The following is a 280543-nucleotide window of genomic DNA, read 5'->3' as shown; positions in this document are numbered from 1 at the left end:
GCTGACCAATTTAATTTCCACACACTCCACTCCAAGCCACACCATCCAGCCCGGAGCAGCCTATACCTTGCAACGTTCCTGGGCGTACTGCAGGGCTTCGGCCAGTATCTGCTTTTCCAGTCGGCGATACTGCAACAGCATCAAATCAATCTCAAGCTCAGTCCTCTGGGGCAGGCCTCCACCCTCCACCTGCTCGTTGCATTCCACTTGCAGTGCCTGCAGCTTTTCCGCCGCACCACCATCGGGCAGACTTGCCTCGAGTGCGCCCTGTGTGGCCTCAAACACGCCCAGCAATAGTTTGAGCCGCTGATACAGATACTGCCAGGTGCGTGTCTCGTGATCCGTCTCGAGGGCGCAATCAATGTGCAGCAAATCTACAGTTCGCTCCGGATCGCTGTGCCAGTGTTCCAATTGGGCGGCACTCATATTAAATACCCGCACAAAGGCCAACAGCTCTCCGGATATGTAATCGGGTGCCGGCAGGACGCGCAGCTCCGCTTTCCGCTCAATATTGAGGCGAGCCAGCAGACTGGCTCGCTGCTCAGCCAGCGGATCCGTTGGGCTCAGGCCCAGCTTGATGTTGACATAATCTTTGCGATTGTCGGGATCCAAGAATCTGCGTATCGGAAAAAATGATACGATAAATTATACGAAACAATCTATGGTCCACGAGCAAAATAATAGTATAACTACTTGTATTTCTAAGTATTATGCCTCAGGCAACAATTTCAGATTCAAATTCAAAACTGCCCTAAAATGCTTTCGAAATGAAGAGCAAAAGAATAAATCGAGTTTTAAAAACCTACTGCATTTCTATGAATTCCGTTCAATGTTATTTTAAAGAGTGTACTGAAATGCACAACTTTTTTCACAGAAAGTGCAGCACTTCTTGTAAAAAAAAAAATTGAAAAACTAACCAAAAAAGGAAAGCTTTTCAGCTTCTGTACATATTTTTCGACTGGCTGTACGTTTTATCGAATATAATATGTAATTTATAATTTTCGAATGACTATCAGATTTAAAAAGGTAACTTTAATTTAAGGACGATGCGAGTTCAAATTTCTTGGACCTACCCATTATGCACAAGCATATCGGCGTTGCAGCGATCCCCGTAGTAGATGAAGAACTGCTCGCCCGCCTTGTACGCCTCCTGGGCGGCACATTCCATTTGCTGAGCCGCACTGCCATAGAAGGAGGTAATCTTGCCGGGCTTGTGATTGGCCATATCCCAGAACGGTATGAGCGCAGAGATTGGCGAGTCCTTCAAATCGTCGGCGTTCGCCTCGGGGGGAAAATATTCGCGCGGCACCAAATTTTGACGCGTCATGACCGTCGACACGGCCCAACTGAAAAAAAAAAAAAACAATTAACAAACAAGTAAAAAAGCTAAAGTCGGGTGTCCCGACTTTGAAATACTCTGTACATATGTTTACAATAATTATAGAAAATAAAAAAAATTAAGAAAAAAAAAAAATAAAATTTGATCGATTTTACCTCTCTCGGTATTCGAACTCACGTAAAGGGTGTATAATTGCACATTTACATAGCAATTGCGTCTGTGTGAGTGTATGTATGCCTATGCGTATCTATTCGTGTCTGTGTAAGCATTTTCGCAGTCAACCAAACAGCAACATCAACAACAGCCGCGGGCAGCGCTTGAGCAGCGCTGCAGCAGCGCTGCATCAGCAAATATATTTATGGCTATAACTTCTTGTTAAATCGGTCTATCATAATGAAATTTGGCATACGGACACATAATAACTAACTGGGGGTATTTCCAAAATTTTAGTTCGAAATTCCAAGAATTACGGGAGTTACGATTTGCGGGGTAGAGGGGGGAGGGAGGGGAATTCCAAAATATACATTTTCTGCGTATTCACATAAGGCATCTGGGACTAAAATTTGGTGTTCCTAGGTCTTATAGTCTCCGAGATATAGGCGATTATACGAATGGAAAATCGGGAAAACCCCCATAGGGGGGAAGTGGGGGGGAAAATCAAAAAAATAAAACAAACTCGTATAGAATACACACATAACGCATCTTCGTGCAAAATTTGGTGTCTCTATCTCTTATAGTCTCTGAGATCCAGGTGTTCATACGGACGGACAGACGGACAGACGGACAGACGGACAGACGGACAGACGGACAGACAGACAGACAGGGCTAGATCGACTCGTCTCGTCATGCTGATCAAGAATATATATACTTTGTGGGGTCTGCCACGCCTCCTTCTGCCTGTTACATTTTTCAGCTCCCGCAAACCTAATATACTCTTGTACATTTCATGTACAGAGTATAAAAATAAACGGAAATTACAAAAAAGGGAAGGCAAAAAGAATTAGGCGGCGTGCAAAACAAACCAAACAACGAAGTGCAACAAAGCACACGAAAGTGTGTTGCCTCAAAGGTTTCGCCTTCAATTATACAAAAGTGCTAACAATTTTGTTGGGCTGCGATTTTTTTTGTTTTTGATGGGGAGAAACCAAAAACCAAAAACCAGAAACCACTAACCACTGACCACTACAGCCAAAAAATTAAGAGCTGGCCGTTTGTGATTTAAATTTATATTCATTTTCATTTTGTTGTTCACCTCAAAGGAAAGTTTTTCATTTAATTGTGCATAAATTTTGCAATTTAATTATGAAAGCAGCAACTTGTTTGAAGTGGTTGCGAGCCAGCCCGACAAATGGGCTGATGGCTAGAAAGGGAAAGGACCGATTCCATCATCATCCTGACTTTGTTAGAAACAAACTACGTCGGCAATAACAACAAACGTGCTTTTTGTGCTCTAGTTTTCCCCTTTTTTTTTTGCTATCTTATGCAAAACTCGCACAAACTATACATTAATGAGACAATGGGCTACTGCTTTATACTATAGTATTTGCTTTACTGAAAAAAACACTTTGAGAATCTGCCAATGCCATAGAAACTGTTCAAAAAAAAGTTAAGTGCAATCAAAACTATGTACAAAGGTAGAGCGGGTGGAGGTTTGAAAAGATGATGTAGTTACAATTTTTTTTTTTACCATCAACAACGACTGTTTAAAATAATCGGTCAATCGTAGAGGTAACTTGGATCTCAAGCGATCCAAAAGGCTGACAATATCTGGACTTGAGACTAAATTTCCTTTGCAATACTAACTTGCTCTTTTTTTTGGAATCAAGTTTTGTTATTGTAGGTCTTATACGAGCCGATATCTTTGCGTTCATACAGACGGACAGAAGAATCAACATCATGAATTAACTTTTGTAGGGCTTTTCTTTTAAAACGAATTGAAAACTGTCTTGAGTTCAACTTAACGAACTAAGCTATATTTTAGAATGTTGCCAACGACACAAAATTAATATCAGGAATATTGTGAATGCTTTCGACTCGAAAATTATATCAGAAATGTTGTTATTTGCAGTCACTGGCTCTTGTCTCTATTTAAATAGAGATTCATTACAATTTAGGAAGCTGCTAAAGGGAGCAATACTTTTTCAGATTAAATTAAATAACAAATATGCTTAGATATGTTTATGTTAATAAATTCCAATGTTTTATAGCAAAGCTTGTTGTAGCACAAATGCTAAGCGAATAATAGAGCCTGCTAAGCTTTCCAATTTCTACCTCGCAAGCTTCAATTGAAGCCATTCTTTATGAGGTATTTTTTAGGAATAGAATACTTAAACGATTGTAATGATGCGAATAAAACTTTTTATTAATTTCGTGTATTGAAGCCTTAGGCCTATTGTAATGTCCATTTAAGCAACTTTTACCCTTTTTTAAAATACAGTTATCTTGTATGTCACTCATAAGCTGACAATATATACATATGTATATATATAATTTGTATATAATATTTATATACATATATTCTTAAGCAGAGAGACGAGTCGCTTTAGACATAACCGTCTGTATGAACATGTATGAAAACAATCTGGGATAGATGGCCAAAAAAAAACTTTAAGTTATGGGCGTGTTAAATGCTTCTAGAAAAAAACCTATTATATTTCTAATAAGACCACTTTGGCGTCGAACCATGCTGCCGGCACTTTGTGTTCACCTAATTAATTTTCAATTAAGCGCAAACTAGTTGCCATACGGTTATAATAAAATTGCTGGCAGCCAGACAGCAGACCAGACCAGACCAGGCCAGGCCAACGAGGCAGTTAGCCAACCAGGCCGCCAGTCTGCCAGTCCGCTACCCATCCCTGTAGACAGAAACCACAATATTGAAGGCTTCTAGGTTTTTTGCTTCCCTTCACATCGTAATCAGACTAATGCAAATAATCATATGCATTTAGCCTTTGTGTTCATTGCTCGGCCCGAGAGTCTGCGGTAAGTTCATCAGCAAGTCCATAAATGAAATGTGAAATATGGGATGTGGGATGTGGGATGTGAGCTCTGAAATCTGAAATGTGAAATGTGTGATGGGAGAGGCAGAGTGGGGAATGCGGTCTCATAGCCATTGGAGTGCTTACATAAGGAGAGCAACCAATTCAATGCACTTTGCTGCATAAAGTCGCTGGGCGTTTATAATTAAAAGCTGCCGTTTCCTTTCATTCCCAACAACTTATGCAGGAGACAAAGTTTTTGGTCTGCATTGTTCTTCTTTCGCCTTCCTTTCAACGCACATTAATCTTGCAGACATATATACGAGTATATATATTTACAAGTATATGTATTATATTATTTGAACTAAGCATTCACATTGTCGGTTTTTGGCCATAGGCGAGGAATAACGAGCAAATGCAGTAAATTAGCTGTGGAAACCTGTACACACTTTCAAATTTGTTTCTGCGTAAATAATTAGCCCTGGCCCGAGCCAGAGCCCGAGCCCTTGCCTTGCCTTGCAAACCAACAGCAGCACAAAACAATAATTTCGCTAATGACAAAACTAAATTGTTGACCAAAAACTTTTTGGCCAACAACACGACAATACAAAACAGCACAAAAGAAACAATTTTACGACAAACTCTTGGCCAAAAACTCATTACGTTAAGAACGCTTGGCCAAGGTAGTGGAGTGGATGACAATGCAATGCGAAAGCAGGGGGAAGGTGCAGAGGGATTACAGAAAAGATCTGACAACTGCAGGCGTCCAGGAAGGCGGAAAAGACAAGTAAGCAAGGCAACAAATCAACAAGAAGCTCTCCTCCCAAAAAAGTTAGGCGACGGTTTTAGATTTAAATAAGTACATGAGAGCTTATCAAATAGTTTCAGATCCATATGGCCTTTAAAGTGTGGAAAAAGTTGTGATTGAAATCAGAGAATTAAACAGAATTGCATTTTTTTATATTTTAGCATTATATTATTTTATTATTATAATAATCCAATTTATGCAGATTTAGGCCATAACATTATATTTTACATACCAAAGAGAATCGCATTTCGTTTCCGGCTAACGTGTCGGCAAAAGATTCCAATTTGGCACTAAGAGATTAAACAATATCGGAAAATATATACTTGGCAGACTGGAGTGGCAATCTACCCATGTGTATATATTTTTTCGAATGCACACTTATACTAGGATTTTTTTTTTGCTTTTCAAAAACGGCAATAAAGTGCTTTCACATTCGCTGAGATCATTTCTTAAATTATCCTTTTCGTCCGTCAGAACTATATGCTTATACACTTTTAGTTGTCCAAGTCGGTCCGAGACTACGTGTATAGTACATCCAGTTACACCGAAAATTTCTCGAACGGGAACGAAAAAGATCAAATAAAAAACAACCACGAAACGCCAAAAGGGATATGAATTTCATTTCACATTAAAATCGATTCGAAGAATAATTAAGACACTGTTTTTAAAGCCTTTTAAAACAGGTCAATGGCAGAGCCACTAAATGCTGAGATTTTCAGGTAGTAAAACGTTTACTCGAATATGTTTTTCAAAAAACATAGAATTTCTTTTCTTTTTTCTATCCACTGTTCAATCTGGTAATTGATTCTCTTTTCTTTATCCTCTTGCTGTTTCTCTACAGCTGCTCAAGACTGGCGTATCGCTTGTCGTAGACGATGGCAAGGATTCACAGTTTGGGGAAACAGGTCCACAGATTCGTCGCCATGGCAGCGGCTTTATTGGCGCACGCAAGCGCAAGCGACGCCCACCGCTGCCGCTGGGCACTATGGGCGCCAACGAGGAGGAGGACCAGCAGAGCAGCAACTACTGGCGCGGCTACGTCGAAGATGAGGGGAACAGCAACGGCGAGGGCAGTGGCATGGCGTTACGGAAAAGGAAGCAGCCACCGGTACGCGAGCCGATGGCTGCGCTGGAAAAGGAGCGCGATAAGCAGCGCCAGCGACAGGAACAAGCAGCAGCGGCAGCAGCAGCCACCGATGCCACAGCCCAGCAGAGCAATTACAACAAAGCATACCGCCGACCCTACGGACAAATGAAAAAGGACCAAGAGCCAGTGGCAGTGGCAGTGCCGGTGCCATCGCCTTCGCCCTCACCGGAAACTACAAAAACGGGCGTTGATTTAAAGAATATTTTGAAGAACTCGGGCGGGCTAAGTCTGAGCGAAATTTTGCAGCAGAAGAATCTCTCGCTAGATGATCTGCTTAAGGGGAAACAGAATGCGCTGCTGGCTCTGCAGACAACGGCCGGAGCGCCAGCCACTATTAGCGAGGCAAAGCAGCCATCAGCAACAACATCCACAGCCACATCCCAGGTTAAGCACACAGTGCGTCGCATTCCAGCTGCCTATTTGAGCAGCAGTAGCGAGGAGGAGAGCGCCATTGCGATAAAGGAGGAGAACAGCAGCAAGACACGCCTCAAGTTTCCCACCTTGCAGCGCTTGAAACTGTTTGGCAGCTCCTCGCGAGACGCCAACACCACCAGACGGGTGCTGAATCCCAGTCTGGCCACATCGGGCAGCACAACCACCACAATGATGACCACAACAGTATCGACCACAACCAGACTACCACTCTACAAAAAGCGCCAGCAGCTGCGATCAACGCTCAAGCCGCCGGCGTTATTTAAAACTACAACAACTACAACCACGGAGATTCCACAACAACCAGAAGCAGAGGAGGAGGAGGAGGAGGAGGAGGAAGTCCCTACAACGACAACGGTGTCAACAGCAACGACCACTTTGGACAACAATTTGGAATACAATACCGAATTGTTTGTGCCGACGCGCACCAGCTCGAGCTCGAGTCCAAATCAACGTTTTCGGCTGCGCAATAAGAATTACAACAAAAACAGTAACAACCATGGGAGCAACAACAAGCACATCAAAGGGAACGTTATAAGAAACATCGATAAAAATGCTGTAGAGAGCAACGAACATACAAATGATTCGGAAATTGTCTTCAGCACAGAGACAATGACGATAAATACAACAGATGGCGCCATTTCCAGTTCCATTCAAACCCAGTCTCGCAACAACACCAGCGAGGAGCAAAGCTACAGTGACGATGAGCTGGAGAATTTCTTCGATGAGGTTGAGAGCAACACACATCACACACGAGTGACGCCACCAGAGGTTAAGCCGTTGACGCCTATTGTGCCCATTGTGGACGATGTGGATGATCGAACCGATTTGCTTGAACTCATCGAGGATCGTCGTTCCGGCAATCGCCTGTTTAAGGTCCTCGAGCAACGTAACATGACGCTCGAAGAATTGATTGAGCATCGCAAACGTGGCTCAAGTCAACTGCATCTATCGACTATTATGGATGCGGATGAGCATTCGCGCTTCTTTCCCGGCCAGAAGGTTGTGCTGCAGGATAACATGGATATTGTGACGGCATTTGAAAACTTTCCGCACTTTAATCTGATGGATCTGAAAAGTGTGAAGCCAGACGAGATCAAGACGGATTCGCAGGGTTCCAGTTATTTCACATCGATCATCAATATCGAACCCAACGAGACCGATAACAACGATAGAGGTACAGCATTGCGGCTACGGCGTCAGCGACTGCGTCGACAGCGGCGGCTGCAGCAGCAACAGCGGCAGCAGCAGTGAGAGTTGCGCGCGTATTTGACGCGTGCTGAGCAGCTGTTGCCATTGGTCGTTATCTGTTATCGCTATCGATAGTTATTCTATAGCAATTTTTGAAGAAGCAGCAGCAGCAGCTCAGCACGCCAAATGCACACGTAAGTAATAACTGGGAATGGATGGATAGCTTGCAAGCGAGTGCTACGATAACAAATTATGTCCTTTCGATTAACAATTCTTAGACTTGAGTTCTTGATCTGCTATCGATTTTAGAAAACGCCTATCTATGCCGGTATCAATTGGCAAAATAAGAGCAAGCAATATCCTGCCAAGCCTGGTACAGAAAACGCCGCAGCTCGCTGCAACGCCGCACAGAAATACACGCACCCTAATTAAAATTCTCACATATCCTTTCGTTAAACACAAAACTTTCCTCATCCTTATCGTAACATTTAATTGTTTGTAATATATTCATGTGTGGAGTCGAGTATTCAATACAAACTAAAGATGACAAATTTTATGCGTTTCCGATTCAACTGAATTTCCAATTGGGGCAAGAAAGTTAAGATCGATGAAGCCCTATAGATGAGGACAGCCGACATTTTTTCCAACAGCATCTTTTTAAGTGGCTTTATTTTTATGCAAGTCTTTTTTTTTTACAGAATTATTATAGAAACTATTTTCTAAAAATGTTATTGTTTTACAAAATAATTGAAATAAAATAAGAATAGCCAAGTTTTAAAAGCTTAAACAAAAACGGTAATTGTAAATAAATGGAGTTAAGGAGGCATTATTGTAATTATTGATTTCTTATGCTTAAAAGCACCAAAAATGATCTGTATTATTATAGTGAAATAAATATTATGGATATTACAAGACGAATTGGAATCTTAACAAAATTGATTCGCGTATGACAATAATCTGGCAAACTTTATTGTTGATCTTAATGATTAATCATCATCTTCGTCGTCTTCTCCATGAACTTATTGATGTCTGTTCATTAACTAGGAATTGCATCATTAACAACAAAGTAATAAGAATGAAATCCAGTATCAATCTGATCGTATTAATATGATTACAATTACTTTAGAAACCCTCAAATTTATCTAAACTACAAAGTTTATATTATTGTTTGCGTAGGATCTGCTGACAGGGACCTTAGAATGCATCATCATCTTTTCCATTAACTTATCGGTACTAGTGCAATCTTTATTTATTTAACAGCAAATTTCAGCAGAAGATATACTTTATAGGCATGCCTGCCCCCGCCCCCCCCCCCCCCCCACTCCTTCTCGTCCATCCACACTACTAATTAGCTAAATTATCAAATCTGTTTATTATGTTTTGTTTAGGACCCGCCTACGCCCAATCATCATCTTCAGCGTCGTCCTCTTCTAGCCAACAACAGCAACAACGTTCAGAAAAGTCGCTCGGTTTCTTTCCATCATGGAAGACACTAGCACTCGCCTCACTGGCCACCGCCACAGCGACACGGAGTGCCAACGCCGATGACAAACGCAATGCCTATTTTGTGCCAGCACCGCACCTATTGCTCGACGGCATCGCCAGTTCACAGGAGCAGGAGGTGGAGCAGAGCGACGAGGCAAACAGCAGCATAGATGTGGGAAACCAAATGTATGGCAACAACAATGGGAGTGAGATTGGCGGCGGTAATCCCACCAGCACCAAGCAATCGAAAGTCCAAAACGAGAATGTTATCGATACCATTGAGAACGAGGTGGCACGAGCTCATGATCTCCTCGATCTGGAGCTATCGGGCCATGGCTTCAAGCGTAGTCCGGCTGCAACGGCCGCCTCCACGCTGTCGAAACAGCATCTGAGTAGCCTGTACGCCAGCATGCCAGCGGGCATACGATCTGCAATAGTCGCGAGTGCCGCCATCGTGTTGACCTCGCTGGCCACCTTCATGGTCATATTTGTGGTGTGCCGCCTGAAGCAGCACCGTCGACGAAAAACGAACTACACCAAGACCTACAATGCCATGAAGAGCAAGTTGCCACAATTAGTGCAGACGGCAAACGCCTCGCGTCGCTCGTCGCTCCACCAACACATGGAGGAGCTGGTGGTGGGCGGTGGCAGCAGCACAGAAGTGGGCGTGGCCAGCATTGCAACCGTCTCCTGTAGCACGCCGATGCATCAGTTGCAGCGCCAGAGCTCGATGCTGTTTACGCGACAGCTTAAATGTGAGGCCGGCTCGGCGACCAACACAACAAAGTCGGTGACGATGGCGACGGGAAAAGGCGCTGGCAGGAGCATGGATGGATGTGGTGGTGGTGGCGGTGTTGGTTGCGGTGCTAATAGTATTAATGGTGTTAGCGGTGGTGGCTGTGGCTTTTTCAGCAGCAACAGTGGCTCTACAACATCCCTAGCCCTCTCCTTGCGCAGCACACACAACAAGCTCAACACTATGGACCCCAATTCGCCCGAGGTACAGGATTATCTTTTTGATACGCTACGCAAATCGTTTGATAATTAATTATCGCTGTCATCGTAATCGATTAGAAGCGACTTGAGATGCAGAGCGTTGTTATTAGGCCAAGTTTTATATATACATATACCTAAATGCATAATTTTAATGACAATTAATTTTAATGAAATTAAAATTATATTAAAAGAAAGAAAACAAACAGCGGAAAAAAGGAAAAAATTAGTTTAAACTTTTTTTTACCGGTAGTTATCAGCAATGTTTCGGTATCAAAACTAATCCACCTGACTCACTGATTGCTTCATCTTCTTATTGGAAAGATTACTAAAAATAAAGATGCAAAGGAATGTGATTTCTTCTGAAACTTGGCTTCGAAAATTATTATAATTAAGACTAAGATCTAAACGGTTTCATGGTGAAATCATCAGTTGAACAGCACTTTGAGGACTTGGACTTCTCTCAAGAGAAGATTACTTTAGCTTCAAACAATTAGAAAATTAAAATCAACATTTGATTTTTTCAAAAAAAAATGATCAATATCAATGTAATTTTTTAATGGGTGAGAAACGTATCCGTTTTTTGGTGTAAAAATACAGATTATTTCTATTTTCATTATTATTTTGAGCTGAGGTCATATTTTTAATAATCTATGAATCATGTGGGTCAGCTTTGTAACATAAATCGAAAGCATCCGTAAATGTTTTCGAGAAGTAAATCAACAACCAAACAAAACATCGCTGATAAAACATTGAATAGGAATACACAAAAAAAAAAGCGAACAAGCTATAAAAGTTCACAACACATCCAAACGATATTTATGTAAAGTCTAAAGAATATTTCTTAATAAGCTACGAGTATGAACTATACCGGAAAAATTATGAACAACTGGATAACAACGAGCTGCCCAACACTGTACTCAAAGATGTGAATACTACTAAGCACTTCTACCCCATAACTATGGATAGATCAGATCTAACGTGAATGAACGTTATCGACGATATAGTAGGGGCAGTTGCCCATTTTTGTGAGAAGTTGAATTTCGAATTAAATTCGTTTCAAAGCATAGGCGACACTTTTGCACTGTAATGCACCTAAAGGATGTCTTAATTTTAGAGAACCACTGAAAGCATACGAAAAGGATATATTGCCAAATTAAAATGAAAAATTGTAAAGATGTAAGATGAAGTGTCCAAGCGGATCTAGTAGTATACAAAGGCCCAAATGGTGAACAAATATGCGAAATATTGGACTTAAAAACACGTTTCAGAGGACAATAACTATAAAGAGATCAATTTTAAAGAGAAACCAAAACAGTACTAGGATTTTAGTGCAAAAAGCAATTACTATTATTTCTTTGGCGGCAAACAAAAAAATGGAAAAGGGCGACGCATATAGCCGGGTGTGGGCGTACCGGTAGAAAAATCTGCACAAGAGCGGTTAAAAAAAGCACAAACTTAAAAAAAAAAAAAAAACAACTTAAACTACATATTTATTTATTTATGTACACTTAAGGCGCTGGCAGATTTTTTTTTTTAATTTTGGTAGGGCCATACTTACACTTATATACGAGTACATATATAAGTATCTAGATGACAACTATGTATATGTATGTGGCAGTGAAAGCATAACAAAATATTTATGTATAATACATATATATAAGCACAGACACTCAAATATACACATGTACGCATGTATTATGTAAATAAGTTTGACTTGTTTTGACTTGAAAATAAAATGTAGAAAAATTGTGGCAAAGATTTCAATAATTTGAGCATTAACTGGATAAGATTTATAAAAGAGAAAAATATTCGCTTTTTTATTTTTTTTATTTATTTATCATAATATTAACAAATATGGGAGGTCGGCATAGGTTCAAATATACTCGTACGATACGTTTTAATTTAAAATTGAAAGATAAGACAAAAAGGAGGTCTACAAGGAATAGAGAACTAAGATGACCTAAGAGGGTAGACGAATTTCAAATTATTCCAAATTAATCCACGGAGACCAAAATCTAGGACGTGCTTCGCGACCAACAAATCGAAAATTTGGCTTCTGAAACAACTAAATTACAACCTTTTCAACTTAAATATATTTTATGCAGTTTTTGTTTACCCTTAGCGTTGAATACACAAATTCGTTTAATGTAAAGATTACATTGTAAGCAATTAAATACGACACTAGTTGTTCTATTATTACTATACTACTATTACTATATCTATTGGAGCGAGCATAACTATTTTTTTTTTTGGCTGCTACATACGTGTACGTTTGGTTGCAGAGTATACAAATTGGGTATACAAACTTAGCTGCGCATTCTATTTTATGGAACAATGCCTATTGGGCAATTCGTTGTTGCAGCAGACATTTAAACATTATTGTTTGCTAAGCACTATTTATTTTGGTACTAACCATAAATAGCTAACAAGTTGCGAGAGTTTGTCTGTACTGAAGCCAAATGTGAAAACGACTTCATTTGAAGTTTGAAAACCAGCATTCCATCCGGAAAAGATTGGAATTACGAAAATGAGCACATACCCTAGCTGATTAGTATCTGCTGTGGCTCCCCCAAGTCAAATCTTACATACGTTTTGTTTACAATACTCACCGATACAGCTCGTAGCAGAGGCCATGCTGGGTGAAGAGCACACCCATTGATGCCATTACGCTCGAATCGTTCCGGATATGGGCGCACTTATACATTGAAGCGTATTGGCGAGCAATCACCCGGCACTGACGCAACGCAGCCGTGCAGGCTGATGTGCCGCGAAGTCGCTGCATTTGCTCGACGCTGAAGTATAAAACCGTATTGTAGCGTGCTGGGAGCACTTCAATATACGGGTGCCAACTGCTCTGGGTGCCCCGAACCTTTTCAATGACCAACGCATAGGCCAAATTAAAGTTCGTCAAGAGCGGAAAGTTGGAGAACAATTTGCGATCCGATTCGGGTAAATGTTCCTCGCTAAAAATCAGCTTTCGGGGCACAGTAAGCACCTGCTCGTTGGCCGCTATGTCTCGCTTGGCACGCAGACCCAACTGATAGCCGGGAAACACGGCTATTTCCACACAATCCGTTTGTATTCCACCCGCCTTTGCCCAATCACTGAAGGCCGCAACCTTGGCTAAGCGCATCTTTTCATTGGCATTGCTGGCGTCCATGCAGATGTGACGTTGCAACGGCTCCTCAATGGCCATAATGCGTTGCAATAATTGCTGCATATCCACATATTGCTTCCATTCCTCGTTGGCATTGCTGGGCACTGCATGGGCGAGCTCCAGAAGACGCAAAACCAGAGCGTTCAGTTCGTTACGTTGCTTGGTGTTGAAGGTCGGAAAGCGGGTTCCGTTTATGTTATTGTTGACGCTACTATTTTGTTGCTGATGATGATTGTTGTGGTTGCCGGTCGCATGCTTACCCTTAGCTGTTGTTGTTGTTGTCTCAGTAGCACTCGCTGATGGTAACGTTGCAGCCTGCTGTTTATTTTTGTGCTGCTGTTTATTGTTCCTTTTGTTTTTGCCCATTGCGCCGTGTTCAATAGCCTAATATGCCCGCCCCACACGTCTCTATTTGCCAATAAATGCACGAGTGCCGATTATTGAAAATGCCCGGTTAACAGACGCGTAGCGCAACAAAACAACTACCAAATAAGGCGTAATACAACACGTGCGTCCGTATGGCCGAACAGCTGTTGCACGATGGATGACAAAAGCTGCCATCCCATGAAACGACACTGTATTCATAACAACGAATTTCGCGACATTTGAAATATAACATACAAATTCTGCAATCATTTTTTTTTTAATATAAGCCCGTTAGGCATTTGCAATTAAGCTCAAGCTTATGGAAAATTTATAAAGTCATAAGGCAAGCTTCATTGCGCAATTTTTAAATAATTATACATATATGTATGTATACACATGTGAGCCAGTTAATAAATTTTAGAAGCTTTTTCTAATATTATTAATTCTCTAGAATCTTGTTGTTACTTGCCCTGTTAAAAAGCCATTTCTGAACTATTCCACAAACGCCTATTCTAAAATTACTAGCAGTATTCCCACAATTTACAGTTCAATTGGTAACACTGATTCATTAATTTGGTAAGAACATATGAGCGGTGCTTGCTTAAGTTGCTTGCTATGAAACTTTTACCCTGCGTCATAGGACTTGCTTCAGCACTTGTTGCTGCAGATGTTTTTGTTTTTATTTTTCTAAGTAAAGTGTTGAGTTGTGATTCCGATTAACTGCGTTTAACACGAAGGCAGTATTCCGTAATTGATATTAGCTCATCGGCGTGCACTTTCGTTATAAGTTTATATTTTGTCATTTTTGTTGCACTTCCGTGAAATAGCTGTGTGTAAAATTATTTTGGTGACTCCCCAATTTACACATGACAATGTCTACACGAAACGGCATTCAACATATGGATACAATTGATGTGGAAGACTTACCGTACATAGAACGTGATTTAAACTTTGCACAGAAGGTGAGTTCGATTTTCTTATCTTACAATAAAAATTTTCGGAACAACAACAACAATACTACAAACAGGTATCGTTGGCGTTTCTGCTTTATGGCGACCAGCATTCCAATGCAGAATATGTTTTACAAAAGCTACTGACACTAGCCCGTGCTAATAGCATCAGTGGTCCACAGCATCACCAAAATAGCGACTTATTGCGTCAATATGCTCACACTAACCAGAAGAATTGGCGTGCCCATCTCATTGAAGCGCTTACGATCATTAATGCACGCCGAGTACTGCGCAAACTGGGATTCCAATGGCAAGAGCTGCGCCTCCATTACTTGCCCCATATACATGAGGTGACGCTGCACGTTCATCCGCTGCTGAAAGCGCTCTACATCGTCTGCGAACAGCTGACTTTGGCTCAAAGTAGCCGCCTGGTGTTGAGCATAAGCGACATGCAGACAAGAATAAATGCACAGCAACAGGGTCCAGAGAGCGCAAGTGCTAACGATCGATTGCTCATCTACGACTTTGCTTACTTAGAAATCTTTCTGCTTCATTGGCTGACACGACGTATCATCAAGCTAGGAGACATCAATGCCGAGGGAAGCGACATGCAAATACTCATTGAGTATTTTAAATTTAACAACTTGGAATCTCTGTCCAGTTTGCTCATCCAGACCATCAATAGTAATGCCACTTCCGCCGCCAATGAAGTTCCAACCCAGACTTTACCGTCACAAGTCCCAGCAAAATGTGAAGAGGATGCAGCAACGCCAACATCGCCAACACCCACAGTAATGGATACAGCAAGCAGGCATTTATCAGTACGCCGTCGGGAAAAAGGTTTTAACATCAGCCGGAAGAATGCCGGCATCGTGCTCATCATCAATCAGCAATCTTTTCACACCAATGTCGCCGAAGGCTTGCAGGTGAGATGAGCAGTTATGCAAGTATTTTATTTTATTACGTCACTAAATTTTTAGTTAGAAGTAAATATCATTTTATTTGTAGTTTTAGCCTCGAATTCCAAGCAAAGAGAAACCCTAAGAAATAATAAAAATTGGGTCTTTCGATAGCTTTAGTGGTAGGGTGGCTCGATGCGGTCAATCCTCGGTGCGAAATTTCTGCCCAAAATTTCAATTCCAACTAGTGAACCCCTTACCTTTTGAGGCATAAATGTGTATAGTGTGGCTAATATTACCGATATTGTTATTACATCCTTCTAGAATCTGCTACCTACAAAAAATTTGGAACCACGCCTGGGCACCGATAAGGACAAGGAGCGCTTAAAAAAGGTATTCTCTGCCTTGGGCTATATGGTGGAGGCGCACGATAATCTCAATCATCTGCAGATGCTCCAACACATTCGTGATGCGTGTGCGCGTTCTTGTCATCGCGACTCGCTCATAGTTTGCATTTTATCGCATGGGTTTGAAGGCGCCGTCTATGGACACGACAGCATAGCCCTAAAGATAAGCGAGATCGAGAATGTGCTCTGCTCAAACGAAAATTTAAGCGAGAAACCGAAAGTGCTGATCATACAGGCATGCCAACAGAATGATATGGACAATAAAACGGTTCGTCCACTAAAGTGTTTTTTTTAACGATAAACCAATTATTTAAATCTCCTTTTATCCACACCAGCTCACTATAAATGCCACAATAAAGTGTCCGAAGAATCGAAAGAATCTTCTGAAGGCCATGTCTACGGTTCAAGGGTTTGTTGCTTTGCGTCACACCTCAGAAGGAAGTTGGTTCATCCAGTCGCTGTGCGATGCCATCGAGCAGTACGCTGAGAGGTGAGAGCCTATATTCCATTTGTATTTCTCTCTCCCTCTTTTTTAAACACCTCTCAACCTCCCTTTCTTTTATGCAGCGAGCATATGCTGGACATACTGACTCATGTCATTTGCCATGTGAGCAAGAAACGCGGCAACAAAAATCAAGTGATGATGCCCCAAATAGAGTCTACGTTATCACAATATTTCTACTTGCCCAACGTTAACTGAAACTGATTTGAGAGTTTAACTGGAGAAGTGATCGGTTTTGGAGTGTAAAAAATTCCATTTTAGTTTAATAAAAATATTTATTAATTCAACATTCGACATTGTTGATATGCGCTAAACAGAATAGTTGTATAATCAAATGGTGTGTTCTATATTTTCACTATAATCTCATATCCTAAAATTAAGGTTTGAGAGAGCTGACAGTTTTATAAAGATGAGTATTGGGTAAATCTATTTCATAAAATTCCGGAACGAACTATTATACGTAAATTTCCATTCGAAAAGTATACTAAAGACATATATCTCAATCCTAAAATATAAATGTACCCTCTTTAGTAACAATATACATATGTAATTCTAATAGTATCAGTACCTACTTACAAATGTAGGTCCCCAAGTGTAAAAAAGATATTTTAGGTTTGTGTAATTCTATGAAACAGGCGACCCAATAAATTATTTACAGATACTTCTAATCAACATGACCAAATAAATCTCTCCAGACATACATACATATTAGTATGTCTGTCTGGATAAACGCCTGTATTTCAACCAGCATTGAATGAACTTGGTATGAAGACTCTCCTACGCGCTGGGAATTATGCATGATTACTTTTTCCTCCAAATTTTTTGCTACCGTATTTTGTAACTTTCGCGCAATTCCAAAGCTTGCAGAGTCGGAGAATTCCGAGTTCGACCTTCCTCTTTATATCATTTCGACGTGGACGAATTCAGAAATTGGAACTGTCCTGAATTAGACAAAAGAGCTGTTAATCAAACGAATTAAGTTTTCTATACAGAACTTATATTTTTACTTGGGTATTTTTTATTTTGTATTAAAATAAACAACTTATGAATATTGTAAGCAAAAATAATGTAGCCAGTTCATCAAATAGTATGCATTATATATATACAGGATTTAGGCTTCAACTGATTCCTCCTTCTGTTTAATTTTGCTGCCTTGCAAGCGTTGTTGCAACGCCGCCAACTCTTTGCCGCTTTGCTGGCCAAGAAGCTTGGCCAAAAGCTGGCGTTCCTTGGGCGCTACTTTGTCCTTCTCGGAGGCCAAAACCTGCTCTGCAAAGTCTTGAATGCTGCGCTTAAACTGCCTTGCAATTTGCTCGTTTCCGGCCAAAGCTGCCTGAATTTGTCGAGACTGCTTGACGAGCACGCTAAGTATTTGAACGCGCCGGAAAGCGCGGGTCCGCTCCAGTTGGAGGTGTTCTGCCAAAGTAGCAGCAAGCTTTGCCCTGCCTGGCCATTGGGTTTGTAGCAACGCTTCGTAGCTACCGAGTGAGTGGGCGCTGTTACGTTTGGCCAACCAGTCGCGTAAATAATCGTCGAGCAGCGACCAGATGTTCTTGTCATCGCTTCCGCCCTCGTATTGTGCCACCAGATAGGCGACGCACTTATTGCGCCACAGCGTCGTGTCAGCTGAGGGCTTGACCGGCTGTGCTCCAGAATTGGTTAGCTGCTGCTCTTCGGAAGGCGCCATAAAATGTTCAATGCAATCTATAAGGGCCTGTTTGTTTGCTTTTTTCTTTGGCTGCTGAACAATGTTCTGTGTGAGCAGTTTTCGCAACAGTTTGGTGCTCGCCTCGTGCAACGGCTTTAACTTTTTGTCTGCATTTGTCAGCTTGTGGACCTGATAGACACTACAGAGGGCATCGAGAATCACATCCATTTGCGGCTTCTTAACTACAAACAGCTCAACAAGGTCAAGGACGCGTATGCGAAAGTGTAACAGTGCGGTGCTGCTAATGCGCTCAGATTTCGTTGGAAGCTGCTTCTTCGATTTCCCTGAATTTGGTTTGAAGGCTACAAAAGCACGCTCCAGTGCAGCATTCAAACGGTCGCCCTGCTCATCGTCCACATCGTTCCAATCCACGGAGCTGGCATCATCACCATCATCTACCAGCGCCGCACGCACATTTTCCCGTATTTGTGCGAGACGTGTATCTTCGTCATCCATTTCCTCATCATCGTTATCGTCTTCCTCTTCTTCGCTATCTGAACCCGACTCACTGTTGCTGCTGTGTCCATCATCATCGTCGTCCTGCCCATCTTCCAGCTCACTGTCTGCTTCATCTTCCCCTTCCCCTCTCAGAGGATTCTTGCTCATATCCAATATCTGCAACATCTGCCCCAAGTTATCTTTCTCCAAATACGGCACCATTGTCGTAAAAAGAGCATTCACAAAGTCACGCCAGAAGTGGCCAGTTTGCAGTAACAGCTGCAGCAACGAATCCGTTAGAACCTCCTTCCACGACGGATCCTCCTGCAAAGGTGAAAAACGACAAATTAATTTAAGCGCTCAGGATAAGATTGGTGTCTTACTTACCGGATTTGCGTTGGGCTTGCCAGAGAGTTCGTCGTGAGCTCGTTGCTTGCAAATGACGAAATCGGACAATAGGGCAACAGGAATATTGTTACGTGTACAGAGCGCCAAACCCAAAAACAGAATTAATGCATCGTAGGCCAAGTCCAGTGTATCGTCCTCTTTAGTGGTTGCCAGCAGGGTCTGCTGGACATGCGACCAGGCGCTTTGCGCCTCCTCACTGCGTGGCTCGCGCAACATTTGCTCAGTCCCCTCAACCTTTAGCTGGTTGTCCAGCGTTTTTACATGAGTGCGCAATACTTTGCACAATGACTTCATGTCATTGCACTTGTGGAGTATGCATGAAAAGAACACCTCCTCGCAACGAGCTGCCGTTTGCTTGCTGAACGCAGCGGCTGCCTTCGGTTCGCAAGGCTGCTGCTTTTCATCCAGATGAAAGAGGCCCGCAAACATTAAGAACTTAAGCTGTTCTTTGCGCCATTTGTTGTCCTCCTTAGATTCGAACTTGATGTGCTGCATTATAAACTGCATTTGATTGAGACAATACTCTCGCATGGGCTTGGTTGTCGATTCCTCGTCGGGACAAATAAGTTTTTCTTTGTACAAATTATATATGTGCTTCAGGCTCGGCACCTCCAGATGATTTAGCAACTGTTGTGTGAAGCGCGGCGTGTGCATTATTGTGTCCAACTGCAGCTTTACCTGCAGGAGTCGGTTTAATAAGCCCAGCTTGATGGCATCTTTTTTGAGCACTTTCTCAAAGCTCAGAAGCAGAGACGCCTCGAAGATGCGACATGTGGAGCGCAACTGCAACTGAGAAGGTTTCGCTGATTTGTTTTTCTGTTTGGCCACCAGGAGCTCGGCCATCAAAAACTCTACAAAGGGTATGCTAAACAACGCCAGTAGTTGTTCATCCTTCTCAGTACTCTCCTGATAGTTGAGCAGCACATAGCTGATAACTTTAATGACGCAAATTTTGGCAGTATTGTGTTTCAGTGGCGTTGCATCTACAAATTGCTGCCAAGCGGCCAGCAACTTGCTATCGGCCACCAGAAATTTGGCTAAACGCTCCTCTGCGCCTTCAGTTTGACTTATGGAAGTACTATTCAAATACAAGGCAAAGAGTTCTGCATATTGCGGCTCTGACCGATTGCCACAAAGCATGGTTTGCAGCTGAGAACGCGCCAGCACCTTTGGATAGTTGTTATGCACGGCGAGCAGCAAATTGCATGCATGCAACTGCTTTGCGCTAGAAGCCTTCGACAGCGTTGACTCTAATAATGGCCAGACATGCCCTTTAAAGGTTTTTGCATTTACCTAAAATACACAACCAGCGATTAATCAAAAGTATAATGTATATATGTATGTGTTTTGCATTGTACCTTTTTAAACGAATCTGCTATGAAACTTGCCGACATGCTGCTCAAATACTCACGACTCTTAAGCTGACCTATGAGGATCTGGTAGATTTCTGCAAGTAGCTCTGGCGTAGCATTTTCAAAATGCTGCGTCTGCATAATGCTATAGACCGTTATCAACTGACCCACAGCAGCCAAAGATTCCTCCTTTTTCTTCAGTTGTGCAGCCACTGGCAAATCCCGCTTCATATTCTTTAGCAGCTCGAGCAGATCAATATCGGGCACTGTGCGCAGAATAGCATTTATGCAGCTCGCATTGATTGCCACGACCTGTTTATCATCGGCGCCGGTGCCGCGCACCAAACGTTTTAGCGTATATGCGCAGGTTGCATTGCGCTGCAAAAAATAAGAACAATAAAAAAAATCTGATTTTGTGGCTGCTCGCACTCACCTTGTCTACGTCCATTTCGGATTTCAGCAAACTGATCAACTCGTTGATATGTTTCTGGCTATGCTGTTTGTTGTGAAGCTTCTTGAAGATGCCAAAAACGTTTTTGTTCAAGTTGGCTGTCAACGATTTAGATTCGACTCCAGGCTCAGCTTTAATATTATTGTCGCCTTCAGCGGTTTTTAAGTGCTTTTTATTTAATTTTTGTTTCTTGACAGGCACCGCAACATCACCATTGGCAACAATTTTGGCTGTTTCCTTCTTGCTTTTGCTGAGTACCACCCCAGACTCGTCTGCAGATTCAGCATTATTACTGCCTTTATCGGTTTCTGGCTGTTTTTTATTCAATTTTTGTTTCTTGGCAGGCACGGGCACATCGCCATTGACCGCATTATTTGAATGGATCTTTTCCTTCTTGTTTTTGCTGGGTTCCACCACAGGCTCGGTGGCGGGCTCAGATTTAGAATTATTGCCGTCTTCTTCGGTTTTTGACTGCTTTTTATTAAATTTCTGTTTCTTGGCAGGCACGGGCGTATCACCATTTACCGCATGTTTAACTCCTGTAGCGACCGTCGTATTTATTTTCTGCTTCTTGCCACCTTTGGCTATATTTTGTGGCATCTCGCGTTTTTGTGCCTTCTTGTCCAGCTTTATGGTCATGTTGAATAAAATCTTTGTTTTAAATTCACTTTTTCCCAGCGCAAAACGCACGCGGTAAGGAAAAGAAAAACAAATCAAAAACACGCCGGTCTGCCGCAACGTGACAACGTTCGGTATAGAGCTGAGCAATATCTACTTATCGATTATTTAGCCAGAAGTGTATCGATGTAGCAAGTCACAGCTCTAACAGCTATATGATACCTGTAAAAACAGATTTATGTATGTAGATGCAATAAGTAAACTAAATCATCTTGAATAAGTATATGTAAATACTATATTATACTATATGCATACATACAGGGTGCGCCATCTTTTATGTCGGTGTGTAGATATTGAATGGCTTTGTCATTAGTGAACCGATTGACTTGAGTAGACCAGTGTTGAAAACCATAGTTCAAGAAATTGTACAGAACCAAATTAAATAAAAATATCTCATACTGGAAAATCGGCTGTTTATTTTCAAAGATATTCAGTGTTTACATACCGACATAAAAGATGGCGCATCCTGTATACTCCACACAACGTATTATCCGGATTAGCTGTGGTATTCCTGCAACTAATTTTGATTAAAAAATAAAATCCGTTGAATTTAAAAAGTGAACAAATAAAAACAGGGGTAATAGCTTATACTGTTTGTTATATAGAATCAAACTAACAGTTTTCGGAGGGAAATAAAACGATAAAAAATGCGTATGAATTTTTACGTATAACTTGTTTTATTTGTTAGATTATAAAAAATTTGAAATAGTCTCTCTTTTTTTTTTAATTTCTTGTCAAGCTTTTCTCGGGTAAGAAGCACTGAAAAATAATTGTATAACTAAAAAACCCTGCAAAATATGTACATATATTGCTGGAATAAAGTACGAATTTTTATAGACATTAATTCTCTCCCATTGACCCACCAATCTTGTCAAGAAAAAACCAAAAGTTTATGATGTTAGCTGGTTTCTATTTTCAAAAATGTTTTTTAAAAGTTATGTGAAAAATTCTAAATTGCTAGTGGCTGCTGCTCTTCTCACCATTGCCGCACTTTTTCTTTCTATAAGAGTTTAGAGCGACTCAATACTGGTCTTCTTGTGCTTATTCATGCCAAAGTAATTCCACCAGGATGTTTGAGCTCCACCCTGGGACTGTGTCGTCGACTGCTCATGCCCGCTGCTAGTGGACTGAAGGCTGACCTGGGCTGATGTGCAGTTGGAGTTCAAGCTGGTGGCGGTGTCAGTGGCTTCACTAATTCCGCCCATGCTGGTGGTGGTCGCATTCTCCACCATAATCAAGGATGGCGCTGCGCTGCTCATCACTGGAGTCTCCACCTTAATGAGCGTTATCCCAGTCGTGTTAAGTGACTGTCGCGACTGAGCCATCGTTATAGTCTCCATACTAGCGGTGGGACGTGGCGTCATAATGAGACTGCTCTCAACTCTGGTGGCCCGTCGGTTTGAGTGGCCGAACAATTTGCTGAAGTAAGGCAGGCACATGGTGAGAATTTTGAATTTTATTTGATTCTATGGAAATGGGTGCATGTGTGTGCCCGGAGCATTAATGACTAAGTGTCTGAGCATCTGTGACAATAATAGCAAAGTCCACTAAACACATCCACATAATATATATGGACGCGATCCGTAAACAAAGAAAACTCGCGGATTCTTTATATTAAAATGTTCGTTTAAATACTTACATACGTATTTATGTGAATATTTTACAGCTCCGACGCTTTCTTGAGTGCAGTTTTATAAAATGGAAAAATTCAACCTGTAGGAAACAAAAGTTGGCCTTTTCCATGATATGTAACGATTAATCTAGGTTCTAGTTTCTAACAAGTTGTCCTTGTCATACTTTAAAATCTAGGAATCGGAAATTTGAACGGATTTGGGAAATTCGGAGGAAAAATGGCTTTAAGGTTTGTATGCCATAATCATAATTTTTACATCGTATGAGAGCTATATACGTATATTATATATATGTATACGAGTAATGTGAGGCATTTATAATTTGTAAAAAACGTGACCTGCATATGGATAAGACTGTTTAATTTTCAGTAATTGTTATGCAAATATGCACCTATAACATTAGGTCTTCTTGGTGCTATTCCACCTGATACATATGTTGATTTAACCCTTGACTCTTCGGGAACAGGTCATTAAAACAAAGCCACTAGAGCACCCTGCGGTTTTACTAATTGCTCAAAACGTTTTAGGTCTGAAAGCATTTAATGGGAATTGGCTCTATCTCAGCTTGACTCAGACTTAAGTCTGATTTGCTGTTTGTTTTTATTTTTATATTTAATCTTTCCCCTGTTTATATAAATGAAGCTGCTCCCGAAGTATGTGTTTATAATAATGAGTTTCGACTGTACTTCTTCAGTTTGTTTACCAATAGGAAGCCCATACTTTTCGTGCTCTGCTTGGGGTAGGAGCGCTTGTCTATTTATAGACGATGTCTTGTCTTCCGATGTCGCTGCCGAAAGATCCAATTGCAGCCAGGCTGTCAGATGTTAGTACGCAACGGCAAGACCAAGCAATCGGTAGTTCGGTAGTCTAGAGTTCCAGAAGTTATGGCTTCCTTCGGTATGCGTGGCATGAGTCAACAGCTGGGTATTAAGATTTGCTGCTGTCGCGTCTGTACGTGCATCAACTTTGGCTTTGTGCTGTCCCGTGGCGGATTGCTGAAACTTTTGCAGCTGGGATTGGCCACATTATGTGAGGGTCTGCTAATCCGTTGTGGTGTGCCGTACGCAGATTCGATTGGCCAGGCACTGACCAGCTTTCTGACGACGACAGCCTATTGTTTTACCACAACAGCCATTTTGCTTGTTTGTTACTGCTTCTCGGAGAAATCGTACGGTCTGATACGCCAATCATTATTTGTGGGTATATGCCATTGGGATTTTTTCTTTTAACACCCATTTGACGTTTTTGCAAATTTCCAGGAAACGCTATTTAATGCCATTGCCTGCTGCATGTATTTCAGCTCGGCTAGCTATATGGGATTTGCCTGTGTTGTTTGGTTGCATCCGCAGTTTCTGGTCCGTCCCGGCTTTCTCGCCTATCCGGCCATGACGGCCACATATGTGAGTAGAGTAGAGCAGTCTACAAAATTCTTTTGTCCGCAATAATTTCTTCATTTTCAGTACATGGGCTATGCGGCGGGTCTGCTTCATGCCTTCGATGCATTTCTGGCCTTTAAACATTATAAGGGCTTTCGCTAGTCAAGAAAGATTTATTTTATTTTATTTTTCTCCTCCTACACTAAGGTTGTTCATCGTATAATTTTAATTATTGCTGTAAAAAAAAGAGATTCCATTTTTGTTTTGGTTCCAGGCCTCACTAAAAAATACACACTATTCTGATTTTCATAAAAAGAGACACTCTTAAGCAAATTAGTTTAATGAATAGCATTTGACTGATTTCATACATATTAATAATTTTATATATGTACGTATGTATTTATAGGTCTCTTTTAGTGAACATTACATAATAAAAATTAATTCATTAGTTCATTGCACTCTTAATAATTAAGTATTTATGTTTTAGCACCAATTATCGCCAGACTCGATTGTAGTTCCATTTTTAAGCCATTTTGTTAGCTGCCTTGAATTTTCTGTAATGTTTAAGAAAGACAAATATAGTAGAAATCGAGCGATTATCTAATATGGATGGATTGTGTCAAAATAGTTATCCCAAAAAGGGACTTTAAACATAAATTATAAGCAACTTTTAGCATTCAAATTAAATAAATCTAAAAAAGTTTGAATCCTTTATATAATTTGTAACTTACTTGAGAGCCTGACTGGTCTCGAAGTCAGCCTTTAGCAACCCTATGCGCACCCAACGCGGCCTTTCGTGTATAACCTTGTGGATGATGAACTTGAGGCCCAGAAGCAAATGTTCGAATATAATGAAGGACAGATCCGGTATGCTTGGCAGCCAGTGGGCGAAGAATTGTCTGCACGAAGATCAGGATAAATAAATCAAATAAAGTATATATATATATAGATATAAAATATTTATTTCACTCACTTGACATTCGGCTGCAAGAAGAGCAGACCACAGTTGCTCAGCAAGGACATGACCGATAGGAGTTCAAAGGCCAGTTGCCAAGCGCCAATGTTCTTGGTCCGACGCGCAAAAGGGCGCTTGAAGATGTTGGAAATCTAAAATGAAAGAAGGAAGAGTTTGAGAAAGCACACTCCTATTAATCAGTGACTTCCCACCTTAAACATATCAATGTGGGCTGCAAATACATTGTTAATGAGCGCACCCAAAGCAGCAAAAGGAGCCACTGCCGCAAATAGCACAACATAGCCAAACTGTATGCACATTTGTAGATAATCCTCATAAGTGGACTGATATTGATCGAGGCCTGATTCGTAAAAGCATTGCTCGTAGCGCGCCAAATTTGTGATGGTGTTGATCTTTTCCTGCTCCACCTCCTTGAGACGATACTTCGCATACTTCTGACGTAGCACAGCCATTAATGGTATGCCGATCTCTTGCGCAATGCACAGCAACTGGAAGATGAGCAGTTGCATCATCAATTGATATTTCAATTGCTTAAGATCCTGGAGGACGAAGGCAATATAAAATTGTGAGAAGAAATTGTTCACAATCTCGAAAATCATCAGCTTATTCACACGATGTCTATCGTATTGAGAGCGCGTGCGATGATTCTCTTGATTGGTGAGGAATGTTGCAAGCTTCTCATAGGCCCACGAGAAAATGGAAATGAGCACTGATTGTACTATGACCGGCACATAAAGCAGCCAGGATTCGGGTCCAAAGTCGGCCAGCACCTCAGCTTCGATTTGGAACTGATAGAGCGCAAACCAGGCGGCGGCCACAACACAAACCAAAACCACTGGATACGAAATACAATACATTTGCAGGTAAGTGTAGCGCATGGGATAATGGAGAGTCATTTTGCCAGTAATGGGATCCGGCTTTAGTTTTCCTTTGTACGCCGAGCGTGGCTTATCCAAACTGCTCATTTCTATAGTGCCCCAGCGATACGAATATCCGGCGCACTTACGCTTCCAAAGCTCAAGAAAAATCTGTAAAATACAGCTTTAAATAAAACTCTAGAATAATCATTTTATTACCCACTGTGGTCCAGATGACATAAAAGCTGCATACAAGCGAGAGATTGAAGTCAAAGAAATATTGCAGAGTGCCAAAAATGGCTGGAAATACCAGCGCCTGAGTGTAGAACTCTAGAAAGCCAAAATACATGCCAATGCTAGAGCCAAAATAGTTTCGTATCTCCTCAATGGGCAGTCTAACACGCTTGAGATTCACATTAAATTTCTCTAAATATAGCTGAAAGAGTTTGGAACTTAATATTAGGTTTTTTAAAATCTCAGTGACGCCCACTCACTATATCATGCAGGGGAAACATATCCTCTATGTAGCCTTTCTGTATGTATGATCTAATTGGTGGTTTTACCACATCCTTGATGAGCACAGGCGTCTCACAGTAGCGTAAAATTTGATCCTTAGACATGCCGGGCTGTAAAAAATCGGATACACAACCATGATTGAACTTTTGCATGCTGCCGGTGGTGGTCATTTTTTCCAATTCGGCCTCATCGGCCAGACGCAGCAGCGTGTCTAAACTGGCAGAAAGATACAAATATTTTTCGCTCTGACTGTGAATGAAAGAAATAGAAGAAAGTAAAATAGTATTTCCTAAAATTGGATCTGAAATGGATTCAACCTGACTATCTCCAAGGTGGTCTGAATGCCAAACTCTTGTATAATTTTCTCAACATCCTGACAATGTCGCAGCTTAGCTTTCTCCGTAAATATAATGACTATGTAGGTCTGCGAACGAGAAGGTAGAAGACTTTAAGGTTTGCTGTCTACGTGGCCTTGACTGTACATCACCGACCTTGTCAAACTGTGCGTCATCATCGTCCGCGTCGACAGTGCCACCGTGTAGTGAACGCTGCTTCTGCAGAGCTTCAAGCTTGAGACTGCGTTGGCGACGAAAAAGTTGGTTTTGTATGATGTTGCTGGTACGTGGATCTTAGATAATTGATAATGAAATTAGTGTTTGTGCGATCGGGGGCTGCAGCTATAGAGGTGATCTACTTACTCTTGGCATCTTCAGACATTATACGTATACTGGCGTCTAATAAGATAAGTGCGTATTGCAGCCACAGGAAAATCAAATAAGACAATGGCAAAAATTGTATTGTCGTGGAATAATAGCTATGATGAGTAAATGGCTGTGAGTGTGTGTGCGTGAGTGTTATGAATTTTCAGCTTTGCACCGATGCCAAAAATTTAATAACGCAAGAGCATTTCAAAAACGTAACAACCACACCAGCAGTCGCAGCGATCGCGGCTATTTTCGCATTGCGTTTGCGCTTGTGCTGGTTCTTGCCGGTTTGTTTTGTTGGCCGTGACGTCACAGCGACAACTACACTCATTTATTCACAGCTGACCAACAGAGTGGCAACGTCGCACAGCTGCGAACAGCTTACCGTACTGTCAAAGAAGGTGGGCAATGGTTCCCATTTCATGGAACGAACTTATCGTTATTTTAGTTCCATTGCATACATAAGCGCTTTCTCTAGTTTAGTCACCAGTTAAATCAATTATAGGTTTTTAATTTTGCTTTAACCAGAAAAGCTTTTATTTATATTTAAAAATACATTCTGTATAGCAACATAATGATATTACAATAAAGAATTTTAAGGAGGCCCATGTACGTGCCTATATTTTAATGTTTTCATTTAAAAAGAAGTTTCCTATTATTAATTTTATTTTTATTATACACAATTTATTTTTTACTATTAATTCAACCTGTCGATCAATTTTGTTCACAAAATAAAAGAGCTAAAGCGAAAGACCTAGTTTAGTTGAATACCCGGGCTTAGATTGCATATCTTTGGAGTGCCACCGTATTAAAGCATTCTTTCTTCTTCCGAAATACTCATCATTGAGATATTTATCAACTTAAAAATGTTGTTGAATGATAAATCACTTACTTGAAGAACTTAACGAAATAAACCCAAAAATTTAGTTCAGTATATAATTTTTTAGTGAAACTAGTTCGGACCCGACTGACCCAACTCAGTGGGCAACACTGACACGGACAACTTCGCATGTGTTGCCGCTGATATTTTAGAGAGCCCAAAAATCAAACTGTGATGCAATTGTTGTTTTCGGCCTAGAAAGTGAAAGTTTTTTGGTTTGCTTTGCCATTGACAATCTGACAATTGTTTTTCTAAACAATTGCATGTATTTTTGTGTCGTCTCCGTTAGCACTCGCCCGCCTTACAAGTGGATGTTACAGACGGCAAGTTCTTGTGCTAAGCGGAGGTGCTGTTTACACAAATCAAAAACGGTATAAGCTGCAACTAACGGTCGTTGATCCGAGCACGCACAATAAAATTAATTTGCATTTGATGGTAAAGTAGAGGAAGAGCTGCATTTCGAAAACGATCACGCTTTTCATTTATGAAAGCTGCCACCGCCAATGTGCAAGCAACCACAGTATTTCCCGCGTAACTATTGGGCGAGTGCTGGTGCCTAACCTCAAAGCTTAGCGCGGAGTTGGCTACAAAAACGCTCGCACAAATCACAAAGCACAAGCGATACACTAGGATATAGAGCTAGACGTAAGTTATGCAACGTTTGCTGCCTGCATCCTGGTCAAGTGGCAGCATAATGCCGTTCCGCGTATCCACCACAACAAAGGTAAGCTATCGATGTTTTTCTATCAATTTATATTAATAAATTGGTCATGCAGGTTGTACTCTTCTCGCTGACTGCTGGCGTCGCACTGATGAGCGTACTGTCGCGATTTCTTCGTCGCCGGAAGCCTCCTCGTCCACCACGTCGACCACGGAAGTACACAGGCCGACGTACACGGAATAGTATGCGAAGTCCCAACGATCTCATCTCGATTGCGGGCTCCAAGGCATCGGCACGCTCTGGCAGTCCCGTAGGCTCCACACTGGCCTACTCGGATCGCCTGTCAATGGCATCGGGTTCCATTGGTGCTGGAACGCTTGTGTCCAATGCACAGGGCCATACGGGAGCGGGAGATGTGGTCACACAGTTGACTGCACAACAGTTGGGTGTGATGGGTATGGAGGCGCTAGATACTGTCATTAATTTTTGGGAAGATGCGCTGGCTGCGCACTATTCTCCGGGCGGTGTGCCCGCCGCACTTACCACAGCCGAGGACTCGGAATTCTGTCGTGAAATACAAAATTTACTCGAAATGTCCTATACCCTGCAGGAGCAGAGTGAGCTACTGTTTTTGGATCAACGCTCAGTGCTGTTTCGCGAGGAACATTCCATTGATGAGGCTGAAGAGGATGGCCTTGCGGCCAACGATGATGGCAGCAATGCTGACGAGGATCGACATTCACGCAAATCAGGCAGTGTGCTTAGCCGCGCTGGCTCTGATCCCAATTTCGATTCCGCTGAAAGTTTCGCCTCGGCGCTGGATCAGGTCGCTGATCTGCGCGAATTTGAAGGGTTTATTGAGGCGTCATATGAGGAGTACCCGTTGTTTCAAACAGCTTTGAAACACCACGACGAGTGCACCGTACCCTGCCGCACCATACGCTCTGAGCTAATGCATTGCGGCAGCGATACCGAATACTTGGCAAAGCTCCACTGTGTGCGTCTGGCCTTTCAGTATCTATTTAAGGTGGGTTCAGCTGCTTTCTTTGTTTTTGCTGGTCATTCAACGTTTTTTAATTTATAGGACCCGGCTGTGGGTCAATGGATTTGCGATGCCGGCCGACAAATATTGACAGATTTGTTATGTCTTGGCGACAAAGACACAAAAGAGTTTCTCGTTGGGTATGAGGATATGATAAACTATCTGCACGATCCCAGCAATTGGCCGTTAATCCAGGTGGAGTTGGAGGCACGCAATGTGAAAGCTATGACATTTTACGATATATGCCTAGATTTTATAATACTTGACTCGTTCCGGGATTTGGATGCGCCCCCAGCGAGCGTTACAGCTGTGGTGCAAAATCGTTGGCTATCCAATGGTTTTAAAGAGACGGTAAGTTAACTTTTGATAAATCAAGTTAGTCATTACTTACGCCACTTTTTTTTTTATTTTCAGGCACTCACCACCGCTGTTTGGTCCGTGCTGAAGGCCAAAAAGCGTATGCTTAAGTTTCCCAATGGCTTCATGGCCCACTTCTATGTCATATCTGAGCAGATATCACCTTTGATGGCTTGGGGCTTTTTCGGGCCCAATGAGAATCTGCGCGACATTTGTCATTATTTTCGAGAGCAGTTGCTCTCATTTCTAGCCGACATATTCAGCTTTCAGAAGAGCCGCTTCACAACTATCGAGGAGTTCTCGCAGGATGTGCTGCAGCACATGAAAACTCGTGTTAACAACATTGGCATTAAGTTTAGTCAGTAGTCGGTGGATGGTTATCATATATGAGTTATAGTACAACGTTTATTATATTTGGCGTATTGTAACGCAATCAACTTTTGCGACAATTCCAAATTAAAGTCTTTAAGCATATTTTAAGTTGACCACTACATACCGCTGGGTTGTATGTATGTTTTTATAGCTTCTAGGTTTATCATTTGTTTTTTTTTTTATTATTTTTATTTGTGCAGGCACTTGTCCAAAATGCCAAAGCCTAAGCACAGAATAGTTCCAACATGAAATTGTGCCCTTAAAACAAACGAATACAGTGACTATCTAGAAATCTAAGTGTTTTTCAAATAAGTTGTTGTTTTTGAATTGAACAGACATTATTTTTAAAGTTGGCATCAAAATGGAATGTTAAATATATGAATGTGTTCTCAACTAATACTCCACTAACCCGGGCTGGCTGCCAGCAACAAAAAGTTGATTAATTTTAAGTAAGCATTGTTTTAAGCCCAATTCATCAGTTTATGCACACAGTCATCCATTTTCACGGTAAGTCCATTGAGAAAGCATAGATTTTAAGTGAAAAAGAACCATTTGTAAAATAAAACTATTTACTTAACTCAACTCCAAATGTTTTTACATGCAAATTCCCTAACCACGAGCTCCCCTCCCTCACAACAAAACACGAAATTGGAGTCGAGACAGCTGGCTTGCATTTCTTCTGCCAATCTGATTCACATGTTTTGATTTTATAGCATATTGCGATCAACCAAAGCCCAGTCGTAAGCTGTCGTTTGAAGTGTTTTGAGCGAAAATATAAAAATGTGCAAGGGACTTGGCTTTAGCACCGGTTTTATGGCGCTCTGTGCTTTTGTAAATTTCCCCAACATCCCCCAACATTTAAGGTCTAATTGGATATTTTTCAACATTTTTTAGATTGCCTGCTTCGGTGCACTGAATATGCTCTCTAAAATTGAACATATTATAGTGAATCCGCTTTTTAACCTTCCGGCCTTTGAACCAGTTGACGATGGTGATGACGAGGCGGTCGGCACCTGCAAGAGCTACATTGTGGATAATATCGAAGGCCCCTATCCTCGCTTTCTCGAACTCACCTACATGAGGTGGACTGTTGGCTTTACCTTGTTCTATTCTTTTGCCGTCATGCTTCTTGTAAGAGCCAAATATGTGAGCAACATGGAAATTAAATTGATAATAGCCAGCCTGGTGAGTCGAAAAAGAATCTTCCCACATATTTATCCTAGCTGTAAAATGGCTGCAAAGGTAAATCCTAAGGAGAAACCTTATTTTTGAATTCGATGAGTCATTGATTTCGACTGAATTACGTAACATTATATTCATGGCATTAATAGGGAGATACAAGTATGTACTTGTATGTAAAGTTTGTTGAATTATATTATGAAGAATAAATGGCATTTTAAGGATATTTACTCGTAAAAGTTGAGTACAACAAATCTAAAGCCATATACTGTTACAGTTTAAAAGCATGTAATATTTTTTTTAATTCGACCTCAAAATTGGAATTAACCAAAGATTTTAATTTTATAAACTTCCAATAATATATTTTAATATAGAATTGTTATTGTAACGCGCATAGATATATTTGAAATTTTGTAAAAATTTACGAAATTGTGGCATGCATGTAAAGAATATAAATTTTGATTTCTAAAATTAAGAAAAATTAAATATATTTTCCATTCCAAATCTAGCATACATTTTCTTATGAGAGCAGACGTTGTCTCTTGAAATATTGCCACTAAAATTAATATTGTTGAACTGAAAGCAAGGTTTCCTTTTAATTGAATGCTGATCCCAAATATATTTCTTTCTTTTTAAGATGATGTTTGTGGGCGCCGCACTAGCTCTTGCGCTGTTTGCCTCCACAACGGTGCTCTCGGAACGACCCCTCTTTGCAGAGGTTCGATGTAACGAGTATACTTTCTATTTCATATTCTTCATAGCGCTGAATACATCTATGTGCGCTTTATACTTCCTAACCCTAGCTTGCTACAGCTACTTCAATATAACCGATCGGGAGCTGTAATCAAAGTCAAGACATAGACACATTTGTAGAAAAACATTCAGACACGTTTATTCGAATACAAAGAGCGAGATGTTATATATATATATATATATATATATATAAAGATAATTCCACATAGACAAACAAATTTTATACGTTACACATTTACAAAAAAAAAGTTTTTAGCAAAAATATAATTGATTTCAGAATTAAGCTCTATGCCTTACAACGAACATTCACATTAAATAATAAATTGATTTTGTATTCTTTGAAATATTGACGCTCCAAAAAAATAAATTCATTGTGCGAAATGCTGGCAACTCTGTTTGTTCCTTCGAATGGATCTGCGGCTTAAATGCCACGGTAGGATCGATGTGCCAAGAAGGCACTTATGAAGTATAGAATACAATTAACCAATCCAAGAATACCCGCTGCCATGTAGCCATCGTGCTTTCGATTCCTTAACTCGATCAGCAGGCATGTCGAGGAGGCTAGTAATAGAATGGCCGCAATGCTATGATAGATCAGTTCCTTAAAAAGATAACAAAAAAGAGGGAGTTAGAAACTATTCTATTTTTACTAAAAAAATTTTATAAAATGCCATTCCGTGGCAAATACTTACATATATGGTTTTGGCAATAATGCCGCCCGTGCTCAGCGATGTCAGGCAGGAGAGTAATAAACAAAATGTCCCTATCATGAAAGTGGTGGCCATCAGGTAGTGGAACAAGTCCTGTTGGCCCCTGAACGTATGGTAGTAGTCTCTAAAATTGTAGGCCATCAGTCCAACAATGGCGGCACCCACGAGCTGTCGATTGACAACAATTTTAAACATTTCAATAATTATATGTAAATGCCGATGTTACTTACCAGCTCGAAGAGCTTCAAAATGCCGGGGAAGGACTTTAGATAGCCTGTATTCAGCACTATATAGGAGGTGTTGGTAGTGCTGGTTGTGGTGCGTGTTATGGTCACGGAGTGAGACATTCTGCTTATTCTTTTGATTGGCCGGTTTCTGGTAGTACTGGTAGTGCCGAATTCAGGCAGTGGTCTAGGCTAGGCTAGTAAGGTGGGTGGTGGGTCTGGAAAGATAAATATATATAAACATATGTTCCGTCAATACATAGAGCTTTCTCTAAAAAGGGAAGAAAGCGGGGCAGTTGTTTTCTGTTATTAATTTTATTTTAATGAACTATTGTTTATTTGAAAAAAATCGTAATCCTCCTTGTGTTTTTATTTCTATTAATATAATATATATTTCGAACTGATGGCTCTTTTCCAATTATATAAATAAAACAACAATTTCAGATAAACGTTAAATAAACTCCGACTCCAATTTGCTTGTGAGGAACGCAAAGATCACCTAATATCAAGCAAAGCTTTGTCTTAATATTTACATACATTTGTGGTATACTCTTTTCACCTTTACCTAGAATATGGTATACGATGGGAGGAAGAATATAAAAACTATGTCTTGAAATGAAAAAAAAGTATAATAATATAACAAGATACTTCCATTGTGGAAGATGGTAAGTGAACAATACAAATAGTTTATTGGTATTACATTTGTGATCGATTTCTCATGTTAAAGCGGCTATGAACTTTGACACGAACCTTGGGAATTGGGGTTTTTACTTTTATCAGCCGTTTGCTTTTATAATAAAATAGTATTTTATGGAAATTGTTTGTTTTATTCCGCTATTAATACTTTTGTTATGTTTAGCGTTTATAAATGCCTCTATGTTTTAAGGATCGGGTGCTTCCGTGAGTCAGTTTTTATATGTAAAACACATTGTATATTAATCTAAATATAGTAGAGTATTAAACACAAGATCTACTATTAAGTTTGGCTATTGATGTGATGCGTCTGGTTTTTAGGGATGCCTCAAGGACTCCACATGCGGTGCTGACCTAAGCACGGTACCTAAAATTTTATTTTACCCATAAATTCAAATATAGACTTAACGATGGAATATCTTAATTGGGGAAGATTTGTTTATTTGAGGGCACGGCCTCGATTTTGTTGTTTTTCTTTTTTTTTTAATTTTTAAAGGCAATGAAATTTAAATTCATTTCTTTTACATACGCTTCGAACTGGCCACGCCCGCCAAGTGTATCTTCTTTTTGGCCACATTTTTCTAAATTTAAATTAAATTGAATCTGTTTGTATGTCTATGTATGTACATATGTAAATATGTAGTAAGTATGTCTGTATATGTGTGCGTATATTTTTAATGCCTTCTGCCTGTTTTCAAAACTGATTTCAAATGCTAAAACAAATGGCGCGCCGGCCTCGTCACGGAGAGCGCCAAATGTTATTGAAAAATTGGAAAATATGTATATACATAAGTATATACAAATACTCGCATATGTACATATGTATATACATATACTATATACTATAAGTATTTACTGCCATGTGTGTGCGGCGACGAGCTGACAAAAGCAAAATAAATTCTCTAGAATTGTGACGTCACGGCCATGAGCTTTGCAATGGCTGAGAAAATTGATTAAAAATAAAACACAAAGGCGAAAAATTGTTAAACAAAAATGCAACAACAACGGCTCGCTTTCTTTTCAATCAGTGCGGCAAACTGCCACAATATCGATACATATATGTATATAGTACATAGTCGACACAGTTGTTCGATAATGCTGATCGTAAAATTGTTATACTCTTGCAGTACTGTCATTTTTTTCCCGCCAGATCTGTTTTTTTTTTTAATGCCAGTGCGGAAAAAATTCGAAAACAGCGGGCTGCGGCTCAAAATCATGAATATAAGTAGCGATAAGCGACTTTCGATAATAAAATCTATTAAAATCACCTCGAGGCTTGAGCATCATCTATTTCTTTTATAAGCTTTAAGAAATGTCTAAAGTGTTTAAACAAAGTGTCAGTAAGCAACCGCTTTTATTATCCAGACGCAGAGAGTTTACATGAACTCATAAAGCAAGTACAGAATTAAACATTTTTAACTTTAACTTGAATTTTATGTGAATTATCTATTATTATTTTTACAAGAATCCCATATTATTTTTATAAATTATGAAATAAGAACTTAGATTAAACATGAAAATATTAAAACATATATTTCCTTAAATTTAACCAAGAAAATATGTATTGTTTTTATAAACCGATTTTTTTAAAGCTTATTTTGCCTTGGATTTAGCTTATTTTAGCTTTGTTTTTTTGGACAATCTAGCTTGTTTTGCTGAACAAATTATGGCAGCACTGTACTACTGGATTTATTGGGAACGGATTTTCGAAATAAATTTCAACAATTTGTTTGCTGTGCTTAACTCTGCGATAAAATGATCGTTTTTTTAATTTCGCTGTCTTCGACATTTTTTGAAAGCTCTTATTAAAAATCCCTTTATAACAAATATGTTAATTTCTTATTGAGATAAAACTAACACATTCATTGAGCGATTTTAGCAAACCCTGTTAGAAGTAACAAATAATTGTGGCAACTTATATTTTCAATTAATACGGGAATTAAATATAAAATCCTGAAGGCATGGACATGGTACGATTAATTCGTCTTCTCTAGTCGGGCCCGCTTAGACTTTATACTTTGAAGGCGCATGACATATATATTTATTTTTATTAACATTAATAACTTTATAAAATAAAAACAGATTATCTTACAAGGAATGTGTTTATGTACAATATATGTATATTTGTATTGCTTGAAATGATTTGACTTATCGTCTTCTAAGTGAGAAAAAGGGAATTGTGAATATCTTCAAAAACAACAAACCACTTTTTAGATTACTGACGTAGTATAGTAGTATGTTTTGTTTACGTTATGTTAATGTTAGGGCTAGAGTAGTTTATGAATCTCCTAGGCATCTCTTAGGCCTTCATTTGGGTCTTCGAGACACCTGCGTCTAAACAACAAGTCCATATAGTATATGTATGCATGGGTAAGTATGTATTTCCTTGCTAATATGTATGTATGATATGGGTGCGGTTTTATGGAATACCGGCATGTCTGAACGTATAAACATACTATACATATGTATGTATATGTTGTATACATATATGTATGTATACGAGTATAATATTTTCTAGGCATGGTAATCAAATGCTATTAGTCAGTCAGTCAGTCAGCCAGTCGAATATTTCCTCTGCCAACTGTTGCCCACGAATGACGACTTCGGATGATGACGATGACGCCATCATCGGCATGACGTGATGGACTTACAGCAAATAAATCAAAACAAAAAACAAAACAACAAGCAAATGGCCCAGAGAGTACGATGCGCGATTATTAATAGAGACGAGACGACCTGATTATGGCTGGAAGACAGAAGAGAGGGGAAAAGGAAGCCACCACCGCCCATATTGCCTTCCATAACAAAACAAACAACAAAAAACCAAAGCTCTGACCTGTTTGTTGGGACTCTGGCGGATGGAACAGAATTATCAGCTTATGTTCGAACAAACAATATAACAACAACTATTCGATATGCTCTGTGAAGCATGCTGACGAATTAAGAATGAGCCGCGACTACGGTTTTAAGCCTAAAATTAGACCGACTCGCTGATTCTTTCATTTAGAGACGCAATTTGTTTAAAGCTTTATGTGTGGATAGGAATGCTGATTACGTTTTATTTTATTTGTTGTTGTTGTTCTTTTCTTTATTTTGTTTCGGTTAAGCATAATTTAAACATAATACCGACAACAGCAACAAACATCTCCATTTAACGAGTTCCGAAGTTGTTGTTGCTGTTTCGTTTTTTTATTGTTATTATTTTCTACTTTGGGCAAAATGATATCATGGCACGTCTCGTCTAATGTTATGCATAGCTTACACCAACAACAATGTTGTTGTTTTCCGTTTTCTGTTTTGTTGCTCTTTCGGCAATGCAATGTTAATGAGAATTTTACATTAAATTAAGCAATAATGTAATTTGTACTAATGTACATATGTATGTATGTATTGTATGTATATGTGTGTGTATTCAGCGAGTTGTAAAAATTTAATTTCCGCCCTCACCAATTTTCTGATCAAAACAGAGCGGTAAAGAAGAAAAAACAAATGCATACATACATATGTACATACATACATACATAAATAAACACAACTTAGCGACCAGAACTGTGACGAAGTGCTCTGACTGATAAGAGAAAAGCATTCTTTTGCTGATAAACTGTTATCGGTATCGTTTTGCCCTCTAACGGTTGGTTCTCTTGCAAATTTTGTGCAATGAGCGTAACCTTGCACATTAACTTGTTGCATGTTTAGAGCCCACAGTGTGTGCAAATAATTCAACACAATATTGTGATCGCTCGTCAAAGTCAACTGGCGCTGCCTTCTCTTCGCACTACACGCGTTCTCGCGCTCCATGGGCATGAGATCATCGAAAGTTCACAAACACACACACGCGCGCCTATGCATGTATGCATGTTCGAGTTGAAGGTATGTTTGTATGTGTTTGGGACCAATGAGTGCACAACAAAATCGCAGACAGTGCAGAAAAGAGTGCAATATGCAGGTAATGGTACTGGATATGAACTTTACGGGATATTTTGCTAAAAAGCCGACTCACACTGCTTTATTATGCTTTGGGTTTCCTCCTTTCAGAATGTGAAATGATGTACATTTAATGAGAAAAGGTTCCCATTATTTTACCTTTTTTTTAAATATATATTAAATTAAATCTATGCATGTATATTCCGGAAGAATTATTTTAAGCATGCAAAATTACACGTTAAATAATGGTTAAATAATTAATTTTTTAGAATATGAGATAAATGTGCCGTTGCTCTTTAAAAGGGAAAGGAATTTCCTTTTAATTTCATTTCAATAAAAAGAGCTTTAAAATCAATTTCAATATGAAATTATAAGCGACAAGGCAGTCTTTATATATATTTTTGGAACGAAGAATTGGATGTACACAATTAATTAGGAAATACAAAATCTTGATTTGACATTTACATTCATTTAAGTAAATATATAATTTAGGAACTTCTTATATACTTTTGTAATTTTTGGAAGAATTAATCATTTTTGCCTTTTGGGTTTAACTCTGATAGTTCAACCTACATATGCTACATATATAAATTTGAAAACATAAATGAAGGAAGGAATTGAATGAATGAACCGATAAGCTTTCTAAGACTTCAGACCCGGTTTAGGCATGCCACAATTATTGTTTTGTTGTTCCAAATTATTTGTTATAAGAAGCTAATCATGCAGTGGGTAGAGAAAGGAAACCTAGATTTTGAAAACATTTCCATAACATTGAAGTAATGGACTAACAAAAGTAGAAATTATCAAAAAAGGTATATAATAGAAGAGCTGTTGTAGTGATCACCCAAAAAATGCTAAAATCTCATTAATTTGGAGCTTTAACTATATATTTTTAATTGGTGTCAGAGTCCCACCCACGCATGGCATCATTCAAAAACCTTGAATACTTACGTTTAATAACAAAACAAAAAAAAAAACAAAAAAAAAACAACAAATGGCACTACCGATTGGCTTTCTAAGGATTTTAGTAACTGTTCTATTGGAAAGACATTCCTCAATAAAGAAATAACAGTCCAACACAAACTTCTTCAATTGGGCATTGTTTTATTTTGTTTTTTATTGCATAAATGCATAAATAAGTTCAAGTTGGGATATAAACGCTTTATCGCTAATTCACAAAAACAGTAATATCTTCGTATACATTTCTGTAAATTATAAGAAGCATTACTTCTGCACCCAATTGGCAGTGTTTTGTGTTTCTAAAATTTGAGCAAAAGCAACAGTTGTGCCAAAATTAGTTGATTTTTCACACACGCACATTAGGTCCTCAAATATTTATGTATACAATTTTGTAGTATATGGGCGAATATGAGTATACAAGTATGTATGTACATAAGTTGGGTCTTGGTATATATGTATGTTTTATATTGCTGCTATATGTATGCCTTACTTTTTGGATTGTCGAAAATAAAACACGAAATAATCGCTGCCGCTTTTCTGAAATTTTTTGTTGTTGTCTAATTTGCTTGCTTGATGAGTTTTCGAATTGTTGCGACTTGGCGCGCGTACGTTTGAAACGAAACTGAAATCGAAAAGTGTTTTCAATTTCGTTTACGCTTTTTGTTAGCAGCGTCGCACAGTGGTAGAAAGGCTCCACTGCTAGAAATCAATTTACACAAACATTTTTGGTAAACACATTTTTAATAAATAATAATTTGTCAGATATTTAATTGTGCGTCCTCAATGTTGTTCTGCTAATTAAGATTACTTTTTTAAATAACCTTTTCATGTTCATCACCGATTGTTTTTTTTTAAATGTTTAGTAAGGAAGCTGATCTGATCATATTAATTCTTATTTTTACGATTAACTTAAAATCATCGCCCTCCCCTCAGCTTTTTAGAAAATGCCCCTTCCGGAGCTATTGTAATTACCAATAGTTGATTATAAATAAAAAATATATGCATACAAATAAATCGTATTAATTATAGAACTGTTTTTTTTTTACGAATTTAAATTGTTTCTGTGTTCTTCTTTTAAAATAATAATGCTAATATTTAATTTTTTAACACATAAATTCAGTCGCAATGTTTGCTATCGTAATTTAAAGCATTTTTTAATTGATTATTGCGCAGATTTTAATTTATTTAAACCCACTAGAACTAATTTATTCTCCACCCACTGTGCGTTGGTATCGACAACGCCCAGCTAGAGCAGTCCAGCTGTCGTCGGCGTCGCTGACGTCATAATGTTGAGCGGACTGCTACTGGCACGCACTCCCATTGACTGACTATTGGCTATTACATCTGGCTATTATTGTTTCGGCCTTAGCAAACACACACATACACACCCAGTCGGAGTCAGGCACAGTCTCAGGCGCGGTAGCTGTAACTGTAACCCTCTATTAGTTTTTACGAGCATTTTTACTGCACTTTTCTTGCTCTCCCCTGCGTCCATTAACTATGTAGTATCTATTGGTCGTGTGTGACTCACTTGAAAAGTTAACTGCAACTGCTGAGAGAGAGAGAGCGAGAGTGTGTGTGTGTGGTAGAGAGGGAGCGCGAGCGGCTATGCATTGCATTTGAGAGCTGAGAGCAGTGCCATGAGTTGTTGTGCCCGCAAGGCAACGATGCGTATGAGTAATACTTGTGGGAAATGGTGCTGACGAGGCCGCAAGATAGACGGTGTGAGTGGCTTTCTCACACTGATATACTACACATGCATATATTTACATACATACATATGTATGTACATGTGTTCATCAAAAGCAGTCAGTGTGTCAGTAATCAATGCTAAGGGTTAATATAAGCAAATCGTCTGTTTTTGATGTATTAAAGGGTATATGTACAAATTAGAAAGGCGTGGCAATCTTTATGTTATAGGACCCTTGCAAAAATATCCGTATGCCGTATAAACACCGAAATCATTTACAAACAACAAACTCGTTGTATATAGCCTCAATACTGTACTACTTATATACATATTGCTGAGATAGAACTGAATCGGTGGAAAAATCACACATGGTTGAATAACTTTGACGCTCATTGAGATATCATAACAACATTTTAGTTTCGCTCTTTGTGCCAACAACTTGTTTGTTTATTAAAATACCATAAAAGAATTCTGTTTTAATGCCCTACCTTAATCTGAAGTTTAGTCCGTAGAGCCGTTGCTCTACATCATATAGCTACCATAGGTACAAAAATATCTATTAGTACCAAAAATGTGTTTTCTTTGTGAAGATTTCGCAGACAAATTTGGTATTTAAAAGTTATTTTTAATGTCCCATATTATCTGAATCTGAATTTAGTAATATATAGTAGTATTTAGCTGCCGTTTAGCAAAGTTAATTTTAGTTAAAAGCCTGAACCGGAGAGAGCGAGAAAGGGCGGGTAAAGGGTTTACAAAAGTCGGACTCGAACGACTCTAGCACCCGAAACGTTCTTATCAGACAACGTGTTATTATTTTTCAAACTATTAATGCAAATATTTTTCTCGCCACTTACTTACTCATACATATGCACTAACGTAGAATGTTTTACAAAATGCAAGTGTGTGTGTGTTTGTGCGGGCGCTTTGCCTTCGTGCATATTTTAGCATACAGGTCTGAACAGCCTTAAATGAATTAAACAAATAAACTGTGAGTAATGAACATGTAGTATATTTGCGGCTTTGCTAGCATTTTATGTGTTAATATGCGGCACAATTAACAAATTTGATTGCCTCAGCGTTCCAAAAATAGCCATGTGGGTAAGGAGAGGCGCGTGCGTTGCCTACTTAAGGGCGTACCGGCGGCTCTTAACAAAAGACGGCCGCCTACATGCTCAAGGTGGTTGTCCCCATTATGTCCAATGAGACAAATAGCAGAACAATAATAATGTATTGATGGACTGGACAAAGAATAATAAATTTGGGAAAAATGAGGTAAATTCTTTTCTTAACAATAGATGCCTATGTACATCCAAGCTTTAAAAGTAAAATTAATATCCATTTGGTAACCAAGAAGTTGCAAATACATATAAGAATAATTTGAGAATGAAATTAATAAAATACAAAATATTATATTGTTAAGAATTAACAACAGTTGCGCCTGATTTTAGAAAACAAGTTTATTACTCAATATGACTTGAATCTGTTTAAGCAAAATTGCATTTTTAAAATCCCAACAATTTTTGAGTTCTTAGTAACAATATCCTATAGATAAGTTAAAAGGACGTAAGCAATGGGTATTATTAATTGATATGAATGATAAAGCTATTTAAATACAAATTAAATAGTTCTTAAAATTACTTCACTTTTTCTTCCATACATTTAACTCCAGTTTAAAAGCAGAATGGTGTACGTAATTATTTTATTAGTAGGAATGTGCAGGATTGTTCTGTTAAAACAAAACATAATAAATTAAACGGTATTCCAACAAGATGAAATTTACACTTACATAAACCAATAAAAGTGTCTTCAAAATTTTGTCTTGAGGGTCAAATTTTATTCGATTCTTTTTTGAACCCATGATGAGAAAAAATAACTTTAAGTTTAGTTTCTGTTTCAATATATATTTTATGCAATCTGATATAGATGGTATAACATTTTTCAGTTAATAAATGATTTTCAATCTTCAGTCAAACTGAAGGGCAATGAATTTTGGAATTGGCACCCAAAAACATCTTAATTTTATATTGTTTCTTAAAATAAATATTAATATCTTTCCACTTTTTGTAATAATTCCAACAGGAATGTTTTTGGAGGCTTATGTTACAAGCCACAAATTAAAAATTCGGATTCTTGGGACAAAAAAAAAATGTGTTGTATGGATTCTTATAAAAATGGTTCAAAAATAAATTATTTTATGTGATGCGTGGTGAATTGAAGGTACTCTAATGGTAAGCTCCATGATAAGTGCCGCTTCGTTTTTTTATGTCAAGTTTCAGAATGAGATTGGATAGTTTAGGAAACCCAGTTTCTTTAAGCCTCACTATAAAAACTAAGCCTTTTGATTCATCCTCTCTGAGATGCGCACATTTTAAGCACAACACTATTTAGCTTTTCCTGTGCTTATCACTGCTTTGAAATAATCGCTATCCAATTGTTTGATATCCTGTGCGAATTGTGTGACCAGCTGGGTGAGATCCTCCGTATTAATCTCCGTATTGTTGCCCGCAGTGGATAGCTGTTCGATGGCCACTTCAATCTTGGCCAGCAGTGCTTTATCGGCTTCATTTTGCTTATCGGCATGTTCGTCCTCGAACTCATTATACACCATTTCTGCGTGCTGGACCACATGCTCGGGAAAGTTGGCCAAGCGCGCAACTTGTATGCCGAAACTCTTCTCCATTACGCCCGGACGTACTTGATATAAAAGCGTGAAATTTTTGTCATCTGCGACAGCAGCCATGTGACTGTTTTTGACCGTTGACAGGGACTCGGCCAGCTCTGTTATCTCATGGAAATGTGTGGCGAAGAGCGTGAAGCATTTGGTTTCCTTAGCCAGATGCTCGGCAATTGACCAAGCGATGCCACAACCCTCATATGTGGAGGTGCCGCGTCCCAACTCATCAATGATGACCAAAGATTGATCCGTGGCCGTCCTTATGATGCCCGAAGTTTCAATCATCTCCACCATGAACGTACTCAGACCCTTAATAATGTTATCACTGGCGCCCACACGACCCAAAATTGAGTCGACCATGCTGATGGTAGCCTCGGTGCAGGGCACAAAAGCGCCAACATGAGCCATCAGCACAGCAGTGCCCACCGAACGTATGTAAGTGCTCTTGCCACCCATATTGGGGCCGGTTATAATATACATGTTGCATTTGTCCTTCTCGAAGTCGACACTGTTGGCTATAAAGTCCACATGTTCCTGCAGTTCAAGGCATGGATGGCGCACATCTTTCAACAGCAGCTTTCCACTGCCGGGGGGCAATAGCGTAGGACGTACATAGGGAGTGGGTGCCGAACGTGCTGCGACCGCAAAGCTGCATAAACAATCCAGCTGGGCGAGCTCGTTGTTGAGGGAGGTTAGTGGGGCCGAATAGCCCACAGCCACTTGAATAATTTCCGCGACAATGGACTGCTGTTGCTCCTCATACTGCTGGCGATATTTGACAAAATCATCAGCATAGCCCTGCAGTTTATCGGATGTGAAACGAACGCCGCCTTTAATGACATCCACAATACGGTAGTTTTTATTTTTACGCAGCACAGAATCATCCTTGAGGGTGATGCGAAAATGATATCCCAATTTGGCAACGTTTTCCAACTTAACTTGCTGTTTGCTATCGAAGTTGAGCTCCTTTTGGCACTTGGACTGCAGGCGTTCCATTTTTTCATACAAATCAGACATGTTGGCCTTAAGCTCCTTGAGCTGGTCATCGAAAGAGGCTTTGACCAAATATTCGCCCGTCTCAATGGCATCAAAGTCGACTACTTGCTCCACCATTTGCTTAAGACCGCTCAAATCCTCGAGGTTGCTTTTAAAGGGATCACATATAACGCTTTGTACGGTTGAGTTCTCCAGGCTGAGCAAAACCTTAAGTATTTGGGGTGTGCGCAGCATAACCTGATATATGCGAAATAGATCCTGCAGAGTGGCCTTGCGACGCATTAGTCGCTTTGTAAGCATCAGGATGTCTGGAATGCGCTTCATGTAGTCCAAATGCAGAGTATCTAGAGTGTCGGGCGATTCCAACAGACAGCCGACTATATTGTGGCGATCATTCAGTATTTCTTGACTGCGCAAAGGCTGCTTGACCCATTGTGACATCAAGCGATGTCCTTGGGCCGTGCAACAATGATCGAGAACGCCCAGAATGCTCTGCCAGCGATACGAGGGGGATGTTGGATGAATGCCCGGCTTCGGTATTATGTTCAATGCAGCAACAGCCGCTGAGTCCAAGTGCACGAATCGCTTCAAATCCAGCAGCTTTAACTCATAGTGACCCAGATTGCCGGCATCGTTAACCAAATCCAAGTACTTAATGGCCACGCGTAGTGCTTCCGATGCGAGTAGCATTTGCAGCTCCTTCATGCCACTGGCATCCTCCTGCTGACCTTTGGCAAAGCGCACCAACTTATTTAAGTCCTGCACCAGATCCTTGCGCTCAGCAGCACTGCCTTTCTTGGGCACAGTGACCATAACGCCATTGCGTTCTAAAAGAGTCTTCACGGCCAAATATTCACCATCGGCTGAGGGCAGCAGACACTCCTTGGGGCCCAGCAACACCACTGTGGCCTCCAGTTCGGTGAAGAAGTCATCGTCTATGAATTCAAGCATCTGAAAAGTGCAATCGTTTTGCTCCACAGCAGTCACGCCCACTGAACGCTGCGCTCCGTTTCCCAGCTTCACCTGCAGCGACATTATACTGTTGCCGACCAACACTTCCCTGTTGGCAAACAGAATGTCCTCGAACTGCAGCAAATTTCCTGGCGATCCTCGATATTCCAGCTCCCAATCATTGTGACGCACATAGACCTCCACACGTAAATTACGCACCAACAACAGCTCGCGGACAGCCAACTCAAAGTTGGACTTGGATAGTGCTACAAACTGTAACGATTGCTGCTTATCATCGGGCAGCAGATCGTGCACAAAGGCAGTGGATTTATAGACGATCTTCGCCACCAGCTCGCAATCATCGCTGCCATGCACTGTGTAACAGTCTGTGCGATCAAAAAAACGTACCGTGGTACTGGGTTTCTATAAAATGAAACAATTAATTCAAATTTTTCCAAAACTGTTTGATTAATGTAAATAAAAAAGGCTCACCTCGCCCAACTTTGTATAAAATTTGATGAAATTGCGACGAGCGTTCGTGTCTGTAAATACGAAATGTATGTAAAACTGCTGCTACATTTCTTCGCCAAGGACTTACCCAAATGAAGGACAGGCTCTTGTCTGCTTACTGTCTGTGAAACTTCCATTTCTCTTCTTTGTTTGTTAACTTTATCCGTGCTTACAAATTGTAAATTTTCGCGCTATATTAATGTGAAGCGATAGCCGATGAAGCGATGGCCGATGAAACTATGTCGATACTCATTCGATAACATTACGCTGCATTTAAATCCAGTGCTACCAATACGAGGATAGATACAAGTACCCTGCCAACTTGGCTATTCGGCGCAAATTACGCTCCATTTAAATTTTTTTCGACACCCACACTTTTTTCAATTTTTGGTTTACAAGTTCCCAATAAATAACTCTTCAGTCGAGATTGTACTAAAACTAAAATACATTTTTTAATCAAGTTGAGTGCAGCCTATTGATTTTTTTAGGTGTGGTTTTCTATTTAAATTTTATTTTCTCATGTTATTAACTTTTAACTTTTAAATGTTTACAATTGGAATATAATAACGTTTTAAAACTACTATTACTGTCGATGCGACGTAGTGAACCAATATGATTGTATTTTTCATATATTGTTGGAGTATTAAAAGCCAATGAGATCACATTTGTATCAATAAGATATATATTTTTTAAAGCCAATTGCTTTTTAGAACGTTTTACTAATTTTGTTGATTTGGGAACCATTTTTACCAGAATCGGTTCCGAATCAACTTTAAGTTTCTATATCATGAGGGAAAGGAACAAATTTGTTGGCATACAAGCTGCAACATACTCGTATGTAGTATAAGGGATCGTAACGAATCATGCATTTCCTTTCATTTTGGAAGGATATAAAAACGATAAAAAAGGTTAAATTAAAAAAAAAAAAAAACAGGTATTCTCTTTAGGACATCAAATTAAGTAAATTAAGAATGATAAACGATATTAGGAAATTTCAGAACAAATATGTTGATTGCATTGCGGGTTACATTTTGGATCAGTTAGATCTCGATTCAAATTGAAACACACAAAAGGATTGATATAATTGCAGAAAAGAAAACGCAGAAACGTATTGTATGTGTTTGATATAATATGTATGTAGGTTTAATTTTAAATTTTTCATGAATTTATGTTCGACATGTTTGCATGTAAGGGCATATGAGTTTCCATATATGTATGTATGTAGATGATTACATGAATGTTTGAGTGGATGTATGTATGAGTGGCTAAATGCATTTGCTTATATATTATTCAAATCCCTATTCAGTACAATTTTGTTTCACAAAATGATTTTCGTTTGCTATGCTTTAAGAATAAATGGAAACTAGTGCGTTGTATTTATGTATATACTATAAGTGTGTGTGTGGGTGCTGTGTGGACCCTTTAGTGTTCCATTATAAATAACGCTAACTTGTTAACATACATATTGTGTGATTATTTTTCATTACTTATCGAGCATTAGTTCAACTATTTATCATCGACAAGCGCTAGATTAATAAGGAATTTAGAATTTCAATATGGCAAATAAGTGCTTAAAGAAAAAAAAAAAAATACAAAAACATTAGAGAATGCTTCGCACAACAGCCACAGAGCAAAGCCTATTTAGTTTTTGGGTATTGCGCCATTTGAGTGTTTTGTGTTTGTTTCCACGAACAGTGATGGTATCTTGTTGTTGCCGTCTTGCTCTGTTTGTGTTTTTCATGATGGTGGTGGTGCTGGTGGATGTTGCGGCTCTTTTCGTAGCTTGCTTTTTTTGGTAGGCGAATATATTTTTATTCTTGGTGCACGCTGTAACAAGCACTTTTTAATCAAGTCCATCGTCGACAAAATCGGCCGATCCCTTCTTGGTGGCACTTGGCTCGGTAGTCTCGCTGGCCTTGGCCTCCGTATCGGGAGGATTAGCATCGCCAAATGGAGAGCCAGCTGTGGCACCGCCGCCGGGGTAACGACCGGGGAAGATGGCATTCAATAAATTAAATACCTTCGGATTCGACATATATTTAGAGATGTTGGACGGATCGCTGAGTATATCCTGCATAGCGGCCGCCGTCTCAGGGTCCTTCATTTTCGACATTAAATCGGCCATATTAAAGCCGGCAGGCATGCCGCCGCCAGCACCCGGGAACCCAGGGAACCCGCCAGCACCAGGGAAGCCATCAGCACCAGGGAATCCACCAGCCCCAGGAAAACCACCGGCACCTGGAAAACCGCCTGCGCCAGCACTACCAGTTGCATTAGCACTCTGCTTTTCCTGCTCTTTGCGCGCTTTTCTCTGGGCACGCTGCCGCTCCTTGATCTTACGTTCTGCCTGTGTGCGCTCCTGCTTGATGCGGTGCTGTTCGATTTTCTTGGCATTCGGTGTCACTTCACGCAGCCACTCGTCGGCTTCTTCGTCGAAATCAAGCTTGCATGCTTGACGTAAATCCTTGGCAGCCTCCTCAAACTTGCCAAGCAATCGATGAGCACGGCCACGGAACTTGTAGGCTGCAGCCGAATCGCAATTCAGTTCTAAGGCTTTGTTGCAGTCACGTATGCATGCATTTGGCTTCTTCAGCTTGAGGAAGGCCTGACCACGCTTAGCATGGAATAGAGCATTTCCCGGATTAAGCTCAATGGCTTGGGTATAGAAAGTGATGGCTTCCTCGAATTTCTGCTCACTATAGGCACTGGCGGCTTGGGCACGCAATTCTCCAGCCTGATCAATTTCCTCTTCAGTGGGTGTTTTATTAGAATCGCCCATGGGCTGGGCAGGATCATTATCGGCCTCAATAACGCCTGCAATAAACCACATATATGTACATATAATACAAATGGCAATTAATAAAAGACACGTAATCTTTGCTATAATCTTGGTGTTGACGCACCTTCCATGTCCAACTCAACATCGGATTCTGGCCCAGAAACGGTCTCGTCCTCAGAGTCTTCGGACTCTGGGGGGGACACAGTCGGCTCAGCCGCTTTTGGTTTTGCACCGGCATCGCCTCCAAAGGGGCATTTTCTGGAAAATAAAACGGAGCAAACATGCACATACGTATATTATTTACCGGCGACCATAAACAGTGCATATGTAAGCAAATAGAAACAAATTCTTTTTGCAAATGCCGGAACATGTGACGCCAGATTGCGAAAACTTACCCCTCCTCCGGCATCTTGAATTCGCCTTCCGGTACTTTGCCACCAAACCTTTCGATGAATTCCTTCACGAAGCTGAGCTGCGGCATGTTGAGGATGGTTGGATTTTTATCCACATATTCAATAAAACTTTTGATTGAGGTAATCAAATTTTCATTCGACGTCATGATGTTGCAAAATCTTCTAGAGGCTTCCTTTTGTCTGGAGAATGGACGACAACGACAATAGGGTTGTCAGCGTAATTTAATGGTTTTGTTAACGAGTTTAAGTGTATAAATAAATTTGTTTATCAAAGTGTGAGAATTGTAATTTATTTAAATTTTGACATATTTTTGTAAATACGATTCATAAAATTCGTGCAATTGCTATTGACTGGTGTTAGGTTTGATTTTATACAAAAAGAATGTCAAGCAGCTCTACACAGTTTGGTATCGATTATACCGGTAAATTGAGAATAGAGTGACCGTGTACAATATTCTGTTTTGGTGTCATTAAGTCCGTGCAATGCAGTCATACTGAAGCAAACACAATACACAAAGAAGAAGAATAGACGAAGTGAAAAAAGTGTAAATGTAAATAAAACTGAAATTAAATTCAATTAAAAAGTGCATTCACGCATTGCACAGCCGTTCCCAACGACGCTTCTGACATTTTCTGTGATAGGAAATCAAAGCATTGACTTCATTTTAGTCACACACAATCAATAGGGGAGCAGTCATAAAAAAAATGGCCACCAGCGAGATCTCGAGCTCCAATGAGCGCCACTACTACGCCAAGTTGGAGGCCATTAAAGATATACGCGACAAAACACTCGCGCTGGAGAAACTTAAGGTACGCATTATCAAGGAGGTGAAGCTGAGTGATGATGAAGAGAAATGCCTGGAGGAGTATCGCAAGGAAATGGAGCATTTGTTGGAGGAGAAAATGTCCCACGTTGAGGAGTTGCGCCAAATACACGCAGACATCAACGACATGGAGAATATCATTAAGCAGACAAAAGAGAATCAGACACGCTCTTTCGATATGGCCAATCGCGTTTACGAGGAATATCTAGCGCTTAAATATCAAATCGACCACATGCGGCGCGACTATCTCGGACTGAGTCCGTTGCGTGATTTGCACGAAGAAGAAGGCAGTCCTATATCGAAGGATCGTTTTCAGACCAATTTTCTCAAAGTTGCTGCGCAGTCAGCAGCTGCTGCTGCCGCCGCTGCCGCTGCTGCGGCAGCCACCCAACCCACTTCGCTGGCACGTCCCCATGCTCGCCACCCATTGATGCCGGAAGCCACAGTGACCGCACTGCAGACCAATTCGGGCGCTCCTGGTGCGGGCGGAGGTTCAGCAGGTCCCACGGGCGGCACCGGCGGTCCAGGGCATGCATTTATGCCACCAGCACCGCCAGGTGCGGGCAGCGCTGGCGCTGCTGCTGCTGCCGCCGCTGCGGCTGCTGCTCGTTTGGGTAAGAACGATTTTTCAGCACCACCACCACCGCCGCCGCCAACAAACCGTTTACAACAGACCCCATCGATTGGCATCGGCCATCATCCATCGTTTCGCTCGGACTTCAATGTGAACTTGCGCCAGCAGCCACCGCCGATGAAGTCATGTTTGTCGTGCCATCAGCAGATCCATCGAAATGCCCCGATCTGTCCGCTCTGTAAGGCCAAATCACGCTCCCGCAATCCCAAGAAACCCAAGAAGAAGAATAACTAAGGGTGCCACAATATCTACCGATAATATTCGACCACACTCAAGCATTTTTTCATTACATAGTTCCAGTGCTCGGAACACTTAACATTTAAGGGTTCTTTCTTCATTAATATATATTTTTTTTTAATATCACCTTTGTGTACTATTAATCCAACGAAAGCGCCTCATTTTTGCCGTGACGTATTATGTATTAATGTAGTATTTATTATAACAATTAGCTTAAGTTGCTAACCATGTTTCCTTTCACTGATGCTCAAATGTTAATGTAAGTTCATTGTATTCGATCGTCATATATACTAGAGTATATAGGCGTACTTATGCCCATGTGTGTATTACATTTCTTTTTAATATACAACTATAATATAGATACGTGTTAGCACTAAGAATGCATGTAGACGATATTTAGTGAATAAAACGAGGTGTACATTTTAAAATGTTCACAGTTTAATGACTCCCTCAATACTGGATAATAACGCATAATCAACATTAAACTTATATTCCGCTAGTAGGGGACGGAAACAAATTTGTAATTGCTGATAATCCAGATGAGAATATAAACTCCACAAATCATTGACGAATATTTTACGAAATATTTTCCATGTTGATAGTCTTATGTTATTATTGGCTAATTGGTTTTTAATTTAATTTTGCTTTATTTTCTGGAAAACCAACATCATAAATATTCGAAGCTAATTCTAAAATGAAGTTCACATTTTCATATTTGCAAATTATGTTAAGAATACGTAAAATGTATTGTAAATAGTATATGTACGTATTTTAAAATATTAGAAATAAATACCAAAGATTATTTTAGTATATATATACCAGAGTAAGCGCACAACGATGGAGTTGACTGCGCTTGCACAAGCTAGAGTTGCCACGTTGTTGAATCGCTGTTACTTTCGTCTTTTCTCTTTTTGAATTTAAGGTCACACTGCATTCGACTTACATCCAGAATCCGCTACGCATTCTTTTGAACGAAAACACAGTCGTTGTTGTTGAATGACTCGAATTAGTAATTCGATGGGTCCGTTAGAAATCGTCACCAAATTGCTGTGTAATTAATAAAAAAAATTGAAGCGTGAAAAACCAATAAACTAATTCCTGTGAACATTTCTACATATGTGGCCGTTCTATTGAATTTTTTCGTGTTTTTTTTGGTGCGCCTGCGTGCATAGAATTGGTGAAAAGAGAAAGTTTACAACACCTACGGAGTGTGCGCGGTGACGATTTTAACAAGAAAGAGAAATTAGGTCTCACGGGTAAGTGTCACAGTAGAGAGGCCTATAAAATTGTGCAATTAATAAAGTGGATTGCGTTTTATTCTTCCAAAGCTATATACTCCATATGGGCATCAAACAGACTGCGGCGCCTAGCCAGATGAACGGCAATGGTACGGTTGGGGAATCATTGATCAAGAAAAATGGGCACACGAATCAAAAGCGAAAACCTGGCAAAGAGTACAATGCACTGCCAAGTCAAAAATCAGTGGTTGTGGCGTACATTTTGTGGCTATTTGGAGGCATCTTCGGCCTGCATCACATATATTTGCATCGCGATCGTCATGCCTTTCTGTGGTGGTGCACAATTGGCGGTTATATGGGTATCGGGTGGCTGAGTGAAATCTTTATGATACCCGAGTACGTGCGCGACGCCAACGAAGATCCACGTTTCATTAAGTCATTTGTGGCTCGTCTGCAGGCCAATCCACGTCCTACATACTCGTCGAAGCGATTTCTCGGCCAAGTGATGATTGGCTATCTTTTTGGCCAGCTTGTTGCCATGGCCATACCGCAGACAATTGTTGTTGGCATCGACTGGACCTTCCTACACTGGTCCATACCGATATTTGTGTCGCTGGGTGTCTGGACTGTCGGTAATGTGGGACGAGAGTGCGGCGTGCTGTGGCACTGTCTTGTGGCCGCTGGAGTGGCCTATCCAGTACGCTACATCATCTACGATGAGACGTATACGCTGCTGATAACGGCCATATTTTCATCACTGATCTTCGATGCTTTCTCCAAGCAATGGCGTCGTACTCCGCCATCTCGGCGTGGGGTCTGCACACGGACGCTGAAGTTTTCGGGTGCTTTGTGCATTTATTTTGCGGCTTGGGGCTGCTTTATATACTTTAATGGCACCATTTCGGATGAGGATGGTGGAGAGGTGCCCATACACGAGGCGCTCAACAATTTCCTCGCCTCCGCTTGGTGGACCGACCTTAAACAGGTGCTGCTCGACACTTACAACTATGCGCAGCATCATGGCTGGTATGAGACGTGGAAGGAGGTGTTCGAGAGCATGGATGTGGATGGAGAGCGCAACGCATACAAGGTACTTGGGGTTAGTGCGACTGCTTCGCAGTCAGAGATTACGGCCGCTTATCGCAAGCTGTCCAAAGAGTTCCATCCCGATAAGGTGAAGGATGAAACGCAACGTAAGGCGGCGCACCAACGCTTTATTGAGATCCAACAAGCCTACAGTGTGCTCAGCAAAATCAAATCGAGTCGACGACGCAAGAACAAAAAGTTCAACGAGGATGATTCCATAGTGCTGTAAAAAGCACTCCCCCGCTTAGCAACTTAGTATTAAGTGTTTGTTTGTAAGCATATTATTTGATGCATGTTGTATGTTCCACTGTACCCATTTCAATGCATGACCTGATGCGCAACACCATTCATAATCAGTCTTCCGTCGTCATGCCTTCTGCACTCACATTGTTTTTTGTTCGCATCGCCTCGAATTGTAAGTTTTAAGAAACGTCGAAAGCCTTGCATACTATAACCAGCGCATGCCCTTTCAATTATTCTTAATGCTTACTTGATGTACTTTCTATTTATTAAACTAGAATAAATTACATTTTACTCGATTTTCCAACATCGATTTACTTTTTTTTTGTTTTGTATCGCTTACGTGTCCCACGATCAGCCAAATTGCGGCGTGACGTGTGCTCCGCATTATTGGCTTAAATGTAAACGAAGCTCGTAAAGATAGACACAATGAGTTTTTGAACTTCAACTGATTACTCCGTCGGGCAGTACGTGCAGTACGTCTTAAAACATCTGATAGAGGGCATGGTAAACCCCATATACTTGTATGTATATTTATATAAACAGGTGCAGTCTTTAAATAGCAGCTGCCTATTGTCTAATTTTGCAAAATTTGTGCAGAAAAGTCAACAATTATTTGCAGCGAAGATGTTGCTATGTATTTAGCAACAGAGAGAGAAAATTGTCTGGCTTTAATTTTTCACGAACTTAATATCTGTATTCCGATCACAAAAAGATCGCATGAGCGGGCTATATGTATAATCCATGCATCTGGCGAGCAGGGAGGCAGTAGTAGGCTAAGCTAAGCTAAGCGGGCCATTCAGGGCAATAAGATGGCCGACACTCTGGTGAGGGAGGGAATAGACAGCGGGGAACCACTGTGGGCCAACCACATGATCGCCAAAGCAATATACCCGCCCAATTCCGCTTGCAACTCCAGAGTGAAAGAATGCAGACTCACAACAGGCCTACGTTTCCAAATTGCAGGACAAGAGATGTCCCAACCAAACTGACTCCTCTAGCGTTGCATGAGGGCAGTATATGCCTGGATTACAATGTCAGCTTGGAGATTCGGAGTCTAGACTTCGGGAATGGCTGCCGTTAACGTGTCTACACTTTTCAGAATAAAGCTTTGAATTAGAATTAGAACTGCCAAGAAACCAGGCATCACAACAGGCAACAGGTGCATGAATTGCAAGGAGTCGGAAGCGATCGAAACGCTGGAATATCTCGTACCACAACGTGCAGAAGGCGGCAAAACACTCTCCCTAACATAGGACCAATGGAATAATGCATTTCAGAATGTACTTGTATTCGTTTTAATTTTGTAGACTAATGCAGTGAAAGGGAGCCAAGCAGCTACAATTTGTTTAGCAGGCTCCCCAAATTTATTAGCAGTCAGTATTATATTATCAACCATATGATTGATTCGATGAATGAAAACATTTGTAAGTTTCTTTAAAATACATATTCATATTGATTTATTTCTTTTCATATTTTACATAATATAATGAACTACTTAGGTGCTAGGCAAAAAAAAGAGGTTTATAATTATGATTTTTTTGTTTTTCAATATTGCTTTTTATTTATTTATATAATTAGGTAGAACTTTTCAATAAAACGAAGAATTTGTATATATGTATGTATATTTTCGATTTATAATATTTGCAATTGAACGGAGTTCCTTGCTTCAAAGCCAATGTTTTTCGCAAAACAAACGCATTGTCAAAATAAAATTTCAAAGAATAAACAAAAAATTGAAAAAAAATTATATATATATATATATGTATATGGAACAGGAAACAGTAACTCACTTAAGTTTAGTTTAAAACATAATACTGAGCAAAAAATTTAAAATTTTTTTACTAAAATTTTTTGCTTGAAAAAGAATTTCAAAACTTGATTTCTTCGCTTGCCGTTTTGCCTTTTAAACAATTTCTATAGTACATAGTTTATTTTCGCTTCTTCTTCTTCTTCAATTACTATTTTTTTAGCGGCCAGTTACAAATTTGACTATTTTGTGACTTTTTCTTTTAAAGTTTTAATTCTTTGCTTTGAGCAAAAAGTTGTCTATGTGTGTTGTGTGTGGGTGTGTGTGTGTCTATATATATGTGTGTGTGTGCAATTATCACGTTTCGTTCGTTAGCAACCACAAGGAAAAAAAAACAAAAAAAAATAATAATAATAATGAAACAAAATTATATTCATTGTAGACTATAATGTATATTAAAATATTTTAAAATAAAATAACAATTTATTAGGCGTATACACACACACACATGCAGCGTGTGCGTGGGTGCATGTTGGTGTGTGTGTGTGTATGTATGTATGTGCGCTTACACCTAATTTAACACACAGAGTTGCTTGCGATTAAGGCCTTTCCAACAACTACACACGAAGTTCAACTTTCTCTTCAAACGATATTTACAAACTAAAGGGCACGCGACACACACACACACACACACACTACCACAGTCACACATACACACACACGCACATGGACACAAGGAGGTGCGCTCGTGTTTGGTCTTTGTGCTAAAGTTTTTCTTTTCGGTTTTGTTTTGTTTACTTTTTCTTTTTCTCTTTTGTTTTCTTTTTTTAATGTACTACTAATGTTCTATAAACTAGATACAACGACGACAAATCAAATGACACTCCACATGCGTGCGTGCGTGTGTGTGTGCGCGCGCGCGTACGTATGCGTGTGTGTCTGTGTCTGTGTAGTGTGGTATGTGAAAGAGCGCGCCCGCGTGTATGCAACGCTTTTTTTGTGGCGTCCGTCACAGCAGCGACTGCGACTGCGACGACGACGTCGACGGCGGCGTTAAGACAAAACAAACAAATAGAACATACAACAATCAACAGGTTAGATAGAGTTTTGTTTTTGCTTTTGCTTTGTTAGATTATTACAGACGCGTGACTACAATATCTTCTTCGAGATCATCGAGCTCATCATCGGTCTCCTCGACGCCGTCGACGCCGACATTCGCCTCGGCAGCGGCAGCAGCAGCAGCGGCGGCGGCAGCAGCCTCCTTCTCCTTCTCGGCGGCCTCCAATTTCTCTTGCTTCTTGATCTTGCGTTGCTGTAATGCAGAATTTATAAATACATATTATGAATGATTTGAAATAATTATTTGCATAATTTTTCTGATTTCTAACCGAGCTGTGTTTATTAATTATCTGATTTTTAAAAATCAATTCAATGTAATGCTGCTTTTCTACAATAAGGTAATGCTATGTTCTCCATAATCAGGCGAGTTTTTTATATTGCATATAAATTGCGACTTTTTCGCAAAATATATGTTTTGCATTTCAAAATCCTCAAAGAAATTATTTAAGAGTCTTCAAAAATATTGATTTCGTGAATGTGCGACTCACAGGGAGAGACAGACAGGAGCGACAGAGCACGCACATTTGCAGCGCACTCTGGAGAGCTTATTGTGACGTCATGCGTAAGAATAATAAAGTTGCGCAATAAAATACTTTCTCAAAAAAGTTCATAAAAACATATTACTTATAGAGTAGTCCCTATTGAGATCCATATATGTATGTATAGTATGTGTGTATAATTGCATTTATTTAACTTACCTTCTTTCTGTACAGAATTTCGACAATGACGTAGCCGATGCAGCCGAGCGTGAGAACCGCAAGCAGAATGTAGAGCTTCATGCGGGTGCAGAGCGTTGTGGCATAAGCGTAGGCGATAACAAAGCCAGCCGATTCCCAGAGACGGTAGTTGGAGAAGGCAGCTTCCTTGTTTCGTCTGAAGAGTAGACCATAGAGACCATTGATCTGTGTTTGCCAGACGGCATCACCAACACCCCAAAGGCCGGACATGGCATAGAAGATGATGGGATTGTCGGGACTTGGGCGCCAGAAGAGCATCACGGAGATGAGTGTAAAGTGAACGACAGCGCCGAGAACAATGATAGGTGTACGGCCAATGTATTTCATTACCGATCCGAACAGAATAGAGCAGAGGGCATTAACCACGCCGAAACAGATCATCACATAGCCGATCTTGTGGATGCCCAGAGCGCAAGATACATAGGCTTGGGTGAAGTCAGCGCCAATGAAGGCCTGTTCCATGCCAATGAACACGGTGATTGGAATGAGCAGCTGCAGATTGGGTTTCTTCATCTGGCGGAATGTGGCGGAGAGCAGCTGGAGACCCGATATCTCAGCGGCAGAATTTGAACCCTTACGCTTCTCACCGTAACGCTTCAGGGGGTCCAGGAAGAAGGCTATAATGCAGACGGCAGCAACAATACAGGACAAATAGATCATCGAAATCTCAAAGATCTCATGATCTGGTGGACGTTCCAGATTGCCGTGTCCGCTGGCGCCAGTGGTGCAGAAACTGGCACCACAATACTGCAAATCATCTTCGCTAATGGTGGAATTTGCGCTGCTTGAGTCACCGCTGCCGTGGGCACCGCTGGAGAGAACTGCAGAGGGAAAAAGAATGCAAATGAATCAATGTCATATGGAAGGCCGTCGCACAACGCCGACTTACCCAAGCTAGAGATCAGATTGCCCCAAAGCTCAGCGGACTGCCAGGCCAGAAAGAAGAAGCCAAAGAAGCGCACAATAATCGCATCGATCGCCTGATCAGTGATCTTCGCATACACTTGGCCCACTTGTGTCAAATATGTGGCCTTCGACGCCCACATTGGCGCCGCCCCCATGCCCACTAGAATGCCAGCTGGCACCAGTGTGTAGAATCGTGGGAACAGCTGGAATGCAATGTAGGGTGCATAGCAGAGCATGCTGCACACTAGCGTCCATTTCACCGTCAACTTCCGAATGATCAGTGTGGGCAGGAATATGCAGGAGACGACCAGAGCCGCATAAATCGCACTCAGCGACACTGTGCCCAGGCCATCCTTGGAATTGATCGAGGACTGTAGATTGGCTGTGCCCTGCAGAGAGACGGCAATTAAGCGCATTGTGTTAAATAACAATACTTATTAAAGTTCAAAATTAAGTATCCTTTAAAGCCTCAGCAATGCTAGTGCCTTCATTTTAAGATTCATAATTCATTTTATAACTTTGTATGCCACAGGACTAAAGCTACTGGCTTTTCATTTTATTTAAACTGTGGGTGGTTTGTATTTTTCTTAATAAAATTATTTTGAGCTTGTATCTGAACTTTTTTTGTCACACAGAACCGTTTTCCTTTTACAAGTATTTGTCAACTGGAGCTTTGATTGTAAATTATTTTTAATTCCATTGAATGATGCTTTGGGTTTTTGTTCGCTTCTTTAAAATTAATGAATATATTTGGTTTCTTCTAAATAAATAATTATGAAAAGTATATATTTTTTTCGAAAAACAAATTGTTAAAAATAAATTGTTAAAATCTATTTTCTTATCGCTTATGACAATGCGTTTCTCAATTATTTTCCACATATTTCATATATTCTTTTCTAGCCCTATTCTTTACATTAACATGAAATTCTTTCAAAGGCATTTCGACTGCAATTCTAATTATGCATTACAAAGTTGGAGTTCTTTGAACGATCACTTACCTGAAATGCTGTAAACTGCACCATAAATGCAATCGAGATAATCGAGATATTCTTTAAGATGCGCCATTTCTCGGCCGGATTCAGCACAACTTTCTCTCGCAGCGAGGCGGTGTCTGGCTCGAAACCAGCTTTTGGCTAAAATTAAGAAAATAAAATAAAGCAGATAAGTGAGGAGAAGCAGAAAATAGTTGTTGGTTTCTTCGTCTGTGGGTCTTTCGCTCTTTCGGTCTCTCGGCCGAAATGTAATCACAGATCATCCGCGATCAACCAAGTGTGTCTGATTAGTGGCAGAACGCATTTTATTTTATGGTTTTTTTTTAAAACTTTTTTGTTTGTTCGTATTCCTCAAACGCAAACGATGTGTAAGCAGAGAGTGGGAGAGAGTGATGGGGGGGGGGGGGGGGGGGGGGGGGGAGGGGAAGCGGGAGAGTGTGGCAGGCCCTTCACCTTGACGGCTCCAATGATTTGACTTTCAAATTCGATCGCTGGCAAGGTGAACGCGAAGTCTGCGACTGTGTCTGCGACTCCATTCGCATCTGCGCATTTCTGCACATTTTTGTCTTTTTTTTTTTTTTTTTTTTTTTAGTTGTTTTGTGCAGCTCGATTATGGACACACACTGTTCAGCATTGACCCGCCTTATAAGAGGTTAACCCAAGAAGAAGAAGGAAAATGGGGCGGAATGGCAGTTAGTCCTAATGTTAATTTAAGCAACTGATAAAATCTACAAAATAGAATAATTTGAAGAAGCTATTTACATGCAACAATAACAAGTCTAGACGAAAACTTTCAGCATGATAGACTTAGAAATATGGAAGCAGTAGTGGTTCATACAGCCGAACAGATCGATAAAAAAAATCTAACCTATAACGTAAAATGAAATAAATTTGTTCACTTAGGTTTTGGGTGTGGAGAAGGGCAATAAATAGCCCCAATAATTGCAACAACTTTTGACTGTGACGCGCACGAGCGTTTTGTACGCGTTTTTCCAGCGTTTCGTGAGCTGCTTCGACGCTAAGCGCGTTTCTTTGGTTTATTGATGTTTTGCACGTTTGGCGCATGCGTTGTTTAGCCTTTAAATGACCATAAGAAGCACAACAAAAACAGCAGCAACAACAATAGAAATGTTTGGTATTTTCGGGCACTCCATGGGTTCTACGTCGACGCCATTGCAACGCCTGTGAGTTGAAAAATGTTCATAATTTGCATGCGAGACAGCAAATAAAACAGCAACAACAATAACAATACCAACACAAAAATAAAACAAAAATAGAGGAAGGTTACATAGCAAATAATTTTACGTAAAATTCACAACTTTGTGTACAAAACGTGGGGTTTAAACGCGGCTCTTATGGATTGGTATTGAGGCTTAAGTTAAGTTTTTAAGTTTTTCAAAGTTTTTTCAAAGTTTTTTTGTTTGTTTGTTTTTTGTTTTTTTTTGGTTTTGGGTCGCGCTATACCTGCTTCAATTAGGTGAGCAATCCGTGTCGTTATACAATGCACACACAGACTAAACGAAATCAACAAACTATTACTAACTTACATTTTGTTGTGGTTTGTCGCTATTGTTAGTGTTGTTTACAAATAATATATAATTGGCAATAAAATGAAATAAACTCTAGCTGTAAGCTGCCTTCCAATTTGTGTGTTTGCGAATGCGAAACAGAAACAACATTTTAAGTCTAAGCTAAAAGAAACAAAATAAAAACAAAAAACAAAAAATCCCCGTCGCCAACATTTGTTTTCATTTGTTTTCATTAACAACAAATTAACAAAGCAATAATGTATGACAACAGCAATCAAGTTAACAGCAATATTAACACAAACTGGATGCACAATTTCGTGGAAACCAAAACAAATGAAGCAACAAACAAATGTCCGAAAATTGAATTTTTAATTCAAAAGAAACGAGTTGAGCGACTGAAGCCTGTTGGGTGGGTGGTGGATTGTATTCCTCACCCAACGGCTGAGGGGGGAGTTGGGGGGGGGGGGCGGCCAGTGGCACGTAATTGCCTGCAGAAACACGTCACGACTGTTGCACATTAGTTGCCGGTTTCATGTGGCTCCCCACCTGCCTGCTTTTCATTGTTTTTCTCGCATTACTCATACGCCGCATTGCACGCTGAAGGGTTTAGTTTTGTTTTATAAGCTTTTGATCGACGCATCGTCGTCGCAGGATGAGTCAATGCAGCTGCTCTGGAGACATATATATATATATATATGTATGTATGTATATACATATACATATGCTGACGTTTATAGCAACCTGACCGCGCTTATCGAAGTCCAAGTCTGGTGAAAACGAAAGCTGTCCAATTTGTGAGGCATTTCAATTAATGAGCAGCTTGATTTAAATAATTGCCAAATTTAAGCAACGTCACGAGACAAGGCAGAAAGAAATCTGAATAAATTATAGAATGTAGACTGTTTGTTAATCCGCAGTTATAGTCTGTCTGTCTTTCATTTCAAGTAAATAATCAAATGAGAAAGAATCTCACAGAACTGCCCCATTCTAATGAAGAAAATAAAAACCGGCTCCTTATCGCCTTTTGCATGACACTCTAATATTTGCTGAAGCTACTTATAACATATAGGAAGGCATGGGCTTATGAGGTATACGAATTTATACTATATGTGAAGCTTTCTAGCTAGTAATAATAAAAAAAATTTTCTATTTTTAACATTAAATGAACGAGCATGTCAAATCAAGTTGTGTAAGTCAATTAATTGTATTCTCACAACTAAGCAATATTATAGCAGTTTTTAAAATAGGATATATCCATTGCTTTAATAAATCAAGGAATTGTGGAAAGCAGCTATCTGGTTTTTAATTGAATCAAATGTTAAATCACAGCAAAACATAAAGAAAAGTAGTTCCTTTCTCAAATTCGATTAGAATACATATTGAAAATGCGATATGCAGGGCCAGCAACGTGGCGTATGCGTGATGTGACACTTGAGGGAGTTTCAAATTAAGAATTATAGTCGCATAAAGATATAATTCTAAAACAAAAACTAACAAATTCAAGTTATAAAAGTTAATAGTATTGGGAAGCGAAAATTAAATTATTTAAAAAATATTTATATTGAAAGAGAAAGCCTAATTGTGCCTGCATTGATTTCAAAAGTTTATGTGGAAGCAGTATCTTCACTATTTTATTAGCAATAGAATGCCATTAGTTTTCAACATTCCTGGGACGTACAACATATTTCTACTCTACATTACGAATGCATTAAAAAGGCAATGTTATGAAGTGTTAATTATTTTTCTATTGGTTTGAGACAATTACGGAAACTAATATTGTTGAGGTTAAATTGAAATGAAATGCTTGCTTGTTTTGCTTCCCTAATTGCAACCAATTGAGGATTTTCTCACAGCCTTCTCAACGCTGTCTCGTACGCTGCCAATAAGCCAAAAATAACCGCTAACAGCTGATGGTTACAGCAGCAACAACAACAACAACAACAACAGCAACAACAGCAGCAAGAGCAGGTGTTGCCGGTTGGCGGCACATGTACAAGACTAGCTTAGGAATTCCACAGAAAAAGCGACAAACACAATGCCCCGCACACTCGCACACTCTCTCGCATCGCAGTAGTGTGGGTAATCATATTAATAATATTGCACTTTAAAGTGCGCGAGCAAAACAAAAACCGCTGCAAACCAGTTACAACTGCAATTGGCGCGGCGATCGCTGTGCGAAGTGAGAAGCGCCGAGAGCGGCGCATTCGCAACATGTTGATAAACATAGCTAATTGATGGTCAAATGCAAAACTTGGCTAAGTTTATGGCAATGCCGACCTACTGGCAAATAGCAGCCACAGCCACAAGCATAGGCGCAGGCACTCAGGCCACTATTCGGACGGATGGACAAATGGACAATTGGACACATGACGAAGAAGTGGAGAGACAGTTGAGCAGCTGCGGCAACAGCGTGGCTGTATTTTGTGGTTGCTAGCAACATGTTGCGTGTGCTTGGCACGAGACATTTGGCAGCGAATCGGCGAAACAGCTATACTTATAGTGCCACTTAATAGTTAAATGGGAAAGATAGTTTATTAGACTATTCATGAACTTCTGATAACAATGTTTAACGTACTGATGTACTTATATAATAAATTATACTGGTTTGGTAGCACTTAAGAGTTGTAGGAACGCGCGCGCGATAGTTTAAGGTTTTTTCTTTTTTTCTTTGAAAGTTGTTGTTGTTTGTAAATGAAGCTAAGTATTAACGCACATCTGATAAGAATGGTTAATGCTTTTATGTTAACTTTATTTACTTAAATATGGTGATTTTTTCAAAAATGAAGAGAAGGCTTCGATCTATACTGATACTGCACAGAGTTCGCTTCAAAAATGCTGATCTACTCTAGTTCTATTACTTGATAGCTCGTCATCGATCTACTCGAAGTGAATGGAAAGCGTGTCTATATTCGTATAACTGTGCTGCAGTCGAAGATAACACTTTAGCTGTAGCTTTAACTTCAACTTTAACTTGCTTTTGGCATTTGGAAGTGCACGTTTTAGCGCTGCAGTCGCTGTCGTTTTTATTTGTTGTCGAATCGATGTTGCAGCTGCAACAGTTTTGGCTCTTTTCCTCGCCTGGCCAGCAGCAGCTCGGTGTGTAGCTTTGGTTTTGGCTTTTGGCTTTGACTCCGCGGCTTTGGTTTTGCATGACTTGCCATAGTTTTGACACTGCGCCTGTTGTTGCTGTTGTTGTTGGGCTTCTTGGGCTCATTGTGTGGACGTTTTTGCCAGCGAACAAGTTTTTTGGTTTCGGTTTCTGTTGTTGACTTTTATTTAATTTTTTTCATATATATACATGCATGCATGTATTTTTTTTTTTTTTTTTTGGCGATTCCATGGCAGTTGCATTCTGAACTAACCCGTATTTTCAAATTTTTGTATTGTTTTTTGTTTCTCTTTTTGAATGATTATTATGAAACCTTGTAAAATGCCAAGCGAATTTGGTTTTAATGACAAATTGTGCAAGTTTTACAAAATAATAAGTGGCTGCAATTAAGTTGCATCTTTTTTCTTCTTTTTTTTTTATTTAGATGCGAAATGAATTATAGCTGAGGCGAGGGAGAGCCGCGTTTTGGTTGTTGAGCATGTGTTTGGAATAATAGAAAAGATTTATGTGTTTTCGGCCAATATCTCTTTTGGGACCAAAGTTTGCTCTACCGATTGGCAATCAGAACTTGGAACTGCTTCACATACATGGCAGGCATAAATCAATGGAAAGTTTTGAGCAAAGCTTGAAGTTGTGGTCAGACTAATTGGGAAATCATTCGTATTATTTAAATCCGATAGAGATCTGTTTTCTGCACAAAAATATCTCTCTGCGACTTGCTTCTTAAAGACTACTACAAGTAGTAAGATATTAGAATATTGTGTGCAAATTATTTGATTTGATTGTTTAAATAAAATATTGTTATACTTGTGTGAAATTCTACAGATTTGTTGGCAAATTTTTTAACCATCTGACCACACCCTTATTGATTTCGCAAGTCAATCCATTCTAGTTTCTAAAACTGAAATTAATTATATGTAGTTCTACAATCAATTTAAGTCTTTTTTCTTTGGAATCTTTAGCATTTTTTTACTAAAATTCTCACACTCAGCAAGAAGGATGATTGAGTAAGTTTTTTTTGTTTTTTTTTTTTAAATAATTATCCAAACTTGTGTTTGCCTTTTGTTTGGCCATCTTTTTGTGCTTGTGGTTGTTGTGTCTGTGCCTGTTTTGGTCTCTCTGCTGTCAGCTCAATAATGATTTGATCATTTATTATGTACACACACACACACACACACACACAGAGAGAGACATATAAATGTGATTACATTTGTGTACACATGTGTGCATATATTTGATGCTTTAAGCGCTTTCTGCTGTCACATTTCTGGATTTTGGCTCTGGCTTGAAATTGTTGTTTCTTTTAACTTGTGTTGGCGTTTTATATTTCTTACGATTTGCTTGCTATATCTACATATTGTACATACAATATCGCCGAGCTGCCAAAGAGGTGAAATTTATTTAACATTGTCTCATTACAGCAAATTAAAGAAAAAGCACACGCACAGCTCCAAGTTTTTTGTTGTTGTTATTGTTGTTGAATTTCTTGGCTTTTTGCTTTGCCTTTTTTTTGGTTTTTTTTATTTTTTATATTTTTTTTGCTAAAAAACCAGAAAAGGAGTGGCAGTGGCTTGGTAGCGGTCAGTAGGTGGAGAAGTCCACCTGTAATTGTTGTTGTTATGAATACTTTTATAATTTTTGGAATAAGTCATTTCTCATATTAATAACATCTATTAAATTTAACTTATTTAATTTATTATTATTTTTTATTTATTTTTAAGATTTCCTTGTAAATTTGTTTGTTCATTTCGCAACTCAGTTTTAAATATTTTGAAAGGAATATAAAAAAAATATTTCTTTATGTCTACTTTGATTTGTTTATTGTTTTTATTTATTTTAATTATATATTTATTGCTCTATTTTATTCCATTGCTTATTTCAATATTTTGCGCATGATTTATTTTTGTTCTTTTATATATTTTTTTTAAATTTGTTTATTAGCTTGTTTGTTATATAATTTCATATTTACTAATTTTTGTATTATTTTTTATTAGTTTTATTTATTTATTCGATTTTCTTCGTTTTATTTGTCCATATTATTTTTCTACATTTTATGTCCATGTTAGTTATTTATTTTCTTCAATAATTTGTGTATAAATTATTGTTATTTAAGTTCGTTATTATTCTAATTATTATTATTGCAATCTCAAGCAGTCGGCTGCTGCCAGGCGGCTCTAATGGGCACACTTGTAGCCATATAGCTACTTAAATATAGTATTTATATTGAGCTATTTATAGTATTCGAATGCAGCACTTAATGACGGACGCATTCAGCTTTAGTTGTACTTGTATAGTATATGTATTTGTATTTCCATATATAGTTTATATCGTTTGAGGACAGGCATATGCATGTTTCTAAGCATTTACTGGACGCATGAATGAACGCGTCTCAACTGCTGGCTGCGACTTGAACTTCAAAACTACTCATACCGTTTGTCGCAGCTATTATTATTGTTACTTTTTTGTTTAAAAAATACAAATAAACAATTTAATATGCGTACGTTGACTTATGTTTCTGTAAAGCATGCCCAACAAAAACAAACGCAAAAAATAGTAACAGCAAAAAAATATTAAATAAATTGTCAGTTATTATTGAAACGAAGCTTTCAATGAAAAAAAAAAAAACACACACAACATGTTACATATGAGAGTTGTAAAACATTTAAAGATATGTCAGCAGTTGTATATAAATAATATAGACATTAGTAAAGTACATTGATTGACTATTGAAACATTGTTGCTTGGCCAGTCAATAAATTTTATTTGTATGTTTTCAAAAAAACATATAGCTGTGCCATATTTTAGACTTTAGCGATTAAATAAGAATAGCGAAGAACTATATAAAGTATTGGAATGATTTAAATGTTAATTTTGCTTTATATTTAAAAGCCATCATTAGTTAAGAGAGTTTACTTAAATTTTGCAGCTCAATCGAGTCTTAGAAATGAAGTGCAATCAATGAATAAATGCCGCAATTGTAATTTCTATTTTCGCTGGTACCCCTTAATGTTTTATCTAAATAAATAGTTATTTTTCGCAGCAATCTTGTGAAATATTTACTTGAACACATCAAACAATAACTCTCATGTGCATTTGAAAGCCTCGAAGGGCAGTTGTTGCTATAAAAAAAAAGAAGCAGTGCCGAAGTTCTTGTAAAAATGTTCAATTTACAAATATTATGAAGAATTCTCTTCAACTAAATGGGGGGGATGAGTTAAAAGTAATTATCCATTTACTTTCTTTCACATATCACCAAAAGAATGGCGAAGAAATTCGCATTCTTCACTCGCTCCTTCTGCATTATTCGATGCTTTTCAAGAGTTTGCTTTCGAGAGCTTGTTTTCCTTTAACTTTCCAAGGAATAAGAAGAATCCAACTTGATTGGTTGATGGTTTTGTATGTAATTAGTTTCGTAATTCATTTCAACAATCACTTAATATCAGAAAAAATTCCCAACACTCTCCCTTCACACTCTCCTCCACTTTTATTCGTTGCTATTCAAGTTCGTGGGCTTTCTCCTCAATTGGCCAAGGAATTGTTTTTATAGGTAGATGTGAAATGTTTGGAACTTACCTTGACGGGCTCATCGTTCTCGAAGCCCCCGTTAGTGAAACCGGTCATCTTGTTGGTCGGTCTGTGCGGATCGCTTGGAGTTGGTTATATCGTATATCAATCAACAATCGGGATTGTGGAAGAACAAATAGAAGCGGCAAAGTAGACGGATTGCTGCAATCGAAAGAAGAATTGAAAGATAATTAGACATTAATCAACGGAGTATATAATAATTAAGAGAGCTAAATTATAATAATCAAAATGCATGATTTGCCGGTTTAATGATAAACGCGAATGAAAAGAGCAGCAACAACAAACAAAATACAACAATACAATACCATATTCATAAGTAGTTGACAGAGCAAAGCATTTTTCGAGCTTTTACAGACAGACGGACAGATAGACAGACAGACAGACTGGCAGGCAGACACACGCACGCACAACAAAAATGGCAAAATGTTAATAAAAAGTATTGTGTATAAGTGCGCCGAATGTGCAGTATAAGTACAACAATAACAATAATAATAATAATAATACAATAATATTAACAACAGCAGCAGTGGCAGTGGCAGTAGCAGTGGCCGCAGAAAGAAGCGCAAAGCGAGATTTTTTGTTATTGAAATTGCGCCATAATTGTCGGAAATTTCGTAGACAAAATGGTTGAATGACTGTCTGCCTAACTGACTGACTGACCAACTGACGCCGTTATGTTTGTTGGCGCGCGGCCGACTGTCGAGTCGTTTAGTCAACTGTGACGCTCAAATTGCCACCCGCAATCCGAGCACCGGCTTTAAATATACGTATATATATATATTCATATATATACTATATACATATGTATATGGACTGATAATGCGAATATACAACCACATGTAGTATTTGTATTATTTTTGATTCTTTGTGTTTATTAAACTGCACTACACAATATTAAATGGCATCCAGGATACCAGTACCGACCTCTAGAGTTTCACACACTCGACTGCTCGACTCGATGATGTCAACAATCTTTCGATCTCGCCTACCCAAAATATTCGTTTTAGACTCGCCAGCTCCTGCCAATCCTTGTCTGCTTACACAAACATTCCTTTTCGTTTTCTACCTGTCTCTCTGTCTGTGTGTTCGAGACCCGTAATTAACATTAGTAAGTAGTTAGCAAGACTGTCATTTGCTTTTTTTTATGGGGGGTTTACGCACCATTCTAGGTATATAGTTTTCCTTTTCTTGTTTTGGCAATTATGTGAATTATTTGTATCTATCAGATGCATATTCGACTTAAAAAGAAAGGCAGGTAGCAGAAAAAAAAGAAAAGAAGGCCAAAGAAAACATGTTGTTGATAATTTGTCTTGATATTGCAGTTTTCGTCTTGATTTAAAAGGGAGGAGCTGGCGACAAAAATTTAGGCCTTCTTGGATATATGAACCCGAACCCCTAAGTAAGAACAATAATGAGTATACCGATTATAAATAAGCTGCAAATTATTTACACTTTTTCGGTATTTTTTACAATTCATTTATTGAATAAGGTTAAGAAAAGTAAAGTAAAGGGAAGCATTCTGGAAAATCCCAATTAAGATATTCTACGTAAATAACTAACTTGAACTGAAATCGGACCTAAAGCTAAGTATGTTGCTAAAAACAATTCATTGGGTAGAGCATCAAATCAAAAATCAAGAGCGAATAGAATAAAGAATTGTGGCTATGTGGAAGATATCAGAATTGGCTTCCAAAGAAATAATGAGCGCTGAAGTAATCAAGAAAATATAATACTCGCATGCTGATTAAGGTAGATAATTAGTACCATTGAGAGTGATTTAAATTAACCGCTACAGACTGATAGAGAAGAGAAGAGACTTTCGTTGTACTGTAGACATTGTAGAATCAGAATGGAGCTGGAAATTCTCTCAAGAAACAGAGACCTTTTTCCAAAATGCAATCGTCTTGTCTTTAGGGATATGCCGATTATCTATGATGGGGAGAGGGGAGTTTCTTTGATCTCAAGATAGCTAGAGAAGCGTTGAAGAGACATTCTTTGGATAGCTATAAGCTGCCTAGACATGCCTCGCTGCCCCAAACTGAACTCTGTTGTGCAGTGTAATAACTCAAGTAGACCTCCCAATAATATTTATGGCCCATACACACTGCCGGTTGCTGTCAATTTGCAATTGTTTATTTAATTGTTGTAAATGCGGGGCTGGCTGTCCCGCCAGCAGTTCAAGTTCATGTCTCAGTTGTGTTTTTATCTTTTTATCTCTGTGTGTGTGTGTTTTTTGTTTTTTTTTTAAATTATATTTTAGTGAGTCGTTGTTGTCATTCATGGCAAAACAAAAAGCGACAACCAACGCTAATTAATTACTTATTGTCAACTATTAAAACATTATTTAGACATTGTAGCTGATGGCTTTAAATAAAAAATAAGTAGGATGAAAATATAAAATTTTTAACGAACGATCGCCGAACAAACGAAGAGCCAAGTACAATAAAAAATGTTAGCATGGCCATAAAGCACAGTTAAGAGTTCGGCTTCGACACACAAATGTGCTAATGCCAAAATAACAAGCCGGCGAAAATGGGGTAAACGCAGTTTTATGACAACTACAACAACACAAAAACAAACAACAACAACAAAAACAAACTCAACAAATTCTTGAAAATACAATAATGGCGAGCCATAAACAAAAGCGGCTTAAAGTTATTGCTAATCAGAAGAAGCTGTGACGCTGGCACATTAAAATGTATTTAAGCAAAATTTAAGCAAATTAATTAACATAATAAATATGTACGCATATACATAGTTATTTATTGCGAATAGTGAAAGAGAGAAGGAGAGAGCGCGCGTCTGGAAGGCGCCATACTATGGGCAGCAGACAGATTTGAAAGCATTTGCATACTTTGCAGTTAATTAGATTCCAAAAAGGGTGTCTCTTCAGGCGGTGTTCTCTCATTTTTGAAACATGTTCACACTCTGCAAATGTTTGTTGAATATCTTGAGACTGTTACGAGGTTCTATGCAAGACATTAATATCGCATTTGTTTAAGATATCTTTATGAACAAACAAGGTTGACTTTCGCGCCGATCCGTCGTATGGCAGTTATCTGATATAGTGAGGCGATTTTGATCAAATTTTTGGCCCGAGACAAAACTCAATTATGTAAAATATTCTTAAGATATCTTTATAAACGAAAAAGTTGTCCAACTATTGCATTGATCAGTCCTACGACAGGTATATAAAATAATGAAGCTGTATGTATGTCTTCAAACAAACTTCCTCTGCATATAGATCGGACAAGTCTACATATCAAGTTTGGTGTCCCTATATGTTTTGGTTTAAAAGTTCTCGGTGTTCATACAGTCGCACAAATTTCTATGACGACTGATGCTAACCCAATGGAGTCTGGTACTTCTTCTTTTGCCTTTAATACATAGTTGGCGTTTAGAATTTCTTGTATACCCCTCCTAAAATAACCTTAGGGCCTTTGCATTTTTAATTCTTTAATAATTTGTTTAATAATATTGTTTAAAAAAAAAACTGATTTGCTGAATAATCCATTTGTGGAACACCTGAAATGTTGTTGGCTGAATACTCGTACACCCAAATACGCAAATATGTATGTATTTAAAAAGCAAAAGATTCAAATAGAAGATAAGACCTGTGTATGTATGTGCGAGCGTGAGAAAAACCCACAAATATGGGAAGGCAACAAATATTATAATTGATTAAAAGCCCAAACAAAAACGGACGCTTGTCAAAATGAATGGCCAAGAATTGAGAACCTGCTGCGAGATTCGCTGATGTTAGTCATCAAACGAAAAAAGAAGCTTATCTGTTCTATTCTGTTCTGTTCTGTTCAGTTCAGTTCTTCTCTGAAGTCTATAGTCAGCTGATAATTAGTGGATTAGTGGTCGATAGCTGCAGGGGCGGAGTGGGGAGGGGGTGGGAGGGAGGGGTTGCCTAGCTAATTGCTGGTTGGCAAATAATTTTTATTCTTTGTCTGGCTGTCTGTCTGTCTGTCTGTCTGTCTCTCTGTACTTTTTGGCATTTAATCATGGAATATTTGGCATAGGTGGGTATTTAATTATTGCTAGTTGTTTTGGGCTTTTCATTGCCGCTGCTGTTGTTGTTGTATTGGTGTTTTTTTTTTTTTTTTTTTTTTGCACAATTTCAACTAAATGTGCCGCCATAATTAACGAGTGCTTGTAGCTGGAAAGCTTGAAATCAATAGTTAACGTCGAGGAAGGAGCTGCTGTCCGATAGTTGTTGAATTATCATTGTTGCTGTCGTTGTTGTTGTTGTTGTTGCACCAGCCGTTTCTTTACATATATCAATTAGTAAAATCACATAACATGAATATAATTTGCTATAATTGCAACTACTATATACATATTAGCTGGCAATTGAAGGCTGAGATATACTCGTTCTCAGAGTGCTGCTCGAATTTTGATGATGATTTTTCACACGACTCGCCCTTATCTCTTATCATGATGTCGTGCATCAAAGTACGGGTATATAGAGATATAAGTATATATGTACATACGTATCAGTATGTACATATATTCAAGACAGTCAATTGTTAGGCAAGCCATACGTTCATTTATAAGTATATGTCCAGCAATATCTCTATCTATATCAGCATTAAAACATTTCAATTGAGCATTTAAATTCAATTTGGAAAACGCGTTTTGTTTTTTTTTTTTGTTTTTTATAATGGTCGGCTTGCGTTTTTGTTTTTAATTTGTTCTTCTATTTTAATTTTTTTCATTTTTTGGGCTGACACGCGCCATTTGTACAACAATAACAACAACAACAACAAAAAGCAGTGGCTGGACTCTGGCAATAGTTATCAATAATATTTATTAATTATTATTCTATATACAATTGTCTTTTATGACAGCCGCAATTGGAAAAAAACTAATAGAGCGCATAGATTGCCAAAGAGAAGTGCCAAATAGTTTTATCCACAAATATATGTATATATACATTTATATATACAAGTATATGTATCGAGCTGGATATATATGTAGAAGCAGATAAAAACTCACTGTACGTGTAATGACTTTTCTTTTTATAGTTTGCCGGCCAAATTAAATCTATTGGCCTGCCGGCCAGACACTTCTATTTTCTAGTTTTATTTTTATTTGCCATTAATTTGAAAGCTACACTTACAATGCATTAGTTTTTTAATTTACAAAATCTTCATTACTTGAAGATGATGAACACAAAATGAAATGATGAGATCACCAAAGCGACGACTTAGATCAATAAACGTCTTCAAGGAATTGTCTTTCATGTCTGATTGGGGAAACATTGTCTAACAGGACTATCCCCTAACCATGCAAAAAGATTTCAGTACTCGAAAGGAACGGGATGGTATTAAATGATGAGCTCATTTAGGGACGAGGTTTTGTTTCGTCTTTCATGCCTGAGTAGAAAGGATTTTCCAGCTTTTCTTACGCCGAAAGAATTCAATGAAATTATCTAGCTATCTACGATGTATTTTCCTGCCAAGCCCTCCAGGGTTTCTCTCTTCCACACCCTTTCCCTTTAAATATCTTGTCTGTATTATCTGATCATATTCAAAATCAATGATGGTCCCTAATTAAGTTTTTTTTTTGCAATAAATATTGGCGCAGGAAGACACACCAGCCAATCTATAAAATTAAGCAAAGATCGCAAATGTGCATAACTTAATTACTTCCAGTTTTAATAAATTTAGAAACAGGCCTTATTAGGTCATCGATAATATTGCTTTCGGTAGAACAAAAAGGTTATGTTATTTATACGCAGTTTATGAATCGTTAGTTAACAAAACTGTTACCAACAACCATAAAATTTGTATTTTCAAAATTAAATCACTTTTTTTTGTTATTAAACAAATAGTTCATCAAAATATAAAATAAAATATACCGGCAATTTTCACAAAAACTAAAAAAAATGCAATTCAAAAAATTTGCGTGTGATCTTCAAAATGGAAAATGATATTGTTTGGCAATTTATGTTTTTTTATGATTTATTTTACTTAATTTTTGAACAATTTGTTTATACGTCCTTCCATTCACTTTGCATGGCTTTTGTGAAAGTTATTGTGTTTATATTTATGTTTGAATTTCAGTGTAACTGTCCGTGGTATGGAAACTTTGCTGTAATTCATCTGCCAGTTTATGTTTTAAGCTTTCATTGTTTCTGTTTTGGCCATAAATTTTGTTGGCTTTAACGCTTTGTTGGCTTGAGGTGGTTTTGAACTTTTTTGGTTTTCTTTACGCTGTACTTTTGTGTATATTGTTAGTATATTTTGTTTGTTGGGTTTTTTAACTGTTCGGTTTCAACAGTTTTTGTGTTTATCGTTTGTTTTGCAATTTGGGGCGTTTTTTTTTTTTTTAAATTTTGTATGCACTTGTCCCAAGTTGTTAAGAAGTGTTTTGAAAAAATTAAAATAAAATGCAAAATGAAGGGTTGGCTTAAAGCTTGCTTAGCAAGCCACACACACACACACGCACGTTAAAATTGCAATTGCATTTGTTACTGTTGCGACTCGTACCGTTGTTGGTTCCTGACTGGGCCCAATGGCCAACTGGCTAACTGTATGAATGGCTTGCTGCTTGGCTGCCTTACAACACAATGCCAAGAAACGGCGACAACGTGCGAATTTTAAACGAAAAAAATTTCCAGCAAAATGGAGTGATTAGTGAACTAAAGCGTCGCCGCTAGCAGCGACTGAGACGGCAGCGGCGACGTCGGCGTCGACGGTGACGGAGACGGTGACGGAGACTGCAATAGCAACGTAATCGTAAACGTTTACCGGTCCAAGAGCAGAAGCAGCACCAGAAGACATGTGGACAAGGTTATCGATTTGAAAGTGTGAAAACATAAACTAACCGTATATTATCAACAGTTAATCAGAGCACTGACTACGTCGCCTTCTGGCTGCGCAGCCAGCCTGCTGCTTCCGCTTCTTCTGCCTGCCTGCCTGCCGGCTTGCTTGCCTGCCAGCTGCTCGGTCATTCTACGCTTGCGCGTTCCACCACTCGAGAGATATCATTCGCAGATAACGGTACACAGAACTGACTGTCTGACGGAGTGGGAGTGGAAGTGGATGAGCGTAGATGAGAGCAGATGAGAGCAGATGAGAGAGGATGAGAGCGGATGAGCAGCAGCGCATTTGCTGCGCTTTTCATACGCCGTAGTTGAAGGTTAAGAGGGTATTTCTGTCTTTCTCTTCCAACCAAAAGAAGGTGTGGGAGTTGCCATAATGTATAAATAAATATTCTTAATCAGCATGACAAGACGAATTGCTTGTCAACATGTTCGTCTGCTGGTATAAAGACTAGCTCTTCACCTAACTCGGTATGCAGGGATTTCTGAGTGCAAGCAAGGATGAGCTTTTGTTTTTTCTGTTACCAACAAAGAAAGTGTATAAGACTAAATAAAAATCGACGTTTTTCGAGTCGCTTTTCAGACTCACAGCATTTCTCAAGTCAACTTAGCTGCCACTTGGCACTTATTTCCCCCCCAAAGGAACCCCCACTTCCTTGCTAAAGATGGGTTTTATATCGTCTGTAATGTTCGTGAATCTTTGATCTAAGTTGCAATGTCATTATTATTATTATTTTTTTTTAGCTAGGTATATAAATAGCATAATTCCTATTAAATATTTTAGTCTGAAATGTAATCTCCGCCCATGCTCTAATTATTTATTACATTACTGAACCGGGAGTAGGGTATACAAGAGTCGGTATTGCACGACATTGACATTTCACTCTTTTGTAGTTGACAACACTGTTGCCATTTCCATTGGCATTGGCGTCGATGCCGGCGTCGCAGCCTCAAACTATCTGACCGATAGGGATAGCGGCCCAATGCCCATGCCCTTACATTCCATTATTTTCTAGAGCTCGGACGTGTGCCTCTATGGAAAGAACGGTAGTCAAGCAGCATAGTGACACCAGATAAGATTAGAGCTAACTCCCAACAACGTATCTAATGACCATTTATTGTCAGTGCCATAAATTCTAATTAATAAACATGCCAATGTCATCATAAAAGCCAAATGAAATCACTGTTAGCGCTAGCCGCTTTCATTTTTTTTCCATACACATACTTGTTTTCATATATATTTTTTATTGGACCCAGCAATGGAAACCCCAAAAGTCGTAGGCAGTTCATCCAAATCTACAAGTATAGCCATATAGCGACAAATATCAAACGTTATTAGCGTGATTATGCATGATGCGTGATTTTTACGCGTTCTGCGAGCCATAAATTTAATGATTAGTGCCCAGTTACGTGGTAAATAAAATCAAATCAACAAGTGGCCATATAAAGCTCAATTGGAATACAGTTGCCAATTTACCCATTTACCGATTCTTGGGTTTTGCAACACTTTCGGGGCTCTGCACTACCTAATTCCTCTTCAAATTTGCATATACAAGTAGTAGTATGTGTATATATTCTTAATCAGATCGATGAGTAATGGGGAACTTAGGCATGCATAGCTGGTAAATAACTAAAAGAAGGTAACAAAATTTTAGTTCTACACCTTCGCATTCGTGGTAAGAGTTGGGTTCTAGGTAATTCTTTCAATTCCTCATATAACTATGATGGTATATGGTAAGTGGTGTGTCTCGGAGATTGAGAGTTGGCTGGAACTATTCCAATCGGCTTATCAAAGAGCTTTAAATTGAAAAAATTACACTCTTCTTTGGTTGCATATCTTGAAATATATACATAAGTGGTTTTATGGTGGGATTTTTTCGATCCATAACATATTTGTATACGTTTATTTTTAACAATTATTATGATTGTAATTATAGGGATTTTTTTAGGTAATTAATTTTCCGAAGAAGTTCGCAGACGCTTTTAATTAAATGCTTTAATAGTTTGGTGGTATTCCCACTTGGAATTATTTCACTAGAAATGCTATCTGTTTGTCCTTTGATTTCGCAGATCAGTTGGGAATTTCCAGTTCATTTCGAGGGGGTGGAGGCGAAGGCAGAGGAGGTGACTGACACGATTATTATTTTTAGTCTGTAGCCATGTATCTGTGCATATAGCATGTGTGTATATAAATATCTTATCAAATGTCTAAATACGGTATATTCAAGTGGTCCCAGCAATAGAACGCGCGACAAAGTAGAAGCGCGCCTCCATGCCTCTTAAATAATTTCAATGGTCTATGGGCATATTAATAAAGCGTTCAAGTGCTCGCAGTCAGCTCGATTGGCTGCCTAACTGTTTAACAACTGCCTATGAATAATACATATTCGAAATAGTACAACAACAATAACAACAACAATCAGTCAAGCTGCTGACGCGCTAAGTGGCAGCACCAAGTCTGGGTTGACGGCATTGTAATATGTACGTATGTATGCATACATTTGTATACTCGTATATGTACATACATACATACATACACATACATATGTAGTATGTTGGAACAGTTCTTCCCTCTTTGGTTTTTTGTTTAATTTTTGAATTTTTCAATATTTTGCGTGCGGCATTTGTGTCAATAAAAGAAATAACTTTGGCAATTGGCGTCAGTGGGGGAAGAAGAAGAGCTAGAAAACGTGTATGTATATTTTGTATATGGCTGTGTGTGTGTATGTGTGTGTGTGTGCGTGTTGTGTGTCTATCGGACAGCTTGAAGAGCTTGAAGATTGAGTTCAAGTTGGACGCACGTGTGCGAATAATATGAAGCGTTGTGTTGTTCTTGATGTCGCTGCTCTCTGTCGCTGCTCAAGAGTGCTGCCAGATCGAGCGAAAACTGTTGACTGCTCGTTTGTTTATGGCTATCCTGAAATAACAGTACTTTTCTGAGTCTATGATTAATGGGGAGAGGGAAGAGGACAAAGTGTAAAACGGTTTTAAATCAAATGCAAAATATTTGTGAATAAAAGCATATTTTTTATTTTTAAAGTAACTTTGAAGATATTAATAAAAAATTGAATTGAAAATAACCTTTTACTTTTGATTGCTGCAAACAAATTTGTAAGGACACACTTATTACGTTCATTATTAGATTTGAGTTTTTATCTTTGTCTATAATTTAAAGAAGGTTTTTGTTTCATGAAATATTGTAATAATATATATAAAATATTGTTATAATATATCATTCTTATTCCATTCAAAATTCAATTTATCTTCTACTATATAATCTGATTTCACGATTATTGCATTTAATGTGATTATAAATTACAAATTGTTTGACCGAAAGTAGAATTTGGCTTTGAAGCCATTGAGATTGCCATCAAGCCCAAAAAGATAATTTCCAATTACCTAATGGAAAGGTGATTAAAGTAATTTATGGCCTGCGAATGAACTTTAATCAAATATCTAGTGTTCATGAGCAATTTGCATAAATTGCTGATAGTAGATGTCTGCGTATTTGAAAGGCAACTTGGGCAGCTAAAAGGGCTACATACAGTCCACAAATGAACTTGAAATACCTGCAAGACCAAAGACATTGCGTGAAAAATAAAATATATTGCCATACGAGAGGCAACAAAAATAATAATAAGAAACGAATCGCGCAGCTCAGTGTCTATCATAATGACCCATACACGTAGTAGACATGAGGGCCCAAACGCCAACGACCAACACCTGGTCCAATATTTTGCGCGTTATGTTTTATTTTATTTGCTCTTTTCTTTCACACATTCTATGAGTATCTATGTCAACATATTTGTGTGTGTGTCTGAATATGTATAGTCATGGTATCAGATAAAAATGTATTAATTAATTTTTTGTGTACAAATGAATTTTAATAAAGTTGAAAATAAATATATTTTTCTACCTAAATGTTAAATACTTCTTTGGACGCCGGCAACGCACTGTCGGCCTAACTGAAAATATTGTTGATCAAATTCTGGAAACAGAAAAAAGATTTTTAAACTTCTAATGGAATTTAAGGATCAGTTTTTCAACATAAAAAAGATATTGTATCTCAGTACAATTTGTATCTTCTTAAATTAATTTAAATTATCTTTTGGTTTTTGGTTTTCAACTTTTATGAAATTAGAGATTAATTCGCGAGAATTAATTTCTGTGCCATTGTGTGAAGAAAAGTTTCTTCGGAACTTGGGTTATTCATTTCAAATCGGCAATAATCATATAAATAGCCTATACTGGCTGTGATAGATCGCAAATGATATTGAGGAAAAAAAACTAGTGGACTGGGTTTGTTTACTTCAATTGGGAATTCAAACCACTTTGCGCCGTCGCTGTCGCTTCTTTTTGTCACTTTTTTAGGTGGTCACGTGAATGTGGTTTCCATATATGTATGTATATGTGTGTGTGTGCCTGTGTGTATGTGTGTGACTGACTTAAGTGGCCATTTAGGCGCTGGGAACGGGTTTCATGCGATCGCTTTGCCTATTTTTAGACAACATTTTTAGCTGCTGATTTCATTTTGTTCATTATGTGTATATGTGTGTATATACAAGTATGTACGTCTAACTCTTGAAATTTGCTGGCTTACTTATATTTTGTTAGTATTGTTGCTGTTGTTGTTGCTGGTGGCATTGCCATTAGCTATAGTTTACTGTGATTGTTGCGGTATTTACGCAAATCTTAATAAGTCTTTTTTCTTCTGCCATTTTTCATTGTTTTAATTAAAAAAAAAAACAAAAAAAAACAGCAATGCCGGCAGCCAAACATTGCAAATTTCCGTCGATAGCGCACGTTGCGTATACTTAATACGAGCATAAAGATATTGAATAGCAATTCAGCAGCAGCTACCGGACAGCGATAAGCGTTTAAAGTAGACGCCGTTGCCATTTTACAGCCACCGCACTAATCTTTACAGCCGCGAATCAATCAATTTAATTTTGATTAGGCCGTGATTGTTGCCCCCGCCCTCTGCGAAGAAGCGATTTGGACGGTGGTTAGTCAGGCGGCACCGGCACTGGCACCAGCACCAGCACCAGCAGCAGCACCGCCACTCAACAGCCACAAGTTGCCAATAAATATGAGTGGAAGCATTTACAGCTGCCTATACTTTTTCGTTTTTTTGATGAGCTAGTCACGCGTTCTTGACGCGATTATATTATTGGTATATGTGTAGTATTTGTGTATTTGTGTTGTTCTTTTTCTGTGCCCTTGATGGCGCAATAACGACATTTGAAAGCTTTAGGAATTAGCAACTGCTGTTGTGTGTCTGCTTCCCAAAGCATTAAAGTTATTCATAAAGGAAGTTCGTATTAGTTTTAACAATCAAATGTAATCAACGAATATACATATGTATACTTGTATGTATGTATATATGTATTTCAGCTACTGATCAGCCATTTAGATGCACTCGAATGTTCAGAAGCAAAAAAGATTCCACTCATAAACCTTAGAGACATCTTGTTCAGCGCATTTTAAAGGTCTTTCAAAGAGCTTCCCTATCGCCCAACTACCCTTCGCATACGTCTTGTACTAAACTCAGAATAAAAGGGTCATTAAAATTAAACAAAACAGACTTTTATGGACAGTTATTCAAATAAGTAATGGGCCAAGTTTGGGCCAACAAATGGCTTAAGAATAGTGCTAAGAAGGCAGTTTGAATTGAATCAGAAATTATTTATAATAATACTATTTATGATGCATTTGATTCATCAATATTGGCATATGGGGTATACCAGAGCCGGCTTTTATAATTGTTTTTAAGTAAGGCTCACAAAAACACATCATTTAAAAAGCCTTAAGAGGCTTACGAGAACTTTTTTCTATGCTATCACCTATAACCTACTGAGCCCGTACTATCTAATCCATAAGCAGAAATGAAACCAATAAACTATCATTTAATAAAATAGTTATTTGATCGTTGTTCAGCTATAATTGCCTAACATTTTAATTGAATCGTCCCAACTATTTAAACTATTTCCATTTTAATTTTAATTACCAGTAAACATTTTATTGGTTTTTAATGAGTCGGTTAGCATAACTAAATGCCTAGAATAATTAAACCGCAGACTCGCTCGAAATCTAATCAAGATTTGTTGACCGCAGACAGAAGAATTTAAATAAATTAAATAAATTAATTGTCATCTCCCAACTTTTCGTTTGTGAAGAGAACTTAATTTTCAAGCAAACGAAAGCAGCAAGGAATCGAACATTGACATTAGGATTATAAGGACTCGCCATTTGTGTTTTGCCAAAATATATTTTAATTTTAATAAAATATATGCGCAAAAAAAATTGAAAAGGGTGCAGAGGTGTTGGAGTTTGGAAAAATGCAGAAAAATCAATTTAAGCATTTATATTTTGTTATAAACATTTCATTTTCATTGAAAAAACTCACAAAATAACATTCAATAAGCACATTTTTAGATTCTTTTGTATAAAATAGGTTTAAGGAACTCAAAGGCCAATTTGTTTCTATACGAGTGCAATCTAAATACATATTTATGCTAGAAATCTTTAACATTCTTTTTTTTTTTAAGTAGAAAATCAAAAACTGAGAATCAAAGATTCAAAATGCTGTCCAGTGCTCGTAATTATTTGAAAAAGTTTAGTTTTGGGATGTTTAGAATCTGTTTTACTTGTAAAATAACAAATTTTGCTGTTCTTTCTTCCGATAACGAACAGGCACAAACAAATACTAAGTATATATTGCCTCTTAGGAAGGGCATTGTTGATTTGTGTTGAAATGGGAAATTATTATCTGTGCAAAAGGGAGTGTGTAGAACCGGGTTTTGGGAAAACTAAATAACAGACTAACTGAAGGGGGAGGTGGAAACAAATTCTCACAATAGATGACGACAAGTGTGTGTGTGTGTGGCGTGTCATAAGCATATCTACATACATATGTGGTGTTGCGGGAAGGTGGAAGAGTTGGCGGAGGTGGAAGGAGGGGGCCTGGCCACCATAGTTATTAATATGCATTATTACTGTGTGCACAGTTGCGTGTTAATTTTCTGTGATTTTTCCGAGAACTTTTTCAATTTGTTAGCACAAAGGCTGTTGCAGCAAAAAAAAAGCAAACAAACATAGAAAAAAAAAATTACAGACTGTAGTCTATTGTGGTTGCTGTTGCTGCTATCAGCGAAATTTCAATAGCAATCTGTAAAGATTAACTGTTATTAGTGTGTTGCTTGTTACGCGACCTTTTTGTTTGCTTTTGTTGTTTTTGTTCACAGATTGTAAGTGTTGGGCGTCAACGATTCAGCAGAGTTTTCAGCGCTTTTCGGGCTGGCACGCCCACAACGCCTCAGCGGCTACTAAGCTTCATCACAAGCGGCTGCCAATTCTGCCAACTCTCCACTAATCTAAGCGTGCTAATAGCTTGTCAAATTAGCAAATCGCTTCAACTGGCAAATCCATTTTAATGTTTTTGATTTTTTGGCATAATTGCTAACAGCACGAAATGAATTGTTAATTAACAACGAGACGCGGGCCTGTACATAATTATTGACTCTATGAAAGTCTAATTAAAAGTTAATAACCACATGGCTACAAAAACAAAAGCCAAGCTACTAGAAAAAACAAAATCAGACTGTTATGAAAAACAACAAAATAAATGAATTAATGCGAAATACGAATACGAGCGCGCGACAATTGTTATTTCATAATTTTGTTTTGTAAAGTTCAATCAACCCTTTTTGAAAGTGTAACAAAAGCAACAACAACAACAACTACTGCAACCGACATTCAAAACAACAACACTTGCCTTTCAAGAGTTGGGCCGCATTGAATTAACAAAACAACAAAAACGAAAAATGCACGAAACTCAGTGAGCAACTGCCTTAATGGAATTTTTGTGCCGCAGGCTCACGAAGCAGGCCGTAACAAAAACAACAACAGCATGAAAAAAGAAAGAACAAGTGGAAGAAGAAGAAGAAGACGACGACGCCGACGCCGACGTTGAAGCAAAACAACAAGAGAATACGCGAAGGGCAAGTGGGAGAGAGAAAGCTGGAGTAACAAGAGTCACTCAGAGAGGAAGAGCAGGAGAGAGAGAGAGCAGGAGAGTGAGAGCATTGATCATACGCAGTGTGGCACAGCAATGCAAAAAAGTAAAGATACGTATGTGCTTTGCAGTGCAGTTTTGGTTGGCCTAACGGTAAACCTCCTGGCCTCTTGCCGCCCCATGGTAGTGGAAAATGGAAATACTCTAATTATTGATTATAATATGCAAGGATAATCAAACAGCAGCCCGCATTAGGCTCTGCAATTATGTTTTTTTGTCGATCAACTCAGAACTAAGGATGAAAATCAATACAAAAAGCAAGGTTTCTTTACATATTTCAGTTTAAATATTAAATTAAACGATGAATATATATTTTTTTTTAAATTTAAAGAGCAAAGTTCATGTCTTTTTTTCAACAATTGCTTTACATTAAAATATAAATAAAATTATCTTTAATATACAGGAACAGCCCAAAAAGTTGCTTTACATTTTAATAGACCGCGAGACTGCTTTACATACATTTACAAGATTCAATATTAAATTGCAAAAAAGTGACAACACATTAGAATTGTAATTTAAGCAGTTGGAAGTATTGTTTGCAGTGAAACAAAAGTATATACTCAAGAATCAATTAATCAAGCTTAGGTACATTTATTTTAAGAATGAAACATTTAATTTTGAATAATAAATATAAACTGTCAATCAATGTTGTTACAGAGAAAGGTAGGTAATGAAATCGGGCTTAGGTTCTGAGCACTTACTGGTAAAGTGAATACTTTTTATGTTTATCAGGGCATGTTATAAATTGACGATTGATTTTTAATGAAATACAGCCATTATCTGTAAATTTGTTATGGTGTAAAATTACCCAGAAATTGGATGTTTTAAAGAACGAATTGAAATTTGAAGTCAATTCTTACGTTTATCAGTAGGAGTATAGTTGTTCAAAGTATTACTGATATATTTCGAAACTTAAGCAACAATTTTAGGATGCTCTGCAGAAACAATTATTGATTTCTATTACGAATTGTAATTTTGACTCAGAGCTGAGCAAAAAGTTCTGCAAGCCCAAAACTTCTCGAGCCCAAAAAACGCCGCTGCCAAAAAAAGAAGGAAAAAGCAAAACAAAACCGGAAAAATGCAGGCTACCCGTCTATTACACATAAAATATAATTTGAAATAATGCAAAACAAAACAAAAAACAAAACGCGAAGCAGCTGCAAGAGGCAGCTACATTTTTTTATATTTTTTTATACTATTTTTTCTCTGTAGTTGATTTAATTTCGAGGCCTTCGCCGGTGATTAGAATGCAATTAGCTACAACAGCAGCAAAATGAACGAACGGACCAACAAGCAAACAAATAAATAAACAAACAAACTAACTAACTCGATTGCGAAGTTTTGCGCTCAGTTCTCATTTCATTCAATTTCGATCCGATTCGACTTCGATTCACTTTTTAGCTCTACTCAGTGCGCTTGTCTGTCTATTTTTTTAATATTTTTTTTTATCTAAGCATAATAACTTCCGCTTTGGCGACGTCGACAACATCAACTTTTTTTTATCGTCGCTTATTTGTACAACAATCGTAAGAATAATTATAGAATTTATTTATGAGAAATGCCAGCGACGGAAAATTACGTCAAAAGTGCGAGCGAGCGTTTATTTCTTTTCCTTTTTTTTTTCCAGCTAGTTAATAAAACTTAGTGCCTGAGTTTTGTTTTATTTTATTATTTGTGTGCGTGTCTGGTGTTTTTTTTTTTTTGAATTTCTAAGCGTAAGTTTGTTTAGCCCAGTTTGCTTTTTTTGCGCTAACACTTGTTGCTGCTGTTTTAGTTGTTGGCTTGGCTTTGCTCATTAGCGTCAAGGTTGGCATTTCATTTATGCATATATAGGATACACATAAATAAATAGATACCTGCATACACACATACATATATATGTATGTGTATATATTTATATAAAAAGCTGTGCGTTTTGCAATAGTTTCAATGGCTATTTCTGATCTTGGCCTATTCTCCCATATATTTTGGGCAAATATTTTAAGTCCAGGGTCTAAAAACTGACAGTTCTGATTTAAATGTGCATGGCTATTGTCGTTGTTGTTGTCGCCACGTATTTGTTTGCAAATGTAGACAAACAAAGCCGACTTTCAACTCTCATGTCTTTGTTTGGCGTCCAATTTGCGAAAACTCCGCTCTATTTGATCTATATATGTGCCACTATTGTTGTTGTTGACTGATACTTAGAATTTGAATTAATGCCGTGTCAGTCTAGTGTGTGCCTGTGTGTGTGTGTGTGTGTGAGTGTGTTGCCAAAAATTACGACTTGCGCACTCATTGTTTGCCCAACAGGCGGACACGCGGCGTATGCGCAATGTGGCGCAAATTTTTTGTTTTTTATTCTAAAACTGAAATCCGTGCTAAGTTTGCAATCAAGCCGTTTGTTTGGTGGGGCCCTGCAAAGTATTTCTACACTTCTTAGCCACCTGTCTGGGACTTTCGGTGTGGCAGGCAGTTTGAACATTTTTGGGAACTGCGTTGCCTGCCTGAAGTAATTTTCGTAGCGCAAACAATTAATTAAAATTTCATTGTTCGACTCATTGTTGAATTTTTGGGTTCTCGAGTTTTTCGTCATTTTATTCGAAAGGTTTGTTTTTTGCCATTATTTGCTTAGCTGTTGTTGGGCTTAAAATAACCACACACACATATATATATATATATAGTATATATATACTATATACATACTCGTACATGACTCTTTTTTCGTCTCTTTTTCAAGCAATTCACTTTTGTGAGGGCAGCTTCATTTTAATTAGGCACAGCAGCGTTTCATTTATAAAACTGTCAATTTTTGGAATTTTATTGCGACGCACGTTTAGCCTGTCTAATACACCTGTCTATACACCACTATACAGACATACATACATACAAAGGTATACGTGTATCTGCAAAATTTTTGTTTCATTTTATTGTTCTTTTATGTAAGTTTGAGGCAAAAAGAAACAACAACAGCAAACAAAAAACTGAATGCTAATCTGTTCGGATCGATTGCGACGCAAAAAGTTTGCAGATAAAAACAGAATATATTCTCCAGCGTCTGCGATTTGGCAACAGACGACAGAATTATGATCTGCTTATCATTAAATTAACCAAATAACCAGACATAAAATAATTCGGCAGCTGGCTGTTTATCCAATACGTCTATTCGGAGAGTTCAGGCTCCGAAACATCAGTAGAAATTCAGGTTTTTGCATTGCAGCGCTTAATGAGCGAAGGCAGAGCGATTGCAGCGCCTGTAATGCCAACGTCAATCATTTTGCAGCAATCATGCCTTCTCTTTAGCTTAATGGATATCGATTCAAACGGCTTTAAGTAGAGCTGTAATTACGAACAAACGTCATAACCAAGTACTTTGATTGAAAGTTTTGATCTTTCATTTCTATCAATCAATATTTAGTGTTAGCTAGATGGCTCATTATTTAGGGCAACCCGTTTTACAAAACAATTTGTTTGTGAATTTGCGAGATTTGATCGCCCATCATTTCAATGTCAATCATTTGCACCAATCAATCTTTATCATTTAGTTGACGGCGCATAACTAATTGCTTTGTATAGCTATATATATATATATAGCTAAGGCATTCGAACTCCGATCATTCTAATGTCAATCATTTTTGGCGATCAATACAAAAATGTAATATTGTAATCGATTGGTTTCTTGTCAGATCAATTATTACTCTTTATTACTTTTTGCAAAAGATCCAGGTATTTGAAAACTGGCGAGATGGATGATTTGAAAAGAAACTGAGCACATCATGTTCATTATTGAGGATCTATCTATACTTTTCAAGTCAGTTCTGGATATGAAGGGTATATTTATATAATTCATAAGAAGATATACTAGTATTTCAATGTGCCATATTTTATTGAGCCACAACAATATTGACTTTGGGGATTTCAAGTCTCAGCTATAGCTTTGATCTGTGGCTAATATAGTAAGTAGTTAGAAAATGGCATACTCTAAAATGCTCTTATCGTAGCCGTTAATGATCTTGCAATTATATGTTTGTGTACCTGGCATTTCTTATCGCAGACATACTTACAGTACTGAATGCTGTATTTGGTTAGTATAAGTATTTATCAGCAAATGCTAAGTCCTCAAGCTATTATCCATTTCATATCACTGTAAATATTTGTTTAGACTCGGATTCCTAGTTAGCACGAATTTGCTGGCTTGTTGTTATCGTGAGTGGCCGAAAAGCTGAAGCTGACTCATGTTCCACGAAATATCTGCTGCTATTTGTATTTGTATCTGTATCTGCACTTGTTTCTGAGTGTGTATCTTTTCCTTTAGCTGCAGGCCGCAGTTATGAAATACGACAGACTCTTATCATGATCTTGATACTCATCATCCATCATGATCATCATCATCATACAAGTATTCACAATCATCATTACCAACACAATTAGCAGAAGCGGACATGGCTAGATGGCTCGGTGGCTAGGCGTGAAGGGCGCGGGGCGTGGCTGCTTTATTGCCAGTGTTGTTGAATATCATAGACATTTTTTTTCATTGTTATTGTTGCTGTTGCTGATGTTGTTGCTGGCGTTGCCTTGGCTAAATAGCAACAACAAAAACAACAACAGCTTTGGATGCGCACGCGGCGGCTATAAATAACAATAAAAGCTACTGCCCGTCGTAAATGTTGCCGCTTTTGGCTTATCAATGCGCTGAAATATGTCGTTCAAGCATTAAAAAAAAACACGCACAAGCGACGCTCGCTTCGGCGCTGACGCTTACGCAGGCGGAGACGTTGACTGCGACTGCGCGCCTACAGTGTCAACTGGACATTTGAAACTGAAGCTGCTCTCTTCTGACCGCTCTCTTCTGACTGACTGCTGGTGAGTGCAGGTGAAAGCGTCGACACATCTCGTAAGAAAACTTAATGGCGAAGGCTTTTGTTTTCGCAAAATGTGGGTTGCTTGTGATTGTGTGTGTGGGTCTGTAGTGTCCACTGCATGGCACACTTCTTTACATACCCTATAGAAACGGGCGATTCCCCGTTCCAAAGGCAACTTCTTTCAAAGTATAGTATACCCAAGTCCTGTGGTGGACTGATCGCCTTTGGTAATTGCAAAAAAATGTTTTTATCTGTTTTACATATTTCTTATTCTTCATTATTTTAGTTCTCGCCTCCTGTTTTATTTAATTGTATTTCATTTCATTTAAAAGGAGTCTACCCGAGTCTCGAGAATATTGTTTTTGTCTTTATATTCCTATTTTTATTAAGTCGCTGACCCTTTGCGCCAGCTGACCCTTTCAGTACTACAGACTATCTATGTAGATAGGTATTGCTGCAGTTGTTGTTCTTGTTGCTGTTGTTGCTTGGCTGCTGCATTGTGTGACGTCAGTGCGTGTTTGTATGGAAAGTTTATTGTTAACACATATGTGTTTTCATTATATTTATGGTTTTGTATGCAAACATACACACATTTTTATTTTACTTTTTGATATTGCTTGCACGCCTTGCAAGTTTTCCAGTGCCTGTGCCTTGAACGAAATTCTAAGGTCGTCTTGTAAATGTTTACATCTGATTGTTGCTTTTGTTGTTGTTGTTGGTGCTATTTATTATAAAAACAAGTTTCGATTTCGGGCATTGTTTTTGTTATTGTTGCTTGGGCTTTACAGCAACAATAACAAACTGTCACTTATGCAATGTGTGTCTCTTGGCTGGCGGTCGGTCAGCAGCATAAAACAAATCTGAGCGTGGGGTGAGAGCAAGAGAAAGATGGTCAGTTTGAGAAAGAGACAGAGAGAGAGAAAGACGAATTTAAATGCAGGCAAATTATGAAAAGAGAGAAGGTGTTGCATTTTTACTCTCAGTGCACATCTGCATACGTCATAATATGCTATACTTGTACATGAGCTACGATAAATGTACGTGCTCTGTCCCTCCCACCACCATTGACACTTGATTTTTGTACTCTCTTCTAATGGCTAAGTCTTAAATAAAACGGTAGCCTTATTTTTCAAAGTGTAGTAACGGCTAAAAATAAAGGTTTATCACTGTATTTTTCTTAAAGTAAATCAAAACTGATTTCAAAGACAAAAATCGTAAGCAGCAATCACACAGGAAACACTTCATCTCATATGAAATTCCTATGCATTTTTAAAAGAGGGACATTTTGAAATTGAGTTACTTCACAAACAAGTTATAAAGCAAAGCGTCGTGTGACGTCACAGGAAGAGAACACTTAGTAATAGCCGGCCTTCTGGCCCACATTGTACAATACTTTGGTCAAAACCATTGGCATGCATAGATACTATCGTGATTAGTGACAGAAAGTGGAGTGGATTGGAGCTTAGCTTCACAGTTTTATTATTATTATGTTTATGTTTTTGTTCATCCATAAATTTTTATTAAACATGCAAATCAGGTGCTTGCATCGTTTACACTGCCATGGTGGTTATTGTTGTTGTTGATTTTATTGTCGCTTTTGTCTCAGCCAGACCGTGCATTGATGATATGATGTAGATATGAAGTTTCTTTTTTGAAGATATGGGCAACGAGAGGTGAGCATACGCATCTTTAATTATTGAGAGAGACAGAGAGAGAGAGAGAGAGATATAGAAAGACCGAGAGAGAAAGGGGAGAGAACATGCAACAGTGTATGAGTCTGGAGGCCGTTTAGATATTTTTTTTACTGGAAAGTCGGCAAACTGTGCGCGTGCCTGTCTCCAGTGCTCGTATTTGTTGTTGTTATAGTCATTTGTCTATACTTTGCCAATAAGTGCGTCATGAGCTTGTCTTTTATACCCTAAACTGAAGTGTTAGGGCATATTGGTTTTTTGAACAAATTTCCTCTTTGCAGCTATCTCATTAAATTATTACAGTTTTTGCCATAGGCACGAAAACTGTCATCAAACTATACATATGTTTTAAGAAAAGCTTTTGTATCAAGAACCTTTTTTGGGGATTAAAAGGTACTAAAAGTTGCAGTTTAAGTTTGTTGGCAGACATTAAGATTATACTTGTAATGTAAGAGTGTAAAAATATGTCCCTCAAGGAAAAAGCAGACAGAAGGAACTTAAATTTCAGCAAAGCGAAACAATTTTGAGGGAAGGGCTTTTTTCTCCAAATAAGCTTCTCATTTATTTGGGTTTTAAGGCACGGGTTGAAGGGTATATGATTGCGGTGCAGAGAAAGATAATAGAAGCTCGTTGCTTCTTTAATTGTTGTTGCAATTGTCTAGGCTGCGCCCCAGCTTGTTTTGTCATTATCAGCGTTTTTCGACTGCCTTAATGAAGTGATAACACGAAGTTGCTACAAAACTCTCTCACACACTCTCTCACAGACACACGCACACACTCACGTACAGTGTATGTATGTCTGCTCCAGTTTGTTATGCGCGTTGCGTTGTTGTTGTTATTGTTATTGTGGTTACTGTTGCTTGTTGTGTTAATTGCCAATGCATATATAATTTGTGTTTGCCAATTCTATTATCACATACACACACACACACACACACACATATATATATATATATATATATGGATATGTATGTATGTACTCGTTATATATTTGCAGGTCCGACTTGACGCTTTCGGTGCCATCGTCGACAGCAGCCGTCAAGGAAGAGTCTGTCGTTCAGTTTGAGTTGCTTTTGTGGCTATCATGGCGTATGAGTAATAAAGTCAACTCTGCTGCCTAGTGATCGGCATATTTGCTTAAGTAAACGATCCAACATGATAGCAGCAGCAGCAACAACAACAACATGCTAAATTATTATCAACATGGTAGGTGACAACAACAAAGAAGCTGATGATGATGACGCGGCTACGACGTCAACAGCCTCGAAAAGTTGCAGCTGTCTGTCAAAAGGAGTCGTTGTTTTCTGCTGTTGTTCTTGTTGTTGTACTCGTGTTAAGAAATCGAGTGAAAAATAAAGACAATAATAATTGCAGCAACATAAACAATGCGTATAAGCACAATATTAATATTTTAATGTACATACATATGCATATAAAGTATGTATTTTAACTATGTATGTATGGTATGTGAAGTATGTATAAATGTGTGTAAAAGTGAAGTTAAGTCGCGGGCGAAAGTTGCGCAGGCGCAGCATTTACGATTTTCAAAAATATATATACTTGTAGGTATATATGAAATACATATCTACACATACTCGTATATATACATATGTATGTATAACTCAATGTAAAGGGTATGCTATGAATTATGACAGGCGATCGCCAGCAAGTGGCGTTACAACCCGCTGCAATCGTTCTTTTAAAAATAACAAAATGACATTAATTGTTTAAGTTTTATTCCTTTATAAAAACCCGATTGGGAAGCTCACATTTTGCGGAAGAAGTAACTTAACATTTTGAAAACAAAAACATTTGTCTTCAAAGACATTCTGAAAAACTTGTTAAACTCAAAACGAAGGTCCATGTTTAACATAAAAGGCACAAATACTGAGTAGGATGAGCGCTTATGCAGCAGCTTTGGCAAAGCGGTGGAGAGCATTAGCGGCACTTAATCAGCCTTCTAACGGGTCGCTCTCTTGCAGACAGAAATGAGTACAAGAACGACGCCTAATCAGAGAGGGATGAACACACTTCTTCTGGTGAGAGAACTAACGGTTCACTGTCTTTCAGGCAAAGCAGCGTAGCGCGAAGAGTGCCGAAATAAACCATCCTCTCCGACTCTCTGTCCTATATGTATGTACTTGTATGTATTTTGTAATGTTTTTATTTGAAATTTTTTTAAATTTTACAACTTCTGGCGCTTGCAATTTGTACAAATGATTAAAAAATCAGCAGCTTGGGATTTGAGCGGCATTCGTGTGTCAGCCAACTTATACATATGTATGTACGCATGTATATATATAGATATGTATGTACGTACATAGGTACATACATACATGCATGCATGTAGTATATCTGCCTGCTTGTCTGCCTGTCTGTCTATCTGTGTTTGTTTGCTTGTTTGTTTGAAGCTTTTGCGGAAGTGCATTGATTTTCCACTCAAGTAGGCACTTGACTTGACTTGACGCTGCTGCTGCTGCTGCCTGTGGCGCTGCTGGCGTCGCAGTCGTTTGTGAAATATTTTTCTCACCTCGTCTTTTTGTCGTCATTTGAAAAAACAAAACACAAAAATGCTAATTAGCCTGCGGCTGCCAGCAGTTTTAAGTTATTGTTTCAATTAGAACTTTTCAATTTGTTGTTTGTTTTTTCTGTGAAATTTACGGAGTGCAAGGTGTAATAATTTTAATTAGGCTATATGCAAATTTTTAATTAATCTCTCCCTGCAAAAATTGGCAATTTGTTGGGAGAGCTGGCAGCGTTTCGCTGACTGACGGATATCCGTTGCGATCAAGCGATCGAGCGATCGAAACATTATAGGCTACACACACACACACACACACACACACAGGTATACTTAAAGACCAACGCACACACACGTGCTTATGTAGAAAGATGGCTGGGTGTGTGAGTTCGTTTGCATTTGGAGCGTGCGTCAGTGAAAGTTTTCTATGCTGATTGGATCGGTTTGGATTGTGATTGTGATTGTGACTGGATTGGATTGGATTGTGATTTGATTTCGTTATACGCTGATACGCAGATATTTGACAAGCTACGCATGTGCGCCGGCAGCACCAAAGCGATGGGCAAATGGCAGACGCTTAAATAATCTTCATCGCCTGTTATGCAGTGCGCATGCGCTCGGCGTACCAAAAAGTATCTATAAGATACATACATATAAGCTCAACGCGTCACATTCCCATATTCGTATTTTGCTTCGTCTTTTGTATTTTTTTTTTTTTTTTTTTTTTTTTTTTTTTGTATTTGTTGCTGCTGTTTTTTTTTAGCTTTTCAGGGAGGGCGGCAGCGCAATAATTTAGCGATTAGTGTCCAGCACGCTGATATTGTGAATGTGCGTGTGAGGCTTTAATTGCAAGACAATTAAAAGCGGACTATTGTAGCTGAGGAGTGTGTGTATGTGTATGTGTGTGTAAGCCGAAATGCCAACTTTTAAGTGCCGCCAGGCTGCCAACCATTGGTCTTAGCCGCCTAAAACCAAATGCCAACGCTGAGCAGCTATTCAGTATTGAGTCAACCGAACCGATAAGCATCATCTTAACTGCGGAAGTGAATTTCTGTGTGACTGATAGACAGACAGGCGGCAGGCAGAATCAATATTATTTAATAAATGAAATAATAATTAAAATTAAAGTGTGGTTTGAAAAACTTTTAAATTGAGATATTAAATTATTATGAAACTTGTATGTACTGTACTATAGGTATGTTTTTGAGATACAATTCAGGCGATTTATTGAAAATAAAAATCATGAAGAGCTTTGAATAAAAAGTGGAGTAGCTTTTAGTTTCTTAAAGAATCAGCAGTAACAAATTGTTTTAAGATCTTAATACACTAAAATATATCTCTTGGAGATGTCCTTGACTAGAGATTTCACTGTATTAAGTACAAAATTTTAACTGATAGATCTGCAAGCAAACTGTAAAACTCTCATCAAGAAGCTGCAATTGAAATATTTTCTAGCATCGTTTTAATTTGTTCAGTCAAGATAATAATTAATGACATTTTTCAACTGCCTAACGTTGCCATGAAATGAAATACAAATAAAATTCTTAGCAAGAAGTTGCATTTAAAACCTTTCCTCAGCACATTAAGGAGAATATTAAAGTATAAAAGCAGACAACAGATTTATCTTATTGATCAGCGTACATTTTAAAAACAATACAATGATCGTTTATCGTCAAATTAAATATCATAGCCATGTTCATGCTGAAAAAATCTTCAAATGGTTGCATTATACTACTTTTACTTTGTTTTTAAGATACTCGTTCAAGTTATGAGTTAAATTTAAAAATCAAAAAAAAAAAAAAACAAACGATGAATTTGTAGCAAGAAGCCGCAGATGACATTTTTGTGACGAGTTTTTGAAATGTCAGAAAGATATTTAGAAACAAATGAACAAATGTGAGCATTAAAGACAATGCAAGATTTATTCTACTGTGAAGATGAAAAATAAAGCACTGGTTCATTTATTTTATGTTCTTTGGCTAATTTGTGAAGACTGAAAACAAAATATGAAGTAAAACAAGCTATTTTTTATTTTATTTTTTATTGAATTGCCAAGCTGGGCTTCTCCCTAAAATGCTTGAAAGTTATTTGTAAAAACCCTTTAAAGTTTTACGTTAGAGTCGTGAGTATGAATGAGAAGATGAAATTATTATTTCCCAACTCCCATAAGTCAAAATGTTAATTATACAAGTACTTAATACAAAATCTTTTAAATCATTTTAAAACAAGGAGTGCTGCTGTCTTAAGATCTATAGACTTTTTCGATAGCTCTCAATTAGATGTCAACTTATAAAACAATCAAACTTGTAATATTTTATAAAACATTGAAGCCTGAACGAAAATTGTATAACTAATAATTGGGTTGCTGGTAGAGATTTGATGATCGATGTGCTGAGCTTCAATTGGGGCTATCGATTACGAATAGTTCGATAGTTAGCTTTTGTTGTGGAACGTTACAACTCTGTGTGTGGCAGCTAATCACATAAGAGCCACCCACACATACTATACAAACGTGTATATGCATATATAAGTAGTAAGTACCCCTAAGGCCATATATGTGGATATAACCTACATAACAGTAATTGAGTCCGACTGACACAACTGCAGCTCTATTTACGATTTTAAATCAAATTACTTGCGACACTGTGGGTTTTTCTGTTTTTCTGTTTTTTGTCTAGATATTATTTCGGCGCAAATGCTTATGACATTGGAGCCCAATTACCGATCCACCCATCCTGTCCTGTCTCGGCCCGTACCGTCCCGTCCCCGTCTGGATGCATTGTTTTCATTTCGATTTCGTTGAAATCGTTTAATAATATTTTGCCTTTATTTATTGTTGTTAACAGGTCCGTGTACATGCAATATTTATTTATTTATTGTTTCTATGGCTATGAGCTTTTTGTTCGAGTTCGGGCTTTTGTCGTAGTCACATTATCATTATAATTATGATAGCCCTTGTTATTGTGTCATTTTGAAATTCGAGAAAGGCTATAATTTGTTACTAAAGCCGCGATTACATGTGTAAATCATCAGTAGAAGGAGGAAGGGGCTGCGATATTTGGCGCCAAGTGGGGAGGGAAATAAAACAAATTATACAAGTATTCGACAAATTACTTCTGCCACTTTTTCGCAAAATATTTCAAATGTGAACAGTGATGTAAAAGGTTCTATGTTTGTTGTCTGTTACGTAAGCTTCGCATTTGCGGTTTGCATTCTCTTCCTTCTTCCTGCCTTTAAGATACTACTGCTCTACACTCTTTAAAAACCTTCTGCCATAACATACACGTACATTTAAAAAAATCACATAATAATTACTTACCGTTAGCCGCGTTTTCTTGCAGTTGTTTATTATTATTTGGAGTTTTTTTTGTGGATGTCTAACAACTCTTAATGCTGCAGTCCGTGGTCAGTGCGCAAGCGATTGAGAGAAAGAGAGCAACTGAGTTAGAGAGTGCGAGAGAGTGTGGAAAAAACCGAAACAGGATGCGCCGCTTTGCTTTTTGCCGCTTTATAAAAACACTTCCGTCTTTTTTGTTTGTTTGTTGTGTATTTGATGCGTTTGGCTTTTGGATTTCCTCTTTTATTTGTTTATTTGACAACAAATTGGGGTTTTACAGCAAATGTGTGGTGTGGTGGTGTTAGTAGGCCTGTTCTTAGAATTTTGCTGCTGGCCGCGAGTTGACTCGAAAAAAAATCGAAAATTGGCTCGTCGATCGGGCGGGGGCGAGTAGTTTACATTTCCGTTCGAAACTTTCCAGGCAAAATAAATGAAAAAAAAAGGAATTCAGCAAATTTATTTAATTGTCTGTTTTTTTCCTTTGCTTATCGAACGACGAGGACTCGCATGCATAAAAGTATTTTATTGCTGATTTTATGTTTCTCCAAAAAAAAAAAATAATAATACGAAGATGAAGAAGTTGTTAACGTTTGCCTTTTCCTCGTCTTTTACACCGTTTTTAAATGCTTATGTTAATGTGCAACAAAGCGAGCGAAAAAAGTTTTTTATAAACTTTATTTTGTATGCGCGGAATTTTAAGTACAATTTTGTTTTATATCGGTTTTTTAGCACAGCCGAAGAGTTTTATTTTATGAAAAGTTTTTTGGGAATTGGTTAAGTTTTTTTTTTCGATTTTTGGTTAACAAAAACACGACCAACTCGAAAACGCTCTAAAACGGTATTAAAAGCCGAGACTAAAATTAACTTTGCAAGTAATTTACGACGGCTCGAGCTCGGCACGAGCGCTGCGTAGCGAACCGAACGAACGACACGAGTGCGTACGAGCAGCACAAAAGAGAGCGCGCGACTATGTGTGTGTGTGTGTGTATGTGTGTGTGATTTGGGAGTTCAGCTCACACTTTTGGCAGCAACGTTGGGGGCGGAGGGGGCGATCTTTTGGAAATTCGCGTTTCTCTTCGCAGCTGAGATGCCCTGAGATGCGGCAGAGATAACACAGGAGAGAGCAGAGCAGTGGGGAATTGGGCCCAAACAGCTGCTCGTTATCGTCGGTGTGTTGTTGGTTGTGCTCGTGTTGGCCGAGTTGCTCGTGCTTTTGGTAGAAGCGATCGACAGCGCAGCTGTGTTGTTGGCGTTCAGTTGGGGAATGATGTTGGCTTAAAACCAGCCGCCACGTAATATACGCTCAGATCCTGTTTGAACGCGGCTGACGTAGACGTAGACGTTGACGCTGCCGCTGGAGAGCGCAGAAGCTTGGACTCTGCTGCTGCGGCTGCGTCTCACTCATAATCTCTGCATCAGCAGCAGCAGTCGTAGCCGTTGTGGTGTGGGTGAGTGACTGACTGCGCTGCCAACGCCGACTGCGCAGCATCGTGTGCGTGCGTCGCTTTGAACGCGCTTCAAACTAGAGATGGGTACGAATGGTCGTCGAACATAATATACTTAATAAGAATTTGGAAAACACGTGCATGTAATTATTATATATGTATATATAATTAAATTCCTCCCATTTGTGGGTATGTATTTTATAGTTTAATAAAAAATTAATGCTATTGAGGTTTTTCTGGATTAAAATTTTTTATTGTATTGGCAAGTACTAGAGGCACGTTTATTAGTTTGTGAAAATAAATTTATTAAAAAGTACAAAAACAATTCAATGTTTAAAATAGACAATAGTGAGATAAATGGGTTTATTGCCCGATAACTCTACTTCTTTACATAAATGAAGAAAAAAATTATATTTTCTAAAGCTTTTCGATTTCAGCTTTGTTTATTATTTATATAATGTATTTAAATATTATAATAATCCTTTGCAGTTTTTTCGATTATATAAATTGAATCTTATCGATTCGTCCATCATATCGTACTGTTAGTAAAACTTACAAACTGTTTTTGACAAATGTCAGTTCTACTTTTTAATGCAAAACAACGTCGTTCATAATGCCATTAGAATTTCATATATTACATTTAGGCTCATTCTGTATGTGCGATATATATATATATATGTATATACGTACGTATGTACATTTTCCTCAATTCGGACAAATTTCTTTAAAATCTTTTCATTAATTTCTCCATATAAATATAGTTAAAATATCTAGTAGCGTTTTAAAATGCATTTCAAACATAATTTGAGGACATACTCGATTTATAAATGATAGTAACTCTTTTTATACCCTGTACCCGTAGGGTAAAAAGGGTATATTAGGTTTGTGCAAAGTATGTAACATGCAGAAGGAAGCATCTCCAACCCCATAAAGTATATATATTTTAAATCAGCATGCCGCGAGAAATCGATCTAGACATGTCCGTCCGTCCATCTGTCCGTCCGTCTGGATGAACGCAAGGATCTCAGAAACTATAAAAGCTGGAACAACCGAAGTTGGTATCCATATTCTCCTAGGTCCGAGAAGGGATGAGTTTATTTTCTTTTTTGGAAAACAAATTGGTGGTGCCCTGTGTTACGAACAACTGTCATGTCGTGTCGTGCTGGACCGAAAGAAAGCCAACTCATCTCCATCTCTACTTCGAACTCGGTTCGAACGCGTTCGACGACGCGTAGCCGACGTGTGGTACTCAAACAAAACCGCCAGTCGCCGACGTCTTGGGTTTTTGGCGTAATTCCGTCCATTTCATCTCACCAGCGGCTCAGCTTTTAGCCAATCACATGTGCGGCAATTCGAAAACTTTCATTAGAAATTTGTACGCGCAATCGCAGCTTATCAGCACATCACATTGCTGTGTGGAGCCACTCCCTCGGCATCGTTGCTGCTCCTTATTGTATTTATTCTTTTCATATTATTATCATTATTATTTTTTTTTTTTTTTGGAGGTTACGCGGTCGCTCGCAATGTCAGCGTTAGCGTCGCTTCGGCGTCAGCGTTGATGATATTTTGCATGCATTTAGCATGTCTTAATACTTCTTAAGTGCTTGTAATTGTTGTTAATTAAAAATTTGCAGAAATCAACGACTTTTGTGCGAAGTTAGGGCGCTAAGATCGCGATAGCAAAAACAGACGATGCCTGACATTCCATCCATTGATAAGCAGCGAAAATCTTTTGTGTGTGTTTGTGTGTGTGTGCCCCACAGCCTCAATTGCTTAATGATTGGCTAAATACAAACAACAAAAACGTTGGCAATCACAGCAAACAGAACGAAACAAAGAGATCAAAAGTATACACATATGTATATGTACACAGACAAACAGCTGTGTGTGTGTGTGCATTAGATTTCTTGACGTTTCATCTTATTAATTTATTAATTATTTGTTTGCTTATATTAAGCGGTCTCCATCATCTTTCGATGACTCGATCGCGTTTCGACGTCAACGGCAACATCTCCCTGTCATCGAAATTATTGCCATCATCTCGTCATCGCAACGTCACGTGCAGAGACGATGACGATGCTGATAACGTCCATTGTCTTTGCCCTAATTCATGAATTTATTGCTTAAAAACAAGCATTTGTGCGTTCTTCTTTACTTAATTCTTAGTTTGCCTTGCAAAATGTTTGTGCACTTCCACTTGCCCAGTTTTGTATTCTACATAAACCTATTTTGACTTGACGTCCATAGTAATTATCGATCGCGTTGTCGCTGCTCTTTCTAAGTTCGAATGTGTCATAAGAACTGAGCTGAACAGATCTGCAGAAAACGGGAGAGCGCCGCCGCAAACTAGACGCTTCGTGGTTTTCTGAGGCAGCTCCAAAGACAATCGCTCACCCCGAGCATCTCTGTCTCGATCTGTTGTCTTCGTCTCTGCATCATGCACGTGACTTCGTACGAAATTATGACTTGCTGCTCTTTTTTCCTGTTGTTGTCAACTATTTTGGTTGATTCTGATGCTGCTTTCTCTTATTTATTATACTATATTGTCTCTCTTTATTGCACGATAATGTGAAGCTGCGAAAGAATCAGCTCTCAACCTCTTTTATTGTGCGAAGATCGTATTTTTGTAGTTTTTTAATAATCAAGCCTGATAATTGGTTTCTTATTATTAACCAAAAAAAAATTGAATTATAATCTACATATAATCACAGTCAAAAGGGAAGTTTTAAGCTTTTTACAGATTTCTTGGAATTCAAATTAACACAAAAACGATGATTAACTTTTGAGAAGGTTGCTAATGCGATCATTCTTTCGAAGTTTTTTGAAGCAGCGACTTCTGGCAATATGGAAATGTTATACTTATTTTCTCAGTAGTGCAGAAATGTGAATGTGCCGAAGCAAAGGGAAGGATTTGCAATACCAGGCGAGAAGACTGGTCTTTCTAGTTCGTCATCTCAGAAAATATCTACCAGATATTTGAGGTCTGGAATTGTATGGAATGAATTGTAGTTGGATTTATATTTCAAGCTGCCAAGGCTTTTCCATTCCATTGCGATAGATTGAGGATTCTATATTGGAAAGAATGAGCAATATATGTTATGCCTCACGTGTCTGGAGAGAAATGGTGATATATTGCACACAAATCATCACATGTGCTAATGTTGGATTAATAGGTTATTTAATAGGTTTTGATGATTTAATCAACCAGCTAACCTCTCTAGGTGCTAGACGAGGCATTAATGAACCCGGCTGGCCACCTGCTTCGACTGCGACGCCACGCCACGCCACACTAACTTGACTCTAATTGCTTGACTTGGCTTGAATAATACTCGTACTTGGCTTGTGCAATTATTTCACAGACAACCGTCCCGTGTCTATGCGACACCCGCAACATTATAACATATATGTGTAAGCATATCTCGAAGCATTGCATCATTATTATTATTATCGGCTACTAATCGATAGAGACAGCAGCAATCTGGCCAGCAACATGAGCAGGGCAGCTCGACATTGCAAATGGAGATCGGGACAAGTTAATCAAATGTGGAACAACGCGACTGTCTGTTGCATAATTTCAAAAGTCAAAACTCTTAACGCCAGCAATGACTGCGCAAATATCAAAGAATTGTCAGCGCGATGAGATGTGGAAAAATAAAAAAACATAAACATAACGACAGAGTCAGAGACAGAGAGAAAACCCTGCAGTTTAACTGTGGTTTCAGTTTAAAATAAAAAGCATCGGATAACCACCAAATAACTGCAATACAACAGCAATTTCTAATAACAAAGTAAGTATATAATTTATGCTAAATTTGCAGTTAGTTGTAGGAAACTATAATTTAAGAAGGTAATGAAATAATTGTGCACAATTATTTTACAAGGACTGAAAATACTAATACTTGTAATAATACTAGTAGCAGCAATAATTATTTGTACTTAAAAAAGCAAACAACAAATTGTATCTATAGAAGTATTCCTCAAAAATACAAATGTTTGCCGGCAGTAATTAAGTTTTAAGTTGAGATTTTTACAAACCAAGAGCTGAGATTTTCGAAAGACCAGTGCTTTAGACTATACCAAAAATTGATCGATTTATATCGAAACATCTAAGAAACTAGTATAGCCTATTACCCTTTGGCTACAGAGTATTAAAACATTTAAGACAATCGAAAGATATCGAGCAATGAATATATACTTATACTTATATACTTATAGCAGTTACTTAATTTTAAATTGTCTGCTTTTCTTAAAAATTGTTGCTTTGGAAATCAGTTCAGTGTTTTCTTGTATTATTTCACTGCATTTTAACCCCAATAATGGGTTGAATTTCCTAAAAACTAATGCGCTTGTAATTTATTTTGACATGCGCTTAGCGAGTTCTGTCCACTTTGTCCCAAAAATGGAAAAGGCATTGATTTTTGAATTTCTGAAAAACTACTGCTTTTACAAACATTATTCCGATTTTATGGTTTCTTGTAAGCTTTGACTACAATTTAGCACCAAGAATGAATTCAATATTTCAAAAAATCACTGCATTAGTAACTCAATTTTATTCCCATCGGGTAAGTAATTTCCGATAATATTAATAGTACATGAAAAAGTGGAACATTAGGGAACATAAAAAACGCGCACAAAACGCGCCCAAGTCGCAAGCAGGTTGTGCTATATTTTGATTGCTTTAATTATGCCCAAACGCATTAACTGCGGCATAATGATATTCAAATCAACACTGACTGACTAAATAATATAATATTTGAGTATGTATGCGTGTGTGTGTGTGTGTATCTGTATCTGTGAGATACATTTCAACTGGCATCGCGGGCACAAATGCAAATCATTTTACGAGCTTGTAAATTTACGCTTCTTAGTAAAGGCGGCAGCAGCTGTTGTTGTTGTTGTTTATCACTACTACTGTTACTGTTACTGCTGCTGCTGTTGCTAGTTGTTGTTGTTGCTGTTGTTGTTCTTACTAATGGTAGCCGCAGTGCGAGGCGAGCTCGTTATTCTCACACGTACTTTTGTGTTTTATTTGTCTCTTATGTAACGCAGCTGGTAACTGCAAATATATAAAAAAAAAGAAGAAGAAGAAGAAAGAAAAGCAACGTATCTATTCACATACTCTATAGATAAATAGTATGGGTGAATAGGAAAGGAAAAATAACATGCTTATAGTATATTGTGGGCCAACTATCATTTAGGCTAAAGAGCCACCCACGCGATGTTGTCTCATTCTTTCTCCTTCTCTCTTCCTCTCCCTCTCTCTCTCTCTCTCTCTCTCTCTCTCTCTCTCTCTGTCTGTCTGTCTCTGTGCCTGTCCATGCTTGTGATATTCTGAGACACATGCGACTGTTTACCTTAGCACCTAACTACCGCACTTGAATTTTTAATAACCTTTTCAAGTTCACTGTTATATGCACACACACGAGTACATAGATACAAACGCACATACATATACATATATATATATATATATATATATATATATATATATATATATATATATATATACCCAATGCTGAGGCTTGGCAGCAACGGCAACTAGACGGCCTATCAATCAGTCAGCATACTTGTAGCATACTCGTATGCCAGTTAGTTGGCATATAGAGCGTCACATCGAAATGCGTGCCATTTACAGTTACAGCCAGTTACTCGAACTCGGATTCGAAATCGAACTCAGGCTTGGACTCGGACTTGGCCACGCAAATAAATAATTAAGCAATCAAACAAGCTCAACACTCAGTAGATGCCATCATCTATCATCATCGATCTTTATTGTCAAATATTGTTAATGCTATTATTGCTCTGTGAAATACCCGACTGTACTATAATTGATGCCACTATCGATTGAAGGTAGTTGAAAAAGTTAATCCACAAAATTAGTCCCTCTTCTTCTTCAACTTTAGTCCAAAATAAAGTTGTAAAGCGGTTATGTTGAGACAACTTTATGAGAGGCTAGCTAAAAGTAATATAATCTAACATCCTCAATAAGCAAAAAATATTATCCAATAAGTGTGATGCTTCCCAATTTCTCTTTTTAGATGGCACCTACTAATTCAGACAAACCGAGACGAGTTGATTCCATCATCTATAGTCATCTATCATTTCCGATCTTCATTGTCAAATGTTGTAAATATTTTTATTGTTTAATTCTTCTGTAACTTGAATTCACAAAATTAAACAGTAAAGCTTTTATGTTTAATAATCTTTATGTAAGGCTCGTTAGAGGTATCGTTAATAATAATAATAACATCTAATAAGCAAAAAGAATTACCCAATAAGTGAATGATTCTTCACAATTTATAGATAGAAGATACAACAGACTGTTTAATCGAAAAAAGGTCCTACCTCTATGCGTGACAATATCATATAAAAATTAATATATATCCTGTATGTGTAGCGGGGCGATGATGGCAACTACAACTGGATGCGTCCCGTATACCAAATTGTTGTCGTCCTGTCAAGTTTTGGGGCTTTCATTTCGATTGCCAGTCCCTCAGCTAGCAATTGGTAATATCCAATCAGCGGGCCAGAAATCTAGATAATCGTTTTTCATCCAATACTGACATTTCTCTAAGTAATTAAGTCGCTATCTGAAAGAAGGTGTGTTAAAAATATCTCCACCTGTATGGACATTCTTATGTACATGCGAGTTTATTGAATAGTCGAGTCAGCCAATAACATTGTGCAATGCTTTTGTTTGTGCTTAATAGTATATTTTGATAATTAAATCAATTAATGCTGTGTGTAGGAAATTTTAAAGCTCTTGAGCTGTCTGGAGTCTCATGTCAATTAACACTTGATGCCCAGACCCTCTCAACCGATGCAGGCCGGGCGCAGTTGGTTTAAACAAACGACAACAAGTCACAAAAAGCAAAAAAAAATAAAATTATGAAGAGCAGTAGCGGCTTGAAATGGGAATCTGTAAGAGTTGTGCAAGTCATGGGCGTTCTCAAGGTCATCCCAAAATTCATATTGGATCAATCAACTAACTGTGTCTGGGTGCTACAAGAAGGGATATTTATTATAAAGAATTTTGCTCGACTTGTATCAAAAATAAACATTAGAAATCACTATTTCTGGCAGAAGCTGAACCTGAATTTGAAATCGACCAACTGGTTCAGAGCCCACAGACATCCCATACGAGTAATAAACTTCATTAATTCGAAATCAATTATTGAATTGGGCTTAATTACCTTTTTTTGTTAATGTATTTATGGCATTATTGTTGCAAAAAATATAAAAATGTGTAAATGAAGTGATTTTGAGCAATTTGTTAATATTTTCAGGAGCTATTTATACACATTTTTACAAACCAGATAACGTTTACAAACCATGTTTATTAAAAATAAATGAGGCCAAGCAAAAAACATATATGTTATTAGAAACTTCATTCAAGTTCTTCTCAAGTAATACATATTTGTATGAAAATTATTTGTCTTGTCTTGCTTAAATTGCTTTCCCCTCGAATTCGAATTTAATAATACAAAATATTTCTTCTTATTATTAAAATTATTATTTAAAATGAAATGAAAAGAAAAGGTTTAATTTTGTTATTTTCTGTTTTTTTTTTTTTTTTGTACTGTAAGTTACCTGATATTTCATCAAAAAGCATTTTATGTTCCTTCATGTCATTTCCGTTTTCGTATTTATTTTGGAGGAATTCCAAATCTGTGGCTATCTGAATTTCAAGTTCTTTGATTAATGAAGATTTCAAGGCGAGAAAATGCTCCAGATACTGCAGCAGATACTGCAGCATTGGCTTCGCCACTACATTTGTATCTCGTCAAAAGAGGCTTTGGGATTAATTCAAAGATGATGTAACAGTTATTTTTATAAAGAACTGCCGCCTTCAGAATACAAAAACTATTTTTAGAAAACTTTAAAATGACTTCCAAAACTGATAGCATTAGTGTAACAAAAATATACAAGTATATGCCACAATTGACATTTAAATTGATAGCTAATTGAATAAACTTTGGTGCATAACTTGACACGATAGTGAAAAGAAAATAAATAATAATTTCCCTTGTTATATACTTATGCTTTAAGTGGTCCTTCAATTGAAGAACGAAAACTTGAGCTGCAACCTATTTTCAAAGGACAGGTATTTGAATCGGATTTAAAACTTTAGCCACCTTATGGATTTGATTTGATTGGGCGTACAATTGCTTGCTATTTTGAGGCGTTTCGCGTACCTACAACGAGTGGTGCTGTCTAAGCCTAAGCTTACACAAACAGAGTCAAGCCAGATAGCCAGCCCGCAGACAGCAGACAGCACCCAGCAGCTGTACCCCTCGCCCACAGGTGCCCCCTTCCCCATTTAAAAACCGGCAAGCGGCCAACAGAAAGCAACGGACGCCGTTGCGGCCGCCGTCGTCGCCGTCGTCGTCGCTGTCTACGCCGAGCAGCTTAAAACCGATTAAGGCCGGTTCAAACTAGAATTGCCATCGAACGTCGATGCGTTGTTGTTTTATTGAGCGATTTGTTTGCTTGTCTGAGTGTGTATTGAATATCATAAGAAGACCGCTATACGGCTATAAATACCTAGTGACGAAACCAAAAGTATTGAAATCTGTCAGTGCTAGTCACTTCTTGTTTTTACCGAAAAGTGGAAATGATTTGTCCATTTTTCAGATCCCCTCACTGTTTTATCAAAAACTTTGAAGAAATATAAAAAGTAAATAACAAAATTCGAATAAAAAAGGGAGCATATATCATGTGGTGAACAACTGTAGTCTTAAAACACTTCCTCAGTTATCAGCGTTTTCGAATGATGTACCAAGAACTTGTTAATAAAAAAAACCAAAGCCCATATAAAGGGTATATTTATTTTATCCCTTCGTATCATAAAACTAAAAAAGCATATGAACATTATTATAATGCACATAAAAATCAGCGTTTTTTTTATCGACAAATATCAAATTATACTTTAATCCAAATGCTATTAGTTATCTGTTAGTTAAGTAACATCGCGATAAGCACTATAAGCGAGCTGCCCTCCCCAATGACTATACAGGCCAGCAACATGACAGCTTGGCAACATGACAGCTTGGCAACATGACAGCTTGGCAACATGACAGCTTGGCAACATGTTGCTAGCAACATGTCAAATAAGCCTGAAGAGAACGGCAATATATACATAAGTATGTCTTAAACCTGAAGGATTCGTCAGAACGGTTTACTTATATGTACACCTAATTCTGTTTTTACACGGTTTTGATTTAACACGGTTTGAAAACTAAAAATTGTATATATGGTTGCAAATAAGCCAACGTTATTCCATTTAGCACGGTTTTTTCTGGAACCAATCTACCGTGTAAAAATAGAATTAGATGTAATCGATAAATCCGATAAGTATTAGAACATCTTGTAATCGAAACATTTCTGAAAATTGTGAGAAAAGAGCATTTAAAAAAATGTTTACTAATATCTTTCAATTATTGTTCACCAGAACCTATTCATGAGTATGCACCGTTTGGTAAAATCTCTCTTAAACTTCTGTTAAATCTGAAAAGCGAACGCTTTGAGCGGCTGCTTGACATTTTGTTTCTTAGTGGCAATTTCTTTTTTGGGAAAATTAGAAAAATAACTGGGGACTGAGGGCTCCCTCTTCGTTGAGTATCGTGATGACCGCATTATCTACTCTACTGCCATACGCCTGGCATCGTAAAAGGAATATCGCTATTTTCGAAAGTTCTGGAAACTTATGCATCAAATGGTTTATGCATTATTCTGTATACTTCTCTATATTTTAAACAAGACAGTACCCCTTAAGGAGATCATAGCTAAACACATATCTAAAGCGATGCCTCTCATTAGTAAGGGGTTTTTTTTTAAAGAAATCGAATCGATTTGAATGTAACGAAATGTTTTGCGACTTCGTCACTTGTTAAGGCTGCTGTTTCTGGCTTACTAATAAATGCGGCAGACGGGATTGCCAATGCTGTGGCTGTAAGCGGCGGCAGCGACAATGGCGTCTGTTGATTTAATGGCGCAGTTTGGCCGCCTCTTGTACATAAGTCGTTGCCGTCTGCGTCTGCGTTTGCGTTTGCCTCTGGCTCTGGCTCTGACTCTGACTCTGGCAAAGAGCAGAGTCAAAGAAAAGCAACAAAACAATCGCCAAGTCGGCGGCTGCTGCTGTTGTTGTTGTTTTTGTTGTTGTTGTTGTTAATCAGCTGCATGAGGCGCACACGCATTCTTCCATTTACAACAACATCATAATTTTTGTTCTTTGGCTTTACAGCAAACGGGCACTTGACCGGCGCATAACTCATACGCCAGCGTGTCCCAAATGGAGGTTACAAGCTGTAAAGCAACAATAAACAACCACAACCACAACAATAAAAAGTAAAATGCGATGCAATCTATAAATAAATTTTGTTGCTCGTGCGGCTGCTGTTGTTGTTGTTGTTGTGTTTGTTGGCGCTGCACTTTTGGCAAGCAGCCAAGCTTGTTGCGTCTGCACTTGTTGTGGCTGTTGTTGTTGTTGTTGTTGTTTTTGTTGTTGTTGTTGTATCTTTTATGCACGCAAAGAAGGTTAAGAGTGTCAGGCGAGCCCCACAGTCGCAGCAGCAGTCTGAGCTCAAGCTTCGGGCCCGGGTCGGAGCCCGATGCCAGGTAGTGGCCAAAGCTAAGTGTTTAAGCGTTGACACCAACATTTATTGCAGTGGTTTGCTATTTAAAAAAAAAAAGACGACTACAGTGCTAGCTCTTTAGAGTGAGCCATTATCAGTAAATACAAATATCACTTTCTAGTGGCGCCACATAAGTACTACATATTGATTAGTTAGTTAGTTAGTTAGATCTTTTCATGGACTTCCCCCAAAATTGAATGACACTCAAAAAAATATACTTGTAGAAGCCGAAGAAATTAACACTGTGTTTGTGACTCAAAATTGGTCCGAATTTAACATTTAAACGACATCTTTAAGGAGTCCAAAAAAAGTCAAACCCTTTTTGAATATTGTTGATAAAACGCGCTGTTTCCAAAACGATCCTGAAAAGTGGCGAATAGAAGCACCCCGGATAAAGGTGATAAGAGAAGTCAAAAGTGAGAACAATGTTGATTTATTTCGACGATTCGATAGGGGTTATTTAGCGAGAATTCATTTCATTATTTTAAAGCTGCTGCCTCATCGATCAACATTTATAACTAATTTTTTGTTGTTGACAAAAGTGCGCATCAACTACTCCCTATATTGGCCTGATTTGGCCATATTTTCCCATGAAACGAAAGCGATATAGGGATGTCGAAGCCATTCGAAAGGCATCCTGGCAGACGATCTAAAACACTCGTCCAAAATGTTGCTTGATAGTGAAAATCGGTGTTGAAATATAATTCCTTGGTATAGAAGCAACTTACTTTACCAAAATAACAACTAAGTGTTCTTCTTTGTGTGTTTTTATTTAGGCAGCTCCTTTAAATTGGAAAAGTGACTTTCAAACTTTACTCTCTATCTGCCCATTTAGAGAACATTTAAAGGCACTATGGCTATATGAAAAAATGAAAAAAGAGTCAGAGTCCGGTGTTGTCTACCGAAGAATATTTGTATTTTGATATTTATTTTGATACTTTTATTAAAATGTGAATTTTGTTATATATATTTTAGATTGTTAAATATATAATCTTTATTTTGTTATGCTTATAATAAATAAAATATTTTAATATTCTTAAAATAGGTAACGGCATATTGATTTTTAAAACTGCATTGAATACGTTTATTTTTAAGTAAGTATAACTTAGTTCATTACAATTTATGAGCACGATGACAGCTTATTTTGATTTATAAACATTTTTGATTTAAAACATTTCTGTTAATTTTCTCCCTAACATGAGCCTCATTTTGGATGAAAATTTAATTATTTAAAATCCGATTTGGATTTGTTTTGAAAGAGACATTGATGTTTTCCTTTCGACCTACCTCTCCACATAAGTACTTAGCACTAGTCTTGTGTGCTGCTCAATAAATAGTGAAATTAGTTTAATTGGGCAGAGACTTCACTGTACTTTGAGCTGCATGCCAAGTGTGGAAACGTCAGTTTATTTTATTTGTTTCTTGTGATATGCTTGTGTTTGCGTTTTTGCCAGCAATGATGGTCAGGGACGTACATTAACCAGCTTAAAAGCTGCAACAAAAACAGCGCACAGCACTTGAGTTTGTGGTCTCCATTTTCTGTTATTTATAGTATTCTTCTTCGTTTTTTTACTTTTCGACAATCCGGGGTTTGCATAAACAGCAGTGGGGGCAGTGCGACACTGCCAGATATTGTCAAACTGTCGTACAAGGCAAACAATTACATAAACTTTTATGCAAGTCTCTCTCAGTGTGTGTGTGTGCGTGTGTGCGTGTGTGTGTGTGTGTGTGTGTGTGTGGTTGTATTTGCACTGTAGATGAGCTCAGCTTGCTTTTGTGGCTTCACATAGTATGCCAGTTGATGGCCGATCAGCTAAGCGGCCACAATCGAGAAACAAAAAAAAAACGAGCAAGAAAACAAAACACGTGCTGCACATTCCTGTCAATGAAAAGAATGAGCTGAGATGCTACGATCCTTTTACAAATAAAGTAACAGATCTGAGGATCTGATTGTGAAGAGACTGCTGTTAAGAAGGACCTACATCTAAATGAAATGTGAATCAATTGACTGGGAGGTCATTGATTTCCTTTTGATTTAAATTTGATTTCAGCTCCATGTTTTTTTTTCGTCTTCTATACCTTGTAAAAGGGTAGAGTATTACTGGCTGATTAATTTCAGTCATCCTTCCATACCAAGATTAATGTAAAAATGATTCCGCTGTTAGAGACTGAATATAAGTAGGCTTCTACTGTTTTCGTTCTTTTATCCGCCTGTCTGTATGATCGACTAAATCTAAATTTATCAGCTAGTGATACAACAAGTTCAAGTTTTTTTCGGTTTGATTTTCATTTGTCCATCCTTTTAAATTGCATTTCATATATAAATAGTCGTTGTCATGTAAGTGGATGTACGTGTATGAGCACATCTTTGCAGAAAAAGTTGGAAGTGCCAATTAAATCCTAGATCAATGTTTAGTGTTAACAGTAAAATCAAATATTTACACAAAGATTTTGGATATCAATAAAGTAAATGTGGCTTTCAAACAGTCACAATGGACTTGCACGTTTTGGAATAATCTGCTTTGAGAGCGCATTTATTTCATTAAGAACTGAATATGAGTTGCTCACATCATCGGTAGTCGGCACTTATTTGACTGAATTGCAGAGACCAAAAAATATATACTATATACTATATATTCAAGTTGTAAGCTGCATCCGTTTTAATTATAGTATTGCAAAAAATGTAAATACAAAATCATCGTAAGGGGCAAGCGAAAGCAGAATTGTCAACATTGTGGCAAAAGCCCAGGGTCGGAAGGCTTTTTGTTTCTGTTTGCTGGTTTTTGATTATTGTTATTATTATTATTTTAATTTGCTTTTGTTTTTTGTTATACCCTATTGAACAGGGATTGCAACGCACACTCAAAGAATAAAATCAATAAAATGCAATCAAGTGATCAAAAGGCTCGCAAACATTACACAACAACAGCATGAAGACTTTTATGGACCAGCCCAAGAGGCAAGCCTTCGCAAAGGCCTTGCGAAAAGTGCATTGTTGGCCCATAAACGAGGTGCGTTCATTTAAAACAACAATTTAGTAAGTGAACTAAAACAAAAGATTACATTTACAAAATGTCAGACAATCCCTTTCCTGAGCGGGACCCTGAGAGACAGTTCTACTTGATAAATACAAAATAGAGTCTCTTATGATTTGAACTTAAACTGTAATGGTTTATTATGTAATTGTTTATTTGAAACATTATTTAAGCTCTTTTTTGGGAAAGAAGAATACAACGCAAGTGCTTCTTTAAGAATAATAATGACGATGTCCATTTGAAAGCAAGTTGTTCCATTTTCTTTTACCCTAAAAATTTGCTTCTCTTCGTTGTTGATTGCTAACGACCAGTTTATTGGCCAAGATTTTATCGCTTCTTGGAGAGTCTTTGTTTTCATTAAATGTTTTAGAAACCAACAAATTGAAAAGAGTGCAGAAATACCTGAGTAGTAAAATATAGCACTGTTATTTAAATTGTTTGTGTGATATTTTTAAACTAAATATTTACATTTAAAATCCAAATTCTGATCTGATTTTTCACATTCCATCAAGGAATTATTTGTAAAAATATTTACGCAATTGAATGATGTACTATTTGAACAAATTCTACGTAGTATATTTATTTGTTTGTTTGTTATTTGATCCCTCTTAGCATCGGCTCATTATTATTATTATTATTATTTTTTTATTGAGCCAAAATTGAAGTGCGAGTTCAAGTTTTTCCAATGCCCTCGAATTGGCATAAATGCCAAACACTTAATAGCGCCGTACTACAACAACTACAATAATAGCAACAACAACAACAACAACAGCAACAATTACAACAAACAGCAACAAGAAGAACAACAGCAACAATAGTAACAACAAAGCCGTGAAAATTAGCACAGCTGCACAAAAGTTGTATTTAATTTGTATTAAAAAGTAAGTACATGAGAAGTAGAAATACAAATATTTTTGCAACAAATTAAACATAAGCAGTTAGCGATGGCCACATGCCACCACAAATCCCCCCTCCCCCCTCTCCACCCACAACATCATCTATTTAGCTTACTTTCTGCCCCTCAGGCAACAGTAGCAGCTCGCAAATATTTGTGCGAATATGAAAACTGTTGTGTTTTTTTTTTTATTGCTGAAAAGTTTCCACTTAATGCAAATTTAAATTAACAGCATTGCGAAATAGGAAATGGACAATAACAGTTGTATTGTAATGTGGGGAAGGGGGTGGGGGGTGGAAAGGGTAGCTGGGGACCTGCTAGCATTGCTGTGAAAAGTGTGGCATCTAATTGATTTTATCTATATTTAAATTTGCGGCCCTCAGGTTAGTTTCTCGCTCGGCCAGACTTTGCTTAGCCTTCGCTAATGTCGACGATTTCGTCAGCAGCCTCAGCCCACGCGCCTGCCTTCGTCACTACCTTGCCAATATCAGATTGTGTGTGTGAGTGTGTGTGTGTGGGTGTGTGTGTGGGTGTGTGTGTGGGTGTGTGTGTGTGAAGAAATTCCGCAAACCTATTGCGCGCTAACATTTTAGTGAAACCGTTGCTGCCAAAATATTGGTTATCGGATTTGCAAACAATTCCCTTTTTGCGATTCCTAAGAATTTTAAAATAAACAAATTTTTCAATTCTAGAAAGAAGTTGGAATACAACAAATATTCAACCGAAAACATACGATTCAAATTCGATTTGAAAATAATTTGTAAATTGTAGAATTAATTGGATATTATTGTAATTTAATTAGATTTCTCCTTCTTATGATCTTTTTATTATCTTTATATATTTTCCTGCTCTGTCGACAGTCATATGTTTGTTGACATAAATAAATAAATAAAAAGGAGAGTTGAAAACGAATAGCCAGTAATGTTTTGCTTTGCATTGGATGTTAAGAACTTTTGCAGATGCTTCGCAATAGCTGGGCTCTGGGAAATAAATTAATTGTTATACAAGTATCTCAATCAATTGCTACTGAGCTTAACTTGGATTCTCACTTAGCTGACCAAATTTTATTTAATTAGTTATCAGTGGCTTTGCTTCGTTCGTGAACTTTTCTAGTGGAAACCAAGTCGAGAACTGCAAGTTATGTTAAGGTAGACTAACGTATGTATTATGGGTCATATATCTGTGAAACTTTGTGGATTCAAAAAATAAATAAATAAATAAATAAACTGCCCAAATGTTTGTTTTAAGTAATTTCTTGTCTTTTGAGAAAGTTTCAGAACAGCATTCTTAATAGTCAGAGTTAGGATTGATGGGTTCATCAAATATTTGTATAACTAGAAACAGGATTAACACAGAATAACAAAGCATTTCCTTTTTATTTTAGAATATGCTCTTAATACCTTAAAAATATATTTTGATTTATGGTGCTGCATGAATATGAATGCATTTTTACGAACTGATTTGTGTATTATAAAATACAAATTTGATTTCCTAACTAGATACGTTGCTTCTCAAAACGTCTGCGCTGATTGGCAGAGCTGCTAAGCTGGTTTTATTTCTCAAAAACTATTGATTTTCCATGTAGTGCCAATGAATAATGCCTATACACATATTTGTTTATTCAAGAGGGCAGAGGCGCAACTTCAGAAAGAAAATCTGCCTTGAAGGTCAAAAATATTGCAGTGTTTAGAGCACCTGTTAGTTTACGATTATACAAGAAATTCCAATTATTTTTTTAATCTAAAATGTGTCTCATTTTTTCTTATATTACATGATTTAATTGGTTCGCTTTAGAGTAAATCATATCCTACCTACATTTATTTAAGTTGTGTATAATAACAAGTAAAGAAAAACCCAAAAAAAAAAAATCCCCAACTATTGGAATAATTCTCGAATATTCGGCTATATGGCAACTTGTATTCGAGGATTTTGTTTGGTTCATAATTCGCGTCTGTTTGCGTATTTCTGGTGCTCTGTCTGGGGTTTTCAATTAATATTTTCTTTAAGCTGTATGCTGCTTGTTTGCTGTTCAGTTTTATTCGGTATTAGCAGTCGCATGCTAAGTGCCAAATATATAGAAAAATAAAACGGAATTCGTTAATTATCGTTAATCAATGAAAGTGTTTCGTATCCATCAATGTAGCCGTCGTTCATTGTTTTTTTTATGCTTAGTTTTTTTTTTTTTTCATTATTTTTGCTGTCGTCACACACATATTTTTCACCAAATTATTTGCGCCAATTGCGAAAGACAAAATATATATAGTATGTCTGCGGCAGCAGCGCAGGGGGGGTCCATAGATCACGATTGTCTAGGGAGGCCTGTCCAAAACGAGTTTCCATGCATATATAGTATGTATTGATATTATATGTACGAGTATATGTATATCTACATACTACTTGAGCTATGTATAAGCTGGCAAGCACTCGAAATGTTACATAAACCCTATCGGGATCATAACTCGTTCAATCTTCTTACGAGAAAATAGACTGAATTTGTTTTTCTGATAAGATCAGCTGTAATTGAGCGTCCAAGTTTACTGGATTATACAATATTCTTTTAATAATATTGATCAAGAAATATCTGAGAAAATCTATTCGCTGTCTTTAAAAATAAAACGAGTATAATTTCTCACTCTCTCTCGAAATCCACATAAATTGTAAATACATCACTGCAGTCCTGAATATGAATCAAATTGTCTTTTTAAGAGATTTGAGATTTGTTTAAAAGAAAGAAATAGTTTAAAATCTTAACTTTTATCAAAAACACAATGTTTTTTAAATCAACAAAAAATTCTATGCAACATAATTTTAAATAATTTAAATATGTTTCGAAAAGTACAGATTTTGTATATTTAAAACTAGTTTCTATATTGTTTTGAATCTTATAACGACAAATTTGTTAGTTGTTTTAAAAACCAAACGAAGGCAAAATCCATCAAAAGAGAGAGAGAGAGAGATCTACAAGTTTCTGGATAGAGTTGCATTTTTTATTGACTTTAGAATATTAGTCCCAAAAACAAATTCAATTACAGTTCTCCTACGGAAAATAGTTTTCCTATAGACTTGTTGCTAATATGTATTTTGTATTTTGAAACCTTCTGTCTCTGTTACAGAAATTAATTTTAAAAACAGAAAAACACTATTTTAGAAGCAGCTATATACACATATAGTAGTATGTACAAGTATATTTCAGCAAGAATTTAAAATGCCTCAAGAAAATGTTTAGCTTCAAGACCTCAATAAGTTTTGCTTTAGTTGGAGGCGTTTCATTCAATTTTCTCTCCGCCTGCCACATCTAAGAATAGTTGTTATTTATAGTTATAGTGTCAGAACTTTATTATGTGCTACTATTTCTGGCTTAAAGACACAGATTAGAGGTTAATCAAAGCGATTGTGAGTGAAAAATATATACGATAGCCAATTGTTTGTTTGGGATTCTTTTTGTAAAGCCTCCCTGCAAGCCATAAATTTCTTTTGTTGACTCACTTGTTCTTAACACTCTCATATTATCAGCAAAGTGACACACACGTACACACACACACACACACACGACATAGCTATATGTACATACATACATATATCGCATATGTCACATGATGTTCCACAGAGATTGCAAATATTTCGGCGTTAGCTTAATATAATGTGCAGACTTAATGGCGCAATAAAAGCGACAAATTTCCATGTGATAATACAAGTAGAAGCTGAACGCTTCCAAGACTGTTCTAGTCTGTAATGCTTACGAATGGGTTGGAATTAATAAAATGACTCCCCACAAAGCTAGTGTAGATAGTACTATGGGTTGGCTTTTAAGTATTTCGGACATAGTCTGCTTTAAAGCGATCAATTAGTGCCATGAATAGGATGTTAAATTAGATTTAACCCAAGCGAATGGACATGAATTAAAAATATTGCATTTTTATGGCCAACTGTATTCTGCAGGTCCTGTGTTGTAGCATTTCTTAAAACAGAAAACGAATAAATGCTACAATTATTCGCATAGCACCATGAAAAAATTTTAGCTCGTCAGAACACACGATCTTCAACTTCTTGGTCTTTTTTTTTTTTTTTCGAACAAGTAGACTCAGTTGCTTGCTTGTACAAAACGAAGCTCTCTGTGTACAATCTTTATTGCGTATTTGTTTGCACAATTGTTGCAAACGTTTCTCGGGCCTTGGCCTTTAAGTGATGATTTGCCAAACAATTATGACTGTAAATATGTAATTGGCTGCTTGATAAACAATAAGCTGTTTAACATTTTTAAAACCCATCGCCTTAAAAACACACCAAATAAAATAATGGATCATTCTAAGATATAATTATTTGCATATTATAAGTATTGGATACCGTGGCGAGAATGTGAGAAAGTATTAAAATAAAGGAACCAAATTACCTGCATACGAATTTTTAAAACCAATTTCCATATGCCATAAAGCTGACAAATGTTGCTAGAAACCCTTTCCCATTTCTTTGATTGAAGTTTGGAAAGTTAAAATATCAATATAACGCACAACTAAAACACCAGTAGTGGCGTCTTCTTTCAGATAAAAAGAACAATTTAAATTTTAAATTTTGTTTCAATATCTTTGAAAACAAAAGAGTCCCCTTCTTAGCTACATGTAAAGAAAATATAGAAGGATGGGTTGTTCTACTTGTAATTTTTCCTATTGATAGCTTTAAATTAGAATATATTTTGAAACACATTTTTCAAAATTCTTCATAATATGTATTTGTAAGTGCACATCTATTAGATCCCCAAGCCCATATTCAAGTACTCTTAGTTGAACATGCTTGCAGAAATGAAGGGTTTTCCACGGATCATGCAAATATTTTCCTCATACAAATATTTGATTCCATTAGAGGTTTACTGACTTGCCGGTATGATGCAAAATTTATTCTCTATCAAATATTTACTGATCTCAATCTTCTATATATAATTTGCACAGAAATTTGCCATTCTATAATTAAATATAGTTTCCTATTTTAAAAAACTTCTTCTTTAAATTTAGTTTAAATTACTTACAATCGAAATCATTCGATCAGTCATTTGCTATGGTGTCTATAATGGTTAGATTTTCTGGGCACTGCCAAAGGAGAATGGAGCAAAGGTTCGCCGTACGTTATCTGAGAAATGCCATCAGGGTTATATTCCAAAATGTATACATTTCTCTTTTCCACTTATCATTTACGCACGCAATTCAAAATCTCGATTTGTTTAACAATAAACAACCATCTAGAGTGATTTAATCTCACAACATCGTTCTGAAGTATATGAGTATATGGAATTTTTTAATTCCTCCATATCCCCGATAGAAATCAAATTTAACTTTGAAAAAACAAAATAGCAAAATAATAATCTCTTTGCTATTAATCAGATAGAACGATTTGTGGAAAAATACTGGAGGAATCTGTGCAATGCTTTAAGAGGCAACTTAATGGCAGCCGACAACTATGGCTTTGTGTAATCTGTAAACGCTTTACTTAATGAAATAAAACTTAGAATATCTTTATGAAATATCTATCAATATCTAAAGCTATAGCGGGCTATTTGTTTATCAAGTTGATTTCAATAAGTTGACAATGCATGCAGACAGAAAAAGTCCAAGTCTGAACCTAAAATAGATTGTATTATAATTTTTTAAACAATCTTTTAGCATGATTCATGATTAGTTGTATATGACAGTTGTTTCAATTCAAATGTCAGTATTATTTTTTCAACGAAATACATTAATTCGCTTAAATATTTTATACCTTTAAGGCTTTACGACTTTGCCAACAAATTAGAAACAAATTTCCAAGACTTTGCGGAAAGAAAGACCTCTGCAAATCGAGCAAGGAAATTGAAATCGCTTCTCTCTCGAACTTGTTCTACACTTCACAGAAATTGCGCAAACTTTCAAAAATGTTCCAATCCACCCAGAAGCAGGATATTGTATGTCAGCGTAACATCATTTATTTATCCAAACAAGTTCAGAGTTGCGGTTCCGCTCCTAATTGCATGAATAACTACTGCGAATTGAAATATTCAAATATTCAATTAAAAATTCAGCGAATAATTAATGAGCATAGAGTTGACATTTCTGCATTTGTTACCGATAGAGTTGCCTTTCAAATCAAGATGCTTGCGAACATAGTGCGACATTAATTTACGGATGACACTCGCCAGACGCCCGCCACAAACTCCACAATTCACAATTGTTTGGCAATCGAAACTAAAATAGAATTTAACAAATGGTTTTGATTTAGAACATGGTTTATTTTTATTTTCAGCTCTTCTCTTGCTGCTATAGTTTCTTTTCAGAAGAGAAATATTTCAGTTAGCTTCGCTGAAATGTCCAATCGTAATTCGGAATATGTTTGGTGATATCAAGAAAGTTGTGTGACAAATCAAGTGCTGTTTAGGCGCACAAAATAGTTTTCAATCCACAACAATAACAACTGTCACAGCTTATCGTTATTAGCAATATTTAAATATTTAATTACCCTATAATTTTCAAACTAATAACAATGCCGACGGAATAGGACAACAATTATTTCAGAATTGCTGGGATCTCACAATTTTCCATTTATTTTTAAATCGAAAAAACCTTCGAATGCCTTGCCCAATAGGATAGATAAGTCTGTTTTTCTGTCCAAAAAAAAAAAATACTCCTTTGAAATAATTAATTTTCTATCGCCACAGATAAGCTAATCCGACTCCCATCCTTATTCCATTTCTCTAAAATAAACTTTGCTTTGGTATATTTAACCAATTTTGATGAAACTTTAGATTATGAAAATGGAATTAAACAGAACTTTTATGCATTCTTCAGATATCTTTATAAACAATAAAGTTATTGGTATTAAGTTTGTTTTCTAGACGAATTATTCCTATGACACAGATTTTCATTTAACAAAACTTTCCAGGGGATTTGCTTAACATATATTTTGTTTAACAAAATATTTATCATGCTGAGTGTTATTTGTGCCCGATTGCACCGATTGTTCCAATGGGATCCATATAAAATCACGATTACCTTACGTATGGATAATACAAATCTCTAGCTAATCGTACTATATCGTATATTCTCTCTGTTCATGCGGACGGATGGGTGAACGACGCCTATATGGTTACGTGTATCTCGATTCGTCTCGCCATGCTGACCACTAAGGGTACTAAATCTTTCTTCTGAGGTCTACACTCTAACTTTCTAGCCCCTTAAGGGTACAGGATATCGAAATGCAGTGCTTCAAATTGCTTTAAACTACTTATTGCATTTTTGTTTAAAGATCCTGCAATTGTTGTTAAGCACATGCCTGGTGGACTAATTTCAAATTCCAGCAGCTCCATAAACACATACACACTCGCATATAGTACATATAGTATATTCAGGTATATATGGTATTACTTATAACGGCACACCCAGCCACCAAGTAGAGCTAACCTTCTTATTGCTTCTTTGTATGTTTACGAAACAGGTAATTTTTTTATATGTCTATAATTTTGTTGTTTATTGTGTGCGTCTTATGCGCATTTTGCATATTGATTTTGATTTTGACTTTGATTTTATTTTTGTGTCGGACTTTTGTGTTATTTTTGTTCGTTTTTGATTTTTATTTTTTCAATTGTTTTGTCTTAGCAAAGCGTTCTGTAAATTTTCCTTGAAATTTTTGCATAAAACTATAAATGTTAATAATGGATAAAAATGCTGATGATTATCACAGAAAACGGAATTTAATAAAAATCAACAATAAACAAGCTCGAGCAGAGGAGAGCAGGGCAGGGCAGGGCAGTTCAGTTAAGCGGCAGTGGGCTGAGGGGTAGGGGGTGGGGGTGGGAGGGTGGTGGAAAAGCAGCGCTGCATGTTGCCAAACGTTCCATATCGTTGGATCGATCGTCTGGCCATCTGTCAGTTTGTCATTTAGTCGCCACTTGAAAGCAAATAAAAGTTCAATGTTTGAATAAATTAAAGAAAAAATAATAATATGGGTGGAGGTACGTACAAGTAGATAGGCAGAGGTGCCACACCAACAACAACAATAATATGAAAATACAACATGAATACGAAAAAACAAAAAAATGACCATTTTCAATAACACTCACGTAGCATCCGAGGCAATAAATTACAAACAAACACCAACACAATCGAGTCGACGACTGCGATTCCAAGTTCCACAATTAAAATTGTTGCGGTTTTTTGTTGCCGCCACTGCCGGCCAGAGGTACAAAAACAAATATATTGCATATACATACTAGTATGTGGATATCTTAAAACAAAAATGCACAGTGCGTGCGACAACAACAACAACAACAATAACAACAAGTCGCCGAAAAGTCGTACAAGGCAGGCAGGCAGGCAGGCAGACAGGAAACCACTCCTAGAGGCGAGGGTGGGAGAGGGGAGCTTAGGGCGTGTGGGGCAAGTGCGACAGGTGCGCAGACCGAAATGTATGTGAAGGCCAAGGACAAGAGAGCCAGCCAGTCAGTCAGTCAGTTAGCCAGTTAGCCAGCTAGCTGGCCCTGTTACTACAGCCTGGCTTCCCATTTGTGTTTCAATTTTCAGACAGAAACTGCGATCGATTTGCGTTCAAGACGTGCTCAAATGCCCAATTATTGTGTGTTGTGTTGTGCTGTGTTGTGTGTGTGGGGGGAGGGGGGCTGGTTAGAGGCTGGGGACTAACTGCCGTTATGACTTAATCAATCGATATCGGTTGCTAAGTAGATTTGCGCTTTTAATATCGCATGACAAACAAATCAACGCAATTATTGCTCAACAACAAACAATGCTCATTAATTAAATAAGTAAACAAACAATGCCTAATTGTCTAATTGTCTTTCAGTGCACTTGAAGCTGTCTGTCTGTCTGTCCGTCTGTCCGTCTGAACAAATTTGGCAACAAATCAACAACTACCCGTCAAAGAGTATGCAAATGAGAAGCTGTAAGAATGTGTGCGAAATAAATGAAAGCTTATGTTACCGATGATCTGATGTCAAAAAAAGATTGCAGCCACTAAATAATCCCTTAAGATCTATCGAGATATATAGTAATATCATTATTGTCAAAAAGTAGTTCAATTTTAATATCATTAAAGCATTGATAAAAGGGATATGCATTTTCAAATTTTTCAATCTTCCAACACGAGTTTAATTTCAATATTATGGATCATAATTATAAATAACATTAAAAATAACATAATTATAACTATTTTTAACTAAGTTTCATTCGAAAAACAATAATCAATTTCTATTATGTTCAATTCAATTTCACAAGAATTTCGTAATATCTAATTATTTACTTTTTTGTTCACGAACATAAATGTGAAAAAATTTCATAAATTCAAAATGAGTCGCTTATATCTAAAATTATAATTCTACATTCTAAAATGTTGCCTCAAAGAACCAATTGAGACTTTAATTATTTTTTTGCAAATTCTAATAACAATTTGTATAAATTAAATGCATGATTGCAAATGCATTTCTTAAGCAACAAATGAAGTTAAAAAAGACCTTTAAACCCTTCACCTTTTATTAAAAATATTTGAACAAATTAATTGAAAATTTCTTTAAAAATTGTTTCCCCCAAATGAATCAAGATTTCAAGAATTTAAAGATAACTTTTTAAGAGGAAAATCCCAGTGTGCCCAATAACGATAAAACATAAATTACTTTAAAGAAATACTTCTTAGTACTTTGTTATTATAACTAAATTTTCATATTCAGCGGACGGGCTTTAAATTATTAAGCAATTATAAAATTCTGCAATAAAGATAGAAATTGGAAAAATTTGAATTTAATTTTATTGGAGTTATAAAATGTACAAAAGTAATTTAAAACAATATTAATAATTATTTATTGCGTTTCACAGATAAATTCGAGCTTGCCAGTTGTTTTGGCTTACAAACGTTTTGTTTATAAATATGTTATCATTAAAGCGAAACTGAAATAAAATGCTTACAATTTATAGGCCTTATAAATAAACTACATTTTAAATGTATCAAGAAAAGCAGATCCAAAGGATCTCGTTTTAAATAAATTTTTAAGTGTACTTTTTACATTTAAAACACAATCTGACAAAGCTGCAACTATGTTTAATAACACTTCCTGAAATGCTATGCCGCCGATTGAGAACCAAATGTGTTAGAGACGTTTAGAATTGTTGAATAAAAGAAGAATGAGACTTACTACTAATTCATTGTTAATTAATTAACTTAAGAAAAGAATGGAAAATCCCCGATCCAGTGATGGAAGATTTTTTACAAGCTATCGACAAATGAATTTAAAAAAAAAAAATGCAAACAATTCAACACCCCTTACCCCACTCTGAGTACAAATGTTCTCGAGAAACTATTGGCATTGGCGAAGAGGCCCAGCTTTCCCAAGCAAGCATACCGTTTGCGAATCAATTATAAATCTAAAGCCAGTGAACTGTGTGAGAATATTTGCTGAACGCTTGTTAATTGTTTAATCGGGTAACGCACGAATGACAAGCTCGCAGATACACACATATACCTACATACATACATATATACTCGTACTATATGAGCATGATTATTCAGACAATGGAGAGCATTAGAAGGGAAAGTATTTGTAAGACAATCGGCCTTTCGCTTAGCCACATACGAATCAGCTAGCTGGCCAATTAGCCAGAAAGGAATGTCTGGCCAGTTGGAAATGGAAAGCGTTTGGGCCACCACCAAGTGAGTGAGGTTGGGGCGCGGTCTTGGCTCTTGGAATGCGACGACCATTGTAACTGGTTCGGTGCAGAAACGTGCGCAAAGCTCAAGGCCAACGACTGAGAGCATTTGGCCAGCCCTGCCGCTGTTCTAACTGCTTTGCTGGCATTTGCCAACCTATCTGTAGATTGTAAGTACGAATAGTTGGCCACACACTCGAGTGTCTACGAAACACCGAAGCAGGAACTGTGCGCATGCGCATTCAGCATTCGAATTCGCCGAGTTGACAGTGTCAAGAAACTGCCAACGATCAACCCTGAGCCATGTAGCCAGCCGGTTCTACATTAAATACAAATACAACAACCACAACAACAAAAATCACAAAAAAAAAAAAACAAAACATAAATTGTTTGCGCCATGTACGAGTATTTATGTTTCTTGCGAAATACACACACACACACACACACACACACACATGTGCATACGAGCGTGCCAGAGTATAAGTAGTATGTATGTCAGACAATTTCAAGAAAACACATCTGCCAAAAAGAAATACGAAATCGGTCAGCGACTAACAGTTCCATTTGGGCAATGCCTATACGCGCACACTCAACAAAACACTATGCCCTAAAAGCGAGAGCAATGAACTCAAAATTAAGGATTATTTTGATTAAGAACACCTGCGACCTAAAGTTTAATGGATATGCTCGGACAGGTAGATAGTTTGCATACAAACTCATAGGCATTACATGAATGCTACTTCAATTAAAACCACAAACCATTCAAATTTCACTCAAAATAACAAAAGTTTTCACGCAAATTATTTGCATGTCTGACCGTAGATTCAAGCTGTGGTCAGACAGACAAATTGTGTGAACAACAATTTTTTGAGTGTACTTCAAGTAAAACGAAAAACAATTAAAGTTTTTATTTCAAATAACAACAATATTTTTATGCTTATTATTTGCAAGTCTGGCCGTAGATTAAAGCTTCGGTCAGACAGACAAAGTGTATGAACAAAAATTTCATGAGTGTACTTCAATTAAAACCGAAAATAATTCAAGTTTTTATTTCAAATAACAAAAAATTTGCACGCAAATTATTCAAGCTGTGGTCAGACAGACAAATTGTATGAACAATAATTTTTTGAGTGTACTTAAGTAAGAAATCATAAAAACAATTAAAATTTGTGTTTCAAAGGACCAAAAATTCTCACGCAAATTATTTGCAAGTCTGACCGCAGATTCAAGCTATGGCCAGACAGACAAATTGTATGATAAAAAGTGTTGAGTGTACTTCAAGTAAAACCAAAAAACAATTCAAATTTCATTAAAAATAACACAAATCTTAACGCAAACTATTTGCAAGTCTGACCACAGATTCAAGCTATGGCCAGACAGACAAATTGTATTAACAAAAATTTGTTGAGTGTACTTCAATTCAGACCGAAAATATTTCAAATAACAAAAATTTGCAAGTCTGACCGCAGATTCAAGCTTTGTTCAGTCAGACAAATTGTATGAACAAAAATTTGTTGAGTGTACAGCCAAGTCAGTCGAGCGCTTCCGCGAGCAACCAAGATGGGACAGATACATACATACGAGTATAAGAGGCAGCAAGCAGATCGGCCCAAAAACACAATTGGCAAGAGCTGCACAAGCCCGGTGTGGCCAGCATCGCTGTTATCGTTCAAAGACACTTTACCTCGCACACATTGTTGTCGGCAGCAGCAGCAGCAGAAGCAACAACAACAAGAAAACAACATTAATGATTAACCAACTTTGGCAATCGTTTCGCACAGCGTTTCATGAACTTTGCAGCCAACAAAGTTCGAAGAACTCAAAGCCAAAACAAGCCAAGAAACAGAGAGCGAGAGGGAGACCGAGAGAGAAAGAGAAATACATACATACAAGTATATGCAAAATGGCCAATAAACTGGCGACGTTGCGTTAAATTCAATTTTTGGCGTCGATTAGAAGTGAACCGAAATAATGTTAGGTAAGCATTCAGCGAACAGACAGACATGCGGACGGACGGACAGACAGACGGACGGACAGGTGGACAGACAGAAAACAATAAAATGAACCCAGAGCCAGTGAAACAGACAATCGTCAACGAATTTGCCTCCCCTTCGCTTTGGCAGCGCATTCAAAAAATATACACATGCACACGCACACACACACACACACACACACACACACACAGACAAATAAAACTAAAGCTTAAATCAAAAAATCATCGAATTTTAAAAACCAAGTCGTCGGTTTTTCTTAATATGCTTCGAATGCGCCGGCGCTGGCCGACTTACAAGGTGAACCGGTACACCAAGACCAGTACCAGTCGCTTAGGCCGGGCGAACAGCAACAACAACAACCTCCACCAACTTTTTTCTCTGTCTACATACTGTCCGCCGCATTGACGTCAAGCGGCAATCGCAAGACAAAGACATTACTTGGGGCGGGGGGTAGTGTCGATCCAATAAATAATGCTTTTAACAAGCAACAGGAACCACACTCCTGTCAAACAAAAGACTTTCAAGAAGAACTCGCATATAGTACGTAAGAAGAGAGAATATTATAGTTGAGTTATTATAAAATATAGACGAAGAGGATAGCATTTCAAGGTTTCAGTCTGTCAATTGCTGTGATTACTGAGCATTTCATTATTAAGTGCGCCTAAAACTATGCTTTGATTTTTTCAAATCCAATTACTAACATACAAGTAGTTGAAAATGTGTGTTCTTTTGTATTCTAGTTTAAGTCTTGGTTTAAAGTGTGACTTGAAAACGAGAAAAGCACTAACAATCAGCAAGTTCTCTAAGAAAGTACCGTACGATCTTATCAGGCTCCCATAATTATGCTACAATTTCTTCAAGTCAAGTAATTAAGTTCGCCGATCTGAATTGAAGACGAGATCGGGCTTATTTAATTGAAACTTGGCATATGGACCTGACAAACTTTAGGCAGTTGCAAGTTTCCCAACATCTCAGTTTATATAATTATTTATCTCCTAAAAGTATACCTTGGTTTCCTCAAATATAACTGCTGAACTATGCTCTACTAACAGGATAACATAAATTCGCAGCAAGTTTCTTAGGAAATTACATATTTTTTTTTATTTCTCTCTTAAAAGTATGCTTTGTTTTTTCCAAAATCAAAAGCTAGAGGATATCCTTTAATTGTTTGTTTAATTGTCAACTTTTTAAGTTGATTGCAGTTTTTCCTTTTGGCAACAAATTTTTGTAATTATAACAGTAAAACATTATTCTGATAGAGCAGTTAAAGAATAAAACACTTTACAAATAAACAAACAACAACCAAAAAAAAAAAAAAAAAACAGCGCACGACATCGTAGCTTGCCTAACAAGCTAATAAAAATTCCTTTACCGCAAAAAAAAACTCTACGGTATTTTGTTCTAGACTTTATATTTCAATATATTGTGTCCGAATAAGCGTCTGACGCGGGCATAGCTTGCCCGACTGGCTAACAAATCTTCACCACTGCGTTTTGTAGATTCCACATAATTAATTATCTAAATTTTTATCTGATTTATTCATAGCATTTCATTAAACTTGTTAATGCTCATATCTATATACGAGTATGTACGAATGTTATTTTATTCAATACGATTTGTTTTCGATATTCGCTTTGAATGACGTATTGGCATTAATTTATAAATTCAATAGAAACAACAAAATGTCTACATTTGTGTCTCTCGTATTAGCTCAGACCTCATTTTTTAATCTCCAACGTTTGTAAAGGTTTGTAAGGTTTGAAAACTGATTAACTCCATAGTATGTCTCTATTTTATTTGTACAAAATAACATTTAAATCAAACTTTTCACAGTTTTAAATACATATGCATTCCTTCTCTAATATCTTTAGGACACCTTACGCCCAATAAACTAAGCAATTTTTTATTCTACACGCCTTGCCAGTTTTCTCGAACATTTCTTCATACAAGAAGTCAATAAACGATGATAAATGTTGATGAAAAAGGAAGAAGGACATGTATTTTTCTCCACACACATTCCACTCTACAATCTACAATTAAACATTTGTTAAACTAGTATTGAAATCCAATTTCTCGTACATCTCTCTGAGGTTAGTCCACGTAATGGAATAAAGAGTAAAAGAGAGAGGGAGAGCGAGAGCGAGAGAGAGGAAATGTAAGTCGTTGCATAACAAACATATATTTTGAATAATATTATTGAAATATAGGTATTCTCCATCACGATTTAATACTTGGGACACACACACGCACACACACATTCCACTTTAGACTCCACAATCTACACTTACAACATACACATACAGAGTTCAAGATGGAGAATTATAAAAAATATATAATTAACAAATGCTCCCAAATGTGGAGTCACAACAGACACTTGGAAAGGAGCAGCTAATACTGCAGCGTTAGATCCTTTGTAATTGAGAAGATGGCGCCATCGCGCACCATTTTGTACATAAGCGAGCCGAGATTTTTGGCATCATCGATGCCGGAATGGGCACGTCCTTCGAATGCGAGTCCGACATGAGTTAGGGCATCCGTAAAATTGCAAGGACGATAGTTGTAGTAGTCCCTGTAGATGGCACGCCCATCTATCCACTGATTGAAATACGGGGCCTTCCGCAAATGCTTGCGACTGCACTCCCTGGCCAAACACATGCCAAAGTCCCAATCGGTCCAGGTCACGAATGCACAATTGCCCTGCATGTTGTCCCTGTGCATCTTGGGGAGTGTCAGATTGCGGGCACGCAACTCCTTGAGCAGCCAATCGTGGAACATCCTGAGTGCAGCACATAGAGGCACACCATTGTCGACAGTCTTCTGTTGAATGCCCGTCAGTTCAGTGCAGAATCTGCTTAGACGGGGCGACTCCATCGGCCGCACATACTTGTGGAACTCGGCCTCGAATTTGCCCGTCTTCAGGTTGACCAGCACGGCGGGGAATTCTATAATCTCCGCCATACGCCACTGCTGTGCGGACTGTTTCTCCCAGCAAGTGGCCTCAAAGTCCACGGATACCACGTAGCTATACGGCATGGCTAGCTGATGGAATTTTTTTTTTTTTTTTTGGCTTTTTTGTAAATTTTTTTTTTTGGCGAGTTTTTGTGTTTTACTTTTTTTTGGTGCACGTTTGTAGTCCCTGGATTGTATTTTGGAGTTTGTTTCGAGTGACACCGGTGAATGAGTTATGGGGATTCGAGAAGTGTACAAAAGTTCCAGTTCCATGAAACTAAAGGAATAGCCTATTCATAAAAAGGAAAACTGGCTCTTTGACACGTATCTGCAGTTTCTGGTGTTTATTCTCCATTCTCCATCTAGAAATATTCTTTTACAAAAAGTTGATCAACTTGTGAAGCTGTTGATCCAACAATATCAAAATAATAAAACGTTTAATATATGTACTTATATTATAAGGGCAAGTATTTTTGATGGATGCAGCAACCGATCATTAACCATTTGTCCTGGAGAAACGATTTCTCGATGAATAATTCCCGTCAAATCGTAGAAACAAATCAGCATTGTCTCCACTTTTGACTTCTCTAATCGACTTTTGACACTTTTCAGTGTCGTTTTGAAATCCATTTCTATGTTTTGAAACTTGATACAATCAGTTTTTGAATTTTTAAATTCTGAGCAATTTTTTGTCATTTTTTTACTTTATTCATTGTATTCATCCGATTGTCAAGCAATTTTAATGGGCTATTGAAAAGTAGATGTATCTCACTAATATTGAATATTTTTTGAGCATTCTGTTTACTTTAAGCTTAAATACAATTTATAAATGAATAACAATTTCAAATACGAGCTACTTAGCTCTTTTATTCATGCAAAATGAACTATTTTGTATTCATTTCTATATCGCTCCAAGTCATTAGCAAGCATTTTAGTTGCTTACTCTAGTAATTGCCAATAGTACTTGGAATGAATATTCCATAGAATTCAATAGAGCTATCGTCATTCTTCTTTGAAAAGCAACCTATTGTTGCAATAACAAAGCATTCGCCGTTTTGCTGGACAGTGTTTGGGGCAAATCAAACAATCTACTAATCAATTAATAAACCCAAGCAGCAGAAACACTTGCCAGCACAATCTTGCCCATCGAATCTGACTCATCATGCTCATTATAGCTCCACTGTCCGTCCCAACGTTATCGTCTCAACGCCGTTCGCCTGGCGTCTTCTTTTTATTTTTTATCAATTAGCCGTTGGTCAGGCCAACACCAGCGGGCCAACACCAACAGCAGGCCTTCAACAATGATAACAATGAGAGGCGGCGAACTGATCAGAACTTGAAATCACATGCAAAACTTAATTGCTTTATTTTCTGTATTGTTGTTATGTATTATCATTAATATTTTTTTTTTGGGTAATGACGTTTGCCCGATCGCTGATTTGTTTGTTGTTTGTGATTCTTTTTTGTGTGAGGGAAGCAAAACATTAATGAATTCCTGCAACTTGAAGTGTGTTTTTATTTTTTGGGGGCTTTTTTGTTCGCTTGTACATTGGACATGATATTGAATAATTACTAGAATGGTTGGTTGTTCGATCGATCGTTTTATTTGATAGCTTGTTGTTTGTCTATCTAAACAAATTTTGTAATTCCCGCGCGATGCAAAATATAGCGACGCATTATAATTTGCAATATCATAGAACCACAGCTTTAGTTTCTTCAACTATATGTTGTTCTTCTTTTAAACTACAAAAAGGATAATGTCTATGAACCCCCAACACTTATGACTAAAATATATAGAATAATACAAAAGACTTTTAATGCATTTATTTTTGAATAACAATTGCAGAATTTATGTTACATTTTTATTTTTGCTTATAAGTATTATGTTTTTTCTTAAATTGCTTTTATTAGTTTGGATTTATTATTTAAAACACAACAAAGTTGAGGATAAATGATCTATTCCTTCTAGCTCGATGTTCAATAAATAACTATCAGCCCCAGACTCTGCCTCTTCATTGTCGGCTAATATTTAAGCACAGAGCCATTCTTTCGGATTTGGAATATATATAATCTGAGGGCGAGATTAGAGAGTGCGTGAGGAAGCTATTCTTGATTATTTTTCATTTTGAAAAATTTGCCTCCAGGTGGGACTGTCTTCGCCTTCTTCGGAGACGATTCTCCCCTTTCCATTGCTTAAACTATTTGATCGTATATCAGGAACCGGGACAAAAAAATTGTTGACCACGTCTACGATAATCAGGATAAGCCAAACATAAAAAATATACCCCAACTTATAGTTTAGACAAATGCTATAAAATATTGTTTTTCTTCATCGTAGAAATGTTATTTTAAAAGCGTTTGATTTCAAAACAATTGTAAATTGAATACAGATCATAAATATAATAAACTCAAAGAGACCGAAACTTAGCAGAATAAAGTAGTAAATATTTTATTATGAATCACATTCTAATTAAATATGTAAATATTTCGATTCGCAAATGTCAACACTTCACAGCGTGGTGCCAAATCGTTAGTGAAACAATTTAGAACTGCAAGTAAATATTAAAATTACGTGTTATTTTGCCTTTTATGTGTGTTTGTGCGAGTGTGTGTAGATATATAGCTATTAGGATATCAATATTCTTGAAAAGAGTTACTAACAAAGTCAAGAAATTATTGAGACACTAAAGAGGATTCTTCACTGAAACGCAATTACTGTTTCTACTACTTATAATTGAGCTGTTAATTGCAATTAAAAGACTTAAAAGAATACTTGTATAAAGGCCAATCAGATATTTAGCAATGAAACCTAAGAGAGCTGCATTTAAGGGGTAGGAAGGAAGCTGCTCTTAAAAAGGTGTACGAAGTAAGGATTTCTGCACGATAAGAAAGGAAATGTTTTCCACACGTAAGAGACAATGCATTTAAACTCTTTACGCATGGCTCCCAGCTCGAAGGGAGAGTCAGAGCAGAGATCTACTCCTTCCGTCTTCTGAATCCCTGCAACTAATGTAGAGACAGGCTACTTTACCCTTTGCTTAGACATAAGTAACTCTGGAATCTTCAACTCTTAACGGGTTAGTCCAGCAGGACAGTGTTAAGCTCATAGGGGGAGCATTGAGGGGAAGTACCGTACCCTTCCCTCCTGACGAGGACGGAATCGGACAAATCTGCAGCCAGTCTGTGTGTTACGGAAGAGACTGAGAAGAGTTCGTCACCCTAATTATCAAAGGAGCCACAACACGCTCAAAACTAAAACAGATCGAAGTTTTCAGTTCTCGGCAGCAAGACTTGGCATTCCATTCACTGATTTCTGTCGAAGCTGAAGAGATGAGGAAGGAAGGAAGGGAAAAAGTAGAACCCCTTCCCAGTTACTGTCTAATTCTTGCTAAATAATTTCACCGATATACAAAAAACCAACGGAACGAAATGTTCTTACAAATATACCCACTCTTTAGGTCATCGCCCAACCCAACTCAACCTAAGCTAACCATATCGGGCTTAAATAAATATTATATCATTTATCTTAGCCAGTCAACCGATAGACTTTTGCAATTATTGCTAATTATTTTTTGCGAAAAGATCGCAAAGGAAAATGCCACTTAAAATCGGAAATACGAAATATTGAAGGAGAGCTCATTGCTTCCGCATTCTAAAACATTCCAATATTTCTCATCGCATCATCAGCATATACGTACTTAGTATATATATTTGTGATTTGGCCGTGTATGGACAACACTTTCCATTTGCACTGAGACCTGAGGCGTAAAAAGCAAACGATCGATCGATCGATCGATCGAACGAACGCAGAAGCCGTGTTTCACAAAAAATCGCATTTGTTCACTGATTAGCACATTATCTACAGTGCGCCATAAAAATTTGATGTACAGATCAATGTTTTGAACTTTACGTGTGCTCCCTTAGTCTGAGTCTGAGTCTGGGACTGGGTCTGAGACTGGGTCTGAGACTGGGTCTGAGGCTGGATCTCTAAGCGGGCTCGTGTGGGTGCCTCGCCAAATTGGCTTCATTCTTGGCATTTGTTTAACACCTTAAAGCGCCGTTCATTCTTTGGGTTTCGGGGCCGGGGCTGATTGTTATATGACCGGTGCTAACTGGGGCCCCTGTCCAGATGCAAACAGTTTATTCGTATTATGTATTCCATTTCATTCCATTTTTTATTTGCCTGCGAAGTTTCGTATCATTTCGTTGTGTGGAAAGTTTTGCCCACCCCCTTACGTTTAATTAATAATGTAGTAGGTAATAATAAAGCTAGTCATCGTCAGAGAAGTAAGTATTTCACACAATGCCGCAATCATTTTATTTATTTATCATTTGTGTTTTGCTAAAGTCAATAAACTAGAACTGATGTTTGTCATTGTTTGTATGATTGTTAGAATATAGGAACTATAAATTGTTTTATAGCTGAACTGAAATCACGAGTAATTTGAAAAACTCTTCATTTTATTTGTTTGACATTTTTTTTATATGAATATTGGTTAGAGCTTTCATAGAAAATATTGTAAATATTGTTTATATGTATTTAAAGGGGCTGTAGTGGGAAGAAGAGTAGTTGCATGGTTTTCAAAAGTCGGGCTGATCCTCGAAGGTGTTCCACAATTCTGAAATAATTATTAACTTCAATGTTAGACAATTGTTAGCTCAGAGCATAGCTGACTTCAATTAGTTAATTATTTATTTCTGATCGGATTACCTGCCTCCACACCCATCTCAGCATAAATACAATCGAATTCCAATCCGCGAATTAAATAATTAACTAATATTTGCGACTTTTCATAAAATACGAGTATTCTGTAATGACTCTACAAAATGGACGAAAAAAAAGCGTTTAATGGCGTTTAAAGTTTTATGGAAATTGCTCGAAAATAAGAAACTTAATAATAAATTCAAAAAGTAATTTGCGAGCAAGCGTGAGCAGCCGAGCGGAAAGGGTCACGTGCTCAACGGCATTTTTTGAAAAATGTTATTAAATGTGTGAATTTTCACTTCGGTTTTTCGCATCTTTGCAGCTCTGTGCACACAAATACAGTGGAATCTCGATAGTGTGCACACTTGATTGTTCGAATATTCAAAATAATGGACTATTGAAAATACATGGTGCTTCAAAAGAATAACAATTTTAGTAAAAATAATCATCTTCCAACTTAATACAACGTTTTGAATGGCCAAGAAGCAATTCGAACTAATAATTTAGGCCATTGGCCAGCAAGTGCTTCGGAACCAAATCAAGTGACTATGGGGAGTGGTTGATAGTTTTTGGATAAAATTATGATTATCAGGAACAAGAACAAAGTAGAAGAAATCGTTGTTTTGAAATATATTCAATTCGAAGAATTCATGTATCGAGCTTTAACGAGAAAACCTTCATTGCAAGATAATATAATTTTAAGCCCCATGCTATCGCATACACAAATCAAGTTTATTGTAAATATATATTACTTAAAGGTTCTCTTAAGTTCCTCCTAATGATCTAAAATCGGTGTACTATTATATAGCTGCCATAGGGACGAAAGGTGCAGAAATAAAACCACAAACATGTTTGTTTATTAAGATATGTCAAGCGAAATTGGTAGTCATTATTTCTTTTTCTACCGCCTCACCATAATCTGAAGAATTATCAAAATTGGCTCACCATATCATATAGCTGGCATAGGAATTATAAGTACAGCATTGTTATTATTTCAAGTGCTGTGAGTCATACAAGTAGAGCTGGTACGACACGGTTATCTGGAATTTTCGGTATTTCGGATATTGGCTGAACACCTATTTGCCGGATTATCGATGTAATACTGTGTGTATGTTGTGTTGTACTTATAAAAATGACAGCGTTGTATTTAAACTCGCAAATAGACGAGACATAGTCTGAAAAGTTCCATTTGCGTGCCGTTGCTTTTAGGTATGTGCGTGAGTGTGCGTGTGTGTGTGTGTGTGTGTGTGTGTGTGTATTTTTGCGCAATAAAATGTGTTATTTATTTATTTGTTCCTGAGCATTTTTCGTGTTGCTGTTTGTTTACTTAATTAATTTAATTTATATTTGTTTAATTTAATTCATATTTATTTAACTTAAAAACATTGTATTTGCACTTTTTATTCACTTGTTCGTTTGCATGCCCGCTTTGCTACGCGCACACACATACACACACACACATACACACACACTCACACACGCACGTAGGCAGTTACAAGCATATTTGATTAAATGCTGTACTTTATTTTATCAAATGATGAGCGCGATGGCGACGAAAAGTAAGTAACTTTGAAATTAAAATGCAGTCCAGATGCAACACCAGTAGCAATGCAAAAACAACAACAACAACACTAACTGTTTGTGGGTGTACATGTGTGTGTGTGTGTGTGTGTGACATTTAATTGTGACCGCGCGTCGTCAGCTTGGCATTCTATTTATTTGCATTTCGAAACATTTGTCTATTTACAGTTATATAAATGCAGTAAATAGTGGCACACACCCACAAACACCCACACACACGTGCTGCCACATCTTGTCTAATTCATGCAATTTGCGTCGCAGGGCCAAAGCCAAGCGGACGTTTGAGTGATATACACAATTCAAAAAAGGAAGTGGGAAAAGCGTTGAAAACTAATGGCAAACAATGACAGATGAAATATATTTTTTAAACAAAACGCAACCTTGTGTGAACAGCTCTAACAAAGCGGGGGGAGTGGATCGGGCGTGGCTATCAAGCTATCAAGTAATCGAGCAATCAAGCAATCATGCAAATATAACTGACGGCCTGTATCCTGTCCTAACTGTAAAATAAGCATACGCCATGTTGGGCACGCAACTCATGTGCTCGCTGCAATCGGATATCGATGCGACAGGCCCGCATTCGTTTATCGATTAACTCGCTGCATTACAGCTGTTTAGTTATTCCAAATACATTCACATACATACTTGTATAAGTATGTATGTGTGTAGTACGAAGGCAGGCTCATCTATTTTTTCTTGAAAAACTGCGTATAAACTGAATGCAAATATTCGACGATCACAATTTACCAAACCTTGCTCCGACCATCGTGCCTTTCAATAAATATAATAAATAATATAATATTTAAAAAATTTTGCACCATGTAGCCAGCAAATTAAGGCTAGGCGACGATTCCAAATACACAGCCTATAACATGAATCTTTAATTGCACTATAACTGAATCGCCAGAGCTGAACCCAATTGAACATCTTTGGGAATTTGCTGGATCGGATCTGCTTTCAAAATATTACTTCGAAGAAAATGCTGAAAACTTTCCTGTTAGAGGAGTGGTCGAGGAAGGTTGTTAAGCTGTTAGGATGTTAGGTATTTTAAAATACAGTTCTCGTTTTCTTTTTCTTGCTGAACAACAGTTGTATTAAAGATTATTAAATAAGCCTAACGAAAGAAGGAGGCTTAATAAAAGCATGAAAATACTGGACGGATAGATAGACCGACAGCAGACAGGCTGGTCTACATCAATTCTTCTGGGGACGAAGATATAGAAATCAAAGCTGGTGATAAATACCCAAAGAGCAGATTTTCTTTGTAAACACAACCCGAGACAATATGCATATGTATATATTTAAAAATATGTGCTATGTATGGCGAACAGAGAGGTTTAGTGCATGCACTGGCTTGAATGGTTAAAATGTGGAGAAGGGTGGGGAAGAGGTTGGATTGTATTTCAACCTCAATCCGCAAGTAACAGGTCATGACCAGTTCGAGGCGCTTTTAACCGGCACACTATACTGGTTAACATTTATGATGTAAACACAAAGCCTGCAAAAGCGTTTATTGTGTTTTCTATAGTATAGTACTATATATACATATACAAATATATATCATGAATTGCCCAACTAACCAAGAAATGATAGACGATACCATCGCACGTGTTGTTGGCCCATACAAGTATGCTGGTGTGTGTTTGCTTCCCGGCCAGCGAACTGCAATTTGCAGCTGCATACCTCAACATTCTAAGATATGTACATACCTACATATATGTGGTAATATGTATATATGTATGTACTGGCTTGACAGGTAATGTAATTAATGGCCTCTCTTACCAAACGATCGGCTGCTCACTGAGCTTGCCATTATCGATTCTGCCCCATGGGGTATGGGAAACTTTTGTAATCCAGTCTCTCTCTCTCTCTCTCTCTCTAAGTTATTAAATTTTCAATTGTCTCTCCACTCTTGAGGCTATCCTCAGTCTCTCTGGCGCTATAATAACAGGGTTGTAGAATTTTAAAATACTATATGTTCTTCAGCCTTGAACGGGAGGGTAACTTGTCTAATTGATAACCTCCTTTCGTAAACAAAAATCGTTTAATATTTATACTATTACTTATATTATCCATTTTTAATATCAACTTCAACTCTGGGTTTGAATTGAAAAAAAAATACGTTTCATTCTTAATTAAAGAGGAACCTGAATGCACCCTAAAGGAAGACCTTTTTCAACTTCTAAATACACAATAGAGAGAAGAGAAGAGAGCACTTAATTCGAAACAATAGTCTTCCACTCTCCAAGACTTCGATTGAATCCTCAAAAGAGATTCTATTTTCAGACGGGCGAGCTAATCGCTTGACCTTTCTAAGACCTTCCTAAGTCGCTTATTAAAAATATATTTCCATGGAAGAGTTGGTTCCGTATCGATGAAGAAGAATTTCAATTAAGTATATATTTAAGAATGTAGAAGCAACGATCCCTTACTTTGATGGTTCTTCGGGTATGTCAAGCGACTTAGTTAATTAAATGTTATATACTTATACCCGTTAATATAGTCACGCTACCAATAGAATAACAGCATGAGATTGCTTTGGTCTCTATTTAGGCACAGTGTGACTAATCATCTTGCCCAATTCTTATGTCAATATCAAGTAGATTGTAGTAGATTGTAGATTGGCGACGACGGCGACGAAGACGACGACATACAAGTGTTCCAGTTCCAGTTTGAGTTTTCAAGGCGCGCGTGCCTCGTTGCCTCAATATATAGATATATGTATATAGTCGCACAATTAAAGTTAAAGCCGTAGCATAAATCTCCGGCAAATACTTCTGCCAATCTCTCTTCCTCTCGCGCTCTCTGTCTGACGCTATTTTGTGAGTCGAGGCCCGACATAGCGCCCGGCACAATCAGAATATAAGTTTCACGTTTTTTATTTTTTTATTTTTTGGTTTTGTTTTGTTTTGGGGACGCGCCATTGCGATTTCGATGGCGCCGGACCGGGTGACTGACAGCTGACTGCGACAGTTGATCCATTCGCAAATAAAAAAAGGGATTACTGGACCATGAGCCAGAAGAGTCAGAAGCTTATCAGTGTGGGCCCATTTGGCCAAAATCCCCAGAAGCAGCAACAATTGGAGGTATGGCCACAAATTACGCGGCATTTCTGTGTCTGAAATGGTTGTTTATTTGCATTTAATTTAGATAGAACGTGAAAATAATAAAAAATAACACTAACTACGAGTGCTACTCAAGTGCCTAAGTGCCGAGCAAGCAAAACAAATTCCAAAATCAAAGGTTACGGTCCGTCCATTAGTCTAGCTTCGGCTTCAGCTTCAGCTTTGGCTTCGATGGATACTCGCATAGACGACCAGACAAGTTTTGAACGCGCCGATTTTAAATTCGGTAACTATCTTCACATTACCCTCCACATCCCAGCGGGGCACATTGTTCAACTCCAGACGATTCGTCAAGTTCCTAAACGTATAGATGCCCTGTAAACGTTTCAAAAAGGGTTTTGAGCGTTTGTTAGAAGTATGACTATAGTATGAATTATAATAAAAATTATTGGCTTAACATTTACAAGTGTATTGCCATTAATAGAGCTGGGGAGCAACCTCAATGGGGCTTGGGGTGTGAGGTGGTGAGAAAATTCCAATTAATCCTAAACTTTGCTAAATTATTTCATACCCGAAACAGCGTACAATTTAAAATATCGTTCAGATTTATATATGGTGTGTTTTTTTACACGGTTAAGACATTTTAAATTTCTTATAAACATTAGTCATTAGTTGGATAATATAGTACCCTGCAGTTCGGCAGGTGGTTGGAGACACTTGAAAGCACCGACAACTGGATGACTAGTGTGATTACAACTGGCTCCCTCACCAAGATAATGGGCGCGAGTACATAAAATCTTAAACTAGGAACTCCAAAGATCTCTTAAGTAGGAGATACTACTATCACACCGACCTGGTATTGCTTTCTTTCAGGTATAACTACCGCACCAGGATATGTTTTAAATATCTGTATCACATTGTTTGTAAAAATGATTCAATTTTTATCTGATATATCAATTGTTTTCTTGGTGTTACCAATTTGATGTGAAATCTTTGCAACTACTTGTATAGCAATCCCACTAACCTTTTCATACTTACATCTTTCTGTGGGGGACAAACGAGCTGCTTGTCAGAAATTTTTCTTATAATCGAATGCCAAAGCTCCAGAGGATTGCGAATTGCTTGGCACAAATTTGGGCGGTTCATTGAGTATAAGGTTGGTTTCCAGACACCACGATCCCAGCGCCACACCTCCACATGTATTTTGATGGGCTCGTCCGGAATGCTAAGTTTGAAAACAATATTGCCATTCACATAAATCGTTTCCAGATCATCAGCCACCGTATATTGCAGTCCCGAAATATCTATGATATCCAGAAGCGATAAATAGTCTTTATTATCCTTGCCATAACAATTCTCCAGAAATGTTTTATCATCTGCTATGATATCATAGTCAGCAGTCTGCAAAAGATAAGTGATAAAAGTTTTTCTTAATAAAATAGTCAGTCTGTTGAAAGTCTCTGAACCTGCGACTCTTTTTTAAAAACTTGAAAGAGAGAACATTATTATTGATCGATTTATTACTGTAGTGCGAGATTTTTGGACTTGAATCCATTGAAAATTTTAGTCAATACTATGCGGAATCGAATGTAGTAGATTCGAAATTCGCTTTGTTTTGGCTTTGACTTACGAAGCGGATTTAAGAACATTTTATATTCCGCATAATTCGATTGAATTCAGTTTTTAAAGAACGTTTTCGGTTTAATTTCACAAACACTTAGCACAGAACTTGATAAATATACAAGTATTTATGAAATCACTAAACGGCATCCAATAGCATTACTTTGTAGGCTTTTCAATTTTCGTACCTTTCCACTGCCACAAAGACTGCAGAGTAGCACCAGAGTGGCCAAGGTCCGTAAACGCGACATTTATTTAACAGGTACTTGATGAGGAAGGCATAATGTACCAAAATTTATAGTCAGTCCGATGTTACGTTTCTCTAATTGAGCAGCAATTAAATCTGAATGCATTTTCAATTGAAAACGTTTATCAGTTTAATTGCAGAATGCCGCTCGTTTCAATTATAATAATTGCTTTTCACGCCTTTGTTTCCAGTTCCAGTTCAGAGTGGGTGTATTGGATGCCCCATTGGCTTCTAACCACTTAGCTTTAATTTTCAATTAATGTTTTATTTAGTTTTGGCATCGATAGCTAAGTTTTTGCTCGACATGCAGGCCACATAGGAGCGAGGCCAGTGCACCGGAAGTAAATGGGAATAATTGTCAACAGCGATTTCAAATGATGGCATTAGTTTTGGCACATACTGTTAAACTTATGCATACGAATACACTTTAGGTGCAAAAAGCCTTGCACTTGGTGGCTAAACTGACAAAACATACAAAACGCATATTAATCTATCGCCTCCCTCTTATATACTACATATAGTACGAATACCGTTTGATATTGACCATATTATTGTTTTTTATATATTTGAAAAACCATTGCTACATATAATACTACTTATACTTATCTGTGGGTGCGAACCAAACTAAACTGCACTGCACCTGAACTGCTTGCCAATGCTTGATTGTTGCAAAGCGAAACGGTAACAAAAACAAACACTGCTTTCTAAATGTAACTCTGCTAAGCCCAAGTATTAACTTAAAAAATTTTTTTTAAAATAAATTTTGTAATTTACCTTTTACGCCAAGTCATAGAATATTTTAAATGGTAAAATAACAATTATAAGTCACTGTGCAAAAGGGAGACATAAAAAAAACATTCTTGATGGCATTACAAATTGTATAGCATACTTTAGGGCTGCCTTTTTCGCAAATCGCAAACATTACAGGAACGTCTGCATTGGACTAGTTTTTTTTTGCAAATTTGCATCATCCTGCATTTAATAATCATTATTATTATTATAAAAAAAAAAAACAAAGCAATCATTTGTGAGTGCGAAGTAATATTTAATATTTTTTGTTTTAGCAATTATGCATTTTTTATTGAGAAGTTTTTTTTGCTTTATTTCCATTGATTAAACAAATTTCTTCAACTTGTATACTCTAATGCAAAATATAAATGCGTTAAATGTACTAAATTGTAAGATGTTTGTTTGAGAGGACACCATTCGAGCATTTTCGCAAACAACTCTGATGCCATATAGTGTTTTGGCGAAAATCAAACAACAAGCAGAGTGGCGCAGTGGAAGCGTGCTGGGCCCATAACCCAGAGGTCCGAGGATCGAAACCTTGCTCTGCTATAGCCGAAATATAGCTCCGATTGTGTTGAATAAAAAAGGGAGCTTATTTTTTTTTTCATTTTTACACTGCTCCGAAATCTAGCAAAATAGAAGTAATTTTTATTTCGTGAAAATAAATTTGCAAATCATATTTTTATTTATTTTCCGAATGCTATAAACAGCTGATTGAAACAGCTGCAGTGCGTCGATTTGCTGTTTATGAAAAGGTTACTTGTTGCTTGAATAAGCTTGAGTAAGGATATAAAAAAATAATTTATAAAAAGTTTAATTGTTTCTTTAAATTTTTATTTTAGTTATAAAATATATAACACAAACTACATACATATATGTTTGTAAATTTGTAAAATATGGCAGCATAGTGCATTGTTTTTAAACGTAACTTCCACACAAAAGGAAACGCGAAGTTCTTCCTTCATATTTCCGTAGTTTTAATGCAAAATAATACGTCCAATAATTAACTTTATACACCTTGTATATGTTAGCAAACACCATTTTAAAATGCAATTAGGTAAGGAATATATCGATGAAATTTAAAGATTTTTTGCACACAAGGATTTCGCTCTAACTGAATACAATTATTCAAAATTTATTTATTTGTTTCAAATTGTGAGTAGGTTTAAAAATATATATTTATACGAGTAACAAATCAATATACTTTCTTTCTGTGACATCTTTGGGGCTTAAGTCTTTTTGTCATAGTAGTCATGAATTCCTGAATATAAAAATAATAGTTAATAGTCTAGAAGTTTATAATTAATTACAAGTCTTTTGTATACAATTTTTTACTTCTATAAACAGACTTATGAGTATTACAGTGAAGAGTACGGTTTCCGTTTGTCTAAGTTATGTATTAAGTCAGACTTTCCTATCACATGCAAATTATACAATTTCTTATTGCTCAGCTAACAATTTCTTTGGATTGCATTAATTGCATTGTTTTTCCAATTTTCTATGGCAAAGTGATGCGACATATCTATCCATGTAGCTTAGCATAAACATCAGTTAGTTCGTGGAATCAGTCTGTGATTAGTTTCTTAATTTGTATGTTTTTGATCATTTGTTATTAAAAACTACGGTTGTTTTATGTCCACGTCGTCGCTTAACTTCCCATAGATGAGCACCTTGGCGCGCACTGTTTTACATCCTGAAACCTTGACATCGGCTGTGTCCAGCATTTCTTGCGTAACACGCTCATCTAATTGCATGCGCGCCAACTTGGCTTCGTGGCTAACACATTTCATGAATTCCCTGCATCCAAAGGTGCGGTAGTTGATGACCGTGGTGTTTGGAAGGTGTTGTAGCGCCTTTAATTGGTGTTCGTAGGGTTCATCGAGCAGCATTCGATTTAAATTGAAGACGTATATAATCGTAAGTAGTTGGACATCGGAAGAGTTTTTAGTAACATTTGGGGCGCTAGAAATTACAAGCTCGTTGATAGCCGGTACGAATGATGCATCGCTGGACGCCATGTTGTCGATGACTAGCAGATTGCGGCCGCAGTGTGCCAGATTCTCCAGCAACCGTCGAACTGTCTCAAAGTTTCCCTCCTCCAGACGGTTGTATTGGTCGTTCCATGCATAAGTGCGCACATTTTCCAGCCACGGGAAATGTTCCCGCAGGAGGCGAACTGTCAAGCTTTTGCCAATGCCTGAAGAACCTACCAAAGCTATAGATTGGAAGTGGTTCTGCTGGGCCAAGGCCTGTTCCAGCTGTTTTAGCGCAGCATCCTGACCGATCACATTGGCATGCAAGTGGCCGAACAAGTCGTCAAGCGGCATAGCGCTCTCGCAGTAGTTCTGCTTATTGTGGACTATTGCTTGGTACTGACTAGAATACATCTGCTTGAACTTGGAAACAACAGAGCGATTGCGATATAGCGGTATGCATAAACTTATGGCGGCCACCAAAGTTAGTAGTCCAAGTGAGTACCAAGAGAAAAACTTATGACGCTTCCGTGCAGTCATTGCCCTCATGAGATGCAACGCGGAATGGCGCTTAGCAGCACGCTTATCGGCGGTGTACAAACGACGCATCCGACGCTCGCACCATTGCTTCTGCTGCTCCAATCTCCAGTTGGGCGGCATATTCGGGGCCTGGGCGGCAAGTCGTCTGTAATGGGCACGTTCTTTTTCCCTAACAACCATTTTATTTACCTTTGCCTCCTCGGGGGTACCCAATTGGCGTTTATCAGCAATAGCCATTATATTCGTATTATTCGATTTTGTAGTTTAGTTTATGAACTGAGTGGAATGTCGATGCGAAGAGCAATACGTGTTTCAGGCGGTTAATAAAAACAAGCGCCAAAACCCAGTCTGGCAAGGCCAACTTGTGTTTAAGAAGGCAGTGCTGCCAAGCAAAATGAATGTTACCCTGCAGTGCTGCCAATACTTTATAGCGCAAATGATGATATCAAATATTTAAGTTAGTTAATTTCCTACTAATCAGAAAGTGCGCGCCTCGGAGCCATGGAGACGTTAGTACTATCAGTTCTTAAGCCCTGCTTATGCTCATATATAATGAACACTCTCTTTCCCGCAGTGTCAACGCCACATACTCGTATGTCACCAACCTGGAGGTAATGGAGATGCTGCAGAAAATAAAGAGCTCTAAGAAAAAGTTTGGCATGCGCAACCTGGCTACTGTAACATATGAGGTATGCTAAGTACTGGAGACCTTTCCTACCTATATTCTAATATCCAAACCATTTCAGGCGTTGCAGTATTTAGAGGACTCTCCCTGCAAAAATCAAACACGTGAATCCATTACCAACTATTTGCGTGATCTGCGCAATTATCGACTGAAGCCCCACGAGATGCTACAAATGGTTAACGATCCGCCCACGAGTCCCCTGCATACACAGCTGGTAAATACATTGTTACAACTGAATGTAGTCATCCCAGTTTACATCTGTAATCCCTTTCAGCTTATTGACGACAACAAAGCACCGCTTACCGATACGGAAAACGAAAAGATCATTGAGCTGACACACACACATTTCCATAATAGCGGCACAACGCAGCAACAGCATAATAGTTAAATACAGGATCGAATTAAAATGTAACTTGTTTTGTATTTGATGTAATTTGCGTATAAAATAAGCACAGATCGTAAACAAGAGAAGACCAACTTTTGATCGTTCACTAACTAACGCTTTAAGTCGCCCAGATCCTCGATGACATCTTCGTCAATTTCAGCCCACTTATCTGGTATGACATCAAAAAGTTCGTCCTTAACGTCGCCCTGTATTACGATCTCGTCATCGCCTGTTACCGAAGAGCCGCAGGCAAATTTAGTACCAAAGAATTTGGCAGCAACTTTAAGATCAATATCTGTGAAATGCAAGCAGGACCTTTAGCAAGAGTAGATTTCATGCATGATGGAAAACTCACCAAAGGTACTTAGACCAGTTACAACTGTCACAGACTTCTTCTTTCCGCGGGCTGCGCGTGACACACATATACGCTTGGGCACATCCTCCTTCTTCTTTACACGTAGAAGTCCCTTACCACCACGTTTTTGACGTTTTTTGTCATCATCTGTGCCATCAGCCGATGCCTGCTCTTCCTCGATTTTGAGGCGCTCAAAGTCATCGGGAAGATTGCGCTCCAGCCACTCCTTGCACTTTTCGTACTCTGGATAGTATTCGCAGTACTGCCGATGGGGAAAAGAAAATAAATAACATATTTAGCTGCCGGCAGAAACAACAACAAAATCACCTCTATTGGCATGCTGCAGTGTCCGCAGTATTTCATGACCACTGGATAAGTGACACCTTCACGTGGGCCCAACTTTAGCCGCTCCGCAGCATTTGTGCTTTCGTTTGTCATTATTTAATTCGGTTAATTTTAATTTATTTAAATGGCGTGAAAACTAAACCAATTTATTTTCACACTGCAATCGGACAGCCAGTGTGCGGCAATGCCAATTCTCAGCACTATTGCGAAAAGGGTACTATATTTTCTGGCAGCTCTACGAAAGGATGGCAACGCCACGAACAGGTGGCGTAAACCACCCACACCCACCCCTTAAAGATGATAGCTAATATTCTATTGTGAGGAGAAGAGGAGTTTGCCCAGAATAATAAAATGCTGTGATTGTGGTGGACGCACAAGAGGTAACCATGCACTCCCATGCAAACGAAGGTGCCAACGGCATCGGTAGCAGCGTTGGTGGCAGCACAGAGGGCAAAATACGCTGCATCTTCCTAAGCGAATTTCATGCCACTGCGGGCTGCAAGATTAGTTGTCAGGTAAGTGACAACACAATACATTCAATTAAGGATCTTCATATATCGTTGTATAGGTGCCCGACAACTATATTTCCAAGGAAGTGTTCGATGCCATCAACGTGTATATTATACCCAAACAGCATCTGCAACGCTGCATCCTAACCGTGAATACCATGGATGTAAAAATAGTCGGCTATCCGGTGGATATACAGGACCAGCAGAAATATGCCCGTAATGCATTCCTATTTAATTTGTGCTTCGTGTGCGATTCACGCGCACGTTCTGTACAATACGAGCCGGTGGTGAAAAAGCTATCGGAATACCTCATTATGATGGAAGAGGAGTCCTGTTTTTTATCGCGGGAGGACGACAAAGTGCGACTGCAAAACATATTCGAGACTGTGCTCAGGGATTTGAATGAACGCAAAGTAGCAACAATTGTTGAGGGTGACAACACCATCTACTTAAAAATTGTAATGCACAAACCGGATCCGCCATCTGTGAAGGATCACATGGTGCCTTTATTATTGGTTAATTTCCGAAACAAGCCATTGGAAAACTGGGATCTGACCACGCAGCAGGTGAGAACACAACACATGCACAACAACATCTTCCATCTCTCTCTTTCACACACTCGTAGATTCTGCCGTACATCAATGGCATCAATCATGTGGCACGCATAGCTGCCGAGGCGGATGTGGAAACGGATTTGGTGAAGTCGTGTATTCAGAACCTTGTCTATTATGGTGTGGTGCAGCTGCTGCCCATATTGAAGTACAGCAACGTGTATATGACGCAAAACCTCAAGCATCTAATCCAGAGTACTGCGCTTAGTAATGCTTGCCGGAAATACGTGGCTCTGAATCCGGACAAGACCTTGCCCAGCGTGCAGAAGATCTTCCAGTTCTATGCCTCAATGACACACGGTGTCACATTGCGGGCCATCTGCCAACGTCTGTGTCCCCAAAATCACAACATCGACGAACGCAAGCTGGTTATTTTCGGTCTGCAGCACAAATTTATACGCTGCATTCATAAATATCCCGTGTTTACGGGATCGGTACCCTCATGCCGTCAGAAAATGTACACTGGCCTTATCAGCTTCGATGAGATTTGTTGCAAGACTGGCCTGTCGCCATACACCATCGAGAAGGATATTGAGAAAGATACGAATGTGACCGTGATTTGGAAGTAGTTCCATTAGCAGTTGTGTGTGATGTCGCCTTGGACTGTATTCAAATGTCTATTTTCTAACTTCTATCTTCCCCCAATCTTAAGCAGTTTGTCGAAATTGTTAGTGTAGTTTAAAAATTGTTTTGTTCATGTTTCCATTTTTTATATAAACCTAAATCAACGGAATGTCTTGCATATTTATTTAGATTGAGTGGCAGCACTTTCCGTTTCTTGGGTGATCTTTTTCAGCGAAGTGGCAGTTCAAAGTCCAGCTGACAATATCGACAGCAGTCGAAAAAGCCAGCTGGAGATATCGATAACAGTTGAAACGTTCATTCGCTGAAAAAGCGATTTTTTCAAGAGTTTCGAATGAACCGTGGTAAGCGCCAGATCTCGGCGGCGCTATACGTAAGAAGAATGCGCGTCGCGTAAAATGTTGACGCAGTATCAAAAACAATAAAAAACAAAGAGCAGGCGCAACCGCGAGTTGTTGTTGTGATTCCTAACAGATATTTGTGCGTTGCTGCGCGGCGTGTCCAATGTTACGTGTACGTGCGTAGTGGTTTAGTTAACATTCATTATTTCTTTTTTATCGGCCGCCGGTCAGCCTCAATAAGACCAGTCCCAGTTCACTCGACTTCATACCACTTGTTGCGGCGACTCATTGGACAAACAGTTTTGCAGTAGCAGTTGATAAAAAAACGTCGCGATTTTATGAATGTGCGCATGTGCTAGTGTGTATCAATATGTGGCATAGAAAATGATTCACTTGCACACACCCGTGTTCATACTATTATATACATATGTATAGAATGTATATTTGTATATGCAAACAACACAAATCATAAATAAAGGCCGTCTGCAGCAGCAACATTTATTGTTATTGTAAGCCTGGGCTAAGCGATAGTACATTCGATAAAACAAAATATATACATATATAGAATGTAGCGAAATATGTTTGCGTCAGCTTAAGAAACATTTGCCTGAATGGACATTGCTAATCAATTTTATTTTATTTTTGTTATTGTGGTGCGCTTAATGATAGTGAATCGAAATATAAATACCAGTTTTGGTTTAAAAATATATGTACACACATACTTACATATATGCGCTCCTATAAATTTATAATTGCTTAAAAATTGAGCAGCGCAGCTCGGAAAATCTAAATCGAAAGGTAAGTTGCTCAAACCACACTTTCATGCGGTTTTCTAATTTGCATGGCACCGTTTGAATATTTAAAACCACATTTGCAGACGCGCCAAATACCAGAGCCGAGTGTGTTGTTGTTGATATTTTAACTGGTCTATCAAAACAAAACAACAATCAGGTGTGAGCGCACGAACCAACTCTCTCTCGCTCACTCTCTTTATCATTTGTGTCTGTGCATTTTGTGCAGGCGCCGCACCCGCATCTTGCAAGAAAATGTCGTTGTATTTGTGACATTAAAAACACTCTATCCTATCTTCAATGAAGTAAATAACAAATACTTTCAAATGTACATACATACATATGTATATCCGTACTTGTTTTGAAGGAAAACAATGCTAATTGCTCGATAAACTGTAAGCAAATTGAGAGTTATATACAGTTTGAGAGTCCAACACTACAGTTTTCAGCAATTGCATTCCATTTGCATTCACTTTAGTTGAATTGTAAATGCATGTGAATACATTTACAGATTGTTTGTACATACAAACATCATACCTTACAACTCGATTTGGCATGGGCTGTGTTTCCATTTAGAGTCCATCGTACTTGTAGTACTGCATGCGCACACAAGTTAGTGATTTATATTTCGATTAATTAGTTTAGTTCTGTTAATTCAAGAACGCATGCAAAAATAACTCAAACTAAACAAACTCTAAAAAGTATTTGATAAAAAAACCCTCTCCACATTTCTTTTAGAAATTCACACGCATTTGTGTATATACTGTACATGAACATGTATGTGTTTTATTATTTGATAAAAAAAAGTGCGTTGAATAACGTGTTAGGGAAAAACATGTTGGCTCGATAAGTGCAGATATGTATAGTTGATGTTTCAAATGCCAAAGTTTAAAACAAGACATTTTATAAAAATGTCAGTGCCAATTCAGATTAAGCTTCTTTAAAGCCATTTTTATGATAGTTCTACCAATGAACTCATACATATGTACATATGTATGTATGTATATGTAATAAAAACAATTTCCAGTTTCTGTTAATGAGTCGATTTAAAACGCATATATATGTGTCCCTTTCAAGTCTTGTCGTCCCTAGAAAAGGCCGACCCTTATCCATCTCGAACTGTAACTAATAACTGCTTATTGCTCCCGTTTGTTGCACACACACACACACACACACATACACTAACACAGATTCCCTTCGGTTTTTTGCGACCTGCGTATAAGCTAAGCAAAAAGCACAAAAATGTGACCCACTGGCAAAAGACTGTTGACAGTGCGCTACGCTAGAAAAGAAACATCAGCTTTAATGTCGTGACGTGATGGGCCACTGGGCCACCTGTTGTTGACTCTGGCAACAGCGAGTGCGTAAAACTGCCGCTTAAATGGCACAAAACGGCACAGGCGGCGCCGCAAGTGATGATGGACGTGATACATACGTACATAAATATGTATGCATGAATGTACATACCCTGAAACCTTTTCAGAACTATTTTTCATTTTATTTTTCATTTATTTTTTATATATGCCTCATAACTCATGAGCTTTAGCTGAAACACACACGTTCGCCCGCTTTCTTAATTGTTTAGCAATTTAAACAATTATAAACATATTAAGCTTTACTCGTGTTCTGACACACATTTTACCGCTGTTTGGGGTGTCATTGTGTGCGTATTTGTATGTGTGTGTCTGTTTTGCTACAAACTTTCTTTACGCGACTGTTTGTCATAGTTGTTGCTAAATTTTCGGTGACTGCCAAACTGTAGGCTTGCATTTGCTCTCTTTACTCTCTTTGGCCCTCTTTACCGCACTCTCCTCCTCTCACCCACTGTAAGCCGACATGATTATGTATGCACGGCGCAAAAATCAATCAAATAAATCGTTTATTATTATTAAAATGCGATTACTGCATATTTTTCCACATGCAATCGCATATGCATTTCTATGTATTTAAGTATGTATGCATTTTTCCGCATGAGTGTTTTTTTTTATTGTTTACATAGCGTTGAGCAGAGCTTTGTCAATGGCAACAACAGTGTCAAAAGAAACCAAGTCCGTCACCTCCGAGCTTTCTGTAAACAAAAAGAACAACTGCTTAAGTCAGTTGAAATGCAAAACAGCCCACATACATACAGTTGTGCTCAAAATAATAGTAGTGATATTTTTCACAACGTTCTACCGTTCGTATTTTTGTGTTTCCTTTCAATTTTAATCCTTTCTTTCTACCTATGTGATCTACAACAAGAGCACAATAAAATGACGCGTTACTTTAGCTTTTTGTGCACTTGTTGTTGTTGTTATTTGCATTTTCCACAGCTAGTCCCTATTCTACGCGCTCAAAATAATAGTAGTGCTTGCGCAAACATTCCAAAAATATTAAGTGTGTCGCTCCTTAAGCTCACGAAAAGTTGCTAATAGTAAGTTATATTATTTTTTAATAGTTTACTATAGTTTCCAATACACATTTTAGTTTGTTTTTTTTTTTCTGATATGGGTAGAGCCAAGCACTGCACTCCTGAACGACGTGCACTCATTCAAAAATTGATATCTGAGGGAAAAACTTACAATGAAGTCCAAAATATAGTAGGTTGTCCTCCTACAACGGTGTGTAATGGTATAAAATTTATCCCAGGCCCCTAAGCACGCGGAAGACCTCGCGCTATGTCAGATAAATTGGCGACCCTTGTAGTGAGATACTTTAGGCAGAACCCATTTGCGAGCTCTACCGATACAAGAGATGAATTAAATCTCCATACTAGTACACAAATAATACGGAGATGCCTACTGCAAAATAATTTGGCAGCTCGGAGTCCAAGGAAAGTGCCCCTTCTCACAAAAAAACATCTGGCAAAACGAATTAAATTTGCACAAAACCACATTGATTGGCCAGTGCAGTAATGGAGAAACATTTTATGATCAGATGAATCGAAAATCACGCTTTTTGGTGGAGCTGGGTCTCGTCAGTATGTTAGGCGGCCACCAAACACTGAATGCACCCTCGATTCACAACGAAAACCGTAAAACACGGAGGAGCTCGTATTATGATCTGGGCCAGTTTTTCATATTACGACGCGGGGCTTATATATTGGATCCGGAATGCCATGGATTGCCACCTTTATGTGCATATAATGCAGAATATTATGCTGCCATATGCCAGTGATGAAATGCCACTAATTTGGGTATTCCAGCAGGATAATGATCCGAAGCCCACAAGTAATGTTGCCCAACAATGGTTTCAAACTAACAGGATCAATGTTCTAGAATGGCCGGCACAGTCTCCTGATCTCAACCCGATTGAGAATTTATAGCACGATGTGAAGAAGGAAGTTGCCAAGCGTAAACCAACTAATTTTGAACAGCTTTGGGAACCAGTTAGACATGCTTGGAGCTCCATTCCTCCTCAAAGATGTCACAATCCCATGGACTCCATGCCAAAGCGATGTGCTGCAGTTCTTGCACACGAAGACTATGCTACAAAATACTAATATTATTTAGAAAGACCTAATATGAGTAATTAAAATAAAAACCGTATTATTTGGATCAGTTGGGACAAGTAAGAGGCCAACAAATGAAACACTACTATTATTTTGAGCGACCAAATTAATGAAGTTTTGGGAAAAAAATTATTAAAATTGTTATATGAACAGAATTTGTAGTTATTTCTTTATGATTTACTTGTTAATATACTATACTTAATAATACAAATTATTTTAAATTCATTAAAACACCATTTCATACATTTTTTGAACGAACTAAATTTTTATGAAAGCACTACTATTATTTTGAGCACAGCTGTACATAAATATGTACATGCATATGTAAATATACACTCCAAAGACAAATTCAGAAGAAAATCGTATTTTGGATTAGAGATGCGATCGTGACAAAAAAGGCCTTTAAAATTGTTTTTTGTGAATTATTTGTAATGCAAAAATATAGTCAGCGGTCTAATGGTGAAAGAAGATTAATTTTTAAATACAGCCTTTACTCAAAATTGGACCTTATTGCAGAGAGTTATATAAGCCTTTTTGTCCTCTTTTAGATCTACCGTTCTGGTGCAAATGAAGTGAATACGCGTCAATTTCATTAAATAGAACATTAATCCACGCCCAATTAAGATTTTAATTGATACACTGTGAATGCTAACACTTCAAAACTTTAAAAACTTGACCTTTTTTTAATGTCTGTTGAATGGGCTTTGCAAGTACTTTATATAAATTGCTGCATCGTGTTTAAAAAGATAGTCACGTGACAATCACGCCCGATCCCACTTCTCTTCGATCCGTCGCGTGCAACATTTGTCAAGTGCCGAATACGCATGCGCGCACGTTTTTCGAATCAAAATTATATCGATAAAAAGCAACAAGCCATGAAATGTTGTCAAACCACTTAGAAATCGACGTTGCCATCTGGTTTGCTTATATAATCAGTAGACATTGTCCCCGTCCCAGATTGGTGGATGCGTACATACTCCTATTACATATATACATACATATATGCAGATGTATAGTACAGATATACGAGTATATATGAGTTCATCTCTCATTTCTTTTCCATTCTCTCAATGAAATGCCACTTGAACCCTGGAAAGCTGACTGACTGACTGATTGGGTGATTGGCTGACTGGCTAACTGACTATCCACAGCTGCATGGCTGCATGCAAATGCACTTTTTTGTCATTTGGTGCTTTCTCTTTGTTAATGCCGTTGCTGCTCATTTTTCCGTGTGGCGGCTTTTGAAACTGAAATGCGACCTCAGCCTTTTGCGCAAGTGTAGCAATTCGCGAAGTTTGCTTTGTTAGCCGAAGCCCTCTTGTTGGTGATTATTGTAAACAGTGTCGCGGTCATGAGAACATAAATCGTATGCATGATTCAACGCTTTATCTGAAAAACCTACACTCGCCTCTATATATAGTACATATGTATATGCTTATGTATATCTGTGAACAGCCGCTGCCCATTACCCAGTAATGAGAATGAATATAATGTACTTCTTGCAAAAAATATGATATTGATAAATTCTGATGGTATGCCAAATGAATATACCACGATGATTCATGCTCCCGCTTCCCGACAGTTCCCAATTATGGCTAGCCACGGATGGCATAGGTTCGCGAGCGACAAAAGTACAATAGTTTTAAGTTATACAACAAGCCCTTGCACTCTCGCTTCCCAGCCGATAACGCTTTATGGTTTGCATTTCGATAAACCCTAATTTTAGAATTTATGGCGCAGAACCTTTCTTGAATAAATTGCTCTCATTTCTATACCTAGCTCGGATCTCCTCTAAAGGGTGTTCCAAATAAAGTAGCACAATTCTAATTCTTACACGAATTTTTACAAATTTCATTTTATGGTTGAAAGCTGGACCCTTCTAGCTATCTGTCGTCATTAAATTAATTAAGGTAATACAAATATCAATCTCTGTCAATTTATCATAAAATTTAATAATTGTTCTTATCTTAAATAGGCTTTAAAATAATATTTACCTACATTTTTGCAAACAAAACACGTGATATTATATACTGTATATAAATTATATAACTATGTTCGTTACTTTCTATCAAACATTTTCTTTAAAATCAGATATCTATATTTTATGAAACAGCACAATTTAATAACGAAAGGAAAAAATGAAGGAGTCGTAGTAGGGTGAAGTTTTGCATTCATTCGCGATAAATATAACCATATCGTACAAATTAAAACGATCAGTCCAGGCATTGATGATTAAGTAGGCTATTTATAGTGGCTCCGACTAGGTGATTCGTATGAGAAGCGAGAAGGAATGCTGTTCATTTATTATTGTTAATTAAATTTTTTACATAAATAATGTGATTATAAGTATCAGATAATGGTGGTTAATGTGGCTTCGATTAGGTCCGTCATATGAAAAGCGCAGAGAAGGGTGGTTTCAATGAAATCACGAAAACATTAGTTTCTATTAAAGTGCTCTATGATGACCACAATGAGAGGACTGAGAACAGAATGTATTGTCAAGTTTGTAGAATTTTCGAAAATAATATACAACACATTACGTACATACTTAAGATTTTACGAACGGCACAGCTGAAAAATAAATCGACCGAGATGAGTCATTAATTGTGATCCGTGGGGATGGATGGAATTGTTGCAAGTGGATACATTTTTTTATGTAAATAAACAATACAATCGGGGGTACCATGTGTCCGCGTCATGCGACGCTACTCTCGCCGATGGCTAGTATGGGGGTGTTCTCCTCGCTGCCGGCAGATGGCGCGCTTGCTGCGCAACAGCTGACCGTTAAACAAAACTGATTTCTGGCCGTAAAGTAAAGTAAATGAAAACAAACCAAGTTTTACAATAACTTGAAATTTTAGCTCAGATAGATAGATGATAGAAAGAAAATAAAAGATGGACAGAAAGTGGAAGAAGAAGAAAGAATTTTCTAAAATATAATAAATTGATAGAAAAAAAGATAGATGAATCAACAATTATTCTAAGCAGTAAGCGACAATTTATATGATATAAAGTTTATAATTTATAGGGTCTGATAAATTAATATTTATTGTATAAATAAATCAGTTAACATTCATTTAACAACAATAATTTCGGGCTCTTAGACCGACTGCCTTATAAACAATAACCTGCGCCTCATCGTTAGCAACTATTTCAAAGCGATCGGTTCAATAGCTTAGAGACCTCTAAAGAACGTAAATATGTACATATAAGTAGTACATAAGTACATGCTATTTTATTTGTGTACACACACTATCTAGATAAGAGCGTTCCGTTATCAATCTAACTAGACTAACCACATGAATAGCTCTTCTTTTTATTTGTGAGCAGATAAATGTAAACTGCACGATATGACTAGGAAAAAAAATGCACATTAGAAAATGTTAATTGTTTTAAATGCATATCCAACCCCATTAAGTACTTACATATGTATATATTAAGAGACAAATGGATCTAGTATATGTCCGTTCGTCTGTCCGTTTGGATGGATGACTGAATTTCAGAAATTTGTTTGAAGACTCTACTACTCCCTATGTATTTTATAAAACCCACTATTGGATTTGAAACAAAGGCTGTATTAAATTAACTTTCCATTCGTTATTTAAAACTTAAAATGTGTTTCTTAACCCAAGATACTCTTAAAAAAGTTAGCAGAAAGTCAAGTTAATATTAATTTGTTATTTTTCATCAAAAAGTAAGTAAAAACTAATGTAAATAAATGGTTATATTTATGTTTGCAAAATTCCAATTTCAAAAACAATTTCCCTCGCAACAATTTGCAAGAGTATTGGGGCTCTGATATTTGCAAAAAGCGTGCTTTTTCAATTTTGTTTTTATTCGCGCCGGAACTACGGACTGTTTGGCTCAAAAATAAATGCACATATGTACATACTTGTATAGGCATCGATGTGTATGTGTTAATAATTGTAGTTGAAGCGCACTTGTGCCGCTAAAACAAAAAAAAAAAAGCTTAATAACGTAATGTGTGAAATTCACGAAAAACAAACACGATTTAATGCGTCAATTTTTGCTTGCCAGTTTTTAATGGACGCTCAGATAGCACTCCCAGTTCTTTTTATAGTTTACAAGTATAAGGCCTATATGGGGAGTATGCAGAGAAATAAAAAGCCTAGTGTCTTTGCAAATGTAAATTTTCGCCCGACTGCAACTACGACTCTGCATCAGTGATAGGCACTTGTGCCACATGCCACTAATTGAGACTTTTGAGACAAACCCATTTACATATGGCGTTTTAATGGCGACAGCCGACGACAAAACACTTCAATGGGCCTTTATTTTGAAAGGTTTTTTGTTGAGCTGATAAGCCAGAAATGTCAAACTAGATGGCTATATAGAAAACAGATTGATAGCACTAGCCAGCACATTTGGAACTTCTTTTGGTAACCATAATTTTAAAAGGTCTATCTACTTATTCTTTATGACTTATAAGTATGGACATATTTAAGTCGGTGGAAGGCCATATATAGACAGTTTTAGAACCTTAGAGATCAGTTTATAGGTTGTTTTTTTTAGATCTTCAGCAACCTGCCATGCTTTGAATACGCCAATAGTGCGCCTACAGCTAGGCAGTGCACAAGAGGTGTTCCAGTATTTCCTGCATCTGGCGTCTGTTGTGATGCCCAGCAAAAGTAAAAAGAGGAAGAAGAGCGAACTTGTTTCTGCAGTTTGGGGGGGTTGTACTGGAGAGAATTTGTTTCGCTAATAACTATTCTTAGAATTAACCGATTTAGATGAAATTTGAAACAAAAGTAGACTGAATGACTGAATTATGTGTGCAAAGTTTGGTTAATGTAACTTTTGAAATGTGGACGGTATTGACGAAATTCTGTAACGGGGGAAGGGGGGGAGAATTCCAAAAAAAAAAAAAAAAAAAAAAAAAAACTCGTCCTTTCTCGGACAAAGGAGAATCTGGATACCAACTATTCTAGCTAAGTAGCTTTTAAATGATCCCACGACTTAGCCATTATTTGATAGTTTTAAACTTTAATTATTTTTGCCGACCATTCAATGACAACAATTTAGATATGATAATTATTTGTAAGATTTGGTTATAAAATAACAATAGAATTAAAATGAAGAATAGCTGTTAAATAAACATATTTATGTTCTGTATATATTTTGAGTTATTATACAAGTAGCTATATCCCAATGTACCCAAAAACCCCAATAATCCAACAAATCAAATTTAATGTAATAAAATAAATTAGTTTCAAACCCAATTATAGGAAGTTCTGTAGTTTGTGAGTGCAATTCTTTGTATTATATTCTCTCCTTATAAGTAGACATATATAGTATCTATGTATATACTCAAGTTTGTCCTAAAAAGTTCGGAAATGAGGGAAATCGAGCTTCAACGCTTTTATAAGAAATCTTTTTTTGACCAAAGATATTGTTTTTTTTTTACTCAAACAAATGAATACAAGCATTGAATGTTTTGATTTTTTTGGGAGGGGCGCAGGACTGACCATAGAATCGATTGGTGCAACAAAGCTTATATCAGTTGATGGGCTGTGGCGCATAGACCGGCAGGTACGGGGTCAATCACTATAACACTAGACCTGGCGAAATTAAACCAAGTGTGTGAAGCTTCTAATAACAATATGCTCTCGGCCAGTTGAAATAATAGCGACTTGATCCACACTTATGGGCTTACTTTTATACAAACACATACACATTTACGAGCACTGTCGAATGATAAATTAAATTTTGTACGATCGTAGCTATCGAATAGATTGCTCACCAAATCTATGACTAGTGCTGTTCATTCATACTTGTATATCACAGGCATCGTCTGGTACGTGTAATTGTGCGATTTATAATTGCATATAGAGTTCACGTTTTCATTGTTATCGCAATGCCGCTCTATATGTATGTAAGTGTACATATGTATACATAAGCCCTGGAAATACCCCGACATATTTACGAGTATGTATTAGTCGGCGGTATACTTTCGGATACTTATAACTGTTTCTGTTCCTGCATTTATTTAAACTTTCTGTTGTGTGTGTAAGCGTCTCCACATATGGACTATATAAATTCACTTATATGCTTACACATGTACTTGTATATAGGCATGAAGGTATATACAGAATTGGCAGCCAAATGCGCGTGCATTCGTATTAGAGAGTGCCCGAAGCAAAACAAAACACACGCACGCTCTGGGAAATCATACAAAAATACTAGAGCTGTGCGTGATCCCAACAGCTTACCAAAGTTCACGACATTACAAAAATTCAAAAAGTAGCGAAAACTAGCTACAAAACTCCCTAAATTTCACCCGAGAAATTGTTTATTAGACAACCAGAGCATCGCAATCATTGTATTGAATGGGAAAGGCTTTCAAATTTGAATATTTGTAACTGAAAAGAAAACTTTTTTAAAAAAAACAGTCAACTTAATGTTTTACTTTGAACATTTTCTAAAGTATTTTGTATGCCTTCTATTATTATTCTGATATAAATCAACTCATTTGATTTAAGCAACCTTTTTTGAGTATGACATTTTTTAGCAATATCTGAAACGAAAATGGAAAACTGTATATCTTAAATGTGCGTGATTGTGACGGTTTTTTGTGTTGTCACGCGCACAGCTCTAGCAAGTACCATGCATTATAGATATATACAAGTACATATGTGTGTGTATATTAATCATCCCATATGAGACATGAATTGTTCCTAGAAAATCCCAATCAGCCCACAAATGTGCTCGCACATCTATCTGAGAGTCGACCAAGAAATGCTGGAGTTGCTCGTCTCCCGATCCAAAACGATCCAAGCCGATCCCAACCGATCTCTGCTCCCATTTTTATGATAATGATTCATGCTGTGCACTGCAGTTCTCCATGAAAAAGTGCGTTCATCTGTTTCCCTTGGACCGGCGCTGAAGAAGTGAAGCGAAAGACAAAAAAAAAACAACAGCAACAACCAACAAGCTGATCATTAAATCTGAAAAACAAAATCATTGAGAAGCAAGCAGGCAAAGTTTCGAGAGTCGGTCGATTGTCTGTTCGTTGAAAAGTTCATAGAACTGCGCAGACCAGACAATCTGTCGCAACTGAAGAAACTGAAGAGTAAAGCTCAAAAGCCAAAAGCGATCACCAGTTGGCCAGCGGAAAGTGAAAGCCAATTTGGCGATCAATCGAACGCGAAACTAGTCAGGGAGAGAAAATCTAAATCTCTTTGTTCGCCGATCGCCAACTAATGCGACTTTATTGTTCATTCCCTCGTAGTGCTGCCAATTTTCTATGCAAATTCAACACTTAAGTATGCAAATGAAGAAGCAAACATACACACACGTGTGCCTCTATAGTATGTATAGTATTATACGGCAATTTAAGACACCTAATTAGTTTCATTATTTCTGTCCTCATAATTAAACAATTTTGCGCTGCAATCTTGCGAGAGAAAGCATTTAAAATCTGAATTTCCCCCAGAGTTCCTATTCAATACTATCTAGAAGTGTGTAAGCTGATAGAAAGATAGAGGTCTTATAAATGAAGGCCGAATATATTTAAAGCTTCAAATATGAGCCCCACTTAGGTGTGCTTAAGTCTGTCCCACCTTTTGGAACTAATGATATACTTGTAAGTAAAATGTTTTATTATAAACATCTATTACATAAAGGGAGGTCTAAAATAAAGGCCGAACATATTTAAAGCTTCAAATATGAGCCCCACTTAGGTGTGCTTAAGTCTGTCTCACCTTTTAGAACTAATGATATAAGTAAAATATTTATTAGAAACATCTAGTACATGAAGGAGGCCGAACATATTTAAAATTTCGACTATGAGCCCCACTTATGTAGGTGTGCTTAAGTCTATCCCACCTTTTAGAACTAATGATCTAAGTAAATTGTTTTATTAGAAACATCTAATACTTGAAGGAGGTGTAAAATAAAGGCCGAACATATTTAAAATTTCGACGATGAGCCCCACTTTTGTAGGTGTTCTTAAGTCTGTCCCACCTTTTGGAACTAATGATCTAAGTAAAATATTTATTAGAAACATCTAGTACATGAAAGTAATTATAGAAATTTTCAAAGGGAAAATCAACATCAGGCAGACAGAGAATTAGAAATCATTGGAAAAGCTCACAACACACAAAAGCTAAAAATATGGTCTTACACTCGTCAGTCATCCACAACTTTATCTGATTTTGTCACAATACTATCGCTAGACTATGGATGCCAATCCAAGCACGAGTAGTCCAGCTGGTGGTGGTGCCCCATCCAGCAAATTATCAGATGTTTTCTATGGCTGGGACCTGCTTTATAGAACAATAGAGCACAGTGTTAATAAGAAGGCCGATTTATTGATAGCACTCGCCCATTTTTTGCTCACTAAACATCATAGTTTCCGTTGCATCGGTATTGGGGAGGATAAAACGCTGCTGGAGGATGAGACCGGTTCCGAGCTACTGCCCGATTGTTGGAATGATGGGGACATAAAATACTCACTACGATACGTACACTACAAGAATCTGTTTCTGTTAATGGGCCATGTAGCTGAGGACGTCTTGGTTATTAACTTACTGGACACCAATACCAGGCAGGTGTCAAATATTTGCCTTGAGCCGGAATCTTTGGTAGCATCGTTTACAGGCAATATTTTCACACTTATGCCGACAGCAGAGGAAATCGTTGAACGTTATCGGAAGGAGCTTTTGGAACCAGTGTTCCAAGGAAATTCTCGCGAAGTCACCACACAAACATCTTCACCGCCTGCGAGATCTGTCGACCCCTTGCGAGTGGCCGAACCCATACATCTGAATCCATTTGTTCCAATGAGTTATGACCAACGGCGACCCTATGGCTTCCCCGAAGTTGGACGCGGAGATTTGGATCCGCTTGGTCGCGGTCCTGGCAACTTGCTGCAAGTCCCATCACAACCGGATTCGTTACGACCTAGCCCCCGATTTGATCCTTTTGGACCGCAAAATCCAAATCAATATGATCCCAATCCGGATCATGAGCAACCACCCGATTATTACTCGTAGCTTACGGATGGTCGGCGACAAAAATTATTCTCCAATTAAATTCCCCGTTTCTAACAACATTTCTTACAAATAAATATACCATAGCCCGATAAAATAGTTATTTTCTTGTCACACTCGTCAGTCCATATGAGCACCTCTTGCTCGATTATTGTGTCCATTATTTCAAAATTAAATCATTTCGTATAAAAAACAATTTCAGTTAATCAAACTAATTTTCTTGCAAATTGTTCATATATGTACAAGTATATATATGATTTTTGATAAACTTCTTCTGCGTATGCATAAGACTAGTCTAAATATCAATTTTAGTGTCCCTAGCTATGATTGTTCGAAAGCCTTTGATGTTCATACAGACAAACAAGCATACGGGCGAGCAAACAAAATTAAATTTCGCTACATATTTAGAAATTGCAATCTATTTTCTTAACATATTAACTTTGAATATAGAATATAGTCTTCAGTTAGCTCAACGTTTCTACATTTTTTTCAAGCCATACTTTCAAAAGGTCCTCCACACAGACTTATGTTTTTGAGAAAACTTTTTTTTTTCGAGATCACCGCCTTTCCACAGAGCTCCTTTCACTTCTTTGGGAACAGTACTGCTCCATATAGTAAACAAAATGATAATCGTTTATCATTTGATCGTTTTCCAACCTGGCCATGTATAATGGGTTGTGGTAGAATAATGTTTCAGAATCTCTGGAAACTCATTAGAATTTCGAAGGAAGAGTTCCAAACAGGCCTTTCAATATACCGTACCTGGCCAATATCTTTTTCATACACAATTTTTGAAGTAAAACAAAAGTCATTTAACCAAGTGATGAACGTTTGTGAATTTCAAATCGAGTCCTCACAAGTCCTAAGCTCGACGAAGATTTCATTCGTGGCTTTGCCTTCAAACGACTTTGAAATCGCAATCCCACAGTGATTATCGATATAGCTCTGACAGCAGTTCATTTAAAGTGCAGGCATATGAGAAATGATTGTGTCTCAAAATCAACTCGTTAATTTCCAAGATTCTCTAGGGATTTATTGTGCCAATCCGCGTATTTGTCAAGAAACTGAAACAGTCCAAATTTTCCGTATTATCAGCTCTGGATATGGCATTGATGATTCCAATTAATTAACATCCACAACTCATTTATTCTCTTGCAGTTGTCCAGTTATGGAGCAGGCGCGTCCTGTACCGGCGCCTCGACGCCTGGGCCCCGAGCTGCGACCCAACAACTACGAGAATATTGACATCACTCCCATTGGCAACAGTAGTAGCAACAACAACAACAACAACAGCAATAATATTAACAACAACAGCTTTAAAAAATTCAACATTAATGCCGAGAATTTGCAAAACAACTGTGCCGAGAAATCAACAGCGAGCAATCAAAATAAAATAGTTCCCAACATAGCGCCAAATCGGACGTACGAAGGAACCGTAGATACCTCTGCCCAACCCATCTATGGTCCTGATGCCAACGAGAATGTGCCCGGAGGTATGGGTAGTGAGCCCATTTATGCAATACCCAGACCAGCACCACGCCAACGGGCGCGTCCTGAGCCACAGCAGGCACAGCCAGAGAAACCACCAGAGCTAGTGCCACCGAAGCCAAATCATCAGCAGCTGGGAACAGAATCGAAGGTGTTGCGTGCGGCACCGCAGGTTCCGCCCAAAGCGTCGAACAGTGAATCGGAACGCAGACGACCGGAACGCTGTTCGATTTCCAGCGAATTCTCCACAACCAGCACCACCTTCGACAATGGGCACAACGATGAGTCATTGGTGGACCAGTCGGATCAGTCACGATACGCGTCGAATGCGTCGCTCAACCAAAGCGAGGGCTCGCAGAGCGGCAAGTTCAAGTCGCCATCACCCGGGTACGTAGACTATACAACAATGCAGAGCGAGGGCGCGGTCGAGGTCGAGGTCGGCATCAAGATCGAGGACGAGGGCGAAGGCACTGAGTCCTCCTTGACAGCATCCGATCAATCGGAGGAGCAATTCTCTGAGCAATCTGTGATCCATGAGCAAGATGAACAAAACGACAAGTAAAATTATCACTCCTCTTCTTTTTTTTTTTTTTGTTTTTGTTTACTTTCTTTGTCTAAATTGGTGTTCTTTCAATCTTTCCTAATGCCGCTCTCTAAACTTTGGTTTTTAGATAATATTTGAAACTAATTCATTTGTCGGTTTGGTTATTAACAGAAACTACATATTATTTATAATTGATTGTTGGTTAGCACGTAGTTCTCACAATGCCCCCGCCCCCTCCCAAGCACACTTCAAACCATACTACAAGTATATACTCGTATTCCCCATTATGCGGATCTCAAATGGGACTTAATTAAAACCACCTTTTATGAAATAACTTCACTTATACTATAAATAACACACTCGGACTGGCTCCCCATTCCTCCTGAACTATTTATAGTTTTTTAGTTCTGGCAGCTGCCCGACATTCCACTTCCGTTGCCGCACGCGCAATAAATCAAGGCGGCATTCCAAAAATAGCGCCGCGCCCGATTTAGGGCTCTACTTTCAAGATCAATGGCACGCCAGCTGAAAATACTCGTACTCGTACTTCCACTTAGCGTTAGTCTAGAGGTTGTTTCATTTGGCAGTCGGCGTTTAGCAGCCAAGTAGAATGCACTCCCCTGTTCCGTTTGGTGTAACTCTGAGACCTGTCTACTAACATTTAGTTAGCATTTAGCATATTGGAAGTGGGTCCTTGCTAACGCAAAGAGGAAGTCATCGCTAATTCGACTTCGTTTCTTGGACTTTTACTCTTCTTAGGAATTTGCTTCGATCTTTGGGCAGCACTTCGAAGCTGCTCGGCGAGGCAATTGGCGAGCGTGTGGCATTCAAGGCCAAGGGCGCAAAGAAGCGTTTGGACAAGAATCTAAAGAGCTCCACCGAGGCAATCAGCAATCTCAGTGCGGACGCATCGACGCGTCTGCAGCGCGTCAGCAAACGGCTTGGCAACAATTTCTCACTAGGACGACGAGACAAGGGAGCTGGAGCCGACTGCGAAGCATCAACTTCGACGACAATGGGTGCGGCAACTGAGTTCGAACGTCCCCAGACAATGCCCAACAAGGATGTCTTCAATACGATACACTTTAGCAGTCCGCTGCATCGTAATGCCGCGGGTGGGGGCAGATCAGATCTCAGCACAGCGAGAGCAGGACCTTCAGTGGCTTCCTCAACACCACAATTGAGTTCACCAGTGGCGGAGGATGATGGTTCCTATGAAGTGCCGCGCAGCTTCAAACTCGAGCCTAAATTGCCGCCCAGCTATGATGAAGCGTTGCGTGCTTCGCCAGTGCCACCTCCTGTCGCTGGGGGCTCACCGCATGCCAGAAATCTTGCCCTAGAAGCAACTCAAGTAGTACAGCGACGCAATCAGCTGAAACAGCAGCCACAGCCAGCGGGTAATATTTCCGATTCAAATAGCGAGGGCGCCATTCGCTCATCGGGCGACTCTTTAGACCTACCGTCGCCACCGATGCCCACCTTTCCGCCGCCCACACTTCCACCTTTGGACGTAAGACAGCCACCGGCAAGACAAAAGCGACGCAAAAACTACGAAGACATTCAGCTGCGACGCAACGAAGTGCAGTCTAAAAGTGCCAGCTCTCTGGAAGCCCGCTCCCTGTACGCCAACGTGGACTCGGCGGAGCTCCATGCGCTAAATCTGGCGGCTGTGGCGGCTGAGCGTGATGGTTCATTCCTGCTGCATACCAATATTGCAGCTGAGGAGGCGCGAATTCCAAAGCCAGAGCGCAGCAACTCCTGGGAATTCTGCTGCGATGAGAATGTGGATGACGAGGATGAGTCCAGTTCATCGCCAGAGCCGTTGTATGCCAATCATGAGGCCACCTACGGCAAGGTATTCGAAATGGCCACCGTCGGCAGCAACGTTCTGGCACCTCAGTCGGAGCTAACGTGCATCAGTGAGGAGCACAGTGACGGTGTAGGCGATCTAGACAGCAGTGAAGGCGCTGTTGGTGGCTATTTAGCGCTGCCGCCACCTCCACTAGAGGTTATCAAAGAGTTTGATCCACTGACGAGCAAGTCCTCAACACTAGCACGCTCCAAGAAAAGCAACGAACTGCTGCTCCTCGAGCATCTGCTAGAGGAGGAGACGTACGGAACACTGAAGCGAGAACACGATGATATAAGCATGTGTACATCCGAGGAGGACAGCAGGGTGGTGGAGCCCAGAGTCAAGGGTAAATCCAATCCGGCAGCGACACAGGTGCCACAAGCAACAACTGTAGAGGATCGTGGCAGTAAGCTGCAAATTGTACATCAGAACGCCCATCTCCTCAGCGAGAGCATGGAGAACATGCTGGACGATGAGGCACGTGTGAAACCCTACCTAAGTCGTTTGGATGAAAACACCACTGCAAGTGGTGCCCAACGACAGGTGGATCTGGCACCGGCCTCACGCAATCGCACCAATTGGTTTGTTGGCGGCAACAACAATCCATCGGCTAAGCTCAACATCGAGGGGGATAGTCCACCCACATATCTGGAGGCCATAGGGGGTGATGGCAATACCAGTGAGTCAAAACAGGTTCCACCGACAGCCACAGCCACAACGACGACAACGACGACGACAATACCATCAGTCCTCAAGCAGACAATGAATGTGTTCAATAATGTGAAGATACGGGTGAGTGCGATGCAGCGAAAGGCTAGCTTCAAGGCAGCGCAGCGTCAATCCGATGTTAAGGTTGCGCTGCAGATGGTCCCCAGACCCAGACTCTCGCCGCTATTGGTGCGCTACGAAGGCCCACTGATCCGGTTTCCTTCCGGCGTTGTCGAGGACATACTGAAAGAAATGCAAAACCGCAAAGCGATCCTGCGGGATCGTCAATTCCAAACATATCTCGATCAGGAGATGAAAACGCCCAAGGAATGCATACCGTTGGACACCATTACAACACTCCAGTGCGTGAGCAATAACCGTGTCACGGACAATAGCACACACTTCTATTGCTTTGAACTGACAACATCGACACCCAAAAATGGCAATGGCAACGGTTCCAATGCCAGTGGCAGTGGCGGCAACGGCGCACAGACCATGTCATCCAATCCTAATCTGGTCATGACCAGCAACTCATCGGGTAATTGCAAGCAGCAACGTGTGGCCCATCTCTATGGTGTCGGAAAGGAGTCTGAGCGTGGTGTCTGGATGCAAAAAATACTAGAGAGCCTCACCAACAGCCTGCCAGTGAAGTACACTTGCCACTATTATCGCGCTGGATGGTGTTATCTGAAGGTGGGTGTATTTATACTTATTAAGATTGAACGTAACATTTAATGAACTGTCCCCTTCCCCTAGACCTCCATCACCTCAGAATGGAGTGGCACTTGGCTAGTCTTACGCAAGACCCAACGACGTCTCATCTTCGTCAGCGAGGCTACCGGCAATGTGGAGAAAATGGATTTGCGCAAGGCACGCTGTATTGGTAAGCCTAAAGATGATTTGTAATAGAACTCAGCATTTTATATGGACTTACGAAATGAACATCAGCAGTGGTTTTTACTTAATATAGGTTACTTAATATACAAGTAGAGGCAAAAAAGGGTAAAAATACATATTTAGTTTTTACGAATATCAGACAAAAGGCAGCGTCTCGCAACCCATCAAGAAATGACAAAATCGATCTAGCCATGTGTGTCAGTCCGTCCATCTGTTTGACTGTATGAACTTCTGAATTTCGGTGACTGCCGTAACTGCAACTACCAAAATTGGTACGCAGGCTCTATAAATACATAGGCAAGAGGAGTTTTGTTTTATTCTGTGAAAAGTCAGTTCATCTCTCTCCAATATAATCATGTCAGCAATACTATCCACAATTTTTAAGCTATAGAAAAACAACATTTTGCAGACGTAATCTATTTTGTTCCTCTTCTATTTGGAATTGGAGAACGAATATAAAAATCTAGCAGCCGCGTTCCCAACCCCATTTATAGAATGCTTCGATAAGCTAAACACACGAACATTTCGATGTGACTAACACTGCTGTTTCTCCTTACTTCCAACACTTGTGCAGTGCTGAAGGAGAGTGACGAATCCACCGTCAATCTGCATGTGGAATCTGGACCCATGCTGATGATCGACTGCCCCCCATATGCTGTATATATGATCATGAGTTCGGCACGTGAGACTAAAATTTGGCGTCACATTATACGTGAGGTGGCCCACAATAATGGCTTCTCGCTGGCCGACCAACAACTGACACGCTTCGACGTGCCAGTGATTGTGGACAAGTGCATCAATTTTGTGTATATACATGGCTCGATGTCTGAGGGTATTTATCGTAAGTCTGGCTCTGAGAACTCAATGCACAAACTGATGACCGCCTTCCGTGCCGATGCCTTCAATGTCGAAATCACACGCAACGAATACAATGAGCACGATGTGGCCAATGTTCTGAAGCGTTTTATGCGCGACCTGCCCGAACGTCTCTTGGGTAAGCTGACAGAGAGCTTTGTCTTTGTCACCGAGCTGTCGGCGCCTGCCGAGAAAATACCCGTCTACAGGGAACTGCTCGCCCGTCTCAGCACCATCGAGCACGAGACACTGCGTCGAATTGTGGGCCATCTGGTGTTTATCAGCTCCCAACAGACCAAGAACAAAATGAGTGTGCAGAATCTAACCATGATTTGGGGTCCCACACTGCTGGCAAAGAAGGTGCGTAGACCTAATGGCCCATGTAGTTTATTATCTTTAAAATGGTTCCCTCTATATCCACAGAGTGACGAGCTGATCTACTCACAAAATGAGGCTGATGTGCTCAGTGATCTGATTTTGCTTTACAAGAATCTGTTCCCCGTCAGCGTCGATGAAATGGTAAGCAAAAATATAAATAACGAAAACCCAAAAGCAACACTAACCTGAGGAAGTCGGGAGGCTTAAGCTTAAATGCTGAACTTTACATCTTGGGTGACGCGTGTCCGCCTGTATGAACATCTATATCTTTTAAACTACAATAGTTAGACTCTCAGAACGTGGGTTTTCGAAGTATATGCAGACTATGTTCATTACAAATTATGTATAACCTTAGTATCTTATCGTCGATCGGTACAAAAATCACTCATTGTTGAGTAACTTTTCTGTTTTTGTACGATATTTAAAAGTTTGGTATTAAGTAACTATATTATGGGTACTTTATTCTGAACGTAGAACTATGTCTGTCATATCTATCGATCGATGGAAAATTTCTCCTTATTTTTGGAATTAAATTTGTTTCGATGTCTTCAACAAATTTGGTAATTATTAGTTGTTGATATTATCTCAAGTTGTAAACTGTTGTTAAAGCTGGTGGGACATATGCTATAGCTTGTATTGGAACAATCAATGCACTTAGTGGCCTTGTTAAAAAAAAAACAATTCTGTGATTGCAGCGTAAGGAGCAGGCGATGCTGTCATGCCTGCAAAAATATTATGCCGCCGCAGAGACGCTTAAGGACTCGGTGAAGAAGTCTGGTGACATTAAAATCTGGATTAGTCTCAATCCCAATCCGGACAATACCACTGAAGTAAGTATTTATTTTTCATGTTGAAACCAAATATTGAATTTGAATTGCTTTGCAGGAGAAGACGCAAGTGAATGCCACCATTTCGCCAACAAAGACTGCCTATGAATTGTGCCGGGAGTACGCTTCGAAGATGCGTTTGGCGACCCATCAACTCACCCTTTATGAGGTCATACTTAACGATAGTCTGGAGCGTCCGTTGCATCATGACGTCAGGGTCTTTGATGTCATTCTGAATTGGTCGTACTGGCCCGAAGATGATCGCAAGCACAATTATCTCGTCATACGTCCCATTGATATGTTGCGTGAGGTACAACGGGCGGTCAAAAATCTGGCCACAGTGACACCCGGCAAGGAGCTGCGCTTCGCCGATAGTCGGACCAAGACCTTTAAGAACCTGCAGTGCGAATTACGCGACGGAAAAATTGTGGTCTCCAAGAAGGACAAAAACGATAAGACAACCATTGTGCGTGAGGTCTTCCTGCAAAGCTCAACGGCCTATTTGGGATGTGAGCGCAAGCGCGACTTCCCCTGGAGTTGGGCCATCACATTTGTGGAGCGCACGCAGGCGCAAATAATGAGGTAGAAGATGGCATCCATTTCATTCAATCATGATAATAAAATAACTCTGTGTATTTACAGATCACGCGATGCCCCCTTCATTGGTCATGTGCTGGCCGGCAGTGAGTGGGTCGATCGTACCATCTGGTATTCCAGCATTTGGTATTGTCTGTATGGCGACAACATTTTACCACCAGCTGAGATTATCATCAAGTGAGGAGCAAAGGAACAATGTGAAGCTTGTCTCTATTATGATTGCCTGCCTATACTAAGGAACTGTTCGCACTTGGCATCGTCTTCCCTGTTTGCCAAGAACTCTTATGTCTGATGTTAAGCTAAATACATATAGTGAAAGCATTTATTTTAATAGATGTCTGCCTTTATAGTTAGTTAGTTTTTAATTTAATGTGTGTATATGAGTTTTTTTTATATAAATATATTTGTATGTATGTTTAAGGCTATTGTATTGTAGATAAACTTTTGAATTTATTTTGCATATATAAATAGTAGTTGTATTTAAATTATACAAAAAATATATATAAAATTGTCACCAATTCAATACAACGCAATACACTTTGAAGATCTCCCACATCGGGTGACTTCCATAATTGAGTTAAATCGACAATTGACAAACAAATTGAGTTTTTTTTTTATAGCAGAGCTCAATTATATACTAAGAACAACAAATTGCATGGTATATGGTATTTATATAGTCTTAGTAACTTGTAACTCATTTCGAATTATCATTTGGGACTAAACTGTCTTTGATGCTGAAATTTTGTAAATCACTTTCATGTATCTTTAAATGTTTATCAGTGCAATAGCTAAGGCTACCATTTGTTTATTCACTCCGAATGCCTTTTGAACATAAAATAAATCGTTTATATATATGCAGATTTGTTTGTGTTATACAGCTGTTCGTATTTTTGCAAAAAAAAATTGTACTTAAATAGACATATTCATCCTTTCGATCCAAGTGCTCAACGGAAGTATTTTATATTTCGCTTTCAGCAAGATTCAACGCCAAATATAATTCCACAGATCAGTTGTTACTTCGATCGGATTGAAGTATATCTTGCTTTTAAGAAATCCATTTCTTTTTATTCAGATCGAGTTCAGTTGAAGCTTCCATGCCTGTTGCTTCATCGGGTCGTTAGCTGTTGAATCATGCCAGACAGTTTAATCCGACTATAAAATTATCGTGGAAGAGTGTTTCTAAAATATTTTCCACTTATAGGTCTCTCTGATTTGCTACTCTTTCTAAATATCTAAAAATTCGTATAGCTCTGTTGTGGCACAACGAAATCAATTCTGATTTGTGCTTCCCTTTTCTGCTTTCGAAAGTTAAGTCAGGTGAACTCCAAAACCCACATCCAATATACTCGCAAGAAATGTAAAACGCTCTCGAATGACAAGCCAACGGTTTGTAAAGAATACAAAAAATATTCCCAATGAAACTATTGGAATTAATATTCGTTTATAAAACTTGCATGCAGATTACTTGCAGATTTGATTTATAAAACTCTAGGTAGTTTCAATATTTTTCGACCATATACCATGTGTATGTTTTATTTTAATTTGCAAATATATCTAGCATTTAAGACCAACTGATTGTTTAGTATTCCGGAACAAATATAATTCAATTATACACCCAAACAAAAATTGCCATTAAAAACATAATCTTAAAAGAACATTTTTTAATTGGGGTACATATTTTTCCATGATTTGCAAAAAATGACCAATAATTCAAGATATGGGCAAATTTCTTAAGTTTCTTTAACGATAAAGGCGTATTAAACTGCTTTAAGCTTTTATGTAGCCTCTAGCGCCATTTTAATTATATTTCAATATTTTTAGTCGTAGTCTTCTTCTTTTCTTGATCCTTCGTTGGTTCGATACTCATCTTAGAATATGTGCTTTCCAGATGATTGAAATAAATTCCAGTTTCGAGTTGATTATTTCGATCGCTACTCATTTCATACAGACGTCTGACAGTCTGTCCAACTGTTCGTCTGTATGAACACCGATGACTTTTGAACCATAACAGCTAGGGAAACTAAACTTGGTAAGTAGACTTATCTTATCTACACGCATAGCAAGTTTATTACAAACCATACATAGCCTCAGTGCAGCAATCAATCTTGGTCGGACAACTTTTTTCTTATAAAGAAATCGTAACTAAATTTGGTTTTTCTAGTGCCACTTGATATTCTGACAATGTGATCTAAATTCCACTTGTTTGTAATACATTTTTAAAAGTAAGTGTTATCTCAAATGCTAAAAAATTTTGGTGAATAGGCCAATAGAAAATTGAAATTGTTAGGAGTTCTAGACATTACTTTATTTATTTATTTATTGATTGACTTTGAGAAAATGCACTTTGTCGTGGTCTCTCATGTTCTTTAAAATATGATACAAAATATTCTTAAAGTGCGAGCAATTTACACAAAAAAAAAAAAAAATAATAATAATAATAATTATCTATGTAGAATGTGAAATACAAATGTTCGGTTCTTGATCGTTTTGTTTTTGTTTTGTATTGTAGAGTAGGAAACATAGTATATAAATTTATATAACGTACGATATATGCATGTATATGTATGTATGTAAAAAAAAAAACATAGCTAGCTTAAATACTTTTCACTTGCGCTTTCCACTGAAGGCGTGTAAAACTTTTCTTGCGTGCACTTCCTGCCTCGCCTCGTCGCGTTTCCTCTGCTCTTCTGCTCTTTACACAATGTAATCTCACTTGATACTTGACGGCTGATGTGTGTGTGTGTGTGTTCGTGTGTATATGTGTATGGGTGTGTGTGTGTGATTTTGGGAGTATGTGAGCTCAGAATCCCGCCACACCGCCACGCTTGCGGAAATCGGCATTGGCATAAATTGCCGTTTCGTTGCGCGAAATTGCGCAAACAACTGTGTTCTTTTCCTGAACTATCTTCAGCTTGTGCCCCCGCTTCTCGAGCAGTTCGAGGACATGCTTATTGAAGCCATCCTTCTCATACTCCAGCTCATCTGGCACCAGCTGATGATAGAATCGGGGCGCGTCGACAGCCGTCTTTAGATCCTCACCGAACCAAAGGACACGCGCCGCCACCTCCACAATTGCGGCTGGCACCAACGAACCACCGGCAGCCCCAATCACTAAGCGGATGTCGCCCTTGCTGTTCGTCAGCAGCATCGGCGACATTGACGACATGGGTCGCTTGCGCGAATCTACGCCATTGCTCGGCGCCATCGGCAAGTTAAAGTAATTGTTCTTCACGGAAAAGTCGTTCATTACATTATTGAAAACGATGCCAGTGCGAGGGCCAATCATGCCAGAACCAAAGCTGCAAAATATCATCACATCATCAGATAAAAGAACTCATTTGGTTTCCAGAAACTACTCACTATTTGTTCACCGAGCTGGTTACTGAAACGGCATCACCATTCGGCGCCAACACGGATAAATGTGAGGTGCCGGTGTAATCCTCATCGGCCCCAAATTGGGCGCCATATTCATGTGGGCCGGCCAGCACATGACTGTCGTTGATCTTCAGACGCTGTTCGGAACCAAACTCCACGCTGGTCAGCTGACTGACGAGCTAAAATGGAAAAGGAATCAAATGATATATCGATCTAAGTCTCGGGCAAGGGGAAAAGGTCTATTTGCGATTTCCTATGAAAAACAATAATAATTAAAAACTAATATTTTTAATATTTTTAATATTTGGGTTTTTAAATCCACGACAGGATCTTAATGTTGTGAAAGACTATACTTTTTGGCATTTGTTGCTGTTTTTTTTATACCCTGTACCCAAAGGGTGAAAGTGTATACTAGTTTTGTGCGAATGTATGTAACAGGCAGGAAGAGGCGTGGCAGACCCCACAAAGTAGTTGTATATATATTTTTGATCAGAATGACAAGACGAATCGATATAGCCATGTCCGTCTGTCTGTCTGTCCGCCTGTCTGTATGAGCGCAAGGATCTCAGTAAGTACAAGAGCTAGGATAACCAAAATAGGTATCAAGGTTCCTATAAGCCCTAGGCAGATCGAGTTTATTTATTTTTTCTGATACACCCCCCCACTCCCCCCCTATTAACGATTTTCTATAACTCCCGTAATTCTTGGAATTTTGAACTAAAATTTGGTAGGTAGTGATTATATAGCCGTATACCAAGTTTCATTATAATAGAATGATCGGAAAGAAAGTTATAGCCACATAACCAGTCCCAATGCACACATACATACATACATATGTACAAGTACACAAACACGCATAAGGCACGATTCTGATGTAAATGTAAATGTATGTATGTTAGTTAATTAATTAAATTAATTTAGTTAATTAATTTAATTTAATTAATTAATTAATTTAATTTCTTTTTTGTGGGGTGGTACAGGGTATATAAGAGTTGAGCCTGCTCGACTTTAGCATTCCTTTCTTGTTTCATTCAGTCTCCTATTAAGATTAGATTAAGATTATTAGAAGAAAAAAGAATGCCCGATGGAGTGCTGGAAATGTGAAAAATGATCATCTCATGCAACAAGGGAAGAAAAGTATTCCATCAAGTTTTCTGTAAGACAACTATAAATTATTAAATTTTATTATTAAATTATATTTACTGTCCATATTTTGGCAAGAACCCTGCTGCCCTTTACTCAGATCTTTAGCTGCTCTTTAATGATACTCTAGCCCCTATGGCATTATCTCTTTATGATTTGAAGCTCACCCTTGATTCGGGTTAATTTTCAAAACACTTGGGTGCATTCTACACCCTTTTTTTAACCTAATACTTAACCCTATCTGTTACTTACCTCGCGCACATCATTGAAACGCAAATCGCCGAGCTCGCCACGACGCGCAAATCCAAACTTCAAAGCCTCCACAAAACGATGTATGGTGCGGGCCTTTGCCTCATCGTCAATGATGTCGGCTTTGGTGAAATTGTAGCCCTCCAGTATGCTGAATATATGCGCTACTACCGATCCGCCGCTGACCGGTGGCATCGCGTATAGCGTATCGTCGCCCAACTGCATCGTTATCGAACTGACGAGATCAGCGAAATACGATTGCAGATCATACAGACTGATGATGCTGCCCAAATCCTGTAGATCTTCCACCACCAGATCGGCCAAGGTGCCATTATAGAAGCTAAGGGGTCCGTTTTCCGCCAGTAATTTGTATGTGTTGCAGAGTTCCGCCGTTGGCTTCAGCAGTGTTCCCACGTTGTGCGGCTCACCGGTCTCCGGATTGACAAACATCGACCTGAAAAGGCGGGCAGATTTTATTAAATAAGTTAGACAATATTATAATATGTGATACGAGTATATGAAGGAGGGATGTATAGCGACTTTAATTTATTGTTGAATTTATACTCGTGCCTTTTTATTTAGAATCAGGAATGGGTGCTTCAAATATTTTATTGGATTATTGGCGTTATACCACAAAAAAAAATTGGATACAGTGATATATTAAACTTTATTGAAGCTTTAGAAACAGTTCTGAAATGCAAATTGTGGCAAAAGAATACACGACGACTACCACTTTTGTGGAAATACAAGTTATACAGCTATGGTTAAATACATAGCTAAATCGATAGATAATGAATATGTAATGAAAAGTTGATAGTCCGAACTTATATACAGACTCGTATGTTCATTTGAAAAGTCGAAGAAATTATTGAAATGTTTGCTTCAAAAACAAATTCAGAATGTCATTAATATTATTTTCTTTATTGGACTTCAAAATAATTTGTTGAGAAGATAAAATTAAAAGTCTTTTGGAAGCAACTCAATTCTACATAATTCTAGCTTTGATAAATCGTTTTTACATATAGTATATATGAGAAGATTTTTTTCCGAACTCCATAATGATTTTTGACTATAAAATATACCTCACAAAATCTTTAAGTTGATGGGATGAAGCTTTAACATTTTTTGTTTTTGGATTCAACACAAGTTACTTTTTATATTTCCGCATACTTTGTAGCGTCGACATAAATCTGATGAGCTATGGTGTCAGTATTGGTTTGATCAATGGGCAATTTCACTTTTGAAAAATCGTTTTCATTTGTCAAGAAAACATTCGGTTTTAGTATAAGAAGTAAACTTTTTCTCGGCTCCAGTTTGTTATTTTTCATTCAATAAAAGATACACGAGTAAATCGATATATATAGTATATATTTATAATTATTTTTAATTTCGAAAAGCCACAGCCTTTTGTGTTCAAAACAAATATCAGACATTTTTGACGCTTGTATTTCTAGGGATCATTCGTTTCAGGTTTTACCTTTAAATATTGTCCTGTTTTGATTACATACCATTGTTTAAAATCGATTAATTTTAAATTATAGACGTGTTTTGTGATTTTTCTCAAAGAAATTGTTAAAAATTTGTTTTCCTTGATTTCAATTTAGAAAGGTACCCGAAAGTCCGAGCTTCGTGTAAGTCCGGTCTTTGCAAATTGCTCTGGTTTCGTGACGATCTTATTATGAATTTCTTAATCAGTTCTTAATCATATTACTCACTTAAAATGCGTATTGTTCTTCAGCGCATCCCATTCCCGACGCACCGATTTAGCCTGATGACGGCTCATGTAATAGCCGGTCTTGCATATTTCCAGCGAGGGCTCCACCAATTCTCGCCATGGCAGCTTACCAAACTGATCGTGGGCTCTGTGGTAGCCCATCAGTTCTCCGGGCACACCAATGCTGAGGGGGCCGACGTAGGAGGCTTCCGGATTCTCGTCATATATCTCTGGCTTAGCATCGAAAGGCGCCACTTCGCGTGCATCTATGGAGAAGGCATGTTTCGTCTTCCGCACATACACATTCATCAACATGCCGCCCCCGATTCCCATGCTCTGTATGGTCGTCAGGCCGTTGCACAAAAGGGTCGCAATCGCAGCGTCCACGGCACTGCCATTGCGCGACAATATGTTGCTGAGAAGAAATGAAATTACAATCAATTGCGAGTACTCGTAAAAGCATTTAATATGTGGTCACACAGACGAATAATTTGCACGCATTTGCATTTGTAAAATGTACAAAAAAAAGTACCCCTTTTATTCACCAAATTGAATTTCCAACTTTCGAATCAAACACATTAATGAAAGTTATTGTAAAAACAGCAAAATTAATATATAAAAGAATCAAATATTTTACGTAACCCATGAAAAAGTTAGAAACAAAGAAAAAACACTTTCGAATAAATAAGAGTTTTCGCCCCCACTCCCAGAGGAAGGCATCCAACACTGGCCAACAACCGGTTAATTGTCGAAATTATTTAAAAATTTTTTAAAAATAATTAATGAAAAAATCTCCGATATCTTCTTTTCTTTTCGACACACCTCCTAATTCAGCAATATAATGTTTCATCAAACCCAACAATATTTATAAATGCTGCCAAAAAACAAGGGAGAACGCTACAGTCGAGCAAGCCCGACAGTGGAACTTTTCTTAAAATTGACCGATTTGGATGAAATTCGAAGCAAAACTAGATAATTATATATAAATTTGGTTTACATATATAGCTTTTGAAATGTGGACGGTATTGGCGAAATTCTATAGCAGGGAGAGCGAAAAAAATAAAATCAACTTGTATAGACTAGGGACTAGTCTATCTATCTAGTCTAGCCTGTATACCAAGTTTGGTTTATGTACGCTCAGCCGTTTCCGAAATCCAGGCGTTCATCCAGACAGACGGACGGACGGGCGGACGGACATGTCTAGATCGATTTCTCTCGTCATGCTGATTCAGCATATATGTATAGTATATATGGGGTCGGTTACATACTTGGCACAAACCTAAACCTTCTTCCCTACAGGGTATACAAAACTTTCGAAGTTCGGAAAAATAATTGTCCTTTGGAATATTTGAGGGTTGGCTCTCAATATTCAGCTATTTATGGCGTTCATCATTTTTCAGAATCATGTAAATGAAGCAAAGCCTTCTATGCCTTGCAATATCTATGGATTACCGATGGCCCAACCGAATATTGTTACTCAAAAATCAAGGGCTGGCTAATAACCTATATAATATTATGTAAAGGAAGGATTTCAAACGAGTGGATAAACATCTCACGTTTTATCATTCTTTAGTTAATTGTTCAATGTCATACTTAAAAAAAAGCTCAATTCGATTAATCGATTAATCGTACACCCACCTGCCGATTTGGCTGCAGGTCTCTTTGTCGGAGCAGACGGCAGCGCGTTTGAATACCCCCAATTTCGAGTTGAAATTCTCATCTTCCGTGTCCGGAGTGCCGAGCAGGGGATTCAGCGCTAGTGCGGGGGGCGGCGTCGTCGGCGATGTTGAGGCGGCAATTGAGGGAGGCAGTGCCTCCTGTAGGGGTGATGGGGGTGTTGCTGTTGTTGCTGCTGCATCGCTTATATCGCCTGTTTGGAAGTTGTTGTTGTTGCTGTCGCTGGTGGCGCTGCTCGTCTCCAATGGCTGCTCATCTGTTAAAGTAGAATTTTTAAATGTGGAATCTGTTGTGGTGCTAAGTGTTGTTGTTGCTGTTGGTGTTGGTGGTGTTGGTGGTGTTGGTGTTGTTGCTGTTAAAGGTGTATTTGAAGTTGTTGTCGTTGTTCTTGTTGTTGTTGTTGTTGTTGTGGTTGTTGTTGCTGCAAAGCTATCTGTAGCTTCTGGGGCTGTTGCAGTGCTTTCAGTCGCTAAAATATCTGGTGTGCTGTTTGCAACATTTTCTGCTGCTGCCGCTGCTAAATTGCTTGTTGCTGCTATCGCTGCTGTGGCTACTGTTTTATTGCTGTTGTTGTTGTTGTTGTTGTGGTTGGTGCTGTTTTTGTTATTTGGTGTAGACTTTGGCCAGTCTATATGAAATCGGTGCATTTGTTTTTGTTGTCGTTTTTGTTGATTTTTTTTATTCGTTTTTTTTTAGTATTTTAAAGTTAGAATTGAGAGTTGAGTGTAAAGATTTTTGTCAATAAATTTGTGCCACAAAATAGAAAGAAAATTATAGGAAATAAAATAAAAGCAAAACAAAACGGCATAGCAGAAACGAGAGAGGGTGCTCTAATAAAAAGCTATGTACTTGTATGTGCTTCAAACAGTGGTTCGAAATAATTCAAATACATCGGCCAAAACTAAAAAGAAAAGCCTGTGAATTAAATATTCATATGATATACATAGTAGAAAATATTATCTCTCGAGTCATTTGTGTTGTTTCAGAGACACAACATAATTATTTAGGAAAACAAGAGTTGTCTACATTAAAAATTAAAGAAATAGCTAGTCTTGGGGATAATTCAGCATCAAATCCCCGTTCGCTTTTCACTTTTTTGCTGAGAAAATTGAATCTAAACTTTTTAGCTGACTGTAGAAATAAGCAAAAATAATTGAGGCTTAAGGAATTTTTATAGTTGGAAGTGAAAAAATACTTGTATAGTACGATATATAATAATAACTATTAATTACTATTCATCCAGCTTCTAAATATACATACATCTATGGTGTTAAATTGTTTATTTCCTCTTCTAAATACTAAGCAAACATTTTATTTTAACAAATAGTGAAGAAAATACAAACTATTTCCTGTCAACAATTTGACAAAAGTCTTGCCAACAAAACTGTTTCCCACAAATAAATTTGAATTCCACTACTCTGCCACGAGATATACACACATTCGTATACACTCATATATCACCCAAAAACTATTTGATCAATTATCTTTATTCGAGGCTCATTTTTTTCATCGACGATCAACTACTCCCAATTAAGAAACAATAACTCCGCAAATGTCATGAAACTTTTTCTGCAAGTAGATAGATACAAATACTATATATGTAAATATCTTTCCATCCCATTGATCACATACAGATGCCCTATTCCAAAAGTCTTGTTTAGTTTGGAACCAATTTGTTAATCTACTAGAATTGACATTGATTCGAATCTGTATATAACCCAACAGCTAGCCAATAGGATATTTGTGTTTTGGAACGCAATCAATTCTGCCATGATTTTGAATTTAGAATTTTTAGATAGAATTTCTTGAAAGTTACTTGTCGGATAACAAAGAAAAAAATGTACTATAATTTAAAAAAAAAAAGGATACCACAAGGTTGTAGAGTTTTGGCCGCTGCTAAAGGAATTTGAACCACTGTGCGTCGTAGATGTGTTGACAATATGTATAAGGGTGCGTGGGTGCGAGTGTGCGTGATGAGTACGTGCTTCCGGTTGTGTGTGTGTGTGTGCGTGTGTGTACAAAGCATGCATAACTACATATGTAGATGAAATGATAGCGACGATAGTAACAACGATTTGGGCTCTGTGGGTGTGGGTGTGTGTGTGTGCGTGTGGCTTTTGACTGATGACTGATGACACAGTAAGTGTGGTTTTAGTGCCAACTAGGAGTGTGTTAATGGCGACGGGCAACAGCTCCAGCTCTCATTAGTTAACTTACCGCTAAAGCACAGACTTATGATGACATAACTGATGAGTGCGATGCCAATGAAACAGATTAGCACAATGGTCAGCTTCTTCATCCACGCCAGCATGTTGGCGCGCCTGAAAAAATAAAAGAAAGCGAATAACACCACCAACTTTAATGAAAATAAAAAGGAAGCAACAAATTTCGAAATTAACGAGTAGTCCTAGAACGTTGGAGAACGTTTAACTTCCCGCCCGTATTCGAATTTAGAAACATACATTTGTTCGCGGCGCGCCTCCTCGGCGGCTTCAGTGTCCTGCATGAGCTCGCCGCCATTTTTCTCGTCGTCATCCAAGCCGCTGGACGATTTGAGTGGAATTTTGTTCATGGGATCGTCATGGTTGTGCACCATCTTTAGACCATCGGCGCTGCTGCTGTGGATGGGAAAATAATAATATGTATATTGTATGTTAATGCCAGTTGCATCCCACTAAATTTTATTTAAGAATTAGTGTATCTGGAGAACTAATTTTAATTATTTTTGGGAAATTTCGAATACATTTCTTAAGCAAGCGAGTTTCCATTAGGGTTTAAGCCAAATGGGACATTTACGAGTATAGTAGTGTGTGTGTGTATTAAGAAATTGAACTAAAGTAAAACAAAGTGTTTTAATCATTTACTTTCTAATGAAGATCAATCAAAAATTACAGATACTCGCATGTATATAAGGACATATAGGATAATTAGTTTCACATCTGATTAAAAAATGGAATGGATTTTTCATTTATGATTTTGCGCGACTCAAAAAACAAAACAACATTATTCGTCAACACGCTGCAGTAGTAATGTGTAGGGGCTATTTATCATGATCTAGTTTGTATTTTATTCACCATAATTATTCGATTATTATGATTAACAAATGGATTGTAGTTGCATATTTTAAAGAGCGTAAATTTATTTGTTAAACAAGTATGTACTGTATAGCTTTAGACGTGTATTGAATCAACTAGTAAATGCATTGTTTTCAACGTGACATTTCTCCATTCTTCTTGCCAGTTTCCAAAAAACGTCAACTATTTATAAATAATGTTCAAATTAGGTTCTTAGGGTGGGAACAATACCAAGTGCATAAATAAACTAAATGAAATGTTAACAGCGGGAGAAAGATTATTAGGAAAATCTATGAAAATCCGCCTTTTATTTTTTCAATCCCTTATTTGGTTTATAATCTGTATGCCTGCATTACATATAAGTAGTAAGCTGTCACTCACTTAAGGCTATTTTTGTACATTTGAGGATAAGAAAGAAAAGAACTGCTTTTTGAATTATGAATGCCCGCATTGTCGCCCACCCGCATCCAAATGATAAGACTCAAGTAACAAAGTGCAACCAAAATGTACGGGTTTTGGTGTTAAATAAAGGTCACTTTTTGACGAAACATAACACAAAACATAAAGATAAAATAAGTGCAATATTAACAAATACAAGCTTATCGAGTTGGCGACGCAATACATCAGCTACAAAATTTTTTCGTATTTCAAACAAATACATTGGCCTTTAGAAGACAACAAATCCAATCTAAAAGCCAACAGATATACAAAACTTACTCAACAAGTTGAGCAAGTTCTCTTACTTGAAAACATTTCACCAAACACCGCCAATTTATGACAAACCCGTGCAGCTCCTTGAAAATTCCAATTCCACATCAGCTGCTCACAAAAGTCAATATGTGAACCACTTTGTAAAACTTACTTATAGATCAAATTATAATATGTACTCGTACGTGAAAAATCAGCCTGAAGGCCTTGGTTGCTCATTGTTCTTCATATCTTCACCTCTTATATATATCCGCTGTTATAAAGACACTAAGTGTTAGAATAAACAAAATGAGATGGCTCCTAATCTAACACTGAGAAACAAAGTGCCTGTTTATAAGTCCTGCATCGCTCCCTCATGGCTTGCAGGTATGTATATGGAATCGTTGCAAAGTCACACCTGCAGAAAAAAAAAAAAATCACCTCTTGTCGGCAAACACACTAACAAAACTAATTAAAAAGAGATGTCGTCAGAAGATCGAGAATATGCTCGTGTGTATTTTTAATTATGATTTTAAATGTTTTAAATGTGGAGTTCGCTGGCACTGTGATGGGGGAGGAGAGGACAGGACACCCGCTTTAAATGCTTCCAGCAATTTAATTTGAGGTTAATGCGCAGCCTAGAAGTATGCAACAGCTTCTGCTCCTCAACACACCACACCACACCCCACCAGACCAGACCACACAAGCACATGACACACACACATACAACATATATGGAATGAAAACAGCTGTTAGTATTGGAAAACTGAGTAAACGCTGCCTCCGCCGCATTGCTGGTGACAGCGGCAACAACAACAACAACAGCAAGTATGACGATGACGTCGACTTAAACGCTGGCAGCAGCACTTTGATGGCAGGATGTGCGCGTTTGTATGCGTGTCTACGCCTACATCTCTGTATGTATATATGTATATGTGTGTAGGTGTGTGTGTGTGTGTGTGTCATAAATGGGTCACACACACACACACACACACGTAGACCCACACAGTTGATTTTTGCCGTGCTTGCAACATTGTGTTAAATGCATGTATTTTTAGTTTTTCTAATAATATTGCAACTCTTGCTCTATTCCTGCCCATAATTGAATGTTTTGACTGCAAAAAGGAGTGGGCCGGAGGGGCAGGGGCAGGGAAAGGGGTGGCGGTGCTGACTGCAATTTGGGTTAATTACATATGCGCTTGATGTTGCGTGTTGTGGCTGCTGCCATTAAAGGAACCACTTCTATGTACAAGCCGTACATACATACATGGTCGTTAACATTGTTTTGGCCAAAACACAACATGCAACAGGGTGCAGAAATCAGATTCATAGGAAACTATAAAAATTGAAACGTTTGCGTGCTATTGTTGAATGGCTCGCCCTGTAAATGGTGTTTTTTTTTTAGTTTTTTTATTTTTTTTCTTTAGTCATATGCATCTGAGCTATTTTTAGGTCAAATGCATTTAATTTCAGTTCATTTTCGTTAAATGGCCAGCCAACAACAACAACAACAACAAAGAACACGCCACAGACACACGCACGAATACGGACACGAAAAAAAATTGCGCGGACCGGGTCCGCAAATGTGGGTTTATGGTCAGCGAAACAAGCTAATGAATGATGATGACGACTAACTGCTAGAAGCTGTAAAAAATGACAATCCCACGCACTTGAAGAGCAAATACAAATTATCAGCAACTTTGTGAGCGAGAGTCTCATTAGCTTTTCAGATGAAACGCAAACTCTTAATCCAATTACTTCTCTAGAACTCAATTTGTTTTGACTACGGAATACCCTGCCTTCTACATTTATAATAAAAAGCACGGATTTAGTTGGAACTTCAGAAGACGATTATAGTAAGGCGTTATAGAATCTTGTAAATACAAAATTGTGGTATGAGAAAAAATTCTTTGGACTAGAAATGCATTTTGCACTGACTGAGACTCCTCTTCTACATTTATAATAAAAAGCACGGATTTAGTTGGAACTTCAGAAGACGATTATAGTAAGGCGTTATAGAATCTTGTAAATACAAAAATTTGGTATGAGAAAAAATTCTTTAGACTAAATATGCATTTTACACTGATTGCTTCCATGGCAGCCATATACTAATGAGACTTTATATGGCTTGCTATAGTTTTGGTCAGCATTTTAATAGTTTAAAAGTTATTGACGTTCATACAGACAGACAAACGGTCGAATGAAAAAGCGTAGTATGTCGCAGACAAATACGTTTTGACAAGCTCAACATATACATATATATTATATATATATATATATATATATATATATATATATTATATATGCCAACATAGCTCTGCCAAGCTTCGAAGCATATTCTTTCAAATACTTATTTCATTCAGACTAGGATACATTCCTTCAAGTAGCAATCTATCTAATAAAATTATTCTCAACACTGCTATTCTTCCACTCAGTAAATTAAGTACATTACATAGAACAAAACTAACTGTGTATTCCAACCCCTCCCAAAACTGAGTTTTGTTTGTGTCTACAAATGTGTGATACTTCCCCCCAATGGGAAATGGTTATACATAAGTAAAATATAGATAGTTGTCAAATTTGTATGCTATTGCCCTGAGAAAACTTATCTTCTGATCTATTTAAGGCTGCTAACGAATTGCTATTAGCAAAGTAATAGCTGTAAAGCTTAAAATTTCTTTCTAAATAATTCGGCAATTATCAGCCTTAAGAATGCGGTTAGACTATTCCCATACCCAAGTCTGGGGTAGTGTGAATTAAAAAAAAAATGGTATTCCCACCCGCCACGTCCGTACACATTCCTGCGAACAGTTCCAGTTCCATACAAGACCTGGGCGCCATATTGACAGCAGTGGCTTGGCGGTGCCATAAATAAACTTGGCCCACTGGCCGATCGACCAAACTACTTGTATTCATCGATGGATCGGGCTTGTCAGCGTATCATTTACATGCATCGCCGTGCTGTGACGCTCACTGTTTTTGGCCAACATGGCTAATTGCCGATTGGCTTGCCCTGCCGTAGTTGGCCCATTGCTGGCATTAATCGTCGCGCTGCGATCATGTCTCAAATTTCAATGGCATTGCTAGGCTCCGTTAGGCGAAAAGCCCAAACTGTCCAATTTTGGCAATCATCGAGACGGCCAGGCAGACAGACAGGCAGACGGTTGTCGAGCTGTCTGTGTAACTATGAAATATAGTGTTATTACTATTATGACAACGAACAATGAACAATTAGCTGCTTAGTTTCTTTTATGTGCGCATGGGCAGGCGCTACGTGAATAGCTTGCCTGATCAGATCAGATGCGATCAGGGCTGGGCTGGGCTGGGCTGGTCAGGGCAGGGCACCACAAATTTAATTATACTCTGGACATGAAATGTACATACAAGAGTATATTAGGTTGAAGGAGGCGTAACAGACCCCACAAAGTATATACATTCTTGATCGATCTATGTCTGTCTGTCCGTCCGTCTGTATGAACACCTATATCTCGGAGACTATAAGGGACACTATACCTAGGGACACTAAATTTTAGTCCCGCATTTTTGGAATTTCCCTCCATTTCCCACTCCCGTAACACGCATAGATACGCTTAATTATTCTACACATACATATGTACAGGGTGTTTCAAAGTCGGGACACTCGACTTTAGATTCTCCGCTTGTTTTTGGAGTGCGTAAGTTCCGCATCTAAAGAATTTGAAGATATAATATTATCGATTGTGTATATAGCTAAGCGACCAGGACAACACTCTTCTACTATCCATATGCTCTCTTTTCTGACATCCTTGTAGAGAACAACGCATATAAGTAGTAAAAATCTCGTTTCTTAAAACGCGCCTATACTATCTATGCATTAGTATTTACAACCTCAGCTTAAGTAAGCATAGCATATAGAATTAAATAGAAATATGCAAAAATGTGAGCTTTCTTAGTAAAGCTAACGGTACTTTCACAAACTCATCTCAAATAAGGAATGACCAACGTTTTTGCAAAGCCTATTCCCTATATATGCGTAAATTATTTGAATTTTTCTCAAAATACTTGTACAATTTTTGAAGTGTCTTTTAATTATGGCAAGCATCTTAGTATATACTTGATGGGTGTAACCCCGTTTTACCCTTCAGGTACTAGGTATAATAAAAAGGGTATATAAGGTTTTAATACATTACTTGGATTTTGAATCAGCATGGCTGTTAGAACCTCACCCTAAATAGGCATCTATGTATATGTATATGTACTAGTATATACTCGATGGGTTACACATACTTTGCACAAACTTGATGTACCCTTTTTACCCTTCGGGTACTATAAATAAGAAGGCACTTCTTTTGGGCCTGGCATAGCTCAACGATCTAGCAGGAATGCCACAATGTGAGTGCGTTTCTTGACTAGGCACACCGCAACTATCATGACAGGGAGCATGATTTAAAAATATCAAAGGTGTTTTAAAATTGAATAATTAAAATTGAATAATAAAGATTAAAGAGATTTTAAAAAAAATTAATTAAAAATTTAGCATTTTCGAGGCAATGAGGAGAGACTAGATGCAGCTGCTGTGTGTTTTGTTGTACTTATCAGTTTTATAGTATTATATATGTTTGTACATACATACTTATAGTATATATGTATGTATGTATGTCTGCTTGCTTGATCGGTCACTGTGGCTGTGTCTTTCATCTGAGCCGCCGCCGGCGCTTATCACAGCAGCTCAGTTCAGTTTTCTCAGCGCAACAACTTAATAAGTAATAGTATTAAAATTATCTCTTTTTTTTTTTTTTGGTCAATCAGTTGCATTTGTTGTTTTGTTGTTCTGTGTTTCTTTGTCATTTTGTCTTGGCACGTCTTCGTTGCTGGTGTTGTTGTTGTATTTTCTATTACACTTGTGCGCGCATATTCGTAGTGCGCGCGTGTGTGTGTGTGTGTGTGTGTGTGTGTGTGTTTGTACATATTTTAAATTGTCTGCGATGTGCGTGTGTGTGTGTGTGTGTGTGTTTTCTTTTTTCGTTTATGGCTCACCCGCCCATAAAGCCAATGGGGTCAGCGCATAGTTTAAGCTTAGGCATAAATTTAGCAACAAAAAAAAGATGAAAAAAAGGAGAACAACTACAAATTGTTAATGCGCGCAATAAACATTTATGTGTGTGTGTATATATGTGTGTGTAGATAGTTTGCGTGCGATCGTTGTCTGCTTTTGTTTTTGTTTTTTTTTTTGCACATTGTAATTTAAGTGCAAGTGGCCTTTTGTTGTTGTTGCTGCTGCTGCTGTTGCTTGGGGGTGTTACTCACTATGTAAGGTCATCCATCCATGTACATGTGTACAGTATGTACACAAAAATACATAAATACACACACACTTATCAATTGCATAGACAGACAGAAACGCATTATTTTAAGTTTGTGGCCTGCGCTTTAATTTAAATGCAAATGCAGGACGAAATGCAGAACCAAACTAAAAACTCCTGTCTCTGCAATTTCACAGATCAGCTTTAACATAAAGTACTGCCTCTCTTGCTTCCTCCCTCCCTCTCGCTCTGAGTTCAGTTAACTTTTCTAATTTCCAGTTTCTACCAAATTTAATTTGTATTGGTTGTACTTAATTTTCTCTCCCACACCATCATTTGATCTAAATCGAACTATTATAACTATAGAGGAATAACTTCTTAATTTCTCAAGCTACTTATTTCAACCAAATCTTATAGTCCTTCAAAATATATCTAAATTGGGATCACATCATATAGCTCTTATAGAAGATCTGATCTACCAAATTATATATTGAGAAATTCAAGCTAAGTACTTCATCTAATTTTTTTTGTGTTTGTTTCATACAGTGTTGAAAAATATAAATCGGAATTGTGATCAAATCGATTTACTATAACATATAGCTGTTATAAGACCGATCGGTCATTTTCGCAAGATATAAATACATTCTATATAATGCCTAAATGTCTATTAAAATTTTAGGAAAGTTCGATTACTTTATCATATAGTGGCTGGCATAGGAACCAAGGGTCTATTTTGATAAATCGTCTTTATGTATTTGTTAAGCTATCCAACCAAATTTTATATGTAATGTTTCTGTATAATGCCACAATATCAAATAGCTGACATGATCATCAAATATTGGAATAACTTCTTCATTTCTCAAGCTATTTCAACCAAATTTTATAGTCCTTCAAAATATATCTAAATTTGGATCTCATTATATACATAGCTCTCATGAAAGATCTGATCTACCAAATTATATATTAAGAAATTCATTATTATAACCAATAATCGGCCAAATATATTTAAAAAGTTTCGTATAACATTCCTGTAAAGATTTGTCAGCTGTTGGTAGTTTTGTTATGTTTGTAGGAATCGAAGAAATCATCAAGAATAAGGGCCGATATTTAGGTTATTGAGTGCGCTCCAATCAGTTCAATAAAATAACAACATTTCAATATTTATTTCTTTTTTTTTGACACACCTATTATTCTATTCAGCCGACAAAAAAATTTTTTTTTTTTTTGAAGTAACCAAACGCTTAGGTTTTTTTTTATATTTTTATTATTTTTTTACTCTAAATCATGTTTATTGTGAAAACTAACATTTTCTTTGAGAAAAATTAAAATATGCTTTAAAAAAAAAATAAAAATATGCCCACACCTATTAGGTGTGTAGCTGCCGATGTCGACAAAATATATTGTATGAACAACTCTCCAAATACAGTCCTTATTGTTGCTCGGAAGGAATTTTTATGGGGTTCAGGTTTTTCGATTACGTAATCGGACCATTTCATACGATTACAATGGCTTGTTCTCAAACCATTTACGAGCCTTCATGCTTCATGTTTCGGTCCATTATCCTGCATTACTACCTTCAATATTTTAACTTGATTATATGTAAGTAAAACGGCGTTCGAAAATTATATATAATTATAAGAGAAAAACATTTTTTATGTATATACAAGTATGTTGTTTTCTGGTGAGTAATTTCATTTGATAGTTTTTATGTTTATTGTTTTTTGGTGAGCATTTTCATTTTCATTTGGCTATGTCTGAAATATGCGCTTGTAATTCAGTTGAAGAATAAATTATAAACGACTTATTAGAGACGGACAAGTTTTTACACATCTATGTATTAACTCTTGCGCACGCCCCTTCAATACAATATACTTGTACAATTAGTTTCCTCTTGAAATGAAATGCTTTTAACTCATCTCTCAATTCAAATATTTTTTCATGCCATTCATTTACTTTTATAATACAAGAATAGTGGCAAAGATCATAAAATACTGTAAAAATGGTGTGCCATAAAGAATCGAGCATACGAGTACATCCGATATTTCAACAGCTTGTTATGTTGCCTAAGATTGAAATTAATTCAACACTTTATATATGGTGTGTGTACTTAAGTTTGTACAAATATAGTCTGTAGTAGATGTGCTCGTATGCATGCATACTTTGGCTTGTGGGCACAGGTCAAACGTTGTGTAATCCTACCCGGAAAAGCTCCAAAGTAATAAGTATTAAAAGCAACAGCAATGACAGCAACGGCCACAGCCACAGCAACAAAGTATAGTGCTGACAAGCAGCCGGCAATCGATGAGTCCGAAGCAACAGTTCGCATGTTTGCTGTTGTTTTGATTTATTTGCGGCTGACTTCATGCATTTTAATGGGCCGAAAATTCGTTTTTGGCTTTCTTGTCAGTTGTTTATTTAATTGCCCAAAATAAATGAAATCACTGGCCTTCGATTATTGCATGCCCAATTAATAATTCAGCATATTTTCATAATAAGGCAGCACATTGTGCGGCGCGCGTCACACGCTGCGTATGCGCAATGCGATAAGAATAAACACACAGTGCCTCTGCACAGTTGTTGTGCAGCAAATGTTGCATTTACATACAAGCGAGCATATATTGTACATATATATGTGTGTGTGTGTCGACTGTCGGGAGTCTGCTTTGTGGACCGATCCCATTTCACACGACTGTGCGAAATGGGCCCAAAGTTCAGGGACGTTTGACGCAAAAATTGCCGTCTCTCTACATAAACACGCTGACTATTAATTGATACACACACACACACACACAGCATATACTACTATATTAGTAAATTTTCAGAGAATGCCCTATTATTGTTCAGCTCAAATGTAGATTAAGTTGTCATGCAAACAAACCGCCCGACAGCAAAGGCAACAGCAAGAGCGACAGCAGCTGAGACTGAGACTGCCACGAACGGGCACCTTGCCACCTAACGACTACACTTGAAGAGTGGAACGTCATCAAACGTGTCTATTCAATCATAAGGCAGAGGACAGACTAGCAACTAAAAGTAGAATATTTAGTATTGTTATCGAAACAAATTCGAAACAAATTTGGTTCAGCTGCGATTTTTGAAGTTACTTTTCCGCAAGAGGACGCCGAAGCTGCCAATAATAAAAGCGAAACTAACTTTAATTTAAATACATTCCCAGAACAAAGCTATCACTTATATGCATTAAGTAACTCCCCTTAATTTAAATACACTCCAACTGCTTTACAAGAGCCATAAAGCTGTCATTAAGCTGTCATGCTTGTATAAGAGAAACTGCCATTAATTAATTACTACAAGCATAGTGTTCTGTTTTTGAAAACTTCGCGACATCTATTAAGATGCATTTTTGGACTGCTTATACATATGCCTCAATGTATATTATATTACTAGTTAGCACACTTACTAACACTATTAAGAAATAAAAGATCCACCTAGGATTATTTCAGATTGTGAAACAAAAATGGCACAAAGCTAGCATATCTTCTAATTAGTTAAATTATATTAGTTTCTTATTTATTCAATACTAGTTTAATTTAAATTGATTTAAGCCAGCTAGTGGCTATATTAAACTTTGCTTAAAATCCACTTTCTGTGCCAAATAATTGTATAATTTTACGCCTACAGAGTGGCAAAGTTTAATTTAAGGAATCGGTTAAATGTGAGCTAAGAAAGTCAATTATTATAAGTTCACTAGTTGCTTTCCCCAAACCCTATTAGGAATTGGAAATTTCAAATGATGCTCTTAAATGGAATTGTTTTCTTTTTTTATTATCTTCTATATTTTATATTTGTAGTTAGTTTAAAATGCCGTTGTCTGAGAAAAGAGGTCGCACAGTTTGCAAAATACATACTTGTGTTTATGGAAATAAAACAATACTTTAATTTGTTTAAAAAATATAAATATTGAAAGAATATTCAATATTGTACTTAATAATATGGCAAATAAATGCCAGCATGATAAATAAAACTGAAGGTTAACACATATGAATAGATGGAAAACATTTTACTTTTTTCAATCAGATCCCAGAAATGTTATAAATATTCTTACATTTTCGAGATATTTACATTTATTTTACTTCTTCCAGGACTATTAATCAAATGAAAATGAATAATAGTTATAGTTATGCATTATTTTCAATAATTGTCTGTTAAGTGAAGAATTCTTCAAATTTGTTGTTTTTGAAAATATATTAACAGTAGAGTTTCCGATAAGGATTTTTTTATTGCAAACTTAAGATTTTAAAATGCTGTATTTTGTGTGCCTTTCTCTCAGTGTAAGCATATTTATGTACCTAGACACATACTATGTGGGTGCATATTTAGGTTTGTCTCTACGGCCTGTAAGTGGCTGCCATTCAAAAAGTGTATGCAAAAATTTGAGTTAACAATTGACACTCAAGCCGGCACTGACATCAGTATCTGTATCTTTAGCAGTATCTATAGCTGTGTAGTGCCGGTACAGTTTAAGATAAACTGATACGAGCAAATACAAGCAAACACAAGCAACAACAACATTTTCAATTGCATCTGGCAGCTTGATTTGCACAGATTTGTTTCGGGAAATTAAATAAGAACTCGCTGCTCGTTCCGTAAAACGTAAAATTCTACGCAATTCGAAACAGGCCTGATATGTACATATAAGTACATATATGTGTACATAGATACTCGAATGTTCATATAAACTCATAAATTTGTGATAACTGGCAAACAAAATTAAATCAATGCACCCACAGCTGAATCGAAAAGAATGCAAATGCCAGCATGATGCTAATATGAGAGTTCAAACGCACAAACATACTCATACATATATACATACATACATACATACATACATACATACATACATTGTGAACATTTCATATACTATATGGATATGGTTAAATGCGGATAATGACAATGTCTTATCAATCACAAAAGGCTTACTGTTCGGCTGCGGCTGATAGAATACAAAACAGCAAAAGAATGACTTCAGATAATGCTAAACATGCAACAAACGACGCACTGCCAGCAACAACCGCAACAACAACAACAATAGCAGCTGCAGTTGCAACAACAGCCGCGCTGCATTTAAACGGAAATCGTTGCTTTTGTGAATAAAAACCAAAGCCCACTATACATTCGAGGCGCAATAATCCATGCACTCATAAAAAGGGTTATTAATTCGATTTGACCAGAAGCATGCTATTATTTATTGAAAGCATATTCATTTTATGCCAATTCGATTAATATCCTAACTGAAGATATCGATTTCATCATAAAAATGCAATGACATTGATTTAAACTTTTGATTTTGAATGCCAGCACTACTCTAGTATTTCAAACCACGGCCCATTGATAAGATATCAGATTGCCGAGGGGTTTAAGGATAAGTTCGAAAATTCAAGTACATATGAAGTTGAAACTGAAAACCTTAGTATAAGTGAAGTAAAACCTAGGTCCAGTGTACATTCGAAAAAGAAGAATCGTTAGACCATGAAAAATATTCTTTACTATTAAGAAGATTCATTTTGTTATGAAAGTTTTTGATTAAATGATATATAAAATTATAATTATAATTATAAAATAATCTATTAATTAATATTTTTATAACAATTATTACTTTATGAACTAATTGAGGACAATAAGTAAGACAATATACTAATAATTCACCTGAAAGGGAAGGTACCAGTATACTTAAGAACTCTTTAATTTTTGTCTATTTATGATGGATGGCTAACAAATACGTTTGATGTTTTGGGGAGCTTTTCATTTTCAGTTAAATCGAAAACACAAAACCGACAAAAATTAAACGTCTAGATGCAATATTTTACAATATTTGAAAGATTGAAATATTTTAAAAAATGTTTAACATTTTCCATAATTCCTCAATATTTTATATTTTTTAATTATTTAGCAATTTTTTAGAAAATATTCTTTGGTTTTTTTCCAATATTTGATCAGTATCTTCTAATATTTTGAAATATTTTTAAAAATCTCTCAATTATTTTGAAATATCTTATATTTTCAAAATTATTTCAATATTTTTCGTAATTATGAAAATATTTTGCAATATTTTTTTAAAATTTTGTAAAATAAATGAATATTTCGAAATATTTTGGTATATTTTTTATTTCTTGCAATAATTTTTCAATTTTTGGAAATTATTATTTGAAAATATGTTGTAATATTATTATCTTTTCCAATGCAGTACGAATTTTTGTAATATTAAAAAAAATTGTTAATTATATTGTAATAGTTTCTAACATAGGGAAATGTAACTGTAGTGTATTTTTGTATTCCGCTAGTGTTCTACAAACATGGTAACATTTACAAATTATGATTTGTACAAGTATTCAATCGAGTTCGGAAACGGGAAGCCCAAAAACTCATTCATTTATCAGATATGAGAACATTGACTTATTCTGATTCCGCATCATTTAATTGAGTTCGGAGTTTGGCTTCCCAAAAGTTTAAACAAAATCTATAAACTAAACATTTTGTGCCTGCTAATCCACTCGCACTCTACTTTAATTAAATATAAATGAAAATCGTTGCGAATATTCCCAACAGCGCTAGATTTATTTTCATTGATTCGGATTGTGGGATTCCGGTAAATGAAGCAATCATTTGTTTCAACGGCAGGTGAAAAGCACTTTCCGTTATACATAATTGATTTATCAGATAGATAATTGTATCAGCATGTAATTGCACATTAATTCTCGTTCACATTCCATCGTTCATTACATACCAATTCCAATGGCAAGGTATTGAGATTATTATCTGAAATACATTTATTTTCCAAACACGCTGATTTATACATAGTACATCAGAAAATAAAACATGTGCGCTGCTTTCAATTGTTAATTGAAAACCTATTGGGATATGCAGGAAAATATTCAAATATTGAATTTTCCAATTGGAAATAGAAGCATCTTCAATATTTTTACTGAAATATTTAATTCAAAGAAAAAATCCGAAAAAAAATTTCAAAAGTGTGGCCCTTTTAGTTGTCTTTCAGATACACTCAACAACAAATTTGAGAGTAAAACTGAATATTTTCATATTGAATTTAATGTCGGTTTTCAGCGGTTGTGTGGTATATATAAAAAGTTTAGCCTCTTGCCATATATACTTGTACTTGTATATGGTCGTTAAGTATGCGTCAAGTGGCCTCAATCAACAATTCCACAAAACGTCAATGTTATTTCGGATATTAGGAAATTGGAAATTACTTTTAAATAAAAATATTCTCTACAAATAAATTTTTATAAATAATATGCAAAACAATTAAATACAATTAATAGAGTATAGAAGAGAGTTTGTTTACTTGTTTACTTATAAAAAGGAACCTTTGGCGTGAATCAAATTGTGATTAAATACTCGCATGCTTTAAATTTAATATTTTAATAAGTATTAACCTCGAAATTAAGGTGTGCACACTTATTTATTAAAACGCACTGTGGTGAAAAACCAATGCAAAACATTTAAATCTACTAGTATTCAAATATAAGTTGGTTTTTTGATGAGTCTTTGTTCTGCAGACTCATTACTCATGGACCCGAACAAGTGTTTAATGTGCAGCATTTTTTGGCTCGTGGCATTTTGGTTATTTATTTATATTTATTGGCAGCGATGGCGGTGGCGGCGTCAGTTGAAATAAAAATATTAAAAAATTGGTACATGTGTACGGGTATTATGAAAAAAAAAAAATAATAATAACAGAAACATTTTGTTTAAAGAGGTGTGTGACTAGACTTGGTCTTGGACTTGTTGCTTGCACTCGTCATTGTTAGTGTTCTTACTAATATTGTTACTCTTGGTTTTTAGTCTTGTTGTTGTTGTTGTTGTTGCTGGCCGCCACCACAGAAACCGCCAACGAGCGCCAGACGAGCGGTAGTGCTGTCCGTCTATTTTGGTGGCGTCTCTGTGGCAACTGCGGCCAGATTTGCGTTCAGGTGGGCGAACGCGTCTTGAATGCCGGCTGACAAAACATATAGACCAGCATATATACACACACACACACATAGTGTTTATATATGTATGTATTGCATACATACATACATATGTACATATATTCGCACACGCACTCGCTGGCGCAACTTTTTGTTTGACAAAAAATATACAAGCATGTATGTATTTAAATATGTATATATTCATATGGATATATACAAATATAAAAGAAAAAATATATTACTGCCTTGTCACCTTTTTAACACTGGATGGAGAGCGCGAACAACGAATACGTTTTAGCCGGAAAACGCGCGCGTTTTTCAAATATTTCAGAAAACGTTTGCTTTTTCAACTGAATTCCTTTTTATTTTCCACATACATACATTAGTGTGCGTATGTGTATTTTATAATAAGACGTATGTATGTATATACATACATACACACGGAGACCACGACAATGTATTTAAGGTGTAATTTGTTTTTTTTTTTTTAATAATTTTTTTTCGGTCGCGTGTCTCGTCGATGCGCTGGTTGTTGGTCAACTGAATTAAGAACGGGACGCGCTATGGCAGCAGCGACGTCGCGACGTCAGCAGCGACAGCATCGGCAACGCCAACGCCAACGTCGTAATGGCGACGACAACGACGACGACTGGCACTCGTCTAGCCGAAGTGCGCGTACAGACGCGACGATGATTACAACTACAACGACAGTGATGACGACGACGACGACATCGACAATCGACGCCGGCACCAACGCAGTGTTAGCGTCATTGATATTGTTGTTCTTGTTGTTGCTGCTGCTGCTGCTGCTGCTACTGCTGCTACTGCATCGCAAATTGCTGTTGCTCTTGTATGTTGTTGTTCTTGTTGCTGTATTTGGCGTGCGGAAATCAGAAAATTTAGGCGCAACGCCATTCACCCCCTTCCCAAAAAAAAAAAGTCTCGGCAAACAGATAGCATTTCCACACCATCCTCCTATGTATGTATATTCCCAGCCACCCACCAAACACCAAACCCCCTTGCCGCTGCCTTTGTCCAGCTGTCAGCACAACACGCAGCAACACACACAACCATTAAAAGCAATTTGTTGACACTGACCCACAAAAATAGATACACAATGCGAACTGAAGTGACCGACAACAAACGGTGAAGCTAAAGAACAAAAGAACATCGAAACATCCAGACATCAGCCGAAACAATTCACCCCGAATTCCTCCCAACCACTCCCCCAAACCCCCACGCATTTTTATTCACGCAGCGTACGCCTTAAATCTGCGACAAATGCTGCCGTGTTCCCCAAGGGCCGGGCCCATGACATCATTGCAACAAGTCGAAGGAAGGTAAGCGGCTGGGCTGCTGTTATGTATTCGTATGTATGTACGTTTGTTCGCCACACTTTAGAGACACCCACTACCCACTGACCCCATTCTGGCCAACGTGTTGCTTCATTAACCGCTCAATCGCATCCATACCGAATGCTTTTGAACAAAAGGTGTTGAGTTTGTTGTACGCGGCGTATACGTGATATTTTTATCTGTTAGCCCAACCAAATTTCGTTTGTAATTATTGCCGAAATATTTAGAGAAAGCGAACTAGAGCTTTCGATATTCTCAATAGTTCATCCTTTAATTATGGACACTTCCTATAGCTTCAACTAGTTTTTGTACCATATCTTATTCAGGCGTTTGACATAAAAACTAATTTAAAACAAATTAAAAAAAAAATTGAAGTGGAGAAATGGCTGGAATAAGGAGTCCGTGTACCATAGAATAGAATAGAATAGATTTCTATTTGAGCTAAAGGAAATCGATGATTAATATTACCATCCGAGAATCGCATAAAAGGCCTTCATATACTGATGGCTTCTAATGATGAACTCATCGCGTAAAACCCCTCATCTTACATGTACGCATATGTATCATTCATTTTTATAAATATGCCTACAATAATACGCCCTTTGCACCCCTCGGATCAGGGTATAATAAAAACAAATTAAAAAGTTATCTTCCTCTATATACTTAGCTTAGCATTTCCGTACTGTCTTATCTTTTTCTATTATGTCCTTTGTGGCCAGCATCCATCAAATATAACTATCTTTAGAAATAAACTAGTCTTTGATATGAATTTACAGAACTTTACGATTTTGATTCGACTCGTCATGCTGGTCTACCATTCTTCCACCCAAAAACAAAATACCCTTACACTTTTCAGTGAAGGGTACACATACATATTACATGCAAGTATAACAATAAACCTACCCTGACTTTTTCCCCATCATAACCTCTCCCACGCACACTTTTCAAAATGTTCTTCATTTTATGACACTTTGCTGAAGCTAAGCTGCATGGGCTTTTCATACAAGAAGATTCGCAATACTGAAAAGATGATAAGCGCATGCAAAGATTCCGGCACATCAGAGTGCTTCCGGTACAAATAGCGTTCTACTGATTACATATTTCCGTTGCCAACACAAATAGAAACATAACTAGAACGAAAGAAACATACATGCCTACACCTTCTCCGCATATGTTACAACAGTTTCCCAAGAATAAATGTATCTAATACCCATAAGAACATATTTTATGTCAATTGGTGAAGAAGAAGATTTAGAAAAGGGATCGTTTAGTGTAAAGGTCTGTTGATTTCAATAAACTGAAGATTCACGCAAATCATTAATATGTTTAAACGTTTTAGTTTAAATAAATAGATACAAAATGGCTGTAGAAGGAAATACATTTTTATAAGGAAAAGGAAAGGAGACGTTTAGATCCCACTCAGTATGTACTTATATAAATATAATTTTGATCAGTTTGATAAGTTTGATAACAAAACCATATAACTTATTTGTTGGAGTGGGTACAGAAGTACACTGGAAGTTCGGTCCAAGCTCGGCTCTAGCATTCATGCCGTTCGTGTTTTTATAAACAGTTCGAACTACTTTGTAACTTGTACTTTCTATAATAATGGGCATTTTTATGGACTTATTGTGAAGTGGAAATCAAGGTCGACAGAAGTCTGGCACGTCAAGCTGATAAGATATGTTGCTGCTGCCGCCGTTGCATTCCGTGTAAGCAACAGCGACTGCAACAACAACTGAAACAACAGCCACACATGCAATTTAACAACAACAACAATAACTGCAACAGTAACAACACATATGGAACGAAAAAAAATTGAAATGTGTGTCAACAAATTGCACAAATTATTGCCAGCATCAGATTTATGCGCGTGTATTCAACAGTTTCCATTGCATTTGTACTTGAAAAATGGCGGCATGGCGCTGCGTCAGTGTCGCTGTCGGTGCTAGCGTTAGCGTCGCCGTCGACGTCTGGCGTGCTAAGCAGGCAGCAACCGCTGCTCTTGTCAAATCAATTACAGTGATTTGCGCATCGAGGATGACACAGAGAGAGTTAGAGAGGGAGAGAGAGCAGCTCCACCTGCACGAATATGTAAATGCAAAAGGGCGCCAAACTGAGCGCAAATGTGTGCATGCATGCATGTATGAACACATGTATGTGTGTGTGTGCGTGTGCCCAAATCGTGACCTTCCAATCGGAACGAAGCCAATGAAGACGCCACTAAGCACTCGATGATCGTTTACCTTTTTTGTAACACAAATGCTCTCAACATAGATCATTGTCAGTAAAGCAATTAATTCGAATGAATGCTTCGCTGTTGTTGCTATTGTTACTGTTATTGTTGTGGGCGTAGGTGTGAGTGTTCTTCACATTTGCATTTTGTGTTATCTTCGTCTCGGTGTGTGTGTGTGTGTATTTTGATGAACTGAGCCGAACAGCAGTTGAGCTACTAAAATAAAAATTAAGGCGTTTTTTTATGAAACTCGAAACGCTTTGTGTGAATTAAATTAAAATAAATGGTCAAATTAGTCATGAAAGTGACGAATTTCCATATAAATCAAATATAGTGACACCAAATATTTTCCAAGTCACATCAATCTCTCAATCTTGTTACTTTCAACAACTTTCAATACTGTTAGTTGAATCCAAACCTTTTGTGTAGGTTTTTTATGCATTTCGCGCATATGTATGTATGTATGTATCATCTTGTGGGTGTGATTTCAAATCAAACATATACATACATAGATAAAGGCTATATTCTAAATTACAATTCAGTTGAAAAAATACAAAAAATATAAAAAATAACGGGTTTCCGTCTTAGAATTCAAAACATATTTTTGGAATTTAACTTTTGAATTATTTACATTTATCTTTGTGTTTTCGATTTATAAAATAAGCATCGTTTTTTTCTAATTTAATGACTATTAATGACTTTAGTTAATTTTAGGCAATGCAACGATAGAGCTGCAGTTTCAGAATTACAATTCCCAAACAAATCCTCCATCTGATTTTGTTACATTCGCGAATGGAAATTAAAAATTGTGGAGCCCGGAACAGACTGGATATTATTTTAATTTCTTCTGAAAAAATATTCTTTTATTTGTTCGAACAGCTCTCGAAAATGATTCTTATAAGTATTTTATGTCTTTCGTACCTCTTTTTGATTTCATTTGGATTCAAAATTAAATTTAATGGGGCATACGAATGAGCCAACGAAAGTTGTTTCTTGCCGTGCAGAGATCGTATTTTCCTATGGGAAATTAATGTTCGTATTCGTCATTCGCATCTGACTTTATATATAAGAATGGTCGAGTTCATTTTTCAAACGAACCGAAATAGCCACAGGTAAGTAAAGCAAATATTTATAGCCGAGTCGGAATTTTAAAACAAACAATGGCAGGCACTGAAAAAAACAAGTAAAAAAACTAAGGTCGGGTGTCCCGACTTTGAAATACTCTGTACATATGTTTACAATAATTATAGAAAATAAAAAAAATAAAGAAAATTAAAAAAAAAATTACGGACACATAATAACTAACTGGGGGTATTTGCAAAATTTTAGTTCGAAATTCAGAATTACGGAAGTTACAATTTACGGGGGAGAGGGGGAAGGGAGGGAAATTCCAAAATATACATTTTCTGCGTATTCACATAAGGCATCTTGATGTTCCTAGGTCTTATAGTCTCCGAGATATAGGCGATTATACGAATGGAAAATCGGGAAAAACCCCATAGGGGGGAAGTGGTTGGCAAAATCAAAAAAATAAAACAAACTCGTATAGCGTACATACTTAAGGCATCTTTGTGCAAAATTTGGTGTCTCTATGTCTTATAGTCTCTGAGATCTAGGTGTTCATGCGGACGGACAGACAGACAGACAGGGCTAGATCGACTCGTCTCGTCATGCTGATCAAGAATATATATACTTTGTGGGATCTGCCACGCCCCCTTCTGCCTGTTAGATTTTTCAGCTCCCGCAAACCTAACATACTTCTGTACATTTTATGTACAGAGTATAAAAATACAATTCTGGATTTTATGCAAGACATATGTACATGTACTATAGGAGGCCAAGTAGACTTAAATATACTTGTACCTAAATTGGAAAATAATATAAATAAGTATCGAACACCAAATAGATATACCAAATAATTTTAATTGTCCTTTGGAAACCATGCTAAAAATTTCGATAAATTTTAATAATGCATATCAACAATTTCGGCATATTGCGGAAATAAATGAATTTAAATCAGCATAGTCCAGGAATCTAAGGAGATTTATAAAACATTAATGAGCAGAGTTTTAGGAAACTTTAAAATTATTTAAAATTAAATTTTTATTTCATAATAGAATAAAATAGGTTATATACATAGCTACATATTCCTAACAATATGCATTAACAATATTATTATCGAAATCGAACTATGTGAGATACAAAAGATACGTCTATGAAATTAATACTATACTTTTTTTCCATCAAACGTCGAACAACGAAATCAACTGATATGCATATGAAATTATTAGTTAGTATTACTTGTAATACAGTATAGAGCATCTGCACTTGCAAAAAAGAGGTGTGAATTCAGCCATAACAACAAAAACAACAACGAAAAACAAAATCAACATTAAAAGACTGCAGTATGCAGAATTATTTTTCATTACTGCCGGGCGTTGGTGCGTTGGTGTTGCAGTCTTCTAAATCGCCAGAGCTGATGATGTCAGTGGTCGGTTAGGCTTGGGAGTATTGCAGCCATAAAATAAAGTTAATCACGCGAATCGAACTTGACATCACAGACTATATACACAACAATTGTTAAAAATAATCCGAAGCACAGATATGTATGTAGGGTTCCTAATTTATGCAAAATTCTCTCAAGGGTAATCTTAATTTAATTGGAGTTTTTTCAATCTTATTTCATTTCTTAGAGATTTAATTGATAGTATCATATATAGTATGTACTTATAATTTGAACAGTTGAACATCAATTATCCGAACTTCTATTAACCGCGAATAGTTGTTAACCGATGATGTTGCGGTATTGACTTGCTACCTCTTTTAGTCGTAACTTGTAATGAAAAAGTTGACCGATTTATTGATCGTTCAAAAACTAGTTATTGCAAAATATTACATATTGATGCGTTAGATCTTCGAATAGCAAGACAGTTTGTGGACAGCCACTGCTTAAAAGAAACGTTGGAAATTATTTAAGACAATCTCAAGTTGATGAGGATGTTCCACATAGCCCTGTCGAGATACAATCAGATATAATAGTAATATCAGATATAATAATGTGTACGAGTGATGGATAAAGTTATAAGGTGGATAGAGTGTGATAAATTTTAATAGCTCCGTTCATAGCTGGTTAACTGTTTTTTGCTTTGTATTTTGAAAGATACATACATAAGTATGATTCATTGACCCGCATATACTAGTTTGTAACATAATTTGTAATATCCATACCATATACGTCAACTAGACTTTGACTTCAGAGCACCAGAGTGCGAAACAACTCTTTGACTGCGTGGGAGTTCCCGTGGGTTACCAGTAAGTGGAAGATGTTGTTTCAAGATTCGACTTCAAACGCAATTGAACTTGTCGCTGAGCTCGTTCACTGCTAATTAGGTCGCCCCCTTGAATGGAAGTGGCAGTGGAAGGGCAATGGTTTAATCATTTCGAGGGTCCGAGCTCGACACTCTCTCAAGAAATTAATGAGGGCTTATAAATCTAGGCGTTAGCTCAGCTCAGCAGCTGTATAAATGTCTGTCGTTTAGAGTGAGGCCCTTGGCATGCCCATCAATTAGTGGAGGGAACATTTTTAAAGTGCTCCACATTCGTAAAATTGTTCGCTCAGCGGCTATTTTCAGACCATTCCCGTTGCTGACTTCTGACACACAATCCGTACACTGATCGAACAAATTTTTGGGGTAGGAAACTAATATATCGAGAGTTTTCCTTTGTAATTTTGATATTTTGAAAACAAAGTTATTAACAAAGTTCATAGAATTGAACAAAACTTATCAGACTATGGTTTGAATATATTTGTAGTGAACAAATGGAATACCAGAACAGCTTCAGGAAATTGTAGTTATTTTTACCTTAAAGAACTATAATTTTAAAACTAACTAGACACTAAAAATGAAGAATAAAGAGTATAAATAAAAATTAAACAGTTCCTTTTCGGAATTTTCTTAAATTTTTGGGAATTGCTCTGGCTAAGCCGGTTTTACAAATTTACGATTTTTTACAAATGAGTTTAACTTACAATGCTAATTAAATTACTTTGAGAAAACCTGTTCTTCAAATAGTTATAGAAATAATATGCAACATGCATTAATTCTCGTTTGTCTAGACAATTCCATAATGTTTTAAAACATTCACAGACAAATTAATATCTTAAAAAAAAGTTCTCTATTATTATTTGTTAAATAATTTTACTAAAACTATCAATGGGGTATAATATTTGAAAGATATTGTCTTATATTCTGGTGCCATGAAATAGACTTTATCTATCAGTGTATAAGCTGTAGAATGAAAGCATTTGTTTACATTGCGGACCGAACGACTGGCTAAAACCACCCACCACCACCCAGCGGTTCAACCTCAACTCTTCCACTAATAGCATCCACAACCATCAAGAACTCGGCCCGCTTCGAACCGACAAAAGATATTTGTTTGGATTTTCTGTGCTATAATAGATTGTCTGTGGCCATTCAATGGAATATTTGTTGTTGTATTTTCTTCACCTAATTCTTGCCTGACTTAAGTCTTTCACCTTCCCCTCATTTTTAAGAACTTTTGTCTAAACAACTACACGCTTATGATTGGGCTGTCAATCTACAAAGTACCTTACACTTGATAGAACTTGGGGAGAAATACGTGCATGTGCTAAGAAACATGTTTCTAAATTGGACCTCTTATGCTGTTTCAACATTCCTAATTATATAGGTCTATTGCGATCAAATTTCTGTCGATTTCAATCAAGATTTTTTGCTTTCGTTTTTTTTATTGAAGTATTTGAACCTTTTATAAACAAGTTTATCCAAAATTTTGCAAACTGTACACAACTTAGAACCGATCAAGCACTCGAAAGGTTAAAGTGTACCCTTTAAAAAGTCTAAGCACTAACAATATGTAAGTGGTAGAATAAAGTATAGATTTCGATATAGACCTAATTGTATATTTGTCTATGTGTGTTAATTAAAAAAACAATAGATAGAACCATTCTTTTATCACGCCGCTATTGTTTTGTTTAAAATATCATCTGTGGAAGAACTTGGCATTTAAAAATTATTTCTAGTGCCTCACGATATTCTGCAATTTTATCAAAATGGGTGTACTATTTCATATACTATGTACATACATAGCTGTCATAGACGATCGATGAAAAAAATCAGTTCTAAAACCAAGAGCTTTGATTTCAAAATTAATACTTCAATAAGGGGAAATAAGATCTATGCTGTAGCTTTATTTTACGAAGAAAAGATTAATTTGAATTTGCGAAGAAAGAAATTTAATTCGGCAGAAATGCTCGAACAGTTCCTCCAACTGGACACTGGAAACAGCCCCCTATCAGTTACATTATGCCGAAGAGTTCGATATACTATATCATAAATAAAATCAAATATTTATAGACTTACGACTGTAGAGCTGCAATATTTGTGGAGGAGGCGCCAACGCCGCATGCCATGGAATGCATTTGTAAATTTTTGTCTAGATGGAAATACTTTGCCTCGTTATTGTCACAGTTGTTGCTATTATTATTATTATTATTATTGTTGTTGTTGGTGTTGCAAATCCGTATATTTGCAGCAGCTGCGCGTTTTATAATATTAAGCCACAGCACAGGCACGTACCATCACCATTCATCCAAAATGTAAAAAATACACAGAAAAAAAAGAGCAACAAAGGGAAGTGCACAATAAGCTCTCGAATGCTGGCTGCAACGATGCAGAATAATACTGACTTCCGATTATGTTAAGTGATAATGATAATGATAAAGACGAAGATGATGAGATGCGCGAACAAATTCTTAAATGTATCGCGCACGCGTTTTGGATAGCCTGAGAGAAATTCGACAACGCACACGACGTTCGGTGTCTGACTGAAATTTTATTTCCGTTGAGGATTCTCACAGACCAGACCACAAGGCAGCGAGCCTACGGCGCGGCAGAGACGGCAGAACCAGAAACAACAACAACGGGAAAAACATAAGCAGAGTCGAACGCCTTCGTCACAACAGCAGCAGCAACAACAACAATAACACAAGGAGTTTTGTTGGCGATGGCAACACCCAACCAACCAGCCAACGAACCAACAAACCACCCACTCACTCGCTCACTCACGTGCCGGTGCTGGCGCAGTTGCTGTGCCTGCTTTCTTGTTGTTGTTCTTATTTCTGTGGGGCTGGAAAAGACAAAAAAGGAAATTAAATGCCGCAGCATGATGTGCGTGTGTACATATACATATGTATGTACAAAGTTACATACATATGTGTGCGTGTGTGTATGAGCAATGAAATTCACAATTATACAACAACCCGTCAATGATGTGCACAAATACATACAGACGAGTATGTGTATTTACTAGTTATTTACTAAAGCGTCATGGTCTGGGTGTCAGTGTTGCCAGCGCACAATTTTTGTTTAAATTCCCCAACAATCTAATTTCAAAAGACCAAGTTTGTGGGGCAACTAAAATTTCCCACAGAACTTTTGCAGTTATCTTAACTTTAAGATCCAATTTTTAAAAGATATATATTTATTGGATCTTACAGCAACTGAAGTCCAGCATTTCATTAGTTTGGTGATTTCTTTTTGCTGAACACAAAAACTAACAGCAGGCCGTTCTAATTTACTTTAAATATTTCCTGTTATATTGCTAATATGGTATATACTTAATTTATAATATAATATATTTATAAAAGTAATATCCATAGAAATGCGGAAGAACCTTCGGTACTATTGCCCCATTCCCACAACACATTAAAAATCATAGAGCAAGCATACTATTTATAATGCTTTAGGAATCAAGGAAATAAGGCAGGTTGAATGATTTGTAGTTTATACTGTTTGTGTGGAATATGAATTGTTTTTAAAACTGTAAGCTCACAATTCCTAATTTGTCATTTATTATATTGTTTTCGCTTTTTTTTACTATTTTTTACGATAGTCTTGACAATCTTGAGTTTTGATTCAAGCCAACTTTTTTCACTTTTTTCACATAATTTTTCATATAGTTAGTAAAGACAATTTGATTGCGAAGCAATTAATTTTCCACTAACTTCAACATAGATTTAGAGATTCATAGATTCACAATCTGATGTTTCAATGACGTTAGTTTTTATATTGATCACAATTTACGACCATTTATAGATCGAATTTTCTTCAATTGAACTATTTTCGCGCACAAAACATTCCCAAATTATATTTCAAGCGAATAAATGTCTTTTAAGGGCAAATACTATATGGCTTATAAGTCGGGCATTGGCAGGCAATTAATTGAAGCTTACTTTTATGATTGCTTTACAATTCTGATAATAGATCTAACTATAACTTAAATCAGAAATCAGTCAAATTCAGTCAACAGTGCTTATCCTAAGAAAAATCGCCATAGATCCCAACGCCTGACTTTCTTAGAGACCGCTAATTACGAGTTCGAGCTGTGCTTAGTATTGTGTGATTTGTCAAAATAATTCAGATCAGAAGTATATTCTCTATAATTGTCATTCAATGAGTTATGGCTGTTTCTGAAATCTTCTTTTTCTTTGCAAATACGAAATACTTATAATTCATATCAACTAACAAGTCGATTTAACTAGTCTCCACTGTATAATAATAATTAGCATCTTTCCTTCTAGTAAGTACAATTACGATTTCGAGTATAAACCATCGACCTTTTGGCCTTGTAGTGAATCAGCTAGATATATGTATACTTTATGTGTATAGATAGATATATGGTATGTTTGTGGATCAACAAAAGGCCAAAGTTATTGTTGTTTTCTTTCCTTTCCGAATGTTTGGATGGGATGGATGGTCGTTCTTCGAAAAGCTGCCACATGTTGTTGTTCCGCTCGGTTCGGCTCTTTGAATGAATCATCATATAGCCAAGAACAAATACATAAAACAGAGCAAAAGTAAATGTAAAAGGCGGGACTAGAACAGAATAAGTAAACCGAAAGAGTTTTTTGATTTCATTTTCTTTTTTTTTTTTTGGATTTTAGCTTTGTTGCTGCCTCATTGTTGATGTTCCTGCGGTCCCTGCGGTCTCTCCGCTCGCTTTCCCGCCACTTGTTTGTTTACATTTCGAATTTCTAGTGAGCGCTCTTCCTCGTGCCTCTGTTATTGTTATTGTTGTTATTGTTGTTGGTGGTGGTGGTGGTGTTATTCTTGTTTGTGATGTTGTTCCACAGAACTTTATTGCGATCGCGCATACGTCGCGTATGACAGACCCGTACCGGTACCAGTACCCGTAATCGTAAAGAGGAAATTGCTTTGCCGCAACATAGGCGGCTGCTCCCGCTGCCATTGCGGTGGCGGTGGTGCGGTGGTGGCGGTGGTGGCGGTGGCGTCGGTAGCATCTGGGGCTATACTTATTAGCCTAGGCGCTATGTGAAATTTTCCAGCTGCCAGTTTTTTGTTCTATTTGGTTGGTGGAGCGGCAAGGAGAGTGCGGCATCCATAAAACCATGCCTCTGCATATGTGACAGGCACTTACAGGCACTTGTGCCGCCGCCGCCATCACCACCACCACCACCGCCGCCGCCGATGCTGCTGCAATACCGTTGCCACAGTGGCCTGAGATCACCGAAAAAACATAGCGCCTTAAAACGATTTTGCAAATGGAGAGCAATTCTGATTCAGCAGTTGTTCTCTAAACATTAAAGTTGCGTATAATTATTGAATTAACTGAAAAGAAAAGAAGGGTCAAAAGAAAGGACTGAACTTTAAAAATTCTCTAGATCGTATAAGGATGAAGTTGCAGTACTAGCTATGACGAGTTAGTTTGAAAAATAATAAAAACAATGTGTTAGCTTTGAAGGCACATTCATTCCACATAAGTGCCACTGAAGTGGGGTATATCTCTAGTAATGCCTGGCAACTAGTGCTCCAGTCCCACACAAAATGGCATTTGTTGCAACAATAAATGTGTATTAAGGAAAAAAATGCATCAACTAGAAAGTATAGCCAAAAAATGTGAAACATTTCTTAACAGATAGACATGTTATCGATTTCTTTTTTTTTACACTAAAGTAAAATATTGTGTTCCGAGAATTTATTCACTAGCCAAGGACACGTAGCAGACCCCTCTGTTTGTCCGTCTGTATGAACAGCGAGAACTTTTGCACCCATAACGCTAACCACACCAAACCTGGTATGTAGACTTGTCTAATTAATACGCGGAACAAGTTTATAAAAAACCATATATAGCTTTAATATTTTATATTGCTGTCATTGGAATGTAGTGTAGTAATTACGCTTAGGAGAATAGCTTCTGTGCTTTTAGGGGTATTTCAGAGTCTATTATAAAATAAAGAAATATGCGCACTATATGCGATACGAACAGTCGGTGCAAAGATCCCTCTCAAGAGAAAAATGATTTGGTTTATTTAGATACCTTTAACAAATTGGGGATTCTTGATTTGTTTTTTGTAGTACTATGAAGTTTCATCAAAATCGGTGCAGCTGCTACAAAAACGATTTGTGCCACAATATTTTTAGTTAAAAGACTGTGGGGAGAGAGGTAAGGCCACGCGGTACACCAAAATCGGACTGGGTCGGGTTCATAATTTTTTGAGCAAAGCGTAGAACGAATCATACCACTGTAAAGAGCCTTGTTGCCATCGACAATCAGTTGGATATGTTCGCACATTTGTCAAGCAATTCGAATGGTGAAGTGCTTGAGTGTCTGTCTGTCTGTCCGTCTGCGTCTGCTGGTGTGCCTGTCCCTTAACAATGACATCTGACACTTGCCCCGACGCAGAAGCCCTTCTCCAATACTTTGCTGCTAGTGTGCGTTCTGTCGTAAAAATGTATCTCACGGATGCCGATACAAAAACCAACAGCAAAAAAGGCAACAAACAAAAATGGGGAAGAAGAAGAAATACGCACTTACTGAGGCGGTCGCACTTTGGCTGTCAAGTCAAGTCAAGTCAAGTCAAGTCAAGTAGCTGCTATTTTTTGGTTTTGGCATCAGCGAGTGACATCAGTGCGACGTTTTTAGCCCACTGGCTGGCGGGCTGGCTGGCGTTTGCTCATTTTGGGGTGTGGATTTGAAATTGCTGGCCAATTGGACACAACGCAACACAATTTCTATTTCGATTTTTATTTTGAACTGACACACATGGCCGAAAACCGCAGCAAAGCCACAATGGAAACTATTTGGGCGCCATTAGCAGCTACTTTGAAATTTAAGGCGCATCCAAACACACACACACACATCGTTGATTAGCGCCATGCGATGGCGTGCAAATTACATTCACGAATTTCGGTCAGTGTAGTTATCTATCTATGTATGTGTGTGTGTGTGTGTGTGTGAGTGTGTGTGTGTGGTTGTGGCTTCTTATTGAACGCGTGCCGGGCGCACCGTTTCCGTTGCACCTGCCAAAGCGGCTCGTTCGTTGACTCTTCCATGCCCTTCACGCCTTAACCTCCGCCTTTACTTAGACTTGTTTATTTGTTTTCAGCGCTCGTCTTTACTTCTGTCAGGCAATTAAGCTGCCCAACCTACATATTTGGAGTTGGATTTGGATTTGGTAGCGAAATATGTCAGCACTAAGTACATTCCACATATTGATTTAAGATAGGTATGCGGTGTTTCTTTTTTTTTTTTGCCACAAGCCCTGGGACTAATAATATGTAGTAAGAAAAATAAGTACATCTGGCTCTCGCTTACGTTCCCAGAAAACCTCGTATTAAGCGAAATCATGTTAAACAAGACATAATATGGGGGGACGATCCTAGATTTCGACAAATGCACAACAACAAACATTTTCTTTTTTAAATTTCCCTTGGTTATACGGTCCAAATATTTTCAATATTAACAAAATGTTTATGTTGATTAATTTTATTAAAAAGGAAAATATTTGTAAGCGTAAAAAGGCAGCTTAATATAAAATATAAGAACAATTTTGTGGCATTAGCATATAATCGAATTATAAGCTGTTTTCGTGCTAAATATTTTTATACCCTGTACCCGTAGGGTAAAAAGGGTATATTAGGTTTGTGCAAAGTATGTAACATACAGAAGGAAGCATCTCCGTCCCCATAAAGTATATATATTCTTGATCAGCATGACGAGAGAAATCGATCTAAACATGTCCGTCCGTCTGTCCGTCCGTCTGTCCGTCTGTCCGTCCGTCTGGATGAACGCGAGGATCTCAGAAACTATAAAAGCTAAAATAACCAAAGTTGGCATCCAGATTCTCCTGGGTCCGAGTAAGGACGAGTTTATTTTATTTTTTTTAATTTCCCCCCCTTCCCCCGCTACAGAATTTCGTCAATAGCGTCCACATTTCAAATGCTACCTAAACCAAACTTTGCACACATAATTTATAAATAAATATCTACTGTTGTTTATTTATTAATTAATTTTATTCAATTCTGTCGATTCTAAGAAAAGTTATTAGCGAAACAAATTCTCGCCAGTACAACCCCCACAAACTGCAGCAACAAGTTCGATCTTCTTCTTCCTCTTTTTGCTGCTGCTTTGGGCGCATATAACTCAGTGACGGAAGTTTACCTGGGTACAGGGTATTACACTGTCGGGCTTGCTCGACTGTAGCGTTCTCTCTTGTTACCACAAGCAAACAAATATTTAGCACGTCCTTTTGCTTGCAAAAGGAACAGTTTTGCGATTGTTTATTGGCTTTTAACAGATTTTTCTGGCACACCTTATGCGGTAAAAGTATTTTTTTTTTGCAACTCTCTTATCAATTGAAATGGTCTTTCCAAGCTGCTAGCATATGCGAATCCTTCTTGCAATTTTTCTATCGTTTTCAGCGTGTTAAAAGAGAAAAGGTAGCAAATTTTGAATCGTACTAGACCAAGTTCCAGTAAAAAGAGGTCGTGTTAAGCTTTGGCCAGGCAAGCAGGTATATAGTTCTTACATACAAATTTGGCTAATTCCAGCAGCAAGTCATGATTAAAATATGACTTTATTTTAAACCAATACCAATTTTACTGCACTTTTCATAATCTAAATACTCGAAGTGATATTGAAAACCCAATGATAACACAGAATCATTTAAAAACTTCGCCATTAAAGGCCCATATTTTAAACCATTTTTATTCATTTTTGTTTAAAATTATCGACTTGCAGATTTGACCATAATACGACAGTTTCAACATTTTTTGTATATATGAGACCAAACTTTCAGAGTTTTTAAAGCTACACATATGTTTTTTCTTTTTATATCATGCTTTATGCCATGATAGTACCGATTCATAAGCTCAGGAATAAACTTACATTGTGGAATTTATGTTATGTTCTGTTCTTTCATGAGATTTATATTTGTCGCCTCAAGATAGCTAAGCTTCATAAAAATCTGAGACTTCCAAAATAAATCTGTATATATGTATATTGTATTTTGCCATCTTTGTGCATTTAAATATTTCTTTATTTCCCTATTATTATAATTATTTGTAGTGCGACAAGAAAGATTCTTATAAATTAATGCACTAATCACAAAAATTAAATTTCCTTATATAATAAAATGAAAAGTGATTTGATTAGCCTACTTAACTTTTATTAACTTTATTAATTATTATTTATTATTATTAACTTTTATTAGATACATTTTAATAAACATTGACATCTAATTTGAGATGAAAATAAATGAAATCTGAAAACTATTTGTACTATATTAAGGAGTTATAGTGAAAGGCGATTAAAAAATAGATATGCTTATAAAGAAATAAATTTCCAAAACAGTTTCGTTTGAAATCACTTTTAGCATAGAACTTTTCCCTTCCGTTCACCCCGCAAAATACTTTCCAAATTTCTTTTTTTTCCGCAATTCTTTAATATTTATTGAAAGCACTTTTAAGCCATCAAATCTGTTGAATGTTTAGCCCAATTAATCGTAGAGATCATCTTTATAGGGTGGTTAGGTATATGTTCGATGCCATAAAGATAACTCACACAAATATTCAATTATTTACTTATCTTAAATGCTTCCTAAATTTAATTAAATCTGTGAATGATCTTGAATAGGGAATGTAAAGGGGAACAATTTCTAGGACGTCCATTGGTGTTGTTAATCCAAATACGGATAAATCGGTGGTTCTTGCTGACGATGGTGCAACGCTTGCCAGAGGCTTGGCCGGAGTGGTTGGGAGCGTGTTAGCTGGGAATAAGCCGGTGGTGGGCGACGACGACGTAGCCGTTGAGGCTTCCCCGGCGGCAACCAACCCAGTTCCGCCTGCTTGCGTTGGCGACGATGCTGTCTTAGGGTGCGGGAGGCACAATACGGACGCACAGTTATATAATAGACAATCTCTATTACCGAAAAGATGCTGAAGCCCATGAAGAGGCCAAGGAGGCCACCAGTGTTGGCTGTGAATGCAAACAGTTCAATGATTATAAAAGAAATTGCAATCCTAACAAGGAATTAAAAGCGAATTAATATAATAATTCCAGTTTTATTTGGAATTACACTTTATAGAGAATCCCTAGAAAAGTGACAGATGATGTATTTTTTAACACAAATCCTTTTGTAAAACGGAATTGAAAGCCGTACTAAAAAAATTGAGTAATATCTTTCTTTTGGTTTAAAATCACCTTGGGCTCAAAATGAATTCGAACTTCTAGAAGTGACTTTTGAAAACCAAATTTCAATCAAATAAAAACAATACAAATATTTTAATTGTGTTTCGATTCAATAGAGTATATTTTTGAAAAATTTGTGGAAATTGTCATTTCCTTAAAATCTCAGTACAATTTTATTCAGGCCAGTTATCATTTCTGATTTCATTCAATTGATTTATTTAGTTTCGAAAGCTTTACCATAACCTGAGTGGAATCAAATGAAGTTTCGAAATTTTCTCATTTAATTTAATTTATTATTAAAGTTATTTCTTCCATTACGTAGGAAAGCAAAAGCTATCTTTCTGATTCATCAAAAATGTGCCTAACTCAAAGATTATACAAGTATAGGTATAGTTCGCAGTTAAAAACAGATTGCGATTTCATTCGAAAACTGGACCAAGTTGTAAATTAATTGAAAATCGAAAAAAGGCCCTATTAGAAGCATCGATTTCATAACGATAGAGCGCTTTGAATGTTCACTAAATAATATGGTTTGTGGATTTTAACTTAAGTCAACAAAACTTACACAAAAACTCAGTGAACCCAAACATTTCTGATTTGGTGGTGCTGCGAAATATATTGGATACATAGAAAAAGTTTAATATAGACAACTCGTTGAGATCGACGGATCCGTTAAGTATATAAGCGATAAGCTCATCACCATTCTGATAACTCCTTCCGGGCACTATCAGCGAACTAGAGATGGTAGCCCGATAGGTTAACTCGAAGCAACCAGGCCAGCAGCTGTCGCACGAGAGATTCCCCTGCGAGGATTCAATTTGCGTCTGTACAGTCACAGTGCAGACATTATCATTTGGTCCACAAACACGAGCCATTGGATCGATGCGGGGCAAATAGTAAAGCACACAATTGCACTCACGCAACAGCAATTTGGCTTCGCACTCCAGTTCACAATTCTTTCGAGAGTAGGTGCGATAGTAGGCGAGATCCCCCTCATCGGAGAAGAGACAGCGACGGACATTCTTTTTGATCGATCGTATGCTGGACAATGCATCCTCATATACCGGTTCGATGGGTATGCGTGCCTCACGACCCGCCGTCACCAGAAACCCATAATTACTGACCTTGGGCAACTCGGCCGGACTGTGGACGAGCACCTTGAAGCCGACGCTCATGGACTTGGTACAGTAATACTCGCCTATGGAAGCATTTAGCACCACACTGAGACCCATGCGACTGCCTGTACCGCCCGAACCACGAGGATAATAAAAATCCGGCAGCTTCTTCGTATAGCCACGCTCTGGCGTCCAATTAATGGCCTTATAGTGTGTGTCCCGAGGCGGGGAGAGACGCACATCATCACTGCAATATAGCTTAAAATAAATATGGGTTTGAACCCGTCTTTTTTGATTGTTGGACCACCTATAGTTCCGAAACAAATAGATAGGATCGAGCGCATTAAAAGTGCAGCATAGTCCGTCGTCCGTTAGAACCGAGTTGAAAATGACGGAGCAATTTTCCTGCTTAGCCCCGAAGCTACAATAGAGCAGCATATCATTGCACGGCTGAGCCACCTCCACCAGTATGGCCTTAAAGTACTTCCAGGTTCCAATGTAGGAAATGGTCAGATCCCCGCCCTGATCGCAAAGGCTCATCAGCAGCGAGTAGTTGGTGCTGGAACTAGATCCACAATGTTTTAAAGCAGAAATCTTTTACAGAAAAGAATGAAGAAACTAAACAGAATGTTATCAGATATATAATTAGATATACTATAAGTACTAGGAAATAATATGTAATGTGTGTATACATATGTTTGTAAAGTATAACCATTTTTAATTGAAATTACTGACATTTTTTCCGATTTTGCAATAAATGTTCGGTCTAGTTTCTATGCTGGAGATTCATTTCTGTTTCGAAATAACAATTTTGTTTAGAAAATTAAATTAATTAAATAATTCTTAGAATTTATATCAATCTGGTTCGCAGATCAAATCATGGTAATGGATATGGGCTGCTCAGAGCTCACAATTTACCCACGAGCATGAGCAACCCATTTCAAAATTTGCTCACGGGCACAAAAATGAGCAGAATGCGAGTTTTGAATTTTTAATAACATAAGTAGGTATGTGTATTATAAATAGTTGTATGAATTATATTTTTTCAGCGCTCGACCTTTGCTAAATATCCTTTACACCTAATTCGGTTTTTACACGGTAGATTGGTTCCAGAAAAAGTCGTTTAAAAAAGGCATTGATCATATGTTATTTAGAATCGTGCTAAATGGAATAAAGTCGTGCAACCATATACTATAAAATTTTCAATTTTCAAACCGTGTTAAATCAAAGCCTTGTAAAGAAAGACGATGTAAAAACAGAATTAGGAGTAATTATCTTTAACTTCTATTTTATTGTAGTGAAAATAAAATATTGTTAATAATGAAAAACAGTGAATTACCGGAAAAAATATGGTGCTTCTTGCCAGACAATCAGACAAAAAACTTTGCTATATAAAACTACTTTCCCAACTTACCGTGAGATGCGCTTGACACGACTGCGCAATGCCTGATTGAGATTGCATATCGTAATGGCTGGAAAGGGTATGGAGCTGGTCAGCTTCTGTTTAGCGCCCGTTGAGATGATAATGGGCGAAGCAGACCATTTAACATAAATATTCGATATGAAGAAACCAGAAAGAATCACCACCAACACAAACGATATGCCGAAAAACACACTACGATGGAAACCAAATACGGAATAGAAATGATCCAGAACTCACAACCGAATTATATGTATAGTATACACACCGCTCGGGAATAGTTATACGATCCTCGGCAATATACTTGAGGCCGTGCAATGTAGTATTCTGCAAATAGTACTTAATGCTCCTCTTGGCCGATTCGCGATTACACAGTGTCTGCTCATCATCGTCGCTGGAATTGTGGGCCAACTGGCCAACTGCCGTTTTTGGTAATCCGCCAACTTTGCTGTCCACGAAGATATTCATGCTGCCACTGCCACAAGTGACGCGGCACGCAAAGCCATTTATATGGGGCACGACTCACTCTAAATTGCAATTTCAATCGACATCGCAATCGCAATCGCACTTTCGATTTAAATCATAGCTCATCAGGCTTAATCATATTGACGCTTCGCAAATACATAAGCGGCCAACGCGTGACCCTTGCAGACGGCGCGACAAGTGCCAAATAGTGTAATTGTTCAAGTGGAGGGGGAAATGCCTGACAAATGGCATATAAGCCCCTTTTCTGGGGCACTTTCCAATCTCACTTAATGCAGAAGTTGCAAAGTAATTTGTCAGAAGCATTTATGATTAAGTCGATTTAAAAAAAAATATGAAAAAATCGACGCACATGTAAATACAAAGTGACTTGTAAAAGTTTGGGGGATATGGGGATAATGGATCCCTCCACAACAAAGAGCAAATCAAACATTTCAACCCTTTTCTGAGGTACTTTTCAATGACAATGTATGGAGAAGTTGCAAATAAACAGCGTCAAAGTATTTAGACAGAAATTCCTATTTATGTAGCTTAATGATGAACTGTACTGAGTATAATAAGGAACGAATCCAAAAGGGTACATAGGTTTCATAAATTTTGTAATAACGAATTTGTTTTCGAAAACGTAGGGGTTATTTAAACTAGATGCCTGTAGTCAGCAACAAAAAGTGACACTCTATACTTCCCCAAAAACATCAAGAACTAATAAGCTTTACAAGCTAGAGACACCAAGCTCGGCTGCGTGACAAGTTGTCTTATCCATACGCAGATCACGCCAACTATATATTATGATATATCATATCATAATATCATTGTTTATAAGTTTTGTAGAATGCATCATAATGATCGTCTGTCTATATCATAAAGCTGCCATAGGAACGATCGGTGCAAAAATCATTCTCTACACAATAAACATTTTTGATTATTACGATATGGTAGCCAATCGGTTTTCAAGTCAACCTCAGGGTCGGTCACTAGCGACCTTAGCACTTCTGGAGCCATCATTTCACAGTCATTGAAATGTTGTAAAATGTATGTTTATATTTAAATAATTAGCTTTACGACGAATACTATTAAGTACACAAGTATTTTAAATTAATTTTTAAGGCAGCAACAGCAATCAGATTCAGATTCAGTTATTTTCAAGTGATTTGTGTGCGTTATATACACGCTAACATATCCATTTGTATGTAAATACAAGTATATCTATATGTACATGTATAGATGGGTAGTATGTAAGTAAAGCCCATAAATATAGACAACGTCGAGCAGAGAATGCGCACAAACAATATGCAATATAAACAAAAAGAGGTAGCAGCGTGCGTGCATGTAAATAAAAACAAAACATCAAACTTTAACCAAACACAAGGCAAAGCACACATACACACACACACACACGCTCACTCAGATATAGACATACATACGTAAATACACAGACCATAAAAATCATTAGCCATCATTTTCACTTTCGGCCGCAGCCGTTTACCTTTTTCGTTTATTTTCTGTTTCTGTATTTTCAGTTTTGCGGGCAATGACTCAATCCTAATGGCAGCCGTCCATTGAATTTTCAATTTTCCATTTTTTTTTCACAAAATTTGTGAATTTCAATTTTCCGTTTTAATATTCGCGCGTCATTTACTTTAGGTTTTTATGTCTGCCATTCGACAGTTATGGACAGCAGTTGCATAAATCAAGACACAAGGTGGCGCCAGTGGGCGTTTTTCAAAATTTGGCAAAAAAAGCTAGAGTTGTACGCATGCGTGCGTGATCTTATAACGCTGAAGAATAACGCGAGTTTCATGTCAAAATTATAGTAGCCCTCACAAAAATTCAACTCTAAAGTGTGGGAAACGCAGAACAGCATCACTAATATAGCATGGAAAATTATCTGCATTAAGAAAAGGTTATGCTGTAAAAGGTGCTGGATCCTTTAAAAATTCCAGCATAATATCAATACAATACCAAACAAATAATAAACATGTCATTAATGTAAACAATTTTGATTTCCTCAGCGTGCGTGCTCGTGACGGAAATTACTTTTCACGCGCACAACACTGACAAGTAAACGTAAATTACAGAAGACGAACGGTACATTACTTCATATTTCATGCTGAGTATTTCTTCGCTTATATTTCATGGCTACTACTAACTGTACATTTCATGGTATATCTTGTAAACATTGTAAGGCTAACTAATAACTATAGTAATAAAAAAATATTAATAATAATAGTAATACATTCGCAATTTGTAAAAGCATTTGTTTGGCCTTGGCATGTTATTGTTGGAACTGAAAGAAGTCGACGTTGAGATCCAAAATGGCCGCGTTGGGTGTCTCCTTCATGTTGAGTGCCTCAACGGCATTATCGCTGACATGATCGTAATGCGGCAAGAGGGCGCCAACACCCGCCCCATTAACGCCCGCCACATGACCGCCAACAGTCGTGGGCACTGCCACCGGTGGCTGCATAAGATCGCTCACATTCCGCAGTAAACTTTCCTCGCTGGGCGGCAACAGTTTACCACCGGCTGATAGATTCAACCGCTGTGCTGCCTCATCCGTCAAAGTGTCGTCCAATGACATACTTAGTCCTGGATAATCCACCAGATTGCTACGCGTCCCAGCCACAGTGCTGGCGTGCAGCAGAGATGGTTCTGGTTCCGGAGCTGGCGCCAACGCAGACTCCATCGCAGACATGTCCAATGCGTACTGGCCTTCGGGTATGCCAAGGACGCGAGCGATCCGTGCATTCACAAAATGCAAGCCGGATGTGTTGCGTATAAGACGTGTGCTTCGCAACTGCAGCTGCTCCACAAAATCGTTGAGTTCATGCAAAAAGAGATCGGCACGCTGCTCTTCGCTGAGATGGGAGTGACGCTGCAGCTGAGCAGTCAGTAATCCAAAGAGTGTTGAATTGGACTGGGAATTAGAGTCGATTTGGCTAGTGGTTGGCGTTGCGCGCTGCATGTGCTCCGGATATTGCACAAAATGACGTTTGAGACGACGCCCCAGAAAAATTTTATTGCAGCCCGGACATATGGAATTTTCTGGTACAGTGCGACCTGGTCGTTCAGCAGGGCTGGGAGATGGCACTGTATCCGTGGCTATATCTGTAGTGGGCGCTGCACTATTACAGCGATAATCCTTGTCCTTCAGATCAGATAATAATGAATCCAACTGTTGTGCTGAAGCTGGAACTGGACCTGGAGCATGCGAAGTGGGCGGTGTAATCAGTGTACGCACAATACGACCGGATCGTGTGCGTAAAGTTGCATCTGTTGACGGCTGTGGCGTTGGCTCTGTCGGTTCCATTTTTGAAACTGGTGCTGATATTGAATTTTCCGATACACCCGATGCGGTAGCTGTGCGTTTGCGCGGTCGCCCTACCTTGGTGGCACTCGGTTTTGGCGGAGTCGTTGCCGCTGCCGTTCCCTTACGCATGCACATGCCGACAGGATCCATGCAGCGATAGATGGTCTTTTGATTGGTTAGCGCATTGGTGCGCACAACTTCGTTGCGTTTGCTGTGGAAGTTCGAGCGTGTAAAAAATATTATGTACTTGTATACCTATTGCTCCACCTACCGATCAATAACAATGTGATCCTCCTTGGCCATGCGCCACAAATTGTAGGCCAGCTTGGACAACGAATCACAGTCTTTGTTGGCCACATTCACCAGCTCGGTGGCCGCACCAGCGTTACCATCAAAACTATAAGTCTCATGATAGTCCTGCACGGCTGAGGTACGGTAAACACCAGAGAGAGGAGTTGCTTCGCTCATTGGTGGCAATAAGTCAACGCACTGCAGCAGCTGAGAGTGATAATCAGCCGCGCTGTTGTTGTTGTTGTGCTGCTGAAGGCTATGGCCAGCGGCCTGCAGCTGCAGCACAGCGGTATCCAGTTGTTCATCCGGCAGGTCGAGAGCAAATCCCAGCAACGCATCCTTTTTTTCAAAGTCAGTGCCACCACTGGCGCCTGCTTGGGGCACCAATAAGTTTCTCATTTGGCATGCAATGATTTTTGTGGCTGCAATTTGCAAATGTTTGGTGCTGTTGCATTGCCGAAAACAGCTGATTGTGAGGCAGCACATTGGTACATCGATTAGCATCAGGGATGCCAATTTGGCTGTTTTGCGTCAAATCTAGTTGTTTTTGAAAACGAATTGCGGGAAAAATTCGAAAATTGCGGAAAAAAGGAAGTGGTAATTTCGGAAATTTCGTTTTTTTTTTAGAAATATGTTTGGCTTTTTTACGGCTTTGTGGGTTTTGCGTTTTTTTTTTTTAAATTATCAACAATTATGTTCGATTTCATTCTCATTCTCGTCAGAGCCTTTTTCTTTTGAAAAGTTGGCGTCACTAATAGGCATGATGGTATTGGTGCTGCCAACTTGGGGCAGTTACAGGGAGGGCAGTTATCGGAGTTGACATGACCGATGTTGATTTTGGCCAAGGCAAAAAGAAGTGGTCGCCTACGAAAAAATACTTTTCGTTATACAATTGTCACCGGAAGTTTGTTAGTTGTGCGGGCAAGTTGCGCGCAAGTTAAGTCCCCACCCCCGCCCGCAACAAATAAAGGCGTTTGCGTTTCGGTTTCTTGTGGATTGGCTAAAAATGTCGAAAAACAAGCTAAACTTGGTGCTACCGCCGGTAAATGTCGATGCAACTGTTGCCGCTGCACAAGTGGCTCCAACACCACCATTTAAGACACCCTCAGGCACTGAGTAAGTTGATTTGCACTTTAGAATCTTCCTATTTTTGTTTAAACGCCCGCTCATCCACAAGTGTGTTGTGTTGTTATTGTTGTTGCCGTCTCCATCGACGTTGTTGTTGGTATTCTCAAAATGACGCAGATACGCACACCCACCCACGTACACAAACACACACACATACACACCCACCCACCCCACAAATCAACTATCAAGCCATCATCATCATCACATCTACCACCCCCACTCTCTTTAAACCAATACCGAATTTTTCTTTTGCTGCTTTTGAGTTTGTTCTGCAAAAATTCATTAAAAAGTTAAATTAAAGCACACATAGTTTGCTGAAGCCAAAAACGAGCATCGATGCCCTGACTGAAACACTGGAGGGTCTAGACATGGACGACACTGAACGCAAACGGATCAAAGTATTTCTCAGTCAAAAGGAGAAAATCGGCGAACTGTCAGATGAGGATCTGGAAAAATTGGGCGAACTGGGCTCCGGGAACGGTGGCGTTGTCATGAAAGTCCGTCACACACACACGCATTTGATAATGGCACGCAAACTCATACACCTGGAGGTGAAGCCGGCAATTAAAAAACAAATCCTACGCGAACTAAAAGTACTCCACGAATGCAATTTCCCACACATTGTCGGCTTTTATGGGGCATTTGTCAGTGATGGCGAGATCAGCATATGCATGGAATATATGGATGGTGGCTCTTTAGATCTCATATTGAAGCGCGCCGGTCGCATACCCGAATCCATACTCGGTCGCATCACGCTCGCCGTACTCAAGGGCTTGAGCTATTTGCGCGACAAGCACGCGATTATACATCGCGATGTTAAGCCCAGCAATATACTCGTCAATAGCAGTGGAGAGATAAAGATCTGTGATTTCGGCGTATCGGGTCAGCTAATTGATTCGATGGCTAACTCGTTTGTGGGCACGCGCAGCTATATGTCTGTAAGTAGACACCTTTTATTTATTAATATTGTGTATACAAAAAAATACTATCAGGTAATTGATTTTTAAATATTATCAAAATACGTATTTTTTGCAACTATTTATGTATTTGTATTATATGTATTTCATTAAATACTATTCCTCATAAAAAATTCAGACCTATTTTCAAATTCGATGTATGAAACTATGGAAAAAAAATTGAAGGCATTTGGTTCAAAATTCTTTGACAAGGAGCATGAATTCCAGTCTAAGTATTCCATTAATCTCTTTTGAGGTCAAATGGATTTTTCGTTTATCAACTACTAATTTTGATTTGCGTTATTTGACCTCATTACGAAATGAGAATAGGTCTGATTTGGTTTTTAAATATTATATTTTATCAAAAATTTACAGATTGTTTTTATGAATTAAAGAATAAATAAGTTCTATGGAATTTTGTTTCAGCCCGAACGACTACAAGGCACACACTATTCGGTTCAGTCTGATATCTGGTCCCTGGGCCTTTCCCTAGTGGAAATGGCCATTGGAATGTATCCAATACCACCGCCTGATACCAACACACTAGAGCAAATTTTTGCTGAAAATGCCGAAGATGGTAATCAGACGGTGCTGGAGCCGAAAGTGATGGCCATATTTGAACTGCTTGACTATATAGTCAATGAACCGCCACCCAAGCTAGAGCACAAAATATTCTCTGATGAGTTCAAGGACTTTGTGGATATATGCCTGAAAAAGCAGCCCGATGAGCGTGCGGATCTTAAAACGTTATTGGTAAGCAAAGTATCTAAATATAAATGCGCAAAATCCGCCTATATTATTTATTATTTTCGCATTTCAGAGTCATCCATGGATACGTAAGGCTGAGGTGGAGGAGGTGGACATATCGGGATGGGTGTGCAAGACAATGGATTTGCCGCCGTCGACGCCAAAACGCAATACATCGCCCAACTAAATTGCATTCCTTTATGCCGCGCACTCTTCTGTGTACACGCACCAATGTTTACCGTACTCCACACACACACATCAACACACATCAACACACTCACATACACTCTCATACATATGTTATATATTTGTTTGTAGTTATTTACTACGTACAATGTACTTGTATTAGCTGGCTATTCTTCTCTCTTTCTTTCCTTCGGCCACTATATGTTCTGCCTTCTCTTTTTAGTCTTCTTATTTATTTGGATGTATTGAAGAAAACAGTAATAATAAATGAATAAAACTGTATAGTTGCATAGCTACGAAGAAATCCAAAGTCGCATTATGTAGACAGATTTTACAGATTCGAATAGTAAGAAACAGTTATGATCTCCCAATTGGTGATAGATTCTTTTATGTTCACCATAAATACGCGTTCTTATCAGAATTGTATCATATGCCATCAGTTGAAAGTACCGTAATTCTTTTTGACACATGACATTTAGGTTCCCCAAATCTTTAAAGGATACCCAATTTCGCCATTAAAATTTGTTTTCGATTTAAATTAAATCTCAGGAGGCGTTGAAAACACATGACTATAGCTTCATCACTTAACATATTTAGTTGCGTCCTGGCTGTTCATAAAGAAATACCTACTAGTTTTAAAGAAGTTTACATTTTCGGATAAGCCCAAGGGGAAGGAAATTGCTTTTTTTCGACAGCTTGGTCGACCGAAAATGTCACGTTATTTAAAATTATTAAAATTCTTACCGGGTGCATTGGTCCATGGCAGTCGGACCACAAAAAAACGCGAGTTCTCGTTCAGTAGTTCGTATTTGCAGAAAAGTCCAGAACGGAAAGCGCCCCATTCGAAGAAGCTAGAATTGCAGACCGAACAAGTGAAAGCAACTGACCGTGATTTGGTTGAGTTCCTGACAAGAGAAATCCTTGAGGAACGTCGCATTCAGGGTCAGACAGAGCCGCCTATTAGCGTCAATGACTTTAGCATCCTGTATCGCGGATCTGAGGTTGAGTTGACCAAGGAGTTGAATAACGAGTGCATTACGGTTTTCTTTAATGTCAGCAAGAGTGTGCAGCGAAACGGCGATGACGAAAAAGCTCCCTTGCGCAGTAAACCAAAATTTGAGGTCCTCATCAGACATGGACAGACTTTGCTATCCATTTATTGCAAGTTCCAGTCGACGGCATTCGAAAGTTCTGAAGACATGGCATCCCACTATCCCTATACGGTTCCAATAACCAAGCAGCAAGCGGTCGACATAGCGTCGAAGGTATACCAAATACACGAGGTCTCCTTGTTTGAGCACGCTTGGAATGAGCGAGCCTATACTATTGAAGCGTCCATGATCGATATGTCTTTGTACCAGCTGCTTATGGAAATGTTGGTGGAGAAGGGCATCGATAAGAAGTTTGCCATCAAAATTTCCGATTTGGCTACATTGCATGAACATAACTCGTACATTGGGTTTCTGGAAAACTTGTCTAAGTTTGCCGTTGGCTTGCCACAGCCGATCAAGATAGAGGAGTAGAACCCAATACTGTAATTGACTCTACCTCTCCTTTTTTACACACATAATAAACAGGCAACATTTCTTACGGTTCATTGGTTATTGTTTAAAATGCGCGCGCAAATGCGCAGTATGGCAATACCACCGTTTTCAGCTGTTGGAGTTGTTTTTTATTATTGTTGTTGGCAGTGCCGTCATGACGCGCAGGTCAATAGATAGAGATAAGTCATGATACAAAGAAGCTAGAAGGATGGCTTTGTTCACGTCCGTTTTTCGGTGTTCTCTTTGTGTGACGTCACAGACAGTACCGTGGCGTATTTACATTGCGACGCGAAATATTTAAAAATGTTGCTATTTTTCAGATTGCAACTATTTTTTGATTTAGCGAAAGATATTAGATATTTTGCCGTAAAGTAATTGCAAAAGTAAAACTAAGTATTAGTTACCATGCGCTCTCACTTACTCCACGTACATTATGACGTACATGCAGTGAGAGTAAATTAAAGTTGCAGCATTTAAAATCACTACTTCTCTCTTTACACTATGAAGATAAAAGTGCTTTATTTTGTTTTCAGTCATACAGCGCAGTGCGGTGCAGAGCGGGCGTGCAAAAATAAAGCATAAATGGGTAGGGTACATACATACATATGTATGTACATACGTTATATATAGAACCAGCTGTAGTTAGTCGTAGTTAATATGTGGTTGGTTGCTATTTAATAAAAGTGCCCAGATAAAATAAAATGTGCAGACAAACTGAGAGTCACCGCTAAATAGAAAGTAATGCGAACACACTAACACACACGCACTACGCAATTGCAAATAATCATGTACATAGTATTTCCTGTGTAATTGAAAATTTACAAATTAAAAAAAAAAAAACAAAGCGCGCTGTAGAACGCTGTAGACACCAAAACCAGCTGGCATAAAAGAGCTCTTTGTCTGAGGCGGCGCTGCTGTAAATAATTTGCAGTTCTTGTAATAGTTCGAGTTGTCTGCGGTTGCGCTTGTGAAGAGACACATACGAGTACATGCACACACAGATACAAATGTATGTGCATAGATGTACAATAAGTGTCGTTGTGTGCGAGACAAGAAATGCAAGTGCAACAAAGCAACAAGCTTACCACGCACCATAACAACAACAATAGCCAAACAGTCTGTCAACCTTAGTGGCCGAGCACAGACGTTGCAGTATTGTATCCGCGTTTCTGTGCAACAACATCGCAGTAGAAAGCTGAAATCTAAATTGCAGCAACAATAACAAGGGCAACAAAGAGAGACGTGCAACTCCATCCAGCTTTGACAGCAACTTTTTTTCTGCTTCTTATTTGTCATTTGGTGTTTCAAGAAAGAGAGAACAGGGGAAGAGGGATTACGATTCAAGCCATTTACAACTGCAAGTTTCAAGATGTCTACAGTGAACAAAGAAAGTCCGAGCCGCGACTCAACAGCGTCCACCTCCGGTCACGTCTCCATGCTCTCCGAGGAGTCCCTAACGCGCGATTACAGCATGGGGAGTCTAAACTCGGCGGGCAGTCAGGATGAATTCTTTCGCTGTCGCGATCATCCGGATTTCGTTTTGAAAAGGATGCAACTATATTTGGATAATCAGCAGTTGTGCGATGTAGTGCTCATCGCTGGTATCGATGGCAAACGGTGAGTGCAGATATGAAAGTGGAAAGGGGGAATCCCGTGACCCTCGATTTTGTTAGGACATCTTAGGACATTTAATAGTACGTTATGTTACTAATATATAGTATATACTTGGGCCCGTATTTCTTCTCCACGAGATTTGTGACAAAATTGTAGCAAGGGAAGAGGAAATAATTCCAGTTCATCCGATCCATAACCCTGCCCACTGCTAACAGCTGTGGCAGCTGTTACCAATGCGCAAAAGCGTCATCCCATGATGATGACGACGACATACATACATATGTATTTATACATATGTATTCATATGTATATATGTATGTATATATGTATGTATGTATACTCATTAGCAATTCTGCTGCACAGACAGGCGCCCGCCATTACTGCCGCAGAACTGCCCGGCCCGGTGCGCTGTCTAACCTTCACTCTGTCGCAGTTCAATTTCTTTGTCTGCTTGTCTTGTCATTTGCTGGCAAGCAACAGGCCCGGTCCAGTACCCAAGAGCGAGGCAACGCAATTCCAACAATAAACATTGAAAGAAACGAGTCGCGAGTGCTAGACTCTCCACCGTCTCTCCAACTCTCATTTACCCTGTACGGGTTCAGTAACTGATCATTAATCGTACTAATGTAGGAGTCTAATTTTTTAACATTTTTATATATTTAAAATTTGTCGGAACGGACGGACAGATATGTCCAGAACAACTCGTATTGCCGTGCTAATTAGGATGCCAATAATAACACAAGCTTGAAGAGAATGATGACTGCGAAATATCGAATAAACCATTTAACCCCGAAGTCTTAAGATATATGTAATTTTAAGGTTAAAACGTGAAAGAAGCCTCTTAAATTCCTTTCCCCGATACAGCCATTCATCTACCAGTCATTCCTGACAGCTTTACCAAAATTGGTAGCAAATTTGATTTGATTATGATGAGGCACTTAAAAAAGCTCGTCAATTTGGTAACGATACCGAAATAAACAGAAATATTTTTAGTGTTTAGAGTGATTTTTAAATCAATCGTTCATATTAATGTGATTTTTGCACATATGTATATGATATAGTGAGTTAATTTTAATGAAGCTTCAGAGTTCATAAATACCAAAATATTTATAAACAAACCAGTTATCCTTCTAAGAGTTTGCATCGATTGTTTCTATGGGAGTTATACATATAAAGCATTGCACATAGATACACAAGTTTTTTAATAAACTTGCTTTGCGTATGGTTAAGACAATCTCTTATGCAGATATGGTATCTTACTTGTTAAGGTTCGAAAGTTATCGATGTTCATACAGACAGACAGCCATATCTTTATCAATATCACATAATTGCTTAAGCATTCTAGAATAGCCATTAAACCATCGGGTATAGGGTATTCAAGTAATAAAACTATCTAATATTCAATAATAATGTGGTTTCTTTAACAACGTGAACTATTTTTGGGGTTGAATAACTCTACACAAAAACATGAACAATTTATTTATATAATTAACTATATCAAAGCGTATAATCCTACGCATGAAAGTAATGCCCCATTTGGTTATAATTTGATTCAAAACAGTGTGCCGGCACATCGTTTGGTGCTTTCCGCCTCGAGCGCATATTTCTCGGCCATGTTTACCGGATCGCTGCGTGAAGCGAAGGAGAATGATGTGACCTTGGGTGAGGTACATGGGGATGCTTTACAATTATTGGTGCAATACTGCTATACTGGATTTATTGAGCTACGAGAAGATACAGTCGAAACCCTGCTGGCAACTGCCTGCCTGTTGCAGCTGACCTCTGTGGTGAATGCCTGCTGCAATTTCCTAGCCCGTCAGCTGCATCCGTCCAATTGTCTGGGATTTGCGTTCTTTGCTGAACAGCAGAGCTGCACGACTCTTCTCCAGCTGGCCCAGGCTTATACCTGCCAGAATTTTATGCAGGTCTGCCAGAATCAAGAGTTCTTTCAGCTAAATGCCGAACAGCTGGGAAAGCTGCTCTCCAGCAACGATCTCAATGTGCCATCCGAGCAAGATGTCTTTCACAGCCTCATGTCGTGGGTGCGTCATGATTTGCAGAATCGAGAGCAGCACATTTCCGAACTTCTGGCGCTGGTACGACTCCCATTGATGCCACCATCCTTCATTATGGATCATGTCGAGAATGTTTCCAAATCCAGTGAATGTCAAAAGCTCGTCATGGAGGCCTTCAAATGGCACTTAATGCCCGAGCGTCGCTCCCTGATCGCCACAGAGCGTACAACACCCCGGAAATCGACTGTGGGTCGTCTATTGGCTGTTGGCGGCATGGATGCCCACAAGGGTGCCATCAGTATTGAGAGTTACTGTCCGCGTCTCAACAAATGGACACCTTGGAAACATATGACAGCACGTCGCTTGCAATTCGGTACAGCTGTTATGGAAGATAAGCTCATTCTGGTGGGTGGACGCGATGGCCTTAAAACACTGAACACGGTGGAGTGTTTGGATTTGAATAGCATGTCTTGGACCCCACTAAATCCCATGGCGACTCCACGTCATGGCCTGGGTGTGGCCGTTTTGGAGGGACCACTCTACGCCGTGGGCGGTCACGATGGCTGGAGTTACCTGAACACGGTGGAGCGGTAAGTCGGAACTTAAATGGATGTCTAGCTGAGCTAACTCTGAAGAATTGTTGGCTTTAAACTCTTAATAACATTATAATTCATGTATTTATTGTTTTTTATGTAGACAGAAAGTTAAAACCTTTCAAATAATTTAAGTCTTCGTCTTTTTTTATATATTGAAATAAAGCCAATTTCAAAATACTTTTGATTTCGGAAATCGCAATTTTGATTTCGAATAACTTAATCGAAATAAAATTAATTGCGAAATTAAAAGAAATGAAAAATACTTTTTATACCACTCCAACAAGAAGAAAACTTTTGAAACCGAATAGTTCGGAACAGCTAAATATTTCGTTTTAAAATAACTTTTAAAAAACTTAATTAATTGAAAGCGGAGCTTTATTTAATATTTAATTTATAACGAATCCTAATTCTTTTGATAGCTGGGACCCTGTTGCACGCACCTGGAATTATGTGGCGCCTATGTCTTCAATGCGCTCGACTGCTGGCGTGGCCGTGCTGGGCGGTCGTCTTTATGCCGTAGGCGGACGTGATGGTTCCGTTTGCCATCGCTCCATCGAATGTTATGATCCGCACACCAACAAATGGAGTCTGCTGGCCCCCATGAACAGACGCCGTGGCGGTGTAGGCGTGAGTAAATTAAATATAATTCACCTATCATCTATTTATTTTCAATTAATTAATGATATTCCCTTCCAGGTGGCCGTAGCAAATGGATTTCTTTATGCTCTAGGCGGTCACGATTGTCCAGCGAGCAATCCCATGGTCTGTCGCACAGAAACGGTTGAGCGTTACGATCCAGCCACTGATACTTGGACACTGGTGAGCCGGGAAACGAAATGGAGAGAGTACTTTATATATATATAATTGCATGATGTATGTATATTTACAGATCTGCTCGCTGGCTGTGGGTAGGGATGCTATTGGTTGTGCATTGTTGGGAGATCGTCTCATTGCTGTTGGCGGTTACGATGGAAATCATGCACTAAAGGCTGTAGAGGAATACGATCCGGTTCGTAATGGCTGGAACGATTTGGCGCCCATGTCGTTTCCACGAGCTGGTTCCTGTGTTGTCGCCATACCAAATTCCATACCGCCGGCCGCTAATCCGCCGGCACCACCCAGTACAACAGTTTAGTTTTGTTTCCCTTTATTTTTGTTATTTAAGTATGAACCGTTATGCTGCTTTAATTTCCGATGTTGCCCAACAAATTCTTGCTAATCTACATTCCAAATCTGTTATCTACAAACGCTATCTTCTACCTACTCGTATATATCCCCATTTCCAATTCCATTTTCGGCATCCGTTGTAATTCGTTTGTGTTTTGGTGTAATTGTGATCACCTTTCACTATCAAGTTCCCTTCCCTCTCCTCTGTTCTATGCTCTGTTGTTGTTATTCCTAAAAAATCTCATCGCTAGTGATAAAGCATTTAAAAAACAAAAAACGAAAAAGCTAAAACGCCTGCCCAGTGGTTCGATTACTGCATTGCATGTTGCGAGGCTTTCAACGCATTTTTAAAATATTCAATTGTTTCTTTCAACGACTATTTACATACATACATATATGATTATACATTTATATTTTTATACATATATTATTTCTATATAATCTCATTTGATTTATGTGTGTAGGCTTATCATTTTTAAGAACTACGCGCCAATTTAACGCACAACATTCATATTTTTATCGCACACTTTACATTGAATGCATTTAAATATTGGAAAGTTGAAGTGTAGGATAAATGTTGTGTAGTTTAGTTGGTATGTATATGAATTATTATTACATTCGATCATTTATTATTATTTACATTTTTATTTAGTAGTAGTTGTAATTAAATATCTTTAATTCATTCCAACTCAATTCCGTATATAAATGATTATATTTTCAACTTGCTAATTTTAGATTCTTAATACACATTTATTTATTATTATTATTATTTCCTTCTATTCCTTTCAAATGTTTCTTACTTCATTTTCGCATTGTTTTATAGAAAAAGAAGAAGTGGAAGCCAGTTAGATTGGATCCGATCTGCTATAGGCGACGTAGACCCATTGAATTTATCGACCATTATGACTCGTAATGCGAAAAAGAACTACATACATACATACATATATAAATATTTTTAAGTAATCAAGACAAAGAAACCCAGTAAGCAAGCAAAGCTTCAGAAATAATTTACAAGCCAACAAAAAAAAAAAAAAAAACGAAAGAAAAGAAGAGAAATGTCTTCAATACACAATACCTTATTTTCTATAAATTTATATTTTTACACAAACAAACTATATAAGTACATAAATGTATACACTTTCAAAAATATGTGTATTTTTTGTAATAAATAATATTCCTTATTTATGCGCAAATCGCAATGCAAAAATCAAAACAAACGGTCGATTGTTGTTTTTGGTCTCATCAGTTTTTTTTTTGGGTTTTTTGTAGATGGTGTTGCTTTATTTTTATTTTTTGGTGCATTTACCAACACTCGTTGGGTGGTGAATTAAACAGCTGTTTTGATGCGTTTGAGCATATTTTGGGGGCGGTTTTTGGTCATTTTCTTTGTGAGGGCGCAGCTTTGAAGGATACGGGAAGCATAAAATCTAATTAGCATTTGTTGTAAATGAGTTCATAGCCAAACGGCAAGCGATTTTCACAAAAATATCAGTTAGTTGCTTTATGGATGCAACATGGAAGCCGAGAAGCTGAAACAGCTTGAACGCAAGGAAACTGAACACATTGCCGATATTCTAAACGAGTTTAACAAAAAGGTAAGTTAAATCAAAAAATAAACTGGAATAGTGATGATTTCTCACTGTAATCATTTTACAGTATGCCGATCTATTGAGCTTCGACAGTTTTCGGGCGGACAACCTATGGCACGACCTTTGGTTAGCTATCTTTGGCATCCTTGATGACACGACATTGGCGCCACTCCACTCGCTGTGCCTCAACACGGTGCGCATTTTGACACGGGATGAGTTTAGCCTGCAGACGAATTACATTGAGCAGGAGCTGAACACTTTGCTGACATTGGCGCGCATAGATGGCAATACTGTGTCGACCATTAATTTGCCCGCCACACCGGACGAGTTGCTGGAGCAGGAAAAACTGGCAACTGCCTCAGCCACGCATGTGTCTGAGAGCGAAGCAGCCAGCAGCCATGATATCATTGCAGAGGCACTCAAATGTCTGTGTAATTTGGTCTATCAAAGTGCCGATTGCAGACGACAATGTCTGCGTCAACACTGTGTGGATGCCATACTGAAACGTGTCGCTTCCTCTATGCGCCATCCCTGCGCCCTGGAGTATTATGACATGAAGCTGCTGTTCCTGCTGACGGCTCTGGAGCCAAAGGCGCGCACACGCCTGCAAATTGATCTCAATGGTCTAACCTATATGACCAAATGGCTGGATGATAAGCTGGCCGAACCTGCATGCAGTGACGAACAGTTGAACATCATTTGTGAGCTGCTCAAGGTAATGTTTAATGTCACCAGTTCGCCCGACAAGAGCCCCAACGAGTATGAGATTCAGAGTTTGCATTTGACGGGCGTTTTACGTGAATTGCTGCTGCGCTTCGGCCACCTGAAGACGGAACGAGAACGTGCCGTAGTCACACATGCGATCAACTTATTGACAAACATCTCGGGTAGCTGCCTCATCGAGCTAACGCTCAAGTGCAGCAATTCCGATCAGCAGCTAGAGCAAGAGTCGGAACATGTGGATGCAGCGTCCGCGCCAGTGGCAGCGAATAGCAGTCAACCAACGAAATGCTGTGCCCTCTGCTTTGAGAAGCGGAATGTGCGCTGCTTGGAGGTGTTGCTGAACTATTTGCGTCAGGTGTTGGCTCAGCAGGAGGCGGAGGCCAGCTCGCATGAGTTGCTCTCCCCAGTGCTCACAGTTTTGGTGAAATGTGCCCGCAGTGATCGGACTATGCGTCATTATTTGCGTGCCGAGATTTTGCCACCGCTGCGAGATGTTCATCATCGGCCGGAAATAGGTCATGAGCTGAGAAACTATTTGTGTCGCTTTCTCACCCTGCCCGCCATGATTCTACGTGATTTGTCTGCGGAACTGCTGTTCGTGCTGTGCAAGGAGGATGTCAATCGAATGATTAAATATACCGGGTACGGCAATGCTGCCGGCCTCTTTGCTCGCCTCGGCCTGCTGGATTGCCGGCGTATGGAGAGTACTGAGTACTCATCGGACAGCGAGGATAGCGATACCGAAGAATACAAAAAACTGCAGCAGCACATCAATCCTGTATCTGGTTGCTACGAGATGCCCAAACACAATCCCTTTGAGGGCATGTCCGAAGAGCAAAAAGAATACGAAGCGGTGCAACTAGTATCCCTCATCGATAAGCTCCAAAAGGGCAACATCCTGCAGCCTGCTTACATCGACAAGGACGGCAAACCACAGCCGTTGGAACACATATTGCAATTACAGGAGGAATTGCCGCAACAGCAATTGGAACAAAAGCGCAAATTCTAAACTAAACTAATTATTCACAAAACTAATATGCAAAAAAACAATCGTACGTTTGTCTTCCGCTCGTGGTTGGGACAACGAAAAAGCAGCAACAACAATTAAGCTAAAACATTTTTACAAATTGACGGATCACTATAACGTATTAATAAACTTCTAAACAAATACGCGTATGTATACAAAATCGTGTAACTTCAAGTAGAAAATTTATTATTATTGACTACAATTTTTGTAATTTAAAAAAGTGCATGTATTTATATTGTTTCATATATACAAGTTGTGTATATAATAAGGCTATGTACGATATTTTGTATGCTCATTTACATACGAGTATGTATGTATGTAATTATTAATTAATCATCACTTCAAGACAGCCACCTTTTTTCTCTACAAAACATTATCTAAACGAATCATTGTTGAATTATAGGCTTAGAGAAACACATTCTAAAAAACAATTACAATTAACAACAAACTATTTGTTAGCGCGTACATATATTTAAGAAATAGATGCCTGTGTGTAATTAAATAATTCACGCAACTAAACCAAAAAGCTCTACAAACGCTAGACATTATGTTTTAAAAAATAAACCTTTAAAACCCTATTAAAAGGAGACGCAAAACTTTAAACTCTTGTATTAGTCGATCTGTAAAAATTTTTAATATACCTATATAAGAAAACCGCATATAGAGCTTTATTGTGTTCAAATCAATTAACAATGAACCGACTTACAAATCGGTAGGCAATAGTATTTACCACGCAATTGTTCGAACTATCAAACAAAAATAAATAAATAAACAGCAAACAGTGTGCAAAGAGATAATAAGCAACGCTTTCACAATTCATTACAACAATGGGTTGAAAAAATGTAAAAAAAAGAAAAACAAAATAAAACTACATTTCTCTAAAGAATAAGGGAAGGAGCGCTGTTTTATTTGCATCTCACTGGTTTCTGACTGCAGACCTAAAAAATGCTCGTATAAATAATATAATTCAGATAAAGATATCAATTGGTGAAAGGTTTTAAAAATCAAAACAAAATGTTCATCCGATTTTTGAACTGCTCCTCGTTTCTATATCGCAAAGCTGGTATAGTCAGCCAATTTAAATGAAACTTCGGATAATAATGGGGCACTATAAAAAACTAATCAATACCTCACCTGATTACGATACCAAAATAAACAGATCAATTGTTCGATTTTTCTGAAATTTCAAATTACCAAAATCTTTCGATATCACAATAAACAGGCAATTTTGTAATACTTAGACTTATTTCTGCACTGATCATTTATATGGCAAGTGTACGATATATGTGCATACATAGTTGTAGAATAGGCCGATTATAGGTGCAAGATATGTTCATAAGCCAAAACATTATCCAACTTTACACCGACCGAGCCTATAGCGGCCATATAAAATAATGTGTATGGATAAGCTTGGTCTCCCCAGCTGTTATGGTTCTAAAATTCTCGTTGTTCATATGAACATGTCTATATCGATCCGTCTTATAGTATTTATTATACCTTTATAAAATGGGTTCTTCAAATTCAACTTTCTCGTATTATTTTTAACCCTTAGGCGATATTTCCCAGGGGTTATGTGGAGTGTGTAACCCAACTTCCAAGGCATGAAATAGGGAATAGCTAAAGATCGTCAAAGCTGCCATGATAATCCAGAAAGTGTCTGGTTTTGCGTTGCTTCTTAAGTTTTTATTCAGCAATGAAATAAATTGATTAATTTACATATCGTATTTATAGCACTATTTTCTCTACAAATCTATCTAGTTGTATATCTAACATTTCTCTAAACTACACAATATAACTAGGTCCTAAATAGATATCTGTTCTAAACGAAGCTAACGCGCACATATTTTGCTATACTAGCTGCTCTTTTTTTTTTTAAACTGGTACTCGTATGTTGCTGCATTATTTTGAATAAGTCTGATCGTTGCTATTCTGGAACTCATTATAGGCGGTGGATAGGTCTCCACCAAAGAAAGTAACCTCCTGTATATCCTCTGGACGCATGCGTTGGATTGGCACAACGGACTGACGTGGGTTGATGGGATTCTGGCAGACACGTAGCCATTCCTCCTGGGTGTGGAATCGACTCGGTCCATTGACACCCGTTGGCTGTGGACGTCTTGGTGACCTTAATGGAGGATTTCGTGGTGTAAGGTCATCCCATAATTCACGTAAATAGCGCTCAGCTGCTGTGGGTGAACTGTAGATGGCTTGGGGCTGAGCGCCGGCTTCGGTTTTTGTGTCCTCGCTTAAGCGATCGGAAAAATAAATGGAACCACGTAATGGACACATAGAATCGCTGCGATAAAAACATGAACTAGAAGTTCCATCGTCAACCAAACATCGAGCATCACTTGACGTTCCGGGTGCCTCCGATGCAGTATCGTCTTCTTGATCAAACTCATGATAGCTTCTGGCTTTATAGACATTGCAGAGATCGGGCAACTCGAAGGCGTTGCTCTCGTCACGTGCGAGAAACTCTTTAAGCTGTAGCTTCTTCAGCTTATTCTGTTCCAAACGAAAAAGCTCATAGCTATGCTGGGTGTTCAGTCCATCAAAAAAAGGCTTCCGATCAACAGGCGAGGCACTATTCTCGCTGCCCGACACCCCCGAGTCATTCTGTGGGGATGCGAGCTGTTTCGTCTCTGCCCCATTAGCTGGCATTTCTGTCACTGTCGGTTTTCTGTCTCCCCCACCTCCCAGGTCGAACATCCCACTGAACTGATCCGTTTTCTGTAGCTGTTCCAAATGATAGCGAACACCGCGATAGCTCATCAATTGCTGATTATCCTGAACATAGCTGACCAGCTGACGCTTACACTTGGCCATCTCCGACTCCAAATAGTTGATGCGGCTCTTGTAGCAGGTCTGCGCACTGGGATCCATTGAGGACACACTGGCGATGCATTGGTTGGCGGGGCAGTTGCAGGGAGGCAGCGCGAAGCTGGCTAGACTGGTTCCTGTTGCTTGTTGTTGTTGTTGTTGTTGTTGTTGCTTTTGCTGACGATAGAAGATTGGGTTCTGCTCTAGTTGGGGCTGCTGGAGTTGCTTCAATTGTTGCTGCTGTAGCTGTTGCTGCTGCTTCTGTTGCTGATACAATTGGTGTTGCTGCTGTTGGTGGAGCTGCATTTGCTGGCTAAACAATCTGAGGGCGTTCTGTGATGCCTCCATGGCAATGCGCCGCATATGCTGCTGATCCTCCTCACGTGATTTGGTCAAGGCCTTCTCCTGCTCTTGCGGACGCTGGAGTTGCTGCTCCGGTGGTGTCGCTATTGTCGTCGTTGTCGTCGCTATTATCATTTCAGGCACCTTTTTTGCCTCCTGCGCCTTTAGAGACAAAATCTTTAGCTTCTGGTCGAGCTCAGCCTGTTTCTTCTCCTTCTCGCACTGCTCCTCCAGCCGCTTCAGACGCTCAATATCCAGCTGGCGCTGGTGTGCATCGTACGTTTCGTTTTGCGCCAACAGATGTTGCATATGTTGCTGTAAACTGTGTGGCAGTGGTGCAGAAAGTTGAGTTGCTTGCGTCTTCTTAACCACCGCCACCGATCGAGATGGACCATTATCTGATGGCACTGCTGTGCGTTGTGGCTGAGGCGCATCGCCACCTGCTCCACCAGTCGCAGCACCACCCTTCTGTCGTTGACCACGTCGATTGCTTGAGCGCTGCTTTTCAGATAAACCGTTTGACTTGTCCACCGATTTGTGCGTCAAGCTGTTTGCTGTTCGCTTCTGGGTTGATTTCGATTGGGCGCGTGCCTGTTGACGCTTATGCTGCGTATCGCCAGACTGTTGTGCCGTCTTATTGGGAGCAGCATGACGTGGGTTTGCTGCTTTGCTGGCACCTTCCGGCCCACCTACTACTACCGCAGTCTGTTCTCGCTCTCTCTCTGGGGGTGCATCAGTCGCCACACAATTACAAGGCAGGCGATTCAGCTTAACACGTTCCGGCCATTGTGGTGCTGGTTGTTGCCACGACAGAGTTACGGCCGTCACTTGTGGTTGAGGCAGCTGCTGTTTCGGTTGCACCGGTGGCATCTGTGGCAGCTGCGTCGGCGGTGGGTGCACACCCACCGGTGCCTGCCAGAGACTTGTGGTGCTGCATGGTGCTGTGGCTGCCACGGCGGCCAATTCTCGTCCCAGTCCCACAAGCGGCTGCGGCTGCGGCTGCGAAACCAATGGTATGTCGATGCTGGTGCCACGGGTAGCACGTCCGGGCGGTTGTACGGGTGTCCCCACACGCACCTGATGCCGATGCGGCTGCTGTTGCTGCTGCGGCGGCTGTTGCTGTTGTTGCTGATATTGCAAGACACTGTTCATATGACGTGAAAGCTCAGGTTGATGCTGCTGTTGTTGCTGCTGCTGCAGCTGATGTTGATGGTGATTGCGATGATGGTGGTGATGCTGCTCCGACCAGGCTTGCGTGTAGTTGCGTCGAATAGTACTGACGCCATATGCGTTCACACCCGATGGGTGGTTGTCTGGCACCCTTGGGTGTGTCGTCCCGCCGGCATAAGCGCGTAGGACTCCAGCTCCAGAGACATCTGCCACCGCCATCACCTTCCCTTTGCTGGCAGGTGGTGTTGGTGTTGTTACGGTTCCCGCCTCTTTTGTTGCTCTATGGAAGAAAAAGGCAATGGGGTTTCGGGTTTATATCTAAATTACTTTCATTGTGAAGCGGGGGTAGAGGCAGAGTAGGGAGTAACGGGGTGGCACCTCTCTCTCACTCTCTCTCTCTCTCTCTCTCTCTCTCTCTGTATCTCTCAGTGGCTTTGTGCAGTGCGGCGCGTCACTTTAATTTCACGCCGTAACTGTCGTTGTTGTAGTTTTTGTGATGGCTGTTGTTGTTGTGGCTGTTCTGAAGCTTTTTGTGGACCTTTAGCGTTGCATTGTGCAATTTTTGGCTTTGTTTTAGGGTTAACAGTCGTTGTTGCGGCCAACGTAGCTTTGGGCGGACTCGACGCATCGGTAACTTTATGCTATGGACGACGACACCTGAAAACGAACAGTTTGTACGAGCTTGTTGCTATTTTATGATGTAGCTAGACCCTTCCTCCTCCTCCTCCTCCTCCTCCTCCTCCTCTTCCTCCTGCACTCATTCACGAAGTGCAGGAAAACCCCACCGCCTTACCCCTTCCTCTTTAATACAACTAAGCTTGCCCTAGTCAGTGCTCTTTTTTAGTGTTAAATCCATTCCTAACTCTACAACCTGGTCTTACCCCAGCTGTCTTTCCCCCATTTGGCATATGGCTAGTCTTTCACACTTACCTTACGCGTGCCACGCTGCCAGAGCGAGTATTGGTATCCTGCCCTGGAACCACGATACGTGGCTCCACACTTATCATGTCGTAGAGACTCTTGCGATAGGCCTCGACCGCATAGCGGGTGTCATCCTGGAGCGGTGGATGGACTTCGCCGCGCATTTCCATGTCCGCTGAGGCAGTGCGAAATCTATTTACATACGGATGCCCGATGGCTGCCTTTGCCGTGAGTCTTGCGTCTGGATCTAGCACGAGTAGGGCCTTAACTAGGCCCATGGCATCATCGCAACAATTGCGTAACATCTCGTCCAGCGAATAGCGTCTGTCGCGTATAATTTTCTTGCTTAGAAGCACAGAACCGAAGCTGGCGCCAATCGACTCAATGTCTCGAGGTGTGACGTCCGGCAAGGCGTTTACAATTTTCTCAATCTGCAAAAAAAAAAGAAAAAACAGGATGTCCTTAGAGTACTACAGAAATAAGGCTAACGCCTAGCCCACCTGATTAACTGTGCTGGTGCCCTGGAACAGCGGCTTCTGACGTATCATTTCGCCCAGTATACAACCCAGACTCCACATATCAATGCCCTTTGTATATCTGTGGAAGCGGTATGATTGTAAGCATGGAGGTGTAAGTTAGCAGAAGTTCCGGTACTACTTACTTGCGACTGGCCACCAGTATTTCTGGTGCACGATACCAACGTGTGGCAACATAGTCTGTTAATACAGGCTGATTTTCCAGCTCATCCTTAGATTCCAAGTCCCCGTTGCGACGCTTAGAAGACAGCGTGCGCGCTAACCCAAAATCAGCAACCTTTAGCCTGGAAAGAAGCAGAAATAAAAGGAGGGAGGGTTAAAAAGAGGTGATGGAAAAAAGTGGCTAGAGCTACTAATTTCCCTTATCCTCAGGGCACTTTTTGGTCTCAATATTTTCAAATCTTTTTAAATTCTATCCAATTTTCAGCCACTTACCTGCATTTACTGTCAATGAGTATGTTGCTTGGCTTAAGATCCCTATGTATAACATTGCCCGAGTGCATATACTTAATGGCATTAATTAACTGATACATAACAAAACGCTTGTGTATGTCCTTCAGTATATCACCTTTCTTGATTACGTTGTGTAAATCACTCTCCATGAATTCAAAAACCAAATAGAAATCCAAATTATTGGCAGCCCTGTAAAGCAAACATACATATATGAAACGGTCTATGGACTCTATTCCTCAACTTACTTGTAAATATCGAGCATGCGTATAATATTTGGGTGATGGCGAAATGCCCTCAAAAATATAACTTCACGATAGGTGCGCTGTGCATCAGTCTCATCGCGGAAGGCGTCAAATATCTTCTTCAGAGCCACAGTTTCCTTCTGTCGCCGATCTGTAGCCTTCCAAACAATGCCATAAGCCCCCTTACCAAGACGCTGCATAAATAATAATAAAAAAAAACAATTAGTTTTTTGGATAACTTTTAAAAGTCACAGACTAAAGCCTATACCCGATTGAGCTAAACGTTACTCATAACTCTTTGGTTATCAAACCTTGTTCAAGCTAGCTGGTAAAAAAACAATCTATATACAATCAAAATATCAAGAGTTTTGTAGGTCGATCTGTTATGTCCAGAATGATATATCCTGTCAGCATTTATCGAGTAAATTTGATGTCTTGGAGATTTTTTGATCATATCTCATAGCATACATAACTAAATCGGACTTACTAAGTTCTCTTGGAACTTCACAAATGTCACTAATATCTAATTACGATTAAACCTTAGAGCTAAACGTTTTTGAATCGAGTCCAGGAAGTCTACCTGATACTATATGATCGATAAGTCTTTATTAAGTGCTAGGAAGCGCTTTTTAACGGTGCAATATTATCAGGTAACTTCAATGGCCGCAACAATGGCGGGTTAAGTTGCTAAATCAAACCAACCAGGCTTCTAAAATGTGGGCCAAAACAAATTGTAGAAACCTCTTTCTCGAATTCGGAACACGTAGCTAGTATATTATCCAAACACACTTTAAACATTACGACATGAGTCGCTGTTTTGTGCTGGGAAGAGTTTTCTGAGGCTAGAATCCCTTCAGATATCTCAGGACAAGATTTCGAAACTTCGTCATCTTTCGGTTGATTTTGGTAATTTAGTTTATCTTTCATAGGCTGCAGCAGGAGAATTTACCAAAGCAGACCAACTGACATATTTTGGAACTTCATAAATGACGAGAAGTTCGAACTACAGACACAAGTGACTCGTAATCCTCAAGTGCTTTACAACCTGGTTCAGCAGACAAATTCCTTTTCTATATGGAATATGGGATATACTTTTTACTATTTATGTACATATAGTAAATTATTCATCACTGACTGTTAAAAGAGTTTTGTAAGAAGAAGAGTCAAACTCAATTTCTAACCCTTCCTAAATTTTTAATAATGTCCATGACCAAAAACATTAAAATGGGACCAACTGAGATCTCTTGGAGTTTCCACAAATGTCTATAATATCGCAGGGGCTGAAAGCTAGTCACCTAGTCAAGGACCTTCGACCCACCTTTCGCACATCGAATATACGCTCCACATTGTGATCTAGCTCATTGAGACGGCGATCATGTGATGTCGGATGTGCCATTTGCTGCTGCTGCTGCTGCTGTTGTTGCTGCTGTTGTTGCTGCTGTTGTTGCTGTTGTGGCTGCTGGCCTTGCTGCCGCTGCTGCTGCTGCTGATGTTGATGCTCCTGATCTGTATGGTTGTGGGCGTGGGAGCGAGCGTGCTTCTTTTGGAACCGACGGCGTTTCGGCGTCACAACATTCAGCTCTGGAATAACAATGTTGTTCACAACATAAACACCTCGGCTGCGCACGCCGTTGCGGCCGCAGACGAAATCCTGAGTGGGCGCCAATTTGCTGCTTCCTCGAGCAATAAGCTCGAGCCCTTCGCACGCCGTGCACTAAAGTGATGAATGGCGGCGGGGTGCTGCTGGGTGCGAGTGGTTCTTCCCTTTACCGCTGCTTTTTATTGCTACTGTGCTGCTCTAAAAAAAATTGCTCGATTTTGTGCTTGTGCTAGGTTTTGGGTGGATTGGGGCTGAGGGAGTGTACCAGAAGATAGAGCTAGAGGTGGAGGTGTGATGGCTGTGGTGTCATGTTGTTGTCATTTCTGTGGTTGTTATTATTGTTGTTGCTGCTGCTGCTGCTGCTCATGTTGGAGTGCACTCAAGCTTTAACTCCTTTTAAGGCATCGCGTGTACGATATGCTAACACACATCTAGAATTGACAGTCCATATGTATATGTATGTATGTATACATACTACATACATACATACATATGTACATACATATATGAAAAAGGCGCTGAAGCATGTTGAAAATACAACAACAACAACAACAGCAACAATCAAGCAACATTTTGATTGAAACCATATGAATATTATTGTTAGATCGATGTTCAATGGGCAACCGAAAACGAAAGTGGGCGACAATAATAATCATCAAACAATTTCGGTCTAGCATTGCCAACTCAATCGCCTGCCCAAAGAGCAGCCCCTCTCCCTCTCCCACTCTCTCTCTCTTTCGCCGCTGGCATGTGTCTTGGCAACGCTGCCAGTTAAGCCACGGTCGGGGCAACGACTCGTCTTGCTGCGTATTGTTGCTGGCCCGTCAAAAAAAGGAAACTGAATATGAATATATCGCTGGTAACCTCTCATCACACAAAACAATCAAATGCCTGAAAAGCCATCAAAAAGCTGCATGCAACCAAGCGATACAAATTTGTTTAAGAAAAGAAATAATTTATTACACCGCTTAGCCAACAAATTTGTAAATTTCAAATGCCGAACTAGGCTTAAAGACAGCTTTTCTTGGCATTGAGGGGAAGCTTAGTCGGTGTGTCTATATCGGCAACATACCCAGTCAGTTCTTAGGTGCTTTCTTTACAGACAGGACTCCACCTAATCATATAGGGTAGACTGGTTTTCAAAGGGCTGCTAAATAAGCGGTTGAGTAAGTCGAACCATATAGACCCATCTGCCTTTTCGAACTGAAGCGGTTATTAGACTTAAATTTTAACTTTTGATGGAAATTTCCAGTACGTCTAGTGAATCTAACCATATAGACCTATCTGTGTTTTGGAACTTAAGTCGTACTGATACAGCACCAGATAAAGCTTTGCTAGAAACATCTTCTGAAGAGAGGAGAAGGTATAGAGTGCACAATCGATAGACTCATAGTTGAAGCTTCAATAGGAACTCCTGATGAGACAAGTGAGTCTTATCATTATGTCTGTCCTTTCTTTGAAGAAAATAAAAACGTTTCGATAGAAGCTTTATATGAAAAGGCGAGGAGTGAGTCTAACCTTATTGCCGTTTTGAAAATAAAAATGTAATGGTAAATTAGTAGTCTGGAGACTCAAAGTTGAGGCTTATTTCAAATGTATCTTCTTCTACATAGAGAGAGGAGCGGGTCAGTTATTTTGTCTTTTAGAACTTCAGATGTACAGATAAAGAACCAATCAGCTGCTGAAGAAGCTATAAAGTCCAAAAATCTAAGTCCGACTAATAAATTATCAATTAACAGAATGGAGAAATTTGTGGTTCGTTGAAATACCAAGCAATGCTAAAGTTATGCTCCTTTGATTGCTCTATAAACGAAAATAATTTACAATGTTTCCCGGAAAAAATCCTTTACCTTGGAGTCCAGTGTAGTGATGGGAAAGGTGGTAGCTAAGCGTAATGAGATGTGCTCGTTATTTCACTCACCTTTTTCTATGTGTCGGCGAGGTCGACAGCAGCAATGGCAGCCGACAACTGACAACCGACAGAGACAGCTGCGGCAATCGGGGCAGTATGTGGCCCAGCCACCCAATTTTTTTTTATTGTGACCGTTTGTTAGTATGTTCCGACTATGATGTGAGCCTTTAACTTGTCCGAGAAAGTTTAAAACCAAACGAAATAAACACAAGAAACTTAAACCTAGAACCAATGCAATATTAAGCTGAGAATATACATACATAAATATAAATAGGATGATATACTATAGATAGGGGATAATGCGCTCACCTCTTAAATGCCCAGGCCGATATTCAACGGGCACCGACCGTTAACGAAACAAAGAACCAATCGTTGGCAAATGCTTTTTTAGGTGTAAGCTATAGATCGAACAGTTCTCGTAGTTCTCCTCCTCCTCCTTGGGTGGCAGCAATTTCTCGGTCTTTATGTTGATAATGCACTGATTTGTTGTTGTCTTCACTTCTCTTCCTTTTCTTCTACTTCCCGTATTGCTATTGTGTAACAACTGTCTCGGAACTATAATTTAACCGTTTCACTTGCACTCACGCACTTTTGGATCGAGCGGCTCAATTTTTTCTGTTTTTATTTCCACTATCAAAATAGGATATTAGATATAACTAAACACGAAAACGTTGGATATATTAACTATATATATATACTTGTATATATATAGGATTGTCTATGGAGTATCGCGCTACCGTATTAGCCTGCTGGGCATTTGGCGTTCTTTGGCGGCGCTCGCTTACGATTTTTTGATTGTTTTCAGATAAAATGACGAGAAAATTGTGTGTGTTTTTGTGTCTGATCGGGGAGTTATGTGTGAAATATAAAAAATATATATATTGTGACTGTCCAACGAAAATTTGAAAGATCAGCACAGCAAGTTCAAAGACTACTAAATTCTCAATGTTTAATTTTCCATTTCGATTTCACACACAAAACAAACATACATACATAATTGTATATATGTATATGTATATTCACAAAGCCTGCCTGTCTGCCTACCTAATCGACAACAACAATAAACAACCCACAAGTCCTGCAGGATTTGGTCGGCATATCATTCATGCGACCGCACGTATCACAATATTAGCAATTAACTGAAACACAATGGACGGATATTTGAAAAAGTAATGCGTTCTCTAGGAAAAGAAATATACAATTATTTCGGTAAATTTTTTCAAAAATATATCTAGAATAGACTTTTCTGTAGAGTTGAGTCTTAAGATTTCTAGCTCTTTTAGACTAACTAGACACTACTTACCATTACTCCTTTCTAAACCTACAACTGACTATCAATGCGTATGAACTAGGGAGAGTTCCCGAAAGTGCTTAGAGTAGTACTTCTTAAGTACTTTTAGAGAAAGGTCTAGACGAGGCACCTCAGTATTATTATTAAGTAGTCTTAAGTTTTCTGTCCCAACTAAGAGTTACTTACCAATACTATTTTCGAGATCCACAACTAAGTATTTAAAAGATTTTCTCTTTTCAGCAGCATCTCTGTATACGGCTCTGAGTCGGAGAGTTTCTTTCTTTTTTTTTATATAAATTATTGAATGGTTAATTAGTATTATGTTTTTGGTGAAAACTCTCCCAGCTGGTCTGTAAATTTGTTTTCGTGATTCTACAGTTTTTGATTCTTTAGGATGAGAGCTATAGCATTATAGAAGGAATGACACATACATGTTACATACAAAATCATTACCTACTGGGCTTAAATAATAATTATTCTATAAGGTTTTCCCTTCTCATTCACAGACTCGTTCACCCCCTAGCCTAGCCTCATGTGTACATGATGTGTGGCATGAAGTCAGCCGATTCTGGATAGCCATACATTTTTTGAAGCTTAGTTTTCAATAACAAACATGGGAATCGTTCCCCATCGGCGGTTGACGTAGCAACGACCCTCCACGTTGCATGTTCGTTGTTTTCCGTTTCTCTTCTACACATGTATGTGCGTGTGTTTGTTCTGGAATAGTTTTGATAGAAAGGATACCTAGAATATAGTGAGTATATGAATGCACATGCAATGCAACTGGAATGAGAATGGGGTTCAATATGATAATCAGCCGGAAAGCGTGTGTTATCAGGTTGCCGAGTAACGCACGTTGCAAGAATATCTCATTGCCATGCCGATGATGTGGCATGAAAGAATCCAGCAAAAACAATGTACATATACTTGCTAAGCTTTCCAATGTTTGTAATAAAATGCTATAACGTAAGGGCATTTTTTTCACTTTCATGTTTGTCGAAATGCAATGAAACAGGAGACACAGAAACTTTAGTACACCAATCCTAATTAACTTGAAAATTCCCAAATATGAAGGATATTAACAAGATTTGAAAACTGTGCTACTTTTTCAACTTTGTGTTCGAAATGCTAAGAATCCGGAGGCAAGGAAAATATTAACACGAAGTCGAAAATAGTCTGCAATTTAAATTGCGTTTAGTAATAATGTTGTTTAATGATGGCGGATTCTCAAGATAATTAGGTCTAGGATAATGCAGATGGCTTAGTATGAATTTGGCAAGCTGTTTCTGTGCCTTCAAAGTTCTTGAATTTCGATTAACACAAAATTGAAAAGGTTCCAAAGCTGCCCTTGGTTTCAGATACGTAGAGAGGGTTTCTTTTCTATATGCTTCTCCAGATTTACCTTTTTTAGATGAGAATATGATAAGGCAGGCTGAGTTTGTAAAAAATGTTCTTGACAATTTTAATTAAGTCATTAAGATATATATACAATTATGTTTTGCAGATTGCGACCATTCACGTCATATTTCACGGGAATGCTAAGGGGTTTTGTTTGTGTTCTTTTTAGCTTACATAATAATGCGTTTTAATTTTAAATCGTGCATAACTATTAACAATGTGTATAATTCTTATAGCTAGGCGATGATTAAGACGAAACTTAAGTCATGAATACATGATCATTGCAATTTCACGATATAATAAATATAATTGAAAGTGTTTCTCTTTCTCCCTCTCTCAACTTTGAGGTGATATAAATATATATAGTTAGTTGTAAATATAAATATTAAAATCACTTAAGCATACATATATATATATATACTTGTATATAAATATATATACTTGTAATGTTTATGTATGTATGATGATTTACAAAGTGGTTTTGGGCTTTAAATTGTTGTTGCACAAATCTCTGTTCCTATGTGGCAATCGCCAAAAAAGTAAGTAATAATAATTATCAATTTCGCAACACAACAACAAATTAATTTGTTTATAAAAAAAAATACAAAAGAGTTAAGAAAGATGAATTGCTGCTCATAAAACTGTTAACTATTGCTGGGGTTTCGGTTGATAAATAAAATGAATTGGCTGCACACGTTTTTGTTGTTGTTGTTGTTGTTGTTGTTGCTGTTGTTGCAGCTGTTGAAGATGTTGCATCTGCAAATTTTGCTGCTGCTGCTGGAGTTGTTGCTGCTGCTGCTGTTGGAGTTGTTGCTGCTGCTGGAGTTGTTGCTGCTGCTGCTGTTGAAGTTGTTGCTGCTGTTGGAGTTGCCGCTGTAGCTGTTGCATTTGATATTGCTGCTGCAATTGATACTGTTTTTGCACTTTCAGTTGCTGCTGTTGTAGCACACGCTCCTGTTCCTGTTGCAACTCCTGCTGCTTCTGTTGCTGGTGCTGTTGTTGCCGCCGCTTCTGCTTCTCGAATTCGGCCAAATGTTCCTGCTGTTTGCGCACCAGTTCATCCATCACCTCGTGATTATAGGTGGAGTGCAGCATAAGGCCCAACAAGTTGGCACGCGAGGTTATCTGCTGGCGCAGCAGACGCTCCTGCTCCATCAGATCGTCCATTTTGAGCCATTGGCGTACTCGTTCCAAATCGATTTCGGCGCGTCGTATCTTCTCCCAGGCATAGTGTTTGAAGCAATTCTTTTTGGGTGCCCGACAGAACTCCCCCGTTGGATTGAAGACATTGTGGACGAGTGGTGCGCCACACACATCTGTATCGTTCACTTTTGGGTCTTTACTGTGCTCCGGACAGAGTACGCGCAAGCGCTTACAATAGGTTTTGCTTGCGGGATTATAGAAATCACAGAACATGTTGTTGCCCTCCATGCGTGTCTGGAAAATGCTGCCAAAGGATGCCTGCGATTCGTATTTATTAAAGCATTTCTCCATATGCTTAATCGCCGTACGAGAGTGTATCTCATGGCCACAAGTAATGCAATACATGCTCTGCTCATCCTCGACATCGCTACTTTCTTGCGCTCGCTGCGGATCAATGGAGCTGCGTTTGGCCCGCTCCACCACCATATTAAGCTCCTCAGCACGCTTTTCCAGCTCCGCTAAAGCAAAGCGCACCATCGATTGCTTATTTCGAATCGCATCCAATTGCTTACGATTCTCTTCGGCCGCATGACAGGGCGTTAAATTCCATTCCTGCAGGCGCTGTGGCAACACCTGGAATATGCGATTCGTGGCGAGATTGAAACCACATTTGTCGCTGCAGTATTTACTTTGCGGCCGTGCCTGACAACGGCAATTCGGCCCATAGCACTGCCGGAGCCCCTCCAGCTCGGGATTTATAAATATCTCTGGACTGGCGGCGCGTGTCATTTTACTTTTGCGTTCCTTTATCAATGCCTTATCCCGCTTCCGTCCGGCCGCTGTTGTTGAAACCGTTGTTGTTGGTGCAACATTCTGCATTTGCCCGACTCCTGCAGCTGCGCCAACACCAACCATTGAGCCCTGCGTCACACAATTGCGATAAATGCAGCGTGGCTTGTGGCCAACACGTATCTGGCATGCATCACATTGGTTGCAGTTGGGCCGACGGCAGCCTTCACAGGTACCGCAACGTTTGCCAGCTTTAATGTTGTTGTTACTGTTGTTTTTGCGTTTTAGGGCACCTGTAGTTGGTACGGCACCACTATTCGTAGCCACAGCGGCACCGGGCAGGGTTTGGCCCCCTGCCGCTTGATTGCTGGTACTGGCCGCATTATTTGCCGCATGCCTTTCCGTGGCCGCAATCCGAAAGATTGTCTGCAAATCGGGATTCTCCTGTTTACACTTCCTGCAATAGTATTGTTTAATGTGCTTGGCCTCCTTTTCAGTGATGCCAATGCAATCACCGTGGTACCATTCTTCGCAGCCGTCGCAACCACTGCAACAAAAAAGCAACAACAACGATAAAAAATTTTAAGAATACAGAAATGCAACAACAATTATGTTTACATCCAGCTGATCAGCTGGTGGGTTTACTCACATCATAAACCTCGAGCAGTCCGAGGTGCGACATATACAATAGGCCTGATCATCCTGCTTGAGTATTGTTGCTATTTTCGATTTACGCTCAGGCAAATCGAATTCACGGGCGATTTCCTCTTTCTACAAAAATAGCGCAGTTTTGAATAAATTACACATCTAATGTGCTAATTATTTACCGATTTCTTATATTTCCGTTTCTCTGACATGCTGCTTCTTATGCCCCACAGTGGTTCTTCCTCCTCGGTGAACCCAAACACAACAGCAAGAACCCCAAACGCACACACACACGCACACGCACCAACACACACGTTTAATATTCACAAAATTTTAACGAAGTGGCAGCTTCAATTTCTTAGGGTAGTACTGTAGACCAGCTGATCTGAGTTTCTATCGTTTGGCTTAAATAAATCAAAATTCAATCAAATGTAACTATTGTTGTCTTCCAATAAACAGAATTTTTATGAATAAAATTAAATTCATTTACAAGGTTTATTTTGACAAGTGCAAATTATACACAATTTTTTAAATATTTATTTGATTGTTAGTGGCAACGCCGACATTGTTATCATTTATCGCTTCGCTGTTGATTCTTTTCCTAGACGCATATTAAAGTCTTCTTAACAATAAACGACTAGGTAAGCATACAAGTTATTGAAGCGGTAACATGGGCGTCACTGTACTCCAACCCTACCCACTGCCCGATGGCAAATCCGGTGCCCACATTATTGACCTTCTCGGCAAACGTCTGCTCTCGCTGGGAGCTACACACGCCGGTCAATTCCTTGTGGACTGCGAAACTTTTATTTCAACACCACAACATGGAGCACCGACCCGTGCGGTACATGTGCTGCACAACTCCGAATATCCCGCATCCACATTCTCCATGATTGACAACGGAACGGGCAAGCAAGTCTCCCTGGTGGCCGATAACATTTTCGATCTGCTGATGCTTAAGATGACAGCCACATTCACATCAAAGAAACAGACTAAAATAGAATCGCGTGGCGCCCGTTTCGAATACGGAGACTTTGTCATCAAACTCGGTTCCGTTACCATGATGGAGCACTTCAAGGGCATACTTATCGAGATTGAGTATCGGCCTTGTGTGATGCTCTCCTATTGCTGGGAAATGATACGTGAAATGTTGCAAGGGTTTCTCGGCATCAATGTAGCCAAGGAGTATCCCAGCTACTTTACCACGCAGACCATCATTAACGCCATGGGTCAGCAGCAAGTGCATCCCAAACAGAACGACATCTACGAGCCCATGGACACAGTCAAGCAGTATTTGGAACATTTCACCAACTATCGCAAGCACGTCCAAATGCATACCGCTATGGGCGGCACAGGTGGCGGCGGTGTCGGTGGACCTGTGGTTATGGGTATGCAGCCATCGTCTGTGGGCGGCGCCGGCATGGGGCGTGCTTGATGTGAGGTGAAGCTGGAGCCGCCAGATGCCACATAGCATGAGGTAATGGCGCCAGCCACATCTCCAGATCAACCACAAAACTCGCAAATTGTTTAATTTATTCTATTTCTTTTACATAATTTCTCAAATAGTGCAACCTTTGTGTAAAGTGCTAAAGAACGATAATTTGTATGAAAACATTTTGAATGGCTTATATATGTTTAAAAATAAGAAAAGTAATACATATTGTAAATAGCCACATAAATTGTAAATGAAAAGAAGCCGCCCAAAAGATAGGGGTCCTTGCAGACGCCAAATATGTAGTTTAGTAGTGCTGCCCTGTCAGCTACAGAGATAGAGATATAGAAACAATTTGGCAATTTAGTCGTTCGTTGAAAACACTATATGTTATTATTATAACTAATGAAATCCGACATTAAAAACGTAATTGCGAACTTATCTTTCCCTTACCACAGAACTGAAAACAAAACAGCGTAACCCATTTTTGCTGGCTATATATATATATATATATATATATATATATATATATATATATATATATATATATATATATATATATATATATACTACATATATATATAATATAATATAATATAATATGTAAATATATATGTAAATATTTTTATTTTTCAAACATCAAGCTCTACATATTATATAAACTTTGTGTGTGTGAACGTATTATCGGGAAAATATTGTGAAATGAAAATGTTCCGATTCATAATCGGGCACAAAATTTATAAATATAAGACTATATTATTATTAAACGTAAATATATTATAACTCAAATGTTACAACTCTTTTTATTCGAGGTAGTTTTGTTATGAATTAGTTCCGAAACAAAATTATATGTCTTTTGAAGTCAAATCACTTACATAGGTTTATAACTTTTTAGCTTTATTTCCATTTAAACGACAATCAAATGTCGGTAACTCTTATTTTGAAAAGAACTATTCAAAACTAAAAATTGTAGGTACAAAATATTACCTTTTTTGTTTAATTTTCATTTAAAGCAAATTTTAGAATATTTTTTATTTTGAAAAAACTCTTTAAAGCTTGTGTTTGAAACTGTTCAAATAACCATTACCATTATAGTCGAAAACCTTTACATTAATTTTTGTAACCATATTTCATGGAAATTTATCCTGCCGATCCGAGTTTCAAGCCATGAAATCCCACTCGAACGCAAATACATACGTTTACATCGTGTTTTATACATTTTTTTCATTCATTTCTTTCATTTTGTTACATAGTTTAATTATAAATATTATATAGTTAATTATATTTTAAATATGGTTTTATGTTGTTAATGAAATTGTTTGTGAAATCAAGTCTTTATAAATTGATTTTTGTTATCCCAAAACTACATTCGACTCGAGGAAAGGGAATTTTTCTCATGCCCAGCAAGTAGAGACTACGGCTTTCCCTGGCTTCTAAGGCGTTTCAACTATGGATTACATAAAACATTTTAAAGTGTGTTATCAACGATGGGGATTTATATAATTCTGATAAAAATATAATGATTCTGCGCCGGTAAAGTCAAATGTTGGAAAGTCTGCATCTATTTCAAGAAAATATATTTTTTAAAATGCTGAAAATGGGAAGTCGAAACTGATTCTAACAGAAAACTATGGTGGAAAAAGCTTTATATCTGCGCCAAATTGTAACGATGTTCCTTCCTTTTTGTGGTCACGAAGTGTTAAGGTTTAAGAAAATACAGAAAAAAACAGAAAAAAAAATGAACGATCCCATGTCTAGAGAAGATATGAGGAGGAGGTTTGCATCCGAGAAACTGCTTAAGTTCGAAGAATTTGATTTGGCTCGAAATGTTCCCGCCTCCCCACCCGTATGTAGAGTCAACAAGATGAATATCCCAAATTAAAGGAAAATACGTGGTGGTTTTAGTTTTATTTTTTAATATATGTATGTATATTTTTAACACAATGTAGGTATCTCATATTTTGTGTATGTATAATGCATGTTTTCTCACACATCTATTTTGCAATTTTTTTGTTGTTGCTTAATATTAGTTATTTGTTAGCCAAAAAGTTAAAAAGTACAGTTGTTTTGGCAAGTGAAAAAATTCGAAATATTCATTTTTCATGTTTTTTCTCTTTTTTTTTTTTGCTGCTGTGAACATAGGGAAGCGTACAAATCGAAACAAATTGTTGAATATAAAGAATTACAATTAAAGTCTAATTTTGCATTTACTTTTATTTTCTTAAGATCTGTTTTATTTTAGTAAAACTTGAAGCCTTTGCATTGAAACTGTTATATAAGTAGTATATTGGGGTGCCAGGAAATCAAACGATTGTTAAGAATACAATACAAAAAGAAATGGTTGTTTCTTAAAGCTTACAATATTATAAAATGCGCATAAAGTAAATGATGCCTAATTCAGAGTATGAAGTGTGTAAGAAATAAACATAAATGTGTGTATACTTTATCAACATTAGTCTTCTCACAAATAATAAAAAAAAAAACACTATAGATCATACAATATATATGTAGTTGGTATGTATATAAAAAAAAAATGATGATATACATTAATCGATTCCCTCTTCAACATCTTTATAACAATTTTATGCTTAATTTTATTCTCTCAAATCATTGTTTCATAATCGAACGACAAATTTTGTGTGTTTACAAAATAGAAATTAATTTTTGTGTTTTTTTTTGTTTGTGGAAAAATTAAGTGGGCGTGTGCGAGGACCTGGTGCTCTCATTTTGTTTCTTGCTAATAATATAATATATTGTTTATAGAGCAGTAGTAATGTGAAGAATTTCGAGTGGCATACACAACTTTGTATGTTTGTATAACAGTTAAGCATGTCTGTATATCGGTATGTATGTATTATGTATGAGCTATGATTGTGGGCATTTAGTTAAGTGTGTAGTTACTGTTGCTTTGCATGCACGTTGCCAATGTTATTTATGTATGTAGTAGTTATCATAATTATATTCATAATATAATAATGGATGCTTAAGCTTAATTATTATATTCATAAATTGGTAGTTATGTATTTTATGTATGTATGTATGTGTGTAGTATGTCTAGTAATAACGGCTTCTTCTTGATTGCTGTCTGTATGTGACTGTTTGTGTGTGTGTGTGGGTGTGTTATGTATTTGTTGTGGATGTGTGGGTATAACAGTTTTACTTTTTCCCATAAAATATGCTCTGCTGTTCGTTTTTCCTCTCCTTTTCAGTTGTGGCATAATCAGCTATTTGTTGTTTGTGTTTTTCTCTTGCTGACGATATTGTTGCTATTTGTGTAGCACAGTTGCATACCTTGCTTGCACAAACAACAGCATCCGCTGTCTTTTTTTACTCCACCTGCTCAGTTTCGTATTGCGGTTGTTTTGTTGGTGTTGTTAGCCTTCTTGTCGTTGTTGTTCCTTTTAATGCTTCATATTCAATTTCAAAAACTTATGCCATTCTTGAATCTTGTTCTCCAAATTCGTTCTTCCCGTATCGTAGCAGCGTTTACATATGCATATATGTAAGTACGTTATGTACATATGTATGCTATGTATATAATTGGCCACATGCACAGCACTGTGCTTTCTTTTTTTTTACTTCTTGCTGGCCATATTTTCTTTGCCTGGTTGTGGTTTGTGGTTGTTTTTTACAAATATTTAAAATATATGTATTTACGTTTATATATAGTATATGTATTATATTATGAATATAGTTTAAACGGAGATCAATTTCCGATTGTTTTGTTTTTTATTTTTTTTGTGGTTATTGTTGGTGTTTTTTGTATTTGATGATGTCTTGCCTTGCTGTTCGTCGTTGTCAGCTTTTCGTTTCTTCTGTCAAAAAATCAACATCCTACGATTGAACCATAAATTGTAAAATTTTCGCATTTACACAACAAATTATTCGCATAATTATTTTTACTCCAATACATTTGTATATGACTTGTTGTTCATGTTTTTGTTGGCATTGCTTTTGCTTCCTCGACTGGCATTTAATTTGGCTTTTCATATAAATTGTGGGTGCGCGTATTTTGTTGAGTCTGAGCCTCAAAAAGCCTGCCCCAGTTTTTTTCTGGGTAGGCGGCTTGTTGCTTTTAATGTTGTTGTTGCTGCTGCTGATTTTGTTGCCCACTTGCCGCCTAATCGCGCATCGGCAAAGTAGCCGGCTTAATGTGTCCGCCATCTCCCTCCGACACGAAGCGCTTGCGACCACTAAAAAGAAAGAGAGAGAGATTGGTGATTAACTAAAGGCGATAGCATACTTTCAAGCGCTATATGCTAAACAATTTTACCTATTTAAATTAGTTTACTTAGCTTTTTATAATCAAACAAATTTTTTATAAAAGCCTTCAACAGAAGTTAATCAATCTGTCTTTAGTTCTTAAGGTAGCAGCAGTCGATAATATGGATCTGGTCTGCCAAGACGAGCCAAAATTGCCCTTGTCTTTGGAAAAATTTCTCATGTTGCGACTGTGTCTTTCGAATAACGTAGGACGGTCAAGTCTGAAGGCAAATAGCCAAGCAGTTTTCGACTTACAGTCCTGACTTGGCAGCCAATGACCAATTTTTGGTGTCATATATGTATGTATATACAAAAACATTTCTTTCACGCCTGAAGAAGTGGCAAACGATTGCAAAAGAATTAGTACATAAAATCTTCATGATCTTCATGGAAAATAATTCGAAATCAATTTTGATGATCAATTACTGTCCCAGAATACCGAATTGAAATGTTATTTAAATCTGAATTATATAAATGAAAAATATATAACTAGACGACCGAATCTAAATTTAAAATGCCATTTCACTCTTTTCGAATAGATAATAGGGAAGCATTTTTTAAATTAAAACGCATTCTCAAACAAACAAGTGCAACATTGCCGCAAGCAGATTATGCAACATGCCAAATGTTTGTGTCTGCCACTTGCTGCTGCTGTTTACATACATATTTGGCAGCAGCAAGCGGCATACAAAAAATACATGTATACGTATAAAACAAAATACGTACGACAACAAAAAATCATGGCGCGTTTTTCGAATTTGCACAAAAGTTCATTCAACTGGTGACCCTTTTTTGTTTGCGCGTGCACAGCCGCAGCAGCCATAGCCGCTGCAGTTGCAATGGCGACAAAAACAACAACTACCACTACTACAACAACAAAGACAACAAGAAGCAGTCGACTACAGGCAGACGATTGGTGGGCGGGACCTGGGGGGCGAAGCAAGCTGCAGCCAAACCGATGTTGCTACAAAAACTAGTTTCTTGGGTTATACTCTTTAAAAAAAAAAACGGCCACATTACTTGCTTACATTTTTGGGCAGCTTTAAAAATATAATGATATAATAAGCATGAATTTAAATCTCTTCTCCAAATCAGCTGTTCTCATTTAGCAGACCTGATAGTTAATTTTAAAAACAAATTAATAAGTAATGAATTGAAAGTTTTCTTGGAATAATTACAAATCTGCTTTGCTTTCAGCTAAGGTACTCTCTATTTTCACCAAAATTTTAATTAAATATCTTTTATTCAAGAAAATCACTCTAGGCTGGCTAAAATAAAACGAAAAAATGCCATAGTTTATCGCATTCGCGTTTGCAGCTCTTCAAATTCTAACCTACATCAACATAAAAAGCGTTAATTGTGCATATAAATAGAGAAACAAGTAAAATTAAATTGCAAAATGCAAGTGCTGTTTATGCCGTTGTTTTTGTTGTTGTGTTGTAGTGCATAAAATAAAATAAAAACAGACTGGCGGCCGCAAAAACGTTGACGTCGCGGCTAACATTGGTGGCAGAGGCGCCAAGCATTTGCTGGTGTTTGTTTGTGTATTGAGATCCATATATGAATACACATACACATGCATATATGTATGTATATATAGATATATTATATATACATATATATATATATACATGTTAGTATGCACATAGTTGTGGTTGTTGTTGCCGCTGGTGAGTGTGCGCGCTCGTGTAAGTCTACTGAAGTGCCAAAGAGCAATAGCCGTAGTCAAGGCGAATGCGAATGCAAATGCACTGCACTTATAACTATAACAACAACAATAACGGCTACGACTATGACGGCAATAATAAAAGACTGTATTACAACTAGCTGGCAACACTAGACAAATGAGCGAAAGGGGCGAGTGGGTGTGCCAGCCCTGTCAGGTCGATAGCAGCGCCAACATGTTTACCTTCGATTGCAATGCAACAGCAATAACAACAACGATCTTGAAATACATGCAGGTTGTTGCACCAAAGCATGAAGTTTGTTGCGCTTAAAGTTAAACACAAACATACACACACACATACTGCGCTACGATGGGTAAAACGCCGATAAGATAGTGCGCGGCCCAGATAGACTACGGTGCTCTATTGTATGTACATATATATGTACAAACATACTACATATGCCTGTACATACTACCATACGGTATTAAAGGAAAATACATATATGTATATACATATGTATGTATGTATTTACGTTCATATGTACCAGGCTTACACACAGGCTTGTATTTTGTATGGATACGTAACGTACATTGATAATATATTTGTACATATTATTGTTCAATATTACATACATATATGTACATATGTATGTATGTACATAGAATATTATTGTAGTTTGCTAGCGATTAGGAAACAAATCAACAAACAAAAGAAACTATAAATAAACAACAAAAAGCGGCCGGCACCTGATAAACCGGCACAACAAAGTTACTGAAATCATCGGCGGCGACTGCCCCAACGTCAGCGCAAAAACCAAACTGCGCAATAGAAATTTTATAAACAAACATGCACACATACTCATAAAAATTACATATTATATGTGTACATATGTATGTACATACGGGTCTGTATGCATATATACATACATACATACCAAACAGCACAACACATAAATAAAAAATTGTAGAAGAAAAAACAAAACGTAAGCGAAAAACAAAACGCAAGCGAAAACCAAAACAGAAAAAGCAAAGGCAGACACACAATAATAATAAAAAAAAAAAACAAGTTAAAGCTAAAATGCCGGCAAAAGCTGAGCGAGTGTGCGTGGAGGCCCATACAATTGTATAAATGTATGTATGTAGATACATACATATATAAACACACACATACTGAAAAAACTATACACACAAAGATTTACATATTTATGTACATACTCGTATATGTTTACACATGACAGAGCCAAAGCAAGCTAAACAACAACAATAACCAGAACAAGGGGGGCTAGTATTACTAGTTGTTGTTGTTGTTATTCTTGTTTTGCGAGACCATAGCTACGCGAATTACGTAAAAGCTGACGTTGCTGTTGTTGTTGTTATTGTGTTATGGTCATTATTTACAGGTGGGCTTGTCTATATCGAAATGGGTGGGTGTGAAAAAGCCACATGAAGGAGAGTAGGACGGAAACATTGTTCGAGCTTATCAGTCAATTGTCCAAACGATTGCATAAGTGAAAGCAAATATAAATGTAATGATAAAATGTTGATGGAATTGCCTTTCATATCTACTGCTTGTTATAAGGGATCTGGCCTTGCTTCAAATTTAGGCCCCACGACACTTTTGAAATAAAATAGACAACCGCCTCTCTACTCATCAACAAGAGCATTATTATTGAACGTCTTGAGAGTTACGTTTGTCTGTGGCTCAAATATTGCTGACAGCATTTATTGCATCTGCAGCTAATTAATTATTTCAATTGAAAGATAGAGTAGGTCACTTACTATTTTAAATTATTATTATAATACTCTTAGAAAGGTTTTTATAACCAAGAAAATACTACAGTCGAGATTCAGTTACTTGATACCGTTTTTGGATTTTCTCGGAATATTTAACAATACATTGAATTAGGAAATAGAGTCACAAATTTGAACGATTTACTCACTATAAAAGATAAGTAATGCATCAGAATAATCTAAAATACATAACTTCTATTCAAAACCTAAAATTGTTCAAATAAAATCGATAATTAATTTCTATTTAACCTATTTTAAAATGGTTTCAAATATTTGAATACCACAAGCTGAAACTTCTCTAAAATTAGAATATAAAATTAAAAATATAACTATATATGTACATATTGGGGTAATAAAGAGCCTGTTTATCTCTTTTATAAATACGAGTATATTCAAAACTAAAACTTACCGTGATGGCATATTGTTGATGATTTTATCGGTTAGGAAGCCAGCGCGATTACAACGTTCTACAAAACGATCGAGTATTATGTAAGCCAATGGCACATCCAGCACAATATCGGCCATGTCGTCGAAGACGCGTTTAAATCCCTATAAACAAACAACAACAAAAATATATTCAGTAAAATAACTTTCGAATTTTTTGATAGAGATACAAATAGATTAGATATTGGGAATGTTTTTTACCTGCTCCATGCCAGCTGGTAAGACTAAACATGATTGATCCAACGATTTGAGCAGCTCGCACATAGCTTCCTCGGTGGTCTGGCTCAACGATTCGAGAGTCATAACAATCGCCTCATAGACAAGCTCATGATGATAGTGGGGCACCTCGAGGGCGCGCAGGCAATGCTGTGCCTCGGCCAAGTCACGCGACGACAGATACTCTTTGAGCAACAGCGTCATCTGCTTGGTAATGGTCTTCACCGGTCTCAGCGGTCCACCCATGCCCCAGACATTATCGAGATGCGCCCAACCCTGCTTGATGTGCAACAATGTGTCGGCACGACGCAAAGCTATCTCGGCATACTCGTTCAGCTCACGATGCTCCTCCGGCTTGGTGACGAACTTCGGCGGGATGCAATCGTCGGCGACGGCTCGGGCAATAAAATTGCCCAACATGGATGGTGCCTCGGGTGTGTCGAGTATAAGATCGGGTAGGTTTGCCAACAGCATGTTGAAGCCCTTCTCGATATCCTTACCGGTGATAACCCGACCATAGAGATCCGAAATGAGCACCGAGGTCATCTCACGCTGAGAGTCCTTATGGTCCATGGCGATCTCCACAAGAATACTGGTGATGTGTTCTCGCAGCGGTCCCTGCAGGATCTCATCGAAGCTAACAGCCACCTCGTGCGTATCGCCATGCTCATAATACTCATGGACAATGGGTTCGGCCAGTTTGAAGAACTCCTCGGGCGTGATTTCCGTAATGACCTCACGCAACTCCACGTTCCGATCATTGCACTCACTGTCATAATTGGGATCGTTCTCATCCTCGTAGACCTCGGCCAGTGCCTCAGAGCCGGGTAATCCCCACACGCCTTTGCCGCCAGCGCCTCCTTTCTTGGGCAGACCACGACCCCTGGTCGTGCGGGATCGGCGACTATTCTTCCAGCGACGATGAGGTACCACATAACTGGTCGTGGCGGGTATTATGCCCATTGCCAGGGCTCCACCAGCTGCAGCAGCTGCTCCTGCTGCTGCATTGTTAAAGCTGCTGCTGCTGGCCCCACTGCTCGTGGATTCGTTTAGCGAAGCGGAACTGCTTCCATTGCTCTCACCACGACTGTTTTGTCTTTGTATTAGACGTTTGGCCTTGCGCTTAATACGCCCATCGTGACCATCGCCCACTGGCAGCGGCTTCTTGATGTGTCCATGCCCATTCAATTTGGGACATCCGTGACCGCCATTTAGCTCCACTGCCTCAATCTCACCATTCAGTTCACGCTCAACCGAACTCTCCTTCGAATCGGTGCCATCGTTTACATAATGGCCATTCGCATGATTGTTTCTGTTCGTTTCAAGCTCCATTTCCACTCTTCTTCTTCTACTAGTACTTCCGCTGAGGTGGTACCCTATTGATTGCTTTTCCTGCAACTGCTCGTGAAAAAGTGGCGAGTGGATTGGAGGACTATGGAATGCAAGACGACACTGGCAGTTGGGGTTTAGGGTCTAGAGGTATCTACTTTGTTTCCTGTCGTTGTTGTTGTTGTTGTTGTACTCTCGCACCAGGTACTACCCCTTTGCAATTGTCTTCGATTTTGAACTGCAAGACAAATAAGCAAATAAGAACCATATGTTAATCATAACTTTGTATAAACATCATATACTGTTGTGTCTGTGCCGGCTTATGTCTAGACAGCGTAACTGACGCCCCCACTGACGAGCCAGTACAGTAAATACTACATAAAAGCAACAAGTTTTTCTTCATCGAACAAATAATATAATGGGGCAAGCAATTGTAAGCTATCAACTTGTTGTAAGTGCTGCGTTTGAGACGCGCAGAGGAGAGCGCACATAATTATTATTAAACTTAAATGTATTTAGTGTCAAGCCCTTATGCTGTTAGGCGATGCATTAAGTATTTGAAAATAGTTTTTATTTGCGGAAACGTTTGGTTGCATTCGTTGCCATTTTTCCCCACTTGTCTAGTCTAACCACCTGCGCCACAGATCTAATACTTATACTTTCAATATACTTCTATGAATAGAACATTAACTCCCGATAGTTACCAATTTCCTAATGCTCTTGCTTTTTTATTATAAATTGTGTTGTATTGAAATTATTTATGAATTTATTAATTTATGTAACAATTCATCTTTACGCCTTTATTAATTTAAACAGAAAAATGATCTGATACCTGATTTGTAAAATTGTACTACTCGGTTTCTTTTTAAGAAGGTTCCCCAAACTGGAAAGTTAATGTAAAATTTAGGCAATAAGCTCAGCTTTGATTTTGTTAAAATAAGGTATATTTGTATTCCTGTATGTTTAAGCTTGTTGAAGCTTTTTTTTATCGCTCATCAGGTATAACCGACCTGGCTAATTTAAAAGTTATATGTACGGTTGTATCTGTTTTTTTTTTTTACAACTGCGGGGATTAGATAACGACTGAACCAAACCGACCCGTCAGCAATCACCCGACACCGACACCTCTCTCTATCTATAGGACAGCTCCCCGCGCCCCATAGGGAGATATCGACGAGATGTTTGTTGGCACGTAGTGTCGAGTCGCCGTCTGTGTTTACAACAATGTTGCTGCTGGCCTTGTTCTTGTTGTTGGCGATTTTGTTGCTTTTATTGTTGAACGGACGGACGGACGGACCGACCGGGAACGAACGGACCCCAAACGGCGTTCGTTCATGTAAAACTATAAATAAGTAAACATTTTTTTGAGTAGAAAATATGCGCATATATTTAAAGGCAGACACACCATCATACATCGTATATGTATGTATGTATATACGAGTATATGAGCACGAACAAGTAAACACACTTGATTGAATAATAAAAAACAAATTGAACTTCTAATTAATAAACACTCATATTTACATAAACAAACAAAAAATAAGTGCAAACATACATATGAGCATTAAATTGCAGGAACAATTTCAAATGATATGTATGTATAATACATAATTTATAAGTAAATATAAATACCATTGAAAGACTTACAACAGAACATTTCTGAATATAGACATACATACATACATATGTATGTAAAGAAATGCAGCTGTCTGCCTCATCTTGTTTGAGGGTTGCAAGGAAAGTTCCAGGATCTCGTAACAATTACAGCATAAAGCAAGAATGAATGAACGCAAAAATATTTTCAGCAGAGTTGCGGGGAGAGATGCTTCCTTCTGCCTGTTATATGCCTTACACAAAAACAAACTTTAAAAGTTTTCGAAGTGACAACTTTATTAACATTATCATAATTTTCTACCACAGGTATACAAAAAAAAGAGTCGGTTGAAAAATAGAATCAATGTTTTTTTTGTTTTGGTTTGTTCGACTGACTACTCTTTATTCCGAATTTTGAAAAATGTGATGCAATCACAAAATATTTGTGATATGGTGACCTGATTTAAGAATTGTATATTTAAAACTTTTTTAGTCTTATTTAGTCTCTCATAACATTGTTTAGATTAGCCCTGCAAATGAAGTTTTTAGCCAAGATCTGATTAATCAATCATTCAACAGATTCTTGTTGGAGTCAGCAAAATGGTCAATCCCAATTCCGTTTCCTTATTTGTTTAAATGATGCAAATTTCGATTTCGCAATTAAGTTATTTGATTTCATTTCCGATTTTGTATAGTTTCATCGGTTCGGCAATAGGAACAATTTTAGATGTGCTTTGCATAGGTTACCCAAAAATTCGCTCGGTTCAATTAAAAATGTTTGAAAATAATACATTTTGAAACTGGGTTCCTTAGATCTCTCTCATCGTAATATGAACATAAAACCAAGCCGGCCAATAAGTATGATTTTCGTTGTTTTCGCACTGTGTTTATTGAGTTTCGTTAATCAGGCAGGGCAGCGTTTGTAGACACCACAACTCACATCCCAGCAAATAACGGTATTGCGTCTTACTTTTTAGCAGTGGGCGTGTATATGTACAGTACGTATGTTTGTATTAGAACTCCCTTTCATGGAAAATTCAAGGTCATGCGTCAATAAATACACAAACACCGGCGCAGAGCTAACAACCCTCATTTCAAATACATACATATGTATGTATGTATGTGCATAACAAGATTATATGTACATATGTAAATACATACATACATATGTATGTATGTATGTGCATAACAAGATTATATGTACATATGTAAATACATACATACATATGTATGTATGCAGGAACAGCAACGACATCGTCAAAAATAACATGGAAGGTATAAAACCCCAGGGACCCATGCCAGAACCTGCTCACATAATGTTGTACCTTACGCAGCAGTACTGCTTTCTTATATGCTTGTATGTAAATATGCATGTTTGTATTTCCAAAAAACTATGTGCATACATACATTCATATGTATGTATGTATTGCCAAGGTAATAATACAATTTACATACAATACAGGCAAATAATTATAATTAATTAAAACTTTCAACTTTCTCAGCAGTGCCGCCTTCCAATCAGTCTTAATATTTCTCCAGTGGGAATAACGTTAAAGGAATTGATACCCCAATATGTAATGTTTGCCCATGTATGGATGTATTATTTATTTATATCACTTCCGAGCTAATAAGTTTGCTTCTACTTTCAATCTTAAGATTCGTATTGACATTTAAACTAAGTAAATTACATACATATATGTATGTACATACATATATGTACCTTTTTATGTACGTACATATGTATGTACATATATTGCTTACAATTATGGCGTGTCTGTTTATGTGAATACATAACATACATACACATGCATTTATCGGTGTATGCTTTAACCGGTTTTTTTGTTTGTTATGCCCGGTTTAACCTTGAAAAGTTTCTTTCGGTTTATGCGTCGTTACAAATTCTATGTTATTGTTTTTGTTTTGTGCTCTTTCTTTTCTGCTCCCCTTCTTATTTTATGCGACTAGCACTTGTTGTCAGCATTGGCGGCCACTGTGCGTGCGTACGTGGGTGGCTGTGGCGCCTGATTTAAGCGTTGCCACCTGGACGAAGGCTTGTCATGAGCCGAAATATACACAATAATAATGCAGTTGAGATAAAAATAACAATACAAGATATACATACATACGCACGTACGATGCAATTATACATACATGCATATGTACTAATGCATGCATGTAGCTATGTACATATATATGCATGTATGGGTATATTCTTGTATGTATGTATGCTGACGCCAAGCGAATTGCGTCGCAAAATTATAAGTAAGCAAGAGAGATGGCCACCGCAGCAACACAAGCAGCCAAAAAAAAGTGTCCATACATATGTACATATGTATGTATATAATCTACATTGTATGTACATACATACGTACGTACACATACGTATACATATATGGATGTATGCATATGCATACGTTAGTGTGTGTGTGTGTGCGACGGCTGGGGGCCGAATGAAGTGGAAATGGTGAAAAATACAAAAACAAACCAGCGGTTCGGCGCAGGCGAAAGAAGAAGCGCCGCAAACGCATCGAATAGGCTGGAATTTTTTCGTATTACTTTTAGAAGTAGCCGGGAAAAAAATCAAAACAAGTTGCATGAATATTTATGCGCTCCCCACCCACCACTACACCCTAAATACATTTGTTTTTTCTTAAATGTTTGTGAGTTTATCGTTTCCATATACTGTGCATACATACATATGTATGTATATTAACAACGTATGTATGTGTAAGTATAACGCTTATGTGTGCGTGCTTGCCGGCTGAATTGATCACGTACGCACCGCGCAGCCCTTGGAAAGCAGACCAAACGACGAGACGTCGCGCCGCATCGTTCGTTCGTTTTTCTAGCAACTTCGAAGAAACCAATTGGAATTGTTGCCAAAACAAACCCAAAAAATTAAGGGCTGTTGTTGTTGCGGCCCGTCAATTGATAAGCACTTGCACACAAAAACAAGTTTGAAAGACGGCAACAAATACATACATACATATATGTACATATGTATGTATATCGCCAACTTATTCTTGTTATCACATTTGCCACATGATAATGTCCAGATTAATCTGGAGCTACGCACTTTATTTTTGACAAGCATTGCAAAAAGCCGCATACATACTTACGTGTTCATACACACACACACACACGCACAAAAGTATTTATGTCTAAATATTCAAGAAGTGGAGACGGGAATGGCTTCGTGTCACGGGCGCGACATCAAATTAAATGATCCAATCCAATATACATACATACATATGTACATATATGCTATGTATGCGGCATGCATCCACGTCTAATGCGCTCAAACGTACACATATGCTCATGCATGTATGGATGTTTGTTATATGCATATGCATATGTATGTATGTATGTGCATACACGCACGACTGTATGTGCCTATAACATCTGTTTTTTTTTTTGTGTTGCTGTTTCGCTGTACACCAAACACCTTTTTTATATTGTTTTTTCCGCGTTTTCGCCGGTAAATTCCAGTATCTGCTTTAGTACGTTCATATTGTTTTTTTTTTTTTAAATAAAGTGAAGTTTCAACATTCCCCCGTACTTACCTATATGTATGTCTTTTTTGTCCAATATGTTTGTTACTGCAACTCTTGTTTTTCTTGTTCTTTTGCTCCTGCTGCGCCTACACACACATACAAGCGCAAATACAGCGCGCGTTGGAGCGACCAGTCGCCGACGATACCGACGACGACAACAACAAATAACTAACACCAACAAAAGCACGCACAAGTTTGCGAAATGCAGTAGCGACGAAGCCTGTTGTTTTACTTTTCAGCTTGGTTTTTGTTTTGTTCTAATTTTTCCTTTTTTCTTCCTTTTGCTGTTTTTCCCGTGTTCGTTCGAATGCAACCGATTGTAAAAAATGCAAGCTCTGTTATTTTTTTGTTTTTATTAATTTTTACGTTTTTACCGCTTTAACTTTCAGCTCTAGTTTTGCCCTATACATATGTGTGTGTGTTACCAGAATTTAGCAAGGACCGAAAACAGTTTAATTTTGCATGTGGAATTTTTTTTTATTTTTGGTTTAGTTCAATATTTGTTGTAATTTTTGTTCTGTCACACCGAAACTCTCAAAACTAATGTAAGTAAACACTCGGTTTTTTTCAATATCAAAATTATGACAAGGTGGATTTTATAAAGTTTATTGTATCCTCCTATTTGGCCGCTGGCATAAATACACGCACACAAATCGGTCGGCCCAGTCAATCAGTCGCCTTTCCCTTCTCTTTCTGTTATATTTTCGTAACTGGAACCTACAATACATACATAGGTACGTAGGGCACTATGTATGTATGTACGCTTGTGCTATGTGCATTTAGCGCGCTGCTTTTTTCTTTTTAGTTTCTTTTGCTGCTCCCTCTTTGTTTAACTGTGCCGCGTGTTATAAATGCTGATTTATCGGTTGATAATTGGCGCTCAACGCCGATTTGGACAACAAATGCATTCAAAAAGCTTTGTGCATGTGTTATATATTAATTTTCTTGGTTGATTTGCGATGTTCTAGTTAACTTCGAATTTTTTAAAAGGCTTTCAAAAAATGGTTTGCTCATCCGTAACACATCCGTTCTCTATGAAAAATGTATTGCGACTGTGTCGATTCTTTTCCAGGCAAACCAAGGGTTAAGTTGTGATATCGAGATTCACGCGTACCACCCGATAACATACGAGTGGGCAGCACTCTCGTTAGAGCATAACCGCAGTATCGTTTTTTAAATGGCAGCAGAGAAAATCGGGATGAACAATGTATATTAACAAAATACCTTTTATTTTTTATTTGTATGCACTTAATATATATGATTGATTTTTATTTGTCCAATGTTTCAACATTTTTGGCTTAATTTGATTTAAGTATGATTAATTTTAATTTGTCCAATGTTTCATCATTTTTGGCTTAATTTCAATTAAGTATGATTAATTTTAATTTGTCCAATGTTTCATAATTTTTGGCTTAGTTTGAATTAAGTATGATTAATTTTTTAATTTGTCCAATATTTCATTATTTTTGGCTTAATATTATTTAAGTACTTAAGTATTTTGTATTGTTACTAACAATTATGTACCGGTGTTTGTTCTCCGCTATCCTCTAATTGTTAGTAACTTGTATTCATGATTAATTTTACAAACCATCAAATACCTTGTAAGGAGAAAGTGGATCTACTCCGTTAAAGAGATTCCAGCGATCATGCTCTCTAGCGGAGCCCTCATCAGTGTAACGCCGTTCGCCCTTATCCTGCTCAATGGAATTATTATCACTCACAAGATTAGGAAAATACTCCATTTTGTAAAGCCGTCCGAAAAAGTCTTTCGGAAAACGGCGTCCATCAGAATGCTCATCATGATGAGACTGTTCAGAAAAATTGTCTTTAGTGCAGCCAGGATCGTTAAAGTACTGCGCAATCGAATTACTATCACTGGATAGCTGATCAGCAGAATGTCCATTTGAGTGACGTCCAGTAGAACGCTTTTTAGTGCAAATATGATCGAAACGCTCCTGCAAGTTGTTCTCAACACTAGAAAATTGATTTGGCAAATGCCCTTGGCGTTTGGTAGTATAGTGTCCACCAATATTCTGCACCAAATCTTTTAAGTCATTGCTAAACTGATGGAAACAGTTGTCAGTAGAACGGGTTTGAGAAGGAGTTACGGTAAAGCGCTCTCGCTCATTTTTCCGGAACTGGCGACGTACGGATGGTGTCGCACCTTGAATGTTGCGTATTATTAAATTCTTTTCGCAGTGCAATTTTGGATCGTAGGTCGGGACATCTGGATCAATATCCCAATCTTCGGTGCACAGATGACCGTATGACTGAAGTGGCAGAGGCTCAGCCGCAGGCAATTTGTCTGGGTGAATGAACAATTCAAAGTTTGAACGCCACTTACAGGTCGAAACGTGTTCCTTAAAGAGGGAATTTTGAGCCAGACATACATACGTATGTACATGAGTTTTCGTACTTACCACCATTTTCGAGACAGAAAGCACATGTGACGAATTAAATGGGCAGATCACCATCTTGGCCGTTGGATGGTTGGGGGCGCAACGAATCAAATGGATGGCTATGCGATTGGGTCGCAATAAATGTGTTTTATCGTAGGGACATGTAATATAATCGTCATTCTCCGTTCTTTTTACAGCAGAAGCCATCGATGAGTTAGTACCGCTATTCGTGGTATTTGAATTCGTCGAAAATTTAAATTTGGACAATAAGATGGACAACGCATACAGCCGCCTACCCACTGTCGAATGCCGAATGCAATAGTTTAGAGAAAAGATATCAGATAATAATCTAACGGCTTCTATTGTGAAAATGTGGCAGCTTTGACATTTTCTCAGGCGCTACCACTACAACTATAAATAAAACGATCTTTTCGATGCTTTGAAGTACTCAAATCATTTTATAATGTTAACTTAACATAATTTATTTTAAGCGATCAGGTAACACAAATAGTATTTGATCAATAAATATATAATCTGTCTAGCTCTCCTTATTATTCTTTCTGATGTATTACAAAAAACTGTTAGTGTGACTAATTCATAATTTTAGCTAAACCAAACACGCAAATTTGAATTAAAAACCATTAATAGTGTCGAAAATTCAAAACCACCCATACTGTCGATAAAGCACTCGGTTGTTTACCAGCTGTAGTTGCCATGATTTTGCTTGATAGTTGACGTTGCCACGCTGTTTGCAAACGCATTTGTTTACTTCATACGTCGCACGTGTGTTTAAGTAATTTCATTCAATTATTAATTTCTGAAAATATGCCGCCCATCACACAAGAAGGCAATTGCCTTATTTATCGAGGCAGCAATTTTCTGAAACAGCGCCTCGTGCTTTCCTGTCTGAGCGGGAAACCGGTGAAAATAACACAAATACGTTCGGATGACGACGAGGCGCCTGGTTTACGTGAGTTTGAGATAAGTTTTATACGTTTGCTAGACAAGATCACAAATGGCACCAAAATTGAGCTAAACGCAGCCGGCACCAGCGTCATGTTTAGCCCGGGACTACTACACGGTGGTGAATTGCAACATGATTGTTGCGTGCAACGCGGAATTGGCTATTATTTAGATGCATTAATTGCGTTGGGCCCGTTCTGTAAAATGCCACTCCACTGCCAACTACGTGGTGTAACCAACAGTAAAGAGTCACCATCCGTGGACCATATAAAGGGCGCAGCATTGTCTGTGCTTAAGCGTTTTCTGCTCGTTGATGAGGGTCTGGAGCTGCGCGTTGTGCGCCGTGGCGTTGCACCTCTAGGCGGTGGCGAAGTGGTGTTTCGTTGTCCGATACGAAAGAGTCTGCGTGCCATACAATTTCAAGAACAGGGCATGGTGAAGCGTATACGTGGCACTGTTTATGCCTGCAAAGTGTCGCCGGCTATGGCAAATCGCACCGTTGAAGCTGCAAAGGGCTGCATGCTTAAATTTCTGCCCGATGTGTATATCTATACGGACCAGAATCGTGGCAAAATGTCCGGCAATTCTCCAGGATTTGGCATTTGCCTGCTTGCTGAGACCACAGATGGTGTTTGTTTTGCCGCCGAATGCAATTCTAATATTCAAGGTGAAGCGGTGGGTGTCTAAAATATTTTTTAAAACAATTTACCTTTCTATCCTAAATGATTTTATTTCTCGACTCACAGGAAACACCATCAATTCCTGAGGATCTCGGACGAGAGACTGCAATGTCTCTGCTTAATGAAATTTATCGCGGTGGTTGCTGTGATTCCGCCTATCAGTGGCTAGTGGCGCTCTACATGGCTCTTGGCCAGAAGCATGTCTCCAAATTTGTGACTGGTCCACTTTCCACCTACACGGTACATTTTCTTCAGCATTTACGGGACTTCTTTTCGATTACATTCAAACTGGAGAATCCCGAGCTGGATGAAGATGATGCCGATGAGGTGCGTGGCGCACAAAAGGTCCTCATGACTTGTGTAGGCATTGGCTATACAAATATCAACAAGCGTGTTATATAAATTTAGTTTATAAATAGGATAGAAAATACTTCGATGTATATACATTTAAATAAATATCTTAAAGTTACAATGCTCTTCTGAATTCATAAGTATACGTTTAAGTTCGATGACCCCGCCTTGCTGGTGGTAATCGCAAATATATATCTATGTATGGCACATTCATTTTTAGTTGATCTTTATTTTATAATTATCATTATTTAATGAATTATTTTTGAAAATTTCCAAATAGCTCTTTCGCTTCGAGACTGTTTTACGGGCGCATACGAGTGTGTTTATATTCTAGGATATATCTTTGTAAGTAATACTTTTCTGAAGAGTGCCTGGAAAACCCATTATTGGCCTTGAAAGAAATAAATGATTACAAATTAAACGTTGAATTACCTAAAAAAATACATAGTACATACATGGTAATACTTATTTTTCTCGCCCCTATGTTGTTATTACTTTTTAACCCAAATTTAAACTTGTATTTCCATGTGCCCAGTTCAAGTTTAAATCTTAATTGTGTTCCTATGATTGAAACCTTTGGAACCATAATTTCTCAATTAAATGTTTGTAAATATCTTTCAAAAAGTACGAAGTGTTTTTTTTTTCATACCCTGTACCTACGATCTAGAAATGTTCGTTCGTCTTGGCATGTAAACTTCAAGTTCCTAAGCAACAAGGGCTTATTCTATTTTATTGTTTCTCCCAATAAATAATGTCCACAATTCCAAAGCTACAAGTTGTCGGGCTTGCTCGGCTGTAAAAGTTTCTCTTGCTTTCATTATATAATGAATTTTGTTTTTGTAATAGGAAAATCCTACGAATCACAAATTCCTATTGTTCAATAAGTTTCGTTAGGGTTTACGGGAAATTTTATTTGAAGATCTCATTTTTTTGAATAGAATTTTAATTTTTGTTTCACGAACTAAAAGTTTCTAGTATGTACTAATGAAATTTTCTCAAGCCCAGATACATATTGTTGTATTTTAGTTCTCATATCATCGTTTAAGCAGAGAATTTGCATTACATATTAAACTTTTTTAGAAACTTGAGTAGCGTTGGAACCTATATCGCGAAAATCGAGAAATCGTCGTTCCTAATCGTATTGAATTACATTTTTAGCCATGTATATGTACGAGTACTATATATATAAATATTGGACATTTAGCTTGGCTTGCAACTTTGTTGCAGGATCTCGGACTCTAGCCATAACGCTGGCTAATCAGTTTGCTGGTTCATAGACCCCTGGGGACTGACGCTGCTGAGTTACACGAGTAGGGTAAGGTGTTGAGCCCTACTTTTTATATTTTTTGTATTAATTTTTATTTCTTGATAACGACGACGCAACGTCGCCAAACACATGCAAACTTAAACAGATTTTAGGTGCTGTTTTGTTTCCATAGCAAGATTTTGCAAGGCATGTGCTTGGCCAGCTCAGCGAAAATATGGGTCTATATATTGAATGTAAACCCGACACCGACTTCCTCCCTCAGTGGATAGAAGAAAAATGCTGCTCAGCAGATTTGTTTCATTCAGAGTGTGGGTATATAAGGTGAGAGCGACGATTGCAACGACATCAAACGTCGCTTGGAATCGTTTGGACAACATCGCCTTGTAGATTGATATTAAACATGAGCTTGAGACTGTGTTTGGTGGCTTGCCTGTTGGCAGTGGCCCTTGCTTCGAAGGATTCGCTGAAGCCATCGCAATGGCTGAACCCTTCCGAGTTGGAGAATATGCCGTCGCTGAATGAGATCACCTGGGAACGTTTGGAGAACACACCGCTGCAGCGAGGCGCTCAGATGGTTGACCAAATCTATCACGTGGCCCACATCAAGCACGATCTGACACCCAACTTTGTGCCCAGTGCCAGCAACATTCCCGTCAGGATTGTCAAAGCCAATGGCAAGAGTGTGGAGGCCAAGCTCAACAATTACGTGGAGAAGGCACGTGCCCTGCCCGGCTTTGGCGATGATGAGGTGACCATTGTGCTCACTGGTCTGCCCCAGACGACCCCCACCATCAAGAAGGCTATGCGCAAGCTAGAACAGGCCTATATGCAGCGCTACAACTTGCAGGAGCAGCAGAAGAGCTCTCAAACCCAGGAGCAGCGTCAACAGAAATACAAGGACTACGATTATACATCCAGCGAGGAGTCTGCTGATGAGTGGAAATCGGCCAGGACCAACAGCGGCGATTTGATCGTAAGTTTGTAAACTTTTCCCCATGACAGCAACCTTTTAATAAACCCTTCCCCTCCATGTAGATTATCGATTTGGGTGCCACTTTGACGAGCTTCAAGCGTTACGCCATGTTGGATGTAGCCACTACTGGTGAAATGATTGGTCACACTTTGGTGGAGCTCGTGAAGGACGCTGACGTGCCACAGCAGATTATTCATTTGATTGGTCAGGGTATTGCCGCCCATGTTGCTGGTGCCGCTGGCAACGAATTCACTAGCCACACAGGCCAGAAACTGCGACGCATCACCGGTCTGGACCCCGCTAAGATTTTGGCCAAACGTCCCGATACCTTGATCGGTCTCTCTCGCGGCGATGCTGAATTCGTCGATGCCATCCACACCTCCACCTACGGCATGGGCACTCCAGTGCGCAGCGGCGATGTCGATTTCTATCCCAATGGACCCAACCAGGGTGTTCCCGGTGCCAAGAATGTGATTGAGGCTGTTGTACGTGCCACCCGTTACTTTGCCGAATCTGTCCGTCCAGGATATGAGCGTAACTTCCCCGCTGTTCCCGCCAACTCGCTGAAGCAGTACAAGAACAACAATGGCTTTGGCAAACGTGCCTACATGGGTATTGAGGCTGATTTCGATCTGGAGGGTGACTACATCCTCGAGGTGAACGAGAAGAGCCCATTCGGTCAGCGCACCGCGGCACAGAAGCAGAACTACTACCATGGTGTCCACCAACAATTGAACCTCTAAGCATAAATCGTGGATGACGACAAGAATAAGCATGAATTACCTGAAACACATAATCGAAAAAGCAAAACAAAAACACTAAAATAAATACATTAGCACAATTTCTTAAAAGAATCGAGACATTTATTAATTTTAATTCATTATCTAAGTTTTAAAAACTTGGCGCTACCTATTAGTTAACAAATATGGCAACACTACAAGGTTGACAGCACTGCAATTGCATGCCATGTGGTAGCACTATAAACAGTTTTAATTGCTGACGCTGCCACTTTTGACGTTGACGTTGACAGCGACATGTGTGTATGTGGTTGTCGCAGCTGGTTGCAAGATTGTGTGTGTTTGTGTGGAATACGCCGCGTTTAGTTTCAGTTGGAATTGTTGACTAGCTTAAGAATTTTAAGGTATTGTCAACAATGTATATCAGGACAGTAGCAATACTGCTTGGCTGCCTGTTGCTCTGCAACACAGCCGAAGCCTGGCACTCGGAGGAGCTGGAAATTTTCGATCTTGTCGAAGAAATTAATAAAAATTTCTACGAGTTTATGAACATCAACCAGAATGCCACGAACAATGAAATTAAACGCGCTTTTCGTACACTGTCCATTCAGCTGCATCCGGATAAGAATCCATCGGAGGATGCGAACATACAGTTCCGTAATCTAGTGTCCATCTATGAAGTGCTCAAGGATGCATCGAAGCGGGAGAAATACGACAAAGTCTTGCGCGATGGAATGCCAAATTGGAAATCCGCATTGTATTATTATCGTCGCATGCGCAAAATTGGTTTGTATGAGGGCGCCTTCATACTGTTCCTCATTATCACCGTCGGACAGTATTTGTTCGCCTGGGCGGCATATTTGGAAAAGAAATATACCGCGGAGCAAGTTTTCGGAACCAAATTGAAGAAACTACAGAAGAAAAACAAGAATATTGATATGGATGTCATACTTAGTGAGATACCAATGCCGTCTCTCATCAATACATTGCCCTTCCAAATACCGTTGGCCATCTGGAATCTGCCGAAGACAATCATGAATGGTTTCAGTAAAGCAAATGAGTTCAAGGAACTGGCCTTGGAAAAACGCAGACAGTGAGTGAATACAATGTATAAATTTCTGGTAGTGTTTCTAATTATGTTGCATTGCCTTTCAGGGAACTAGAGGCGGCCCGACGGCAGGAGGAGCTCGAAAGGGAGGTGGAGGAACAGGCACGTTTGCGCAAGGAGCACAAAGAGAACTTGCGTAAACGAAAGCAAAACACTAAGGCGCCGGAAAAAACGGAGGAAGAGCTGCGCGGCTATTCCCAGATACAGGCTCGCGAGGTGACCGAAGACGATGCTGTGCGTCCGGCTACTCAGAAGGTCAGCCATAACGGCTCTTAAACATTTTGAAATTAAAATTTACCACGGTTCCATTTTGCTTTACAGAGCACTGTTAGTGGCGGTTTTTGGACCGATGAAGATCTAGCCGAGCTGATACGCTTGGTAAAGAAATATCCAGGCGGTGCTGGCAGTCGTTGGAACACCATTGCCGAGTCCATGAATCGAACCGTACAGGAGGTCACATTTATGGCAGCCAAAATGAAGGAAAATGGCTATCGCATACCCGGCCAGACGGAAAGTGTGGCCGAGCACATTGTGCAGGAATCCCAAGAGACTGTGCGCAAGGAGAAGCTGAAAAAGGAGGCCGGTGCCGGCACGGGTGAGAAGAGCATGCTCATACCCGAAACGAATTGGACGCAGGAGCAGCAACGTGCTTTGGAGGCGGCCATTGTTAAGTATCGTAAGACGGTTGGTGGTGGCGATCGTTGGCAAAAGATTGCCAACAGTGTGCCAGAAAAGACAAAAGAGGAATGTCTGGTGCGGTACAAATATTTGTGCGAACTGGTTAAGTCACAAAAGAAGGCTGAATTGGAGGCTGCGTCGGCTAATGCAAGCACAGACGCCACTCCAACCCAAGTCGAGCCAACAGTTGCCAGTGCCGATGTCGAGGTGTTGGCCGAGATCGAGCCTGAGCCCGAGGCGGCGCCAACGTCGAAAAAGTTAAGCAAACGCGAAAAACGTCGACGCAAACGGGATCTGTCCAGCGGCGAAGACTCGGATGATGCATATCAGTATGAAATAAGTTAGCTTACACGTTCCCCACTTCCGTCCCCCCATGGGCCCAATGCGAAGCCCTGATTAGCCACTACTACTACGTAAAGAATAAACTGTTTATTCATCGGTTTGTTTTTGTTTTTAAATTAAACTGCCTCCTTCGAGGCATTTCCTAATACTATAAGTTTGTAGCTGTTTTAAATGTGCTTCAAAATTTAACGTAAATTAAAAAATTTGGACATGGTAATTTGTAATGTAAAATGTATTCTCTAATTCTAGAGAAGTGTTTGATTTGCACAGCGTTCATTGCCTTAGAGCTCAGTAGAATGCTCTGCTCTGCTGATCCCAAACCATTTGTACTTGTTCGAACAATATCGACACCTTGGATTAGGATTTGCACAAGATGATCTCAAGATGCTTTGAACTGAACATATTTTTGGCATTTGTGTTTTGCATACTTAAAAAATATAGTATTAAACGATTTTTAGGACATTCTTGAAGGTCTATGGTCTCATTTATTGTCACAAAAACTCAACTTTTTAGAGCACTTCAGCAAATAGCTTTATAGATATTTTTGGGGAAACTTCGTTTCTTTTTAATTATTGTAAAACTCTCAGTCCTTTTGGGGGCAGTATTAACTTTATACGCTTTTAAAGTATATTGTTTCTACTTTTTGTCCAAAAGATCTCGACACTTTTAAGTTTTTAGTCAAAACCCTGTCAGATTGAATTAAGATTTCACGCCAAGGCAAGCCCTATTTCCTTTGTTTTTTTTTTTTAAGAAAGAAAAAAATGTTTTCCGATCAGGTTCAGGTCTCTGATTTATTTTCCCTGTCTGTAGTGTACAAACCTTAAGTGTAATATACAAAGTCTCAGTTTTCAAATACTATATTTTGAATGAATAAATAATTAAAAAATAATAATAACAAAACAATTTCAAACGTACATTTTTGTGCACTTAGCTCCTTTAATTTAAAAATAAATAAATAAAAATGATTTCACGTTAAATGGAAACTCAGTGGAGAATTCTCCACAAGCGCCAATTTTTCCCATTTTGAAGACTCATGAGTGGGAACACATATTCTAAAGGTATTATCTAGCAGTAAAGTCCCTTTCAACGTATTAAGTCACATGTTTGCAGTTTAAAGTCCTGGTTTTAAAATACATTATATGCTGGAAGAAAAGAATACAAATAATAATTTAATCAATTTAAAACGCCTTGTAAGTGATTAAAAAAATACATATTTAAACATTTTAAAAATTCATTCGTAAATGGAAATCTAGAAAGCTATGGTGACATATCACTTTTTCTAAAGATGGCTTAGAAAGTATAGTTTGAAACGCTCATTAATTCAATTCATTCCTGTATTTTCAATATTGAATTTTTTCAATATTCTAAATTAAGTTAATATACAAAGATGCTAGGTCTCAGTTAACTAAACTATTTAACAATTACAAATTAGAGATTCTTTTTATCAATAGGTCATAAAAGTTTGCATTTTTAGTTGCAATTCCCCTTACGATTCGCTCTTCTCTGTATCGCCGGCCATTACAGACTCTTTGCTAATTTCGAGGAACGACGCCTGTGACATTTCTGTATCATCATCTTCATCATCGTTGTTTTCCATTTCGAAAATTGTCATTTTACGCTTGCGATCGGAGAGAACGGTGGCTACTTTTCGACTGCCCGAAACGGCCAACATTTCGCAAACGCCATCCAGACCCTTAAAAGATACCCCCTCGGGATTGTTGTGAATGCTGTGCGTCAGTGTGGTATCCATCAGCTTGACGAGCGGTCCGAGGCGATGAAATGTGCTCTGATTGCGTGATGAGGACAGCGAGAATTGCACAAAATAGCTGTGAGGACGCACCCCAGGCGTGGGCGTCGTTGTCTGTGCCAACATCGACAGCGACTGTTCATTATAGAATTGCAAATCAACGAAGCGCAAATTGTAATAGTCCTCATGTAATTGAATTGTAAATGGTCCTGGCTGCAATTGAATTCTTGTGCAACGCAATGTGCAACGTTCGGGATTGAATTCTAGGACGACAACCTCCTGCCAGCTCACTGTGACGGCCAGCATATCACATTTGGCATCCGGATCGCTGCTCTCGTTCACATAATAGGTACAGTGAACGAAATCATCGTTCTCATCGGCAAATTCCGGTAAGTCTCCGATAATTACGCACGAGCTGAGCTTAAAGCTGCCGCTTATGCTTTCGGTCGGCTTATGGAATACTTCATCGATGGCATTGAACATTTTCTCACGTTGTTGTATCAGCGATGAATCTATATCCTGTGGCACCACCAATCGAGAATTTCTTAAGCATTCATTTTCCTGAAGTATTTGATCCCACAGCGTCGAACATTCAGTTTCCTCGGGCTGTGTCAAATTGACATTCTCCAGATACTGACCAACGCGTTCCAAGTTAAATTTGCTGCGAGTAACCTTGATAGTGGAACCATTTTCCCCATCATTAGCGGGCGGCGCTGCAAAGAAAGTTTGCCAGAATAAAAAAGGATTAAATGAATTTATATATATGTATAGTACATACAAATTTAGCTATTTATGTTTGCGTTGGAGATATTCAAAAACACTGATTCAAACTGTCATAACTAAGATGAAGAAATGATCTTCGATTAAATATATATTTTTAACTGAAAACTAAACCCTGGAAACTTTACAAAAGTATATACATATGTATATGTAACTACTTTGTAGACCGCATTTAATGGTTCTATACATGGTATGTAGAAATAATCAGTATAATCTGATGGTTTCTTTAAAATTTTGCCTTCAGCGTCTTCCCTTCACCACCTGCTATTTTGGCTTTGGACCATCAATAATATAGTTGTTAAAAGCAGACATTGATAGTATGTATTAGCAATGACTATGAATGGCCTTTATGTAACTTACTTTCCTGGTCGCTGGAGTCCGGTTCCATGCAATGAAAGAATTCAATCAGTCGTGCATTCTCCTCTTCGGTGAATACCATATCATCAGGTATTTCCTGATGTGACAGCCGAAGTATTGTGAATACCATCCAGGAGTGGAAGAGTTTCATGGCATTGACTAGAGAATCAATTTGGCGCTGCATTTCGCGGACTTTCATGAGGAATGTGCCACATGCGCGCATCGCATCGTTTGCCACCTCCGGCACAATTAAGGACTATAATATATATGAAGGGATTAATACAACAGAAGTAAGATAAGACTAAATACAATTATTAGATTAAAAACCTCTCGAAACTAGACTAATTGGGCATTTCTATAACAAAATAATCAAGAAAAGACTAAGTTGGTTTTTTTTTATTCCCCACTTACCTCAAAATAGTGAGCGATGCGTCCGAATCCCAAAATCGTGTTCATAAAGTAGAACATATGAACTGCGGCGCCATTTAGCTGCTTAAAGACCAGGCTCTGCAGGTTGCTTAGACTTAGATCCACAGAGTTGGCTATTTTCTTGAAACCTTTCTCCGTCAGGGTGCTACATGAAACACGATATATAAATAAGAAGAGAGAGAGATAGATAGATAGAGATAGAGGGAATGAGCATTTGGGCAGGCAATTGGAGAAGGCAACGCACTCATACAGAAATTCCTCGAAATCGAGTGTGGCAAATCCGAAAACGTGCAGCTCCATAAAATGTGCCGAAATCATGCCATATGCCTGAGAATTGGCATACTTTGTCAATTTGTTGTCCATTTCAAATTGCACCGTTTCCCAGGCCTCTGTTATGCACTGTAGGGTATCGTTTATGTAGCTGTAATGATATGAGATTAATGATCACATATTTGGATATTTAAAGGAAATGCCTCACTTCTTCGTTTCGAGTATGTGCGCACAATATGTGGCCAATTCCAGCATAGGTTCCATGCTGTCCTGCAGCACCTGATTGTGAAAATGTAGCACCTTCAGCTGTTCACCATCGCGGAGCAGCGCGTAAATGGCATTAAAATCCCCATTTAAACGCACATCGTACACATCAAATTGTTCCGGATGCATCACATGCTGGGTGAGATCAATGCTGCCTGCCTGCAAAGCGCCCAACAGCAGTAAATGGACTTTGCCACTGCGCATAATCACGACCAGAAAGCAAGGTGAGCCCTTGGGAAATGATTTCTGATCGAGTGTCTTCAGGCAGGGGTCAATATTTGTCAATGGTTGTAGCTTTGGCAGGAAACGTTTGTGCCGGTCCCGCGAATGGCATTTGTAGCTCCACAAATTATCCTTGCATGTTATGGCCTTGCTAAAGTATACCTTCTTGATGTCATCCTCGTAAATCAAACCCGATATGATAGTCTCGCTCTCCGCATCGAGCAGAGCTACCTTGCCATTGCTATAGCCAACGGCTAATAGAGTTTCGTCCATTTGCCAGCTCAGGGAACGCACGCGCACATCTTCGCCAGGCGTGGGAAATGTCACAATCTTTTGCCAATTTAAACGTTGTATGATTACCTCGCCTGTTTTTGTAAATGCAATTCGTATGAGTGTAGTTGAATTTGAATGGTCAGGCGCGAATGTGCCGGTTTACCTTTTTCGGTGCCATACGCAATGAGATCCATTTTATTATTCCATTCCATTCGCTCCACTATGCAACTCATGTTGCGAGAGCCCAACAATTTCATAGAGCTAGCCTGGGCCATTTTTCATTCAAAAATGTGCGAAATTATTTACAAATGTGTGGCTCTATAATTCTCCTCTTCCTTCGATAGCGCGTTATCGCGTAAGATATCGATTGCTGCATTCGCGATAGGCATAGACTATAAACAAGATTTTGGAACGCAACAAATCAAGGGGATTCGCCACGCACATACACACAAACATTGGTATGTATTTACATATACCTATACATATGACAATCTGAAAATGGCATAAAACGGCAACTTTGGAATCTTTGAGCTTAAAAAAAAATTGAATATTTTGTCGTACATGATTCGTTTATTGTATTAAAATTTTAATTGTACTTTACAATTAAATTAAGGAAAAATAGTAAAACTAAATGTCCATACATAATGTTCCTCCTATTGGTAGGATACAATGAAGACTTTTTATGTTTGTTTGCATATGTATGGATGTGTGTACATATGTATGTGTGAGCGTGTACTTAATGCTATTGTTTTTCTTATTCTGGCATTAATAATGGATGTATGTATGTATGTATGTGGTCTGTGTATATGAATGCAAGGTCTGCACAATTGTGGAAGGCGCTAGTTATGTTGCTATACTATGTATGTATATCCAATATTTTCTGGCGTCCGGTTTTAATTTTTGCAAAATGTGCAGATTTAAGCCGCGGCTTCGCCGTTGCTATTATTACTGCCGGGTTCGGGTTTCGCGTTCTCGTCATTGATGCTGCCGGTGCCGCTGCTGGGACTTCTCACGGCATTACTGCCACTGCCTGAGCTATTGGGTGTGCCAACTGGGCCACCACCGGAACTGCCACCAACGCATCCACTACTGCCCACACCATTCTCATCGCCTCCAGTTCCATTGCCATTGCCTGTATGCCAGGTTAGACGCTCCTCGTAGAATTGTATAACAACCTGGGGACAGCGGACGTTGGCCACTTTGGCAGGCACTAAGTCGGCATGATCACTGCCCTTCCATTTCATTAGAAACATAAGAGCTCCCGATGAGTCTGTGGCACCTAAGATTTTCGATGGCTCCAGTCCCCGATCGAAGCCAATAAGTTTCTTTTGCTCGTCACCGCCGTCGTCCTCCATAAAGGATTTACGCTTGCTGCGTATTGACTCTGGTGTGGACGATGTCGATAACCTTTTTTTAGTCTCTTTTTTATTGTTCTTCAGCGATTCTTCGAATGCGGCAATCAAATCTGGACAATCGAGATTTTCCACCGGCTCCCAAGTGTTTTCACTGCGTGGATAACCCTTCCACTTTAGATAGTATTCTGTTCGTCCATTAACGGTACGTTTGTCTTCGACGCGCTCTACTGAAAATTCGGCCATTTCGCTCGAATTTGTTTGTTCTGTTTTGAGTTTTTACGCGTTTTGTTTTCTCTATCACATTCGCTACTTCTATCTGTCTATTATTGTTACCTTTTTCGACTACACTATTGTGCAGGAGTTAAAAGAACACTGAGTGCAAAAAGGCAAAGAACAGAGTTGATCTGCCAATAGGTGGCGGAGCAACCTTGCGTTATTATTTTCCGTTCCGATAACATGACAGTGCTGCCACCCTCCGTGTGAAACATCTGTGACGGCATGTGCTGTTCTTTTGCACGTTTTGGACCGAAATTTGCGTTTAAAAACAAACGGAGGCAGAGACATATTATTAAAGCCAAACAACTTATAATTCAAAATGAGCGAGTTTGTCAATGAAAGGCAAGAGAGACTTCTACCGGAATATGAGCAGCTGCGAAATTGTAATATTCTCACGCCGCAGCAAATCACGTAAATATATTTTATCCAAAACAAAGCCACTGATAGTCAAGTAAAAATTTCATTTCTTAACCATAGGGAATGTATAAGAAAGCGCGAGTCCCTATTCGTGGGACTATCCCAAAGTAAAGCCTCGGTGAAAAACTACATTGAATTTCTGGTTTATGAAAAGAAAATATATAAGCTAATTACTGAGAAGGAGAAGGTATGCAACATTAAAATGCCTGGTGTGAAATCTGCGATAGCTACACGGTTAATACGTCTATATCGCGAGGCATTGTCGAAATTTCCACATGACATGCATCTTTGGAGCAGCTTTGTGAAGTATATGAAGATATCAAAGCCCGAAGAGGTGTCTGCCATTTACGAGAAGATGCTATCAGTGAGTCTGGCGGATCATTTTTTGTAAACAAATGTTAAATGACATTTTTATTCCCACAGTATCATGGGGATAAGTGCAGCGTTTGGGTCGATGCAGCCCTTTGGCTATATGGATATCATCGACAGAATGTCTCGCGAGCTCAAGACCTTTTATTACGTGGTTTGCAGCGTCATCCGGAATCAGAAGCTCTGAACCAATGCCTCTTTGATATTTTGCTTGATCAGGCAACGAGAACGGATTATAATCTCAGGCTAAAGGATAATACCATATCGGAGCTGGATATTGCATTGGAGCGCATTGAAGCTGTTTATCGGAACAGTTCGCAGAATATAAAAGACATAAACTATTATATTAGTTTGCTCGACGCCTGTACAGAACAGATGGATCTGACGGTGCCATTGCAGGTGAAGATTATTGAAGATATGCAGGCAAAGTTTCCCCTTGAGCCGGTCTTGTGGGATAAATTGGCGCAACGTGAATTGCAAGGCCACCATTTGGCCGATTTGCGTGAATTCGTTATTTTCCACAATCAGGAGGCACAGGAAATAGAAGCACATCGGGAGGCAGCTGATAAGAAAGCTATGGCATGCGTCTCCTCAACCACAGACCCTTCGGATGGTGAGAATGAAAAGAAATTGGATGTCTGCACCATCAAAAAGCGACGTCAACAGTTTTCTACAATTTGGACACCGAGTTCGTTGAAGCGACGCATCGAACTGTGCGTATCTGTTTACAAAACCGCTGTGCAGACATTGAACTCCAAAGAAATGTGGGATCTGTATATCAATGCGATGCTGAAACTGAACAAAGACGCCAGCGAAATGGGCAAATTAAAACAGGAGAGTCTTATGTCTGCTTTCCACAGCGGTCACAAGGCAAAGCTATTGGATGTCCAGCACTATGAAGTGCTGTATAAAATTTTAGTCGCTAAAAAAGGTGGCGAGAAGTCATTAGTACAAGTTTTAAGCGAGATTCTTGAATACAATGAATCGTTTCGCATCAATGAATTGTTGCTCTGTGTGCTCATCAGACTTGATGACGAGCCACGTGTATTCGAACTGCTCCAGCGAGCTTACAAAAGTCTTGGCGATGAATCGGTGCCCTTGTGGAAGCGTGTCATATCTTACTACCGCCATCGAAGCGGTTCAAAATCCATGAAGAGGCTCGAACAGATTTTTGAGATAGGTTGTAACGATCTTAGTCCGAAATTTGCCCAGTTTCGTTTCGAATATGTGTCCTATTTGTGGCAGGAGCATTCGCCGGCCAAGGCACGCCAGGAGTATCAGCGTCTGGCATTATTGCCGCCAATGTCCCTAACGCTCCATAGCCAGATGGTGGACTTGGAGTCTAAATCGGTGAGTATTATACTGTATAGTATAGAAAGTATTATATATACAGAGCAAATATTTAAACAATTTTCATACTTTTTCAATACAGTTTTTTATTTTGTTTGATTAAACAGCTTTGCTTTATTTTACATTGCATGCAATTCAATGAACATCTGAAGAATCACATGTTTATACGAACATACATATAATGTTATACATTTTATAGTAATGTTTGTTTGTGTGTAAGCGTATGTGTGTGCGTGTGTTGTGTGTGTGCGTGTGTTGTGTGTGTGCGTGTGTTGTGTGTGTGCGTGTGCTGTGTGTGTGTAGAGGAGACGCCTATTTAGAAATAGTTTCAGGCGTCTCAAAATTCGTTCCTTCGCTATTATAAGTGGTGGTGCTACCAACACAGTTGTAGCCTTCTTCGGTCTTAATGTTCTTAATCAGTTGGCGGCACTACCAATGCCGTTCTTATCATCTCCCTCTTCTTCCTCGTTCTTTTCCACCTTAACGAATTTGGCGACGTCATTACGATTTTCAGCGTCGTTATTGGCACTGTGCCAGACCAGTCGCTCCTCGTAGAACTTGATCACCACCTGGGGACAGACGATGTTGGCGACTTTGGCAGGCACTATGTCTGCTTCATCAGTGTCTTTCCATTTCATTAAAAACATTAAAGGGCCACCGGCGTTGGTAGCACCCAAAATTCTCTCTGGCTCCAACCCGCGATTGAAGCCTCTCGGTGTATCAGCGCCGAAACCCTCTTTGGCATCGTTTTCATTATTTACGAATTTTGCATTCTCCATCGTTTTTTAACGTTGATATTTCGTTAATTTCTTCAAATCAATCTGTCTTGCTTGCTTGTCCTCCTGCACGCGTTGGCTTCTCGTTTGAAATAAATGTCTGTTAACGTCTGAGTGGCGGGGAACTGCATTTGCAGAGCAACAACTATAACAGAATCCACATTTCCGGCGAAATCTGCACGACTCCGTCCTGCTCGCACGCATTAGTACTGAAAAGCTACGCACATTCCACGTGCTTTAAAATTCACTGTTAAAGATGTACAAACACTTCTATGTTTATGAATATAAGAAACAGTTAGTAAATACATACATACATACGTGTTTAATTATATGTACCCACGTACGTATATGCATACATATGTACAAATGTATATATGTACATACATACGTACATTTAATTTAAAATTTATGAATTTAATTTATTACATATGTATATGCTTATTATTAGTACTTGATTCCACAAAGATGTAGTGCTTTATAAACTCAATCTTTATTAGTCTTCAATATTTTAATTTGCTATCCATACTACATACATACATACATATGTATGTATGTACATACATGGTGAAAGGCAGCACAATGGAGAAGTACCGTTAGCTTTGTGCGCAGCTGCTGCTGACTATTTCTCATGTACTCTTCACACACACACACATACAAGAATCGTATGTTTGTTTGCAGCACCCGTAGCTGCCATTTTGTGGATTCTCTTCTTGTACATGAAAGGGATCATAGTTGATTTGAAATACAACTGTCTTGCTTGCGCAGCCAGAATGCTTTTTGTGACAGGAGTTAGCTGCGACGTAACTGTAAAGCATACGCGTGCGTACAAGTGCATGTGCTTACATAAATACTGCGTGTATACATTTATTCATACATATACATATGCATTTATATGCATATATATTCCTACATATACATATGTATGTGTCTTATTTTTTTGCATGGAAGAATGTTTGTAGCACACAGAATCATCTCTGTCTTTGCAGCGTTATGCAATAATAAGGAGGAGGCGCATTGGGAAAAGCAATCCCAATGACGTCACACGATTTGCTTCTTTGTTTATAGTCATATTTAGTGCCAATTTTTTACGAACTATAACTATGGAGTTGTCAAAGTAATGATCGCTCAAAATTTGTAAAAGTTAAAATTTTTCCATTAGAAATTTTGTTTTGTTGAACATCTAAATAACACATTACATATTGTGTGTCTGTATCGAAGAAATATATATATGTATATATATTTTTTTAATTATTCGCATATATTTGTGATTTAGATGTGTTGATCTTGAAAGAGGTTATTGTTTCCTTTTCAATCGTTATTTAATATCAGCCGTCCTAAGATTAATTTTTCTTATTTATTTATTATATATTATAACTTTTTCGACAACCGAGCTAATAAATTTTTGTTAACATTTTCCTTGAACCTTTTTTTTTATTGGTTGTGGACGTAAAAATGAAAGTAGTGGGGCTTAGTTAAAATCGCCAGGCAGTAAAATGCACTGAAAGTTATATAATTTCTATATCGCCAATATGCCTGAACCAAAGTGCAGTATTTTTCATCGAGCATACCTAAACTCTATTCTATTCAAAATTGCAAAATTTCTCAACATTTTGTATTTTCTTTCAGGTGCCAATTGATGTGAATTCTTGCCGCCTGTGTTTTGAGTATATGACGAAATTTTTTGGGAAAACGGAGCCAAGTGTTTGGATCGATTTTATAGCATTCGAGCGGGATCATGGCGATGCCCAGAAAATGCCGCTCTTGACTCTCCGTGCAGTATCCACATTAGACCCGTCACTAGTGTCCACTTTTGAAGTCAAACGCGTTAAAATGCATTCGGGAATTATGGATAGCACTTAAATATATTATAATTTAGATTATTTTTATAGCCTGTACCCAAAGGGTGAAAGGCTATACTAGTTTTGTGCGAATGTATGTAACACACAGAAGGAGGCGTGGCAGACCCCACAAAGTATATATGTATATTTTTGATCAGGGTGACAAGCCGAGTCGATTTAGCCATGTCCGTCTGTCCGTCCGTCCGTCCGTCTGTATGAGCGCAATGATCTCAGAAGGTACAAGAGCTAGAATTACCAAACTTGGTATCCAGGTTCCAGGTAGCGTAGCTATATAAGTACGTGGGTCTAGGCTGATCCCTTGCAGATTTCTTTGTGTGCCAAAACCATAACCAAAACCGGTAGACATGTGCAAAGTGTAGTATTTATTCGCA

At 38.3% G+C, this 280543-nt stretch overlaps 39 protein-coding genes and 1 non-coding gene across 50 annotated transcripts in view; 20 read left to right on the top strand and 20 right to left on the bottom strand.

Annotated features, from left to right (window-relative positions):
• The window catches only part of LOC115627070 (actin-histidine N-methyltransferase), a 14574-nt gene extending 580 nt beyond the window's left edge, over positions 1-13994 (bottom strand). Inside the window, exons 1-3 of one of the 2 annotated variants that reach the window (XR_003995644.1) lie at positions 12986-13899; positions 1074-1346; positions 1-616 (exon numbers count right to left, since the gene is read on the bottom strand). The exon at positions 1-616 is cut by the window's left edge and continues 155 nt beyond it. Coding sequence is in view for 1 of the 2 variants with exons in the window: in XM_030522618.1 (XP_030378478.1) it covers positions 61-616; positions 1074-1346; positions 12986-13899 (1743 nt within the window). In the remaining variant the exon portion in view is untranslated. Of the gene's footprint in view, positions 617-1073; positions 1347-12985 lie in introns of both variants that reach the window. The other variant, XM_030522618.1, reaches the window with a different exon arrangement.
• Positions 13995-14608: 614 nt separating this feature from the next.
• On the top strand, positions 14609-16974 carry LOC115627154 (caspase-8). 2 transcript variants are annotated; one of them, XM_030522734.1, is made up of 5 exons: positions 14609-14861; positions 14960-15775; positions 16073-16423; positions 16491-16645; positions 16723-16974. In XM_030522734.1, exons 1-5 carry the CDS (start codon positions 14766-14768, stop codon positions 16853-16855), a joined length of 1551 nt encoding a protein of 516 aa, XP_030378594.1. In that variant the 5' UTR covers positions 14609-14765; the 3' UTR covers positions 16856-16974. The 2 variants fall into 2 exon arrangements, with proteins under 2 accessions (XP_030378594.1, XP_030378593.1); XM_030522733.1 differs by having other exon boundaries at positions 14927-15775; positions 16723-16973.
• Positions 16975-17674: 700 nt separating this feature from the next.
• LOC115627282 (myb-binding protein 1A) lies at positions 17675-21765 on the bottom strand. The gene is made up of 4 exons (XM_030522913.1): positions 20997-21765; positions 20570-20941; positions 19191-20504; positions 17675-19127 (listed from the first exon to the last, which is right to left on the bottom strand). Exons 1-4 carry the CDS (start codon positions 21651-21653, stop codon positions 17769-17771), a joined length of 3702 nt encoding a protein of 1233 aa, XP_030378773.1. The 5' UTR covers positions 21654-21765; the 3' UTR covers positions 17675-17768.
• Positions 21766-22581: 816 nt separating this feature from the next.
• Positions 22582-23183, bottom strand: LOC115627327. The gene has a single exon (XM_030522971.1). The coding sequence runs from the start codon at positions 23129-23131 to the stop codon at positions 22703-22705; it is 429 nt and encodes a 142-aa protein (XP_030378831.1). The 5' UTR covers positions 23132-23183; the 3' UTR covers positions 22582-22702.
• A 920-nt stretch (positions 23184-24103) lies between these two features.
• On the top strand, positions 24104-24861 carry LOC115627340 (protein singles bar). Its single transcript, XM_030522985.1, has 3 exons — positions 24104-24519; positions 24583-24723; positions 24784-24861. Exons 1-3 carry the CDS (start codon positions 24208-24210, stop codon positions 24859-24861), a joined length of 531 nt encoding a protein of 176 aa, XP_030378845.1. The 5' UTR covers positions 24104-24207.
• A 250-nt stretch (positions 24862-25111) lies between these two features.
• LOC115627230 (anoctamin-10) lies at positions 25112-28009 on the bottom strand. The gene is made up of 9 exons (XM_030522853.1): positions 27747-28009; positions 27540-27676; positions 27366-27472; positions 27027-27297; positions 26756-26968; positions 25867-26703; positions 25673-25806; positions 25431-25598; positions 25112-25253 (listed from the first exon to the last, which is right to left on the bottom strand). Exons 1-9 carry the CDS (start codon positions 27763-27765, stop codon positions 25223-25225), a joined length of 1917 nt encoding a protein of 638 aa, XP_030378713.1. The 5' UTR covers positions 27766-28009; the 3' UTR covers positions 25112-25222.
• A 636-nt stretch (positions 28010-28645) lies between these two features.
• On the top strand, positions 28646-31646 carry LOC115627117 (mitoguardin). 2 transcript variants are annotated; one of them, XM_030522684.1, is made up of 5 exons: positions 28646-29003; positions 29074-29356; positions 29409-30320; positions 30378-30686; positions 30750-31646. In XM_030522684.1, the coding sequence occupies exons 2-5, from the start codon at positions 29285-29287 to the stop codon at positions 31056-31058; spliced, it is 1602 nt and encodes a 533-aa protein (XP_030378544.1). In that variant the 5' UTR covers positions 28646-29003; positions 29074-29284; the 3' UTR covers positions 31059-31646. The 2 variants fall into 2 exon arrangements, with proteins under 2 accessions (XP_030378544.1, XP_030378543.1); XM_030522683.1 differs by having other exon boundaries at positions 28646-29356.
• Positions 31647-31825: 179 nt separating this feature from the next.
• On the top strand, positions 31826-33142 carry LOC115627249. Its single transcript, XM_030522875.1, has 3 exons — positions 31826-31895; positions 31959-32249; positions 32881-33142. Exons 1-3 carry the CDS (start codon positions 31845-31847, stop codon positions 33085-33087), a joined length of 549 nt encoding a protein of 182 aa, XP_030378735.1. The 5' UTR covers positions 31826-31844; the 3' UTR covers positions 33088-33142.
• Positions 33143-33219: 77 nt separating this feature from the next.
• LOC115627250 lies at positions 33220-40117 on the bottom strand. Its single transcript, XM_030522876.1, has 4 exons — positions 39998-40117; positions 33937-34148; positions 33689-33874; positions 33220-33597 (listed from the first exon to the last, which is right to left on the bottom strand). The coding sequence occupies exons 2-4, from the start codon at positions 34051-34053 to the stop codon at positions 33418-33420; spliced, it is 483 nt and encodes a 160-aa protein (XP_030378736.1). The 5' UTR covers positions 34054-34148; positions 39998-40117; the 3' UTR covers positions 33220-33417.
• A 3083-nt stretch (positions 40118-43200) lies between these two features.
• LOC115627109 (DNA mismatch repair protein spellchecker 1) lies at positions 43201-46546 on the bottom strand. The gene is made up of 3 exons (XM_030522671.1): positions 46417-46546; positions 46311-46360; positions 43201-46241 (listed from the first exon to the last, which is right to left on the bottom strand). The coding sequence occupies exons 1-3, from the start codon at positions 46463-46465 to the stop codon at positions 43578-43580; spliced, it is 2763 nt and encodes a 920-aa protein (XP_030378531.1). The 5' UTR covers positions 46466-46546; the 3' UTR covers positions 43201-43577.
• An 898-nt stretch (positions 46547-47444) lies between these two features.
• Positions 47445-49832, bottom strand: LOC115627066 (hsc70-interacting protein 1-like). Its single transcript, XM_030522613.1, has 3 exons — positions 49503-49832; positions 49232-49365; positions 47445-49142 (listed from the first exon to the last, which is right to left on the bottom strand). Exons 1-3 carry the CDS (start codon positions 49664-49666, stop codon positions 48172-48174), a joined length of 1269 nt encoding a protein of 422 aa, XP_030378473.1. The 5' UTR covers positions 49667-49832; the 3' UTR covers positions 47445-48171.
• Positions 49833-50056: 224 nt separating this feature from the next.
• On the top strand, positions 50057-51643 carry LOC115627281 (zinc finger C4H2 domain-containing protein). Its single transcript, XM_030522912.1, has one exon. It carries the CDS (start codon positions 50226-50228, stop codon positions 51210-51212), a length of 987 nt encoding a protein of 328 aa, XP_030378772.1. The 5' UTR covers positions 50057-50225; the 3' UTR covers positions 51213-51643.
• Positions 51644-52184: 541 nt separating this feature from the next.
• Positions 52185-54090, top strand: LOC115627225 (dnaJ homolog subfamily C member 22). Its single transcript, XM_030522848.1, has 2 exons — positions 52185-52471; positions 52544-54090. Exon 2 carries the CDS (start codon positions 52557-52559, stop codon positions 53766-53768), a length of 1212 nt encoding a protein of 403 aa, XP_030378708.1. The 5' UTR covers positions 52185-52471; positions 52544-52556; the 3' UTR covers positions 53769-54090.
• A 2249-nt stretch (positions 54091-56339) lies between these two features.
• Positions 56340-95664, bottom strand: LOC115627192 (UNC93-like protein). 2 transcript variants are annotated; one of them, XM_030522795.1, is made up of 6 exons: positions 94788-95664; positions 67495-67647; positions 59290-59424; positions 58275-58680; positions 57347-58206; positions 56340-56841 (listed from the first exon to the last, which is right to left on the bottom strand). In XM_030522795.1, exons 2-6 carry the CDS (start codon positions 67540-67542, stop codon positions 56665-56667), a joined length of 1626 nt encoding a protein of 541 aa, XP_030378655.1. In that variant the 5' UTR covers positions 67543-67647; positions 94788-95664; the 3' UTR covers positions 56340-56664. The 2 variants fall into 2 exon arrangements, with proteins under 2 accessions (XP_030378655.1, XP_030378656.1); XM_030522796.1 differs by lacking the exon at positions 94788-95664 and adding an exon at positions 74007-74081.
• A 30072-nt stretch (positions 95665-125736) lies between these two features.
• Positions 125737-137649, bottom strand: LOC115627391 (ERI1 exoribonuclease 2). The gene is made up of 4 exons (XM_030523045.1): positions 137587-137649; positions 136817-137179; positions 136084-136153; positions 125737-126537 (listed from the first exon to the last, which is right to left on the bottom strand). Exons 1-4 carry the CDS (start codon positions 137647-137649, stop codon positions 125867-125869), a joined length of 1167 nt encoding a protein of 388 aa, XP_030378905.1. The 3' UTR covers positions 125737-125866.
• A 1262-nt stretch (positions 137650-138911) lies between these two features.
• Trnam-cau lies at positions 138912-138983 on the top strand. The gene has a single exon. It is a non-coding gene; the product is annotated as a tRNA-Met (tRNA).
• A 570-nt stretch (positions 138984-139553) lies between these two features.
• On the bottom strand, positions 139554-141232 carry LOC115627241. The gene is made up of 2 exons (XM_030522864.1): positions 141137-141232; positions 139554-141076 (listed from the first exon to the last, which is right to left on the bottom strand). The coding sequence occupies exons 1-2, from the start codon at positions 141182-141184 to the stop codon at positions 140054-140056; spliced, it is 1071 nt and encodes a 356-aa protein (XP_030378724.1). The 5' UTR covers positions 141185-141232; the 3' UTR covers positions 139554-140053.
• Positions 141233-141367: 135 nt separating this feature from the next.
• LOC115627254 (DNA-directed RNA polymerase III subunit RPC9) lies at positions 141368-142103 on the top strand. Its single transcript, XM_030522881.1, has 4 exons — positions 141368-141456; positions 141522-141636; positions 141694-141846; positions 141907-142103. Exons 1-4 carry the CDS (start codon positions 141449-141451, stop codon positions 142018-142020), a joined length of 390 nt encoding a protein of 129 aa, XP_030378741.1. The 5' UTR covers positions 141368-141448; the 3' UTR covers positions 142021-142103.
• LOC115627253 (density-regulated protein homolog) lies at positions 142034-142883 on the bottom strand. Its single transcript, XM_030522880.1, has 3 exons — positions 142700-142883; positions 142373-142634; positions 142034-142312 (listed from the first exon to the last, which is right to left on the bottom strand). The coding sequence occupies exons 1-3, from the start codon at positions 142808-142810 to the stop codon at positions 142128-142130; spliced, it is 558 nt and encodes a 185-aa protein (XP_030378740.1). The 5' UTR covers positions 142811-142883; the 3' UTR covers positions 142034-142127.
• Positions 142884-143019: 136 nt separating this feature from the next.
• On the top strand, positions 143020-144570 carry LOC115627255 (GATOR complex protein NPRL2). The gene is made up of 3 exons (XM_030522882.1): positions 143020-143232; positions 143286-143792; positions 143852-144570. Exons 1-3 carry the CDS (start codon positions 143104-143106, stop codon positions 144404-144406), a joined length of 1191 nt encoding a protein of 396 aa, XP_030378742.1. The 5' UTR covers positions 143020-143103; the 3' UTR covers positions 144407-144570.
• Positions 144571-145424: 854 nt separating this feature from the next.
• On the top strand, positions 145425-167055 carry LOC115627127. 2 transcript variants are annotated; one of them, XM_030522699.1, is made up of 9 exons: positions 145425-145558; positions 159211-159927; positions 160844-163337; positions 163401-163527; positions 164116-164756; positions 164820-164915; positions 165470-165604; positions 165660-166183; positions 166244-167055. In XM_030522699.1, the coding sequence occupies exons 2-9, from the start codon at positions 159221-159223 to the stop codon at positions 166377-166379; spliced, it is 4860 nt and encodes a 1619-aa protein (XP_030378559.1). In that variant the 5' UTR covers positions 145425-145558; positions 159211-159220; the 3' UTR covers positions 166380-167055. The 2 variants fall into 2 exon arrangements, with proteins under 2 accessions (XP_030378559.1, XP_030378558.1); XM_030522698.1 differs by having other exon boundaries at positions 159211-160098.
• LOC115627128 (proteasome inhibitor PI31 subunit-like) lies at positions 157160-158151 on the top strand. The gene has a single exon (XM_030522700.1). The coding sequence runs from the start codon at positions 157240-157242 to the stop codon at positions 158053-158055; it is 816 nt and encodes a 271-aa protein (XP_030378560.1). The 5' UTR covers positions 157160-157239; the 3' UTR covers positions 158056-158151.
• Positions 167056-168602: 1547 nt separating the features above from the next.
• On the bottom strand, positions 168603-200432 carry LOC115627163 (scoloptoxin SSD14). Of its 2 annotated transcripts, none has more exons than XM_030522747.1 (8): positions 200342-200432; positions 176819-176974; positions 176574-176677; positions 174318-174984; positions 172681-173094; positions 170969-171419; positions 169559-169752; positions 168603-169497 (listed from the first exon to the last, which is right to left on the bottom strand). In XM_030522747.1, exons 1-8 carry the CDS (start codon positions 200398-200400, stop codon positions 168999-169001), a joined length of 2544 nt encoding a protein of 847 aa, XP_030378607.1. In that variant the 5' UTR covers positions 200401-200432; the 3' UTR covers positions 168603-168998. The 2 variants fall into 2 exon arrangements, with proteins under 2 accessions (XP_030378607.1, XP_030378608.1); XM_030522748.1 differs by lacking the exon at positions 200342-200432 and adding an exon at positions 191599-191773.
• A 7525-nt stretch (positions 200433-207957) lies between these two features.
• On the bottom strand, positions 207958-211472 carry LOC115627390 (pickpocket protein 28). Its single transcript, XM_030523044.1, has 5 exons — positions 211273-211472; positions 210999-211199; positions 209892-210149; positions 209035-209831; positions 207958-208256 (listed from the first exon to the last, which is right to left on the bottom strand). The coding sequence occupies exons 1-5, from the start codon at positions 211470-211472 to the stop codon at positions 207958-207960; spliced, it is 1755 nt and encodes a 584-aa protein (XP_030378904.1).
• Positions 211473-213602: 2130 nt separating this feature from the next.
• Positions 213603-215640, bottom strand: LOC115627262. The gene is made up of 2 exons (XM_030522890.1): positions 215069-215640; positions 213603-215008 (listed from the first exon to the last, which is right to left on the bottom strand). Exons 1-2 carry the CDS (start codon positions 215590-215592, stop codon positions 213763-213765), a joined length of 1770 nt encoding a protein of 589 aa, XP_030378750.1. The 5' UTR covers positions 215593-215640; the 3' UTR covers positions 213603-213762.
• A 276-nt stretch (positions 215641-215916) lies between these two features.
• LOC115627160 (dual specificity mitogen-activated protein kinase kinase dSOR1) lies at positions 215917-218205 on the top strand. 2 transcript variants are annotated; one of them, XM_030522743.1, is made up of 4 exons: positions 215917-216204; positions 216527-217154; positions 217599-217925; positions 217993-218205. In XM_030522743.1, the coding sequence occupies exons 1-4, from the start codon at positions 216095-216097 to the stop codon at positions 218104-218106; spliced, it is 1179 nt and encodes a 392-aa protein (XP_030378603.1). In that variant the 5' UTR covers positions 215917-216094; the 3' UTR covers positions 218107-218205. The 2 variants fall into 2 exon arrangements, with proteins under 2 accessions (XP_030378603.1, XP_030378602.1); XM_030522742.1 differs by having other exon boundaries at positions 215918-216204; positions 216518-217154.
• Positions 218206-218815: 610 nt separating this feature from the next.
• Positions 218816-219628, top strand: LOC115627389 (complement component 1 Q subcomponent-binding protein, mitochondrial-like). The gene has a single exon (XM_030523043.1). The coding sequence runs from the start codon at positions 218816-218818 to the stop codon at positions 219626-219628; it is 813 nt and encodes a 270-aa protein (XP_030378903.1).
• A 597-nt stretch (positions 219629-220225) lies between these two features.
• On the top strand, positions 220226-226188 carry LOC115627060 (kelch-like protein 5). Its single transcript, XM_030522607.1, has 6 exons — positions 220226-221266; positions 222825-223868; positions 224294-224501; positions 224571-224693; positions 224764-225003; positions 225865-226188. The coding sequence occupies exons 1-6, from the start codon at positions 221019-221021 to the stop codon at positions 225952-225954; spliced, it is 1953 nt and encodes a 650-aa protein (XP_030378467.1). The 5' UTR covers positions 220226-221018; the 3' UTR covers positions 225955-226188.
• A 272-nt stretch (positions 226189-226460) lies between these two features.
• LOC115627189 (synembryn) lies at positions 226461-229142 on the top strand. The gene is made up of 2 exons (XM_030522792.1): positions 226461-226636; positions 226698-229142. Exons 1-2 carry the CDS (start codon positions 226556-226558, stop codon positions 228360-228362), a joined length of 1746 nt encoding a protein of 581 aa, XP_030378652.1. The 5' UTR covers positions 226461-226555; the 3' UTR covers positions 228363-229142.
• A 911-nt stretch (positions 229143-230053) lies between these two features.
• Positions 230054-239234, bottom strand: LOC115627388 (extracellular signal-regulated kinase 7). Its single transcript, XM_030523042.1, has 9 exons — positions 238686-239234; positions 238386-238620; positions 236183-236715; positions 234868-235058; positions 234605-234811; positions 234295-234453; positions 234134-234230; positions 233643-234064; positions 230054-232992 (listed from the first exon to the last, which is right to left on the bottom strand). Exons 3-9 carry the CDS (start codon positions 236258-236260, stop codon positions 230280-230282), a joined length of 3867 nt encoding a protein of 1288 aa, XP_030378902.1. The 5' UTR covers positions 236261-236715; positions 238386-238620; positions 238686-239234; the 3' UTR covers positions 230054-230279.
• Positions 239235-241104: 1870 nt separating this feature from the next.
• On the bottom strand, positions 241105-243932 carry LOC115627256 (CXXC-type zinc finger protein 1-like). The gene is made up of 3 exons (XM_030522883.1): positions 243825-243932; positions 243647-243768; positions 241105-243544 (listed from the first exon to the last, which is right to left on the bottom strand). The coding sequence occupies exons 1-3, from the start codon at positions 243852-243854 to the stop codon at positions 241714-241716; spliced, it is 1983 nt and encodes a 660-aa protein (XP_030378743.1). The 5' UTR covers positions 243855-243932; the 3' UTR covers positions 241105-241713.
• A 311-nt stretch (positions 243933-244243) lies between these two features.
• On the top strand, positions 244244-245563 carry LOC115627234 (mediator of RNA polymerase II transcription subunit 20). Its single transcript, XM_030522856.1, has one exon. It carries the CDS (start codon positions 244313-244315, stop codon positions 245075-245077), a length of 765 nt encoding a protein of 254 aa, XP_030378716.1. The 5' UTR covers positions 244244-244312; the 3' UTR covers positions 245078-245563.
• A 2053-nt stretch (positions 245564-247616) lies between these two features.
• Positions 247617-260951, bottom strand: LOC115627073 (programmed cell death protein 4). The gene is made up of 4 exons (XM_030522620.1): positions 259940-260951; positions 253440-255021; positions 253204-253343; positions 247617-249267 (listed from the first exon to the last, which is right to left on the bottom strand). Exons 2-4 carry the CDS (start codon positions 254784-254786, stop codon positions 249195-249197), a joined length of 1560 nt encoding a protein of 519 aa, XP_030378480.1. The 5' UTR covers positions 254787-255021; positions 259940-260951; the 3' UTR covers positions 247617-249194.
• Positions 260952-261371: 420 nt separating this feature from the next.
• Positions 261372-262605, bottom strand: LOC115627310. The gene is made up of 2 exons (XM_030522953.1): positions 262351-262605; positions 261372-262290 (listed from the first exon to the last, which is right to left on the bottom strand). The coding sequence occupies exons 1-2, from the start codon at positions 262534-262536 to the stop codon at positions 261511-261513; spliced, it is 966 nt and encodes a 321-aa protein (XP_030378813.1). The 5' UTR covers positions 262537-262605; the 3' UTR covers positions 261372-261510.
• Positions 262606-263113: 508 nt separating this feature from the next.
• On the top strand, positions 263114-264444 carry LOC115627278 (probable RNA 3'-terminal phosphate cyclase-like protein). The gene is made up of 2 exons (XM_030522908.1): positions 263114-263967; positions 264039-264444. The coding sequence occupies exons 1-2, from the start codon at positions 263155-263157 to the stop codon at positions 264372-264374; spliced, it is 1149 nt and encodes a 382-aa protein (XP_030378768.1). The 5' UTR covers positions 263114-263154; the 3' UTR covers positions 264375-264444.
• A 1495-nt stretch (positions 264445-265939) lies between these two features.
• Positions 265940-267417, top strand: LOC115627425 (vitellogenin-3). The gene is made up of 2 exons (XM_030523098.1): positions 265940-266563; positions 266626-267417. The coding sequence occupies exons 1-2, from the start codon at positions 265991-265993 to the stop codon at positions 267304-267306; spliced, it is 1254 nt and encodes a 417-aa protein (XP_030378958.1). The 5' UTR covers positions 265940-265990; the 3' UTR covers positions 267307-267417.
• A 226-nt stretch (positions 267418-267643) lies between these two features.
• On the top strand, positions 267644-269659 carry LOC115627424 (uncharacterized protein F54F2.9). Its single transcript, XM_030523097.1, has 3 exons — positions 267644-268393; positions 268456-268663; positions 268730-269659. Exons 1-3 carry the CDS (start codon positions 267717-267719, stop codon positions 269429-269431), a joined length of 1587 nt encoding a protein of 528 aa, XP_030378957.1. The 5' UTR covers positions 267644-267716; the 3' UTR covers positions 269432-269659.
• A 776-nt stretch (positions 269660-270435) lies between these two features.
• On the bottom strand, positions 270436-274072 carry LOC115627423 (anaphase-promoting complex subunit 4). 4 transcript variants are annotated; one of them, XM_030523092.1, is made up of 7 exons: positions 273934-274072; positions 273220-273862; positions 272986-273162; positions 272724-272886; positions 272316-272568; positions 270919-271888; positions 270436-270570 (listed from the first exon to the last, which is right to left on the bottom strand). In XM_030523092.1, the coding sequence occupies exons 1-7, from the start codon at positions 274043-274045 to the stop codon at positions 270564-270566; spliced, it is 2325 nt and encodes a 774-aa protein (XP_030378952.1). In that variant the 5' UTR covers positions 274046-274072; the 3' UTR covers positions 270436-270563. The 4 variants fall into 4 exon arrangements, with proteins under 4 accessions (XP_030378952.1, XP_030378954.1, XP_030378953.1 ...); XM_030523094.1 differs by having other exon boundaries at positions 272992-273162; XM_030523093.1 differs by lacking the exon at positions 270436-270570 and having other exon boundaries at positions 270824-271888.
• Positions 274073-274320: 248 nt separating this feature from the next.
• LOC115627221 (chromobox protein homolog 3) lies at positions 274321-275472 on the bottom strand. The gene has a single exon (XM_030522843.1). The coding sequence runs from the start codon at positions 275366-275368 to the stop codon at positions 274688-274690; it is 681 nt and encodes a 226-aa protein (XP_030378703.1). The 5' UTR covers positions 275369-275472; the 3' UTR covers positions 274321-274687.
• A 149-nt stretch (positions 275473-275621) lies between these two features.
• Positions 275622-280273, top strand: LOC115627185 (U3 small nucleolar RNA-associated protein 6 homolog). The gene is made up of 4 exons (XM_030522788.1): positions 275622-275812; positions 275879-276182; positions 276242-277537; positions 279940-280273. The coding sequence occupies exons 1-4, from the start codon at positions 275721-275723 to the stop codon at positions 280171-280173; spliced, it is 1926 nt and encodes a 641-aa protein (XP_030378648.1). The 5' UTR covers positions 275622-275720; the 3' UTR covers positions 280174-280273.
• The last annotated feature ends 270 nt before the right edge of the window (positions 280274-280543 follow it).

Source organism: Scaptodrosophila lebanonensis, unplaced genomic scaffold, assembly GCF_003285725.1.
Source record: "Scaptodrosophila lebanonensis strain 11010-0011.00,11010-0021.00 unplaced genomic scaffold, SlebRS2 tig00000092-arrow-pilon, whole genome shotgun sequence".
In the NCBI taxonomy this organism is placed as follows: domain Eukaryota; kingdom Metazoa; phylum Arthropoda; class Insecta; order Diptera; family Drosophilidae; genus Scaptodrosophila; species Scaptodrosophila lebanonensis.
Note: the sequence above shows the minus strand (reverse complement) of the source record. Positions and strands in the feature narration are given on the sequence as shown.

Coding starts and splice junctions, on each gene's coding strand:
- LOC115627154 (XM_030522733.1), top strand. CDS start 14,766: ATGACAATGTCTACACGAAACGGCATTCAACATATGGATACAATTGAT. Junction 16,424..16,490: donor ATGATATGGACAATAAAACG/GTTCGTCCACTA, acceptor TATCCACACCAG/CTCACTATAAATGCCACAAT. Junction 16,646..16,722: donor ATCGAGCAGTACGCTGAGAG/GTGAGAGCCTAT, acceptor TCTTTTATGCAG/CGAGCATATGCTGGACATAC.
- LOC115627282 (XM_030522913.1), bottom strand. CDS start 21,653: ATGACCATAAAGCTGGACAAGAAGGCACAAAAACGCGAGATGCCACAA. Junction 20,942..20,996: donor CCGAAATGGACGTAGACAAG/GTGAGTGCGAGC, acceptor TATTTTTTGCAG/CGCAATGCAACCTGCGCATA. Junction 19,128..19,190: donor GCAAGCCCAACGCAAATCCG/GTAAGTAAGACA, acceptor TCACCTTTGCAG/GAGGATCCGTCGTGGAAGGA.
- LOC115627327 (XM_030522971.1), bottom strand. CDS start 23,131: ATGTGCCTGCCTTACTTCAGCAAATTGTTCGGCCACTCAAACCGACGG.
- LOC115627340 (XM_030522985.1), top strand. CDS start 24,208: ATGGCTTCCTTCGGTATGCGTGGCATGAGTCAACAGCTGGGTATTAAG. Junction 24,520..24,582: donor TGATACGCCAATCATTATTT/GTGGGTATATGC, acceptor GCAAATTTCCAG/GAAACGCTATTTAATGCCAT. Junction 24,724..24,783: donor CGGCCATGACGGCCACATAT/GTGAGTAGAGTA, acceptor CTTCATTTTCAG/TACATGGGCTATGCGGCGGG.
- LOC115627230 (XM_030522853.1), bottom strand. Junction 25,807..25,866: donor CCCACATTGATATGTTTAAG/GTGGGAAGTCAC, acceptor CTTTCATTTTAG/ATTTCCAACATCTTCAAGCG. Junction 25,254..25,430: donor GAGACCAGTCAGGCTCTCAA/GTAAGTTACAAA, acceptor TAAACATTACAG/AAAATTCAAGGCAGCTAACA.
- LOC115627117 (XM_030522684.1), top strand. CDS start 29,285: ATGCAACGTTTGCTGCCTGCATCCTGGTCAAGTGGCAGCATAATGCCG. Junction 29,357..29,408: donor GCGTATCCACCACAACAAAG/GTAAGCTATCGA, acceptor TTGGTCATGCAG/GTTGTACTCTTCTCGCTGAC. Junction 30,687..30,749: donor CCAATGGTTTTAAAGAGACG/GTAAGTTAACTT, acceptor TTTTATTTTCAG/GCACTCACCACCGCTGTTTG.
- LOC115627249 (XM_030522875.1), top strand. CDS start 31,845: ATGTGCAAGGGACTTGGCTTTAGCACCGGTTTTATGGCGCTCTGTGCT. Junction 31,896..31,958: donor TTATGGCGCTCTGTGCTTTT/GTAAATTTCCCC, acceptor AACATTTTTTAG/ATTGCCTGCTTCGGTGCACT. Junction 32,250..32,880: donor AATTGATAATAGCCAGCCTG/GTGAGTCGAAAA, acceptor TTTCTTTTTAAG/ATGATGTTTGTGGGCGCCGC.
- LOC115627250 (XM_030522876.1), bottom strand. CDS start 34,053: ATGTCTCACTCCGTGACCATAACACGCACCACAACCAGCACTACCAAC. Junction 33,875..33,936: donor TTTTGAAGCTCTTCGAGCTG/GTAAGTAACATC, acceptor GTCAATCGACAG/CTCGTGGGTGCCGCCATTGT. Junction 33,598..33,688: donor TTATTGCCAAAACCATATAT/GTAAGTATTTGC, acceptor TATCTTTTTAAG/GAACTGATCTATCATAGCAT.
- LOC115627109 (XM_030522671.1), bottom strand. CDS start 46,465: ATGGAAGTTTCACAGACAGTAAGCAGACAAGAGCCTGTCCTTCATTTG. Junction 46,361..46,416: donor AGAGCCTGTCCTTCATTTGG/GTAAGTCCTTGG, acceptor TCGTATTTACAG/ACACGAACGCTCGTCGCAAT. Junction 46,242..46,310: donor TTTATACAAAGTTGGGCGAG/GTGAGCCTTTTT, acceptor TTCATTTTATAG/AAACCCAGTACCACGGTACG.
- LOC115627066 (XM_030522613.1), bottom strand. CDS start 49,666: ATGACGTCGAATGAAAATTTGATTACCTCAATCAAAAGTTTTATTGAA. Junction 49,366..49,502: donor TTCAAGATGCCGGAGGAGGG/GTAAGTTTTCGC, acceptor TTTATTTTCCAG/AAAATGCCCCTTTGGAGGCG. Junction 49,143..49,231: donor TGTTGAGTTGGACATGGAAG/GTGCGTCAACAC, acceptor GGTTTATTGCAG/GCGTTATTGAGGCCGATAAT.
- LOC115627281 (XM_030522912.1), top strand. CDS start 50,226: ATGGCCACCAGCGAGATCTCGAGCTCCAATGAGCGCCACTACTACGCC.
- LOC115627225 (XM_030522848.1), top strand. CDS start 52,557: ATGGGCATCAAACAGACTGCGGCGCCTAGCCAGATGAACGGCAATGGT.
- LOC115627192 (XM_030522795.1), bottom strand. CDS start 67,542: ATGACCGGTTTCACTAACGGGGGCTTCGAGAACGATGAGCCCGTCAAG. Junction 59,425..67,494: donor AGAACGATGAGCCCGTCAAG/GTAAGTTCCAAA, acceptor TCTTAATTTTAG/CCAAAAGCTGGTTTCGAGCC. Junction 58,681..59,289: donor TGCAGTTTACAGCATTTCAG/GTAAGTGATCGT, acceptor GTCTCTCTGCAG/GGCACAGCCAATCTACAGTC.
- LOC115627391 (XM_030523045.1), bottom strand. CDS start 137,649: ATGTCGCGTTTACGGACCTTGGCCACTCTGGTGCTACTCTGCAGTCTT. Junction 137,180..137,586: donor GTCTTTGTGGCAGTGGAAAG/GTACGAAAATTG, acceptor TATCTTTTGCAG/ACTGCTGACTATGATATCAT. Junction 126,538..136,083: donor GCCCCGCTGGGATGTGGAGG/GTAATGTGAAGA, acceptor AAAGCCAAAAAA/AAAAAAAAAAATTCCATCAG.
- LOC115627241 (XM_030522864.1), bottom strand. CDS start 141,184: ATGGCTATTGCTGATAAACGCCAATTGGGTACCCCCGAGGAGGCAAAG. Junction 141,077..141,136: donor GTACCCCCGAGGAGGCAAAG/GTAAATAAAATG, acceptor CTTGCCGCCCAG/GCCCCGAATATGCCGCCCAA.
- LOC115627254 (XM_030522881.1), top strand. Junction 141,637..141,693: donor TGGCTACTGTAACATATGAG/GTATGCTAAGTA, acceptor AAACCATTTCAG/GCGTTGCAGTATTTAGAGGA. Junction 141,847..141,906: donor GTCCCCTGCATACACAGCTG/GTAAATACATTG, acceptor AATCCCTTTCAG/CTTATTGACGACAACAAAGC.
- LOC115627253 (XM_030522880.1), bottom strand. CDS start 142,810: ATGACAAACGAAAGCACAAATGCTGCGGAGCGGCTAAAGTTGGGCCCA. Junction 142,635..142,699: donor ACTGCAGCATGCCAATAGAG/GTGATTTTGTTG, acceptor CCCCATCGGCAG/TACTGCGAATACTATCCAGA. Junction 142,313..142,372: donor AACTGGTCTAAGTACCTTTG/GTGAGTTTTCCA, acceptor TGCATTTCACAG/ATATTGATCTTAAAGTTGCT.
- LOC115627255 (XM_030522882.1), top strand. CDS start 143,104: ATGCACTCCCATGCAAACGAAGGTGCCAACGGCATCGGTAGCAGCGTT. Junction 143,233..143,285: donor GCTGCAAGATTAGTTGTCAG/GTAAGTGACAAC, acceptor ATCGTTGTATAG/GTGCCCGACAACTATATTTC. Junction 143,793..143,851: donor GGGATCTGACCACGCAGCAG/GTGAGAACACAA, acceptor ACACACTCGTAG/ATTCTGCCGTACATCAATGG.
- LOC115627128 (XM_030522700.1), top strand. CDS start 157,240: ATGGATGCCAATCCAAGCACGAGTAGTCCAGCTGGTGGTGGTGCCCCA.
- LOC115627127 (XM_030522698.1), top strand. CDS start 159,221: ATGGAGCAGGCGCGTCCTGTACCGGCGCCTCGACGCCTGGGCCCCGAG. Junction 163,528..164,115: donor GCGCAAGGCACGCTGTATTG/GTAAGCCTAAAG, acceptor ACACTTGTGCAG/TGCTGAAGGAGAGTGACGAA. Junction 164,757..164,819: donor CCACACTGCTGGCAAAGAAG/GTGCGTAGACCT, acceptor CTATATCCACAG/AGTGACGAGCTGATCTACTC.
- LOC115627163 (XM_030522747.1), bottom strand. CDS start 200,400: ATGCATTCCATGGCATGCGGCGTTGGCGCCTCCTCCACAAATATTGCA. Junction 171,420..172,680: donor AAGAACAATACGCATTTTAA/GTGAGTAATATG, acceptor CCGCCTTTTCAG/GTCGATGTTTGTCAATCCGG. Junction 169,498..169,558: donor ACCAGCTCGGTGAACAAATA/GTGAGTAGTTTC, acceptor GATATTTTGCAG/CTTTGGTTCTGGCATGATTG.
- LOC115627390 (XM_030523044.1), bottom strand. CDS start 211,472: ATGAATATCTTCGTGGACAGCAAAGTTGGCGGATTACCAAAAACGGCA. Junction 211,200..211,272: donor CGTATAACTATTCCCGAGCG/GTGTGTATACTA, acceptor TTTCCATCGTAG/TGTGTTTTTCGGCATATCGT. Junction 209,832..209,891: donor TATTTGTTTCGGAACTATAG/GTGGTCCAACAA, acceptor GCTATATTGCAG/TGATGATGTGCGTCTCTCCC.
- LOC115627262 (XM_030522890.1), bottom strand. CDS start 215,592: ATGCTAATCGATGTACCAATGTGCTGCCTCACAATCAGCTGTTTTCGG. Junction 215,009..215,068: donor GATCACATTGTTATTGATCG/GTAGGTGGAGCA, acceptor GAACTTCCACAG/CAAACGCAACGAAGTTGTGC.
- LOC115627160 (XM_030522742.1), top strand. CDS start 216,095: ATGTCGAAAAACAAGCTAAACTTGGTGCTACCGCCGGTAAATGTCGAT. Junction 216,205..216,517: donor AAGACACCCTCAGGCACTGA/GTAAGTTGATTT, acceptor GTTAAATTAAAG/CACACATAGTTTGCTGAAGC. Junction 217,926..217,992: donor CGGATCTTAAAACGTTATTG/GTAAGCAAAGTA, acceptor TTCGCATTTCAG/AGTCATCCATGGATACGTAA.
- LOC115627389 (XM_030523043.1), top strand. CDS start 218,816: ATGTCACGTTATTTAAAATTATTAAAATTCTTACCGGGTGCATTGGTC.
- LOC115627060 (XM_030522607.1), top strand. CDS start 221,019: ATGTCTACAGTGAACAAAGAAAGTCCGAGCCGCGACTCAACAGCGTCC. Junction 223,869..224,293: donor TACCTGAACACGGTGGAGCG/GTAAGTCGGAAC, acceptor TTCTTTTGATAG/CTGGGACCCTGTTGCACGCA. Junction 224,502..224,570: donor GACGCCGTGGCGGTGTAGGC/GTGAGTAAATTA, acceptor ATTCCCTTCCAG/GTGGCCGTAGCAAATGGATT.
- LOC115627189 (XM_030522792.1), top strand. CDS start 226,556: ATGGAAGCCGAGAAGCTGAAACAGCTTGAACGCAAGGAAACTGAACAC. Junction 226,637..226,697: donor TAAACGAGTTTAACAAAAAG/GTAAGTTAAATC, acceptor ATCATTTTACAG/TATGCCGATCTATTGAGCTT.
- LOC115627388 (XM_030523042.1), bottom strand. CDS start 236,260: ATGGCACATCCGACATCACATGATCGCCGTCTCAATGAGCTAGATCAC. Junction 234,812..234,867: donor CGCATGCTCGATATTTACAA/GTAAGTTGAGGA, acceptor TTTGCTTTACAG/GGCTGCCAATAATTTGGATT. Junction 234,231..234,294: donor ATACTGGTGGCCAGTCGCAA/GTAAGTAGTACC, acceptor CCGCTTCCACAG/ATATACAAAGGGCATTGATA.
- LOC115627256 (XM_030522883.1), bottom strand. CDS start 243,854: ATGTCAGAGAAACGGAAATATAAGAAATCG. Junction 243,769..243,824: donor AACGGAAATATAAGAAATCG/GTAAATAATTAG, acceptor CTATTTTTGTAG/AAAGAGGAAATCGCCCGTGA. Junction 243,545..243,646: donor GACTGCTCGAGGTTTATGAT/GTGAGTAAACCC, acceptor TTTTTGTTGCAG/TGGTTGCGACGGCTGCGAAG.
- LOC115627234 (XM_030522856.1), top strand. CDS start 244,313: ATGGGCGTCACTGTACTCCAACCCTACCCACTGCCCGATGGCAAATCC.
- LOC115627073 (XM_030522620.1), bottom strand. CDS start 254,786: ATGGAGCTTGAAACGAACAGAAACAATCATGCGAATGGCCATTATGTA. Junction 253,344..253,439: donor TACCAGCTGGCATGGAGCAG/GTAAAAAACATT, acceptor GTTTGTTTATAG/GGATTTAAACGCGTCTTCGA. Junction 249,268..253,203: donor ATCAACAATATGCCATCACG/GTAAGTTTTAGT, acceptor CTTTCTTTTTAG/TGGTCGCAAGCGCTTCGTGT.
- LOC115627310 (XM_030522953.1), bottom strand. CDS start 262,536: ATGGCTTCTGCTGTAAAAAGAACGGAGAATGACGATTATATTACATGT. Junction 262,291..262,350: donor TTTCTGTCTCGAAAATGGTG/GTAAGTACGAAA, acceptor TCCCTCTTTAAG/GAACACGTTTCGACCTGTAA.
- LOC115627278 (XM_030522908.1), top strand. CDS start 263,155: ATGCCGCCCATCACACAAGAAGGCAATTGCCTTATTTATCGAGGCAGC. Junction 263,968..264,038: donor CTAATATTCAAGGTGAAGCG/GTGGGTGTCTAA, acceptor CTCGACTCACAG/GAAACACCATCAATTCCTGA.
- LOC115627425 (XM_030523098.1), top strand. CDS start 265,991: ATGAGCTTGAGACTGTGTTTGGTGGCTTGCCTGTTGGCAGTGGCCCTT. Junction 266,564..266,625: donor CCAACAGCGGCGATTTGATC/GTAAGTTTGTAA, acceptor CCCTCCATGTAG/ATTATCGATTTGGGTGCCAC.
- LOC115627424 (XM_030523097.1), top strand. CDS start 267,717: ATGTATATCAGGACAGTAGCAATACTGCTTGGCTGCCTGTTGCTCTGC. Junction 268,394..268,455: donor GCCTTGGAAAAACGCAGACA/GTGAGTGAATAC, acceptor ATTGCCTTTCAG/GGAACTAGAGGCGGCCCGAC. Junction 268,664..268,729: donor TGCGTCCGGCTACTCAGAAG/GTCAGCCATAAC, acceptor TTTGCTTTACAG/AGCACTGTTAGTGGCGGTTT.
- LOC115627423 (XM_030523092.1), bottom strand. CDS start 274,045: ATGGCCCAGGCTAGCTCTATGAAATTGTTGGGCTCTCGCAACATGAGT. Junction 273,863..273,933: donor TGCGTATGGCACCGAAAAAG/GTAAACCGGCAC, acceptor TTACAAAAACAG/GCGAGGTAATCATACAACGT. Junction 272,887..272,985: donor TTCGAGGAATTTCTGTATGA/GTGCGTTGCCTT, acceptor TGTTTCATGTAG/CACCCTGACGGAGAAAGGTT.
- LOC115627221 (XM_030522843.1), bottom strand. CDS start 275,368: ATGGCCGAATTTTCAGTAGAGCGCGTCGAAGACAAACGTACCGTTAAT.
- LOC115627185 (XM_030522788.1), top strand. CDS start 275,721: ATGAGCGAGTTTGTCAATGAAAGGCAAGAGAGACTTCTACCGGAATAT. Junction 276,183..276,241: donor TTTACGAGAAGATGCTATCA/GTGAGTCTGGCG, acceptor TTATTCCCACAG/TATCATGGGGATAAGTGCAG. Junction 277,538..279,939: donor TGGACTTGGAGTCTAAATCG/GTGAGTATTATA, acceptor ATTTTCTTTCAG/GTGCCAATTGATGTGAATTC.